This window comes from Lycium barbarum, chromosome 8, assembly GCF_019175385.1.
Source record: "Lycium barbarum isolate Lr01 chromosome 8, ASM1917538v2, whole genome shotgun sequence".
Taxonomy (NCBI): Eukaryota; Viridiplantae; Streptophyta; class Magnoliopsida; order Solanales; family Solanaceae; genus Lycium; species Lycium barbarum.
Window position 1 is genome coordinate 119,640,944 of NC_083344.1, and position 288,358 is coordinate 119,929,301.

Below are 288,358 nucleotides of genomic sequence, written 5' to 3' on the forward strand. Positions count from 1 at the left end.
TTGCAGTGTTACGTCAAATCAAATTAAGTATGAAGTATTGCATAACGCATGAATTAACTGTGTTATGTCAGTGGCTGGCAGAATAGCGCAGTAAAATAATGCGGTATGTCAGAATAATGCAAAAATAATGCGTTATTCTGACATGACGCATTATTTTACTGTGCTATATCACTGCACTATGTTTTCACCTTTAGCTATCATACAGAAAAACGTCATAATTCGAAACAAACTTTGGGTTTCATGCAACAAGTGTTACATAACGTAATTTGACGAATAACTACCAACCGCACAAAATTGAGTTGCTATGTCATTTTTTTTACCAATCTAGAGATATTAGTCATGTTATATCATTCTCTCTAAGAGACATATTCGAAGCAATGGGTAGGATATGGGAATTGGGTGAAGATTTTGAATATTCAAACAACCCGAACGAGAAATACAACCAATGTTACAACAATATGATGACAAAGGAGTGAAATTAGCGTGTTAGGGAGGATGCATCACTGGATCAAAAGTTAGTGTCAGTAGGGCTTAAACGCCCAAAAAACGTGCTATGTCAATGCCTCATGGAACTCCACAAGAGTTTAATTTTGCTCTTAACCGTTTTCTCGAAGAGAATAGTCGGATGCAAATGCGTTACCTTAGGGTAGAATATGGTGTACATGGTAGCACAATATTTAGATCCAAGTGGGATTCAGACTGTGAGATGTCTGATGAAGATTAATATTTTTTTATATAAAGTAAGTAGGTTGGGTCATAAAGAACCCTCCCCCCCCCCCCTCCCAACTAGGGGTACAAGGGGTTTGCAACTATATAAGTAGCATTTTCTTTTGTTATTAGACCACAACGTATTCAATGTCGAGTAGTAGAAACTCAGCTTGGTCCTTACTCCTTCCAAAAGAACCAAATAGCAGTGATGATGAGAGTTCAAGTCATAGCAGTTTTTCGAGTGATAACAGTGATTTCAAACTGGACAAGCTAAATCCCCACCTTCTTATAGAGTGTAATGATGATTTCTGTAATGCGAAATATTCAGATCTGCGAGAATATTATTGCGGTTTACGCCGAGAATGGTCACATCGGCTTGTCGAATCAGAACGTCTTGTTCGTGACATGAAAAATCTCAACGCTCAAATCCCAACAAGGTACTCAATAACCATGCCTCGAGTAGGTCCAGAAACTTGCGAGCTTACCGTACAAAGGATTAGAAAAGAAAACACTAGAATGCTAGCAAGACGATGTAGATTATACATTCTAAAGTTGGCCGAAGAACAAGCATCATCAACCGGCAGAGAACTAACATCTACTGAAAAAAGATGTGTCTTAAGAAACCGCCAATATTTTTCTGAGGACAATATTGAGGACTTCTATTCTGATGATAATTAAGAATATTGTGATTTTAGTTTTAAGTTTAATTTATGATGATGTTGTTATTTTGAACAATATTAGTATGTTTAGGCTTTCATCAACTCAAGGGCATGAATTGAAGAATGTATTTTAAGTTTTTTTTTTTATGATTGTATTTTTACTACTTTCGGTTTATTATTAATGAACAAGTTTAAGTATTTTCATAAAGAACTTAAAGCTAATGACACCAAGTCTTCAAAAAAAAAAAAATGAAGTTCGAGCACTTTTCAACCACTAAAACGGCAATCGAAGTTTTTCTTATCCTTGATGTATTGAGCCTACCTTATTAATCGCACAAAAATAAGTAGGGTTCGATATAAAATATTGAAGTTTCAGGGTCTCGAAGCATGATTAGTCTATTCAAAGTACGTTAAAGAGTGTAAAGAAAGAGAGGTTAACCAAAAGAAGAAGAAAAAATAAAGGTGTTCTTTAGCGCAGTAATTTACTGCGCTAAAAGAGTTAACGTCATCGTTACAGTTAAGTCCTTTAGCGCAGTAAATTACTGCGCTGAAGGTAGTTTTGTCAACTTTTTTTTTGGAGTATTTTGGTTCAAAAGCACTTAATTTTTGGGTCGTTTAGGTTCCGGACTTCTCACCGCGGGTTCAAAAAGTCAATTGATATATTATTATTATGGGGTCAGATTTATTTCCAAAACCTCAATTCATATGTTTAATTATGGGGAAAGATCACGGATTCCCCCTCAAATAAAAAAAATTACACGTTCATACCTCCATTATTTTCATGCCCCCAGAAAACATTAAAAGTATTTACCCGAGATTCCCCAGTTACGATACTAGCATGGTATATAAATATACTGAGATGATATCATGTAAGATGTTTTAGTCCTTATCTTAGTCCTCCATGATACCATCTTAGTATATAAATATATTGAGAAGATATCATGTAAGATGCTTTAGGCCTCCATGATACCATCGTGGCATATAAATATACTAAGATGGTATTTATGAATGATCATGTTCATTTATTAAAAATGACACAATTTTTTCGGAAAAAAAAACCCTCTATGATACCATCGTCTTATATACATATACCGTGATGGTTATTACGAAGGACTGCTTTAGTCCTTCAATTAGACACTTCTCAAGATTATGATATCATCAACAACAACAACAACAACAACAACAACCCAGTGAAATCCCACAACGTGGGGTCTGGGGAGGGTAGAGTGTACGCAGACCTTACTCCTACCAAGGTAGGATGGCTGTTTCCGACAGACCCTCGACTCAATAAAAACATAAAAAGAGGTCAGATACGGCTAAGAGATTCAAAGCGATATGGAAATGAAGTAACGCAAGCGACACAGATAACATAGAATAATCAAAGCACAGGAAATAACAGATAATAGCATAATAGCATAAATTAGAGCACAAGAAATTATACTACGATAATGCGACTATTAATAAGGCAGGGTAATGAGACTATCTACTAGCCTTCTACCCTAATATGGGTCCTCCAAACCCTCCTATCTAAGGTCATGTCCTCGGTAAGCTGTAACTGCGCCATGTCGTGTCTAATTACCTCTCCCCAATACTTCTTTGGCCTACCCCTACCTCGTCTGAAACCATCCATGGCCAACCTCTCATACCTCCGCACTGGGGCATCCGTGTCTCTCCTCTTCACATGCCCAAACCATCTCAATCTCGCTTCTCGCATCTTGTCTTCCACCGAGGCCACTCCCACCTTGTCCCGAATATCCTCATTCCTAATCCTGTCACTCCTGGTGTGGCCACACATCCATCTCAACATTCTCATCTCAGCAACTTTCATCTTTTGAACGTGAGAAACCTTAACTGGCCAACACTCCGCCCCATACAACATAGTCGGTCTAACCACCACTTTGTAGAACTTTCCCTTAAGTTGTGGTGGCACCTTCTTGTCACATAGCACTCCGGAAGCAAGCCTCCATTTCATCCACCCTGCCCCAATACGATGTGTGACATCATCGTCAATCTCCCCGCTGCCTTGCATAATAGACCCAAGATACTTGAAACTACTTTTCTTCTGGATGACTTGGGTACCAAGCCTCACTTCCAAGCCGGCCTCCTGAGGTGCTTCACTAAACTTACACTCTAAAGATTATGATATCATCATAGTATATAAATATACTGAGATTGTATCATAAAGGACTGTTTCAGTCCTTCTTTTAGTCGTCCGTGATACCATCGTGATATGTAAATATACTGCGTGGTATCACGAAGAGGAAGGGGTTTGACCGAGGAGTATTCCGCGTAAATACTTTCAACCTGTGGAGGTAGAAGAGATAACAGTTTGGGAGGGGACATGAACGGGTAAATATTTTGTATTTTGGGGCAATTAATGATGTTTAAGAAAAAATGGGCTAGAACGGATAGATTGGAAAGGTGGGAATTAAATTCAGGCTCATAATTAAAGACTCTATATATGCTCTGCAATGCAGGGGTGGAGGAAACTATGACACATCTATTATTTCAGTGCACATAGTTTAGGTATCGACTGGGTGCTGTGAATTCAATTCTTCCTGGTGTGTCGGACTGTTCATCATGTCTTGTAATAGTTCTAGTTGATATTGAGGATTAGTTCCAACCTGAACCTCATCCTCACTTTCTTCATCTTCACTTTCCTCCGCATTAGGTATTTCCTCACTATCACTCGATGATGTCACTATATAGTTCGGATAATCCAGACCATCCATAGCAGGTCTTTGCCTATAATTTGGTGCAACCACTACATTCTCCCCACATAAGAAAGTAGAGTATTTTAGCTACTACACATCAAGAAATATTTTTGATGTTAAAAAAAATAAACGTACCGATAGTAATTAACACCACCGAAACTTGAGAAAGGATCATCGTTTTGAGTAGTTGGACAAGCTTAGGATGTTCCAACCTGATTAATCCATCCCGATTTAGAGGACTGCCTGATATGATCCATATCAGGTGTATAACCCCTAAAAAATATAATCAACATCATTAGTAGCATTCAAGTGCCACTACTCATAATAATAATAATAATAATAATAATAATAATAATAATAATAATAATAATAATAATAATAATAATAATAATAATAATAATAATAATAATGTAAATAATGAATATTTACCACTGCCTATCAAATTAATGACTTAAACTATCCAGAGGCATTTGGCTTGTCAAAATGCCTTTGTAAGTACTCATATCAGGGTAATTGTATTTATAAGTAGGTTCCGCTTGAGTGACTTCCGCCTGAATTCTAGACGAGGCTTCCAGACGAGGTCTATTTCAGGCTTCCCGAGGAGCCCTAGCCATGAATTCAAGTCGATTAATGGTGACCCTCTCTATGTACATTTCAAGGACATTTAAAGTTATGCATTCCCTATAATCATAAGGCACCTTCAAATAATTTGTCAAAGGACCATCGTCTTGAATCTACCACTGTCCATAACTAGTTGCACCTTTCGGCGTAAATGACATTAGATATCTTTAAATTATATTTAAATCAAAATCACTCCTACTAACTTGTAGTCTATTATACAAGGCTTGGAGTATTTTTGAGAATTTTAAGTCAAGTGAAAAACATAACATGGTATTTTGGGGAGAATCATAGCGCAAATTATTTTCCTCGAATATAATTTCTCTGTCCCAGAATAAAGAAACTCTAATTTTTGGAACATCTTCCATTTTTTGAATAATTTAGGAGGAGTACAAAATGTAAAAGTTGGATGAAACTTAGAATTTGTGTTAAAAATTGGATGAAACTTAGAATTTTTTTCAAAATTTGTATTAATAAGGTTTGAAGTTTAAATATTCAACCAACGTATGCATGCAATTAGTGTACCTTGCAGTGTTACGTCAAATCAAATTAAGTACGAAGTATTGCATAACGCATGAATTAACTGTGTTATGTCAGTGGCTGGCAGAATAGCGCAGTAAAATAATGCGGTATGTCAGAATAATGCAAAAATAATGCGTTATTCTGACATGACGCATTATTTTACTGTGCTATATCACTGCACTATGTTTTCACCTTTAGCTATCATACAAAAAAACGTCATAATTCGAAACAAACTTTGGGTTTCATGCAACAAGTGTTACATAACGTAATTTGACGAATAACTACCAACCGCACAAAATTGAGTTGCTATGTCATTTTTTTTACCAATCTAGAGATATTAGTCATGTTATATCATTCTCTCTAAGAGACATATTCGAAGCAATGGGTAGGATATGGGAATTGGGTGAAGATTTTGAATATTCAAACAACCCGAACGAGAAATACAACCAATGTTACAACAATATGATGACAAAGGAGTGAAATTAGCGTGTTAGGGAGGATGCATCACTGGATCAAAAGTTAGTGTCAGTAGGGCTTAAACGCCCAAAAAACGTGCTATGTCAATGCCTCATGGAACTCCACAAGAGTTTAATTTTGCTCTTAACCGTTTTCTCGAAGAGAATAGTCGGATGCAAATGCGTTACCTTAGGGTAGAATATGGTGTACATGGTAGCACAATATTTAGATCCAAGTGGGATTCAGACTGTGAGATGTCTGATGAAGATTAATATTTTTTTATATAAAGTAAGTAGGTTGGGTCATAAAGAACCCTCCCCCCCCCCCTCCCAACTAGGGGTACAAGGGGTTTGCAACTATATAAGTAGCATTTTCTTTTGTTATTAGACCACAACGTATTCAATGTCGAGTAGTAGAAACTCAGCTTGGTCCTTACTCCTTCCAAAAGAACCAAATAGCAGTGATGATGAGAGTTCAAGTCATAGCAGTTTTTCGAGTGATAACAGTGATTTCAAACTGGACAAGCTGAATCCCCACCTTCTTATAGAGTGTAATGATGATTTCTGTAATGCGAAATATTCAGATCTGCGAGAATATTATTGCGGTTTACGTCGAGAATGGTCACATCGGCTTGCCGAATCAGAACGTCTTGTTCGTGACATGAAAAATCTCAACGCTCAAATCCCAACAAGGTACTCAATAACCATGCCTCGAGTAGGTCCAGAAACTTGCGAGCTTACCGTACAAAGGATTAGAAAAGAAAACACTAGAATGCTAGCAAGACGATGTAGATTATACATTCTAAAGTTGGCCGAAGAACAAGCATCATCAACCGGCAGAGAACTAACATCTACTGAAAAAAGATGTGTCTTAAGAAACCGCCAATATTTTTCTGAGGACGATATTGAGGACTTCTATTCTGATGATAATTAAAAATATTGTGATTTTAGTTTTAAGTTTAATTTATGATGATGTTGTTATTTTGAACAATATTAGTATGTTTAGGCTTTCATCAACTCAAGGGCATGAATTGACGAATGTATTTTAAGTTTTTTTTTTTTTATGATTGTATTTTTACTACTTTCGGTTTATTATTAATGAACAAGTTTAAGTATTTTCATAAAGAACTTAAAGCTAATGACACCAAGTCTTCAAAAAAAAATGAAGTTCGAGCACTTTTCAACCACTAAAATGGCAATCGAAGTTTTTCTTATCCTTGATGTATTGAGCCTACCTTATTAATCGCACAAAAATAAGTAGGGTTCGATATAAAATATTGAAGTTTCAGGGTCTCGAAGCATGATTAGTCTATAGTCAAAGTACATTAAAAAGTGTAAAGAAAGAGAGGTTAACCAAAAGAAGAAGAAAAAATAAAGGTGTTCTTTAGCGCAGTAATTTACTGCGCTAAAGGAGTTAACGTCGTCGTTACAGTTAAGTCCTTTAGCGCAGTAAATTACTGCGCTGAAGGTAGTTTTGTCAACTTTTTTTTTGGAGTATTTTGGTTCAAAAGCACTTAATTTTTGGGTCGTTTAGGTTCCGGACTTCTCACCGCGGGTTCAAAAAGTCAATTGATATATTATTATTATGGGGTCAGATTTATTTCCAAAACCTCAATTCATATGTTTAATTATGGGGAAAGATCACGGATGCCCCCTCAAATAAAAAAAAATTACACGTTCATACCTCCATTATTTTCATGCCCCCAGAAAACATTAAAAGTATTTACTCGAGATTCCCCAGTTACGATACTAGCATGGTATATAAATATACTGAGATGATATCATGTAAGATGCTTTAGTCCTTATCTTAGTCCTCCATGATACCATCTTAGTATATAAATATATTGAGAAGATATCATGTAAGATGCTTTAGGCCTCCATGATACCATCGTGGCATATAAATATACTAAGATGGTATTTATGAATGATCATGTTCATTTATTAAAAATGACACAATTTTTTCGAAAAAAAAAACCCTCTATGATACCATCGTCTTATATACATATACCGTGATGGTATTATGAAGGACTGCTTTAGTCCTTCAATTAGACACTTCTCAAGATTATGATACCATCATAGTATATAAATATACTGAGATTGTATCATGAAGGACTGTTTCAGTCCTTCTTTTAGTTGTCCGTGATACCATCGTGATATGTAAATATACTGCGTGGTATCACGAAGAGGAAGGGTTTGACCGAGGAGTATTCCGCGTAAATACTTTCAACCTGTGGAGGTAGAAGAGATAACAGTTTGGGAGGGGACATGAACGGGTAAATAATTTGTATTTTGGGGCAATTAATGATGTTTAAGAAAAAATGGGCTAGAATGGATAGATTGGAAAGGTGGGAATTAAATTCAGGCTCATAATTAAAGACTCTATATATGCTCTGCAATGCAGGGGTGGAGGAAACTATGACACATCTATTATTTCAGTGCACATAGTTTAGGTATAACACATAGTGATACATAGACACTCGAACTTGACATTAATTGGTAAGTAAACACCCCCAACGTAATTTTTGATAATGTACATCTAGACACCTCAATTTGATTTAAGTTGGCTCCGTAAACAGCTCAATTTCTTTCTTTTTTTCATTAGGGCTTTTAGCTCCGAGTCGATCGAGGGCATTTCACTCCTTTGAAAATGTATATCTAGGCATGGCTAAATTTATGTTGTCTAGATTTGTATTTTCGAAATTGGACGTTTACGGGCAAACTTAAATCAAATTAAAGTATCTAGATGTGCATTCTCAAAATTGAGGTCAAATTAAAGCGTGTATTAAGTCAGTATTTGAAGCATGTATGATTTTCTCTATTAAACTGATGGAAAAATAGACAGGTGAACAACTAGGACAATGAAATAGTAATATGGTTAGCACAGAGAATGAAGAAAACGGGCCCAAAACATAGATTTTGAACTTCTTGCTTCCTTCCTCGTGTATCACATCACATCCTATTTCTCGCATGTTTATAATTTATTTCTCTTACTTTTTATTTTAGTCTGTTTTAAAATAAAATGTCTCTTTTCCTAATTTAAAACTCATTGATTTCGATATTTCCATGACATATTTAAAATTACAAGACTCAAACATTTTTTTTTACTTTCTTAAATTTTATGTCCAATAAAATTAAGACAACCAAATTAAAACCGTGAGAAGAAAAGGTATCACATATAGCACGACAAATGGAAGAAGATGTATTAGATAGATTGAATAGCTACCTGCCTAAGAATATAGTTTAATTGATTCTGATTCCTTGTATTCTTAGAGCAGGCAGATGTTAATTTTTGAGGACTAGCTCTAGAGTTCACAGGGAGTAGCGAGTATAAATTAGTACCATAATATTTGGTTGAATAAACTTTGTTTCTTTCAACCAAAAGAACCAATTGCTTTTAATTTGTGGTTTATAATAATTTATTTTAGGTTTTATGTTAAGTCATTTAATAGATTTTTAGTTTCATAATATCAAATATTGCACATAATATTTTCTATTGGGAAATTTTCTTTTATCAAATTGTAAAAGATTCTGTTGAATTATTTCCTCTAAAAGGTTCTAGGCTAAGCGTTATCATTACAAAATCAAAGATATTTATCTTTTACTACAATTTTCTCATATAAATCAATAATTTAAACTACTAAATATTTTGATTTATAATATTATTTTTTTATATAGTTCTTAACAATGCAAATTTGTCTTTTTTTAAATATCAAGATTCTGTATAGTACTTCAAACTGAAACTGAGTAATTTGACTCTCGTTTTTGTTATGCCACAAAAAATGAAACACAAAAAGCATAAAAGAAGTAAAGCAAATATAATTATCCGCACTCATTTTCACGTTAAACCAAGTAATTTCATTAGTTAAAAGATATAATGAGGAATTCATATCTCTTAATTATGGTTAAATGCTAATCCCCCTACAGTTCCAATTTATGTGGCACATTTTTTCCTTTTATTTTGTCCAAAAAAGAATGTCACATTTATATATTTAGAAATAATTTAACTTTATGAGACCACACAAATACCTAAGGCTTGTTTTGGATACCTACTAAAGACTCTTTATTATAAAATATATAGATAGCTTTCCTTATTTACAAAACATAACGATATTTTACGAAACATGAAAGATTTTCATATATTTTTCAATTGTTTTTTTTAAATATACATTTTAAAAAAATTAAAATTATTTTAAAAAAAAATAAATTATATTTTTTAAGAATTTATTTTAAAAAAAATTGCTCAAAGGCTTAAAAAATTACCTCAAATTTTTGTGTATGAAAAATGTACGAATGTGTATGTGTGAGTGAAATTTTTAATATAACTTTCATACACAAAATTGTGAGCGAAAACTTTAAGCTTTGAATATTGTATGAAAGTTGTTACAATGTTGTCGTAATTATATTAATTTTTCTAGAAACCTAATATGAACTTTATATACAAAAAAATGTGAATGAAATTCTAAGTCTTGAGCGAGATATACACATTTCATACCATTCTCATACATAAAATTTTGAGCTTAATATTTAAGCCTTGATCGAGATATACACATTTCATACAAAAATCTGAGCGACTATTTTACGTCTTAAATGTTGTATCAAAGTTGTATACAATGTCATTATAGTTGTATTAATTTTGCAAAAATGTAACATGAACTTTATACACGAAAATGTGAGCGAAATTTTATGCTTTGAGCGAGATACAAATTTCATACCGTTTTCATACACACAATTTTGAGCAGATTTTTAAGCCTTGAATGAGATATACACATTTCATACATTTTTCATACCGTTTTCACACACCAAATTTTGAGCGAAATTTTTAAGCCTTGAGCGAGATATACACATTTTATACAACTTTCATACATAATTTTTTGAGCGAAAAAAATATTTTCTTAAAAAAAAAACAAAGTTTTTTTTTAAATAAAATAAAAACAAATTTAAAAAAAGTAAAAAAAAACAAAAACAATGTTTTAAAAAATAAAAAAATGATTTTATTTTAAAAAGCATGTTTTGTATAGGGTTTGTAATGTTACGTTTTGTAAATAGAAAATTACCGTCACGTTTCGTAAATATTTCTCCTTAATATGTATATATGCGTACTTCACCCTACAAAAGTCTTCCTTTCTTTTATAAACTTTGTGCCGTCAAATGGTGTAACATAAATTGTGATAGAAAGAGAGTAAATAATATAAAAACATATTTAGCATTCATTGATTATTAATAAATACCGAGTACAAATAAATTTTTATGAATATTTTGAGAATTGACACTAGTCATTAATTCAATACCATATTTTTGAATTCTCATTTTTCCTCATCTATTTAAGTCCTGAAGTGGACAGACATACATCGCTTGCCCATAGTTTAATATGGTAGGTCTTACTACTTTCGTCCCTGCAACTCTAAACTCACTCTTTTCCCGCCCCAATTTCCCGCCAAAAACCACCACCATTACTATTGGCAACCAGGGGCGGAGCCACATTTGCTCCAGAGGATTCATTCTCGGTGAAAAATTACAGTGTATTTTCAAAGTTAAAATCATTTTATTATGTATATGTAGTAGATATTGAACCCCCTGATTTCGTGTATTTACCTTTTAGAATTTTTGAACCCCTTAAATAAAAATCCTGGCTCCGCCACTGCCTGCAACAACACAGTTAAAATCATCAACAACACCAAAACATATTCAACCGTAAATTTATTGCCTTTTCCATCAATCAGTATCGTTGATACACTGAAATTGAAAGTTTCACCGGTGTTACCGGTAGTGTCTCCTAGCTCGTTACAATGCGAAAGCGGATACTTGATACCGAATTATCCGATAGGTGGTAATGGAGGTGAGAGCGGATTTCAGTATTTGATCGATATTTTGAGTACGAGAGTGTATGACATGGCACATGAATCTCCATTACAGCTTGCACCGAAACTTACACAGAAGTTGGGAGTTAACGTTTGGCTTAAACAAGAAGATCTTCAACCTGTACGCTTTCTCATATCTTCATGTTTACATAGTGAGCAACTTGATATGACACGTTAAAATATACTGATAATAAGTAAAGTACATATATTTATGAGTTTAAGTTATATAGTACTGAATATAAGTGTGAGAAATTTTTGTACTATCAGGTCACTTTTATATGTTGTGACACGTGACCTGTCTTATTTTTTATGTTATAAATCGCACATCTTAAGAAAGTTTGCATGTAGATATAATTTGAGTAACCTGTTAGCAGCAACACTGTTAAATTCATCAACATCACAAAAAACATACTCAACCGTAAATTTATTGCCTTTTCCATCAATCACCATTGATACACTGAAACTGTGAGTTTTGCCGGTACTGTCACCTAGCTCGTTACGTTGTGAAAGAGTGTACTTGATACTGAATTATACGGTAGGCGGTAATGGAGGTGAGAGAGGTTTCAGTATCTGATCGATATATTGAGTACGACAGGGGCGGAGCCAGCCCTTCGGGCGTGGTTCAGCCGAACCCAGTAGCTTCTGTTCGAATCATATATTTGTATTAAATCTTTTGTCAAATATATACAAATTATTAATTAAAAATCCAGTAACTTTAAATAATTAGAATCCCGAACCCACAAGCTTTGAATCCTGGCTCCACCTCTGTAACGAGAGTGTATGACGTGGCACGTGAATCGCCATTACAGCTTGCGCCTAAGCTTACATTGAAGTTGGGAATTAACGTTTGGCTTAAACGTGAAGATCTTCAACCTGTACGTTTCTCATCTTCACGTTTACATATTAACTTTGTTGGGAATAAAATAGACCCGCAAAAATAATATTCACGGTATTAGTGATAAACGCGAAACATTGTTATGGTTAAATCAGCAGGAATAAAATGCAACAATAATGACACTAAAATTTTACATGGAAACCCTTCTGAATAAGGGAAAAACCACGGCCAAGAGGAGCAGCTGATATCACTATAGTAAGGCATTTTACACTGTGTAGTAACGAGTACAAATACTCGTAAGACCACTATACCCTCAAAAGAAATAACACTCTTTTGATTTTCCCACCTCGCTACAATATCACTCACACTCTATTTTTCTTCACAGACTATTTTCTTACAGTCTATGGAATACCTCACTTTGCTCTCACTCAGATGTATTGTCTGAGATTTTGGTGTGTTACAAATGAACCATAAGCTGCCTATTTATAAGAATGAATTTCCTATAATGAGGTAAGCGCTTACATCACGACTAAGATGAGGTAAGCGCTTACATCACGACTATGTGAACAAAAGAATTGGCTTGTTGGCCAATTCGACAATTGCTACCAATGTGATTTTGTCAAAGGAAGAAAAATCTTCCTTCCTTAAAATATGGAATAGGGGACCGGACCCCACAAATCTCCCCCTCCAGTCCCATTCACCTGAAGGAGGGTACACTGGCTTCTAATTTGAGTGCATGCCGACAAGTTCTTTGCACGATTCGAACTTGTCTCTCGGTACCGCCTTGGTCAGCATATCTGCAAGATTTTCATTCGTGTGAATCTTCTTGACTTGGAACAATTCGCTTTCCAATTGCTTACGAATCCAATGATATCTGACATCGATGTGTTTTGTTCTCGCATGGTACATGGAGTTCTTGCTCAAGTCTATTGCACTCTGACTGTCACAATAGACAACATACTCCATTTGTTGTAATCCAAGTTCTTGAAGGAATCTCTTGAGCCATATCATCTCTTTTCCAGCTTCAGTAGCTGCAATATACTCTGCTTCCATTGTAGACAGTGCGACACATTTCTGCAACTTCGACTGCCATAATATAGCTCCCCCTGAAAAAGTAAACAAATATCTAGTAATGGATTTTCTGTTATCAAGGTCACCTGTCATACCAGAATCTGTATAGCCCTTCAAAATTGGATTTGATCCTCCAAAACACAAGCATTCATTTGAGCTTCCTTTTAGATACCTGAGTATCCACTTTACAGCTTCCCAATGCTCTTTCCCTGGATTTTCGAGAAATCTGCTAACAACACCGACTGCATGAGCAATATCTGGTCGAGTGCATACCATTGCATACATTAAACTTCTGATGGCAGAGAAATAAGGAATCTTGGCCATTCTCTCTTTTTCCTCTGTTGTTGTAGGACACATCTTTTTGCTCAATTTCAGATGACCAGGAAGAGGTGTGCTAACCCACTTAGCACTCTTCATATTGAAGCGCTCTAGTACACGTTCTATGTAATTTTTCTGCGACAAATAAAGCTTCTTTTCATCTCTCGAACGAGTAATTCTCATGCCCAAAATCTGCTTAGCATGACCCAAGTCTTTCATTGCAAAAGACTTACTCAACTGTTTCTTCAACTCGTCAATCCTGAAAGCATTTTTGCCTACAATCAACATACCATCCACATATAGCAGAAGGATGATAAAGTCATCATTAGAAAATCTTTGTACAAACACATAGTGATCTGAAGAAGTCTTCTTGTAGCCTTGCTCCCCCATAACAGACTCAAACTTCTTGTACCACTGTCTAGGAGATTGCTTCAATCCATATAGACTCTTCTTGAGTTGGCATACAAGATTTTCTTTACCTTTTGCCTTGAATCCCTCAGGTTGTTCCATATAAATTGTAACACCCCGCATCTTGGAACTGAGTTTAAGCTCATATCATTAGAGTCCTAGTGGAAACACTAAAGGTTTGAACGTTTTACGAAAATGGTTGATAGGCCTATTTTGGGCAGCGATAACTCCTTGATCCGTTGGGAATTTGGGAAAACTTCCTTGATGAAAGTTGTAGCCCTTTGAAATATATTTCCAACGGTATATTATGGGGATCAAACGGACATCTGTGCAAAGAGTTATGCCCATTTTACTGAAGCCTGTTCGTTGGAAATTTCGTCTGCGTTACGGTGACGTTACGGGCCGTAACTAGTGTTACGGGCCGTAACAGTGAGCCATAAAATAGAGAAAATTTCCAGAACCTCACTGGAAATTTTCACCAAGTTACGGTCCGTACTTCGTGTTACGGGCCGTAACAGTGAGCTGTAACACAGAGAAAATTTCCAGAACCTCACTGGAAATTTTCACCAAGGTACGGTACCAAGTTACGGTCCGTACTTCGTGTTACGGGACCGTAACATGGGGCGTATCTTGGTCCGTAAGTACATTTTGGGTCACCTGACTTCGAGAGGCCATAACCCTATCATAAATTAGGAATTTGGGAAAACTCAAATAACGAAAGTTGTAGATAATTGAAATACCTTTCCAATCATAGGTCGTGGTTCCACAAGTGAAATCGGGATAGGGAGATATGGATGTTTTAAGACAGAAAGGTCCCAACCCGATTTCAAGTTGGGTCAAACCCATTTCCCCTTGGTATTTAAGGGAAATGTTAACCCTAGCAGCCCCATTTCCTCCATATTTTCATATTTTAGAGAGAGAAAGTGAGAGAGAGGAGAAATAGAGAGAGAGAGAGTAGAGAATTAACCAAGTTGAAGACGCCGAATCCCGAGGCTCGTGAAGGATAAAGTGTAGTACAAGTTGTTGCCGTCATTCTAAGCTAAAAATCGAAATTGGGGATGTTGATTTCGTGGTGACTACTCATAAAAGGTAATGTTTCTACTCCCTAATCATTTATAGTTGTGACTTGATGAATTCTTGGGAGAATAATAATTGGGTTTGATGAAGAGAATTATATGAACTATGCTAGAGTTGTTGGATTGTTGACTTGGGATTGTTGTATTCATATGGGTGATGAAGAATGATGTTAATTACATCTAATTGAGATTGTAGAAGTAGCTAGAAGTAATAGAATGGGGATTGGGTGAAGAAAATACCTTTAATGAAGGTTATAGAGCTTTATGCCCACCAAGTGTTTGATAAAATGCTTAGATGAACAAAGCATGGATATTGTTGCTAATATAGAATCCCTATGACCTGTATTGCTATAGATTGAAGTTGAAGGGATTGAAGGAAATTGTGATATGCTCAAAAGCGGGAAGTTAAGGTATGTAAAACTTCCATCCACATGTGGGAATCTCTACGTTCTTCCCCATGATCCGTTTCGTAAAATCTATGAAAGTCAAATCTTAGGGCATTAAACCCAACATATTGGTAGCTCGTAATTATGTATGTATGTACATGAATTTTGCATCGAAGTTAGTTATTATATTCCTAATCTTCCATTACGGATATTAGGAATCCTAGCTTAATCCATGAATCATGAATTCTTCCTCATGTGTTCTCATTATGTTCATATGAAACTGTATGATTTTATTTTGCAAGTTACAAGCATGTTTTCAAGTCAATTACAAATATATGATTATGAACTATTGTATTACTCATAAATCAAGAACATGTTTACAAGCTATTTCATGAAACCATGTTTACAAGTTATTTCGTGAAAGCATAATTACAAGACAAGTACAAGTTAATTCATGAAAGTCATGGGCTTCTTAGCCAACTATATTATGATCATGTTTTTGGGAGTTACACGAATTACCGAGAAGGCATCGATAGAATGAAACTATGTAGCCACCATAGGACAAGGATCTCTCCGCCCAGTTAGGACGATACCTTAATTTTACACTGAATGGATCCATCAAGTACGTTACCACCTTATACCCTGGAAAGGTATAGGGGCTCTGCTGGTCCGACGAGGTACCAGACTCCACGTACCCACGTGGTGATATCACATGTCGGCTTATGAAATGCTCTCCCTACTTATCATGTTTTTACTTATGTTATATATATATATATATATACATATGTACTCATGCTCATGATCATGTCCAGGTTTTCAGTTTCAATTTTTATCATGTTATTCCATGTCCCATGTTGTTTCTTTCGGTTGCTTTACATACCAGTACATTCAATGTGTTGATGTCCCCTTTTATTGCCCGGGGGCCTGCATTTCACGATGCAGGTACGGATTTACAGGACGACGCTTCTGCTCATTAGGATTTGCACGTACCAGCATATTGGTGAGTCCCATCTCATTCGGGGTTTCGTCAACTTTTGTTTTATGATTAATTATGCATCTAAAGGTATGCTGGGGGTCTTGTCCCAGTAAGTATGTTTTCCAGTCAAACTCATGATAGAGGTTTCATAGACTAGACAAGTCAGTTATGTCATGTCAGACATTTGGAGTCGTATAGCCATTTTGGCTCACTCATGTTTAAACAATTATGTTATTAAGTATTATGACTTACCATGTTTTATAAAGGCTCATCATGCATTCACGTTATATTCCGCTTATGTTATGTATCATGATGATTCAGCAAGCCATGTGGTTCGCTCGGTCACATGCAGTCAGGCACCGAGTGCCGTGTTACGTCCAGGCCATGGTTCGGGGCGTGACATAAATCTCCTCTTCTAAGTCACCGTGAAGAAAAGCAGTCTTCACAACCATCTGCTCAATCTACAAATCAAGACTAGCAGTCAAACCAAGAACTGTCCGAATGGAGGACATTTTCACGACAGGAGAAATATTTCGTCAAAGTCAATACCTTTCCTTTGACAAAATCCCTTAACAACCAATCTAGCTTTGTATCTGGGCTTCAAGATGTGTTCTTCGGCTTTAACTTTGAACACCCACTTGTTCTTCAAAGCTCCCATGCCCTTAGGCAATTTTACCAACTCATAAGTATAGTTCTCACGCAGAGATTTCTTCTCATCTTGCATGGCGTCAATCCATTGATCCTTGTGCTCATCTTCCATGGCCTCCTCATAACATTCAGGTTCTCCCCCATCAGTGAGTAATACATACTCATTCGGTGAATAACGGGAAGAAGGAACATGTTGTCTAATAGACCTTCTAAGTGGAATATCTGACTCATCCACGACTTCATGAGTAGAAGCATCTACTTCATCAATAGCAGCATCGCTATCATCACGAACATGCTGATCTGGAACATGATTCTGGGCATCACCATCATCATCAAGCCCACCAACTTCATCATCATTTGTATGCGGAACTTGATCAAGATTAACTAAACCTTCAGAACTAGAAGATTTTATCTTCTCCGCTTTGTTAATATCTTTAATGGTTTGATCCTCCACGAAGATAACATCACGACTTCTTACGAGCTTCTTCTCAATTGGATCATATAGCCTGTAACCAAACTCATAAAGGCCATAACCAATGAAGATGCACTGCCTTGTCTTGGCAGTTAATTTTGACCTCTCATCTTTAGGCACATGTACAAAAGCTTTGCAACCAAACACTTTCAAGTGGTCATAGGAAACATTCTTGTCATACCAAACTCTGTTTGGAACATCACTTTGCAAAGCAACCGCAGGGGATAGATTAATAACATGTGCGGCAGTTAACAATGCCTCACCCCAAAAGGAATTCGGCAACTTTGCTTTAGAAAGCAAACATCTGACTCTTTCCATCAAATTCCTGTTCATTCTCTCTGCTAAACCATTAAGCTAAGGAGTCTTAGGAGGAGTCTTCTGGTGTCTGATACCCTGTTTGTTGCAGTATTCGTCAAACGGTCCACAATATTCACCACCGTTATCAGTACGAATACACTTCAGCTTCTTTCCGGTTTCTCTTTCAACTGAAATCTGAAACTGCTTAAAGACACCCAACACTTGGTCTTTAGTCTTTAAGACGTAGACTCAAAGTTTTCTTGAGCAATCATCAATAAAGGTAGCGAAGTAAAGTGCACCACCCAAAGTCCTTGTCTTCATTGGACCATATAAATCTGAATGCACCAACTCAAGTAACTCTGTCTTTCTTAAAGAAGGATGAGACTTGTAAGAAACTCTATTTTGTTTTCCAGCCTAGCAGTGCTCACACTTTTCTAATTTAGCACTTTTAAAATTTGACAATAATTTCTTTTTGGCCAGAACATTTAGTCCTTTCTCGCTAATGTGGCTAAGCCTCTTATGCCATAATGTTGAAGAGCTATTGCTCTCAACTGCATTCACCATATCAACACAGGTAGAGGCCGCAGTCCAGTATAGACCACGACGCTTTTCGCCACGAGCCACAATCATGGAGCCTTTAGTAAGATTCCACTTTCCAGCACCATTGGTACTGACATATCCCTCATCATCCAAAACACCAACAACGATCAAGTGCAAATGAAGATCAGGTACATGCTTTACATTGTTTAAGACTAGTTTAGTTCCAATACTAGTTTTCAAACAAATCGTTCCAACACCAGACATCCTAGATACAGTCTCATTACCCATACTCAAAGTTCCAAAGTCACCCGGAGTATAGGATGAGGAAAGTTCCTTCCTTGATGTCACATGAGATGCGGCACCACTGTCCACAACCCAGCTTGACTCATCACAAGCAATATTTATCAGATCCGCATCAAGGACAGTAACAAGATCTTCTGCAGTGATAGTGGCAACACTGTCATACCCCTTTTTAACCGGGTTAAAGTAGAAGTACGACATATTGGAGATTCCTGTTTTTTGTTTATTCGTTTTAAGGAGTCGCCACCTAATTATTTATGGTGAATTAGGACACCTAAAGTTTATTAAAGTTATTTTTTAAAGTTAGCTCTGTTTAAAGTCTGCGAAACTTAAGATTCTAGGTAAGGGTTCAATTAGTCTAAAGGGAAGGTATTAGGCATCCTTTAAGACCCATTAACAATGGTTGACCGACCGGACTTATAATTAGTTAGGCTAAGTGTAAATGTTATAAAAAGAAAACAGCTTTGTAAGTATTGCTAAAGTTATAAATAGAAATAGAATGTTATTCAACATAAAACTTGTAGAAAAGTAATAGTTGCATAAAAGAGTTTAGTTACTAAAAGAAACGAGATGTGTAATGTTTATATATATTTGGAGAAAATGACCAAAAAAGTTATTTAATAAAATTTTAAAGATTTTATAGAATGACTATTAATTCATTGTATATTATGCAAAGACTGTTTTAAACAAAATGTGTTTTTGAAGTGTTGGAAAAGAACTAAAGTGGAACAGTTATCCGTTGAAACTAGTTTGCCTCTTTTTTTAGAATAAGCTAACGTTAATGTAAAATTAGTAACGTTTTAAACTTCTAAAATAGTAAGAATGAATCTTAATTTTCAAAGTATGTAGTCATGCCATTCTACAATAAATTATTCTAATAATAGAAAATGACAGTATAGATATTATAAGTAGTTGAAACTTATGGAATTAATAGTTGATTTTCCTTAAATTAACTACTCATCACTAAAACCCAAACCCCACTAATTTCGCTAAGATTTACTTAATCTAAGCAAATAAACAAGTAAAAGTATCAGTCATACAATTACCAATTAAATGCACAAAATAAAATAAAATAAAATAGGGGAGTAAAATGATTTAAATGGGCTCAGCCCATTTTGGGCTGCTGCTGTTCGCTGCCACTGCTATGGGCCTCGACCCAGAATTTTATTTTTTTCGCTGTGGGTGGGCTGACTCGAGAAGATTTCGTTGGGCTTTGCCCGAAGCCAAATGCGGAGGAGGACGAGTCCTCAGACTTGTATGCAGAGGTTCATGCATAAAATAAAAGAAAAGAAATTAGTATCTAATCAATGGATGAGATCAAGCATGTAAGATATAAGTTCAAAACAAATCAGTAGATTATGTATACACTGTGTATAGTCGAGTATATCTCATGTATACACATTCATGAAGAAAAGATTAAGGAAAGCACATGAATACACATTCAGTCATATGCCCAAACTGCCTTGACCAATTTTAAGGAAAGCACTTAATGTTCAGCGGACATAGTCAACGAACAGCAACATGGATCAAGTAGAGTATTATGAAGCTGATTAAGCATATAGCAAGAAAAAGCAAGCCCTTAGAGAAATCGTAGACATTTGTGGAAGCACTTTCAGGATGCAAGAAAGCAAATACCAATTGTAGAAGGACATAGCAGTTCTATATAACGTTTAAACAGTAAGGCAAACAGATTGAACTACTATGGATGGGTCTTAAGTACAGAATCTAGACAGTCAAACAACCTCTCCAGGTACTAGTTAACACATCAAGCATGCTGCCTAAGTGTTCTCAGCAGCTCTGACTAAACAAGATATCCAACCAGCACAATGTAATCAAACTAATCACTCACACAAGTACACAGATTCCTGCTAGTGCAGGAGTGTAAATAATATACCCTTCTATACTTTACATAAGCTCACACAAATCCAAACAGGCATAATCATGAATTAAACAAATTGATGACCAGCTTACCCCTTTCGAACTCAACAGAAACAGATGTCATATAAAGTAATACCAAATGAAAAGATTTCACATTATCAAAGGACTTGGATACAACACAAAGGGAAAATGACATGTGTTTCAACCATAGGGGACTGACTCATCATACGAATTTAAACACAAAGATCAATTAGAGTGACATATGCAAATGAGCTTACTAGCACATAAGCAGGCCTAAGTATGCAAGAGAGATGCAGGAGGAAATGCATAAGTGCATACATATGAAATTCATATCAAAAGACCTTAATGGCACCAAACAATAATAACCAAATCAAACACATACTCCTTTGAAGGGCAAAGAAGAGTAGTAACAGCAGCTATAGGCAAAGCAAAAGGGATGAGGTACACAATTACTAAGGACAAACAAAGGCAAATCAGTTGGCAACCAATTCAAAACATTAATGCAGAGTCAAGTGGAATATTTCCATACAATAAGGACATAGAGGGAACATTTCAAAATGGGAAGATACAGCAACAGACTAATCAAGAAGTTGGCACCATTAAGGGTATTGCAACAATGGATGTAAGTTCTAGAGGAGCATGGAAGGTAATGAAAGAGTCAACTCCAAGTATAAGATGAATGGTCAAAGGCAGGTAGCAGGCAGGATCTTTAAAAAGATCAAATCCTATCAACCAACTAAGGCATACAAGTCGCAAGGTGAGTTAATTTAAGCATTACTAATGTGTGCCTATGGTCACTGGGCATTTAAACATAAACGGGAAGAGCTGAACTATCATACATTTAAAATGAAACTCAGAACCCACCATGTACTGCACCTAGCCATTTCTACTACTTGAATTCATGTGAAACTAACCAAATCATAAACAGAGCATGCTCTGAACAAATCGACCCAGTTTAATCCATGTAATCGTCAACAACCAACAACTTAACAACAATAACTAAACCTAAAACAGACCCATTAAGACTAATTGTAGACTAATCTGACGACTACCACCAGATATCAAACATGTGAACGTGAAAACACCAAATTACAGGCATTATGCTAAAATACTACTAATTAATCATGAACATATATGGCATGCTTACACAAGAAAATTGATTAAATCAAACCCAAGTTGATCTAAAAAACTAACACTGAATATATATGAACTACTAAATCAAGCATAGACGGGCTAATAAGTAACTAACACATAGCAATATTAAAACTTAAACTAAACAAAACCAATATGAACGCATAACACACAAGCAAAAACTAAACTAAATACACAGAAAATACTAAGAACACTAAAAATAAATTGAAATAAATACAAGGAAAAGCTTTACCTTTTGTGTGTGCAATGAACTGAGGCGTCGATGGCCTCGAATCTACTCTCTCGTTATGAATAGACCCGAACCTTGAGCCAAACGAGTTCAAACGAAAGTATTACGGATTTTGTGAACTAAAGTTTTGTATTCACTCTTGGCGAATTGAATGAAATGCTAGGAAGTAGAAAGTAACGACTGCTATCAATGGTGTTTGTAACAAAATACTCGTGTATCTTTCCCAAAAAAAACTGAAAAATCCCCCCAGATCTCCTCCCAAATTCGGATTATTTATAGTATTGTGATTAGGGTTTTAGAAAGGAAGAGAAAGAGGAGCGTGGGAGAAATAGGCGTGGGGGACAAGATGGACAGACGCATGGGGGACATGGGATGGTGGAGACAGAGAGGATGGCAGAGAAGCGGTAGGGTAGAGAGAGACGAGGAGAGAGGGAAGAGAGGAAAGGGTGAGGGAGGCGGAAGTGTGGAAAAAGGAAAAAAGATTAGGGTTCTGTTTGGGTTTCAACTGAAGTGTATTAGGGGAATGGGCTGGTAGGGAGTTGGGCTGGACGGGTAGAGGAAGTGGGCTGGCAGATGGGTTGTGGGTATTGGGCTGTTAAATTTAATATATAGGCTGGTTATTTGAGATCAAATATTGATCCGAAAATACGGATCCTTCTTCCTTTATTTAAATTATTTTGGGCTTCTAATTTAATAACTAGTACAACATATACTATGTAAAGACAATTAATAATTAATATGTAGAAAAATAAAGATTTTGCAAAGTGTTGTCTTGTAATTAATTTAACGATTCCGCACCCGAAAAATGAAATGATTACGAATCATTTAAAATTTGTGGTAAAGTAATACTCGTAATGTTGAAAATAAAAGTAGCGAAAATAATAGTAGTGAAAATAAAGTATTTAGCTCGTCAATAAATTTAGCAGCCCGGGTAAAATAAATAGGGGAGGGACAAAATTGGGTGTCAACAAACACGATTGCCATCTTCTTTCTTTTCCTCCTTTTCTCTATTCTCTTTTTTCAAAATCCGGCAGAACTTTTTTGTGTGCCCTTTCTTCTCGCAATGATAGCACTCAATATCTTTAATTCTGCTTTTGGATTTGCTTCTATGATGTTCTCTATTTTGAGAACCACGATTCTTGCCTCTCCCCCTAGTGTCAGTCACTAAGACATCTGATGAGGAGGAACCTTGAGATTTTCTTCTCATCTCTTCATTTAAAAGACTACTCTTGGCAAGATCCATAGAGATCACACCATCCGGAGCAGAATTTGACAATGAAGTTCTAATAATGTCCCAAGAATCTAGTAGGGAACCAAGTAGAAACAAGCCTTGAATTTTTTCATCAAAATTAATGCCCATAGCAGATAACTGGTTCATGATCCCCTGAAAAATATTCAGATGATTTGTCACTGCGGAACCATCGTGGTATTTTAAACCCAGCATTTGCGTTATCAAAAACATCTTGTTGTTACCAGTTTTTCGAGCATACAAACTTTCAAGATGCTCCCATAGGGTCCGAGCATGTGTTTCTCCAGAAATATGGTTCAACACATTATCGTCAACCCACTGTCTAATAAAGCCGCAAACCTGCCGATGCAACAAATTCCACTCTTCATCTGATTTATTATCAGGCTTTTTATTTCCAAAGACAGGTTGATAAAAATTCTTGACATAGAGCAAATCTTCCATTTTGCCCTTCCAAATGGCATAATTTACGCCACTCAAAGTAACCATTCTACTAGTGTTGGCTTCCATCGTTTATCACAAATATAAATACTATTTTACTCGAAGACCAAAGTAATTCTTTTCTGATGTGGAAGTTCAGACTGTGCTGCAACCACAGAGCATACTCACACAGAACCTTGGCTCTGATACCACTTGTTGGGAATAAAATAGACCCGCAAAAATAATATTCATGATATTAGTGATAAACGCGGAACACTAAGTTATGGTTAAATCAGCAAGAATAAAATGCAGCAATAATGACACCAAGATTTTACGTGAAAACCCTTCTGAACAAGGGAAAAACCACGGCCAAGAGGAGCAGCTGATATCACTATAGTAAGGAATTTTACACTGTGTAGTAATGAGTACAAATACTCCTAAGACCACTACACCCTCAAAAGAAATAACACTCTTTTGATTTTCCCACCTCACTACAATATCACTCACACTCTATTTTTCTTCACAGACTATTTTCTTACAGTCTATGGAATACCTCACTTTGCTATCACTCAGATGTATTGTCTAAGATTTTGGTGTGTTACAAATGAACCATAAGCTGCCTATTTATAGAAATGAATTTCCTATGATGAGGTAAGCGCTTACATCACGACTAAGATGAGGTAAGCGCTTACATCACGACTATGTGAACAAAAGAATTGGCTTGTTGGCCAATTCCACAATTGCTACCAATGTGATTTTGTCAAAGGAAGAAAAATCTCCCTTCCTTAAAATATGGGATAGGGGACTGGACCCCACAAACTTCTCTAGTAATTTTCATAATAAAAGGAATAAGTATCCTGAAAAAATGAGGCTGATTGTTATATATATTACAAGTGTAAAAAAAATTTGCACTTTTAGGTCACTTTTACTTGTCATAGCGAGTAACTTGTCTTATTTTTGATATCATAAAACTCACACCCAAAGAGAATTTACTCGTAAATATCTTTTGAGTGTGTATGTATATAAATTAAACTTCACAGTTCATACTTATATTGGTTTTAAGTTTTGTAGAGTGACAATGTAATTTCTTTTTAAAACTATCAATGCAATTTAACTTACTATAGCAAGTTACACTTCGTATTACGTATTAAGTTTCCATACCAAATTTGATATGAAGAGCTATGTATAGTTGTAGATCACTTTTACATATGAGATACACATGAAATACATGCAGGATCATCATTAGGACCATCATACTTGCCGATCATCGATGAACTGATCGGATTAACCAATCAAAGTTGGCTTCAGTCATTATGTATTGAACAGAAGCAAAAGCCTAGGAATTAGTTACAAAATTCTTCATTAAATAGAATTAGTGACGAATTATGTATAGTTCAAAGATAAAAAAAAAAAAAAAAAAAACCGTCTCTAATTCCTCTTTTTAATAGTAGTGATTACTGCCGGTCAGGTGGTAGTAATATTTATTTGTTGCCCAAAAGAATATATATGTGCTGAGAGTGGGAAGAAAGTAATAAAGTCAGTACCTTTGTTTAAACCTGAAGTATGGCTATGGTCCCATCTTTCATTGCATCAATGCTTTGCTCTTAATATTCTGGTCTCTCCACATGGCTTTTGTAGTCTATTTACTAACTCTGCTTCTCTCAACGTACTACGCGGTACATGTTTTCTGCTCTAAGGTACAATTGATAAATCTTATTAAAATTGATGAACGTTCACTTAATTTCAAACTGATGTTTTTTAGGAAATAATCGGAGTAAATTAAGAATAACGGACTAGGACATAAGATTTAATATTATGTCTTGGGACTATGTTCGTCAATAAATTATTGTTTCTGCTTGAGAAGGTAAATATTTGATAGAAATTGTCTCAAATATTATCTCTAGAGGGCGTTAGAGGCTAGAGCAAATCTAAGTATATTGAGGTGTACTTTCGTATAAGTTAGCTTTTCCCTGTTACAAAGAATGGAATTTAGGTGTTTTCTAAAAGTTTATTGAATATTAATGAACTTTTATACTCAATATATAGCGTTGAAAAATTATATACTTTGTGATACTCTCTCTTCTTCAATCTATGTCTTAAAAAAGAAAGTTATTTTCTATGTGCATAATTAGTAATTCTTCAAATCCAACATCATATATGACATATTTAAGGCTGTTGTTCAAAAGGCATTTTGGTACATTATATACCCATCTTTAGTTTAGAATAAAGAAATTCAAAATTAACCATACATTAATTTTTTCAATTTCATGCCCAATCATAATACACATAAAACGAAACGGAGGGAGTCTCAAATTATCAAATTTACACCCACATTAGGTATCTGTTTTCTTAGCTATCACTTTTAACTTAGCTTAAGGAGATGGGTTGGAATTTATTAAATTACAAAACCTAATTTTGCTACTCTATTTCTTTTTGTGCGTAGATTTTCTTATTCTGGTTGATGTTATTAGAAATGTAGATGTTGCCTTTTAAAATATTAAGTATGTGTCACTCTTTTAATAATTAAGAAAAGACATGGTAGTTAACGAGGAAATCAAACCTAGGACGCTAGAGACAATTTTGAATGCCTTGGACCACTTAATTAACTTTTTGCATTTGTTCAGGGTATTTAAAAGTCAATATATGTATATAAACACATAATATCTACCTCATATATACTACAATGTAATTTTTTGCCAAGGGTGTTTGGGTGAACACCCTCGCCACCCTCTAAATCCGCCCCTGTTAGAATCAAGCTCTGCAACATGTGTTACTTTGTATGTTTTATAAAATAATGATTGAATACCTAAGCAAAATGTATTCACAACTTGTAATTATGATTTAGCATATTTCAGGTTAAGAGTAAAGGATAAAATAATTTATTTATGTTTGAAACTATTGCCGATAAGATTTTAGGAACATGAAGTATGTTTTAAGTTATGACTAAACGATAACACAATTTATTTTATTTGTTTTGGAAACTATTATGTCCATAAGATTTTAGTAGGAGCATGAACATGTTTTAGGCTATGACTAAAGGATAATACAATTTATTTATGTAGGATGATTTTGCGCATAAAGTATCACCACATAAGTAATAAACTTTCCTCTTCCTCAGCTAACCCTAACGAATTAGGATAACCCTAGCAGTCACATGAACAAAAATACAAGAAAGTACCTTCCTAAACGATTTGGGAATCCAAATTGATAGGTAGGGGAACCCAACATCTTCTATTTTAGTTAATCTAAGCTGAATCAAGTGATAATATGATAAAGGATAAAAAATCTACAAAACTTATAGTAGGATGTTTTTCAGTTGTACAATTTTCCAAATCTTGTAAAGCTACATCAGCTTAGATTCATTGGGGTTAGATGTCATTTAATTTCTAAGGAATTAAAAAATATATATAGTAAAACTATACAGTGATTTCATACTTCAATTATTAGTTGATAGAATATATGAGTCCATCAAACAGTATAGGGAACCAGGTTTTCTATATGTTCCCTTGAGTAAAATAGAAAGTAAATAACACAAGATATTTATGTGAAAAAGTCCTTGCTCAAGAGATCAAAACCACAACCTATCAGAGTAGGATTTCCTCAAACTTCACTATAATCGAGCAACTTCAGATTACAACCTATTGCAACCTAGGATTAAACTCTTAATCCCTCCCCCTTACCATAACTTTATTGCAAGACCTTACAATGACTTTACTGCGAAGAACAAACCTTGACTAAGTATAGCCAAGTGAACACCACAAATAGGATGAAAATCTGTCCTACCAAGAACTTCTCAAAAGCAGTGTAGGAATACAAGTAAGAACAAAAGACAAAGACTCAACAACTTAAAGGACTTAAACCATCAACATTGATTGCAGAACTAGTCCTTTAATTGTTGCAGCTTTGTTCTTGATGAGCACTTTGAGAGCAGCGGCGGCTACTGCTTGTGAGAGAATGACTTTACTAATTTTCAAAGTGTTAGGTTTACACTTGTATAATGTTGTTTATATATGGGGAGCAAGTGTTGAGATGAAGGAAACATTGCATCGTCCACTAGTACACTGCAGCTATGCTACTGCATTGCTGTTAGTCGCTATAGTGTCAGCAGCTTTACAGCTGTAGAGTTGACCGAGCAACGGCTGGAACCTGATCGCATTTGGTTCCTCATCCGGTCCTTATCTGGTTCCTCGACTTGGTTTGTGAAAGTGAATTTCATTGCTTCATCTGTGTTGCTACTGCACTGCTGCCAGTTGGTACAGTGTCAATAGCTTTGCAGCTGTAGAGTTGATTGACTGAAGCAATGGCTAGAACCTGATCGCATTTGATTTCTCATCTGGTCCCTCTATAAACATATTTGGTTCCTCGAATGAGTTTGTTAAGTCATCAACACGTGAAATATCATAAAATTGACCGAGTGAACCTGATCGTATCTGATTCCTCGAATAAGTTTGTCTAATAAATTTCATAACTCATCATTAGTATAATAATTTATTTTCAACCATAATTTTTTCTTTTTGGTTTTGTGAGCTTTACTATTACAGGAGCCTGTGGTACTTCTGCTCTTCTCTACATTACATTTCCACACGATATGTAGCAACTTCTTAAATCTATTGTACATTATGGGATCAATTGGTTTTACAATATACCCGGATATTCCAATACGAAGATTAAATGATGAGATTATTGAGTGAATATATACTTTGATTGATAGAAGTTTCTTCATTCGATAAAATGGGGATACACAGAATATAATGTAAAATCTGGATTTGGTTCAAACTAGATAAATTTGGATAAACTTTTATTTTGAGATTTAACCTTGGCTTTCTTAAAAGATTTAGGAGAAAAGTTCTATAGAAGGGAAAATGTGTCATTTTAATGTTTTATTATGGGATTCTTATTCCACAAGGAGTATGTTATAAAGATAATACCATAATTGTGGTATAAAAAATCCCGGGATTGTTGATTCTCAAATTAAAAAGTCTACTAAATGTGGAATAAAATAATCTCACATTTATCCCGAGACTATAATCCCTTATTCTTTAACCAAACGACCCCTAAAGGTGATTTATCTAATCTTGGATGTTTCTTTTCCCAAATTCACTTGCTATTCTAAGTTTTAACTTAAGACTTGGTTACTTGTTCTTCTTTTTTATTCTGATATATGTTGTTGAAACTCTTTTGACTTAAAAAAAACAAAAAAATAAAAAAAAAACAGATTCTTATAGTTGTAGATATTTCTGCATTCAGTAACATTAATGTTCATATACTATTTGGCAGGTGTTCTCATTCAAGCTTAGAGGAGCTTACAATATGATGGCCAATCTGTCAGAGGAGCAGCTGAAAAGAGGTGTCATTTGCTCATCAGCTGGTAATCATGCTCAAGGTGTTGCATTAGCTTCTCACAACTTGGCTGCAGTGCTGTCATTGTCATGCCTGTCACTACACCAGAGATTAAGGTTAGAATTTTGTTACACTTTTTTTTTCTGCAATGGTAAAGCCAGAATTTTCACTAAGGAGATTCAAAATATATAGAAGTAATTAAACTGACGAGGAAGCCAAAGGCTATGTTGCTCAGACTCTTCAAAATGTTGTTGCACCCGGTTCGCTAAAAATCACTAAATTTGGAGGATCGGACTCGCTCCCCATGGCATGTTTGAAGAGTCAGAACAACATAGGCCAAGGGAATTCAACATTTATCATATATACATAAAAAAAATATGACCTCGTATATACGCTCTGCCCCTGGTTTTATGGCTTCCCATACATAGCTATCCTATTAAGTGTTTCTAAGCTAATTATCTTTCCTAAAACTATGTTTTTTCGTTTTACCAAATGAACAGTGGAAATCAGTTAAGAGATTGGATGCTAATGCTGTTCTCGTGGGGAACACCTACGATGAAGCGCAAGCATGCGCCAAAAAGAGGGCTGTCGAGGAAGGCCAGACGTTCATCCCTCCTTTTGATCATCCGGATGTCATAGCAGGGCAGGGCACTATAGGTATGGAGATTAATCGCCAACTCAAAGATAAAATTCACGCTATCTTTGTGCCTGTTGGTGGAGGGGGGTCTTATAGCTGGTATTGCTGCCTATATGAAAAGGGTTGCCCCTGATATAAAGATTGTTGGAGTTGAGCCATCTGATGCAAATGCAATGGCAATGTCATTACATTATGGTCAGAGAGTCATGCTGGACCAAGTTGGAAGATTTGCAGATGGTGTAGCTGTTAAAGTGGTTGGCGAAGAAACTTTCTGTCGCTGTAAGGAACTAATAGACGGGGTGGTCCTAGTTAATCACGATGCTATATGTGCATCGATAAAGGTTAGTGTCACCAACTTCAACATTACGTGTCGCTTTTATATATGGAGTACAAGAACTCTTATTTTATCTGCTTGCTTTTTGCCACTAGTAGTACTGAAAACAAAATCTTTAAATACCCTTCAGAGTGACCATTGAAATTTTAGTCAATGTCCATCTTAATGTAAAAGTTGGAGTGTATTGTAGGGATGACCATCAAATTCTCTTCCTTTTATTGCATGTCTGTGGTGTTATATATGACGAAACCACAAAAGCTATGCCTTATTTATCTTCTCACATAATAAGACCATTTTCAAGATAATCTAGAAGTGGCTATTTCATGCAATAGGTCAGTATAATTGGTCCAATTGACAACCGTTTTCTGAATTTTAGTTTATTAGACATGATAGTTACTTGTTTTTTTTTTTTTTTAACAGGACATGTTTGAAGAGAAACGGAGCATATTAGAGCCTGCAGGTGCACTTGCTCTAGCTGGAGCTGAAGCATACTGCAAGTACTATGGCCTCAAGGATGAAAACGCAGTCGCGATAAATAGTGGAGCCAATATGAACTTTGACAGACTAAGATTGATAAGCGAACTTGCAGATGTTGGCAGAAAGAAGGAAGCTGTGCTAGCTACTTTTATGCCAGAAGAGCGGGGAAGCTTCAAATGTTTCTGTGAACAGGTCACTTAGAACACTTAAAATATGCAATATTGCTTATTACATCTGTTAGTTTCTCTAACAAACTTGAAACATTGACTTGGATCACAGGTCGGACCAACAATGAAGTTTACTGAATTCAAGTATAGATATAATTCAAGCAAAGAAAAAGCTCTAGTGCTTTACAGGCAAGGTTCTTGATCATTTTAACAGATTTCAGTCTTGTTCACAAGAATTTATTTTTTCATGAGCCTACATCTGTTAATGAATAATTAAACCTTTTATATTCAAAATCTTGTGTTCTATTTTGATCTGCAGTGTTTCTCATGAAACAAAGTTGGAACTTGAAGCTCTGATAGAGAGGATGAGATCAGCACAACTGCATACTGTTAATCTTACAGAAAATGACTTGGCCAAAGATCACTTGAGACATTTGGTAACTTCCTGAATTTCATCAAATCCTTCAAATAGAACCGTGTTTGTTACTTATGTTTTTATTTTATGAATAGTGTGTTGAGTCCCATATTGGTGGGACGAGGAAAAATTGGCTCTCTTTATCACGGCCTTGTGCAATTTCACCTTTTGAACTAGCTTTTAGGGTTGAGTCAGATCCAATGTTCATTTCTTTAAAGTATTTATATCAACGAACTTAAGAATTGGTATTCTCAATCAGTAAAAAGAATATCAATCAATCTCGTTGTTATCTGTTTGAGTACATTAGCAAAGAACCAAGATTTGTATCTCTGTGGTGAAAAGCATGTTGGATATCATTCTACTTGATTTGCTGATATATGGGGTTTTCAGTAGATATTGTGGCTTATATGCTTTAATTTCATCTTTTTTCCACGTGCTATCGATCTTTCCAGATGGGAGGTAGATCAAATCTTCACGATGAGCTTTTTGTCGATTCACTTTCCCCGAGAAGGCTGGCACTTTATGGAAGTTTTTAGATGCTTTCAGCCCGCGTTGGAATGTAACTTTGATCCATTATCGTGCACAGGTAGCTATTTTTAGACTTTCAAGTTCCATTTTTCTCTGTTAGCTAGTCCGTGTGCTATTATTTCGAAGTAATTTGATCTATTTTTTATATTGTTTTGAAAAGGGACAAATTGGTGCAAATGTTTTAGTTGGCATACAAGTTCCACAGGACGAGTTTGATGAATTCCAGGGCCGCGCTGGCAGACTTGGTTACGAGTACGTTATGGAGAGTCTCAATGATGCTTTCAAGCTCATATGAATCTGTTTCCTTTTCTTAACTTAAGTTTCTTACAAGTTTGAGTGCTGAAAAAAGAGAACCGAAAATTGCATGGAAAGCAAGAGTAATCTAATTCAGATACCGCCTACAGGGGTAGTTTTATAGACGTTGACATCATTAAGAGTATCCGACACCTTTCTAAGTTACATATGGCTCATTAGCCTAACTCATGAGTCAGAGATTCAACATGTCTTTGTGCCACCGAGGCACTAAGCCAGGCCCCACACTACACTCCTCCATCTTCATACTCGTCCCGCCACGTTGACTCTCCTCCATCTTGGGGCTAAACAGTCCAAAGATACTTTTAATATAATGTGATATTGTCCGCTTTGGGTCAAGCTCGCACAGTTTTTTTTGAAAGATCTCACATCATTAAGAGTATTTAAAACCTTATAAATAACTCTTTTTTCTTTTAAGCTACCAATGTGATATTTTGTTCGCACACCCAACAATGATAAAATGTTAGGCCCCAAAATTAGGGAAGTACGTGATTGACACCCTACGTAACTAACGGTCAAGCGAACCCTGAACTAACCAACATGAGGAATAAAATTAGTGGTGTTGTCCGATTTAATTGAAAAAGGTTATCGTAACCAATAAAACTGAAATAAATAAGTCTAAACAGAAAGCTGGGAACTGAGATTGTAAAACCCATAATCACCCGTTAAAACAAATCATGAGCCTCTTAAAGTACTAAAATATACTGTTCTAGTGGCGTCCTCCGGAATATTAAAAGTCTAAAGTAACATGATAAAAGACTGGTGATAACAATAATTTTCGTCTTACTTAAATTTTAACTAGGTTTTTCTGATAACCTGAAACAGTATTATAGACTATGTTCCAGAAACTAATAAGTTTGTGTGTGTATATGTATAAAATGCATGTACGTACTATACTTGTGTGGTAATACAATTTTCTAATGTTTTTAAAGAAAAATGCAAGTTGGATTTTGCTGGTTAATTTTTTTTTTTAAATAAAGTTTCTACTCCCTCCGTTTCATGTCCACTTAAGTAATTACCTTTATTTTTCAGATTTGTCCCTTTACTCAAGGCATAAATATGCAAGAGTCTTATTCCCTCCGTCTCAAAATAAGTGTCTCATTAAGAAATTAATAAATACAATGTGAAGTTTACTAAACTACCCTATTTATTAGATTTTGTTTTAGAATTGAGCAATATTAAAGAGGGATACTTTTTAATGCTAAGGGCACAGTTGGAAACACTTGCCAATTTTTCACTTAAATTCTTAAGATGACACTTATTTTAGTACAAATTCTTTTTTGCTAAGATGACACATATTTTGGGGCGGAGTGAGTATTAATTGAGGGTAGTTTAGTCAAAATACATATTTTTTATCTAGAAATTAGTATTTTCTTATAGGAGTTACCGTTTTCTTTAAGGGTGTCAAAAAGACTAAGTGAACACTTATTTTGAACCGTGGGGAATAGAAAGGAACATGATTACGTCAGGCATTTGAAGCTCAACATTATTTTGGTGTAAGTTGGTGATGCATTGGGCGTGAACTAATTATAAAACAATATTCTTTTACAGAAAAATAAATAAATTAAAAACTAGATATGCTACAAACTGTGAAGTGATAAACTGTAACAGTAGCTGAAGGCTGAAGCTTTACAGTAGCAATAAAGAGGGTGCTGATATCTCATTATAATTAGCAGGGCGTTTGGATTCATAAATACTTAGCTTGAAGGTAGTTGTGCGAAGTACTCTCCCCAATTCAATGCATTTCGCCTTTCCTAGGAGTAGTACAAAGATTCTTCTTCTTCACAATTGACTTTATAAATGCCCTACTAATTAAATACTAGTGTGACGAAATAAAGGGTAACTCAGTGCACGAAGCATTTCACGTTCATGTGAAGTTTTGATAAAGAGCTGCATTTTAAGAAAGTTTAATATAGATATAGTATATCCTGATACATACTGATTCCACAACTTTGAACTCGTGATCTATAAATCATGGGTACAATTTTATTGCTACTCAAAGCGTGATCCGATCCCTTTTACTAATTAATATGACAAAATAATTCTCTTAATTAGACGTATATATCCAAATTACTAGTGTTGCTTGGGTCTTTATCGCTCACAATTTGCGATGCTTTAATTTGATGGACTATCATGAGTATGAACAGTGGTCTATGAAGATTTTATCAAGTTATACTAGGAGTCCGGAATCAAAATGCCCCCAAAAAAATCATGTGCAACCAAAATACCCCCAAAAAAAATAACAAAAATATCTTTAGCGCAGTAATTTACTGCGCTAAAACAGTTCACGGAGACGGAGCCGTTAACTGCTTTAGCAGTATTTTACTGCGTTATAGAAGCAGTTAGAAAAAAAAATCTATAATGCAGTAAAATACTGCGTTATAGAAATAGTACCAAAAAAAATTGTCCAACTTTATTTTTTGCAACACTTAGTGCTTTTTTCATACTTTAACCAATGATTAGTCGTGTGTCAAGACTCCGAAACGTCAATATTTTATGTAGAATCTGATATATTTTTTTTGCGTACAATAATGTAGGCACAATACATCAAGGATACGTAAACGTTCGGATCGTCATTTTAGGGGTTGAAAAGGTGCCCGAAGTAAGTTTTGTTTGTAAACTTTAGGTTTAACTGTTCTATATACATACACGTCCATTTTTGCTTGAAGACTTATTCTCATTAGCTTAAAGTTTTTAATTTTTAGGGTTTAGATTTAAGTGTGTTATTTTTTAAAGCGTAACTTTATTTTGAATATACGCGGTTTTTTGCGCTCGGACATCCGATTTACAAATTTTTTTTTTTTGCAACATATTCGAAATAAAGTTACGCATTAAAAAATAACACACTTAAAGAACACTTAGTGTTTTTTTCCATAAAAAGATCGCAACATCTTATTTTAATAAATCTTTTCTTTGCAGCACTTAATGTTTTTTTCATACTTTGCCAACGATTAGTCGTGTGTCAAGACTCCGAAACGTCAATATTTTATATAGAACCTGATATTTTTTTCTGCGTACTATAATGTAGGCTCAATACATCAAGGATACGTAAACGTTCGAATCGTCATTTTAGGGGTTGAAAAGGTACCCGAAGTAAGTTTTGTTTAAGGTTTAAGTGTTTTATTTTTTAAGATTTTGATTTAAGCGTATTATTTTTTAATCAAGACATAACTTTATTTTGAAGGATACATCAAGGATACGTAAACGTTCGGATTGTCGTTTTAGGGGTTGAAAAGGTACCCGAAGTAAGTTTTGTTTAAGATTTAAGTGTTTTATTTTTTAAGGTTTTGATTTAAGCGTGTTATTTTTTAATCAAGACATAACTTTATTTTGAATATAAATATAATTCTAAAAAATATAGGGAGAAAAACTAGTTGTAAAGTGGTCAAACTTTAGATGGTCATAACTTTACGCTCGGGCGTCCATTTTACGCGTTTTTTTTGTTTGTTTTGAACTTGCGTATTTTTTCGAGATCTATGCGGACAAACTGCCGCAAGGTGGTTTGGCCGAACCGATTTTTAAAAAAACACCTTTTATCCCATTCAATTTCAATTTTTCCCCAAATTGGCGTGAAATTTTCAGTTTTATTTACTTATAAGATGTGAATGTCAATTTTACTTCTGCGGTTTCAATTTTTGAAAATAAAGCTGACTAATTTTCTCGACATATAAAGTTGACTAAAATAACCTTATAGTCAAACACTAAGTTTTTTCAAACAAAACTTACTTCGGACACCTTTTCAACCCCTAAAATGACGATCTGAACGTATACATATCCTTGATGTATTGAGCCTACATTATTTTACGCAAAAAAAAAATATCAGGCTCTATATAAAATATTGACGTTTCGGAGTCTTGACACACGACTAATCGTTGATCAAAGTATGAAAAAACACACTAAGTGTTGCAAAAAAAAAAAGTTTGCCAATTTTTTTTTTGTGGTCGCTATTTTACTGCTCTATACAAAAAAGTTAAGCAGTTAACGGCTCCGTCTCCGTGAACTACTTTAGCGTAGTAATTTTTACTACGCTAAAAGTATTTTTATCACTTTTTTTTTATTGAGATATTTTGGTTCCACATAATTTTTTTGGGGGGCATTTTGATTTCGGACTCGTTATACTAGCCTCTTACCATAATTTGACTTATAAGTTTGGATTGGTAATTACTACGGTTTAAGGCTTTACTTCTTGTCCCAAATCAATTTCTATTTTCAAACAGTGACGACCTATTGTGTATATACACATAACGGTTCACAAAAATATTATTCACTTCCTGTCAGTTAACTATATAGTACTCCCTCCATTCCATATATATGACCAAATATCCCATCGGGCGGATGGGGGGGTGTGGTGTTGGGGGGTGGCGGCGAGAATATCTTCAAATATCTATCCTTAACCTCGAGCTTCTCTAGCATTTATGCCACGATATATTATTCATTTGTGTGTGTCAATATTAATTTCCTTCACATAAATTTAATTAATTAAAGTAGGTTCACTATGGACAGATAGAAGTTATAATTCTCAAATTGAGCCGTCAAAAAACATTTCTTTTTCTTCAAAAATAAGTATCCACTTGAAATCACCAGTCGTCAAGCTAAAGCAAATTTTCTGTGTGTCACACAAATTTTGCTTTCAGTTTTCCTGAAAAAGTATCTTAAGCTAAGCCTTTATTAAAAATAAATTCGTCACACTCATACTCCTAAACAAACTCACAGTAAAGGACAAAAAAGAAACAAGCTTTTTAGCAGTTAGCTTTATAAATTCGCCTAATAATGTCAATATTCAAACATTAGCTTTATATTAAGAGGTGCCAAACATGCCCCATACTCACATGGAAACTATCAACTTTCTATCCATCAGTTATTTCACTTTTTGACCTTTACTTATTCCAATTCTTCTTAAATTCTCCTCCACACCCCACCAAAAAAAGAGAAGAAAAAAAAAGTGAGGGAAAAATAGAAAATCACTTGAAAAAAAAAAGAAAAAGATATGAGGTTCTTGAAATGTGTTATTTTTCTTGTTATAGTTTTTTATGTAGTGAATGGGGATCCTCTTGTTCCAGCATTGAACATTTTTGGTGACTCTGTAGTTGATGTTGGAAATAATAACAATTTAACTACTCTCATCAAGGCAAATTTTCTTCCTTATGGAAGAGATTTTGTTACACATAGACCCACCGGAAGGTTCTGCAATGGAAAGCTGGCCACTGACTTCACTGGTAATATACATTCGACGCGGATTCAAAATTTGAAATTTATAAGTTTGGTGTCTTTACCAAATCTATTATTGAGTTTTTTTTTAATACATATACATGGTCTAAGCCAAAGTTACTTATTTGGATGAAACACACAGGTTCTTCACTAGGTTCGCCCCTGCATGCGTACAAAAGCTTCAGTAAATCAATTAAGTTTTTCTATATTATGTAGGGGCGGATTCAAGATAGATTCAAGTTTTAAATATTTACCGCTGAATCCATTGAACATTTGATAGGAGTTTATAATACAGTATGTATCGATAGATTAGTTATTTTTTGCACATATATTTATGTTTTGTATCGAAAGTAATGGATTTAGTTCAACTTATGTTCATTTCTCTCATAGTTGCATGTCTTATTTATGGACAGCTGAATATCTTGGGTTCACTACCTACCCACCAGCTTACCTTAGCCCAGAGGCTAGAGGGAGAAATATACTCACTGGTGTCAACTTTGCCTCTGCTGCTTCCGGTTATTATGAAAGGACTCCTCAGCTTTATGTTAGTTTCTTTAATCTTCTTTTGAAGTTTTTGAGTTAATTTTATGCATGATAATTGAACTTTAGTCACCGTGATAGTGCAATCACAAAATTATATTTTGTCATATTAAAAAAACTTAACTTTGTTCACTATAACAATGACGTGAAAATATTAATTTTTGTCGCATAAAAGTAACTGAACTGTATGTAGAAATGTTTAGCGTATACAAATGACCTAAACATCAGATTTATGACGATGAATAATCTTCTTCTTCTTTTTTTTTTTTTCATTAAATTGTTTTTAGTTCTTTCATTTTAGATAATATGGGAAGTAAAAAAATTTACAAAATAATGTTTTATTTTATTTTCTATCATTCGTATTTCTTTTTGAGCCAAAAAATCTGAACTGCTGTAGTTTTATATTTTTTGAGCAAGTCACACATAGTTCAGCAACTTTTTTAATTGTGATAAACAAATATTCTTGTGACTTTCATACTATAATAGATAAAGTTCAATTACTTTAATTCGACAAAAAATAATTTTGTGACCTTTTTTTTTTTCAAACTTCGCACCGTGCCCGGGTACCACCTTGGTGGACCCAACTAATCCATATTAGTGCCGTGCTAATGAAGGATGGATAGATCATACCCATTCACCACAATTCTTAGTGGTTATTTTATGGTCAAGAGCTTTACAATTTACATTATAAAGTAATAGATAATATCGAGAGACCTTATGTGAATAAGTTAATAACCCGAATGAAATCTTATGGTCTCGTGTATAATTAACTTGAAATATACTGTATGCAGCGTGCACTTACCTTGGCACAGCAGCTAGAATATTACAGGGATTGGCAAGGAAAGGTAGTGAATTTAGTGGGGAGGGCCCAAGCTAATAACATAATCTCAGGAGGAATCCATCTATTAAGTGCAGGGAGCAGTGATTTTATTCAAAACTATTATATTAATCCAATGTTCAACAGGATCGTCTCACCTGATCGGTTTTCGGACATGCTTATGCAGTCTTATACTACATTTGTTCAGGTTCTTTTTTTTCCTCTTCTCCTAATTAAGTAATTTATTTTTAACTCTATACTTGGGCGAAGTTGAGTATTTTTATGTAACAAAAAATAGTTTAGTGACTTTGATGTGATAAAATGCAAGTTGATTGAAGATTCGTGAAATTACCATCACTAGTAAACCGTCATTTTATGCAATGGTGAGCCACGATTTTTGGTAAAGGTGATGTCAGTTGACTCCCCTCGAATAACAGTAGCTTCGCCACTGATTAAATGGATTGATGCATTCGGCATGAAATTTGTAGGCATCATATCTTATCTATTAAGAAATGCAAATAGGGATATAGAAACTTTGCCCGAATACTCCTTTGATTTCATTTTATATGACGCTATTTCTTTTTTAGTCTGTTTAGAAAAAATGACACCTTTTTAAATTTAGGAACTCTTTTCATTTTACCCCTAATTACATGATCTTACAATCTTAAAAATGCCTTGACATGTTAATCTACAAGGACTAAAGCACTTTATGTAACAAAACAAAACAATAGATTTATCTTAGATGGCAAACCATATCGAAATCAAGGAACTTTTTTAGTTCAATACTTGTTCGAGTTGATACTTCAGATCTAGATTGAGTCTTGTTCATTAAAAGATCCTTCTTTTTTACTTTCTTTTGTATTCTTAAATGGTGAGAGCTAGCCATAGCTGAGTCTTACTGAAAGAGGGATCAACCTCGTCATGCTTATCAAATATAAACGGACACCTTTAATCATTCACCTCTAATATTATGACACATTCACCTCTATGAATTCTTTCTTTCTTCCTTAAGCTTCGTACCGAGTCAAACATCATCATATAAAGTAAAACGGATCCGAGAGAGTAGCAACTTACTGAAACCTTGGATTGCAATGGAATGGATGAATTGCTCATAAACAAAATCAGATCACACTGTAGCTAAATATGACAATCTTTATTTTAATTGTTGGTTGAAAATATAATCTGTATTTTAACATCAGCAGCAATGTATGAACAGAACCTCTATAGTATGGGAGTAAGGAAAATCGGAGTCACAACTCTGCCACCAACGGGTTGTTTGCCAGCAGCCATTACTTTGTTTGGTAGAGGAAGCAATCAATGTGTTGCTAGATTGAACCAAGATGCTGTTTTCTTCAACAGCAAGCTCAACAGGACATCAGATAATTTGAGGAGCAGGCTTCCAGGACTCAAACTTGTTGTCTTCGACATCTATCAGCCTCTTTTCGATATGATCACTAAACCAGCAGATAGCGGTAATATGCTGAAACACATTTTCTGTTTCGTCTTGACTATACTGATCATTGAACATCAATCAGGCAATATTATAAAGTAGATTAATTTAACGAAAAAGAAAGGAGAAACCATAAATTTATCCATCATTTACCTAATTAAGGGGTTGATAAATTGACGGACTAGAAGGAACAGGTGCACTTGGTGAAGTAGCTAAACCTATGATTGTTGTAGCGATTTATTCATTTGTTCACTTTTTTTAATAGTGACACCACTTACGAAAAATTCTGCATATGCTACTGATCAGGAGATACTCAAAGTTCCTAAATAAAAAATCCATCCGCATTTAAAGGCTGTTAAATCTTTCTTTCTTTTTTCTTCGGTGTGGAGGGAGGATTTATTGTCGTTCAAATTCAAAGAGGAAAATTAACGTAGGACTTTTTCAATTTTGTCCCATCAGCCAAAATTAATTACTGGCGCAAGTCAAAATGCACAAAACCTATACACTCATTATGTATATAATATGTATACTTAACGTATATTCTTTGTATACAATATGTATATCTCGTGTATCTCAATGTGCCTATGATGTAGCGCCTGGCAGGCTGTTAGCTAGTGTGCATCATCTGTATATTTATACTTAATATACAAAACCTATACATTTGCTGGCTATTATTCTTTTGAGCGGTCCAAAAATGTGATTATTGTATCACATTTTCCTTTGACAATCTACTTTTTTACCCCTATAGGATTCTTTGAATCAAGGAGAGCTTGTTGTGGGACTGGTACGATAGAAACATCATTCCTTTGCAATGTCAGGTCAATAGGGACATGCTCCAATGCCACACAGTACGTCTTTTGGGACGGATTCCATCCCTCTGAAGCAGCTAATGAGAAATTAGCTCAAAGTCTGCTGGAGCAGGGCTTTGATCTCATCTCTTAATGCCTGAAAGCTGCGGATATCGTCTACTTTTCTAGTTCAGTCATTTAGTGATACTGTTCTACAGTTGCTGTTGGAGTTGCATCAAGTTTAAGCTATATATTATGTCTTGTGAAGAAGTAGTTATAAACTATTTAAGGGGCTGCTGATAGCCTTCCTAAGTTCATATATGTTTGCCAAGATTTTACCTACTGTTACATAATAATCAGCAGAAAGGTTATTAATAGTAGTGCTTCCACATCACATTCTGTCTCTCCATATCATTGAAGCAAACTAATCAAAGTAAAGTACATTTATCTATTGGAATTTCTCCCTATCCCTGTGTCTATACAAGGCGGACTCAGAATTTGAAGTTTATGATTTCTGAGTATTATCTTTTTCCTTTCTTTTGTGAGATACTAAGGTTCTTGCTTAAATTTATACATTATGTCGCCTTTGTTAGTCAAGTATTGGGTCTAGTTCCTATTTCAATTGCTTGTTCTTGTTCTTCCAAATTGGAATTGGTGTTAATTGATCCCAATCGATGCGCTATCAAGACATGTGGCTAAGAGCCCGTTGGAGTTAGTTGATAAACATTAAGTGCTGAAAGTAACTTTATAAATAACTAGTTACGCATACTGAATCCGATAACACGGAATAGATGTGTTGAATCTTTCTTTAATAAGTATTTAATGGTGATATAAAAATATTGATGAGTAACCTGCCACAACCAAGGGCAGAGCTGGGGGAGGGCCACAAAGAGATTTGTCAAAAGCTACACTTCATATACAAAGTCAATTTTTTATTTAGTAGATGTTGATTTTTCTTGGCTTCTTTATTTTGTTTTCTTCTTTATATTTTAAATCCCCGAACCTTAGTGAAAATTATGACAATGTAATAACGTAATTATGTCAAGTTGACTTTTAAATGAATAAAATAACAATAAGGTCTTTTTGTCACATTATTTTGGCCACAATGACCCAAATGGATTAAATTCATATGACTATTTAGGTCAAATTTAATACTTTATGCTTACTTAATGTCATTTCTATCTTTTCTTCTCTAAGTTTATCTTAATTTAAAATTGTACAATAAAAGTTATGGTGATTTTTACATAAGTGTGGCCAAATTTGGATCAAATTGGTGTGGCCATTTAGCAACTCTCAATAAAATAATATTGTATAACAATTTTCAACACGTGCAAAGTACATAAATTAAATCCATTAGTTTACAAACCACTAGGTTGTGGCTTTTGGTTTTAACATTGTTGAGAGCTATGGTGGATTGACTAAATTAAATGAAGACGCATCGGATACGGAAATTTACCTTGAGCCAATAAACGAAGCCAGAAAATAATAATGTCAAACTCCACGTTCAGTTGTTGTTAGTTAATGAGTCCCTATTTTCTATTGTTGGCAAACTGATAATTATGTATTGGATAATTTGACCGAAGCTTTTTCCCACACAATTTTAACTTAAAGTGCCCGTTGCGCTCCTTGTTTTATGCTTTGAATTGTGATCCTTGTGCCGTTATTTTTATTGTTGTTAGAAAGAAAGAATAAAATATGAACATTCCAGTATGCAAATTGAACAATCATTAATACACTTTTTCTTGACTTAGTAACGAGGAGATGATCTCGTGTGATTTTTCTCTAACAGGAAGTGAAGAAGTTTGATCCACAATTTTGATAGTTATAATACCTTTTTTTGGGGCTAAAATCACAAATCATATATTGTAAGTGTACTAGACGGCCTATGCCCCGTGCGCATTTTAGATTATAATGCATTTATGTGTATGTAGTTGTTTTTTAATAGTAATATTATATATATATATATATATATATATATATATATATATAGAGAGAGAGAGAGAGAGAGAGAGAGTATATATTATGTTCAAAACACGATTAATATAACATTGTAGTTTGTGTTCCGTATCTAAAATTTTATTATATTAATGTTTGCTACGAATACAAAATCGATAAATTTATTAATATTTTTTAAAAGAGAAGACTTGTTTAAAAGGAAACTATTTTCCTCTCTTTGAGATAAAACAATAGCAATATTTAAGCATCAGTTGATACTTTCAATTTTAATTCGATTAATTTAAAGGTGTAAAATACTTATTATTTTTTATCAAATTTTATTTGGATAATTCTAATTCAAATTATTAAATTAATTTTACATGTTTAAAACGAAACAAAGTAGAAATTGATTTCCTATTTAAACGAAGAAATACTATTTTTTTAATTTTTGGTAAATATTCTCGGTTTAGCTCATTTTACTTGTCATGTTGTCTTTTGCATGATTTTTTAAGAAAACTTCGATTAGAATTATAATTTGACTAATTTACCTTATTCATTATTTGATCTCCATTTGATATTTTTTTTTTACGACATTAATCTATTTTCACATTTATTAGAGTAAGAATAAAAATAAAAAAGTAATTAAATTTTATCTTATTTTAAAATATAAATATTTTAAGTATATTTATTTTAGTAAACATAACAAATAAATGACATGGCGGAATAGCAAATACAACAGTTTAATATCTAGATTAGATCTCAGGCTAATATAAAAAAAAATTGTATGGTTTGACTACTTAACCTTTTGAACAAAAGCAATTTTATTTGCTCCCACTAATGGATTGATACGCACGTGGCAATGAATCCATCATTATTGACTTAATGAGATACTTTGAAAATTACATGAATATTGTTTGATTTTTTTAATATGGAGTGCACTTTTTTTTTGACATTATTAATTTGCACTATTTTTATGCATATATATATATATATATATATATATATATATATATATATATATATATATATATATATATATATATATATATATATATTCAAAACACGATTAATATAACATTGTAGTTTGTATTCCATATCTAAAACTTTATTATATTAGTGTTTACTACGAATACAAAGTCTGCACTTTTTTTTTACATTATTTTTTTTTAATATAGGGTTCACTTTTTTTTTTATATTGCTTGATTTTGTTAATATGGAGTCCAATTTTTTTACCGTGAGTTTGGAGATGGTGGGTTATTTTTTATTTATTTTTTTGTTATATTGCTTAATGTTGTTTAGTATGAGGTCCACCCTTTATGGGATGCACTTTTTTTTTTTGACATTACTAGTTTGTACTATTTTTATGCATATAATATATATACATATACTATGTTCAAAACACGATTAATATAACATTGTAGTTTGTGCTTCGTATCTAAAACTTTATTATATTAGTGTTTGTTATGAATACAAAGTCAGCACTTTTTTTTTAATATGGGGTTCACTTTTTTTTTTTATATTGCTTGATTTTGATAATATGGGGTCCACTTTTTTTTTCTCATGAGTTTGGAGATGGTGAGTTCCACTTTTTTTCTTCCTTTTTTTTTTAATTGCTCGGTGTTATTTAGTATGGGGCCCATCCTTTTTTTAAGGGATAACGGACGATGAATTATGGGTCTAAACCCATGCTTTATATAAGTTTTTTTTTTTTATATTGTGGTCTGGCCTTTCTCCGGACCCCGCGCATAGCGGGAGCTTAGTGCACCGGGCTGCCCTTTTATATTGCTTGGTGTTGTTTAGTATGGGCCCACCCTTTTGGATATTATTAGTTTGCACTATTTTTATGCATAATATATATATATACACACACTATGTTCAAAACACGATTAATATAACATTGTAGTTTGTGCTCCGTATCTAAAATTTTATTATATTAGTGTTTGCTACGAATACAAAGTCTGCACTTTTTTTTTTGACATTGTTTGTTTTTTTTAATATGGGATTCACTTTTTTTTTATTGCTTGCTTTTGTCAATATGGGATACTATATTCAAAACACGTTTAATATAACATGGTAGTTTGTGCTCCGTATTTAAAACTTTATTATATTAGTGTTTGCTACGAATACGCATGTGGCAATGAATCCATCATTATTGACTTAATGAGATACTTTGGAAATTACATGAATATTGTTTGATTTTTTAATATGGGGTGCACTTTTTTTTTTATATTATTAATTTGCACTATATATATATATATATATATATATATATACACTATGTTCAAAACACGATTAATATAACATTGTAGTTTGTACTCCGTATCTAAAACTTTATTATATTAGTGTTTACTATGAATACAAAGTCTGCACTTTTTATTTTTTTGACATTATTTTTTTTAATATGGGGTTCACTTTTTTTTTTATATTGTTTGATTTTGTTAATATGGGGTCCACTTTTTTTTACCGTGAGTTTAGAGATGGTGGGTTCCACTTTTTTTTTTATATTGCTTGATGTTGTTTAGTATGGAGTCCACCCTTTATGGGGTACACTTTTTTTTTTGGACATTATTAGTTTGTACTATTTTTATGTATATAATATATATATACATATACTATGTTCAAAACACGATTAATATAACATTGTAGTTTGTGCTCCGTACCTGAAACTTTATTATATTAGTGTTTGCTACGAATACAAAGTTTGCACTTTTTTTTAACATTATATTTTTTTAATACGGGGTTCACTTTTTTTTTTTTGATATTGCTTGATTTTGATAATATGGTATCCACTTTTTTTTTCCCATGAGTTTGGAGATGGTGAGTTCCAATTTTTATCCTTCCCTTATTTTTTTTTATTGAGCAGTGTTATTTAGTATGCCCCCCCCCCCCCCCCCCCCTTTTTTTTTTTAAGGGACAATGGACGACGAAGCATAGGTCTAAACCCATGTTTTATATAGTTTCTTCCTTTTTTTTTTATATTGCTTGGTGTTGTTTAGTACGGGGTTCACCCTTTTGGACATTATTAGTTAGCACTATTTTTATGCATATAATTTATATATATATATACTATGTTCAAAACACGATTAATATAACATTGTAGTTCGTGCTCCGTATCTAAAACTTTATTATATTAGTGTTTGCTACGAATACAAAATATGCACTTTTTTTTTTACATTGTTTATTTTTTTAATATGGGATTCGCTTTTTTTTTTATATATTATATTGCTTGGTGTTGTTTAGTATGGGGCTCACCCTTTTGGACATTATTAGTTTGCACTATTTTTATGCATATAATATATACACTATGTCCAAAACACGATTAATATAACATTGTAGTTTGTGCTCCGTATCTAAAACTTTATTATATTAATGTTTTCTACGAATACAAAGTCTGCACTTTTTTTTGACATTGTTTGTTTTTTTAATATGGGATTCACTTTTTTTTTATATTGCTTAATTTTGTCAATATGGGATACTATGTTCAAAACAGGATTAATACAACATTGAAGTCTGTGCTCCGTATTTAAAACTTTACTATATTAGTGTTTGCTACGAATACAAAGTCTGCACTTTTTTTTTTACATTGTTTTTTTTTAATATGGGATTCACTTTTTTTTTATATTGCTTGATTTTGTTAATATGAGGTCCACTTTATTTTTTTTCTCCCCATGAGTTTGATATTGTGGGTTCCACTTTTTTTACTTCTTTTTTTTTTTTTTAATATTGGTTGGTGTTTTTTTTTTTAATATTGGTTGGTGTTTAATATGGAGATCACACTTTTTTTTTGTTAATGCTTAACGGACGACGAAGCATGGGTTGAGACCCATGCTTCTATATAGTAGTAAATAAAAAGGAGTGTTGGTACATCAAAGGGATGAAGTTGCATACAGAACTAGAAAATCATCTTCACCTGAATTAAGGTAGTTGCAAATAATGAACTATATATATATGTGTAGCCTAACTTTTCCTACTTCACAGAGATCGTAGAACTCATAACTGCGGAGTTATGCAAAGATTTTCGTTAACCAAATAGTTATGTTGCTCGAATACTTCAAAAATATGCCTCCTCATTTAGAGGATCTGACACTGAGTGTGCCAGCATTTTTGTAGGATCCGAGCATCATAGCCAAATAATACCGTATACTTCCCGTGAAGCAGTCATCCGTCCTTGATGTCATGGACATGAATGTTGAGCCTTCTAAGCCAAATGGAGTGAAGAATCATATGAAAAACATCATATCTCCTAGGAGGAAAATTTACCTCAAAATGCCTCCTAACTTGAAGGCCTCTCTTCTGCATTCTGATGTACTCTTTCTGAGGTATTGACTTCAAGATTTTCTTCAGATTAGGTATATCACTTGAATTCATTTCGACGGCAAAACTTTTCCAGTTCAAAACATCGCTAAACGGAGCCACATAATGATCCTTCAAGAGTACCATAACACACCCCATGTAAAGTGCCTCAACCATTCTCGGGCTAGCCACTTCATAACCACTTGGGCAAATACAGTACTTGCTCTTTCTAATCATGCCATAGTACGACACGTTCTTCGGAAGGTACTCGTGGATTTGCACGTCTGGATCGTCGTTCTTTCCCACTGCTCCATTAGCACTTGCCTTATGTAGCCATGGATTCCTCCCGCGTAGAAAACTAAAACAGAACGATGGGATGGAGACGGCCCTCTAATTAAGCCACTCGTTGTACCATGAGGGAGATAGATTTCTGGCAAGGATACATCCTTGATAGGATGGAATCTTTCAGAGGTATTTGCATTGCATAGAACTCTTATTGAGTTCTTATACAAGTAAGGAACAGCAAAGGAAATTTTAGGAGACTGCAAAATATATGGCAATTACATAAGAAAAACTTGTTTACCCCGAATTTGGATAATCAATTAATTTTGTTGGTGAGGTATAGGATATGTGATTTTATCTTGAGTTCCTGTGATGGAGAAAAGAAATACGTGACTATGCTGCGAGGAGCAATTGATGACCAATGATTTGTTCTACTCGTGTATCAACTAGCAAATAAGTGTGGTTTGATTTAAGAAATGTACGGAATGAACATAACAAATACGGAACGAATCTGATGTATGTGAGAGATTTTGTGTATATTTTGCTTTTACAAGAATGCTTGATAAGAAGGAGCCAACCCTATACAAGGAGGGCAATGCCTCTTATTTATAGTAGCGCCCCATGGGCTTCACACATCATGAATAATAAAATAATAATAATAATAATAAAAAAACTCTGAGTTGGGTTAGATTGGATTAGGTAGACCGTACGGTCTGACGCTCGTACGATTGGCAATTGAGCATAGCAGGACGCCATCGACGCGTGATAACCGTGCAACGGATCTCCCGGACCACCGGCCACGATCAAACAGGCATACGGCCTCAAACAACCGGTCATGAAATAAACGGACCAATTGGCAATGACTGACTCGGTCATGAAGAAAAGCGGACCAAATAACGCCCTTCCCCCGCTTCAGTAAAAGGCGTTTCTCCGGTTCAGGACGGGAGCCTCTATGCACGTTCTTGTTCCTTTCTCCCTTCGATTTTTGTCTCGCCAGTTTAGTGCTTATCCGGTTTTTACCGTATACAGATAGTCCCTACACTTTCCGGACCGAAGTCTAATCAGAGTAACGGGAAGTGGATGAATCAAGAAACCGGTGATTCCATTTGACCGTAGTTATCTCTTCCCTTTGGCGGGAACGGTTGCGTCACGTTCCCCCTTTATCGGCCACGTGTCTCATCCCGGATGGTCCGTTCTGACAACCGGCGCACGCACGTCGTTTCGGGTCATTCCTTATTAATTATGGGGACACGTGGAGTTTCCCGGTTGGCTGGGGAATCGTAACCGTCACAGCCCTTACCTATATAAAGCCTTTTCACCTCTTCATTCTACCATTTTCACGACTCACTCCTTCTTCCTTCTCACTCTTTACTGCATTTCTTCATCTTCATCACTGTTGTTCATCCTCTTAATCCAAGTTCGTTGTTGATTCATTTTCTACTTTACGCGAAAGAAAGCAACTTTGCCCCTCCCTTACATTAGTTTGTCATGGTTTATTGTTGCTTCTCGCCTTCTGATTTTTTCTTCATCGTATGCTCCCTTGTTCCCCTTTTTTAACTTTTTTCTCGAATCCACTCGACTTCTCTTTTTTGCATTTCAAAATGTCTGAAACCATTTCCCATGATATTCCCTCGGTTTCATCTCAAGGAGCCGAGCCTGCATCTCCGGCCAAAGCAAAGAGCACTTTCGAGCCTACAGCCTCGGACATTATACCGGCCAAACCCACTTCAACAAAGATCTTGAGGTCGAAAAGCCTTCTTCGGTATCAGATAGGGGATATGATGTGAGGCAATACCCCTCATCCATTACTGAGGAGAAGCTCGACATAGTCCGGGCCGATTGTGGGTGGGACACCCGTCCAGTTCGGGTTTTTGCACCTGGACCAAATGAATCAGTCACCGACCACCGGGAAGGTTTCCTGTACGTGTACACTTACCCTTTCACTCTCAAGCTCGACCCCCCGGTCGACCCAGTCATCCTGGACATGTGCCGGACCTACGAAGTGACCTTGGCACAGATTGGTCCGATCGTTTGGAGGGTCGTAGAATGCCTCCGTTTGTTGGCCAACAATGTCGGGAAGGAGTTCACGCTGGCCCACCTGATACGTTTATACTCGCCCAGTCTTTTTCGGGGTGGCGTAATAAAACTCACCAAGCGTAGCCGGAATTCATTTTTCTCGAAAATGGACGAAGACAGAGAGAGGGGCTGGTTGGAGCGATATGTCCGGGTGAGGACCAAAGACATCATTTCGGCCGATTACATGCCCTTTCCGGAGAAGTGGAACAACAAGCGTAAGTCTGAACCCTTAAGTAATTGTTTTTGCATGTCTCGTCAGACTTTGATCCTACTTTCTCACCGTTTCTCTTATTTATGTCAGCCCATAGATATATTCCTCCGGTCGTCCGGAACTTGAGTGAATGGGTCACTGCACTCCTCAGTCAACATATCCACGATGACCGGACATAGGGCCACCTGTCACGCGGCCGATGGGTCGCCCAGAACCACTGTAATACTTTGCTTTTACTCGTGCTTATTGCATCCTCTATTACCAGTATTTACTGTGTCTTTGACTTTCAGGTTTGCCTAAGGGCTCGGTGGAACCCAGGCCGGAGTTGACAGCCGAACCCACAATGTCAGCACCCGAGTTTGATACAGCGGGTACATCTCGTGCCCTTGCTGCCAAAATAAAGAGGCCCTCGGACAAAGGGCAACAGTCGAAGAAGAGGGCGAGAAGCGTTACTCGGACCTTACGGGACGAAACAGAGCCCGATATTATTATTCGGAGAGTTGATGCCGAGCCTTTCGTGGCTCCGATCTCGGAGGAGTCTGTTGCCGTTCCACCCCTTCCTTCTGCTGGTGAAGGACTTCTGGTTTCGGTTTCTCACACAGGTGCAGAAGAAATTCTTTCCCCTACTCCTTTAAGGTCGATTGATTTCGTTGACATTTCAGGTGAAACCTCTTCCGAAGAAATCCCCCTACAACGGGTACGTAGATCTGGGGGGTGGCTGCTGCCGAAGCTGCTCAAAGAACCAAGCCAGCCCCCGAGAGCGAAGCTCCGCCGGTGGTTGGCCCGTTGCCTGATTATGAGACCGCTGCCACTACGGAGCCCCCGACCTTTGCTGAAGATCCTGAGGCTACTCCAAGTTCTTCAACCCCGGCTCCGAGGCCTGACGAATTTGAGAATATGTTCTCGGGCACTCCACCCGCTACCAGCGAAGCCGCAGGATTCGGGCATCTTACGATCCCTCGGGCCACGAGGTCGGCCAGCCGGACCTCCGAATCTGGGGCCAGGGACAGCTTGGTGCGTATCTTTCCGGCCCCAAGCGTGGAGCCGATGATGAGTCGTGAAATTACGCGATATTCGACGCTAATTCCTTAAGCTTTTGTGACTCCTTAAGCACGTTTGTTGTTACTTTTTGTGTTTTTATGTTGTTTTGTAGGAAAAGATGCCCGGAGAGCATAAAAGAGCAAAATGGATCAAAATGGAACAAAATAGAGCAAAACAAGCCAAGTAGCTGAAATGAGTGATCGGAAGAAACCAAGTGAAAAGAAAGTCAAAAAGAGACCAAACTGGACCATTTTGCAAAACTGTCAAAACTGGACAGTTTTGCAAAAACGGGACAGATTTGCAAAACTGTCAAAAGTGGACAGTTTTGCAAAAACGAGCAGAATTGCAAAAACAGAAATATGGGGGCAGATTTTGACATTTTTTGGACTTGGAAAAATAGAGGGCAGCTACAAAAGAGAGATTTGGGGCATATCATTTTCATCTTTGGTCATTTTGCAAGTTTTGGAGGCTAGGGTTTTCACCTACACCATTGGAGGAGAAGATTGGAGCACTTTTATGAGATAATTCTTAAACCTTTCTTCAACTCCTTGTTTTGTATTGAATATTTTAGTGTGTAGTATTTCATTTCTAGACTTGAATCTCGTTTATGAAAGTATTCTTGATTAAAGTTTGGTTTGAAACTCTTGTTATGCTTATGTATTGAATGATTCTTATTGCTATAGAAGTGGGTCTTTGTTGATTTAATTAATCTCGTTCTTGAATGTTTCCAAAGGGATTAGCTAACCCTAGGACTCACCCATTTACTTAGATTGAGCTTGGAAAAGGAAATCTAGGTTGGGAAAGATTAATTAACAAGAATTTGGGTCATTAAACTCATCTAATAACTTGAGCTCGGAAGAGGATAGTTACTTGAGGTTAAATTGATTGTGCCTAATATCACACTCTAAGGCTTGGAAAAGCTTAGAGTGAAATTCATTGATTTGGTTGGAAGACTTTCAATGAGATTTTAGAAATCATTATCTATTGACATAAACCCGTTCTTAGTTGTAAAATCGTGAAATACATTGGATCGTTACTTGAGTGTAATATCCTATTATCCATGCTTGTGGCCATTGATCATTTTACTCGCTTTCTAGGTAATTTTACATTTCCGCATTAGTTATAATTTTCTCAAAAACCCAAAATATTATTTATCGTTTGGCTTTAGCGTAGTTGGTGAAAGTTCCTTACTTTCTTAATCGCCTAGCATATTGTTCCCTGTGGGATCGACCCCGACTCATAGTTGGGTAAATATATTGCATACGACCGTGTACACTTTCTCTTTGAGGAGTGTATTTGGACGTTATCAAAAATGGCGCCGTTGCCGGGGAACAATTTGGCGTATTTAGGTTAGTTTGGGATTTAAGCTTGCTTGCTTTGGTCAAAATTCGTAAATATTAGTGTAGTTGTTTTCTTTGCTTGATTTTATTTTTATATAAAAAAAAAAAAAAAAAAAAAACTGACCAGTTTTGCAGAATTGCAAAACTGTCCAGTTCTGAAAAACTGTCCAGTTTTTGCTTCTGCAGAAACTGTGCAGTTCTGAAAAACTGACCAGTTTCGCAGAATTGCAAAACTGTCCAGTTCTAAAAAACTGTCCAGTTTTTTATTTTTGCAGAAACTGTCCAGTTCTAAAAAAAAAAAAAAAAAAAAAAAAAACATGGCATCTTGGAATGAAAACGAAAATGGGTTTGATGGTTGCAATCCATATTTTGATGACCCATGTCCATATTGTGAAGGACCCCACTTTTGGCAAGATTGTGAATATGCTCCCGGGAGAGAGATGTGTGCACCGTCTCAATCCTATGATGAGAGTATTTGTAATGTATGTGGTGGCCAAGGTGGACATTGGGGTGATTGTCCCAATTATTTTACTTCCCCTCCCCCAAGTTGTTCTAACGAAAATGCGAGCTGTGCTTTTGAGTTTGACAGGGCCAACAACATGACAAGTGAAGGACAAAGTGCCGGATATGAAGGCATCATGGCAATGCTCCAAACATACTTAGATCGAGAAGCTAAAATGGAGGAAGAGCGAAAGCTCCTCCAACAATCCGTTTTAGAAAATGGAGAAGCCATGAAAAGAATGAATGATTCATTGGAGGATGCCAATTCCTCAATTGTCATGGAAGTGTCAACTCCTCAAAATGAAATGGTTGAAGAAGAGATTTCAAGTTTACAAGATGAGCCCGAAAATTCGTGTGACCACAACGAAAGTTGTGAAATTGAAGAAGTGGTTCAACTTGAAGAAGAAGAGCAAAATCTTGAAGAAGAAATCTCCAATTCTCAAAAAGAAGAAGTTGAGGAAATTTTGAAAAGCATAATGGGGAGGAACAAAAACTATGGGCAAGTCTTGACCAGATTGTGGGAAGAAGTTCAACATGGAGATGATGAAACTATCCAAAAGGTATATCTCACCATGGATGGATTTTTACAAGAGTTGGACGACTCTCACAATGAAGAAAATCTTGACAAAATGGAAATTTTGAGCCAAGATTGGCTAATGAATCAAGCTCAACAACTTGAAGCCTATGGAAATCACCGTGAAGGCATTTCACGGATGATGGAAGAATTTCTGAAAATGCATGTTGAGCAAAGTCAAGAAGTGGAGCTACTTGAAATTACTATCCAAAAATTGGAGGCCGAATTGAATGCAAAGATTGAGGCATGTGATGCTCAATATCAAAGGGCCATGGATTGTAGTTTTGAGTTGGTTTCCAATGAAGAAGAGGTCAAGATTGATTTTGATGAGCTAATGGCGAATTGCCAACCTACCAACCCAAAATTAGTGAATGATGCCGAAGTTAAAGAAATGATACTAGAGTTGCATAAAAGAGTTCATAATATAATTTTTGAAGACTCTAGTTCATTTTTTGGTGAGGATGTCAAAACTCATGCAAATTTGGAATTTGAGCGCGCTGGACCACATTCTAACCATTTTTCAACATTGTGCTTGGTTGATGATATGGAAGTTGAACTAACCAAGCCAATGGAGAATTTTGGAGATGAAGAAGAAAGCGTTTTCATATTGAAGTTTGCTATGCCAAGAAGACAAAATGGCATGCCTCACTTACGGGCCAAGAAGTGCAAAATGCGACACTCGAGAGTTGGCCTCCTCGTTTTTCTGCCACCGCCCCATGAGCGTCATCATGATCTTGATTCAAAGTTGGGGCGCAAATTCATATCTTCCAAATGGAAGGAAAAGTGGTAAAGGTAACCGTCGTGCCGCGACGTTAAATCAAGCGCTTGGTGGGAGGTAACCCATCGTTTTAAAAGTTTTTAATCGTTTTTGAAATTTTATTTTTTAGAATAGTTTAGTTTATGGTTTTTGACTAATCTGCAAAGTTTCAGAACTTTTGGAGTTATTTTGAGCATATCGGATACCCGGACAGCCCCCAAAACCAGTAAAAGCTGCAAAAAAATATTTTCTGGTGTCACAACATGCGATTCGCATGTCATACATGCGAATCGCATGTTGCGTCGCATGTGGTGACAGACACTAAAAAAAAAAAAAAAAAAAAAAAAAAAAAAACTTTTTTTTTCTGGTGACATCACATGCGACTCGCATGTCATACATGCGAATCGCATGTGGGGTCGCATGTCATGCCAGTAAAAAAAAAAAAAAAAAAAAAAAAAATTTTTTTTTTTTTCTTCCTTTTCTATTTTTATGTTTTGTTTCGATTATGTGCAGCGAGGACACTGCAATGTTTATAGTTGGGGGTGGCACGTGGTAGCGCATTATATTTTGAAATTTGTTCAAAATTTCTGAAAATTTTGTTCTTTTGACATGTTGTGGATTAGTCACTCTTATTATTTTATTTTCTTTCTTAACTTCTTTCATTAGTCATGTAAGTTTAGGTGTAGGTTCTCGTTTGAGGAAAAATGTGAAAACTCTTGGCTTGTTTGGTACTAATAGAGTTAGTCTCTTGCATGTGAAATTGAAATGTGAATACCTCTCCAAATTGTTGTGAAAGTTAAAAAGCAAGGTGCATAGGAAAGAATGATCTTTGTGACAACTTTTTGGCTCATTTTGTGACTCTTTACCTACTAGTGTGTTGACTTTGGATTATGAGATATTGCACTGGTTGTTCTTGCTTGGAAAGTGAAATTGATCCATCTTGACTAGTTCATATGCCATGTGTGTGAGTGTTTGTTGAATAAATCTTGTGTTTACTTTTATCATCTAGAACTTGCCCGGTTAGTCGTTCAATGCTAATTTTGATTATGTTGGTTGGAGAGATGACCTTGGGCTATCTTTGTGAAAAAGCCTCTTTAGCCTTTCTAGCCTACCATTGCATAAATAATATCACTAGTAACCCCATTTGAGCTTATGACCTTTTCTTTGATTGCCACATTACAAGCCTTTACCATGTTTGATGAAAAGTCTCTCTTTTGAACCTTTCCCTCCTTGAACATGAAATTGTGAATTTGAGGCCAAAAGCCTAAGTTGGGGGTGTTAGTGTTGCTTGAGAGCGGTGAAGGTTGGTGTTGTGAAAAAGTCAAAAGAAAGGAAGAAAATTTGAAAAATACAAAAAGGTTGCAAACTTTTTGTGCAAAAAAAAAAAAAAAATACAGGTGACACCACCTGCGACTCGCAGGTCAGACCTGCGATTCGCATGTGTCGTCGCAGGTGGTGCCAGCAAAAAAAAAAAAAAAAAAAAAAAATCTTCCTTTTCTATTTTTATGTTTTGTTTTGATTATGTGCAGCGAGGACACTGCAACATTTATAGTTGGGGGTGGCATGTGCTAGCACATTATATTTTGGAACTTTATAAAGAAAGTTGGAATAATTGGGGAAACTAGTATGCAAAGGAAGGAGTGTTGTTTTGAAATGAAGAGGAAAGTGGACGAAAGGTTTTGTGTAGTGTTCAAGGAGGGCGTAGTCACTTGTATCCCAAATACTTATCCTACCCTTCCCTAAGCCTACATTACAAGCTTAAAAAGTCCCTATGTGATCTCCAACTAAATGTTCTTGAGTTAGTGATGATTGAAAATAAGGGCAAGCTTATGGTGTGATATTTGTTAGCACTAGAATTTCTTTGTGAGTGTGAGTGACTTTGTGTATTTGTCCCTTGTGTTGTTGTTGTGAATACAGTGATTTTGGGACTTTCTTTCTTGTGAGGGCATATGGATTACGATAGATTGGTGATGTTGAAAAATCCAAAGTTGAGTCAACTGAGCATATCTAGTAAGCTAGTAGTTTTGAGTCACTTATTGAGACTTGAGTGTTGTTGCTTGATTATTTTAAATCTCTATTGCATTCTTGAAATTGTATTTTGAATGAGGGAGTTATTTGGTTGAAGCTTCACATGCTTGTAGCCTAATTGTTGGTACCAACCAAAGTCATGCTTTTGTGCTTAAAATAGATCCTCATTGGGATTTTTTGTTTTAGTTTGCTTGAGGACAAGCAAAGACTTTAAGTTGGGGGTGTTGATGAGTCGTGAAATTACGCGATATTCGACGCTAATTCCTTAAGCTTTTGTGACTCCTTAAGCACGTTTGTTGTTACTTTTTGTGTTTTTATGTTGTTTTGTAGGAAAAGATGCCCGGAGAGCATAAAAGAGCAAAATGGATCAAAATGGAACAAAATAGAGCAAAACAAGCCAAGTAGCTGAAATGAGTGATCGGAAGAAACCAAGTGAAAAGAAAGTCAAAAAGAGACCAAACTGGACCATTTTGCAAAACTGTCAAAACTGGACAGTTTTGCAAAAACGGGACAGATTTGCAAAACTGTCAAAAGTGGACAGTTTTGCAAAAACGAGCAGAATTGCAAAAACAGAAATATGGGGGCAGATTTTGACATTTTTTGGACTTGGAAAAATAGAGGGCAGCTACAAAAGAGAGATTTGGGGCATATCATTTTCATCTTTGGTCATTTTGCAAGTTTTGGAGGCTAGGGTTTTCACCTACACCATTGGAGGAGAAGATTGGAGCACTTTTATGAGATAATTCTTAAACCTTTCTTCAACTCCTTGTTTTGTATTGAATATTTTAGTGTGTAGTATTTCATTTCTAGACTTGAATCTCGTTTATGAAAGTATTCTTGATTAAAGTTTGGTTTGAAACTCTTGTTATGCTTATGTATTGAATGATTCTTATTGCTATAGAAGTGGGTCTTTGTTGATTTAATTAATCTCGTTCTTGAATGTTTCCAAAGGGATTAGCTAACCCTAGGACTCACCCATTTACTTAGATTGAGCTTGGAAAAGGAAATCTAGGTTGGGAAAGATTAATTAACAAGAATTTGGGTCATTAAACTCATCTAATAACTTGAGCTCGGAAGAGGATAGTTACTTGAGGTTAAATTGATTGTGCCTAATATCACACTCTAAGGCTTGGAAAAGCTTAGAGTGAAATTCATTGATTTGGTTGGAAGACTTTCAATGAGATTTTAGAAATCATTATCTATTGACATAAACCCGTTCTTAGTTGTAAAATCGTGAAATACATTGGATCGTTACTTGAGTGTAATATCCTATTATCCATGCTTGTGGCCATTGATCATTTTACTCGCTTTCTAGGTAATTTTACATTTCCGCATTAGTTATAATTTTCTCAAAAACCCAAAATATTATTTATCGTTTGGCTTTAGCGTAGTTGGTGAAAGTTCCTTACTTTCTTAATCGCCTAGCATATTGTTCCCTGTGGGATCGACCCCGACTCATAGTTGGGTAAATATATTGCATACGACCGTGTACACTTTCTCTTTGAGGAGTGTATTTGGACGTTATCAGCCGAGGAGAACAAAATCGGTTATGGTTACTTTCCCCGAGGACTGCAGCTTTCTTTCCCGCCCGGTGGGTGTGACGAGCTATCTGAGGCCTCTTGTCTCGGATTCGGACAAGCGAAAGATGACCGGGGTCTCTTGGTAGTACCTCATTAATGAGGGTATGCACGCGGGCAACCGGGTAAGATTCTTAACCGTCCTTGAATAACTTTTCTGAGAATTTTAGCCTTGTTTTGTTCAAGTTTTTGAATTGTTTCATTTGCAGAGTGTGGTGCTTGTCAACGAAGCCTTCATCCGTGCTCAACAAGAGATGGATGATCTTAAGGGCCAATTGGATGCCCAGGGCCGGGAAACGGAGAAATATCTGCACCTTCTTCAAGAGAAGGAGGAAGAGTTGAACCGAGCAGTCGCTCTTTCCAATCTCCGACCCGAGCTTGATGTAGCGAAGATCGAAAATCGCGAGTTAAGGAGTGAGCTGCCCGCGATGGCCGAATACAATCGGAGTCACGAAGCTGACAAGATCGGTCTTAGCCGAGACAATGCTCAAATTTCCTCGAGGCTTGGTGATCTCGAAACCACCTTCTCCCAACTCCGAGAGGAGCTGGATTTGGTGAACTCGGATGCCGCGAGCTTGGCCGAGAGGAGTCGGTTACTCGAATCAGAGAGTGCCCGATATCAAGAGCGTGCAAGGGTGTTTGAGGAGAAAGCGGATATTAGGGCCCAGACGTGTGATGATCTGAAAAACGAGCTTAAGGAGACGGCTGATGCAAATGACCCTCTCCAGACCGAGCTTCAATCGGCCATCCAAACGCAAAATGTTCTTGGAGAGGCTCGGGATGCTCTAGCGGCGAAGTTAGCCCAGGCTGAGGCCGATATGTATGAAGCTCTGAGAAGCGTGGAGGTCGCCGAGGCTCAAATTACTATTGTTGCTGAGTACGAGAAGTGGAAATCTCGGAGGATCACCCTTGAGCAAGCCGAGCACGGCTTTACAGATCTTCTGGCCCTTATTCTCGAGGCTAAAAGGATCTAGGGAGAGGCTAAGGGTTCCCTCGGTTCTGACTCCGACGACTCTGAGCGGACAGTGTCTGAACATTCCGGGTCCAGCCATTCCGGATAGATTAGGGCCTGTACTTGGCTTTTATCTTTTTATTTTTTGCCTTTGTAGGATTTTGGTTTTTGATGTAAAAACATCTCTTGTATAAATGAAAAATGTATATTTCTTGTTTCTTCGTTTGAATGTTTGTTTTGGTTTCGTTTTTAAGGAGTCATTACTTCTGACTGTGCCTGTATATCGGCATTTTGCCTCATCCGGTACATTTTGTCCGAGAATTTTATCTACTTTTTGCCCGTAGGACTTATCTTTTATTTTGTGAATAAGGACGCCTCCGAATTACAAGAGGCACTTTTAGGGCCGGAATTTTTCGGCTATTTTTACATTTTAGGGCCGGTATGTTTCGGACACCTGAATCTCAGCCTTAGCTGGATTTTGACGTAGAAATCCCCGTCTGTGGGGCTACTAATTTCGGCTTGGTTCGCTATGACCTTGTTGCTATTGTCGAATTTCGACCGTAGTTCCCGGTATAGGGTGTGTGAATGAACTGGTGCCGAAATACGGCGGTTATCACCGCGGTAAAGCCTTTTAACAGAAAGACACCCGAGGTATAGCTATCCAAACTTTCGATAATTCTGCATTGTAAAGTTTTTGTATACATGAGAATTTTGTTTCTTTCTGCTTTTGTCGTAGCTAGTACTAAATGGACACGATTCATTTTGATCATTTGGTCCTTACACCAAAACCTATAGTAGAAGGTCCGGCCTTATTTGTGCCGTAGCAAGTACTAAATGGACACGATTCATTTTGATCGTTTGGTCCTTACACCGAAACCTATAGTAGAAGGTCCGGCCTTATTTTTGCCGTAGCAAGTATTGAGCTTCTCCGTCTTCTTTGACCGGGGTAAACTTCGATGTGGAGGATGGTATTCCCCTAGCACTCCTCCGAGCTGCAGGGTCGGGTGAATGCTATTAAGTCCCCACTCGGAGGATGTGACCTCGAGTTTCCGGGCGCTGGTCCCTTATCTTTGTCGAGTAACACGTTGTACTTGTTGCCTCATTAAAAACCTTGTCGGAAAACCCATTTTGGGACAAAACCGTACTAAGGAAAAGAGTGCAACACGTGTTTTCAGGCCTAAATTCTAACTTTATCCAGTTCTCGATTCCCTACAAAAGAGAAAGGTTAATAGGAGAATATGAGGATTCCACACCTTAGCAGTAGTATCTTTTCAGATGAGCCACATTCCAGTTATTGCGCAACCGTTGCTCGTCCATGGATTCCAACTGGTATGATCCTTTTCCCGTTATCCCGATTATCTTGTACGGTCCTTCCCAATTCGGACCCAGTTTTCCTTCGTTGGGATTTTTGGTGTGCAAGGTAACTTTTCGAAGCACCAAGTCCCCGACTTGGAAATGTCGAAAATTGGCTCTTTGATTGTAGTACCTTTCCATTCTCTGTTTCTGGGCATCAATACCGACCAACGCGTTTTCGCGAAGTTCATCCGTGAGGTCGAGTTTTACGGCCATAGCCACCTCGTTTGATTCCTCGATTCTGAATCGAAAAGTCGGTTCGCCGACTTCCACGGGAATAAGGGCTTCGGCCCCGTAGACCAACGAAAAAGGGGTTCCCCCGTGCTCGATTTTGATATGGTTCTGTAAGCCCACAGCACCTTCGGTAATATTTCTCTCCAATGATACTTTGACGCTTCAAGTCTTTTCCTCAGATTTTGGATTATTGTCTTGTTCGTGTGGACTCCGCCTGTTCGTTTGCACACGGGTGATACGGGGTTGATACAATCTTCTTGATTTTCAATCCCTCAAGAAAATAGTTGACTTTGCCACCCACGAACTGAGGGCCATTATCACAAGTTATCTCGGCGGGGATGCCGAAACGACAGATCATGTGATCCCATATGAAGTCAATGACTTCCTTTTCTCTGATTTTTTCAAAGGCCTGCGCTTCCACCCACTTAAAGAAATAATCAGTCATAAATAAAATGAAACGGGCCTTACCTGGTGCCCAGGGTAATGGACCCACAATGTCCATTCCCCACTGTTGACACCTAATTTTGGCTCGACGTGCTTAAAATTAACGTTTTGGGGGGCCCTGATTCGTTAAAGAGCACGAAATACATTTTTTACACATTTTTACATTTTTTATATATTTTATTGATGATTGTCCTTATTTTGGAAATTTTATCAATTTATTGTCATTTTTTAAGAATTATTATTTTTCACATGTATAGCGCAATACTACCATTTTCGTGCAATTAATAATTGTTTCTTAATTTTATAGCAATACATTTTTATATCTTGCATATTAATATTTATATTTTATACTTACGCTATTATTTATACATGTATTAATTAATTATATTTTTTAGTGCAGCCCGACAGTTCAGAGAAAATCGGAGCAATCAATTTTTAAACGCAGAGTAAAATTCGATCAAGTCAAGGTCTCGTCACCTTTATTAAAAAAAAAAAAAAGTTGATTGAGGTGATGGATTGGGGACAAAGGGGTATGGCTTCAATTTGTTTTTAACAATACATCACACCACTTTGTTTTATAAAGAAAGAGAAGGGGATTTTTTTTTTCTATATGAACAGATACATACATACACGCACAGGAGATTTACCTTCCCTTTTCTAAACCTAATTATTTCTCTTCCCTTCTCCATTTTCAGCCGCCACCACGCCTATCTCATCTCCGCCGTCTGCTCCGACAAAACCACAAAAACGAAAAACTCTCAAGTCTTTCTTCCAAGTTCCCGATTTTGTCTTAAGGGGTGTCCTTTCTTGCTCCTTCTTTCTCTCGAGTGAATCTCAAACATTTTCCAGTTGACTCACTTATTCATATTGCTGATATTGATGGTGTCCATCAAGATTGCTTTTTTTAACTCCTTTTTGGCTTGCACACAATTGGTCAGTGATTTGTTTTTTTGAAACCATATACATCTTTTGTTGCTTCTTGATTTTACAACTAGTGTTTAGTTCAGATTTGTGTATTTTCTGTAGAGTAGTATTTTGGTTTTGGTTTGTTGAAAGTTTGCTGAAGCAAACAATGGAAGTTCACTTCTTCAAGAATCCAGATTGATTTTTGTTCTTTGAGTTTCTTGTGTACATTGCATAATATTGCTGAAATTAACGTATACTACAATAGGTTTGAGATTTGAAATTTAGTAGTGGGGTCTATGTTAAAGTACTAATTTTTCAATTAGTCTTGGCAAATTTTGAGTAATTTCATGATGACCATGATGGAAAAAGGTGTTGAACACTTATATCTGCTAGGAAGTCTTTGAGGGTTAATTTGGAGAAATCAAAAGCCTTAGGTTTATCTCTTGAAAAAGATGGCCCTAGATTAGTTGAGATGGCCGATGAAGAAATTTCCGTCGATTTCCAAGGCCTTCCATGTACAAAGACGGGTTTTTATTTTAAGTTTATTCATTATTTCTTTAATTCATCCGATAGTTATTTATTTTCTTACTAACATTTTTATTAAGTCTCACGCAGGTATCCGGAGTTACTTTTTGAAGATGGCACTCAAAAGAAGTTCAAATAGCTTCTTAAATTCTTTGTTTATATTTTCTTTTACATTCTTAAATTATGCAAGCATAAAATATAGTGAAACTTTACTTTTTAGGGTGTAGGTTGGTTGTATTTGTTTATGATCTGCTTAGGTGATTTAAATTTTATGTGTTTTAGACAAATTAATTTTAGGCAGTTATTATTTTTGTAGCTAATATTCTTATAGTTATCATGTTTCGCTAGAGTTTTAATTCAATAGCTTAGCATACTTAAGTGAATAAATAGGGTGATTTGCCTCAATATTTAGGCTTTAGAATGTACTCTCATAATTAATTGATTAGGCGTATATACTTAACTAGTTAAATTAGTTAGCTCACTTCGAGTGCAAAATAATTTCATGTCCATTTTCTTTTTATACCTTTGTCACATACCCAAGTTTCTAAGTTGCACATAACCTTTTTTTTTAAAAATAATTATTATATCACATATGTAAAAAATACATATTGCACGATTATTTATGTGAATAGTCATATTAGTTATTCTTTAGTCTAAATTCTACTAATTTTTGTAAGTAATAATCAAGCCTTTTTACACATCCCTCGAATAGTTAAATTGGTCCAGCCGGGAACCACATTTGTGGATTCTGAAGGATGCCTAACATCTTACCTTCGGAATAATTTGAACCCTTACCTAGAATCTCACTTATTTTCGTAGACCATGTTAAGCTGCATATATTAATAATTTATAGGTACCCTAGTATACCTTAAATGCTAGGTGGCGACTCTGTACATAATTAATCGTTTCAGAGCTCCATAAGTTGTGCTTTGTTTAGCCTTTGGTAAAAATGGGGTGCAACACCCACTTCATGAAAGGCCAAGGTGAGACCACCGAATGCAGCAACTCTCCGGGCTGGTGAATTATCGAAGCATGTTTCTGACACCCGTCACATTTTTGGACAAAATTTTTCGAGTCTTCGTCCATCCGGTTCCAGTAATAACCGGCCCTGATGATCTTTCGGACCAGAGCCTCAGCACCGGAGTCCTTGCCACAAGTTCCTTCATGCACCTCTCTCATCACATACTCCGTTTCACCGGAGCCTAAACACTTAGCCAGGGGGCTGAGGAAAGATCGTCGATACAATTGGCCGTCTACCAAGCAGAAGCGCAACTTTGGTCCTTAATAACCGTGATTCTTTCGGGTCATTCAGTAGCTTTCCATCACGCAAGTAGTCGACGTACTTGTTGCGCCAATCCCAAGTTAAACCCATCGTGTTTATTTCGGCATGTCCGTTTTCTATCGCCGAGTTCAACAAGTGCACCGTGGTCCCGGGGTTGATTTCTTCCCCCTCGACCGAGGACCCCAAGTTTGCCAATGCATCGGCATCGTTGTTCTGCTCCCTCGGTATATGCTGCATGGTCCATTCTTTAAATCGGTGTAATATCACTTGGATTTTTTTAAGATACCTCTGCATCCGTTCGTCCTTCACCTCGAAGACGCCGTTCACCTGGTTTACGACCAAGAGCGAATCGCACTTTGCCTCGATTACTTCGGCCCCCATACTTCGGGCCAACTCCAAACCTGCAATCATAGCCTCATACTCGGCTTCATTGTTAGTCAATTTAACGGTTCTAATAGACTGTCGAACGGCATCCCCGGTTGGGGTTCGGAGGACGATTCCCAGCCCGGAACCTTTGAGGTTCGAGGCTCCGTCGATATGTAACAACCAAATACCCAAGTCTTTCCCCGAGGTCAGCAGAAGCTCTTTCTCAACATCGGGGACCATAGCCGGGGCAAAATTTGTCACAAAATCGACCAGGATCTGGGACTTGATGGCCGTTCGAGGTTTGTACTCGATATCATACCTGCTAATTTCGACTGCCCATTTGGTTAATCTACCCGATAATTTCGGTTCATGCATGATATTTTTTAGGGGGTAAGTAGTTACTACACATATCGGATGGCACTGAAAGTAGGGCTTGAGCTTTCTAGAAGCACTCACTAGTGCCAATGCTAACTTTTCCAAATGGGGATACCGGGTCTCCGCATCCCTCAAAGTTCTACTTACATAATAGATAGGGAATTGTGTACCTGATTCTTCTCGGACCAAAACGCCACTTACCGCTACCTCGGAAATAGCAATATAAATAAAAAGTGGCTCGTCCGCTTTCGGTGTGTGCAGCAGCGGGGGGCTAGACAAGTACTTCTTCAATTCTTGCAAAGCTTTTTGACACTCCGGTGTCCAAACAAAGTCGTTCTTCTTCCTTAGCAAGAAGAAGAAACGGTGACTCTTGTCCGAGGACCTTGATATGAAGCGACCCAGCGCCGCTATCCTTCCGGTGAGCCTCTGTACTCCTTTATGTTATTCACCACCTCGATATCCTCGATGGCCTTAATTTTGTCCGGGTTGATTTCAATCCCCCGATTTGACACCATGAAACCCAAAAATTTACCGGACCTTACACCGAAGGCACATTTTTTCGGGTTGAGCTTCATGTTATACTTGCGGAGCACATCGAAGGTTTCCTGCAAATGCTTTAAATGGTCCTCTGTTTCCAGGGACTTAACAACCATGTCGTCAAAATAGACTTCTATTGTTTTCCCTATTTGTTCTTCGAACATCCCATTAACTAGGCGTTGATAAGTTGCACCGGTATTTTTTAGTCCGAAAGGCATGACATTATAACAGTAAGTCCCAAATCGGGTAATGAAGGATGTTTTCTCTTGATCCTCCGGGTGCATCCGAATTTGGTTGTACCCGGAGTAGGCATCGAGGAAACTTAACATTTCATGCCTGGCCGTTGCATCGATCATTCTATCGATGTGAGACAACAGAAATGAATCCTTCGGGCATGCCTTATTTAAATCTTTGTAATCAACACACATTCAAAATTTATTACCTTTTTGGGCACCACTACAACGTTAGCTAGCCAATCCGGATACTTTACTTCCCGGATAGAACCTATTTTTAAAAGCTTTGTTACCTCGTGTTTACGAAAACGTGTTTTGTTTCCGCCATGGGCCTTCTTTTCTGCTTCACCGGGGAAAACCTCCCGTCCAAGCTGAGCTTGTGAGTGGCTACTTCCGGTGATATACCTGTCATATCTATATGGGACCACACGAAGCAATCTGCGTTAACTCAAAGATATTCAATTAGCTTGTTCCTGAGCTCCGGGGTAAGCCCCGTGCCCAGGTATACCTTTTTGTCCGGTAGGTACTCGAACAGGATGATCTGCTCCAGCTCCTCTACAGTTGACTTGGTTGCATCCGAGTCATCCGGCATGACGAACGATCTGGGTACCTCGAAATCATCCTCTTCATGCCCCGGATCCAACCCGGTGTGCTTTGATTGCTATTTGGTTCCCTCTCCTCCGGTCAGGTCTTCTCCCTTCTGAACCGATTCTTTGGGCCGAAGCGCCATTTTCTCGACTGCGAACATCTCCCTTGCAGCGGGTTGTTCACCTCGAATGGTTTTTATCCCTTCCGGGGTGGGGAATTTCAGCAGCTGATGCAGAGTTGAGGGCATGACCCTCATGCTATGTATCCAGGGTCTGCCCAGTAATGCGTTATATTTCATGTCCCCTTCGATCACATAGAACACCGTTTGCTGAATGGTGTCATCGACGTTCACAGGCAATGAGATCTCCCCCTTTGTGGTTCGCTCGCCATGTTGAACCCGCTGAGTACCCGGGTGACCGGTACGATCTGGTCGAGCAGCCCTAGCTGTTCGACAACTCTCCATCGGATGATGTTGGCTGAGCAACCTAAGTCAATCAAAATACATTTAATCTGAGTTTTAAAGATAAGAATAGAGATTACCAATGCATCATTGTGCGGCTGAATGACGCCTTCTGCGTCCTTGTTGCTAAAAGAGATGGAACCCTCGGGTATATAGTCCCGGCTGCGCTTTTCACGCACAGCGGAGACCTTGGCCCGTTTCATCACCGGCCCTCAAGGGGCATCCATACCCCCAACTATCATGTTGATTATGTGCTGGGGTTCTACCGGCTCAGCCTTTTTATGAGTCTCCCTCTCCTTGTAGTGACATTTGGCTCGTTCACTGAGCAATTCTCGGAGATGACCATTCTTCAGTAACCGGGATACCTCTTCTCTTAGCTGGCGACAGTCCTCGGTCCTATGACCATGGGTTCCGTGGTATTCACACATCATGCTCGGGTCCCGCTAGCCCGGATCCGACCTCAGGGGTCTTGGCCATCTCACATCCGGGACACGACCAATAGCCGAGACGAGGCCTGAGGTACTGACGTTGAAGTTGTACTCCGATATTTTTGGTAAGTCCTTGTTGCCGGCAGAGCTTCCGGCATCGCTCCTGAATAAGAGACCCCGACTGTTCGACGAGCGTTCGGCCCGTTTATTACCCCGACCGGAGAAATGGCTTGGGCTATCCCTTGATTTCTCCGGCCTAAAGCTTGGCTTCTCCAAATAGGAGTATGGCCGATACCTTTCCCTCGACGATTCAGCCTTCGTTTCGTAACCTTTCCTTGGTCTCTCAAAATTCTTGTTCATATTAACTGGCCCTGGGGGAAGTTCGAGTTGATCATCCTCCACCCGAATCTTTGACTCGTATTTGTTATGGATATCAGCTCATGTCACAGCCTCGTACTCCAGCAGGCTTTCCTTCAACTTGAATGAAGCCGTCGAGTTCCGACATTGAGCCCCTTCGTGAAAGCTTGTGCGGCCCACTCTTCGGGAATCGAAGGGAGCTCCATTCGGTCCCTTTGGAACCGGTTGACAAACTCACGCAACAACTCGTCATCTCTCTGGGCTATACGAAAAATATCCGCCTTGCGGGCCTGCACCTTTTTGGCTCCGGCGTGAGCCTTTATGAAGGCGTCTGCGAGTATTTCAAAAGAAGTGATTGAATGCTCGGGCAGATGATCGGACCACGTCAATGCTCCTTTTGACAAATTTTCTCTAAATTTTTTCAACAATGCTGACTCAATTTCATCTTCCTCCATATCATTTCCTTTTATAGCACAGGTGTACGAGGTCACGTGTTCATGTGGGTCCAATGTGCCGTCATATTTCTAGACGTCCGGCATTTTGAACCTCTTCGGGATTAACTTCGGAGCTGCACTTGGAGGAAAAGGCCTTTGGACGTACCTCTTCGAATCTGGTCCTTTCAGTAAAAGCGGAGCCCCCGGGATTTGATCCACCCGAGAGTTGTACGTTTCAACCCTCTTCTCGGTTGAGTCTACCCGTTTTGCCAAAGTTTCGAGCATCTTCAAAACCTCGGTGGAGGAACCGGCTCCGGAACCATTGCTCTCGACCATTCGTGCCTCATCCCTTCTGGTTTCGGCAACACCCTTTGTGTTCTCCGGTTCTGTTTTATCTTTTCCGCTTTGCAATTGGGCAATTGCAAATCCTTGTTCGGCAATTGTCGTTCTCTGTTCCTACAACATTTCAAAGATTAAACGTAAGTCAATATTGTCATTAGGCGTATCCGGTTCTTTCCGGCCCTGTGTCCGGGACAAAGTAACAAAATTGTGAGTATTTAGAGGATCAGTGGTCGGTAGGTCGGCATTCTCCTGGTCCACGGTGTTTTTCCGGTTGAGGCCCTCCCTCGAATCAACGGGGTTCGGGTCAGCGGGATTTGGCAATCCTCGTGGCCCCCTGCCATCATTTTTCGCCACAATCTCGGTTTTGTTGACGTGACCAGATTGTTCGATGCCAGCCATTTGGTCTGCTCTAGTAGAGACGAACATGAGATGTTTTTGATTTTGATGAATATGAATATGATAGAAATCAATATCAAAGACCACTATTATCCTATCCCCACGGTGGGCGCCAAACTGTTTACCTCGAATTTCGATAATCAATTAATTTTGTTGGTGAGGTATAGGATATGTGATTTTATCTTGAGTTCATGTGATGGAGAAAAGAAATATGTGACTATGCTGCGAGGAGCAATTGATGACCAATGATTTGTTCTAGACTCGTGTATCAACTAGCAAATAAGTGTGGTTTGATTTAAGAAATGTACGGAATGAACATAACAAATATGGAACGAATCTGATGTATGTGAGAGATTTTGTATATATTTTGCTTTTACAAGAATGCTTGATAAGAAGGAGTCAACCCTCTACAAGGAGGACAATGCCTCTTATTTATAGTAGCGCCCCATGGGCTTCACACATCATGAATAATAAAATAATAATAATAAAAAAGCTCTGAGTTGGATTAGGTAGACCGTACGGTGTGACGCCCGTACGATTAGCAGTTGAACATAGCAGGACGCCATCGACGCGTGGCAGCCGTGTAACGGATCTCCCGGACCACCGGCCACGATCAAACGGGCATACGGCCTCAAACAACCGGTCATGAAAGAAACGGACCAATCGGCAACGACTGACTCGGTCATGAAGAAAACCGAACCAAATAACGCCCTTCCTCCGCTTCGGTAAAAGGCGTTTCTCCGATTCAGGACGGGAGCCTCTATGCACGTTCTTATTCCTTTCTCCCTTCGGTTTTTGTCTCACCGGTTTAGTGCTTATCCGATTTTTACTGTATACAAAACTCTCCCATAAACATCAATGAAAACAGCCTAAAATCATGAAATTCTGCATAATGAGTCATCATGAGTCATGATTGTTTGGCCATTGCTCGATTATCAAGCTCCGCGAATGGGGAACCGCTCTTTTTTTGCTTTTATGCTATTCATTACCTATCCTTTTAGTTTCTTTTTAACAGACGCAAATATATGTATGTGAAACAATTACGAATATTTCCACAAACATATAAATTTTGAACAGATTTCAAAAATGCAATGTGCAATGTATTCAATGGTAAGAACTTAAAGACTAAACACATCAAGTTTAAATTCTGACTTTGCCTCTAGTCAGATAAAAATAGTTAATGGAAAAATCTGTGTTTCTTACCCAGTCATGGCAAGCAAGCATGAAGTGATCAGATCCAAGGCTTCTATTCCAATAAGGATATTTTCTTGAGATACCATCAATGTAATCTGCTGCTGTATTCCGCATAGGACCCTATTCCCAAGAATCGATAACATAAACGTAGTTCACTATCGATAAGACACCGAACGGAAGGAAGTAAACATGGGCTTTTTCAGGATCATTAGTCCGGAGCTTGCTAATCTCAATCTGATGAATCAGAATTCCTTCAATTCCCAGGATTCCTTGACTAGCACTATAGTGAAATACAGGGGGGTCACCTTCCTCGTATACGTATATCTTGAAATGTTTTTCCATTTCCAAGTAGCTCCTGCAGTTCCCAAATAAAGAATCTTAAATTCCATAGTAAAAAGCTGTGAAAATGACAAAATGGTCCGTCATGTTCGGGGTTATGTTTAAAGTAGTCCCTTTGATGTATTTTTGCATAGTTTTGGTTCTTTAAGTTGCTAAAAGTGAGCATTTTTAGTCCATGTCAAATATTTAACAAACTCTGGCGATTAGTTTTAACAGGAACAATGATTTTTTTAAGGGAATTTCACGTTCGGAGATGTACTTTTAGTTTTCTGTTATTTTCTATCTATTTCTGATGTTTGGTGCATATTTCTGAGGTGTAACGTTCGATATCTTTTGTCTATTTCTAGTGTTTGGTGCAATTTTGTCGTGCAGTTTTAGAGATTATACGGGATAGCCTTTATGTCTTGTTAAATCTTTTTCTTTGCCAGTTCCTCTAAATCTAAGAGCCAAGATTGTTAAATATATGATTTGGTAAGGACCAAACTATTCAGGATTATATTTAAAGGACTACTTTGAACCCATCCTAAAGATAAGGGACTATTTTTTATCCAGTTCAATTCCATAATCAAAGGTTCAAGAATCTTTATTCGATTGTCAGAAGTTCGAGAACCTTCATACCAATTAAATTCTATAGGCAAAAGTTCAAGAATCTTTTCTGAAGTTCAATTCTATAGGCAAAAGTTCAAATCTCCAAAAGTTGAAGCTGCTAAATAATAAGGAATATATTTTAGGAAAATACTTTAAAAGCTAGTAGTACTACTAATTATACCTGTGAAAGGCAGTGGGGTTCCTGTAAATTTGACCAGTAGGGACATACTCAGGATCATCAAATGTTTGATTTTTTCTCTGTGCTTCTTTTATATCAGCTCTCACTCTACAAGACCAGCTTCAACTCTCTCTAAACTGCTCATCAACTTCTTTTCTAATTCACCAATTGGTGGATTAATATTCTGTTGGCTCTCATTCTTGGAAGAATCATAATTTGTTGCTGAAGAAAATTTTCCAGAAGAAAGGACCAAAGTAGAGCTTGTTGAACTTTGTAGACCAAAATACAGAGACACTAAAATCAAGGGAACTGCAATTAACCACACAACTCTACTACTACTAGAAGAAGAAGAATCAGAAGTATAATCCATTTTCTTTTTTGAGTCTCAATTGTTAGTGTCACTAATTGCACTTACTTATCCCTTTTGCAGAAATGACGCAGCATTTGTGTGTGTCTTTTGTGAAGAGATCACCGTATTACTCCCTCCATCCTTATTAGTTTGTTCCAAAAAATTTAATATATTTTTATATTTACAAGCAATTTATTTATAGACATGCAAATATGTATTCCTTCTGTCCCAAAAAAATTGTCCTCTTTTGACTTGACACAAAGTTTAAGAAATAAAAGAAAACTTTTAAAATGTGTGGTCCAAAACAAATTTTAGATATTTGTGTGGCTGTAAATCATCTCATAAAGTTAAATTGTTTCTAAATATAAAAAAGAGATAATCTTTTTGGGACAAACTAAAAAAAAAAAACAATCATTTTGGGATAGAGGGAGTAAGACTTATTTTAGACCATATATTTTAAAATATTTATCTATTTTTTAAACTCCGTACCAACTCAAAGTAAGAAAATTTTGAATCGGGAAGATTTTGACTTTTATGAGTGAAGTGAAAGCCAAGAAAGCGGCCATGTTATGGGGGACTCAAACGAATCATGACGTGCGTCTCCTGCCATGCGTCTTTGTTTCCATGTTATTCGTAATAAAATATGTCACCGCATTGCAAATTTTTTATGCAAATATAACTATTCTTTATAACTTAGTTGGGTAAACAGTAGAGTGTTCATCAGTTTAAAATTAGCCAAAAGTAAAAAATTGGTCATACCCAACTTGTAGGGGTTCAGCTTAGGAGCATTTTTTATTTGATCAGGTTTTTTAAAACTCTTTTATCTTAATTTATTTGACATTAATTATTTTTTTTTAGTCAGTTTAAAAAATAACGATGCCTTTTCACATTTAGTAACCATTTAACTCTTAACTTAATTTGTTTTACTTCACTGAAAAGATTTATAACTATCCAAATAGCTTGTTTTAGGCTTTGAATTTGAAAAATCTTTCTTTCATACTTAACTTTCGTGCTCAATCAAACACTTTCATATAAATTGAGACGAAGAGAGTTTTTGTCTCGATATACTTTCCAAAAATAAAATGTCTAGCTTCGTCATCACTTTGTATCAAGTATTCCTCCTTTTCTTTGTAAGTATATTTTTAAAATTATGTTTGTTTTGTAAAACACTAAAGAGTATATTAGTCATTTTAACAAAAGAAAGATTTATCGATTTTTTTCACTACACAAACCAAGTGCTTATTAACAATTTCAATATTTTTATCCAAACATGTAATTATTATTTTTTTAGCACTTAAAGCTTATTAGCGCATTGAGTTTTTCCTTTCTAAAATTATTTACTAGAAGAAATGAGATTTCTTGTCCTGTTACAATTTTGAAAAAAATGACATTTTCAGATCTCTTATTTGTTCTTTTCAGATCTCTTATGTGTCAAAATGAAGATTTCTTATAAAAATATTATAAAACTAAAAACTATTTGTAGAGGGCTAAAAGGGAAACAAGTCAAGGTTATAATCAAAAAGAGGAATTGACTACGGCAAAACCTTTGCATCAATTTACCAAATGGAAGAAATCCGCATGCTCATTGCTCTGACTATTTTCCATTCATTTTTTTTTTTAAATAAACTTATTTCTCAATGTAAGACCCGCTCATATCTAAAAAAACCCATACAACAGACAGGATTAGGCTCCCCTCCAGTGCCTAATCCCTCCAGTTTGTCCAGTGGACTGTTCAATTTACTGCACGTGTCCTCTTAAAAAACTAATGGTCCAGATTTATTTGGTTAACTCATCCAATTTGACCCAGATAAAATTTTCTCTCTCCTCTATTCTCTGCTCTCAAACAACAATGCATTAAGGATGATGAACGAAATCATTCGGATTCCACTGATGTTTATGCGTGATTACTCAAAAAAGAAAAGAAAAAAAATACATTCCCCTTCCTCCCAAATCTGTGAAGAATAGCAGCTAATCTACTTAATGGTTGCAGAAGTTCAAGCTTATTTCGAAACAGTATATCCATATGTTTCAACGGGGTTTGATTTATTTTATTAAGGTTTTCAATTCAGAAAATAAAATTGAAAAAATGTTAGCCCTTCGATTGAGATTTAACTATGGAGCACTATTGGTGCAAATCGCATTAATCTACAATTTTTGAGCAACCAGCCATGATACATTTTTCCGTGTATAGTCTGAAACGGAGAGAAGCAACATTAGTTTTTAATTTCAAGGGAGAAGTAGAATCATTTTTTCCTACGGGAGAAGCAAAGCTATGATGACAACACCACCATGTGAAGTTCCAAAGCACAATTATTTGTGAAAAGAGGTAGTGCCATTTTTTTCCTCTTCTCTTTTTTGCTTCAATCGGCAACATTTCATTACTGCACGTGCTTCCTTTTCTCTTGCTTGAGAGGAAAGCGAAGGGGTGAAAAGGAGAGACGGAACTTATAACCATGGTTAAGTTTAGTTGAGTTAACCAAATAAATCTGTATCATTAATTATTTAAGAGAACACGTGAATTAAATTGAATAGCCCACTGGACAAACTGGAGAGATTAACTACTGGATGGGAGCCGAATCCCAACAGTAGTGGGTCAAACAACATTTTACCCATATTAAAAGTGCTTATTGGAAGTAGAGTTGTACATGAATCGGATTGATTTGAATTTTTTAAACATTAAATTAAATCATTTGCGTCTGGTTTTTAAATTTATACACCAAACCAAATCAATAAGATTTGGGTTTTTTAACCTCGAATTGTCTCGGGTTATTCAGGTTTTTTTTTCCGGAATATTGTTGATACAAAACATAAAACTTTTACTTCAAATATTTCTTTAGTCCTAGTAAGATACAACTATGTAATTAAGGTGTTTCATAAGAAAATAACACAAAATGTGAGAAGAGTGATGACGATGTATTAAAATATTCAATAAAAGATAATAAAATCGGTTAAAATAAATATTGCTAATTAATAAAGCATAAAGAAAATGACCATAATCTAAAAATATTAAGTCATACTAAAATAAGTACGGCTAATAAGTATTATTTACATGACAAGAAAAAAAAAACTTAAGTTATGTATTTTCAATCTCTAAACCAATTATGCAAAACTAAAGAATAGATATCCAACATTATTGTCATTCCTAGTGGTAAATTGAATTTCTTTTATTAGTATTAGTGTTGATTTGATTTTGGTTTAGACTTTAAATGAGTTACTAACATCCATGGGATATAAAACTTATTCACATTCAAAATTCTAAGTTTAAGCTTTAATAATATGATAATAGATTAAAAACTACGAAAACATTTAAGAAATATTTATAAATTACATTACAAATAAATATTTTAAAAATTGAATAAATGTAATGTAGGATTGGTTTGGTTCGGTATGACTTTTTTTAGCTAAAACCAAACCAAACCAATTATGGTCGGGTTTACCACTAGTCGAATTTTTTTCTCGGTTTATCGGTTTGGTGCGGTTTGTCGGTTTACTTTGTACACCCCTAATTGGAAGCAAGTAAAGGCAACTGAAGTGGACTGAAATTTAAAAAGCACAATCATATATATATATATATAAAAGGAGAGTAGTCTAGCTTAATAGTAAGCCAAGTGGCGTAATATGAATAAGTCACTTGGCAACAAATTCTATTTGCATTAATTATTAAAGACGTTATTAATTGTAGTTCAAAATATTACCTAATTTAATAATCTACTACTACTACTACTAATAATAATAATAATAATAATTTATATCTATATATATATATATATATATATATATATATATATATATATATATATATATATATATATATATATAGCTTAATATTAAGCAAAGTGGCGTAATATGAACAAGCCACTTGGTAACAAATTCTATTTGCATTAATTATTTAAGAAGTTATTAATTGTAGTTCAAAATATTACCTAATTTAATAATCTACTACTACTACTAATAATAATAATCCATATTCTATATATATATATATATATATATATATAAAGGAGAGTAGTCTAGCTTAATATTAAGCCAAATGGCGTAATATGAACAAGCCACTTGGCAACAAACTCTATTTGCATTAATTATAAAAGAAGTTATTAATTATAGTTCAAAATATTACCTAATTTAATAATCTACTACTACTACTACTACTAATAATAATAATAATATCTATCTATATCTATATATATGTAAAAGAAGAGTAGACTAGCTTAATATTAAGTCAAATGGCGTACTATGAACAAGCCACTTGGCAACAAATTCTATTTGCATTAATTATTTAAGAAGTTATTAATTGTAATTCAAAATATTACCTAATTTAATAATCTACTACTAATAATAATAATAATAATAATTAAAAAAAATGATCTATATATATGTAAAAGGAGAGTAGTCTAGCTTAATATTAAGCCAAGTGGTGTAATATGAACAAGCCACTTGGCAACAAATTCTATTTGCATTAATTATTAAAGAAGTTATTAATTGTAGTTCAAAATATTACCTAATTTAATAATCTACTAATCTATATATATATATATATATATATATATATATATATATATATATATATAAGGAGAGTAGTCTAGCTTAATATTAAGCCAAGTGGCGTAATATAAACAAGCCACTTGGCAACAATTCTATTTGCATTAATTATTAAAGAAGTTATTAATTGTAGTTCAAACTATTACCTAATTTAATAATCTACTATTACTAATATATATATATATATATATATATATAAAGAGAGTAGTCTAGCTTAATATTAAGCCAAGTGGCGTAATATGAACAAGCCACTTGGCAACAAATTCTATTTGCATTAATTATAAAAGAATTTATTAATTGTAGTTAAAAATATTACTTAATTTAATAATTTACTACTAATAATAATAATAACAATAATAATTAATCTATATATATATATATATATATATATATATATATATATAAAAAGAGTAGTCTAGCTTAATATTAAGCCAAATGGCGTAATATAAACAAGTCACTTGGCAACAAATTCTATTTGCATTAATTATAAAAGAAGTTATTAATTGTAGTTCAAAATATTACCTAATTTAATAATTTACTACTACTACTAATAATAACAATAATAATTAATATTAATAATAATAATAATCTCTCTCTCTCTCTCTCTCTCTCTCTCTCTCTCTCTATATATATATATATATATATATATATATATATATATATATATAAGAAGAGTAGTCTACCTTAATATTAAGCCAAGTGGCGTAATATGAACAAGACACTTGGCAACAAATTCTATTTGCATTATAAAAGAAGTTATTAATTGTAGTTCAAAATAGTACCTAATTTAATAATTTACTACTAATATCTATCTATATATATCTATATATATATATATATATATATACAAGGAGTGTAGTCTAGCTTAATATTAAGCTAAGTGCCGTAATATAAACAAGCTACTTGGCAACAAATTCTATTTGCATTAATTATAAAAGAAGTATTAATTGTAGTTCAAAATATTACCTAATTTAATAAATTACTACTACTAATAATAATAACAATAATAATTAATAATAATAATAATAATAATAATCTCTCTCTCTCTCTCTCTCTCTCTCTCTCTCTCTCTCTATATATATATATATATATATATATATATATATATATATATATATATTGATGTGCCGTAAAATTACGGGATATTCGATGCTAATTTCTTAAGCTTTTGTAACTCTTCAAGCACTGTTGGTGTTACTTTTCGTGTATTTATGTCGTTTTATAGGATAAGATGTCCGGAGAGCATAATAGAGCAAAATGAACCAAAATAGAAGAAACGTGACCTGCGAGTCGCAGGTCACACATGTGAGCCGCATGTTCTGCAGCAAGTTTGTACAGAGATTTTGGAAATTTGAAGAAACTGGATGCTGCACCTGCGAGCAGCACCTGCGAGACGCAGGTACCACCTGCGAGACGCATCTATGACTGCATGTGCTGCAAGTCATCGCTGTACATTGCAAGACCTGTGAGAGTTTTGTACAACCTGCAAACCGCAGGTTGAACATGCGATACAACCTGTGAGACGCACGTTGCGCACGCAGGTGTATTTTTGTATAATATTGGTGCTCTATTCAGTTTTATGTGATTTAGAAGTGTTCGGAAGAAACCAAATGAAAACAAAGTCAAAAAGAGGCCAAACTGGACAGTTTTGCAAAATTGTCAAAACTGGACAGTTTTGCAAAAAGGGGACAGATTTGCAAAACTGAAACTTTGGGGTTTATTTTGTCATATTTTGACTTGGGAAATTTGAGGAGCTACAAAAGAGAGACTTGGGGCATATCATTATTATCTTTGGCCATTCAACACAAGTTAGAGACTAGGGTTCCTACACTACACTTGGGGATTGAAGATTTGAAGTTTTGATAAGAAATTTCTTAACCCTTTACTCATTTCTTCAATTCCTTGCTTTGCATTGTATATCCAAGTGTGTAGAATTTTATTCCATAACTTTAATCTTGTTTATGAAAATATTCATTTGCAAAGTTGGATGAAACATCTTGTTATGCTTATGTATTGAATGATCTTTATTGCCATTGAAGTGAGCCTTTGTTGTTTTAATTAATCTTGTTCTTTAATGTTTCTTAAGGGATTAGCTAACCCTAAGACTCGCCCATTTACTTTGATTGAGCTCGGAAGATGAAATCTACGTTGGGAAAGATTAATTAACAAAAATTTGGGTCATTAAACCCATCTAATAACCTGAGGATAGTTACTTGATGTTAAATTGAGTGTGCCTAATATCACACTCTAAGGCTTGGAAAAACTTAGAGTGAAATTCATTGATTTGGTTGGAAGACTTTTAATGAGATTTTAGAAATCATTATCTATCAACACAAACCGGCTCTTAGTTGTAAAATCACAAAATACATTGGATCGTTACTTGAGAGTTTCTTGTACCCATGCTTGTGGCAATTGATCATTTTACTTGTTTTCTAAGTTAGTTTACATTTCCGCATTAGTTATAATTTTCTCAAAAAACCAACATATTATCTATCGTTTGGCTTAACTTGGTAAGTGAAAGTTCCTTACTTTCTTAATCGCCTAGTATATTGTTCCCTGTGAGATCGACCCCGACTCATAGTTGGGTAATTATATTGCATACGACCGTGCACACTCTCTTTGAGGAGTGAATTTGAACGTTATTGAGGGAGACTTACTATGAATTAGGACAAATTTTTTAATAATTGTTATAAAATTCACAACTTGATAAAATAATTTAAACCTTATATGAAAAACGAAGTCTTAACTTTTGAATATGTCGAAAGGGCTGTATTTAGGGAATATTTAAACTTTATTCTTTTCACTATTGTAATTATAGGACTTTAAAAGCTCAACGATCTTCTAAAAAAGAGGCATTAATTAACCAAGTGCCACATTTTAATTGAAATATAGAAAATAGTTTAAATTTGATTTGAAAGATAATTAGTTTTCAAAAAATCGTGGTTAAAAGTCAATTTGAATCAACTTTGAATGGAAAGATAAAAGTACTATATTTGAAAAGAATTTAATTTTTTGGTAACAAAATAAAGCAAAAAAAAAAATTATATCTACCAAATCGATCCCTTCCTAATTTTTAGCTAAAAATATTCTACTGCCTCGACCTAAATAATTTATTCCTAATTTGTCGCTCAGGAGTACATAAATTGCTAGCAAATTTTAATCCGTGTTGATTCCTTTCCATACGTGGACTCATTTGATATCAATGAAGTTTTGAATCTATATATATATATATATATATATATATATATATATATATAAAGGAGAGTAGTCTAGCTTAATTTTAAGCCAAGTGGCATAATATAAACAAGCTACTTGGCAACAATTCTATTTGCATTAATTAGTAAAGAAGTTATTAATTGTAGTTCAAACTATTGCCTAATTTAATAATCTACTACTACTACTAATCTATATATATATATATATATATATATATATATATATATATATATATATATATATATATATAAAGAGAGTAGTCTAGCTTAATATTAAGCCAAGTGGCGTAATATGAACAAGCCACTTGACAACAATTCTATTTGCATTAATTATTAAAGAAGTTATTAATTGTAGTTCAAACTATTATCTAATTTAATAATCTACTACTACCATTACTAATCTCTCTCTCTCTCTCTCTCTATATATATATATATATAAAGAGAGTAGTCTAGCTTAATATTAAGCCAAGTGGCGTAATATGAACAACCTACTTGGTAACAATTCTATTTGTATTAATTATTAAACAAGTTATTAATTGTAGTTCAAACTATTACCTAGTCTAGCTTAATATTAAGCCAAGTGGTGTAATATGAACAAGCCACTTGGCAACAATTCTATTTGCATTAATTATTAAAGAAGTTATTAATTGTAGTTCAAACTACTGCCTAATTTAATAATCTATATATATAATAGTATTATTATTATTAGTAGTAGTAGTAGTAGATTATTAAATTAGGCAGTAGTTTGAACTACAATTAATAACTTCTTTAATAATTAATGCAAATAGAATTGTTGCCAAGTGGCTTGTTCATATTACACCACTTGGCTTAATATTAAGCTAGACTACTCTCTTTATATATATATATATATATATATATATATATATAATAATAATAATAATAATGAACTCATACTAATAATAATAATAATAATAATGAACTCATGTAATATACTCATACGATATTATCAACACACAGTAGTTGTTGTTGTTAATAATAATAATGAAAATAATAATGAACTCACCTAATATACTCATACGATATTATCAACACATAGTAGTAGAGTTATTAATATTATTATTATAATAATAATAATAATAATAATAATAATATCTATATCTATATCTATATCTATATTATAATAAAAGGAGGGCAGTCTAACTTAATATTAAGCTAAGTGGCATAATATGAACAAGCCACTTGGCAACAAATTCTATTTGCATCAATTGTAAAAATAAATTAATTGACATTATTAAATGAACTCACCCAATTTGGTGTATTGATTGGAGAAAATTATTAATTGATATTCTTGGATTCTAATTTATAGTCAACAATGCTCCTTTAAATGGTAAGATATAATATTGTCCTTTATTACTTTATGAAATTAAGATAAATTCAAGCCCATATGAAGAGCACCCGTACGATTAAATTGAATGCAATATCAAAATTAAAATGTATCAAAAAATCATGATTGAAATTCATTTGTTTAATTTTCACTTTAAAATGTTACTGTGTAAGTAATCTATTAGGAATATAGAAAATGATAAGTCTAAACGAAATTGAGATATCAACAATTAGATTTTATCACCTTTCTTATTAATAAGAGAACGAATCAATATTAGCATAATTAGCAGGAAAAAAAACTATAATGCTACTTTGAATTTTAAACCAAGTTCATACTTACTATATATAGATGTAAAACAATTTAAACTTAAAATAAATAAATAGCAAATAGGATTTGAATTAAATTGAAAGACAACTACCTTTTTTAAACTAATCAAATGAATATCCTTCCTAAAATAAAAAAAAAAAATGGAACACATCAAAGTTTATTTGGTACTTCCTTTTAAGAAGAAGATTTTTTTTCAAGCAAGGGTAGTAACAAAATCAAATCGACAAGTTTTATGGCTCTGATGAACTAAATTTTATAAATAAATATCGATTTCCTTTTCTATATTTCTCTTTCTATGTAGAGAAAATATTCTAATACAAATATTTGAACTGAAATAAAAAATTTGAATTTGAATTAAAAGTTAAAACATGTGCAATTCAAATATCATCATATAAGGAATATTAGAATTTTTTCCCCCGTAGATTGGGTTATCTTTGTAATGAATTCATAATGTAATAAAAATTTAAAATTGATTATACCCCCTAAAATTTAGGTAACTGATTATAAGTTCTAAATGTTTAATTTAAATTCTGAATTTGAAGTAGTTAGCCATATATTTATGTGAAAAAATGGTTAAAAAATTATCTCCTTTTTCGGCTTTTCTCTATTTATATATTTTTTTAATTTTGCATTCTCTCTTACTAATCTGCTATATCTTATTTAAATAAATAATTAAAAAACAATCACTATTAGAAAAAACAACTGATGCCTTATATGAGTCCAGAAAATCTTTCCGAAATTGTGGAGATAATTAAGTAATTAGTTACATAAAATTAAGAGAGATTTAAGGAGAACTTCATTAAGAAGGATTTGAGTGGAAGTTACAAAAATGATGAAGCAGGCACATAAATAAGGTATGAAATAATAGGATATCAATCAATAATGATACATAATTATGGTATATTTATTTTTGTGCAAATTATTAAGCAAAAAAAGGGTGAAAAGTTTCTGGAGTTGTTCTATTTATGCCATCAACCAACTCTCCAAACATCCTTCTTGCTTTTGCTTTTCATTGCTTAAAATTTTCAGTGTTTATAATCTGTATTACATGTGTAGTTTCTTGATTTTACGTTGTTTTGCATAATTATGATATAAAGGTGATTGACTTTCTTGATCTTTTTCTTTTTTATCCTTTCAACACCAAGTTTTGGTTGAGTAGGAGATCAAGAATGTTGATGAGAAGTTTTCTCAAGGACATCACTAATTCAAAATAAGAATTAATGGAGGTTGAACACTGAATTCACAACGTATGTTGGAAGAAAAATTATTTGTCGCGAATGATTTGAATTATTCATAGTGTTGATAGTGTGTAAGTTTGGTGAATGCTTGATTTGGATGCAAAAGTTTATACTTCCTCTATCCTAATTTATGTATATTTTTCGTTTCCTAACGTTCAAACTGCATGAATTTTGATCATCATCTTGAGATATTTTTTTTTTACCAAATTGATATGGTAAAAGTTATAACTTATTTTTCATGTAGTTTTCAAATAAAATATTAATTTTCAAATATTGAGTTAATCTATTTCAATTTAGCTTCGAAGTTTAATCAAATTGACTCTCGAAAAGTGAAAAGTATCTCATAAATCACATTTTAATATGATTAATATTCTTTAATTTTGTCGGCACATAGCGCGGGTACGAATAGTAGTATATATATAAGCGTCTCTTCGGCTACGGCGAGATAAAAACAAGGCAAACTTTAACTGCTGCTTTCTCTCCAAAAAACCTACCAGCGACGTCATTTAAACCCAAAAACTCAAAAGAACAGAAAATTAAAAGAGGAGAAAATAAAAGCTTACCTCCTCTGAATATCCAAAGGTATAAAACTTCATGTTCTCTTGGTGTTTGTTTTCCTCTTTCATGTGTAGCTGTATTCAATAATGTTTAATTTGGTATTGTCAATGTGTGGAATTCACCTTATATGTAATATTTTCCTCCTTAAAATCGACATCAGTTTATCTAATCTCCCTCTTCTGTTTTCCCCTTCATTACTAACCACAGTCACAATTATCTGCAAAATTCACAAAAGTTTGTTGTTTGCTATTTCATCATTCCATCACTCATAGTACAAATTCTACAAAAAAAGAAAAGAAGAAATAACTCTTCAAAACACACACACAAATCAGGAGAGTATCAAACTATCAATGAAGAGCGATTGTTGAAATCTCATTTTTTAAAAAGGCAAAAAATGACACAAATATAAAATGGTAATGCTTATCATATACATCACCGGGTTTATGTCCTGGCTTTACATTAATATAATGTCTCAAAAAAGCCATAATCACCATATAAAGGTTTAAGATTTTTTTGCCTATATTTTTCCTCTTTGGTTTATTATTATCATTCTTATTACTATTATTTTATATTTTTAAATATTTCCGGCCATGTACTGCAGTTTCATTGCTGCAACTCTGCCCTTAGGTGAATCGTTCTTCTTTTACAGTATTCTCATTTGTAAAGGTATGTATATTCATATCATCTGCCTTCCTGGTTTTCAATTGTTTATGTGCATGCTTCATTTGAACTTTTTGCTTATTTCTTGCAAATTGAAAAAAGGGAAAAGGGTCAAATATAACCCCTCTACTTTAGTTTGATGGTTAAATATACCCTTCGTTAGTCAAAGTAGATAAATATACCCCTTCCATTAGTCAAAGTAGATAAATATACCCCTTCCGTTAAGAAAGTAAACAAATATACCCCTCAGTTGATAAAATTCCCAATTCCACCATTAAGTACCCGATTTAACTTAAAAAGCTCATGCCCGACCGGCCCCGACCCGCAAATTAAATTTTTTCCACCCAAATATACCCACCACCGCTATAACCGACCCAACACAACCACCACCACTGTTTAGCACTCCCCCTTCCCCGTTACCCCTTAAACAGTTCCGGCAACAATCCATGAAATGTAAACTAGAGTTGTACCTAACCTTTTTCCTTTTGTTTGAGAGTTGAATTAAAATACATTCAAAATAGACTTATTCTTCTTTAAAATCTAAAAAGAATGTATAGAAAACTAGTCATAGTAAAGAAGAATGAATCTATCAACCCCAAATTGACGAAATCGAATTGCATGAAATTCTTCAGTAATACTCTCCTTTCTCTTTCTTTTACCTTTTTCTATTTTTTCTTTAATCTTTTTATTTCTTTTTTTTATTTTATACTCTGTTTCCAGGAAAAACGTCAGGACTTCTTTTCAGTTTTTCTTTAACTTTTCAATAACTAAGGTCTAAGGTGGATAAAAAAAGAGAATGAAGGAAAAATAGTGGTAGAGAAGCTTACCATTCTTGCCGGAACTGTTTAGGGGGTATGGGGGAAGTGGTGGTGGTTGTTGTGTTGGGTCGGTTGTAGTGGTGGTGGGTATATTTAGGTGGAAATAATTTAATTTGTGGGTCGGGACGGGTCGGGCATGGGGTTTTTTAAGTTAAATCGGGTAATTAATGGCGGAATTGGGGATTTTGTCAACTGAGGGGTATATTTGTTTGCTTTCTTAACGGAAGGGGTATATTATCTACTTTGACTAACGGAAGGGGTATATTTATCTACTTTGACTAACGGATGGTATATTTAACCATTAAACTAAAGTAGAGGGGTATATTTGACCCTTTTCCCTTGAAAAAATGTTAATCTTCTTGATTTTTGTATTCTTTAACATTTTAACGTTATGTATTACTGTGCACAAACGAATAGTACATAAGTAATGTACAATTATAGCACGAAAACGAAAACTCCAATAGTTTTTCCTGTTCTCTTACGAGATTTAACACATTGAGGTTCGACAAGGACCACAAGGTCGATAGCTTACTTTTTTTTTTGGACTACTTCGTGAGAATTATGTCTGATTTTAATATTGGCTTTTTAAACGAGTTTGGAGTAAAGCTAGCGAAATCTTGATCCTTCCTTGGTGTTCTTTAGGTTTCTCTTTCACTTTTTACCCTTTTGCTTCTTGCTTCTCGCTTAAGGTATGAATCACAGCGAGAAAAAACGCTGCAAGTTTTTTGCTTCAATTAATCCTCAGACATAACTGGCTAGGAGTATGTTTCAAGCCAAGAGAGAGGACTTTGGTTCTGAAAATTTTGCTATGTCTATCTGGCTGGAATCCGTTATATTGTAGTTCTTCCGCCTTTAGACTATTTCCCAAGGTAGAGAAGTTGCAGATGTGTGGTATCGAAGAAGATTACAGAAGTTGTAACATGAATAATTACAGAAGTTCTTCGCGGCGGAAGGATTTGAGCATTATCGGTAAGTGTCCAAACTCGAGGCTCTTAAATTAGTATGTGTTTAAAGGCAAGGAGTGGGACGTATTTGAGGGAAGATTTCCTATGAAATTCTTGCTACTGAAACGATTGGCTATTCAGTACCGGAGAGCCAATGGGGATCACTTTCTATGCGTGAACGATTATTCGTCAAACCTTGCTGGTACTTGGATTCCATCCCTCAAGATTTCTTATAAATAACCACATTTGAGCTAATAGATATAAGCGGTTGACAATCTGTTGGGACTCCGCCAAGCAGATTCAACAGGATATTGAAGACAATTACACAAGTTTTTTAGAGGTCCGTATCAGTTAGGCCTGTTAGGGAGTTGTTGTTGTTGTGCTTTTTTTTATTTTTTTGACTTGATTTACTTTTAGCGTTGTTACTATGTATTCGTTTGTTCAATTTATGAGCTAAGTAACTATTTATGATTATCACTGTAAGGCATGAATTTCGCTCCTCAATGTACTTGCATATATTTTTGTAATGTGTGTTTCCTTAATTGAGTGTCTTCAATCCACCTTGCCAAGGAAGATCAGGAAAAACTAAATCCTGTGGCCCTTAGTTGCACCAACTTACCAAAAGCTTTACAGAGGAACTGATAGAATAATTAGGCTCCATTAGGACATGCAACGATGAAATAGACTTTCTTAGAGCATCTCGACAGTTTCCTGCCTTCTCATGTAGCATTAATACAATGCAAAATCGCACAAACGCCATAAAAAAGTCCACTTTAAGGTTCTTACTAAAAAAAATGTTCAATTTGAGGACAAATGGAATTGTTTATATGAAAGCAGAGATGGGGCGTTACAAATGAACGTGTTGTTTCCTTCATTCCATCCTCTTCCAAGTCATTTCCCAAATAAGATTATTAAGAAGCCGTCTGAATCACGTTACAAGTGACAAGAGATTGTCACCTAAATACTCGAAAACCATACACACATGTTGACCGTTTGGACCTGAGTGCTTAAAATGACCCAGTAACTTCACTACACTTTTTTCTCCGTCTGGGTCACCTTTCGCAATCTGCTTTAAAATTGTAATTTCGTCCAATGCTGCCTCTGTGTAGTGCTGAGCGCTCTTTTGTACTTTTAATGCTACAAATTGCTGCATTATTGCAAAGATGCATACACAAAAATGTTAGTACTTGCTGCGATAGAAATAAATATTGAGCATCAAAGTTGAAAACCTTAGTCCTTTTAATGAGAACTTTGCAGAGGTCTAAGCAAGTATTCATGCTTATGCATAATTTAGTGAGGTAGGCCAATTCAAACATAACAAACCATTTGATAGACAACTATACTCCCTTTGTTTCTATTTGTTTGCCTTAAATTACTTTTGTCACGACCCAACCCCGTGGGCCGTGACAAGTGCCCGAATTGGGCACCCGAACACAATCACAAATCCGGGCGGCAAACAGATGACTTATACTGACACAAATATCAAACGCTGCCTTAGATTATATCAAACACATCCAGGTATATAACAGAAGCCGACAAGGCGGTGTTTCAAATTTATAAGATTTTCAAAGAAAATTTCGGCAGAGTTTCCTTTGTTTTTCGGACTTATCCAAAATAACCCTGTACACAGCAAATTCCAACAAAGGCCACACAGGGCCAACAGAACAACATATACATGTGCGAGCCGACAAGGCTGCCATTACGAATGGGTACGCCCCAAACATAAGTCATAGACATAAAACGCATCAACAACTACAAACAGACCCACACCGATGTCCACAGACCTCTAAGAGTAATGACCGTATTATGTGGCGGGACAGGGCCCCGCCATACCCAAATAAACACCTACGAATACAACATAAGGGAGTTATACCACAAGCTAGCTCCGGAACAAAGGAGCAGTCCAAAATAGCTGAAATAGTGTCCTAAGCTGGCGGATCTCCGAAACGAGCGTCTGTACCTGCGGGCATGAACGCAGCCCCCCGAAGAAAGGGGGTCAGTACGGAATATGTACTGAGCATGTAAAGCATGAAATGTAGTAATAGACTCATAAGGAGACAAAGTATGTAGGACCCAATGCAGCAATCAGAGATTCATAAAACTTGCCTTTGGACATATTTTATCTGTATCATTCTCATATCAATATCGTTATAGAGTTTTGTAATCAAAGTTGCAAAATCATTCTGTATATAACATATATAACGTGTCCCGGCCCTTTAATGAGGGACTCGGTAATTAAAATCATAGCATCATAAACATAAACATAGACGTGTCCCGGCCCTTTAATAAGGGACTCGGTAATAGGGAATATGCCCTCCTGGCCACCATCTCCATATCATCATGTCATCATATCATCATATACATAGATATATAACGTGTCCCGGCCCTCTAGTGAGGGACTCGGTGATTAATATAGTAAATATGCGCACGAGAACGTGTCCTGGCCCGGGACTCAGTGAAGGATATAGCGGTAAGCACGAGCAGAATAAATAGCAACCACATATATGCAATTCATCTTTTTGAGACTCAGTGGATAAGCAACTAACCAGCTCTAAAGTGTAAAAATAATATTCATATTCAGTTCATCTTAAGTCTCATACAAACTATTACAAGAAACGTTTCAGATTTCATGTACGTATATCGCTTCAACATGGTATAGCTTTTGAAAGTCAAGTATGTCTCTAGTTGTGTAATTCTTTAAGTATAGGAACTTTCATGCATTATTCATTAGTCAATCATATTGTAGGCACATGACAATAACCTTAATGAAATATAGAATCATAAGTCATACATGAAACTAGAGAATAGAATCTACCCCAAGGTTCATATCGTTTCACACTTACGTCTAGGACATGCCAAAAGAAGAAGGAATAGGCTTTACATACCTTTTGCGTTTAGTTGTATTCTAACTTGTACTTGCTGCCCAAAAACACTTATCCTATATCAAGATGTGAAGAACTACAATTAGTCTACAAGGGCATTCAATACGTATTGTGACACTCACAATTCCTTTCTAACAATTAAACGACGTTTCGTTCGCATTCAAACCAACTAGCGTTACAAGCTAACATTGCTAATCGTTCTTTCATATATTAATCAAGACTTGTTTAAACATGACTTAGGGAACTTGGGCAGTCCATACACCATTCAAAACTGTTTCATACACATGGCTAAACAACACACATAGCATTTCCATTCTCACTTAGCAATTTTCCAGTTTTAACTTGCAACAACAACAACACGTTTAATGACATTACTTTCATGATTTTTGGAACTGTTTTAGCATCATTTCCATTCTTATAACAGCCCACCATCATTTCAGTTTCAGCTTGAATCAATGCACTTTACTTTCACTAAACGTTTGCAACAAGAATCAACATTCAACACACACAAATTCACTTCTAACATCAAAACTGTCCACAGTTTTGGACTGCCTATACACTTCATCATAATTCATTTCTTTAACACCTCAATTCACATATTCAACATGCATACAATGCACCACAATGTCCATAACAACAACAATCCAAATGTGACACAAAACAGTCCCTAAATCTCCCCTAAAACAGTCCCTTTTTACACGGCTACAACACCCTTCCCACAATTTCGTGATTTTCATCCGTTTATCCAACTACAATACATTCAATCCATTAACCAATACATGTTCAAGAAGATAAAGCATGACTTCATTAGAACCTTCAACTCACGGCTCATTTTCATTTCAAGAAAAAAAAACAGTCCCATATCCAACATACAACATCACAACCAAACTTCTACAAATCTTTGTTCATTTGCCTATGTTGATACATATTCAATTCATCAACAATACATGCAAAATGAAATCAATCATGACTTCACCTCACTCACGGCTAACTCTTTACTTCAACTACAACAACAATCCAACAACAACATGCATGAACTATACATTCAAATCGTCATACAACACATGAAAAAAATTATCAACTCTTACCTTGTAACTACACTTCAATCGGCTAGCCTTCACTTTCACTTCTTGGATTTTTTTTTTTAACACTTGTTCTTGCTATATCAATGGATGATACACGTTAATATACCTTCAATGGAGTTAAATTGCTTGAGAAACTGAAATTTTTGGATCAATTTTTCTTCACCATTTTCGGCTAGCTCTAGCCGTGAGTCTCTCTTTCTCTCTCTAAGTGTTCTACACTTTGGAATGTTGTAATGAGTTGTGAAAGTGTGGAGTGGACAGATTTTTTTTGTCTCTTTGTCCCCTCCATGCCTTGGACATGTGGATCACACTAATTTTGGGTCAAGATTCCTTGACCAAGGCATTGAAATGCACGGCCAAGCATGGCCTAAAAGTGGGCTGTTTTTTTTTGTTTTGTCTTCCCAATCCCACTTATTAATCCAAGTGTGATTAGTTTAATCCCAATTTTCCATTAACACTTCCATGCCAAACGAAAATTGTAGACAAATTGTGATTCGAAACGAAACCGGAAGTTAAAATTTCTACTTCGTATCTTAAGATAGTCTTGTCTTTAACTTGTCACTTTTAGTTTAAAACGTCCCAATGTATGAAAATATAGGATGTAACATTCTTCCCCCCTTTAGAACATTCGTCCTCGAATGTTACATTAGTGTTGCCTAAGCATACTTAACCTTTCACCCTTCCTAGTCAATCTTATCCTTCACAACCTCACAGCCTGTCTTACCAATACATTTGCATCCGTCACAATTCATTTTCCTCTGTATTCTCATCTTAATCATACTACTACTCCTTTTTACTATAAACTCGACATAATTTATCCCTATTTTTTTTTTTTAACAACAAAGGGAAAAATATATGACAGTGTGGAGCTTGGATCTATCAATGCATATACATCTTGGGAGGAAATCGATAATATACCTGTAACAACATTCGGCGACGCTTCCTGATCCTGTCTGCTAGCTAAAGCATATAAGCGGTTTGAAGGACCGCCAGAACTAGAAGCCCCTCCACGGCCTCTGCCACGGCCTGCTGGTGTCGGAATACCTTGTCCCATAGGACGCATGGCAACTGAAGAAGAAGAACCAGCAACTGACCCCGTAGGCTGAGCTGCACCATCTGCACCACCCCCAAATCGACACTCCCTCATGGTATGGCCTTGACGGCCGCAAGAGAAACAAGCACCAGTAATGCGGCGGCATTCCCCCAGATGGCGCCTGCCACATTGAGGGCACTGTGGTATAGATGGCCTCGTCTGGCCTGAATCCTTGTGCATCTGGAAACCTGAAGTCATGGAGCTTTGACCAGCTTCTGAATACCCTGTGCTATCAAACCTCCTACCAGTGAATCGTGGAGGTTCACTCCGTGCCGGCTGAGAAGGGTAGCTATTATGCTGCTGTTGGGGCTGCCCGCCCCGAAACTCACCAGAATACCCAGCTGACCTGGCCCGCTTGGGCGGTCTCCTATCACGATCTCTGCCCGATTGATCTCTACCAGCATAATCGGCCCTGTATCGGTCCTCCATACCCTGGGCATGGGCCTGTAACCGGGCGATATCCATATCTGTCTGTGACGCCATCGCCATGCAACCGTCAATCAAGTAGCGGTCCAATCCTATCACATACCGGTGCATACGGTCAGCCATATCCGCTACTATAGCAGGGGCATATCGAGCCAAAGAATCAAACTCCAGGTTATACTCGCGAACACTCCGGCCGTTCTGCCGCAACTGTAAAAATTTATCAACCCGTGCCCGCCGTAACTCCGGGGGCAGAAAGTGGCGGAGAAAAGCAGTCACAAACTCATCCCAAGTAGCTGGGGAAGCCCCCTCACCTCTGGACAGCTCCCAAGACTCATACCAATTGGCAGCAACATCTCGTAATCTGTGTGAGGCTAACTCAACGGACTCGGTCTCTGAAGCCCTGACCAAATCCAATGAGCGCCGCACTCCCCGAATGAAGTCGTGGGGGTCCTCCTCGGGCTTAGATCCGTAAAACTCTGGGGGACGGCATGTCAAAAAGTCACGAACCCTCAGGCTATCACGCCTGTCATCATCATCATCATCTCTCTGCCCGCGTCTGCGAACCTGTCCCGCTACCAAAGTAGTCAACAACTGTACGGCCTCCCTCAATGTCCTATCCTCCGCCCCTGGCTGAGGAGCTGGAGGCGCGGGAGCTGGAGCCTCTGGAGCTAATGGTGATGCTGCTCCAGACTCCTCTGATGATGAAGACATAGCAGAGTCTGCTGGCCGGGACGCAATATCACGCATCATCTGAGCAAGGGTCCGAGTACCCTTCTGAGCCCGACTGGTCTCTCCTACCACGCCCTTTTTCTTCTGGGCAGCCGTTGCCTTTTTCGGAGGCATCACTGAAAGAAAAACATAACAACTGATCAGAACAGAGTCATCCTAATAGCACAGCTCTATCGCACGATCTAAGATTTCAAGAAAGGAAACGCCCTAAATGTCCTGTAGCTTCCTGTTTATAGATGTGGTGCACAACACACCGATAAACAAGACTCTACTAGACACAGTCTGTAGACACTCCGAGGAAGGACCGCTCTGATACCACTTCTGTCACGACCCAACCCCGTGGGCCGTGACAAGTGCCCGAATTGGGCACCCGAACACAATCACAAATCCGGGCGGCAAACAGATGACTTATACTGACACAAATATCAAACGCTGCCTTAGATTATATCAAACACATCCAGGTATATAACAGAAGCCGACAAGGCGGTGTTTCAAATTTATAAGATTTTCAAAGAAAATTTCGGCAGAGTTTCCTTTGTTTTTCGGACTTATCCAAAATAACCCTGTACACAGCAAATTCCAACAAAGGCCACACAGGGCCAACAGAACAACATATACATGTGCGAGCCGACAAGGCTGCCATTACGAATGGGTACGCCCCAAACATAAGTCATAGACATAAAACGCATCAACAACTACAAACAGACCCACACCGATGTCCACAGACCTCTAAGAGTAATGACCGTATTATGTGGCGGGACAGGGCCCCGCCATACCCAAATAAACACCTACGAATACAACATAAGGGAGTTATACCACAAGCTAGCTCCGGAACAAAGGAGCAGTCCAAAATAGCTGAAATAGTGTCCTAAGCTGGCGGATCTCCGAAACGAGCGTCTGTACCTGCGGGCATGAACGCAGCCCCCCGAAGAAAGGGGGTCAGTACGGAATATGTACTGAGCATGTAAAGCATGAAATGTAGTAATAGACTCATAAGGAGACAAAGTATGTAGGACCCAATGCAGCAATCAGAGATTCATAAAACTTGCCTTTGGACATATTTTATCTGTATCATTCTCATATCAATATCGTTATAGAGTTTTGTAATCAAAGTTGCAAAATCATTCTGTATATAACATATATAACGTGTCCCGGCCCTTTAATGAGGGACTCGGTAATTAAAATCATAGCATCATAAACATAAACATAGACGTGTCCCGGCCCTTTAATAAGGGACTCGGTAATAGGGAATATGCCCTCCTGGCCACCATCTCCATATCATCATGTCATCATATCATCATATACATAGATATATAACGTGTCCCGGCCCTCTAGTGAGGGACTCGGTGATTAATATAGTAAATATGCGCACGAGAACGTGTCCTGGCCCGGGACTCAGTGAAGGATATAGCGGTAAGCACGAGCAGAATAAATAGCAACCACATATATGCAATTCATCTTTTTGAGACTCAGTGGATAAGCAACTAACCAGCTCTAAAGTGTAAAAATAATATTCATATTCAGTTCATCTTAAGTCTCATACAAACTATTACAAGAAACGTTTCAGATTTCATGTACGTATATCGCTTCAACATGGTATAGCTTTTGAAAGTCAAGTATGTCTCTAGTTGTGTAATTCTTTAAGTATAGGAACTTTCATGCATTATTCATTAGTCAATCATATTGTAGGCACATGACAATAACCTTAATGAAATATAGAATCATAAGTCATACATGAAACTAGAGAATAGAATCTACCCCAAGGTTCATATCGTTTCACACTTACGTCTAGGACATGCCAAAAGAAGAAGGAATAGGCTTTACATACCTTTTGCGTTTAGTTGTATTCTAACTTGTACTTGCTGCCCAAAAACACTTATCCTATATCAAGATGTGAAGAACTACAATTAGTCTACAAGGGCATTCAATACGTATTGTGACACTCACAATTCCTTTCTAACAATTAAACGACGTTTCGTTCGCATTCAAACCAACTAGCGTTACAAGCTAACATTGCTAATCGTTCTTTCATATATTAATCAAGACTTGTTTAAACATGACTTAGGGAACTTGGGCAGTCCATACACCATTCAAAACTGTTTCATACACATGGCTAAACAACACACATAGCATTTCCATTCTCACTTAGCAATTTTCCAGTTTTAACTTGCAACAACAACAACACGTTTAATGACATTACTTTCATGATTTTTGGAACTGTTTTAGCATCATTTCCATTCTTATAACAGCCCACCATCATTTCAGTTTCAGCTTGAATCAATGCACTTTACTTTCACTAAACGTTTGCAACAAGAATCAACATTCAACACACACAAATTCACTTCTAACATCAAAACTGTCCACAGTTTTGGACTGCCTATACACTTCATCATAATTCATTTCTTTAACACCTCAATTCACATATTCAACATGCATACAATGCACCACAATGTCCATAACAACAACAATCCAAATGTGACACAAAACAGTCCCTAAATCTCCCCTAAAACAGTCCCTTTTTACACGGCTACAACACCCTTCCCACAATTTCGTGATTTTCATCCGTTTATCCAACTACAATACATTCAATCCATTAACCAATACATGTTCAAGAAGATAAAGCATGACTTCATTAGAACCTTCAACTCACGGCTCATTTTCATTTCAAGAAAAAAAAACAGTCCCATATCCAACATACAACATCACAACCAAACTTCTACAAATCTTTGTTCATTTGCCTATGTTGATACATATTCAATTCATCAACAATACATGCAAAATGAAATCAATCATGACTTCACCTCACTCACGGCTAACTCTTTACTTCAACTACAACAACAATCCAACAACAACATGCATGAACTATACATTCAAATCGTCATACAACACATGAAAAAAATTATCAACTCTTACCTTGTAACTACACTTCAATCGGCTAGCCTTCACTTTCACTTCTTGGATTTTTTTTTTTTAACACTTGTTCTTGCTATATCAATGGATGATACACGTTAATATACCTTCAATGGAGTTAAATTGCTTGAGAAACTGAAATTTTTGGATCAATTTTTCTTCACCATTTTCGGCTAGCTCTAGCCGTGAGTCTCTCTTTCTCTCTCTAAGTGTTCTACACTTTGGAATGTTGTAATGAGTTGTGAAAGTGTGGAGTGGACAGATTTTTTTTGTCTCTTTGTCCCCTCCATGCCTTGGACATGTGGATCACACTAATTTTGGGTCAAGATTCCTTGACCAAGGCATTGAAATGCACGGCCAAGCATGGCCTAAAAGTGGGCTGTTTTTTTTTGTTTTGTCTTCCCAATCCCACTTATTAATCCAAGTGTGATTAGTTTAATCCCAATTTTCCATTAACACTTCCATGCCAAACGAAAATTGTAGACAAATTGTGATTCGAAACGAAACCGGAAGTTAAAATTTCTACTTCGTATCTTAAGATAGTCTTGTCTTTAACTTGTCACTTTTAGTTTAAAACGTCCCAATGTATGAAAATATAGGATGTAACAACTTTTTAGTCTTAAATTCCTTTTTAGTCTTTTTCAAAAAGAATGTCTCTTACCTAATTCAACGACTCTTTTATTTCAATATTCCACATGGTATGTTCAAGGCCACAAGATTAAAGGACATTTTGGTACATTATACCTATCTTTAGTTTAAGACCACAAGATTAAAAAATATTTCTTTATTTTCTTAAACTCCGTGCCCAGGGAGTAATAGATTGAAGAGCTAGAAGTAGAAGCTCAATTGAAATTAATACCCACTAGGAAATCAAAAGTAATCAAAGATTCACGGATTTATTCATCTCGTACACACTAACACTAAATCTCACAATCCTCCAGAAAAGGAATCAGAATCTTCCATCTAAACTATGTATATCAACTACTACTGCTACTATGCCTCGGTTCCAAAAATGTAGCAAAAAATATAATCAAAATTCTCATTTATACTATGCCCACATGGATGTAGTGATACTCCACACTCACTGACTTAAAATCCCAATTGAGCCTTCATATCATTGATCACCCACAAACCCACAAACCCTAAAAGACGAAACCACGATGGTAGTTACAGGTTCGAGAAAACCCAGTAATTTTATCTTAAACCCTATATTTACATTAAAAAAAATCATTTAATTCGTAGAAATAATATATCCAAAACCCGTAAACCAAAAATTCTAACATTTCAGCAGTACCTAAACAACAACAACATACTCAGTATAATTCCATCAGGTGGAGTCTGGGGAGGGTAACAGACCTTACCAGGTAGAGAGGCTATTTTCGATAAACTCGTAGCTCATAATAAAGCAATAACACATATATGGAAAAAAAAAAGGTGTGGGAAATAACATATGGACATGAAAGTATCCCAAGCAAGCCAAACAGTTGAAAAATGACCCCAACCCAAATTTGCTCTGTACAATATATCTTCCACCTTCGAAAAGTAAAATCAACGAAATTGTTCTTAGCATACTACATACTTCCACACAATTTTAAGTATTGGCTGGCATGAAAGCAAGATGAAGGTAGCAGTGGACAACATTTGTCTTTGTATCACAACAACCTCCTAGCTTTATCTCATGAATAGGAGCCTGTTTGGATTGGCTTATTAGTTGCTTATAAGCTGTTTTCAGCTTTTTTGAGTGTTTGGCTGGCCAGCTTAAAGTCATTTTGTGCTTAAAATAAGCTCAAAAAAATAATTGGGCCCATTTGACTTAGCTTATTTAAAGCAGCTTATAAGCTGAAAACAGCTTATAAGCCAAAAAAAAAAAGTTAGACTACCCCAACTTATTTTTTTTAGCTTATAAGCTGTTTGCAGCTTATAGGCATAAGCCATCCAAACAGGCTCTAGCTCACGAACAGAATTCAATGGCACCGTCCGTGGATACCCTTTATTATCTTCACCAGAGTACCTGAGTAGATATGATATATTCTGAGTTTATTCTTCTTTTGTACAGGCCAGGAGAGAGGAGGCGCCAGATGTTAATAAAACCAAAGAAATGGGTAAACTAGGTGGAGCTTAAATGGAATCATGAGAATGCAATAAAACTCCTATCATCAATGTAAAACAGTAAATTATATGGACTGCAGCTCTGGAGAAAACAAAGAATTTATATGGAGTGAAGCACAAATGACAGGAACCGATCTTGCTAACAGCGTACATTCTAAATCTCCTTGCAATTAATTAAACTGGTTACCTTTCAAAACTGAAATTTTAACAACAATAGTTGAGTGACATAATAAGAGGATCAGAATAGGGGAACCTAGAAAACTCATAGGAAACAGGGATGACCATATCATAAGAAATCACTACCATGATAAACTTAAAAAAACAAATAGTTTCTCAGGTTCAAATGCCGAAACTCAATTATAACTTTTAAAATGCAACTAAAGTTTATCTGAGCATTAAAATAAGTAAAATACCCTATATGCTTTTAGTATTTTGATGTTTCTTGTATGTAGAACTTGCTATTGTTTCCAAGAAAGTTTGTTCAGTACCCAATGGCCGAGGCTTGAATGCGGATAGTTATTTTTTGCAGTTCCAGTAAAATTTGATCTGCAATAGAAAAAGCCAAACTTTAGAGCAACCTTTGACAATGCATTCAAGTCATTGTGGTGAGCCACTTGAAGAGAGGGGAGACCTTAGAGCTGACTTTGAACAAATCAATTCTCATAGATCTTAGTTCCTATATGGTCACAGATTGTGCATGAAATAGCTTTAAGGACAAGCTATTTCCAATTAAGAGGACAATGCAAACTAAGTTACCTAAACGGAAAGAAGAAAAGCAAGAAGAAGAAATAGGTTTCAAGTGGAAAATCCAAATAGAAAGTCTAGAACACTACATAAATTTGCAACAAGCAGTTGAAGTATCATAAGAGAAGGACATGGCACTTGTTCGTTGAGCTATTCATGATTCATTATTTATTTAGAAAAAATACTTAAATATGACGTAGTTGTTTTTCTATTTTCATTAAATCATATATTTTATCAAAAGAGTGTATATAGAAAAATAGTTTCACTTGGGCAAGCGAGCAAAATCTTGGGAGATTTTGTAGTCTTTACCAAATAATCATGAAAGAGTCCAGTAATGAGTGTATAGCCGAAGATTTTGTCCTTCAACAAAATTCAGAGCACAGTGCACTTCAAATTAGTCAACCTGCCAAAGATTCCAAGTTTTCTCAGGAGAGACTGCCAAAGTAATGCTTGTATATTAAACAAACATGGCGGTTCCTCCACGGAACATAACCAACCCTGCTAAACAGTGAAATAGTGCCATGAGAAAAGGAGTCTTGTTGTAGCAGTCCTCTACCAAGTATAAATGAAAATTTTCCCAAGGTGATTACTGCCCATATGCTTTGACTTGATATGTCACAGCAACAAAAGTTTTGAGTCATTGGGTCGTTTAGGGACTAACTTAGCAGAGGTAATGTAAGCAATAAAAACAAAGCAAACCATGGGATTTAGGATACTAACAATGTGGAAGAAGCTTACACGGAAATCCTGGTCCAATTAGCAGAATAGAAAATCCTTCAACCAAATGGATGAGTGCCCCCTCAAACTGGTCAACAATTCCATTCAAGTCCCAGGTCTTCCCCAAGGGAGACTGCTAAATAGCTTTCCTGTTAAAGGAGCTGAAAAGTTTAAATCGACGAAATTGTTTTTAGGCATACTTCCACGCGAGTTTAAGACTAAGCTGGAAAGATAGCAAGCTGCAGCTGATACTGCACATACATGTTGTCTTTGTGCCACAGTTACCACATAGCTGCATCTCAATTTTAGTTTACCACCATCATTGAGAATATCTGAGCTTCATCCCATGAACATAATTCAACGGCACAGCACATGCATATCCTTGAGTATCTTCACCAAAGTACCTGAATAGATAAAAGTTAAACTCATCAAATCTAAATCTTGAATCTACCTCGGGAGGTCTCAGACATTAATACAACAAAAGAAATGGGGAAAGGAGGTGGAGTTTAAATGTAATAGTGAGACTGCAGCAAACACTCGTATCATCAATGTTAAACAGTGAATTATATGGAGTGATGCTCTGGCAAAAGTAAAAAAAAAAAAAAGAAAAAAAAAAGTGCATGTCAGAAACTAATGTAGGCTCTTCCTAACAGCTTACAATCTAAATCACCTTGCAATTAATTAAACTGGTTCCCTCTCAAAACTGAAATTTCAACAGCACAATAGTTGAGTGATGTAATAAGAAGATCCGAATAAGGGAAACCATAAGATCCTTAAGACAGGGATGATCATATTATAGGAAATCACTGACATGATAACTTGAAAAAACAAAACAATCCTTATGTCCATATGCCGAAACTCAATTATAAGTTATATACTTTTGAGTATTTTGATGTTTCTTGTATGCAGACTTTGCTATTGTGTTCAACGAAAGATTGTTCAGTACCCAATGGAAGATAATAATAATAATAATAATAATAATAATAATAATAATTATTATTATTATTATTATTATTATTATTATTATTATTATTATTATTATTATTATTATTATTATTATTTTGCAGTTCCAGTAAAACTTGACCTGCAAAAGAAAATGCGAAACTTTAGAGCAATGCATTCAAGTCATTGTAGTGCACTAGTTGAAGAGAATGGGACCTAACAAATCAATTCTCATAGATCTTAGGTGTCCAATTACTTAGTTCCTATATGGTCACAGCTTGTGCATAAAATGGTTTTACAAACATAGCTATTTCCCATTAAAAGGACTATCAAATAAGTTACTCAAAAGGAAAGAAGAAAACCAAGAAGAAAAAATAGGTTTCAAGTGAAATATCCAAATGAAAAGTCTAGCAGACTACATAAATTTACATATGCAGTTGAAGTATCATAAGGACAAGGTACATGTTGGTTGAATTACACATTCATTATTTAACAAAAATACTTTAAAATGAGTCAATTGATTTTTGTTTACATTAAATTGTAGAAAAAGGTATATTTTATCAAAAGAAACCACATAAAAGAATATAGAAAAATAGTTTCACTTGGGCAGATGAGCAACTTTGTGTACTCAGTAATTGTTATTACTTAATAGTTGTTGGTATCCGCGTCATGAAGAGTAAAATGTTGAGAGATTATGTAGTCTTTACCAAATTCTCATGAAAGAGTCTACTCTTCAACAAAATAAACGTGGTGGTTCTCTGTGGAGCACAACCAATCCTGTCAAAGAGTAAAATTGTGTCATGAGAAAAAGGGTGCAAAAAAGAGGAAATGAGATATCTTGCCTGCAAACAATTTGAATAGAAGAAAATGACATTTTTAGATTCTCTTATGTGTTTTTTCCAGACCTCTTATGTGTAAAAAAGAAGACCTCTCGTAAAAAGGTCATAAAATTTAAAAAAAAATTAAAATGGGCTAAAAAACCATTTCTCCCTAAAAAAGAACTTACAAACTTTTTATAGCATTCCTCTAACAAGTCTAAATGAAAAGTTACCTGACGTAATTGCCGCCAACAGATTTTGACTTGATATACCGCAGCAACGTTCTAGCGTGGCCTTCGATCTAGTAACCCATGAGAAAAAAAAATGAGGAAATTAGTTAAAAAGGGTCATTACAAAAAGAGCATATGACCCTCTATATCAATGGAGAAAATAAGATTTTTTGGCCTCTTACAATTTGAATAGAATAAAATGTCTTTTTCAGATCACTTATGTATTTTTTTTCAAATCTCTTATGTATAAAAAATGAAAACTTCTTGCAAAAAAATCATAAAACTAAAAAAAAGTTTGTAAAGTGTCAAATACCCAATTCTCTCATATACATGGGCATTTCTGAAATAATATATAGGTGATCTGTTATATTTTGCAAGGGATCATTTAATCAATTCACCCAAAAAAAACCATAAATCTCGTGGTTAAACCAATCTTAAAAGGAATATAGATATCACTTGCTTGATGAAGAATTAGAAGAATAACAAATCGTTTCAAGTGGGACAGCAAAATGCTGAAAGCATAGATGCAATTCACTGATAATTTTGCATTTTTATGTCAAAATAATCGCATGAAAAAGGATTAAATTAATATAAAACTTCTTTTGAAACTCGTGAAAAATCATATAATTAAAAAATAGGCTCAAAAATTGAAAGAGAAACAGAGCCTTACTTAAGTTCTGAATTCTCCTCCCACCGACGTCAATATATGGAATATGGGAAATCTTTGACCACTGGGAGTTTGGGCCACTCCGATTGCTGCAACTTTCTTCTAACTCTGGGCAGGATCTAATATTCAGCTCCCGTAATTTGGTGAGGCGTCGCATGGCATCTCTGGATGGCAGATGCTGTAGTCTTCGGCAGTGCCATAAGTTTAATTCTTCCAAAGAAACAAGGTTGCCGAGCCCATCCGACAGAGCTTCTAACAACGGACAATCAATGATCCGGAGATACCGTAATTTGGGCATAGCATCTATGAAGTCCACATGTTGTAGCCGTTTGCAACTCCATAGCCCTAAATATTCAAGAGAAGTAAGATTGCCAAGACCATGAGGAAGAGCCTCGATTCCGAAATCATATATTCTAATATCTTTTAGGGAAGAGAGTTGCATAAGCTGATGGGGCAGAGAAAAATCCAAGTTCACACGTCCGAACACCCACAATGTACGAAGGAACGATAGCTGCTGAATGCCATTAAATATCAATTGGAATGCCTCAAAATGCACCATCTCTGAGAAAGGACCAATACACAATACGTGTAACCCAGTGAGACGGTGAAAGCCCCCTGTTGGTACACTATTCAGTTTGGGGCATTCTGATATATTCATATATGAAAGTGAAGGCATTTCCCCAAAATGTAAAGGGAAGGAAACTAAGTTGTTACAGCTGTAGACACCCAAAGATTCAAGAGACCGACAATGCTCTAGTATTCCACTTGGTAAACTGGTCAATCCATCACAATTGGACAACACAAAACTTTGAAGGGAAGTCAAATGATTCTCTCCACTGGGAACAGGAATGCAACTGAAATTGGTGCAGCTGTCAATCTTTAATCTCTTAAGAGAACGGAGATTGTACAAGCTTTGTGGCAATTCACGAAAGTCTCCGCAATCTGAGAACGAAAGATGTTCGAGAGAAAAGTTGTTGCGTAGCATCTCGTCTGGAATACAAGTGAGCTCTTTCACATCCTCGACAATAAGCTTTACGAGAGATGTCAAGTTGCTGCACAAGTTCAACAATGGAATTTCACTGTCAACTGCATTAATGCTTAATTCACGTAGGACTTCAAATTGATTCGGAGTACTTTTTAACAGTGGACAGCGACTAATGCCCAACTTCTCAAGCACAGGAAACATTCTCACTCCAAGTCCGTCTCTACCACCAGTTCTTGTTGGTAACAATTCCACTCCCTTCCACTCAGTGAGACTAGGCATATCCTTCAATACTAGTTCTTTGAGTAACGGGAAAACTTGGACGTCGGCGTTATTGCTGCCGGATCCATTATTGTTAACCTCAACACCATAAAATTTAGGTCCAACACATTCCAGCTCATGGAATCCTATCAGCTCAAGATGCTGTAGCAATTTCAGTTGACCAAGTGAAGGAATTTCCTTGCACTTATTGCAACCACTTAATCTTAATTTGACCAACTTTGCTGGCATTTCTTGACTGAACCATGAAGGAAATCTAGTTCCCAAATAGTCCTTCACCGCTAAGGTTTTCAAGTTAGGATGCGGTTGAAGACCATCCAAAACATACTCATCATTGATCTCACAGTCTTCTGATTCATCACGGGACCATAAGTACGCCAGCTTGAAGATATTTGGTTTATCCTGTAGACATGCTCTTACAGCTTCTTCTCTACTATGGACCAATTGCAGACTATTGATCGTTAATTCACCTCTAAGGTTCATCAAAGGACCTAATTCTTTTATTTGACGACCTTCCTCCAAACCGGCCTTGAAAAATTGTAGGGTTTGAAGACAAGTCAATTGTCCCATCTTAAGTGGCATCTGAAAGTGCTCATTACTAATAAACCATTTTCCCCAACTCGGACAATACGTAGAGTTGTAATATAGGTGTCTCAAACTTATCATATTTGCCATCTCTTCTGGAAGCTCCTCGAGTGAAAAGCAGTTACTCACTCTAAACGTTTGCAAATTGTAGAGCTTGCAAATGGAGTTGGGCAAGGTTTTGATCGTAGTGTTGGAGAGATCGATATATCTCAAGTATATTAGCTTGCCGACTGCGGCGGACAACTCCTCGATGCCGGACTTGGACAAATTTAAAACTCTCAAGAACTTAAAGCTCAATAGCATATCTTTAGATATATCTCTTCTCCAGAACAATGTGCACAAATGCCTTGGCTCCTTTACCTTATCTATTTGATCACTTGGTGAGTCCCATCCAAAATATCGAACTTGAGAAAGATTTTCTCCTCCGACGCTCTTCGGATCAAATAGTTTAAATTTTAAGATATCTCCAGCCAAATCATGCACAAGATCATGCATCTTACATTGTGTCATGTTGTTGTGCTCATCTAGCTCAACATCTTGCAACAAGGAGTTTTGCAACAACAGTTGAAAAAACTTGTTCCCGACGTCTTCCATCGCAGTGGTCTCTTGACATGGATGGAGAAAGCCTTGTGCCATCCAGAGCTGGATTAGTTGGTCCTTTTCAAACTTGAAATCTTTTGGAAACATTGCAAAGTAAGCAAAACACTTTTTCAGATGTGGAGATGGCAGATAATCATAGCTGAGTTTTAGGATTTTCTCTATGCTATTTTCCCTATTATCATCTTCACCTGCAACAAGGTGGTTGCCATCAAGAATTGCCTGCCATTCATGTTTATCCTTACTGCGTAAGAGGCCTCCCAACACACTTGCAGCCAGCGGTAGACCTTGACACATCTTAACAATCCTTTTTTCGATGCTCACCATTTCTTCTGGAACCTTCCCATCGGGAAATGTTCTTTGTTTGAAAATGGACCAACAATGATCTGCTGCTAAGTTTTCCAACATATGAAGATCTACTGGTACTGCTACTGTGGATGCCACCAGCTTCCTACGAGTCGTCACGAGAATGCAGTTTCCTCTGGAGGCATTTATTCCTCTCAAGGTGTCCACAAATTCATGCCACAGTGTCGAGTCAACCCGCCACAAATCATCCAGGACAAGCAAATACTTGCTCCCTCCGAGTTCTTCTCGGAGCTTCTTGACTATTATATTCTTGTTCTGGACCTCAAGTTTCTTCTCTGTCAATGATATAAGGATCTGTTCTAGAAAGCTCTTCGTTGTTTCTGACATTTCAGGTAGACACAACCAAACTCTCTTATCAAAATGTTTCCCGATCTCCTCATCATTGAAAATTATCTTAGCCACAGTTGTTTTCCCTGAACCCCCCATACCCACTATGGGAATGGTGCGGAAAACATCTTCCTCTCTGATGTTCAACATCTTCCTCTTTATTTCAGTAACATCGTTGTCTCTACCAACAACATCCGAAGCAACTACCATGGAATCTGTTTCTCGAAATGGTAGTATTTGTCGAGAAGGAACTATCAGTGATTGGAGACCGAGGCCTTTGGCCAACTGATTGATAGCCCTCAACTCTTCAGTGATTTTGTTGATTTTTCGAGACATTTTGCACTTAAAAGCCGTATCAGGAAAGAAGTTACGGACCTTTTTCATCGGTTTGTTTCGCTTCACTTGTGCTTTGAGAGATTCATATCTGATTTCATCAAACACATTTTCAGCATCTTCAGCAACTCTCTCAAGCCTCTTAAGCCATTTTTCCACAGCCTGTTTCTGAATTTCTGGTCTTTCAACATCATGAATGAAATCTTGGATCATGGATACATTTTGTGTAAGCATTTCCAGATCTTTGTTGAAGTCCCTTGAGCTACTGAATTCCTTGATAGTGAGAGAAAGCAGCTTCTCAAGGAAAACTTGAACAGTAGCACCAATTACAGGGTCGGCCATTGTTGCAGTTTGCTTTCCTTCACACAATTTTCTTCCTCTACACTAAAGTTTTCTCAAAGTTTTTGCAGAAGTATTCTTGCTGTGCTAGTTGTTTGTAGACCAATAAAAGGAAGACAATAATTCAAACAATAAACGGAAAATGAATGGTCGTCATGACTCCAAAGAAACAAATACCTCTGATACAATTTACTCCGTAACAATGGAGTCAACACTTCTTATTTTTGTTTGGTATTCCTAGAAAATATTGTTTCTTTAAGTTTTCTAAGAAACAATGTTGTAACTTTTTCTTTTACCAAATAAATTTATAGAACTTTCTTTCAAACTAAGAGTACCTTTGGTTTAGTTGATTGTCAATAATTGATAAGTTTTAAGTATTGAAAAAAAAATTAAGTGTTAAAATTGATTTTTATAGATAAATAGCAGCATGTGTGGACAAAGTGCTGAAATGATAATACGCAATTGACTGTAAAAAAGTGATAATAACCTACTCTGTTTTAATTTATTTAAACTTATTTTTTTATAGTTCTTGTCAAAATAAATGATTTTTTTTCTAATTTGGAAACAAATTCACTTTATGAATGATTTATACTCACATAAATTTTTAAAGCTTATTTTGAATCACAAGTTTAAAAAAAATTCCCTCTTTTTTAAATATCGTGTCTAATGAAATGAATTGATATAAATTGAAACGGAAAGAGTAATATTTTGTTAAATGATTAAAATACGTTTAACGGTAATAGTTGTTTGCGGACCACCGAAAGAAAAGCCAATCATTCAAACAGTAAAAGAATAAAGACAATAATTCAAACATTTTCTTTTTTGGATTTGAAAGCTCGAATAGTATTACTCCTTTCCATAGAGAAAAGTCACGTGTGCAGAAAGTTACAAACAATGACGATGATTCATCCACTAATCAGAAAAGGAAGAAAATATAATAGAAATTAAACTTAAACTCCATTAATTTAAAAGTGAAAAAACCCATAGGAACATCTTGCAGAGATATACGGTATGGTACTGAAATTTCTTTGAATACTCTATAAATCTTTTAATAAGCAAAGAGCAAAGTGATTAATCATATTTAGAAGAGATTTCTCGTAGAAATAGATTTACGGTTGATCAGAACTTTCAACTAATAAATCTCTTGACTGTGCCCAAATTTCTAGGAGTAGGGTTAAATTGGAGAATCGCAGTGTAAATTCTGTATATTTGTTGAATATTAATATTCTGGTGATTTCTCTCAATATTAGTACTTTAGCTGAGGGTTTCTCCTCCTTTCAGTTGTTTGTTGTGTTAGGTATGAAGCTCTTCTCTGGTGTCTGTTCATAACCAAGTAATCAACTAAAGATTTAATCCTAAATTTCGCTTGACGAAAAGTATAGATTATTAAAACGAAACTCTGTGCAGATATTTTGTTCACAATATACCATCGATCATAGTTTCTCTGTTACCTTGATATTTTGTTGTATGAAGTTTAGTACCTTTTTGTTATAGAATCGGTTCCCATTTTTCCCCTTCTTTTTTTGGGTATGGTATATTGAGAACTTTCTCTGCCAAATAATTTGTTGTAACAACTTTTCTTCGTTAATCAGATGTCAATTGGTGGTTAACTTTTTAATTTGTTGCGGTCCTAGAAGGTTTCTCCATAGTACGAAGCATGAAGATGAAAACGTTACATACTGATTTTGATGAGATTATAAAACCCTGCCGTGTACAATGAGAACAAAGACTTCAAAATTCCTCTACAAGCCTTGACATTGACCACCAACGACCGATTTTCGAATAACGACCTCGAACAGAACCTCAATCGCAAGACCTTTATGATTGGTGATAGGGTGAGAATAGGTTGCAAAAATGGTGTTTTTTGGTGGCTGCTAATGGTGTTCATGGGTATGGAGATTTAATGCAGAAAGAAAAAAGAATGATATCACCTAAGGAAGAAAGCAGCAGTGAGCCTCCATGTTTGTGGTTCATTATCTCTTTTTTTTTTCTTTTTCTTTTTAAGGTTTGGATCGTCTTCTTAGCTGCTCATTTTTTGTGTGTTCCGGCTGATGATTCTAATGATTACTCTCTCCGTCCCATATTATTTGATCACATTATTAAAAACATATGTCCCAACTTACTTGTTCATTTACAAAATCAAAATAAATTAATTAAATCTTTCCTATCTTACCCAAATGTTCTTGAAAATAGTCAATATTGATTAGAATGTTGGAGCTCAAATTCGACGGAGGGGATTGAGTTGCAGCATCCAATGTAACTGATGCTATTAGGTCGCTAATTACCTAAAAGTTTTATATTGAGATTTATTTTTGCCTTCTAACATCTTTGTTTCTTCTAATCTAACCGGTACTACACGGGTCAGGTACATACTATACATGACTGCAAAATATTTTGTTTGTGATTGAACATACTTATGGTATTAATGTCAAACACACACTGATTCCTATTTTTGAAGTAGCTAAGTCACATGTATATATTGTTGATATTTCATATTTCGGAAAATAATTATTCTACTCTAGTAATTAACCATCTCTACATCAGGACTCACTGTAAAGATAATTGACCTCTCTCACATGTATGCAAAACTTTAGAGTTACATGAAAAGTTTTGTATGCTAATTGCAATCGTTTTCACGTTAGGTTCAATGTTGGGTGCAGTTGACAAACATAATTCAGAATCTAACATCGACACAAAAAGGTTCTTCTCGCTAATTTACACAGGTAATAGAACGACGAGTATAAGTTGTTGGAATATTAAACATCTACCCAGTAATGCAAGCACTTCATTTGGACTGTGTTTCTTGAGAAGGCATAATTTTGTACAAATTGTAACCTATCACCATTTGATTCACAAAGAATTAGTTTAGTTTTCATGTACACAAATCACTTTTGGTTCTCTTTGTTCATAATACTAGGCAAGGTTGGCCCGTGGGGGCATATTTGTTACCTTATTGGTAGATATACTATTTACACACATCTGGGATAAAAAGTACCATTCTTGGATATTGTATGGTTGGCAAATGTTAAATTGTATTACATCCATAGCTGCATTATTTACATCACATATGAGAAAACTATTTACAGACTATGTTGTTGTTGATACTATTTGCATATTTGATTGAAATGGTGGTGCATTTTTTGTCCCGCAGTTTGCCTTCTTTGTAGCCTTCTTAGCAGCATTTGGCAAAAAGTAACTGCACGGCTGTGAAGCAGCGAGCAATTGTTATTGCTGAGACAAACTTCACTCCAGTGGTTGTCAGCATGATTACATCAGTCATCTTGCCCAATGGTGTATCTTTAATCAATTGTTCCACAGCCCGCACTAAGAACTCAAAGTCTGTTCAATCACAAATGCTCAATTAATGTGAGAGGATCATTCAGACCCTAAGATAGCGATGGCGGAAGCTATTCAGATCAGCTTAAAATGGGAGCGCTGAGGAAAGAACGATATCTAGTGGAGATTGGCACCTAGCAAGCTACAACAGGCAAACCTCGTAAACGGATTGAACCCTCACAGAATACCTTTTGTTCTCCACATGAAGAATGTTCTTTGAACCGTAAACTGGAAAGCTTTTTATCAGGATGAAATAAATTGCACAATTTCATTATAGTTGCTAGATTTTCCCGTTTCTTTTTCTTCAGGCAGAAATCATGACTCATCTTAGACTTGTGAATTCTTTTTGCAATAATTTGTATACTTGGACTTTACCCCCCAAGAAACCACCAAAAATCCACGAAATATAAGATGTGACTGAGATGCAGACATCTTCACCATCATTTTGTATTTTGTGGTGCTTCAGTAGAAAACTTTAAGATCTAATTTTTGAATGTCATGAAATTTGCTTTATGCAAATCAAACTAAATGCAGGATAAGAATTAATTTTCCTTCTCCTGACATTATGAGCTATGGAGGGAATACGAAAACTACACCAACATACCAAAGTGTAATCCCACAAAGTGGGTTCTAGGGAGGGTAGAGTGTACGCAGACCTTACCGCTGCCATGTGAGGTAGAGAGACTTTCCGGTATGGAAGGGTAGAGTGTACGCAGACCTTACCGCTGCCATGGGAGGTAGAGAGACTTTCCAGTATGCCCTCAGCTGAAAGAAAGCAAACCAAAGCAGTCCAGGAAAAGAAATAAAGAAGCCACGGCAAAATACTAAATAAAGCATGACAAATCAGTCTTAAAAAAAAAAAAAAGGAATAATAATGTAACTACCACAAAATCATAAAAAAATCGAAGGACAAGGCACAATGCATACCATATAGAAAAACTATAAATAAACTGAAGGTAGCAAGCCATATCTATAAAAGAATCAGAATAGCGAAACCGGTAAACTGATAAATAGGAGGGGAAAAAAAAAAAGGAACGAAAACAATTACCTTGTAAAAGTTGCGGAAAATCCAAGAAATTGAGCACGATGTCAAAATATTAGATCTAAAAGGAGAGAGAGAGAGAGAGAGAAACAAAATCCTGCTAGAAAAAGTTGGACGAAAAGAAAAATAGCAAAGTGGTGGACTATGTGGCGTTTCAAGTGCAGGATGAAAGACACGCACTTAAGTACTGTGACACAGGCATGTCAATTTCCAGGATGCAGTTAGAAGAAGCAAGTGTAAGAAAGTAATTTAGGAGTAAATTGAGCTTTCAGAAGGTCAATAAAGAGTACTCCACCAACATGAGGCAACTATGATATAGTGAAACAGAGATATTGGGCACCTCGATTATGCAGTGATGCTATAAACCGCAAGAGCACCAAAATGTTTAGATTGACAGGAATATTTCAGATTCGTTTCACTTGCCAAAGAGGTTGGCAAGAAATTGCCTCGTCTTTCCTACACAGAAGTTGTAAAAATAAAATGTGATCACATGACATGGTCGGACTGAAAACTTTCCAAAGTGAATGGTCTCGCTGCTACACAAACAAGAGAACTTGAACACTTTATAAAAGGTACAGTAGGCGGTATAGCAGAAGCTTACCTCATATTGGTTGCCATATTAGGTAAAATCCAGAGGCATCTAGCAAAATAACTGTTATAATAACAACGGAGGGTTGGGTGGTTATCATTTATCAGTACTGCATTTTCAATCAAGTTGACCAACATACCAACAAATCCTGTAATGAAAATTTGCAACTGCTTCATCAATGATTGTTAGAATGCCATGTAACAGTAAAGGAAAGAACCAAGTGATAAAAAGCCCGTGTTAAACTAAGTTAACAACTGAGTGGTTCTTTAAAACCAAAGAACGTTATAGCAAAAAAATTACAAAGATACAATTTCGACATCAGTCGTTACGGTAGAGATGCCACAAGCAATTGGTTAAAAGAGAAGATAATAACTTCACTTCTTAAATTCGAGGCACTTTTGAGTTATTGTAATTGTATACATCATGCCTCCTGCGATTATAGTCAATGCCAAAATACCAAAGAAAAATGAGAAATTCTAATCTTGCCATTAGATAATGAGAAAAAGCAAGGGAAATCATCCTTCATAGTATTAACTACTAACATTGCACCATACACTCACGCAAAATCATATTTTACTTCCATTTCTAACAGTGCACTTTAATATGAATACAGATTTAAGTATCACACTATCCCCCCCAAGGTCTCAAGAAAATGACTGACCTTCGAGCCTTAAAAATTGCATTGACCGCCTTTGATTCAATATTAGAGAACAAAACTCTTTGGACATACCAGCTTTCCACATGAAGAGGAGCCTTTCCAGGTCATTTACTCTTTGGTATTGAATTCTTAAGATTTTACTAGCTGTGTCACTTTAGAATTAGAGTTATTGAACATCTCAGGGAATAGTTATAGTTATAGTCTCTAGTTCTCACACTTCAGTGTACCAAACAATTAACTTCCCTTTTTTTCTCCTCTTAAGCAAATAAATTTAAGCACCACAACCCGTTAGCAAAAAATTAATGGAAACTATCAGTAATATACTACAAAATAGGAGTCTACAGTATCAGTTTTTACCCTTTTTTTTTCCCTTCCAGGTGCTACTTGTCTTTTATTTTCTTCTTCTTTTTAAGAGTTCTCTTTCACCAAAGGACTAACCAACCAAATAGCAACATATGAATTCGCTATACTTTTACCGGAAGAGCAACATATGAATTCGCTATACTTTTACCAGAAGAGCAACTTATGAATTCACTATACTTTTACCGAGTATACTTTTATGCAAGAGGGATGGAGAGCGTCCTGCCAACTCGACTTTGCCGGTGCTTGCCGGAAAAACGATGGAGCCAATGAAGATCCTTGGCAGATCATTAAAACTGCGGCCAACATTAATATGTTCAGAATTGGAATTTACGATTTATGAAGTTTCTACGCCTACTCTAAAGGATAGAGATTAATAAAAAATTGCTCAAACATAGGGAAAATGACGAAGCTACGCTGGGAATGAGTCAGACCCTCCGATTTAGCACCAACAGCGAGATGAATTACAAAATTACTACAATTGATGCCGCTAATCTGAAATGTTTTGACTTTATTGGAACACCAAAGTCCATTTGCTTCAAGAATGCAGCTATGCTTACGCAAGTTACAGTGTTGCTCGATTTATTGCGAGTTTTAACACCTGTTTGTTCTAATTTTACAAAGTTTCTCCATTACATGAAGAAAACCCTGAAAGAAAAAAGGGACGTAGAAAGAAAGTAGGAACAGAACCCAAAAGAACACGAATAGGAAAAACTGAAGAGAAAATCTTGGGAAAATCAGAAAAGGCGCAGGGAAGAGAACTGACGAAGACAAAGCGAACAACTCCAATCTGACCTGATTTGAAGAAAATACTCTCCAAAAAGATGTCTAAAGAAAATGAAATTACATCATCTGTTTCTTTGCTACTATCTGCTTAACAGCAATTAAATTGCAAAATTCTGTACGTAAAGAAAACCCAAAAGAAGCCCAGAAAGGGAAAAAGATGAGACAAAAAGAGAAAATATATGGGCAAAATGAACTGAAAGAGGAAAGTACCTGCACCTGCAGCAAGAACATAAACACATTTGAGAACAAGCTCATAAAGAGAGACAGAGAGCCTGTAAAAATCCAAGAAACATTCTTTGAAAGAACAAAAGAGAGAAGGGGAAAGTGTGATATCCAATTTACACGTAATGGTATGGGTAAAGAATTGGAAGACACGTCTAAGAAAACTCGAAAAGTCCATTATGCCCATAGATATAATTTATTAACAGGGAAGCACGTATGTCGAAACTGCATTTCCTTAAAGCTTTTCTATAATATAGTAATTAAATTATGTCATCATGTATACAAATCCTTTTGTTTACTGTACTACATTGTTATTTTGGTTTTGCTGGACACGAGTTATGAAGTCCAAGCAAGCCTTTCTCCTCTTCTATCATCTTGTAAAGATGAAGCAGTAGGTAGCTATCGGTATACTATATTAGTGGATTACCTGATCAACAATGAGCATGTTGACATGGCTGCATCACAGTAGAAATCTCTTTCGTTCTTGCCTCAGCTTTCATTAGAGAACATCTTATAGATGTTCACATACTTAACAAGAAGATCCTTTCATTTCGCTTGACTTTTGCACTGCTATTTTAGAAGAAAAAAGTTCATTTATGTGTTGGGCCCGTGCTTGCACGGGCTACACCCATCCAGTGGACTTAAATAATGCAAATGGAAGGCTTGATTACATTTTGTTTATAACTAGAGTTTGTCTCCAGCAAACATTTTAAACTCACACTTATCAGTTGAATCATTGCACAGTTGATAGCTTCTTTAAGAAAGGCCTCTGCTGTCAAATATAGGCACCTTTGCACCACAGAAATGTTCCATTCACATGCCAAAGGGTCAGTTTTCCCCTCTCTACATTTTTCCAATCACGACCAGCCAATGTCATGCCAATCAAATACTTCACATTCCTATCCCAAGGAAGACTGCCAGAGACGCCTCCCTGTTAAACAGTACAGCATTCTCCTAAGAAAAAGGAGCTGAAAAGTAAAACTGACGAAATTGTTCTTGGGCATACCACATACTTCCGCACAAATTTAAGTATTGGCTGGCATGAAAGCAAGGTGAAACTAGTAGTGGACATACTTTTTCTCTTTGAATCACAGCACTCCTAGCTTTATATCATGAATAGCTCATCAACAAAATTCAATGGCACCGTCCGTGGATACCCTTTATTATCTTCACCAAAGTACCTGAGCAGATATTTTAGATGCTGAGTTTATTCTTCTTTTGTACAGGTAGGGAGAGGGGAGGAGTCAGATGCCATACAACAAAGGAAATGGGGAAACTAGGTGGAATTTAAACAGAATCTTGAGGATGCAATAAACACTGCTGTCATCAAGATAAAACAGCAAATTATATGGACTGAAGCTCTGGAGAAAAGAAAAGGAATTATATGGAGTGAAGCACAACTAACAGAAACCGACAAAGGCTCTTCCTACCAGCTTACCACATTCTAAATCTCCTTGCAATTAATTTAAACTGGTTACTTTCAAAACTGAAATTTTAACAGCAATAGTTGAGTGATGTAATAAGAAGAGCAGAATAGGGGAAACTCAAACATTCTAAGAAAACATGGATGATCATATTATAGGAAGTCCCACACGTGGTAACTTGAATAGACAAATAATTTCTTTGGTCCAAGCGCCGAAACTCAATTATAACTTATACAGTGCTACCAGTCTAGAATCATCTTAACATTAAAATAAGTTAAATACCCTATATGCTTTTATTTTTTTATGTTTCTTGTATGTAGAGTTTGCTATTTGTTTCAACAAAAGGTTGTTCAGTACCCAAACTTTAAAGCGACCTTCAGCAATGCATTCAAGTCATTGTAGTCACCAGTCGAAGAGAATGAGATCAAAAAGGAAGGAAGAAAACCAAGAAGAAAAATACGTTTCAAGTGAAAAATCCAAAAGGAAATTCTAGAACAGTACATAAATTTGCAACAAGCAGTTGAAGTATCATAAGAGAAGGAGATGGTACTTGTTGGTTGAACTACTCATTTATTATTCAGCAAAAATACTTAAAATGAGTTAATTGTTTTTTATTTTCATTAAATCTGGAAAAAGTTAATATTTTATCAAAAAAGACAACGGAAAAGAATATAGAAAAATAGTTTCACTTTGGGCAAATGAGCAACTTTGTATACTCGATAATCATTACTTAGTTATTTGTTGGTATACAACCATTATGAAAAGTAAAATGTCGAGAGATTATGTAGTCTTTACCAAATGCTCATGAAAGAGTCTGTTCTTCAACAAAACAAATGTGGTGGTTCTTTCTGTGGAACATAACCAACCAACCCTGTTAAACAGTAAAATTGTGTCGTGAGAAAAAAGGAGCGCCAAAAAAACTTGACAAACTTGTTATAGCATTACTCTACCAAGTCTTAATGAAAATTTACCTAAAGTGCAGCCCGTGGATTTTGACTTGATATACCACAGCAATGTTCTATCATGAAAAAGACATAAATCTCACGATTAAACCATATCTTGCAAGGAATATAGAAATTTTTTATTTGATGAAGAATTAGGAAAACAACAATTCGTTTCAAGTGGACAAGCAAAATGCTGAAAGCATAGCACAGATGCAATTAACTGATAATTTTGCATTTTCATATGTCAAAATATTTGCAAGAAAAAGGATTAAATTAATATAAAGCCTCCTTTCTGGATCTCCTAAAACTATACTCCCTCCGGTCCAAAATAATTGAGAATTTAGCCTCTAAAAGTTGGTCCAAAATAATTGAGGTTTTAGTCTATTTTGCATTTTCATATGTCAAAATATTTGCAAGAAAAAGGATTAAATTAATATAAAGCCTCCTTTCTGGATCTCCTAAAACTATACTCCCTCCGGTCCAAAATAATTGAGAATTTAGCCTCTAAAAGTTGGTCCAAAATAATTGAGGTTTTAGTCTATCAAGAAGGTATTTTATTCTTCTTCCAAATTTACCCTTGACAAATTCTTAATTAAATGAGCAAATTCAGTGCTTGTTATATTTTCAAAGCTCCTACAATTAAATAAGGGTATTTTAGTCAATACATCTCTTACTTTTTAGGAGTAAGTGAATTACTTAATCCATGTGACCAAGTCTAAAACCTCAATTATTTTGGACCGGAGGGAGTAGTAATATGTACTTGTATGGGAAATGAAAAGTTTAGAAAACAACAAACCGGAGATGGAGAATGGAAAAGAGTAACCCGTGGAAAATAACGATTACAACATCAGACTCACAAAGTGAAAGGGAAACAGAGACTTAAGTACCTAAGTTCTGAATTCTCCTCCCACCTACTTCAATTTTTGGAATATGGGAAATGTTGGACCACTGGGAGTTTGGGCCACTCCGATTGCTGCAACTTTCTAACTCTGGGCAGCCCACAATTACCAGGCGCTTTAATTTGGTGAGGCATCGCATGGCATCACTGGATGGTTGATGCATACAAGTGTAAGAAGTTTGAAGTGGTTAAAGGTACTACCTCGTACTTTCCGGGGCATTGTCCCTAGAAGCTGCATCATTAGTGCTAAGTGATGCTGCCAACCCAAGAAAGTTTTCAGTAAGTATATGTTAATTTAAGTAGTAAACCACAATAACAATTCTTGGCAAACGACAGCAACTGAAAAGAACCATAGCGAGCTTATATCCAGGATTAAGAAAATAGAAATTCATCATAAAAAGGAAATAAGTTATGAGTTGGACCAAATAAAGATCATCTCAGCAGCTGGTCAAGTTCTTGTTCTGATCCCAAGTATTGCAATTTGAAGAAACAGTCTATTAAGAGATAACATGCTCTTTTTTTTTTTCTTTTTTTTTTCTTTTTTTTTCTTTTTTTTTTTTTTTTTTTGGAGATAACATACTCTATTTATTGAGCGAGTTAAGAGATAACACGGTTACCCCTTTAAAATGATAAATTCAGGCAGCAAGTTAAGAGATAACACAGTCTATTTGTTGAACTCGTGTTTCCTCTTTGACAACTTTAAGTATTTTTTAATATCACCAATTATGAAAAACAAAACACGTGCACTTAACTTCTCTCTTCTATCCCTTTTCCCATATGAGTGAAGAAGACACCTATAGCCCTCAATATATATTGAATTTTCTAAACATTGACAAAAATATGAATCCAATATTATCAAGCTTCTCTGTATTCATTTGCTACATTTCAAATAAACATCCACTTAAAGACAATGAAAGAGAGACGGAACAAAAGTGATGATTATCCACATTTTAAATAAAAATAGATAAGACAAGTCAAAAGAGAAGAGCTACTCAAAGCAGTGCAGAAAAAAGTAAAAGCAGAACTTTGACATATTGCTCATGATAGTACGTACCTTTACGTAAATGAGATATTATATGTAATCATTCAAACGAATAGCAAAGACATAATTTCTCTATATTTTGCTCTTATTTTATCAATTTGTTACCCAAAAATTGAATATCCAAAAGATTAAATTGTCTAAGTAATTTGAGCTTGATGTGGATTTGTGAAGAGAAAAAGGAACGGGTTGTTCTATATACTGAATTCCAGAAAGACGATAAGGGATGCAATAAGATCACCAGATGATCGCTAGAACTCTAGATATTTAAATCACTTTTGACAAGGCTCCAAGAAGTATTATAAAGCACAGACAAACAGAAGACTCTAAGCTAACTGTTGAACCCAACATATCTTCCCTCACCCTTACCTCCACAAATGCAGCTATCAGAACAAAGATTTATCTTGTTCCAATAATAATAGAACCACCATCAGATTTTCTTAAAGCATATTAATTTTTTCAAATCATCTTTTATTACTTGAACTGCTGAGTTGACCAGACTAGATGCATAAAAGTGATCATATGTTTGGTAATAGAAGAGCAAAAGTCAACAGGACATCACAAACATAACAAAAACTAGATGAGGCATCAAGTGCATATTAGACCACCTTGTTCATACAAATAATTACTGGCTTGTGCAAACACCTAATGCAATGTTAGTCAAATGCGTAAAGCTCAAACTGCCATAGATCATATTGAGTTATGCTGCATTTGTGAAAGAATCACGTGAAAAAATTAATATAAGTGAGAAACTCAGTAAAGCTCACAGAACTGCTATATACCTTACCCAACTCAAAAGGACACATAAAAGTGAATATGTAAGTCCATAGCAAATTATCTTCCACAAGGATTAAGCAAATCTGTATGGGCAGTGCCTGTAAGCTAAAGTAGCTGGACAGCTTTTAACCCATTTTTAGCCATAAGATAGTTAATCTGCCATATCTTTTAAAATAATCAGATGAACTACATGCAAACAAGTATCTCTAGACTAGACTGCTAGTACATCCTTCCTTATCAAAAAAAGTTTTTTTCTCCATAAGAAACTTCAAAAAGGGTTAAACGAAATTGAGCTCCAGCCCTCCCATGCAATTTAACTCCATATCAATGTGCTTGCTGTAATTTAAACATAAAATGACCAAGTATCAGGACAATACATAGTCCTTTTGAAACATATAAACAGGCATAAAAAGGAAAAACACATAATATAACTGTGGAGGAGTTGCATTTACAATATCATACCTCATCTCTGTCAAAGTTGCCACCACTGTGAGGATCGAACAACACATCACCAGTCGCAAGCTCAAAGCAAATACAAGCAAAGGACCAAAGATCTAATGAGGTTGAATATTCAGACCCAACGATGACTTTAAGGCACCGATACTGCTTCATCTGAATATTATCCGTGAACTGTTTGTATGTCCAACATGCATTCCCAAAATCAACCAATTTGCACTTTAGGTCAACAGACTCCAACACCTTCCTCCTTCTAGAACCGCTCCCTCTCGTAGGAGCCACGTGTTCTTTCCCACTGGCTGTTGCAGTATCAGTGCTAGACAAACTATTAACATTCGCAAAAACCTGAGCTTCTTCTTTGGGATTTTTTCTGATCTTCTTCTTTTGGTTATTAGTTAAATTCCCGTAGAACTTTACACGGCTCTTCACAGTCCCGAACTCGAGTGAAGCCATGTCTGTATCACTAGGAAGAATAAGAGGTGCTCCTGATTTTCTGGGATCTTTAGACGGATCGATCGTGGAACAGAGTAGCATGTTTTCAGGTTTCACATCAGTGTATATGATGGAAAGCTGTCTATGCAAATAATCCAAACCCACTAGAACATGGAAACAAAGTTCTTTAACCATGTGAATAGGCAGCCCTCGATAATCAGTATACTTAATAAGTGACAAGAGATTGTCACCTAAATACTCGAAAACCATACACACATGTTGACCGTTTGGACCTGAGTGCTTAAAATGATCCAGTAACGTCACTACACTTTTTTCTCTGTCCGGGTCACCTTCCGCAATCTGCTTTAAAATTGTAATTTCGTCCAATGCTGCCTAGTGCTGAGCGCTCTTTTGTACTTTTAATGCTACAAACTGCTGCATTATTGCAAAGACGTATACACAAAAATGTTAGTACTTGCCACAACAGAAATAAAATATTGAACATCAAAGTTGAAAACCTTAGTCCTTTTAATGAGAACTTTGCAGAGGTATAAGCAAGTATTCATGCTTATGCATAATTAAGTGAGCTAGGCCAATTCAAACATAACAAACCATTTGATTCCCTTTGTTTCAATTTGTATGTCTTAAATTCCTTTTTAGTCTTTTTCAAAAAGAATTGTCTCTTACCTAATTCGACAACTCTTTTATTTCAATATTCCACGTGATATGTTCAAGGCCACAAGATTAAAGGGCATTTTGGTACATTATACATATCTTTAGTTTAAGACCACAAGATTCAAAAATATTTCTTTATTTTCTTAAACTCCGTGCTCAGTTTAGGGGACAATAGATTGAAGAGCCAGAAGTAGAAGCTCAATTGATATTAATACCTGCTAGGAAATCACAAGTAATCAAAGATTCAAGGGTTTATTCTTCCTCTGGTACCCATTAACACTAAATCTCATAATCCTCCAGAAAATGAATCAGAATCTTCGATCTAAACTATGTATAACAACAACTACTACTACTACAGTTCCAAAAATGTAGCTAAAAATATTATCAAAATTCTCATTTATACTATGCCCACGTGGATGTAGTGGTACTCCACACTCACTGACTTAAAATCCCAATTGGGCCTTCATATCATTGATCACCCACAAATCCACAATCCCTAAAAGACAAAACTGCAATGGTAGTTACAGGTTCGACAAAACCCAATAATTCTATATTAAACCCTATATTTATATTAAAAAAATCATTTAATACGTACAAATAATCATCCATAACCCAATAAACAAAGAGAATTACACTCCAGCACCCATAAACCAAAAATTCTAACATTTCAGCAGCACCTAAACAACAACAACATACTCAGTATTATCCCACCAGATGAGGTCTGGGGAGGGTAACAGACTTTCCCCAGGTAGAGAGACTATTTTCGATAAACTATCAGCTCAGAATAAAGGGGCCAGTCAAGAATATGAAGATTAAAGCTGTTAGGATTTGAATCCCAAATCCGACCTTTGTAAGCAGGTTCCCAGGAAAGATTGGAGGGTCACAGCTGGACCGCTTAAATACCAACCTCCTTAGACAGAACCTACTTACGCCGTGATGTAAGCGAAGAATAAATAGCACACACAGATTTATAGTGGTTCACCCTCAATGTGAGAGCTACGTCCACGTTGCTGCTGCAGATCTTATTAAAGAAGAAATATTACAAGTGTTTACAACACTCAACCTCACAACCCCAATCCCAATTACACTCAAGAATTTTTACTAAAAAATTCTCTCAAAGACCTTTTCTTACTTAGGCCTTTCACTAAGAGTATTTCTCTTAGATTTTTCTCTCTTTGGGATGTGTTGTCTTCTTCAATTTTTGGTGTATCTAGCAAATAAGAAAGCTTCCCTATTTATAGGTATGAGATGAACCTATTAATGTCATTAGTGACTCAAGCAAGCACTTGACAATTTGCCAAAGACAAGGAAGATGTTTTCTTCCTCAAAACAAGGGAAGTGTTTTCTTCCTCAAAACAAGGGGATGGACCCAACAAATCTCCCACTTGAAGGCTAATTTTAATTTGTCTTCACACTTTGATCGATGCAGCAGCTCTTTCCTAGTTTCATACTTCGTGCAGACCAACTGAAGCTGAACATAGCTTCAGTTTGTCTATCGTCACTGCCTTTGTCAGCATGTCTGTTGGATTCTGACTCCCTGCGATCTTCTCAAGCACTAACGCTCCATCTTCCAAAGCTGATCTAATGAAATGGTACCGGAGTTGTATGTGCTTCGTTCGAGCATGGTAGACCGGGTTCTTTGCCAAATGAATGGCACTTTGGCTATCACAATATAACACACTTCCCTCGTGGTCCTGATCCAATTCCCGCAGAAAAGATTGTAGCCACATCATTTCCTTTGTGGCCTCCGTCACAGCAACGTACTCAGCCTCACAACTAGAGAGAGCTACTATCTTTTGCAACTTGGAAACCCAAGAGATTGCAGTACCTCCAAAGGTGTAAACATACCCGGATGTGCTCTTTCTGCTATCAACATCGCCACCGTTGTCAGCATCAACATACCCTTGCAATCCTATTTCTGATTTTCGGAAATACAGAGCTGAACTCGAGCTGCCTTTCAGATATCTGAATATCCACTTCACAGCCTCCCAGTGTTGCTTTCCCGGATTGCTCATAAATCGGCTGACAACTCCCACTACATGTGCAATGTCTGGCCTTGTACATATCATTGCATACATAAGACTACCGATTGCAGATGCATAAGGTATCCTGTCCATCTGCTTCTTCTCATCCTCGGTTGTCGGCGACTGATCCTTTGACAACCGAAAGTGTCCAGCCAAGGGAGTGCTGACTGGCTTGGCATCATGCATGTTGAACCTTTTGATAACTTTCCTCACATATTCTTCTTGTGAGAGTCTGATGCCTTCTTTCTGTTGAAATCCCTTTGCAACCAGCCTTGCTTTATAACGCTTGCTTCCATTGGGTTCTTCCTTTATCCGATAAACCCATTTGTTTTGCAATGCCTTCTTATCCTTTGGCAACTCGGCTAACTCCCATGTATGATTTGCCGATAGTGAATCCATCTCATCTTTCATTGCCTGCTCCCACTTGGTCGATTCATCGACTTGCATTGCTTCTTCATAACATTCCGGCTCCCTTCTATCAGTGAGTAGAATGTAGTTGAGGGATGGAGAGTATCTGTGAAGCGGCTTCCTGATCCTAGATGATCTACGCAACTCTGTGATTGGCGTCTGTTCATTTGTTTCAGAATCAGCACTTTCATCAACACCTTCTCGGATTGTTTGTTCCTCTGCCTCGGCTGTACCTGGCTGCGGCTCAGGTGTCGGGAAGTCCCTCAAATCGACTATTTCCGATTCCTTGTCCTGACATTCTGAATTCTTTTGCAGCTTGTCTTTGTATAGTACCTCTTCGTTGAAGACAACATTCCTGCTTCGGATGATCTTCCTATTTTGTTCATCCCAAAATCGGTACCCAAGCTCGGTGTCACCATAGCCAATAAAGTAACACTTCTTTGATTTTGGATCAAGCTTGCTTCTAGCCGTATCATCATTATGAACATATGATAAGCAGCCGAACACTTTCAGAAATGAAAGATTTACTTTCTTACCACTCCAGACTTCTTCTGGAATTCTGAAATCCAAGGGAACTGACGGTCCTCGGTTAATTAAGAAGGCCGCGGTATTGACTGCATCTGCCCAGAATGTCTTGGGCAGTCCAGAGTGTATTCTCATACTCCGAGCACGCTCGTTCAACGTTCGGTTCATTCTTTCAGCTATTCCATTTTGTTGCGGCGTTCCAGGAATAGTCTTCATCATCTTGATCCCATTATCGGCACAATATCGTTTGAAATCACCATCGGTGTATTCTCCGCCGTTGTCGGACCTCAAACACTTCAACTTGAGGTTTGTTTCATTCTCGACCATGGCTTTCCATCTTTTGAATACACTGAACACATCGGATTTATTTTTCATAAAATAAACCCATACCTTCCTGGTTGAATCATCAATGAAGGTCACGTAGTAGTGTGATCCTCCAAGAGAGGGGACAGTGGTAGGTCCCCACACGTCTGTGTGCACCAATTCCAGCTTCTCAACCTTCAACTTCCTGCCTGCATTTGAGAAGCTTACTCTCTTTTGTTTTCCGAGAATGCAGCTCTCACACGTATGAAGGTCCACCGTCTTCAGCTCCGGAATTAAGCCATTTGTCACCAGCAACTTCATTCCCTTCTGGCTGATATGCCCCAGCCGACAATGCCACAAATCTGTCTTCTTTGTGTTGTCAACCACAGCAACAGTATCACGACAGCTAGTCGTCATGTAGAGAGTGTCAATCTTCTTTCCTCGGCCAACTACCATAGCACCTTTCGCCACCTTCCAAGACCCATTACCAAAGTTGAGATCATATCCTTCATCATCAAGCTGACCTACTGAGATCAGGTTTCGCATCAGCTTTGGAACATGTCTAACTTTTGTAATCTTCCACGAGGATCCATTTGACATCTTCAAATTAATGTCTCCCGTGCCAACAACGTCTAGCGGCTCTCCATCGGCTAAATAAACTTTGCCGAGATTCCCAGCCACGTAGTTTGTCATTATATCATGATGTGGGGTGGTATGAAAGGACGCTCCTGAGTCAAGCACCCAAGAGTCTATCGGGCTGTCAAGCGATAGCAACAACGCATCGCCAATGTCTTCCGTAGCGGCGTTGATTCCAGCCCTCTTGTTGTCCTCCTTCTTTGGCGCCCTGCAGTTCTTCTTGAGGTGGCCTGGTTTTCCACAGTTCCAACACTCAAGTGTTCGTCCTGGTCTGGATTGACCCCTGCCATTCCTTGACTTCGATCTGCCCCTATTTCGGTTGTAGTTTCTGTCATAATTTCTGCTTCTGTTTTCAACATTAAAAGCAGAACTCGTCGATGCCTCTCCAGAATCTGTCCTGCGCACCTCCTCAGCAAGGATACGATCCCTAACATCGTTGAACTTTAGTTTGCCACTGCCGACAGAATTACTAACCGCTGCTCTCATTGGCTCCCAGCTATTTGGTAGGGATGCCAACAAAATTAGAGCTTGCACTTCATCATCGAAATTAATTTTTACCGATGACAATTGATTTACAATGGTATTGAATTCATTTACGTGTGCAGCAACATGAGCATTTTCCATCATCTTTAGATGAAATAGTTTCTTCATGAGAAATACCTTATTATTTGCCGAAGGTTTCTCATACATGTCAGACAATACACCTTCATCATATCTGCGGTGGTCTTCTCTTTTGCCACGTTGTGAGCAACGTTCTTTGACAGCGTCAGCCGAATGACTCCTAGAACTTGTCTGTCGAGGAGATTCCAATCTGCTTGCTTCATCTCCTCTGGTTTCAGACTCAGAGGTTCATGAAGCTTTCTGCCATATAAATAATCTTCAATTTGCATTCTCCAGAACGCAAAATCTGTACCATCGAATTTACCGATGCCGTGTGTCGTACCATCTTCGCCTCCCATCGTTTCTAAATCACAACACAACCTGTTGCTCTGATACCAGTTGTTAGGATTTGAATCCCAAATCCGACCTTTGTAAGCAGGTTCCCAGGAAAGATTGGAGGGTCACAGCTGGACCGCTTAAATACCAACCTCCTTAGACAGAACCTACTTACGCCGTGATGTAAGCGAAGAATAAATAGCACACACAGATTTATAGTGGTTCACCCTCAATGTGAGAGCTACGTCCACGTTGCTGCTGCAGATCTTATTAAAGAAGAAATATTACAAGTGTTTACAACACTCAACCTCACAACCCCAATCCCAATTACACTCAAGAATTTTTACTAAAAATTCTCTCAAAGACCTTTTCTTACTTAGGCCTTTCACTAAGAGTATTTCTCTTAGATTTCTCTCTTTGGGATGTGTTGTCTTCTTCAATTTTTGGTGTATCTAGCAAATGAGAAAGCTTCCCTATTTATAGGTATGAGATGAACCTATTGATGTCATTAGTGACTCAAGCAAGCACTTGACAATTTGCCAAAGACAGGGAAGATGTTTTCTTCCTCAAAACAAGGGAAGTGTTTTCTTCCTCAAAACAAGGGGATGGACCCAACAAAAGCCCCCCACCCCCAGGTCATCCGGATATATGGGTGACTTAAATGGTCAATGCACCTCATCATCAAAGAGACGCATCGCCAGTTTCACCCGGCACAAATATGTTGCAGGAATAGATATATCAAAGTAGGAAAACAATAAGATGATAATAGAACAACGTGGCATTCCAAATCATTTCGCCTAATAGAGATGTTACTTCAGGTAAAGTATTCTAGTCTACGTACTAACCAGCGTAGCCCCATATGGGAATATATTTATCAGTAATAATTTATTCTAAACTTGCCTAAGTAGCCAGGAAGGCGAGACCCTGCATCGGGATGGAAACCAATTTCAGCCTCGGGATTGGAATAAACCTGCAATGGTTTTGCCATTTCCATTTGTAAGTTTAGGGATCAATTTTAAGGGAAAGAACATCACATCAAAAAAGTAAAAGCCAACATATCATACAACATGCTTTCCTTGAGGTAGAAATCATGTCATGGTTCAAAGTTTTGGACAATGTCCTAAGGTGAGTATTGCAATTTGTCACATGTAACATAATATCATGTCTGCTAAATTTAATTGAGAATTGCATGACTAGCACAACAAAAAGGTGCAGCCATCCATTAAAGAGGATAGAAGTTGCGCATAGGAAATATGAACCTCGTAAATCAAAAGGATACAGAAGTGAACAAATGAATAAAGAAGTCTATAAAGATGAGGTCATAAGAATACCACCACTCAGAGTATACTTTTCACCCATCATTTCCATGTCTAGTCGCAAAGAGTTTATTTGAAGCTCAGTGTAGACACCTAATTTTTTACCCTTCCCTTCCTTGCTCCATCATTTTTTAAATATTACCTAGGACAAGTTTTTCAAATTTAAATAGGTCAATTTTTAATTTCCGTATAAGATATTACTTTGTTTTGGAAAAAGAATATGTTTTCTACTTTTAGAAAATTTACAGTAGTTATTTTTTTCGTTGTCCAAGTTTTAGGAATATTTGATTTTAGTCTAATATATAGGTGAAGTTATATTAAGAAAGTTGCTTTCTTTATCTTTTAGATATGTATATAGATGTAAATATATTTTAGTACATGATTTCCTAGATTGATATGCATACAATAAATAGATGTACTCCTGATACAATCCGAGTTGCCTCAAGGGCATTTCGAGAACCTTCCAGAGGATTCCAAGTGTGGATGATTGCATGGAAGGATGAAGTGGAGAAAAGGGAGCATCAAAATGACCAAATGAGTGAAGGGGATGGCTATGCGTGCAAAAGGGACTACTACTTAAATGCAAGCCATCATTTCATCTTTTCATCTCAATGGAAGACCAACCAAATAAGGACCTTACTTCAGTAAGGGTAAAATTGTAATAGCATAGCTTGTCTTCCTTCTATCCTTAGTATAACTTGTAGATTAAACATTTCATTAGACTTAAGACTATTTTGATGAATGATATTTTGATACTCTTTTGAGAGTTCGAGTGTTTGAGGGCTTGTTGAAGCCATTGATTGTGCTTGTCACATTGTTGAGAGGATTGGTTGCTTGGGACATTAGTTACCTTGAGGTCATCTTAAGAGATTAGGTACTTAATAGTGTGTAATTAGGAGGTCTTAGTTAATTAAGAACTTTGGTTGCCTAATTGTGCCTATTTTTGTGTCAATCTATCTATCTTTTACTTTTCTTCTTAATTTTTTTTGTTTCCACATATCCGTTATTGTATCAACTCCCTCCATCCCAATTTATGTGAAGGTGTTTGACTGGCATAGAGATTAAGAGAAAAAGGGGAACTTTCGAAACTTGTGGTCTAAAATAAGCCATAGAAATTTATGTGGCTATCAATCATTTCAATAAGGGTAAAAATTGGAAATATAAAGTTAAATTGTTACTAAATATGGAAAGATGTCATTTTCTTTGCGGACAGACTAAAAAGAAAAGCGTGTCACATAAGTTGGGACAAAGGGAGTAGTTAGTTTGCATCTTTTTTACATAAGTATTTATTTCATTCTATTTAGAATAAAGAAATGTGAAATGAAAAATAACACCCTCAAAAAAGATGAATACACAAAGGTGAGTTTAGGCACACCGTTAGCATGGGTTTGAATTACAATTTTTGATACATTCTTCTTCCTTCTTTTCTTTTCAATTTCCTATTTCCCTATTCATTTTGTTCCCTGATTTTTTCTTTCTTTACCCATTACTTTATCCTCGAAACTAGGGATTCTTATCTTCTTCCAAACATCAATGTCAACCACCTTCAGCAAAAATACAGAAACATCACTCCCTTAAAAAGACCAGACAAGTCCTCCTTCATCCTCTCCTAATTTTCTACAATCTCCCAAAAATCTATTTATTTCGCAAATTCCTCTACAAAACTCCAACAAATCTGCTTTCTGTGAAAGCGTCTCACCATTTTAACAGCCCGTCAACCCCTCCTATAAAAACACAAGCAAAGACCACCAAAAATCAAGACTCAATAATCTTGCACATACACACACAACCACAAAAGGAAGCACCGTAAAAGCATTTGTGGTCTAAGCGCTCACAACTCAAGCAAAGGATACAAGTACAAAAAGAAGGCATAGAAAAGCTTTCTTGGCCAACAGAAATGCTGACATCTTACAGAATTCAAATATTAATGGAGTAAAATCCTTAGTTAAAAAATAGTGCATTTGACCTTAAATTATTGCTGGAGCATTGTAACAAAATTAAAGAGTTGGGTATCACCACCCACGCATCAAACATAACTTATTCAGTGCACGGTTACAATTTTCCTCATATGTGATAGTTTATGGGGCCTATTCAACTGCACTTCTCCCAGTGTAATAGTTAATAGTTGATGGTCTGTCCATTAAGGCACTCTATATCTAAAACAATACAACTCTGAAAAGAATAATCATGCAAAAGAACTTTCTTTCGTTGTGCCTCCAAAAATATTGACATTTATAAGGTGTCTTTCAAATTAATCAGATAAGGAAATCTGGTGCTATAGTCGGCAGCATGGAAGCAGGAACGTACAGTTCTATCAGTTACAATGCGAAACATTCCTGGAAGTGAAATACCTGCCCCACTTCCCATTGTGACACCATCCAAAATAGCCACCTGCACATAAAGATCGATAACGCTTGTTGATTTAAACATGTCTGCTAAAGTTTGTAGAAAGTTAATTCAGTAAGTCAAATTTTAAGATGATACAATGGCCTACTATGTCACTCTGAAGTCTCACATGTCAGCGCTATTACTCAAAGCATCTTATAAGCATTTAATGGTCATGTGGTAGTGTTATAATGTTGCTTTAAGGAGAGGATAGTTGGAGAAGTGCACTGGAAACAAGAAGCTAAGAGAAAATCAAAAGATTTTAAAGGATGCACGACTTGACTACTTCTCAGCTGCACAAGTTTTAATGTAGAAGGACCTTCGTCATCGTTTCTGAAGCAATTCTAGTCCAGCAAGTCTAGTTACCTTCTGAATGTTTCAAACATTTAGTCACTTAGACTTTACTAGAAAAAGTTATGACCATTTTACTCAAGGTAGCAGAGCTGAGAAAACAGGTCAGCAGCATGACGTAGAAATTAAGTTATTGAGTGCACTGGTAGTGGAAAATGAATTCACCGCGATGGGGTAGCTTTTCAGTATGCAGTAGCAAGTTTGTATATGGATTTTTAGTATGTTTTAACCTATGACAATATAAGCATCAACATTAGGTGGGCTTTTTGAAGTGAAACCTCCCTTACAGTTTTGATGTCTTCCGAGTACTTTTGGTAACAATGTGTATAAGTTTCACTTAGTAGATTTTTAACATATTTCTACCTGCTAAATATATGCTGAGTTTCAATTTATCGATTATATGTCGAGTTAGACTATTAAATTGTGCAGATAAATATTCATGAACTGACAGTTAAAACAGAAACTTAAATCCAAAGAATTGATACAAGCGGTGACGCAAAGGAACATCTGTCGAGATCTCCTAATAAGAGAAGGGACATACAACATTTTGATGAGAAATCTCAATATCCAACCTCAACGACAATGCAATATGCAGAAAAAGAAAAAGAAAGAATGATATTCACATTTGGCTTGAGATATGTTCCTAAGAGGTAAACAAATTTAGACAATGTTTTTGGAAGAACTTCTTGCATTCCTCAACCTTCCCTGCAGATAAGTGCATCTATGAAAATGTTTGCCAACAGTTCCGTAGGCAATAAATTTAACAAATACTAACTATTATCCTTAAAAACAACGAATTCTCTGAGCAATTGTAGAAAATGATCTGATATTCTCCTTTACCTATAGGAATTTACAAGGTCCATCTAGGCCTTCAGTTGCAATATAAAGTAAACTACTAGCAATAAGAAGAAGATAAGTCAATAAAATAAGTTGATTATATTTCTGAGTTAGACTCATTTGATGTAGACAGGGAGAGCTCCAAAAACATGGCAGCTTCTCATGATCATTCTGCTACCTAATTCTGACAACTCTTTTGTTCTCAATATTCCACATGGTATGTTCAAGGCCACAAGATTAAAGGGCATTTTGGTACAGTATACATATATTTAATTTAAGAACATAAGATTCAAAAGTCTTTCTTTATTTTCTTGAACTCCGTGTCCAATTGAAATTGAGGGAGTAATAGATTGAACAGCTAGAAGTAGAAGCTCAATTGATATTAATACCTGCTAGGAAATCACAAGTAATCAAAGATTCAAGGGTTTATTCTTCCTTTTTTTTTTTTTTTTGATTGAGCACCGGGTGTCCGGGTCTCTTTGAGCCCCGACTAATCCCGGGGTTGCACAGGCCCTCAGAAATTGTTTGCACCTAGTGGGTTTCGAACTTGAGACCTTGCACCCCAAGGCTCAAGCCAATTACCACCAGGCCAACCCCTGAGGGTTTCAAGGGTTTATTCTTCCTCTAGTACCAATTAACTCTAAATCTTATAATCCTCCAGAAAATGAATCAGAATCTTCCATCTAAACTATGTATAACAACAACAACTACTACTACTATGCCTCAGTTCCAAAAATGTAGCTAAAAATATTTTCAAAATTCTCATTTATACTATGCCCACATGGATGTAGTGATACTCCACAGTCACTGACTTAAAATCCCAATTGGGCCTTCATATCATTGATCACCCACAAATCCACAATCCCTAAAAGACGAAACCACAATGGTAGTTACAGGTTCGACAAAACCCAGCAATTTTATCTTAAACCCTATATTTATATTAAAAAAATCATTTAATACATACAAATAATCTATCTAAAACCCAGTAAACAAAAAGAGAATAACAGTCCAAAACCCGCAAAACCAAAAGTCCTGACACATCAGCAGCACCTACACAACAACAACAACAACGTCCCCAGTGTAATCCCATCAGATGGGATCTGGGGAGGGGAGGGTAGAGTATACACACGCCTTACCCCAGGTATGACACTGCTACCGATAAACCCTCAGCTCAGAATAAAGCACTAACACATGGGTTAAAAAGACATAAAAAAAAGTGTGGGAAATAACATACGGGCATGAGAGTATCCCAAGCAAGCCAATTTGTACCTTCATCTTTTGAAGTACAATCATCAGTGCTCTCTTCAATCATCTCTTCCTTTTTCAACATTTGATTCTCCATTTATTTTTAAACAACCACTCAATTGATTGTCTTGGTTAATAAATAAAGTGGATTGTGAAGTTACTGTGAATAACATCTTCTTTTTTTCTCTATGTTTGTTTATCTTCCCAACTAATTGTCTGTTTGTGTGCTAGCACTTTGAGCCCGATTGGATTGGCTTATAAGTAGTCAAGTTTTTTGTTTTTTTTTTTTTTTTTTTTTTTTTAGGTGTTTGACAAAGTGGCTTATAAATTTAAAAAGTAATTAGAATAAATTAAAAAAAAAAAAGAGTTAATTGACCCAACTTATTTTTATTTTTTTTACTTATAAGTTCTATTTAGTCAAATCAGTTTGTAAGCTATTTTTTAAGCTAAGTCAAACGGGCTTTTTGTTTTGAAGAGTTCTTGAAATTGCTTAACAATCTTCACTGCTCACTTCAATCTTTGATCCTCCATTTATTTCTAGTCAACTACTAAATTGATTATGTGGGCTAATGTATAAAGTGGATTTGATACTCCCTCGTCTCAAATCATTTGTCTTTTTTTTTTCCTACATGCCCACATAAGAAATACTTCTTGTTTAAGTGATTTTTTAAGTTTTTCAATATTTTTCAAAATAAGTGAAGCTTGAGGATTTGAAAAAAACTTTGGGAGATTCTTTCAAGATTATTTTATTTAAATAATCAAAATTCATTAAATATCTTTTACTTTAGAAAGCAGTAAAATTTGATTAAGGGTAAATTAGTAAAACCACTCCTAAGCATGAGCCTAAAAAACCACCTTATTATGAAACGGAGGGAGTATAAATTAGGAGTAAGTTTAGACTAATTTACTCTTATTTGTGTCTAAATTTATAATTTCTCTCTATTAAATGTTTACTTTATTTATGTGTGTCATTTTTATTAATAACAAAAATCTACTAAGAATAAAATATGAAATATTAATTAACTTTGCCTTGAAGTTCTAAAAACGATAAATAATATGAAATAATTATTTTTAGTAACCACAATAAATGATTTGAGACTGAGGGATTAAGTGGGCTCTTGTAATCTGTGAAGTTGGTGAAGAAAAAAAAAAAGTTCCTCTGTTTCTGTGCTAGTACTTTGTTTGGAAATGGTCTTGAAATTGCATAATTTATTAACCCATCTGTCTCAATTTATGTGATATAATTTCATTTTTAGCACGCTTCAAACGAGAGATAAGCTAACATGAAACTTCCTCTTTACCTTTAAAGAAATATTTACGGTTACAATAAATATGTATAACTTGATTTATAAAATGGAGGGGCATTCTACTGTAGGGTCATTGGAACTTTCGAAGTAAAGGGGGAAGAGGTGCATTCACATATACAAAACGTGTGTTGTATTATTAGCGTGTGAAGCTCTGAAACAATAGGGTTGAAATGAAGCAAAAGTAGCTAAGGTAATTCTTGTTTCTCAAAACTCTTCTCTCAAATCATTTGCCTGTAGAGTAATGGACTTCCTCCACATATATATCACTAAATAATTTATTTAGCGATTGGTTTTTTAACAGGCTAACTAATTTATTTCCAAATAATAGTAAGGGGTCGTTTGGTTTGAGATATAAGCTAAGTTCATTTTGATATTAAATTGGTATTGGTTAATACTCCATCCGGCCTAATTTATGTGGTACTTTTCAGATTCTGAGATTCAAACAGGTACCTTTTACAAAGTTTCCATATATAAATTTTATTTAAAAAAACTTGAAGATTTTATGCACGAATTCACAGTCAAAATTAAATTGTTTAACTCTCGAAATTCGAATTGTGCTACATAAATTGGGCAGGAAGTATTATATATATTTGATTTTTAATATTAAAGTTTGAATACGTTATGGTAGTTTTAATATCATAAATTAAATATTATATAACTAATATGATTATAAATTATATAAAAAAAATTATAGTATATCATTTTATGTGAAATAAAAGGTGGATTAAGTAATACATATACTAACAATATGTGAATAAGAATATTTAAAGACAAAAATGCTCTTATAATAGGTAATTCCTAAAAAAAGAATCTCGTATTGTTTATCCATGGTACAACAATTCTTGTATTCGATCCCTGTATAACTAAAACATCAAATCAAACGACCCCTAAATGAGTAAAAGATAAACATTTTTTTTTGGGTGCAAAAACAAAAGATAAACTTGAAAGTGTCATCAATTGTATCACCACTAATTACTCATGGTTATGTTAGCCTTGTATTATTACTCTATATTCAACGGTAATATAATTTTATAAACAAAAATAAAAATATTCATTTTAGTTAACTAATAATTAAATATCATAGAATCTGATTTGAGGTATCGCATTTTTTTTAATTTATGAGCATTTACAACTTGTAAGAGATATTGATTTGGCAACTGAATGATCTGTCTGTTCCAAATTGAATGACGGGATTTCCACGATCTGACCTTTTTTGTATGTTCTTATCTAAATGAACATCGACCGCCTCTATCTTTGAAAAAATAAATAAATATTTATATCTTTAAGTTACATAAATTAAATATAAGTCATTAATTTTTCAACATGAAAATATTTGAGAAAGCTAATATTGTTTGACTCTTAAATTAATACTAATAAGATATATAATTAGTCAAAACGAATACAATCTTAGCAATATTATTTTTTAGAGGTCACTAAGTTTGTTACCATTAATACTCCTTTCGTCTTCACTTATGTTTTTTTTGGCAATTAACAAAGTTTTTATTAATCACCTGTGATCTCCACTTATGTTATTTACTTAATTGTGGAAGAACAAAATTTAAATTTATGCTTTAAGTCATAAATATTTATAAAATTATAAATCTTATGTCCTATATATATATATACATACATATATATATATATATATATATATACACACTAGTTGTAGCAGGTCCGTGCTAAGCCCGGGCCTAAACTCAAAATGTAAAACTAATTTTCATTAAATAAAAAAGTATAATATGTTATATTTTTTTTTATTGTAGTTGCACATTAATCGTGTTTTTTTGCTTAGAATTTTTCATAATTAGAAAGTCTCTTAGTCAAATAATTAGATAAGTTTTAAAGAAACGATATTTATGAGGAAGCAATTTTAGCAGGAAAATTAACAAATACCAGAGAGACACAAGTGATTCGATATTATATAAACTAACACGATAAAGTATGATAATTGCAACTCAACATTTTTATAAATTTGTGAGCATGTCAGTTTTAGATATCTATTAATTTTTCACCCATTATTTTATTGTGTCAAGGTTTTAGGCTAGATTTGGTGATTTATGGCGTAGTTTTAAACGAAGTGCAAGAAAAATCCTAAACTCAGTAAAACGAACCTTAAGAATCAATTTAATTAGTTCTTTATATATATTTTATTCTTAAGAAAATTAATTCTTAATGAACCAAACAAGAAATTCTAAGGACAATTCGATCTTGACTGATGATGGCAAATTTATTTTCAGCACTATATTAACATCATTCAATAATTTCTATCATTTTATTTGTAATGCACCATAAATATTTTAAAGGCAATAGATAAATTGTCCATAAAATATTCTATTCAGTTCATAGAAATAAAATAAAAAAGAACTAATTACACGAGGATTATACTTGATTCAAAACAGAAAATATATAAGCTCATAAAAACATACAATTACCAACATTTATTTATAGTATAACCTCTCCTCCTAATTCCGTCTTCTTCATCCCCCAATGTAATTGCACAAAACAAACTTTAAAGTAAAATTAAAGGTTCTAGTCCTCTTTTTTCTTTAAAAGATGCTAATTTATCAATTCTTAAAAGTATTTTATATACTAATCTACTGTGTCATTGCACTAACCTCTTTCGTAAAAAAAAAAATTAATACAAATTCTACGAAAAGAGAAAAAGCTATAAGATAATGGCTTGTGCATGCAAAGAAATTAAAGTTTAAACCAAAGTTAGAATTAAAATAAATGTTCTTTTGAAGAAAAATTGTATCCATAAAAATATCTTAATTAAGTGATTTTAAATATTTTGTATCATTTTCCTAATTAAACCCATAGAAGAGTAGATTTTGATTTTCTTTAAAGAAAAACATGACGTAAGGTGCATCAACAAATTAACGGTGCATGAGATAAATACTTTAAAAATATGTAAAGTAACAATCACACACAATAATTACAAAGTAGCGGTGGAAGATAAGTGATTTTTTATTTATTTTATTATTGATAAGTAAGCAAAAAGAATCCCAAAAATATTTAAATATAATACAGGAAAACATTATACAGATAGGTGGGGTGGAGAGCTGGGTTAGGGACATTGGAAGGTGAGAAGGAGAGAACAAACTTAAAATGTCACTTATAAAACTTGTTTTTCTACTCGCATTAGGCAAGTCGTCTCCTTATTTTTAAGAAACTTATTTTCAAGAGAAAAAATTTTCCAAAAAAAAAATGAGAAAATTAAAAAATATTTTTCTTCATACCAAACACACTCTTCAGCTAGAAAAGAAAATAATTTGGCTCCAAAATTTAAATTTTAACAAAAGAACCAACAATATAAAATATAATCAAATAAGGGGTAAGAAAATATCCTTAAATAAGTACACGGCAGTTCAATAGTAAAGGGTTAGTGCTTTAAAGAAATTGAGCAAATTATAAAACTGAGAGTAGGTGAAAAGCCGATTGGAGCATGCGCTAGGTGTAAGCACAAATGTTGAAATTTTTATGGTGCCCATTGTGATGTGTAGTAATTTCATTGGTCAAAAAATAATGTGAGGACTACAAAAGCCTCGTATTGACACTTATATATATAGTAAAAAAAAAAAATTATATATATATAGGACATAGGCCCACCACGTGGCCCGCTCTATGACCAGAAATAGCTTTTTATCTTTTTTCTCTAATTTTTGAGATTTTCCCTATTTTTCCCATTTGACCCAAAGCGCCAATAGGTTTTTTCGAAAGTGCCAATATTTTAGGTGGAACTTTCCCTCTTTTCTAGCACACTTTACTACTCCATCATTAAGGAAATTAATTATGTGTATGTTAATATCTTAAATTAAGAACATGAGTCCCGGTTCGTTGCAGGAGTTATATTGGGATTATGCAGTTTGTCATCTTAACTCCATTTAACTAGGCTTTTAGTTATATCTTCAGTTTTGTGGTGCTTCCTTGATGGATTATAATTTTCACGATTACTTATTTATTAGTATTGTAACTCCTTATTTGAAGAAACATATGTTTTCTCACTGGGAGATTCCAAAGTTATTATTTATGTCGTGGCATTTGATTTTGGTTATCGTATTGGATGTTTGATTAGGAACATGAAAGGACGATGGAGAGAATTGGCTACGTCAAGTATAAAGGCACCAAAGAAAAGGACTGCACGTTTCTCCTTTGGCTTTCCCAACTCTAGCCAAAACACAGTGCACATCTAGATGCAACATCCATCAACAGGTTGGGACTATGGTTTCTTGTGGTATAATCATCTCTATTCGATAGGTTCTTTAAAATGGTGATATGATAATACATAGTCAACTTCTGTGCATAATCAATTTATTCACTAGAGATAAAAGTCTATTATTGTTAACATTCAAATTACTGCGTATTATTTGTTTTATACCTTGATATTTTGCTGTCTTATTTTTCCTGCAAGCTTGCATTGACTTCGTTTTTTCTGAGCCGAGGGTATATCGGAAACAGCCTCTCTGCCCCACAAAGGTGGAGGTAAGGTCTGCGTACATCCTACATCCTCTGAAAAAACCTATTGGCACTTCGTTCCGTAAATAAACGGCGACCGAAGATGCCTTGACCCTTTGCCTTTATTTTTCTGGCAACCTTCGATGCCTCCGCTGAGTCTTTTGCTTTGTAAGTTTCGTTTTTAATTCTTTTTTTCGGAGTCAGAAATACAATACAGAGTAAAAGTACAGAGCAAAAGAATTCCAGAAAACCCATAAACAATACATACATTTCAAGACTCCACTTTAAAATTTTGTTTTCAAATGGTATACTTTAAAACTTGGATTTAATGATCCACTGTCTGTTGATTTATGAAAGGTACTCAAGAGAACTAAGGACAATAGACCCTTGTGGTCCGGCCCTTCCCCGGACCCCGTGCATAGCGGGAGCTTAGTGCACCGGGCTGCCCTTTTCCCTCAAGAGAACTAAGGAGGAAGAAGAGTGGGAGGCTAATTAAGAAATAAGAAAAGTAAAGAAGTAATTAAAGAAGAAGAATAGTGGAACTGTATAAATTGAAATAACAGTTGTAAATCTTTGCAATGTATCTAAAGTTAAAAGTGCATCACAGTGGGTATGACAAATATGAATACAATCATAGTTTTATAGGCAAGAGATAAAAGAACCTCTTTTCCACCCTTACTCCTAAATGCTCTGAATTCGATTTCTTAAAGAGAATCGGTGGATGGAGAAATCGATTGCCGTGTAAGTTAAAAAGTACACAGAAGTGGTAAATAGTGGTTGAGAATGGAGGAGAAGCATACCTGGGACGGAGTTGGTTTTCTTCGGGCAGCGTGAGGAATGAGATGTTGAAGGGTTTTTATTCCTGGCCGCAGTTGGTGGGGTGCAAAGAGCGAAGCAGTGTGTGTTTGCGTTGTTTAGTTTTTAAGCGTGTTTAATTGGGTTATTTCCTCAAAAATATGTAAAAAAAGATAAATAAAACCCTGCATTTCTGTGATGCCACATCAGCAGTCCTTTTTCTTGCTTTTATAGATATATAGATTGGGAGATCTCCATAGGACAAGTGTTTTATGGAGCCATTAACGAAGGTGCATTGGGCTTTGCAAACTTTAATTTATTTCTCTGATGACACTTCAACTCTTAAAGGGCATGTGTTAGCATTGTTATTTGTGGATCATTCTACTATTCAATTCATTAGGTTTCCTTTTTTTTTTTTGGTTAATTAATTTGGTAACCGCTACAATGTATTTTGCTCTTTAGGTAAGTAATTTGTTAATCATCACAATATTTGCTCTGTCAATCGTACTATTATGTCGAATTTCTCATTTTACTCTGTTTTGTAGAATTTCCTTCAACTTTCCTTCAAAGAAGTACTTGAGGAGTTTGCTCTTTTATGTACAGGTACCATCACCCCCGTTTCATTCATATGTTAGCGGTACTGATGCTCCTTTATTGGTTTAGTTGCGGCAGTATTATTCTACTTAATATGAAAATTAAATTAGCATATATATAATCATTTTTTTTTTTGTGATCCAATGATAATACAATATACTCTACCTTCTTTTCTATTTGAGGTAGTTCTCTTTGCTAGCTCTTCTTTCCTATCGTTTCTTCCATGAAGGCTTCATCCCTGTCCTCTGACTCGGCGCTATATGCTCTCATTCAATTGCCTTTTTTTATTTTTTAAATCTTAATTAGGAGAGCCTAATTAGGTATAAAGTAGTCAAAAGTAGTGAATTGATGGATAAACATGTGCTCTTATAAATGCAGGGGCTGTGAATCACACTTTTTGGGATGCCCTGCATGTTTGTTCACGATGGACTGGCTCACAAGAGATTTCCCGTGGAGCCTATTGCCAATGCACCTTAGTTGTGAAAGGTAGCTGCAGCTCATCAAGCAACACAAGTTCTTCGGACTGTAGTTCAACACAAGTTCTTTGGACTGTGGTTTACGTACTATTTAAACTTAATTCAAGTACACTTAGCACCATAGCTGCCTATATTACTCAGCCGGAAGAGGTTATGACAAATATTGCAGCAATGTCAAACTTTAACAAGATTTTAATTGACCTTATTCAATTGAGATTAGTCCTGAAGTTTGATGGAATTAGGCCGGGAAATGGAGAAGATTATCAAACCAACGACTCTGACAAGTAAGCATCCTTTTATGGTTGGCGAACTCTTTTTTTAAAATAAGGTGATGTCCACCTCGCTAATAAAATATACGTGAAGGAGATGCTTCAGATCTGATTTTTGTTTTAACTCTTTTTTATGCAAGTCCATTCACATATTGAAGACCGTCTATTTTTGAGGTAAACATCTATACTGTCACTTTTTTGGTGGATTATTTCAACTCCCCCTCTCATATTGGTTGTTGTGGTAGGCAGAACCTTATTGGCATAGATGATATCTATGTGGTTGGCTCTTTAAACCTTCAAGACTCCTTGTATTTTCAAAATTGTGTATGTTAATTATTTCTTAAATTTATTCACTGATTATAGGCATGTCAACTTGGTTTGAATCTGTTGTATTTCTGTACCATTTGGTGTCGTATGAAGTGTCAAACTCGTGGTATGCAAGTGATGGACTGATTCTTGCAACGACCGTCCAAAAGGAACGAACTCTTTTAGATAGATGAAAAGTCATCCCACCTTTTTCTACTTTTAAGTTTTGTGGAACTAGCTTCTGATAGAGCATACTGTCTGTTTGCATGATTGTTTTTACTTATAGGCTCTTAGACTTGCAAGTGTCCGGTGCTTCAAAAAAGAATGTACAAAATAGGTTGGTTTATGATTGAGTAAAGTAAATTTTGGACTGTGGGAAAGGCCACCACAGAGACATTGGAAATTATCGCTGAGGGGAAGCTTTCCTGCATCATATCATTGTATAACAAAATATTTGACAAGATACCAAGTACTCTATGCTACAATTCTACAAGTTATCTTTAGTTTCCGCAAAAACATACTACTCCCTCCATCCCAGTTTATATGATGGTTGACATATTTGGGGAGTCAAACAGTTATCTCTTTGACTCAATTTCAAAGATAGATTCTTCGAGTATTCTTTATCATAAAATATACATATTTAAAAACTACATAAAACGTACTATGTGTCTGCATAATTAATGATTTACAATATATGAAAATAGTTGGAGAAAATCATAGTCAAGAAAGAGTTGTTTGACTCCCCAAATAGGTCAACCCTCATATAAATTGGAATGGAGTGAGTACTATTTTTAATATTTAGGTGTTAGAAAGAGATTACATCATAAGTTTGACGAGTTCTTTCACAACCGCGCGAAGCGCTGGTAAATTTACTAGTGTGTATATATATATATATATATATATATATATAATCGCAGGACATAGGTCCGCTGATGTGGCGCATCTAAAAAGCCAGCATTAGTATTTATCTATTTTCTCCGAATTTTGGCAATATATATATATAATCGCAGGACATAGGTCCGCTGATGTGGCGCATCTAAAAAGCCAGCATTAGTATTTATCTATTTTCTCAGAATTTTGGCTTTTTCCTCTTTTTAAGTGCTCTAAAAATAAAATAAAAAATCCAAAAGACATATCTCTCTTTCAGTTTGTTTTAACAAATTTCAGTTACACTTCCCTTACCCCGTTAAACCTATATCATCACATATTCCGCCTCTTTGTTGGAGGTAAAAAAACCAGTGGCCTGGTTTCTCCCTAAAAAGCAAATCTTTTCCTTGCCCTCCTTAGCATCTTGCCCCCACCACTTTTTTTTGTTTTTTTAAAAGGTAACAGTTAGTCTATATATCCACAGGTATACTACATCAAAATATGTAGTCCCCCTTCAAAAGTATTACATCTTACATATTGTCGTCCTATATTCCACTAGATTACAACCAACCTAAAGCTGTAAAACTATCTTCTATTTGACTTAACACCTCCTGTTTACACCAAAAGTAATAAAGAGCTATACAATTCATCTTAAGTTTCTGAATGCTGCTCTGCTTGTCTTCAAAACATCTCTGATTTCTCTCCTTCCACACTGTCCACCGGATACTTGCAGGGACAATCTTCCATCTCTCTTCTTTCTTTGCTGCATTGCCATCCTTGTTCCAGCTCCTCATCATTTCTTTTATGCTTCCTGGTTTCACCCATTTGATCTTGCTCATACTGATAAAAATTTACCAGAGCTGGTCTGTCCACTTGCAGTGCAAAAAGAGATGGTTTACTGTCTCTGCTTGCTCTCCACATAAGTAACATCTTGAACAAAGTTGAAATCTTCTTTTCTTCAAGTTTTCATGTATCAACACTGCCTCCTTAGCCAATAGCCAAGAAAAACAGTTCACCTTGTAAGGAATTCCTGTTGAGTTCATCCTCATGTATTCCTGTTGAGTTCCTCATGTATTCCTGTTGAGTTCAGATTCCTGTATGCAGAATTAACAGTGAAGCTTCCTGTACTCTCAAATTTTCATTCCAAAGTGTCACTTTCCCCTGATAGATTGTTGAACTGTGCAACTGTGTCATAAAATTCTGCAATTCCTGTCATTTCCCGATCATTTAGATTTCTTCTAAGATTTAGATTCCAACCTTGCCCTGTCCACATGTCAGCCACCGTGGCTTGTTGGGTTTGACACAAAGTGTATATATCTGGATACATTTGCCTCAAAGATGCCTGGCCACAACATCTTTCATTCCAAAAAGATACCTTCAGACCATTACCCCCTTTGAAATTTGACCTAGCTAAAATCGGTGGCCATAAGTTTCTAATGGATCTCCACACACTACAACCATAAGGAGTAGTAACCACTTCTGTCATCCATTTATCCTCCAGCCCATATTTTGCAATGATAACCTCCTTCCAGAGTAAGTTATCAGTTGTTGCAAACTTCCACAACTATTTCATCAACAAGTTTTTGTTCTGCCTGATCATATCTCTTATGCCTACTCCCCCTTCTTTTTTGTCGATGGTCATCTCTTCCCACTTGACTAGGTGAAACTTCTTCTTCTCCTCATTTCCTTGCCAGAAGAAATCCCTTCTCAGTGCATCAATCCTTTTTATCACTGTTACAGGTGTGGGGAACACTGACATCATATATGATGGAAGCGCATCTAGAACACTGTTCACCAACGTTAATCTTCCCCCCAAAGAGAGATACTGACTCTTCCAGTTTGTCAACTTCTTCTCACACTTCTCTATCACTCCATTCCAGATCCCCTTGGACTTTGTTTTTGCAGCCAGAGGCATTCCCAGATATGTTGTTGGTAATTCCCCCACTTTGCCACCTAATTTTCGAGCCAAATCCTCTACATTTGTGACTTCATTAATTGGGTATACAAAGCTTTTTCCCCAGTTGATATGCAAACCTGACACTGCTTCAAAGATGATGAAAATGACCCGTAGTATTAGGATGTGCTCTTCCACTGCTTCACAAAAAACTAAAGTGTCATCTGCATACTGTAGATGAGTAATCTCCATGTGGTTTTCTGCCCTCTTTCCCATTTGGAATCACCTGACCCAACTCCTTTCCTTAGCTGTGTGAATCAAGTTGCTCATCCCTTCCATTGCCAAAATAAAGAGAAAAGGGGAAAGTGGATCCCCCTGCCTCAAACCCCTCTGGGAAGAGAAGAACCCATTAGGACATCTGTTTATCAAAACAGTAAATTTAACTGTACTGATGCACTGCTTGATCCATCTGATCCATCTAGTTCCAAAGCCCATCTTCTGAAGCATATGCACTAAGAAGCTCCAGTTTAAATGGTCATATGCTTTCTGTATATCTAACTTACAAAAAATGCCTGGTTTTTACTTCTCTGCCTGGAATCTACACATTCATTTGCTATCAAAACCATAATTTGCCTTCCTTTGATAAAAGCTATTTGTTGTCTATCCACTAGCATGTGCATGAATTTCTTCAATCTTTCTGCTAACATCTTTGCAATGATCATGTAAACCCCCCCTAATCATACTGATGGGTCTAAAATCATTCAGCTCCACGACTCCCACTTTCTTAGGAATCAAAGCCACAAAAATAGCATTTATGCTCCTTTCAAAGACACCTTCCTCATAAAAATTCTGAACTGCTGCAATCAGATCTGCACTGATGATTCTCCAACATTGGCTAAAAAAAGCCATAGAAAAACCATATGGTCCTGGTGCTTTGTCACCTGCACATGCTTTAATGCTTTCCAGGATCTCCTGTTCCTCAAATGGGGCCATCGTGAGTGTATTATCATTTTCCCCAATTCTTGGACAATTCCTCATCTCCAGTTGTGGTCTCCAATATTCTGTCTCTGTGTATAGCTTTTCATAGTAGTCTAAAATTTCCTTCTTCACCTCTACTGGATCAGTGAGAACCTCACCCCTAACTTTCAGTTTATCAATTGCATTGTATCTTCTACGAGCATTTGCTGTTCTGTGGAAGAAACTTGTGTTCCTATCCCCTTGTTTGAGCCATAATGTTCTGGACCTCTGTCTCCATGTTGTTTCTTCATGATTTGCTATTTCTTCAAATTCCAGAGTGAGAGCTAGCCTGGAAGCTATCTCACCTTCCTCCAAAGCCCTCTGTTCTTGTATCTCCTCTAACTCAGCTAATTGACTTAACACATTTTGTTTTTGTAAACCCAAGTTTCCTTGAGCAGTCTTACTCCATGTCTTTAGCTTCCCTTTCAATGCTTTCAACTTGGCCACCATTATAAAGTCAGGTTTCCCACTGAATTTGAAAGAATCCCACCAGCTTTTAGCTCTTTCATTGAAACCTTCTGTATTCAACCACCAGTTCTCAAACTTGAAGTATGAGTTTGAAGCTTCCCAGTATCCACATTGAAGGATCAAAGGTGAGTGATCAGATGTCACTCTATGCAGAATAGACTGTTTAATATTCCTGAAGTTGGTGTCCCATTCTTCAGAGAATAGAAACATGTCAAGTCTTGCAGCGATTGTGTGTCTATCTCCTTTTTTCCAAGTGAAATTGCCCCCCGATAGATCCAGGTCCACCAGCTCCATATCCTCAATAAACGTAGAGAAATCTGTCATTGCCTTACTGATTCTGTTGCAGTTATTCTTTTCTGAAGGATGTCTAACAGTGTCGAAATCCCACAAAGAACCCAAGGTCCTTTAACAAGCCCTCTTGCCGCACCAATTTCCCACCAAGTCTCTTCCCTCTCCACTCTGTCATTTGGGGCATACACCCCTGTGATGTGCCATTTAAAGCCTTGATCTCTTCCTGCTAAGCTACATGAAACTGAATAGGCTCCTACACTGCTCAGCTCCCCTGCCCACAGCCTTTTGTCCCACACTATAACTATGCCTCTCCTAGTCCCACTTGCTTCTAGTTGCACAGGATCCACCCATCTATTCCCCCAGACTTCTTTAACTATGTTTGCAATATCCCCCTCCACCTTTGTCTCGTGAAAACACACCACGTCAGCTTTCCCAGTGTGCAATATATGCCTAATCATACTCCTTTTACTGGCATCATTCAGCCCCCTAACATTCCAAGCAACTATGTGTACTTTCATTGATCTTTTATAGCCAAAAATCCCCCCCCCCCCCCCTGCTTCTTGTGCCATTGCTCATAAATTTGGTACCCAGCTCTAAACTTTTCAACTCATTCATCCCCTTCTTCTTTACAATTGTCTGTTCCCCCTGGTCCCCCTTATTCTCCTGTTTGTTGTTGTCTATTTTCATGAACAGTTCTTTTGCCTTTTCTTCACACCCTTTGAAATTGACACCAAATTCTGTGCTTAATCTCATGATATGTTGTTGAACAAAGTCCGGAGTGCTTAAACTTTGGATGCTAAATTCTGCCGGAAATTGAATACCCAAAGGAACTACATCTTCTGCAATTAAACTTGAGTTTTCTTCTTCTTGCTTTGATTGTGTTAGTTCAGAATTTCCTGCTACTTCATAAGAAATTATTTCCTTTGTTGTTGAAGACCCAGTCCTCTGTTCTCCTTGTGTGCTCCTGTTCTGCTTTTCCCCTTCTATATTTCTCAATGGTGCGATTCTATTCTTAGGACTGGAGTGGGCTTTGTTAACTTGAATCTCGATATTAACCATGTCATCCACTTGGGCTTCGAAATTTAAAGAATAAGTCTGTTCTGTTGCTATTGGGCCTGAAGATCTACGGCCCATTTGCCCCTCCCTTCTGATTTGGCCCACTGTAGCTTCAAGTGGAACCTTCCCCTTTAAACCCTGGTCATGTGACCCAAAATTTGAATTTTCCTTATCTTTCGAGGTACTCACTTGCCCACCCTTACTATACGCTAGTTCTTTCACTAAAAAGGACTCTGTTACTCTATTGTCCACTGGGTCGAGACTTTGCTTCTCTTACCTCCCTTCTTCAGCTCTGACGGTGACCGGAATCTCGCACCACACCGGAATATTGTACACGAAACCATCACTGTTCACCTCAATCTCTCTTGGCACCTTTTTCCCATCCCCCTTCACCTTGATCCGAGCCCAGTGAAGATGATTCTTGAGAGAGGTCTCCTCTTCCGTCTCAATATAATTCCCACACTGGTTTCCAATTCGCTTGAACATCTCCTGCGACCACATGCTCATTGGTAACCCTAAAATTCTGACCCATACCCAATCTCACCTTATTTCTGCTGGCCAGCAGCCCGTAGTTGGTTTCCACCATTCGAGGATTAGTTTCATCTTCTTCCAGATCCATTGTCCTGTCAGAACGTGTTCAGCGACTCTCCTTGAGGGCAGTTCGAACAGAAGTGACCGTCATTCATGGCATATACATTAACGCCGATGGCTGATTTCCAAGTATTGTATGCCCATCTTCTCACATCATTCAAAGTTGGGATCTCCTTGGAGGTGTTTTGGAAGTTTCCAACGATGCACCTGCTCAACAGATCTTTGTCAGTAGTCGAATGTCCTCCTGAGATGTTGATGCAGTTCACTGTGGTCTGTATTTGTGCCTTCTTCGTTGCCTCCGTCATCCATCTGCTACTATGGACAGCCTCTTTGTATGAAGACCGGGGTTGTTTTGTGATGATTTGCTGTGGCTCCTGCTCCTTCTCCTTTTCTGGTTCATATGTGAATCTTGCAATTTTGTGTGCAATGTTCCCACAGCCTCCATTGAAAGTAGATTCTGGTGTAATAATGACTGATTTGCTTTGACCTTGTATAGCAATAAAACTGATGTATCTACCACTTTCATTGTATTTAAGTGTACAATAAAATTCTGAGAAGTGGTCCTTCATGTTCCATCTCTTTCCTGCTTTCCCCTGCACTTTTGAAGCTTCAATAAATACTGATATTAACCACTTTAAAACTTTAATGCTAACCTTAACTCTCCTCATTAAATTCCGACTGCGTTCATGTCACGTCCCAAAATACCCGCTAGACGTGATTGGCACCCAGCAAACACCACCCGCCAGGCGAACCGTATATCATACTCTTAATCATTTATAAAAGCACTAAAAGAAAATAAGTGCAGGTCCAACAACGTTATTAATGATAAAAATGCGAAATAGTCACCAACCAAATCCATAATCGATTTATGAAAACCAACCAACGCTAAGATAAAAGAATCTCTAGCCCATATCCCACGCTAAGACCATGGAGCATCTAACAGAGTTACATGAGTTTGATTGTCGGGCATGTAAACCCAAAATAAAAGAAATAAACTAGATAAGCTAAAATGGCTGCCTCCACGAACAATGCGGTGGCTCACCTCAGCAACAGAATCCACTCACGAAGTCTTCAATTACCAGCCTCGTTCTCAACGACAGTATCTGCATGGACATGCAGGTAAGGAGTGAGTTATACATAAATATAACCCAGTAAGATCCTCGACCCGCCACTTTAAATACCCCTGGAACAAGTGTTAGAAAATACAAACACACAACAAGCACAAAAGTATTATGCACATGAATATGTCATTATATAATAGCAACCAAGGTCCAAACCACTGTTTATCAAATATATTATATATCTCAACACAATTTACACTACGAACCGTCATAAGTGGCAGTTAAAGAATTAGTCAACACTATGAATCCACGGCAACATACACAATGTGCCAAATATGTCAGGAAGCATACACAATGCTAAGGGAAGCATACACAATGCCCCAATATCATCAAGAAGCATACACAATGCTAAGGGAAGCATACACAATGCCCCAATATAATCAAGAAGCATACACAATGCTAAGGGAAGCATACACAATGCCCCAATATAATCAAGAAGCATACACAATGCTAAGGGAAGCATACACAATGCCCCAATATCATGGCTCACAGTTATATCACATCACAAAATAATTTACAAGGAGAGTATTGGATTATTTGAAAATAAAGTATATGCGGTTGGCCTTAAGGACCACCGATTCTGCCAAGCACACGCTCGCCCCAACACATGGACCAGGCAGACAAAACATATTTTTAAAACGGGTTTTGAAAAGCAAGTACCCAAAACTTAAAGTCTCACTTACCTCAAATTCACAATTCAAGCACACTTCCCAAAAAAAATCAAAATTGCGTTCTCGGGTCTCCGGACTGCCTCAAACTACACAAAAACAGATTTAGAATGGTCAACACCCTTAGGGTAAGCCACTTCTATATTCTTAGAGGCTTAAACGGTTAACGTCAAATTTTAAAGGACGAAAACGCCCTCTGGTCAATGTGTTCAAAACCCGACAAGACTTATGTTTTCGGAAAGGCCTTAACGAGAGGATTCCAACGATATATAGAAGTCTAAAATCCGACGCTATTTGCCCTTTCAAATCAATGATTTTAGTTGAAGAACCCTAGAACTAAACTTTCTCAATTCCTCAAAATATCCCCATGTTTTCACTATAAAAATTCACCCATAATTATGTAATAAACTTAAATAAAAGATTAGAGTCATTACCTTGATGATTTGGGATGAAAGATCTTATTTTTATTCCCTTCTTTTTCTCCCTTTCTTTTCTTTTCTTCTACTGTTTTTCCGTTCTCTACTGCTCGTCCCTTTTTTTTTGTTTCTTTCAGTTAGTAGTCACGTCTGATGGCTTAGACCATCAGACTTTTAAAGCCCCTCTTTTTTTTTCCTTTTCCCTTTTGGGCTTGGCCCACTAAATTTCCTCTTTTCATTTTTTTTTTAATTTCGATTTTTTTTCTTTTTAATTCCTTTTAGCTAAATACCAAATAAACCCTTATTTAAAAAAAATTGGGTTATTACATTCTCCACCACTTAAAATAACGTTCGTCCTCGAACGGATCTAGATCATACCTGTCGCGTCAAATAAATGAGGATATTTATCTCGTATATCCGTCTCAGACTCCCAAGTAGCCTCCTCGGTTGGATGATTACGCCACAACACTTTGACTGAAGCTACCTTCTTCGACCTCAATTGTCGCACTTGCCTATCAAGAATAGATATTGGACCCTCCTCATAAGTCAAATATTCATCGAGCTCCACATCCTCTGATTGAATCTTATGGCTATCATCACCGACATATCGTCTTAGCATAGACACGTGAAATACAGGATGAACAACAGACAATCTCGGAGGTAAAGCAAGTCTATAGGCCACCAACCCAATTCGATTCAAAATCTCAGAAGGACCAATGTACCTAGGACTTAACTTACCTTTCCGACTGAATCTCATAACTCCTTTCATAGGGGATACTTTTAGAAAGACTTTTTCCCCCTTCATGAACTCTATATCACGTACTTTCTTATCTGTATAGGACTTTTGTCTGCTTTGTGCTGTCCGAAGCCATTCTCGTATCAATGCAACTTTTTCCAAGGCTTGTTGAACCAGATCTGGACCTAATAGTTGTGCTTCGCCCGGTTCGAACCATCCAACTGGTGAACGACACTTGCGACCATATAAAACCTCAAACGGTGCCATCTGTATACTTGATTGGTAGCTGTTATTATAAGCAAACTCTGCCAAAGGCAACTGATCGTCCCACTGACCACCAAAATCAATCGCGCAAGCTCTAAGCATGTCCTCTAAAATCTGAATAACTCGCTCAGACTGTCCATCAGTTTGTGGATGAAAAGCTATACTCAACTCGACCTGTGAACCCAACGACTTCTGAAAAGACTTCCAAAACTCAGCAGTAAATTGTGCACCTCGATCAGATATTATAGAAATAGCCACACCATGAAGTCGTACTATCTCACGGAGGTAAATATTTGCTAACTGCTCTGCGGTATGAGTAACCCGAACTGGTATAAAATGAGCGGATTTGGTGAGTCTATCCACAATCACCCAGACTGAGTCATGTTTCTTGAAAGTGTTCGGCAAACCAACTACGAAATCCATCGTTATCCTTTCCCACTTCCACTATGGGATAATCAAGTTTTGCATTACTCCGCCGGGTTTTTGATGTTCATATTTGACCTGCTGACAATTTAAGCAACTTGTCACATGTTTCAAAATATCAGCCTTCATACCTTTCCACCAATATAATCCACGCAAGTCTTGGTACATCTTCGTAGCACCTGGGTGGATGGAGTACCGCGAGCTATGAGCCTCTTCAAGAATTAGTTGCTTCACATTACCCACCATAGGAATACACAGTCTACCATGACAACGTAACACGCCTTCGTCATCAATAGAGAATGACTTAACGCCCCCATTTTGCACTCGATCTCGCAATCTAGCAAGACGGGGATCTTTATATTGGCAAGCTTTGACCTGCCCCACTAAGGACGATTGTGCCACCATAACTGCAAGTAACCTGCCTTGTACTGTATGATCAATCCGAACCCCGCAGTTGGCTAATGCCTGAATATCCTTAGCCATAGGTCGTTCTTCAGCAGTAAATCGGGCCAAGCTGCCCATAGACTTTCTACTCAAGGCGTCTGCCACCACATTCGCCTTACCAGGATGATACAAAATAGTAAGATCATAATCTTTAAGTAACTCTAACCACCGTCGCTGTCTCAAATTCAGATCTTTTTGCTTGAATATGTATTGCAAACTCTTGTGATCAGTATAGATTTCACACGGCTCACCATAAAGATAGTGACGCCAGATCTTGAGTGCAAATACAACTGCGGCCAATTCTAAGTCATGAGTTGGATAATTCTTCTCATGTTTCTTTAGCTGTCGAGACGCATAAGCTACCACTTTACCATTCTGCATCAAGACACAACTCAACCCGACTCGAGATGCATCACAATAAATGGTGAAACCACCCTCATCAGTAGGTAAGGTCAAAATCGGAGCCGTAGTCAATGCAGTCTTTAATTTCTTAAAGCTTTCTGAACATTCATCTGACCACTGGAATACCACACCTTTCTGAGTTAAACGTGTCAATGGAGCAGCTATCTTCGAGAAACCCTCTACAAACCTTCTGTAATATCCAGCTAGTCCCATGAAGCTGCGTATCTCTATGGGAGTAGTGGGTTGAGGCCAATCTCGAACTGCTTCAATTTTCTTTGGATCAACTTGAATCCCATCTCGGGACACCACGTGTCCTAAAAAGAAAACTGTGCTCAACCAGAACTCACATTTTGAGAACTTGGCATAAAGTTTTCGTTCCTTAAGTGTCTGTAGCACAATTCTCAAGTGTTGTCCATGCTCAGCCTCACTCCGAGAGTAGACCAAAATATCATCAATGAACACAATCACAAAATGGTCTAAGTATGGCTTGAATACCCTGTTCATGAGGTTCATAAATGCTGCGGGGGCATTAGTCAGCCCGAATGACATCACCAAAAATTCGAAGTGCCCATATCTTGTCCGAAAAGCTGTCTTAGAGATGTCCTCAGTCTTGATTCTCAGCTGATGATAACCTGATCTCAAGTCGATTTTGGAAAAATGAGTAGCACCCTGCAGTTGATCAAACAAATCATCAATACGAGGCAATGGATACTTATTCTTGATAGTCGCCTTGTTCAGTTGCCTGTAGTCAATGCACATTCTCATCGTGCCACCCTTCTTCTTCACAAATAACACAGGTGCACCCCAAGGAGATACACTAGGCCTAATGAACCCCTTATCAAGTAGCTCTTGGAGTTGAACCTTCAGTTCTCTCAACTCGGCGGGAGCCATACGATATGGAGGAATAGAGATAGGTTGAGTCCCTGGAACTAAATCAATGTTGAACTCGATTTCTCTCATCGGGGGTAGGCCGGGTAAATTTTCAGGAAAAACATCCGCAAATTCGCAAACAACAGGAACACTATCAATAGTAACATTCTTCGCTCGAGTATCATGAACGGTGGCAATAAAACCCAAACACCCATGATTAATCATTCGGTGTGCCTTTACATAAGATATTATTTTTCCTTGAGTCACAGGAGTTATGCCTTTCCACACTAAAGTTTCTCCCGGAAAATTAAAACGTATAAGCTTAGCATAGCAATCAACCGATGCATAACATGATGCCAACCAATCCATGCCCATAATCACATTGAAAGCGGACATCGGTAACACACATAGATCAACTACGGTGTCCCTGCCTTGAACATATATTACACAATCTCTATAAACTCTATCCACTAATATACTCCCCCCCACTGGGGTTTCTACCACATACGACACATTAATAGACTCAACTCCCCGCTCTAAGAATATAGCAAAAGAAGGAGATACATACGAATACGTAGAACCAGGATCATTAAGAGCATATGCACCATGAGACCCAATAGTAATAATACCTGTGACTACTGCATTAGATGCCTCGACATCTTGTCTGGTCATAGCAAAGAATCTCGGCGGTCCACCCCCTCCCTGAGCAACCTGTGCACCCTGTCGACCCTGTCCACGAGCACCCTGTGGAGCGGTCCTAGCTGGCTGAATCTGACCCTGTGTAGCTGTAGTAGTTCCCTGCGGCTGTTTAGTAGCTCGACTAGCACCAGAATTTCCTTTAGGACAGTATTTAGCAATATGCCCCTTTTCACCACAAGTAAAACAAGCCCCATCTGCCCCAAAGCAACGACCACTGTGATTTCTACCACAGTTAGAACACCTCGGATGATAACCTGACTGATATGAGCTATTACCCTTCCGCTGCATCTGCTGCTGGCCCTGTCTAGCGGAATAACCACCAGAAGACTGCACCACTGATTCTGACTGAGTAGATCTGGACTGCCCACGATAAAAACCACTCTTGCCCCCAGATGGAGCACCACTAAACCCACCTGTGTTACGTGGCTTTTTGCTTTCACGCTCAACTTTGTCCATCTCTAGATAAGACTCATAACGGAGAGCAGTGTCAACTACATCTGAATAGGTACCATATCGCACATCTCGTACCACAGGACCACGATAGCGATGCTCAAGTCCATCCACAAATCGTCTCACCTTCTCTCTCGGATCCTCTACCAAATAAGGTACATACCTGGATAAATCTGTAAACTTGGCCTCATATTCTGTAACGGTCATAGTTCCCTGCCGCAGATTATTGAACTGACGTCTCATGTCATCTTGCTTGCTTAATGGAATAAACCTGTCCTTAAACAGTGCTAAAAATTCTGACCACGTAATAGGTGGTAACCAGTGTTTTAAAAGGCGGGGGCGTAAGGCGGGGCGTTTTACATACGCCTCGACGAGGCGTAAGCCTCGAGGCACGGGGCGTAAGCCCCATGGGTATTTAATTTTTAGTATTTCTTAAAATAATATAATTACAATAAATATTTTTAAATAGGTCAAATTACATAAAAAAAATAAAAGAAAAATGTAAATAAATGAAATATATATATATATATATATATATATATATATATATATATATATATATATATATATATATATATATATATATATATGTGTGTGTGTGTGTGTGTGTGTGAGAGAGAGAGAGAGAGAGAGAGAGAGAGAGAGAGAGCGCGCACGCGCGCGCTTGAGCCTCACAAAAAAATGATCAAAGCAATCCATTATACACCGCTTATAACTTGTAATTATATATAACATAATTTTACAAGTATAAACAATACAATGAAATAAAAGCTATTATGAAATGCAAAACAATTCTAACATTTTAACTTTCAAACACGAAAAAAAACACAGTTTCTTAAAACACCATTACTATCATACTATTCATTTTATCTCCCTATAAGCAAATAATCAATAAAATTTATCAATATTACAATTAAAAAACATAACTTCTTCATGAACAAAAAATAAAATTATATGATAATTCTGATACATAGGACTTATGACCAATGACAAGTGAAAATGTACAATTCCGCTATGTGTTTTTTTTTTAAAAAAAATTAAGTGATATTCATCCTCACGACGTTCTCAAATAGTAAATATCCAATACTATGACTTGTTATATGAGTTACGCCTAATCTTCTATTTTTATAGATGAAAAATTATTAAGTATCATTATTTTGTTAAACAATTATGAGGGTGAATGATTTTAATTAAGGAATTTAAAATATAATTTGTGTAAGAACTGTTAGGCGAGCCCTGGGCGTTGGGCGTTAGGCGTGTTTAGGGCGTACGGTTAGGCGCTTAGGGCGTAAGCCTCATAGGAACTAAGCCCCGCACGTTAGCCCCAAGGCGTTTTGCCACTGCCCTGCCCCGAGGCGAGCCCCGGGGCGAGTCCTGACACTGCCTTTTAAAACAATGGTGGTAACCCTGCTTGTCTACCTCTCTGAATCGAAATCCACCAAGACTCTGCAGACCCTGAGAATAAGAAAGTGGCAAATTCCACACCACGAGTCTCCTTCTGCCCCAACGTAGTCAATATATTTTCACAACGATCAATGAACTTCTGAGGTTCAATAGAAGTAGGTGAAGCATCAAACTCTGGTGGCTTAAGATCCATGAAATTCTTAAACTCCTTAGATTGCCCTGCAGATTGGACAACCTGTTGAAGGGCCAACTGAGGTGTCTGATTAGCTGCAACATTCAACTGAACTTGAGCTTGTGCTTGTGAAGTGTCCTGAGGACCTGGAATTCCACCATGATTAGGCGCCAATGCCTCCAACACATTCAATAATCTGGTCACCACCTCTGCGGGCATAGCAATAGTAGGGGCGGCAGCTGGTGCCGGTGGATTGTTCTGAACCACTTGTTCCTGCACTTGCTCTGACGCAACTTGAGGCTGACCCCCATTCACAACTTCAGGCTGAGGAGTGGCCTGAGTCCTAGTCTGAGCTCTAGTCTGATGAGCACTAGCTTGGCTACCACCGCGGGTAGCACTCTGTCCAGCACCACGTTTTGCAGATGAAGATGTGCGTTTCTTAGCCATCTGCGAAATAAATATTATAAGGTTAAACTTGATTCAACTCACGCACGAACAAGGAATGAAAGAAGAGAAAACTTCCTAGATGTCCAGTAGCCTCAAGGTCATAAGTATGGGCGCCTACATACCCATGAACAAGACTCTACTAAACACTGCTCCATGGACCCGAGACTTAAAGCCTAAGCTCTGATACCAACTTTGTCACGTCCCAAAATACCCGCTAGACGTGATTGGCACCCAGCAAACACCACCCGCCAGGCGAACCGTATATCATACTCTTAATCATTTATAAAAGCACTAAAAGAAAATAAGTGCAGGTCCAACAACGTTATTAATGATAAAAATGCGAAATAGTCGCCAACCAAATCCATAATCGATTTATGAAAACCAACCAACGCTAAGATAAAAGAATATCTAGCCCATATCCCACGCTAAGACCATGGAGCATCTAACAGAGTTACATGAGTTTGATTGTCGGGCATGTAAACCCAAAATAAAAGAAATAAACTAGATAAGCTAAAATGGCTGCCTCCACGAACAATGCGGTGGCTCACCTCAGCAACAGAATCCACTCATGAAGTCTTCAATTACCAGCCTCGTTCTCAACGACAGTATCTGCATGGACATGCAGGTAAGGAGTGAGTTATACATAAATATAACCCAGTAAGATCCTCGACCCGCCACTTTAAATACCCCTGGAATAAGTGTTAGAAAATACAAACACACAACAAGCACAAAAGTATTATGCACATGAATATGTCATTATATAATAGCAACTAAGGTCCAAACCACTGTTTATCAAATATATTATATATCTCAACACAATTTACACTACGAACCGTCATAAGTGGCAATTAAAGAATTAGTCAACATTATGAATCCACGGCAACATACACAATGTGCCAAATATGTCAGGAAGCATACACAATGCTAAGGGAAGCATACACAATGCCCCAATATCATCAAGAAGCATACACAATGCTAAGGGAAGCATACACAATGCCCCAATATAATCAAGAAGCATACACAATGCTAAGGGAAGCATACACAATGCCCCAATATCATGGCTCACAGTTATATCACATCACAAAATAATTTACAAGGAGAGTATTGGATTATTTGAAAATAAAGTATATGCGATTGGCCTTAAGGACCACCGATTCTGCCAAGCACACGCTCGCCCCAACACATGGACCAGACAGACAAAACATATTTTTAAAACGGGTTTTGAAAAGCAAGTACCCAAAGCTTAAAGTCTCACTTACCTCAAATTCACAATTCAAGCACACTTCCCAAAAAAAATCAAAACTGCGTTCTCGAGTCTCCGGATTGCCTCAAACTACACAAAAACAGATTTAGAATGGTCAAAACCCTTAGGGTAAGCCACTTCTATATTTTTAGAGGCTTAAACGGTTAAAGTCAAATTTTAAAGGACGAAACGCCCTCTGGTCAATGTGTTCAAAACCCGACAAGACTTATGTTTTCGGAAAGACCTTAACGAGAGGATTCCAACGATATATAGAAGTCTAAAATTCAACGCTATTTGCCCTTTCAAATCAATGATTTTAGTTGAAATACCCTAGAACTAAACTTTTTCAATTCCTCAAAATATCCCCATGTTTTCACTATAAAAATTCACCCATAATTATGTAATAAATTTAAATAAAAGATTAGAGTCATTACCTTGATGATTTGAAATGAAAGATCTTATTTTTATTCCCTCTTTTCCCTTCTTTTTCTCCCTTTCTTTTCTTTTGTTCTACTGTTTTTCCTGCTCGTCCCTTTTTTTTTTGTTTCTTTCAGTTAGTAGTCACGTCTGATGGCTTAGACCATCAGACTTTTAAAGCCCCTCTTTTTTTTTTACTTTTTTCTTTTGGGCTTGGCCCACTAAATTTCCTCTTTTCAATTTTTTTTTTTTAATTTCGTTTTTTTTTTTTTTAATTCCTTTTAGCTAAATACCAAATAAACCCTTATTTTAAAAAAAATTGGGTTATTACAGTTCAACCCACTCAAACCAGCTTTCGACCCCCTTTTTACATCTAGTGATGTCGTAAGATTTAAATCCAGCGTTATAAAATATACAATCCTCCCCCATTGAATGTATTCCGGCCATATTTGCCGGATAATACCCCCAGATAAGACAGAAAACTAAAGCTAAACTAAGAGTTGACTAGCCTCGGGAGATGTGCCTGGGAGCATTTGGTTTTTTGCCCCTACCACTTTCAGTGCAAATGTAGTGTCTTTTTCTTTTGTTCTCAATCTGCAAGTTTGCTTTCATTGCCCCGCAACTCAACTGTTCATGCTTGGCCTGTACACTTTCTTTGGCATAGCGGATGACATGTATTAGTATGTACATATATTTGTCAATTTGCTTTTGATATTACAACTGCTGACCGAGATCGTTAGATTTAGGCCATTCTTCTTGAAGCTTTGGAAAAACAGATTCTTTTCGCGTTAGGGTTTAATATTTAGTACTACTTATTATTCTTCTTTGACTTCTAAATCTTTGTTGTGCGAGTTTGCTCTGCATTCACGAACTATGAGGAAAATGTTACAGTTTCTAACTTTACTCTAACACTTATGATGCTTTTAGATAATCTAATTGGTGGTATACAGATAGCTTTTTAAGTTCTACTGAGGGGAATCCTTGACCTTCAACATTATTATAGCGAAAATCAACACCAGTTTGATAAAATACCGTATATTAAACATGTTAGATGGGAATTTTGGACGTTTCTTGAAGCCTCTCTAATGTGATACCTGAGATGACTGGGTTGTCTGTAAAAGGAGCAAAAGAAAGGGCAAAACTAATAGTAGTACTCTGTAGCACTAGAATTGGCTTGGAAACTACTTAATGGGAATGTCATATTTTTACAATATTGTAAACATTCTGGGAAAATGGTAGGAGAATTTCATCTTTTATTGTTGTTGTGAACTATCATCATTAGAGGCAGATCTAATTTTATTTTATTTTTTCTAAAAAAAAGAGGCGGATCTAGAATTTATATTTAATGGGTTCAATTTTTTAAATTTTCAGTATTCTACTCATTCTACTATTAAAAGTATGGGTTTAAATTCAATATTTATTTATATTTTAGTAGTTCTTTTCATATGTTTATACCCTGTATCACAAGTTATGTATTGAACCCGTAGCTGAAAGGTTACATCCGCCATTGATTATCATCATGGTTTTGTAGAAAATTATCTCCATTGTTATACATTTAATATTTATTGATTCAGCACGTATAAGATTATATATAAAGTATTGAACCGAAGGCTACATCCGCCACTGATGATAATCATGATTTTGTAGAAAATTATCTCCATTGTTGTACAGTACTTATTTATTGATTCAGCATGTATAAGATTATATATATATATAAAGTAGGGAATATAGGAGATGAGTTGGCCTCTATTTGGCCAAGGATCCCTTTATTCCGATTTATGCTACATTATTTTAGAAAAAACCTCAAACAGCTACCTCTGTAAACTTTTGGTACAGACTACAAAAAACCGAAAGGACATGGCTATTTACACATTTCAGTTACAATTAGTAACGTTACAATATTATAAATGAAGCATTAATTGAGTCACTCAAGAGGATCACAAACAACCACATGATTCATTTCCCTTATACCATGTGTCCTTTCGCCGAAGGAAATTCGATTGCCAAGGAAATTCGATTGCTAAGGAAATGATCATATGGTCGCCCATATAAATGGAAGTCCACTGCATGTTAATTGCCAAAAGAACCTAATTGCCAAAAGAACCTAACATCAATATTTATGTATATCTCGTGGTATTTGGTTTAAACTACCATCTTAGCAGTGAATTTATTTTTTCTTTGGACTTTTTCTTCGACAAATTTGAAGGGTTGCATTTTCTGAAGAGGATGAAGGGCAAGAATTGGATGGCTAGGCTTCTGCAGTTAATTCCCACGGGGTACGGGCCTCGCTTTCTGTCTATTCTGAATTATTTCATTACTGCTCCTAAAGACGTCATGATGTTTCAATATTTTCTTTAATAGAAGAATCTATGCTTATTCACGTAATTAGATTTCCAGATTCTTGCTTTGTTGTTTCTCTATATAATTGAAGGCAATAGAGAAATGAGGTGGAACATCTATTAGGCTAGAATGTATTTATGCTTTGTTGTCAATTTTTCTTTTTTGGCTTCACATCTGATTTTACTGATAAAATATTCGCACATTAATTAATGAAAGGAATAGTGCCATTAACGGGTTAAGTTCCAGCCGTTATTAATCTTTTGGAACATCAAAGGCTCATCCAACCTTTTGTAACGTTATTCAAAATAACTGAAGCAGCCATTATATGTTCATTTCCTTCTGTATTCATTCGTTTTAATTGTCCATTGTTTCTATTACATTATTAATGTTTTCCTTTGTTATCTAATCTAAGTCTACTTGCTTTACTTTTGACGCTTTCATTATCATTCCCATGTTTCACAATTTTGCTTTTTCGGGTTACTACTATTTTGTTGATGGGGATTTTAAAGGTAATAATTTTTCCTCAATTTCAACTTTTGATAGAAGGGCAAGAGAGTCTGGTAAGTTTTAAGGGATAACAAGTATTTATAACTGCATGTATTCTTTGTTTGTATTAAAATACTTACACTTGCTAATTGATTTCATATTTGTAAATAGATCTTTACGAAATCTGTATACATAGTTTCTTGCTCATCCTAACTATAAATTTATTTTTGATTTCATAAATATTTGCGGAGACCTGATTTTGAAACATGATAACATTCTGCAATTTGTTTCATAAAATCACTTTAATTATCAAAAGTTCCTTGATTGTTTTATGTTTTTAAGAATAATTTACATTTCAAATGTTGTCAGGGCAGCTTAGTTGTAAAGAAGGTTTCTTCCTTCTCAGAAAACTTTGAAGTTTACATCTCAGAGATTAAGCTAAAATATTTATTTCTTCCTTTCTAAAAATATTTTCCTAAAACTATCATGTTGTAAATTCAATGAATTTTATGTCTGCGCGAAGCACGGGCCACTTTACTAGTAATCTATATAAATATATAAAGCAGGGGAACAAAAGGCTGACGTGGCACCTCTCAAATTGCAGGACGTGGCATTTCAGTTTCTTTTTTTTCCTCTTCTCCTAATTGAGTAATTTATTTTTAACTCTATACTTGGGCGAAGTTGAGTATTTTTATGTTAACAAAAAATATTTTAGTAAATTTGATGTGATAAAATGCAAGTTGAGTGAAGATTCGTGAAATTACCATCACTAGTAAACCGTCATTTTATGCAATGGTGGAGCCACGATTTTTGGTAAAGGTGATGTCAGTTGACTCCCCTCGAATAACAGTAGCTTCGCCACTGATTAAACGGATTGATGCATTCGGCATGAAATTTGTAGGCATCATATCTTATCTATTAAGAAATGCGAATAGGGATATAGAAACTTTGCCCGAATACTCCTTTCATTTCATTTTACATGACACTATTTATTTTTTAGTCTGTTTAGAAAAAATGACACCTTTTTTAATTTAGGAACCCTTTTCATTTTACCCCTAATTACATGATATTACAATCTTAAAATGCCTTGACATGTTAATCTACAAGGACTAAAGCACTTTATGTTACAAAACAAAATAATAGATTTATCTCAGATGGCAAACCATATCGAAATCAAGGAACTTTTTTTAGTTCAATACTTGTTCGAGTTGATACTTCAGATCTAGATTGATTCTTGTGCATTAAAAGATCCTTCTTTTTTACTTTGTTTTGTATTCTTAAATGGTGAGAGCTAGCCATAGCTGAGTCTACTAAACGAGGGATCAACCTCGTCATGCTTATCAAATATAAACGGACACCTTTAATCATTCACCTCTAATATTATGACACATTCACCTCTATGAATTCTTTCTTTCTTCCTTAAGCTTCGTACCGAGTCAAACATCATCATATAAAGTAAAATGGATCCGAGAGAGTAGCAACTTACTGAAACCTTGGATTGCAATGGAATGGATGAATTGCTCATAAACAAAATCAGATCACACTGTAGCTAAATATGACAATCTTTATTTTAGTTGCTGGTTGAAAATATAATCTGTATTTTAACATCAGCAGCAATGTATGAACAGAACCTCCATAGTATGGGAGTAAGGAAAATCGGAGTCACAACTCTGCCACCAACGGGTTGTTTGCCAGCAGCCATTACTTTGTTTGGTAGAGGAAGCAATCAATGTGTTGCTAGATTGAACCAAGATGCTGTTTTCTTCAACAGCAAGCTCAACAGGACATCGGGTAATTTGAGGAGCAGGCTTCCAGGCCTCAAACTTGTTGTCTTCGACACCTATCAGCCTCTTTTCGATATGATCACTAAACCTGCAGATAGCGGTAATATGCTGAAACACATTTTTAGTTTCATCTTGACTATACTGATCATTGAATATCAATCAGGCAATATTATAAAGTAGATTAATTTAACCATCAATCAGGCAATAGTATAAAGTAGATTAATTTAACGAAAAATAAAGGAGAAACCACAAATTTATCCATCATTTACATAATTAAGGGGTTGATAAATTGACGGACTAGCAGGAACAGGTGCACTTGGTGAAGTAGCTAAACCTATGATTATTGTAGCGATTTATTCATTTGTTCACTTTTTTTAATATTGACACCGTTTACGAAAAATTCTGCATATGCTACTGATCAGGAGATACTCAAAGTTCCTAAATAAAAAATCCATCCGCATTTAAAGGCTGTTAAATCTTTCTTTCTTTCCTTCGGTGTGGAGGGAGGATTTATTGTCGTTCAAATTCAAAGAGGAAAATTAATGTAGGACTTTTTCAATTTTGTCCCATCGGCCAAAATTAAAGCCAAAATATACAAAACCTATACACTCATTATGTATATCATATGTATACTTTACGTATATTCTTTGTATACAATACATATATTTCGTGTATCTCAATGTGCCTATGATGTAGCGCCTGGCAGGCTGTTAGCTAGTCTGTATCATTCTGTATATTTATACTTAATATACAAAACCTATACATGTGTTGGCTATTATTCTTTTGAGCGGTCCAAAAATGTGATTAATCCTTGTGTTGTATCACATTTTCCTTTGACAATCTACTCTTTTACCCCTATAGGATTCTTTGAATCAAGGAGAGCTTGTTGTGGGACTGGTACGATAGAAACATCATTCCTTTGCAATGCCAGGTCAATAGGGACATGCTCCAATGCCACAGAGTACGTCTTTTGGGACGGATTCCATCTCTAATGAGAAATTAGCTCAAAGTCTGCTGCAGCAGGGCTTTGATCTCATCTCTTAATGCCTGAAAGCTGCGGAAATCGTCTACTTTTCTAGTTCAGTCATTTAGTGATACTGCTCTATAGTTGCTGTTGGAGTTGCATCAAGTTTAAGCTATATATTATGTCTTGTGAAGTAGTAGTTATAAACTATTTAAGGGGCTGCTGATAGCCTTCCTAAGTTCATATATGTTTGCCAAGATTTTACCTACTGTTACATAATAATCAGCAAAAAGACTATTAATAGTAGTGTTTCCACATTACATTCTGTCTCTCCATATCATTGAAGCAAACTAATCAAAGAAAAGTACATTCATCTATTGGAATTTCTCCCTATCCCTGTGTCTATACAAGGTGGATCCAAAATTTGAAGTTTATGATTTCTGAGTATTATCTTTTTCTTTTCTTTTGTGAGCTACTAAGGTTCTTGCTTAAATTTATACATTATGTCGCCTTTGTTAGTCAAGTATTGGGTCTAGTTCCTATGTCAATTGCTTGTTCTTGTTCTTCCAAAGTAGAATTGGTGTTAATTGATCCCAATCGATGGGCTATCAAGACATGTGGGTAAGAGCCTGTTGGAGTTAAGGGATAAACATTAAGTGCTGAAAGTAACTTTATAAATAACTAATTACGCGTACTGAAGCCGATAATACGCGGTTGATGTGTTTAATCTTACTTTAATAAGTATTTAATGGTGATATGAAAATATTGATGAGTAACCTGCCACAATCGGGGGCTGAGCTAGGGGATGGCCGCAAGGGGATTTGTCAAAAGCTACACTTCATATACAAAGTTAACTTTTTATTTATTAGATGTTGGTTTTCTTTGTTTTCTTTATTTGTTTTCTTCTTTATATTTTGAATCACCGGACCTTAGTGAAAATTCTAACAATGTAATAACTTAAATATATCTAGTTGACTTTTAAATGAATAAAATAGTATGGTATAACCATTTTTAACGCGTGAAAAGGTACATAAATTAAATCCATTAGTTTACAAACCACTAGGTTGTGTCCTTTGGTTTTAACATTATTGTGAGCTATGGTGGATTGACTAAATTAAATCAAGGCGCATCGGCTACGGAAATTTACCTTGAGCCAATAAGCGTAGCCAGAAAATTATAATTTCAAACTCAATGTTCAGTTGTTGTTGTTGTAAACTCAACGTTCAAAAGTTAATGAGTCCCTATTTTCTATTGTTGACAAACTGATAATTATGGAATGGATAATTATCAGTACTTGCCACTTCATAGCCACTCGGGCAAATACAGTACTTGATCTTTCTAATCATGCCATAGTACGACACGTTCTTTGGAAGGCACTCGTGGATTTGCACGTCCGGATCGTTGTTCTTTCCCCATTGCTCCATTAGCACTTGCCTTATGTAGCCGTGGGTTCCTCCCACGTGGAAAACTAAAACAGAACCATTCGTTGTACCATGAGGGAGATAGATTTCTGGCAAGGATTCGTCCTTGATAGGATCGAATCTTTCAGAGGCATTTGCATTGCATAGAACTCGTATCGAGTTTTTATACAAGGAACAACAAAGGAAATTTTAGGAGCCTGCAAAATATATGGCAATTACACAAGAAGAACTCTCCCATAAACATCAATGAAAACAACCTAAAATCATGAAATTCTGCATAACGAGTCATCATAAGTCATGATTGTGAGGCCATTGCTTGATTATCAAGCTCCGCGAATGGGGAACCGCTCTCTTTTTTGCTTTTATGCTATTCATTCACTATCCTTGTAGTTTCTTTTGATAGACGCAAATATATATATATATGTGTGTGTGTGTGTGTGTGTGTGTGAAACAATTACGAATATTTCAACTAGCATATAAATTTTGAATAGATTTCAAAAATGCAAATGTGAAACGTATTCAATGGTAAGAACTTAAAGACTGAACGCATCAAGTTTAAATTCTGACTTGGCCTCTAGTCAGATAAAAATAGTTAATGGAAAAATATGTGTTTCTTACCCAATCATGGCAAGCAAGCATGAAGTGATCAGATCCAAGGCTTCTATTCTAATAAGGATATTTTCTTGAGATACCATCAATGTAATCTGCTGCTGTATTCCGCATAGGACCCCATTCCCGAGAATCGACAACATAAACATAGCTCACTATCGATAAGACACTGAACGGGAGGAAGTAAACATGGGCTTTTTCAGGATCATTAGTACGGAACTTGCTAATCTCAATCTGATGAATCAGAATTCCTTCAATTCCCAGGATTCCTTGACTAGCACTATAGTGAAATACAGGAGGATCACCTTCCTCGTATATGTATATCTTAAAATGTTTTTCCATTTCCAAGTAGCTCCTGCAGTTCCCAAATAAAGAATCCTTAAACTCCATAGTAAAAAGTTGTTTAAAGTAGTCCCTTTGATATATTTTTGCACAGTCTTGGTTCTTTAAGTTGCTAAAAGTGAGCATTTTTAGTCCAGGTCAAATATTTAACGAACTCTGGCGGTTAGTTTAACAGGAGCAATGATTTTTTTTAAAGGAACTTCACATTCAGAGATGTAGTTTTGTAGTTTATATTATTTTTTATCTATTTCTGATGTTTGGTGCATATTTCTGAGGTGTAACGTCTGATATCTTTTATCTATTTCTAGTGTTTGGTGCAATTTTGTCGTGCAGTTTTAGAGTTTACATGGGATATCCTTTATGTCTCGTTAAATCTTTTTCTTTCCCAGTTCCTCTAAATCTAATGGCCAAGATTGTTAAATATATGATTTGGTAAACTTAAAGGACCAAACTATTCAGGATTATATTTAAAGGACTACTTTGAACCTATCCTAAAGATAAGGGACTATTTTTGCTCCAGTTCAATTCCATAATCAAAAGTTCAAGAATCTTTATTCCATTGTCAAAAGTCCAAGAACCTTTGCACCAATTCAATTCTATAGGCAAAAGTTCAAGAATCTTTTCTCAAGTTCAATTCTATAGGGAAAAGTTCAAATCTCCAAAAGTTGAAGCTGCTAAATAATAAGGAATATATTTTAGGAAAATACTTTAAAAGCTAGTAGTACTACTAATTACACCTGTGAAAGGCAGTGGGGTTCCGTAAATTTGACCAGTAGGGACATACTCAGGATCATCAAATGTTTGACTTTTTACTCTGTGCTTCTTTTATATCAGCTCTCACTCTTACAAGACCAGCTTCAACTCTCTCTAAACTGCTCATCAACTTCTTTTCTAATTCACCAATTGGTGGATTAATATTCTTGGAAGAATCATAATTTGTTGCCGAAGAAAATTTTCCAAAAGAAAGGACCAAAGTAGAGCTTGTTGAACTTTGTAGACCAAAATACAGAGACACTAAAATCAAGGGAACTGCAATTAACCACACAACTCTACTACTACTAGAAGAAGACGAATCTGAAGTATTGTCCATTTTCTTTTCTGAGTCTCATTTGTTAATTGGACTCATAACTTATCCCTTTTGCAGAAATGACGCGGCATTTGTGTGTGTCGTTTGTGAAGAGATCACTGTATTACTCACTCCCTCGCTTCCTAATTTGTTTCAAAAAATTTGACACATTTTTATATTTACAAACAATTTATTTATAGTCATGCAAATATATAAGACTTATTTTAAACCACATAATTTCATTTATTTCTTAAACTTCATGTCAAACTCAAATTAAAACAATCATTTTGAAACGGTGGGATTTTGACTTTTGTGGGTAAAGTGAAAGCCAAGAAAACGGCCATGTTATGGGGGACTCAAACAAACCATGACGTACGTCTCCTGCCATGCGTCTTTGTTTCATGTTATTCCTAATATGTCACCTCATTGCAAATTTTTTATGCAAATGTAACTATTCTTTATAACTTAGTTTGGTAAACACCAGAGTGTTCATCTGTTTAAAATTACCCAAAAGTAAAAAATTGGTCATCCCTAACTTATAGGCGTTCAGCTTCGGAGCATTTTTTATTTGATCAAGTTTTTTAAAACTTTTTTTTTGTCTTAATTTATGTGACATTAATCTTTTCTTTTTAGTCAGTTTAAAAAATAACGATTCCTTTCCACATTTAGTAACCATTAACTCTTAAGTTCTTTATTTTACTTCACTGAAAAGATTTATAACTACACAAATAGCTTGTTTTAGGCCTCGAATTTGAAAAATCTTTCTTTCATACTCAACTTTCGTGCTCAGTCAAACAATTTCATATAAATTGGGACGAAGGGAGTTTTTGTCTCGATATACCTTTCCAAAAATAAAATTTCTAGCTTCGTCATCACTTTGTATCAATTATTCCTCCTTTTCTTTATAAGTATATTTTTAAAATTATGTTTGTTTTGTAAAACACAAAAGGGTATATTAGTCATTTTAACAAAAGAAAATTTATCGATTTTTTTCACCACACAAACCAAGTGCTTGTTAACAATTTCAATATTTTTATTCAAACATGTAACTGCTTGTTTTTTAGCGCATAAAGCTTATTAGCGCATTAGGTTTTTCCTTTCTAAAATTATTTACTAGAAGAAATGAGATTTCTTGCCCTCTTACAATTTTTAAAAAAAAAATGACATTTTCAGATCTCTTATTTATTTTTTTCAGATCTCTTATGTGTCAAAATGAAAATCTCTTATAAAAATGTCATAAAACTAAAAACGCCTTGTAAAGGGCTAAAAAGGAAACAAGGCAAGGTTATAATTAAGAAGAAGGAATTGATATGACAAAACCTTTGCACCAATTTACCAAATGGAAGAAATTCGCAAGCTCATTGCTCTGACTATTATCCATTCAATTTTATTTTTTTTAAATGAACTTATTTCTCAATTTAAGTCCCGCTCATATTTAAAAAACCCATACAACAGTAGTGGGTCAAACAACATTTTACCCGTATTAAAAGTGCTTATTGGAAGCAAGTAAATGCAACTGAAGTGGACTGAAATTTTAAAAGCACAATAATCATATATTAAAGAAATAATGGGATTTACACGAACTTGCCAAGAGTTTCAGGTAATATATGGTGCCATAATGCCTCAACTGTACATGGCTTAATGACTTATGACACCACATAAGAGTATACCAGTGCTATACTACTATATAGACAGAGTTCTTAGTGAGATGAATTGGTTAAAGCTCCTTTGGAAATATCACAATTTGACTAAGTACTTTGACAATTTTATAGTCCTAGGTTAATAGCCATATTCCCCATTCCAACCTCCGTAGCCTCTTTCTTTACCTTGTCTCTCTTCATTTGCTCAGAGTTTACAGTGTCAGCGGCTTTAGACTGTGCATGAGGCACGCGAGGTTCCAAACTGTTAGGACCTGCATTGATCCACGGATGAAGAAGGCATTGAGCTGCATTTGGCCGTTTCTCCGGGTCAAAATCAAGCATTGGGATGAGGAAATCAGCCATGTCCTTTGCATCTTGCTCGCTGAATTCGTATTACTCTACTAGGACCTTATCTAAGGGCCAAAAGCGTAAACTTTTGATGTGCCTCAAGTCACCGTGTCTATTGAAGAACTCACGTGAATAACGGCCACCTAAGGAGATCTGGAAAGGACAGAACATGTTCATAAAATGGCTGACGCATACAAGTATAAGAAGTTTGAAGTGGTTAAAGGTACTTTCTCTTACTTTCCGGGGAATTGTTCCTAGAAGCTCCATCATTAGTGCTAGGTGATCCTGCCAACCCAAGAAAGCTTTCAGTAAGTATATGTTAATTTAAGTAGTAAATCACAATAACAATTCTTGGCAAACGACAGCAACCGAAAAGAACCGTACAGAGCATATATCCTGGATTAAGAAACTAGAAATTCATCATAAAAAGGAGATGAGTTATGAGTCGGACCAAATAAAGGTCATCTCAGAAGCCAGTCAAGTTCTTATTTTGATCCCAAGTATTGCAATTTGAAGAAACAGTCCATTAAGAGATAACATACTCTATTTGTTGAGCAAGTTACTATTTGTTGAGCGAATTTAGAGATAACTTGGTTACCCCTTTAAAACAATAAATTCAGGCAGAATTAAGAGATAACAGAGTCTGTTTGTTGAACTCGTGTTTCCTCTTTGACAACTTTAAGCATTTTTTAATATCACAAAATATGAAAACCACAACATGTGCATTAACTTCTCCCTAGTCTCTTCTATCCCTTTTCTCATATGAGTGAAGAAGACACCTATAGCCCTCAATATTTATTGAATTTTCTAAACATTGATGAAAATATGAATCCAATATTATCAAGCTTCTCTGTATTCATTTGCTACATTTCAAATAAACGTCCACTTAAAGACAATGAAAGAGAGAGATGGAACAAAAATGATGATTATCCACATTTTTAATAAAAATAGATAAGACAAGTCAATAGACAAGAGCAACTCAAAGCAGTGCAGAAAAAAAGTAAAAGCTGAACTTTGACATATTGCTCATGATAGTACGTACCTTTACATAAATGAGATATTATATGTAATCATTCAAACAAATAGCAAAGACAAAATTTCTCTATATTTTGCTCTTATTTTATCAATTTGTTACCCAAAAATTGAATATCCAAAAGATTAAATGGTCAAAGTATTTTGAGCTTGATGTGGATTTGTGCAGAGAAAAAGAAACTGGTTGTTCTATATACTGAATTCCAGAAAAACGACAAGGGATGCAATAAGATCACCAGATGATCGCTAGAACCAAGGGCGGATCCACCCTATAGGTTGGAGGTGGCATGGCACCCCCTCGATAAATAAATTTTTTATATACTTATGTTGTAATCTGCTTAAATTAGGTTAAAGTCTTGATTCTGCCACCCCCAGTCGTAAATTAGACAAAGGTGTCACGGCTGGTAAACAAGTTTGAATCTATCTTGAACATTTTCCGACTCCCGTTTTTCTTTGCGCTTTTTACTTCCTTTGTACCATTTTCGGCCCTCCCAATTTTCTAGTTATCTTTTTATTATTTATATTGCCTTTCCTCTTTTCTATTATTTTATATGTGATCTCTAGAGGGAACACACAAATAGAAACTTCAAAATCCCTTAAATTACGCATTTCTCTTAATCTCAAATCTGTGAGTATTTAAATCGAAAAACTTGGGTCTCAATGGAAATTTTGGATTGAGATCAAAATTCAATTGTTTATTTATTTATAATTTCTTTTGTTTATTACTCTCTCCGTCCATGTTTACTAGTCTATATTTGACTTGGGACACTCTTAATAAGCAATAAATAAAATGAGAAATGAATTGTTTAAAATAGGTATAAAATGATAAATTATGTCTTGTTTTTTCAAACTATATAACTTACAAGTAAAAGTGGACATATATTTTTAGTATAATGGACAAATAAAAATGGACAGAGAAAGTGTATTATAAAAATTTATGCTATTCTATAATTGTTAAATTCAATCTAAACCACTTTACTACTTAAATTGTGATGGAAATTTCGTAAGTACTGCTTAGAAAAAATATGAAATTTATGATTTATTTTGAGAACTTGTAGTTTATCTAATTCTACATTTACTTATGGGGAGTATTTACCTATTGAAGAGTTTTTCTATTATTTTTCTTATTTTTGATTGATGTAATTCCCTTATTGAAGATTTTGTTTTACTTGTGCAAATTCATTTCTTAATATACATAAGAGATGCAAGTCCCTTGGTGAAAATGTTGATTTTAATTCTGTTGTTAATGGGTGTTAATGAGTGTGATTCCTTGTTTAAGATGCTAAATATGTTCGTTTTTTAATTTTTGAAGTGCAATTTTCATATTTATAAATAAATAAAAAGCCTATTAAGTTGACCCAAATAAACTAAAAAGAGATGGACCCGACCTAGATACACGTTCCTAACAAGATGTATGTTGAAGAAAATTGTGACACCCGCTACTTTCAAATCCTAGATCCGCCTCTGGCTAGAACTCTAGATATTTAAATCACTTTTGACAAGGCTCCAAGAAGTATTGTAAAGCACAGACAAACAGAAGACTCTATGCTAAACTGTTGATCCCAACATATCTTCCCTCACCCTTACCTCCACTAATGCAGCTATCAGAACAAAGATTTATCTTGTTCCAATAATAATAGAACCACCATCAGATTTTCTTAAAGCATATTAATTTTCACATCAGCTTTTATTACTTGAACTGCTGAGTTGACCTGACTAGATGCATAAAAGTGATCATATATTTGGTAATAGAAGAGCAAAAGTCAACAGGACATCACAAAAAAAAAAAAAAAAAAAAAACCTAGCTGACGCATCAAATGCATATTGGACCACCTTGTTCATACAAATAATTACTGGCTTGTGCAAACACGTAATGCAATGTTAGTCAAACACGTAAAGCCCAAACTGCCATAGATAATATTGAGTTACGCACTTACGCTGCTTTTGTGATAGAATCATGTGAAAAAATTAATATAAGTGAGTAGCTCAGTAAAGCTCACAGAACTGCTATATAGCTTATCCAACTCAAAAAGACACATAAAAGTGAATATGTAAGTCCATAGTAAATTATCTTCAACAAGAAGGATTAAGCAAATCTGTATGGGCAGTGCCTGTAAGCTAGAGTAGCTGAACAGTTTTTAACCCATTTTTAGCCATAAGATAGTTAATCTGCCATATCTTTTAAAAATAATCAGATGAAGTACATGCAAAGAAGTATGTCTAGACTAGACTGCTAGTACATCCTTCCTTATCAAAAAAAGTTTTTTTTTTTTTTTCACAAGTAACTTCAAAAAGGGTTAAATGAAATTTAGCTGCAGCCATCCTATGCAAATTTAAGTTCATATCAATGCGCTTACTGTAATTTAAATATAAAATGACCAAGTATCAGGACAAAACAGTCCTTTTGAAACATACCAACAGGCATAAAAATGAAAACACATAGTATAACTGTGGAGGAGTAGTGCAGTTAAAATACCAGACCTCATCTGTCGAAGTTGTCACCACTGTGAGGATCAAACAACGCATCACCAGTCGCAAGCTCAAAGCAAATGCAAGCAAAGGACCAAAGATCTGCTGAGGTTGAATATTTAGACCCAACGATAACTTCAGGGCACCTATACTGCCTCGTCTGAATATTATCCGTGAACTGTTTGTATGTCCAACACGCATTCCCAAAATCAACCAATTTGCACTTTAGGTCAACAGACTCCAATGTCTTCCTCCTTCTAGAACCGCTTCCTCTCGTAGGAGCCACGTGTTCTTTCCCACTGGCTGTTGCAGCACCAGCGCTAGACAATCTATTAACATTGGCAAAAACTTGAGCATCTTCTTTGGGCTTTTTTCTGATCTTCTTCTTTTGGTTATTAGTTAAATTCCCGTAGAACTTTACACGGTTCTTCACAGTCCCGAACTCAAGTGAAGCCATGTCCATATCACTAGGAAGAATAAGAGGTGCTCCTGATTTTCTGGGATCTTTAGACGGCTCGATTGTGGAACAGAGTAGCATGTTTTCAGGTTTCAGATCAGTGTGTATGATGGAAAGCTGTCTATGCAAATAATCCAAACCCACTAGAACATGGAAACAAAGTTCTTTAACCATGTGAATAGGCAGTCCTCGATAATCAGTATACTTAATAAGTGACGAGATTGTCACCTAAATACTCAAAAACCATACACACATGTTGACCGTTTGGACCTGAGTGCTTAAAATGATCCAGTAACTTCACTACACTTTTTTCTCCGTCTGGGTCACCTTCCGCAATCTGCATTAAAATTGTAATTTCGTCCAATGCTGCCTCTGTGTAGTGCTGAGCGAGCGCTATTTTGTACTTTTAATGCTACAAATTGCTGCATTATTGCAAAGACGTATACACAAAAATGTTAGTACTTGCCACGACAGAAATAAATATTGAACATCAAAGTTGAAAACCTTAGTCCTTTTAATGAGAACTTTGCAGAGGTATAAGCAAGTATTCATGCTTATGCTTAATTTAGTAAGGTAGGCCAATTCAAACATAACAAACCATTTGATAGACCCTTTGTTTCTATTTGTTTGCCTTAAATTCCTTTTTAGTCTTTTTCAAAAAGAATGTCTCTTACCTAATTCAACAACTCTTTTATTTCAATATTCCACATGGTATGTTCAAGGCCACAAGATTAAAGGGCATTTTGGTACATTATACCTATCTTTAGTTTAAGACCACAAGATTCAAATATCTTTCTTTATTTTCTTAAACTTCGTGCCCAGTTTAGGGAGTAATAGATTGAAGAGCTAGAAGTAGAAGCTCAATTGAAATTAATACCTGCTAGGAAATCAAAAGTAATCAAAGATTCACGGATTTATTCATCTAGTACACACTAACACTAAATCTCACAATCCTCCAGAAAATGAATCAGAATCTTCCATCTAAACTATGTATAGCAACTACTACTACTACTATGCCTCAGTTCCAAAAATGTAGCAAAAAATATTATCAAAATTCTCATTCATACTATGCCCACATGGATGTAGTGATACTCCACACTTACTGACTTAAAATCCCAATTGAGCCTTCATATCATTGATCACCCACAAATCCACAATCCCTAAAAGACGAAACCACAATGGTAGCTACAGGTTTTACAAAACCCAGTAATTTTATATTAAACCCTATATTTATATTTAAAAAAATCATTTAATACGTACAAATAATCTATCCAGAACCCATTAAACAAAAAGAGAATTACAGTCCAGAACCCGTAAACCAAAAATTCTAACATTTCGGCAGCACTTAAACAACAACAACAACAACAACATACTCAGTATAATACCACCAGATGGGGTCTGGGAAGGGTAACACACCTTACCCCAGTTAGAGAGACTATTTCCGATAAACTCTTAGCTCAGAATAAAGCAATAACATATATATGAAAAAAAAAAAAAAAAAGGGTGTGGGGAATAACATACGGACATGAGAGCATCCCAACCAAGCCAAACAGTTGATAATCATCAGATTTCAAGTGGAAAATCCAAATAGAAGAAGAAATAGGTTTCAAGTGGAAAATAAGAAATAGGTTTCAAGTGGAAAATCCAAATAGAAAGTCCAGAACACTACATAAATTTGCAACAAGCAGTTGAAGTATCATAAGAGAAGGACATGGCACTCGTTCGTTGAGCTATTCATGATTCATTATTTATTTAGAAAAAATACTTAAATATGACGTAGCTGTTTTTCTATTTTCATTAAATCATATATTTTATCAAAAGAGTGTATATAGAAAAATAGTTTCACTTGGGCAAGTGAGCAAAATCTTGGGAGACTCTGTAGTCTTTACCAAATAATCATGAAAGAGTCCAGTAATGAGTCTATAGCCGAAGATGTTGTCCTTCAACAAAATTCAGAGAACAGTGCACTTCAAATTAGTCAACCTGCCAAAGATTCCAAGTTTTCTCAGGAGAGGCTGCCAAAGTAATGCTTGTGTATAAAACAAACATGGCGGTTCCTCCATGGAACATAACCAACCTTGCTAAACAGTGAAATAGTGCCATGAGAAAAGGAGTCTTGTTGTAGCATTCCTCTACCAAGTATAAATGAAAATTTTCTCAACGTGATTACTGCCCATATGCTTTGACTTGATATGTCACAGCAACACAAAAGTTTTGAATCATTGGGTCGTTTAGGGACTAACTTAGCAGAGGTAATGTAAGCAATAAAAACAAAGCAAACCATGGGATTTAAGATACTAACAATGTGGAAGAAGCTTACACGGAAATCTTGGTCCAATTAGCAGAATAGAAATCCTTCAACCAAATGGATGAGTGCCCCCTCAAACTGGTCAAAAATTCCATTCAAGTCCCAGGTCTTCCCCAAGGGAGACCGCTAAATAGCTTTCCTGTTAAAGGAGCTGAAAAGTTTAAATCGACGAAATTGTTTTTAGGCATACTTTAAGACTAAGCTGGCAAGATAGCAAGTTGCAGCTGATACTGCACATACATGTTGTCTTTGTGCCACAGTTACCGCATAGCTGCATCTCAATTTTAGTTTACCACCATCATTGAGAATATCTGAGCTTCATCCCATGAACAGAATTCAACGGCACAGCACATGCATATTCTTTAGTATCTTCACCAAAGTACCTGAATAGATAAAAGTTGAATCTCATCAAATCTAAATCTTGAATCTGCCTCAGGAGGTCTCAGAGTATACAACAAAATAAATGGGGAAAGTAGGTGGAGTTTAAATGTAATTGTGAGACTGCAGCAAACACTCGTATCATCAATGTTAAACAGTGAATTATATGGAGTGATGCTCTGGCAAAAGAAAAAAAGGAAGAAGTGCATGTCAGAAACTAATGTAGGCTCTTCCTAACAGCTCACACTCTAAATCACCTTGCAATTAATTAAACTGGTTCCCTCTCAAAACTGAAATTTCAACAGCGCAATAGTTGAGTGATGTAATAAGAAGATCCGAATAAGGGAAACCATAAGATCCTTAGGAAACAGGGATGATCATATTATAGGAAATCACTGACATGATAACTGAAAAAGCAAAACAATCCTTGTGTCCATATGCCGAAACTCAATTATAAGTTATATACTTTGAGTATTTTGATGTTTCTTGTATGCATACTTTGCTACTGTGTTCAACGAAAGGTTGTTCAGTACCCAATGGACAAGGCCTAAATGCGGACAATTATTATTATTATTATTATTATTATTATTATTATTATTATTATTTTGCAGTTCCAGTAGAACCTGATCTGCAAAAGAAAATGCGAAACTTTAGAGCAATGCATTCAAGTCATTGTAGTGCACCAGTTGAAGAGAATGAGACCTAACAAATCAATTCTCATAGATCTTACGTGTCCAATTACTTAGTTCCTATATGGTCACAGCTTGTGCATAAAATGGCTTTACAAACAAAGCTATTTCCCATTAAAAGGATTATCAAATAAGTTACTCCAAAGGAAAGAAGAAAACCAAGAAGAAAAAATAGGTTTCAAGTGAAATATCCAAATGAAAGTCTAGCACACTACATAAATTTACATATGCAGTTGAAGTATCATAAAAGAAGGACAAGGTACATGTTGGTTGAATTACACATTCATTATTTAACAAAAATACTTTAAAATGAGTTAACTGATTTTTGTTTACATTAAATCGTAGAAAAAGGTATATTGTCAAAAGAAACCACATAAAGGAATATAGAAAAATAGTTTCACTTGGGCAAATGAGCAACTTTGTGTATTCAGTCATTGTTATTACTTAATAGTTGTTGGTATCCCCGTTATGAAGAGTAAAATGTTGAGAGATTATGTAGTCTTTACCAAATGCACATGAAAGAGTCTGTTCATCAACAAAATAAACGTGGTGGTTCTTCTGTGAAACATAAGCAACCCTGTTAAAGAGTAAAATTGTGTCATGAGAAAAAGGGTGCAAAAAAGAGGAAATGAGATCTCTTGCCTTCAAACAATTTGAATAGAAGAAAATGACCTTTTTAGATTCTCTTATGTATTTTTTACAGATCTCTTATGTATAAAAAAAAAAAAAGATCTCTCGTAAAAAGGTCATAAAAATTTAAAATGGGCTAAAAAAACCATTTCTCCCTAAAAAAGAACTTGACAAACTTGTTATAGCATTCCTCTAACAAGTCTAAATGAAAATTTACCTGACGTAATTGCCGCCAACGAATTTTGACTTGATATACCGCAGCAACGTTCTAGCGTGGCCATCGATCTAGTAACCCATGAGAAAAAAATGACGAAATTAGTTAAAAAGAGTCATTACAAAATGAATATAGGTATATGACCCTCTATATCAATGGAGAAAATAAGATCTCTTGACCTCTTACAATTTGAATAGAATAAAATGTCTTTTTCAGATCTCTTATGTTTTTTTTTTCAGATCTTATGTGTAAAAAATAAAAATTTCTTGCAAAAATGTTATAAAACTAAAAAAAAAAAATTGTAAAGTGTCAAATACCCAATTCTCTCAATATACATGAGTGATTCTGAAATAACAAATAGGCGATCTATTATACTTAGCAGGGGCCATTTAATCAATTCACCCGAGAAAAAACATAAATCTCATGATTAACCAATATCTTAAAAATATAGATATTGCTTACTTGCTGAAGAATTAGAAGAATAACAAATCGTTTCAAGTGGGACAGCAAAATGCTGAAAGCATAGATGCAATTCACTGATAATTTTGCATTTTTTTTATGTCAAAATAATGGCAAGAAAAAGGATTAAATTAATATAAAACTTCTTTTCTGGAACTCGTGGAAAATAATAATTAAAAAATAAACTCAAAAACTGAAAGAGAACGAGAGCCTTACTTAAGTCCTGAATTGTCCTATAATTGACTCCAATATATGGAATATGGGAAATCTTTGACCACTGGGAGTTTGGGCCCAAACTCCGATTGCTGCAACTTTCTTCTAACTCTGGGCAGCCAAAAATTTCCAGACTCCTTAGTTTGGGCCACTCCGATGGCAGATGCTGTAATTTGTCACAGTTCGATAAAATTAACTGTTCCAAAGAAACAAGCCCATCCGACAGAGCTTCTAACAATGGACAATCTTCGATCGCCAGCTCCCGTAATTTGGGCATAGCATCTAAGAAGTCCACATGTTGTAGCCGTTTGCACCTCCGTAGGGTTAATCTTTCAAGAGAAGTAAGATTGCCAAGACCATGAGGAAGAGCCTCGATTCCGAAATCAATTATTCTAATATCTTTTAGGGAAGAGAGTTGTATAAGCTGATGGGGCAGAGAAGAATCCAAGTTCGCACGTCCGTAAAATGTTGAGAGATTATGTAGTCTTTACCAAATTCTCATGAAAGAGTCTGCTCTTCAACAAAATAAACGTGGTGGTTCTCTGTGGAACATAACCAAAAAGAGTAAAATTGTGTCATGAGAAAAAGGGTGCAAAAAAGAGAAAATGAGATATCTTGCCCGCAAACAATTTGAATAGAAGAAAATGGCATTTTTAGATTCTCTTACGTGTTTTTTCCAGATCTCTTATGTGTAAAAAAAAAAAGACCTCTCGTAAAAAGGTCATAAAAAATTAAAAAAAATTAAAATGGGCTAAAAAACCATTTCTCCCTAAAAAAAGAACTTGACAAACTTTTTATAGCATTCCTCTAAAAAGTCTAAATGAAAAGTTACCTGACGTCATTGCCGCCAACAGATTTTGACTTGATATACCGCAGCAACGTTCTAGCGTGGCCTTCGATCTAGTAACCCATGAGAAAAAAAATGAGGAAATTAGTTAAAAAGGGTCATTACAAAAAGAGTATATGACCCTCTATATCAATGGAGAAAATAAGATTTCTTGGCTTCTTACAATTTGAATAGAATAAAATGTCTTTTTCAGATCACTTATGTATTTTTTTCAAATCTCTTATGTATAAAAAATGAAAACTTCTCGCAAAAAGATCATAAAACTAGAAAAAAGTTTGTAAAGTGTCAAATACCCAATTCTCTCATATACATGGACATTTCTGAAATAATATATAGGTGATCTGTTATATTTTGCAAGGGATCATTTAATCAATTCACCCGAAAAAAAACATAAATCTCATGGTTAAACCAATCTTAAAAGGAATATAGATATCACTTACTTGATGAAGAATTAAAAGAATAACAAATCGTTTCAAGTGGGACAGCAAAATGCTGAAAGCATAGATGCAATTCACTGATAATTTTGCTTTTTTATGTCAAAATAATCGCATGAAAAAGGATTAAATTAATATAAAACTTCTTTTGAAACTCGTGGAAAATCATATAATTAAAAAATAGACTCAAAAATTGAAAGAGAAACAGAGACTTACTTAAGAGCTGAATTATCCTCCCACCGGCCCAAATTTCTGGAATATGGGAAATCTTTGACCACTGGGAGTTTGGGCCACTCCGATTGCTGCAACTTTCTTCTAACTCTGGGCAGCCATCAATTACCAGCTCCCTTAATTTGGTGAGGCGTCGCATGGCATCTCTGGATGGCAGATACTTTAGTTTGTCGCAGGAAAGTAAACGTAACTCTTCCAAAGAAACAAGGTTGCCGAGCCCATCCGACAGAGCTTCTAACAATGGACAATTAAGGATCCACAGACTCCGTAATTTGGGCATAGCATTTATGATGAAGTCCACATGTTGTAGCCGTTTGCACCTCCGTAGGGTTAATCTTTCAAGAGAAGTAAGATTGCCAAGACCATGAGGAAGAGCCTCGATTCCGAAATCAATTATATTGATCCATGTTAGGGAAGAGAGTTGCATAAGCTGATGGGGCAGAGAAGAATCCAAGTTCGCACGTCCGTAAACCCACAATGTACGAAGGGACGATAGCTGCTGAATGCCATTAAATATCAATTGGAATGCCTCAAAATCCACCATCTCTGAGAAAGGACCAATATGCAAAGACCTTAACCCAGTGAGACGGTGAATCCCCCCTGTGGGTACACTATTCAGTTTGGGGCATTCTGATATATCTATAGATGAAAGTGAAGGCATTTCCCCAAAATGTAAAGGGAAGGAAACTAGGTTGTTACAGCTCTTGACCCACAAAGATTCCAGAGACCGACAATGCTCTAGCATTCCACTTGGTAAACTGGTCAATCCATCACAATAGCACAAAAGAAGCTGTTGAAGGGAAGTCAAATGATTCTCTCCACTGGGAACAGGAATGGAACCGAAATTGGGGCACCGGTCAATCACTAAGCTCTTAAGAGAACGGAGATTGTACAAGCTTTGTGGCAATTCACGAAACTCTCCGCATTTATAGACCATTAGATATTCAAGAGAAAAGTTGTTGCGTAGCATCTTATCTGGAAGATAAGTGAGCTCTTTCACATCCCAGACACTAAGCTTTACGAGAGATGTCAAGTTGCTGCACAAGTTCAACAATGGCTTTTCACTGTCAACTGCTTCAATATGTAATTTACGTAGGACTTCAAATTGATTCGGAGTGCTTTTTAACAGTGGACACTTACCAATGATCAACTTCTCAAGCACAGGAAATATTCTCACTCCAAGTCCGTCTCTACCGCCAGTTCCTGTTGGTAACAATTCCACTCCCTTCCACTCAGTAAGCCTAGGCATATCCTGCAATACTAGTTCTTTGAGTAATGGGAACACTTGGACGTTGGCGTTATTGCTGCTTGATCCAATATTGCTAACCTCAACACCATAAAATTCAGGTCCAACACATTCCAGCTCATGGAATCCTATTAGCTCAAGATGCCGTAGGAATTTCAGTTGACCAAGTGAAGGAATTTCCTTGCACTTTTTGCAACCACTTAATCTTAATTTGACCAAATTTGGTAGCAATTCTTCAGTGAACCACGAAGGAAATCTAGTTCCCAAATAGCCCCCCACCGCTAAGTTTTCCAAGTTAGGATGCGGTTGAAGACCATCCAAAATATACTCATCATTGATCTCACAGCCTTGTGATTCAACACGGTACCATAAATATGCCAGCTTGTAAATATTTGGTTTCTCCTGTAGGTATGCTCTTCCAGCTTCTTCTTTATTATGGACCAATTGCAAACTGTTGATCGACAATTCACCTCTAAGGTTCGTCAAACGACCTAATTCTTCTATTCGACGACCTTTCTCTGAACCCACATTGAAAAACCGTAGGGTTTGAAGACAAGTCAATTGTCCCATCTTATGTGGCATCTGAAAGTGCTCATAACTTGGAGTATCTCTATAAGATTTGTAATATATGTGTCTCAAACTTATCATATTTCCCATCTCATCAGGAAGCTCCTTGAGAGATTGACAGTAATTGACTCTAAATGTTTGCAAATTGTAGAGCTTGCAAATGGAGTTGGGCAAGGTTTTGATCTTAGTGTTGGAGAGATCGATATATCTCAAGTATATTAGCTTGTCAACTGAGGCGGGCAACTCCTCGATGTTGGACTTGGACAAATTTAAAACTCTCAAGAACTGAAAGCTCAATAGCATATCTTTAGATATATCGCCTCTCCAGAACAATGTGCACAAACGCCTTGGCTCATTTACCTTACCTATTTTATCACTTGGTGAGTTCCATCCAAAGTATTGAACTTGAGAAAGATTTTCTCCTCCGACGGTCTTCGGATCAAATAGTTTAGATTTTAAGATATCTCCAGCCAAATCATGCACAAGATCATGCATCTTACAGTGTGTTATATTATTGTGTTCGTCTAGCTTAACATCTTGCAACAAGGAATATTGCAACAAAAGTTGAAAAAACTTGTTCCCAACGTCTTCCATCACTGTGGTGTCTTTACATGGACAAAGATATCCTTCTGCCATCCAAAGTTGGATTAGCTGGTCCTTCTCAAACTCAAAATCTTTTGGGAACATTGCAAAGTAGGCAAAACATTTTTTCAAATGTGGATATGGTAGATAATCATAGCTGAGTCTTAGGATTTTCTTTAATCTATTCTCCCCATTATCATTTTCACCTGCAACAAGGGGGTTGCCGTCAAGAATTGCCTGCCATTCATGTTTTTTCTTGTTGCATAAGAGGGCTCCCAATACACTTGCAGCCAACGGTAGACCTTGACACATTTCAGCAATCCTCTTTTGAGTCTTTTCCATGCTCACCATTTCTTCTGGAAACTCCCCATCAGCAAATGCTCTTTGTTTGAAAATGGACCAACAATGATCATCTGCTAATTTTTCCAACATATGAAGATCTCCTGCTACTGTGGATGCCACCGGTATAAAACGAGTAGTCACGAGAATGCAGTTTCCTCTGGAGGTATTTATTCCTCTCAAGGTTTCCACAAACCCAACCCAGAGTGTCTCGTCAACGTGCCACAAATCATCCAGGACAAGCAAATACTTGTTCCCTCCGAGTTCTTTTTGGAGCTCCTTGACAATTGTATCCCTGTTTTGGACCTTAAGATTCCCCCGTGTCAATGATTCGAAGATCTGTTCGAGAAAGCTCTTGTTTGTTTCTGACATTTCAGGTAGACACAACCAAACTCTCTTATCAAAATGTTTCTCGATCTCCTCATCATTGAAAATTATCTTAGCCATTGTAGTTTTCCCTAAGCCCCCCATACCCACTATGGGAATGGTGCACAGAGCAACGCCCTCTCTGATGTTCAACATCTTCCTCTTTATTTCAGTAACATCGTGGTCTCTACCAACAACATCCGAAGCAACAACTACGGAATCTGTTTCTCGAATTGGTAGTATTTGTCGAGAAGGAACTGGCAGTGACTGGAGACGAAGGTCTCCGGCCAACTGATTGATATCCCTCAACTTGTCAGTGATGTTGTTGATTTTTTGAGACATTTTGTACTTAAAAGCAGTATGAGAAAAGAAGTTACGGACCTTTTCCATTAGCTTGTTTCGGATCTTCATAACTTCTGCTTTGAGAGATTCATATCTGAATTTGTCAAACACGTATTCAGCATCTTCAGCAACTCTCTCAAGCATCTTGAGCCATTCTTGCACCGCCTGATCCTCAACTTGTCTTTCAGCATCATGAATCAAAGCTTGGATCAAGGATACATATTCTGTCAGCTTTCTGAGATTTTTCTTGCAGTTCCTTAAACTTTTGGCGTCCTCAATAGTGAGAGAAAGCAGCTTCTCAAGCACAACTTGAACAGTAGCACCAATTACAGGATCAGCCATTGTTGGTTAGCAGTTTGCTCCTTCACAAAGTCTTCTCAAAGTTCTTGCAGAAGTCTTCTTGAGAAAAGGACAAAAATGGTCTCTTAACTATGATAGTAGGTTCAAAATAGTCCCTTAACTATGCACTTAACGGTTTGTCCTTTAAGTTTGTTACAAGTTAACAAAAATGGTCCCTTAACTATGAGAGTAGATTCAAAATAATCCCTTAATTATGCAATTAACGGTTTTGGTCCTTTAAGTTTGCCAAAAGTTGACAAAATGGTCCCTTAACTATGAGGGTTGGTTAAAAATAGTCCCTTAAGTATGCACTTGTTCCTTAAGTTCACCAAAAGTTAACAGTTTTAGTCTCCGACAAACTATTTATCGAACTCTGTTTGTTAGATTTGACTAGAACTGTAAAAAAAAAAAGGAAAAAATTAGCGAGAACTCACATTTAGAGGTACACATTATTAAAGAAATGATCAAATACCTCGGGACAAAATTGACGGACGTCAATCGGTTATAGGAAAAAACTTACAGACTTGATAATGTCAGAAAATGGTGTCTCGAAACACAAAGACCGACGGACTCTATCGATTAAAACTGAGGGAATCCATCGACTAAATAAAATACACTAGACTTTAGAAATAAATTAGAAATAGCAGAAACTAAAAAAGTTGTCACTACCAAAAACAAGCGAAAAAAACGATGGACGGAAACCGATGGATAAAATCGAGGGACACTATTTTTTTTTTTAATTTTTATTGTTTTTTACGAAAACCAACGGAAGTCCATCGGTTATTTTTGAGGAAAAATGCGCGGAAACTATTTAAAAAAAAGAATCACTACACTGGACGTATTTAGTTTTCTCTAGTTTTCGGTAAAAACGAATCTAGTGTATTTTACCTAGCGAATGGACTCCCTCAATTTTAATCGACAGAATCCGTCGGTCTTTGTGCTCCGAGACACTATTTTTTGACATTATCAAGTCTGTAGGTTTTTCGTCAGTTTTTTCCTATAACCGACTAACGTCCATCGGTTTTGTCCCGAGTTATTTGACCGATCTAGAGTTCTCACTAATTTTTCCCTTTTTTTCATAGTTCTCGTCAAATCTAACAAATAGAGTTCGATAAATATTTTGTCGAGACTAAAACTGTCAACTTATGGCAAACTTAAAGGACCAAAACCGTTAAGTGCATAATTAAGGGACTATTTTGAACCTACTCTCATAGCTTGGCTAAACACCTCACTCATTTTTTTAAATAAGCACTTATTAAAAAAAAACTTTTGAGGAAAAATAAACTTGGTTAAACATGCTATAAGTTACTATTTTTTTCTGATATTTGCTTATAAACCAATTTATTAACCAGTTTATAAGCTTATAGTTTGCTTAATCAAGCTTTTGGGAGACAAAAGTGCTTATTTCTTTTTATAAAAAAAATGAAGTGTTTGGTCAAATTTTTAGGAGAAAATAAGTGATTTTTGAAAGTAGCGAAAACTATTTTTCAGAAGCTAGAAAAAATTATGTTTTCTCCAAAAATATTTTTTGAAAAACACTTTTGGAAAAATAGCTAGTCTGTTTGGCCAAGCTTTTAAAATCAACATATTATGAAAAAAAAAATTCTCAATAGTGATTTTCAAAAAAGTATTTTTGGCAAAAAACAGTTTGTGTTTGCCTAATTAATTTAAAAAACACTTTTGAACAACAATTAGTGTTTGGCCAAACTTTTAAAAAGTGCTTCTAAATGTATTTTTTCAAAAATGCTTTTCAAAAAAGTGTTTTTGGAGAAAAATTATTTTTTTAGCTTCTGAAAAACTATTTTTGCTACTCGTCAGAAGCACTCATTCTTTCAAAAACTTAGCCAAACACGTCACTTTTCAAAAATAAGCTTGGCCAAATAAAAGCACTCCTTAAAAGCTTAACTAAACACTAATTATTGCTTTAAAATATTTTCTAAATTAATTCGCCAAACACAAATTACTTCATACTAACTTAGTTTAAAATATTTTTTCAAAATAAGCTGATTTTAGAAGCTCCAAACAAGATATTAGTCAAATGCTCTAAGGAAAATCTCCAAGTTGCAATGCTTCATTTTTTAAACTCTATAAGCAGTATTAAATGGTTGAATTTCAAATTAAAAAAAAAAAAAGGAAGGGGTAGAACCCGTGTGTATTTTATCCCAATAATAACCAAACAGAAATACACTAATAAAAATACGGAAAAGGGCCAAAATTATCCGAAAAATAATTCATTCATACCCTTCGTTATACTTTAGGGTCAATTATACCCTTACCGTTATACTATGAGATCAATTATACCTTATGTCTAACAACTGCCATGTGGCATTATCCTAACCCTTCAAAATTATTTTCCCTTCAAATAATTTTTTACCCACTAGAATAATCCAATCCGATCCGAATTTTTTTTCCAGCCAAGGGGTAATGGGTTGGGTCCGTATCAGTTTGGCTTAAAAAAATCGGGTCGGATTGGATTATTTTAGTGAGTAAAAAATTATTTGAGGAAAAAATAATTTTGAAAGGCTGAGATGATGTCACGTGACAGCTATTAGACATAAGAGTATAATTGACCCATAGTATAATTATAAGGGTATAATTGACCTAAAATATAACAAAGGGTATGAATTAAAGTTCAGGGGTAATTTTGGCCTCCGTAAAAAATATGAAGAGTCAAAGCAATGGTTAGATACAAAATGAAACATACAATGTATCACTGTAAATAAAGTGAAAAAAGTTTACCTAGAGTCGTTACGCATGTTTAGGTACAGAGGAAAAAAAGAGAGGCATTAGACTGAGCAAATCTGAAAATTCTCTTTTGGTAGATTCAAGATCTAAGAGTACATACACTCAAACTGCACTTTTTTCACCATTTTTGGGTAAATCTTTCTTCATACTTTCTCTCAGTCAAACCTCCAGGAATCTCATATACTTGTATTGACTCATAACCCCAAGAGATTTTTCTTATATAATATTTCATAAAAAGCAGCTTGGGGTTTGGTATTTTAGCTATCTGATCTGAAAAAATTGAATCTTGGCAACTTTTGGACCTTTTTGAAGTACCCTTTTTGATTTAAATTGAATTTGAGCTTAGATTATGTAATGGAAGAAAGGGTAGCAGCTTTGCATACAGCTATAAATGCAGTGCAGGCATTAGGAAAGGGTTTTGATGTGAATTATGATACAAGATTGTTGTACTGCAAGGGGGTGGGTGGGTTGTAGAGATTGATGAAGTCAATCGCGGATGCAGGATTTTATTCAAGCGGATTCAAGTTACAATGAACCACGATAGTCGTCGATAATAATAATTATCATATTTTTTTTATTCCCATAATACCCCTGAAAAAGTTGTTTTGAGCTGGTATTTTATAATTCTAAAATAAATGAAGAAGTAATTTAAAAAGGAATATCATTTTGAGGTGTTCAATTTAAAAAGGAATAAATAATTAGACAAAACATATATCAAGTTTTTATAAGATTGAGATTTTCCACATATCTTCAATTAAATTGTTAAGTATTACTCCTATAAATAACAATAAAAATGTAGCAATTTTGGAAAACAATAAAAAAAATAAAAATATATAGTAAAATAATAAATAAAAACACACTAACCTGTACAACAAGGAAGAAGAAAAAAATACACACCTTTGTAGATTACAAAAGAATTTAAACCAAGTACAATAACAAGTAGTACTATTTTAGAGCTATAAATATATAATCTCAATTATTATCAACAATTTCAATATAATTCTCAAATAATAAACCTGAAAGGAAAATTGAACTAAAATTATTTACTCCTGCTACTCCCTCGGACTAGGTGTCCAGGACTATAATGGTGTACATGTATAAATGAATCCGCTAGCCAACTCGTGACTTTTTAAACTAAAAAGTACAGAGATTTCGACTATACAGAGGCTCGATCTCAGATCTATTCGTTATAAATGATCCCGCTAACTAACTTAGCTACGCTTTCACGGTTGCAAGAGGGTTCATTTCATTTATATATACGTTTTTCAATGAATTAATACATCTAAAAAGTCAAAACATTGAGTGAAGTGGGTTCAGTTGAATCCCCTTGACCCAATGTAAGTCCGCCCCTGGATGAAGAGCATACAAGGGATGTTTGTTTATATGATGATGTTGTCTTGCCTAATGTTTCGAGGGATATTAAGAATTTTCAGGAGTCCGGTGGTCGTGATGGCTCTAGTGTTTGCAATTATAATGAGGTATGTGTTGCTCTGTGTTTGATTCATTAAATTAAAGAATTGTTTGGTTATACTGTTTTGTGTCAATTTAGTGATATTTTCTGCAAGTACCTGGATGTTATTTATAATCTTGAAATTTCCGAGAACCAGTTGGTGTGCGGTTTGAAAACTCGATGGATAATAGGCCCGCCTCTCTATACTTCTCCACTTAAATACCAGGTTGTCCTCATTTCTAACTTTGTGACGTAGGTTTAACTCACACATCGTGCGCTGCTGGCTCTTACCATTGAGAAAAAGCCCTACAAGTATCCGGATGTTGGCTCAAGTTTTTGACATTCGTAGTAATTAACTAGGTATATATAAGCGCTCAGGAAATTAAAAGACTGGAAGAAAAGAAGGTTCAAGATGGTAGAGTTACAACGACTCTTGCTTCAAAACAAAAACCCTTCTGTTTTGAATCAATCGTCCTAGATACTTTGGGCTAAGTTCATTTGTGCTTGTTGCTGCATAGGATGAGCTTTTAGTGAAAGTTGATCTCTATTTGCATCTAGGAGAAAATACCAAATAAAGATTCAGATGGTGATACAATTGCAGAAAAATGTTGAATTGTGTGGAGTGCGTGAAGCAATCCTCAATGTATTGTTAGTACACTAGTGCTGGGATTTGGGAGGACCGGGTATCAAAGCAGAATTATCAAACGAATGGAATATCTACAACATGTTATTTGAGCAAAGGAAGGGGCTCTGGCTGTGAGACAGCTGGGGCATTTGACGAACGACGTGCCAATTGTGGCTGTTTCTTCAGTTTCTTTTTTGGGTTTGATAGCCTCTGAGATATGTCAGACTTAGGCTAGACCAGACCGTTCCCTCTTAAAGTCTAAACTCTTGTAGTATGAACAAAGGATGTGGTTGGTAGCAAGAGGGGACACCTTAAAAGCTGAATTCTAAGAAAAAGAACGCATAGCTCTTGCTTCATGTACAAACATGGATCATTAGTTAGTGCATTGCCGTTACAAGCTAGTTGTGGTGGGCGGTACTGGATCTGTTGTAACAGGCAATATTGACAACAGATAAAGATGTGATGTTTAGCAGGAATTCAATAGAGAGAGAAGGAGCCAATTGTAAGATGTAGCTCCTTTGGCTCTTTTGTGGGAACTTTCAAGGGAGAGGATTAGGAGTCTTTGAAAGGGCGGGGGGGGGGGGGGGGGGGGGGGAGACCAAATTTTTATAGTTAAGTCATGTTTTTCTTTCTGTTATGTTTTTCGTGCAAAAGAGAAGAAAAGAAACTCAAGTAGTATGCTTGGTTCACAAGGTTCTACCATTGCGGGGCGCATTTGCCGTTCTCCCATTATGCAGGTCCTCTTTTCAGGTTTTGTAATGGGAGGAAATGGGGTGTGTGCGTTTTTTTATTTTTTTTTTATTTTTGGAGGGGGGGGGGGGGTCGGTTTCAATCGAAATAAAGGATGTACTGTTGGCCTTCCTTTCTCTTGTCGGCAGGATCAGCCAATGTCCTCGTGTGTAAGGTCCTTCTTGTTAGTATAGATGATTGGATGTTGTTCGTAGAGAAACATATTTTTGTGTAGGTTTTCAACTTTACAGGTTTACTAGGTTTTTTGTTGGAATACAGAACCCCATGAACAACAATGAACAACACAAAGGAAAAGAGAAAGAGCAATGAAGAAGACGGGTGGAAAACAGAAAGGAAAAGAAAGAGAAAAGTAAAGGAAACAAATAAGTATGTTGGTGTTGCTTTTAAGAATTGAAGACACGGGTGGAAAACACAAAGGAAAAGAGAGAGAAAAGTAGGAGACAAATGAGTGTGTGGTGTTGCTTTTAAGAGAATAAAAATGTGACCATCACGTGAAAAAGAATCAAACATTGTATATAAATAGATGTAGAGACTGATGAATAAAAACACACAGTAAAAATTTCTAATACAGTGTCTTCATCTTCAATTTTTTACATAGTATGTTGGTGTTGCTTTTAAGAATTGAAGAAACGGGTGGAAAACACAAAGGAAAAGAGAGAGAAAAGTAGGAGACAAATGAGTGTGTGGTGTTGCTTTTAAGAGAATAAAAATGTGACCATCACGTGAAAAAGAATCAAACATTGTATATAAATAGATGTAGAGACTGATGAATAAAAACACACAGTAAAAATTTCTAATACAGTGTCTTCATCTTCAATTTTTTACATGGTATCAGAGCAATTCTAAGCTCGATCCAGATCTGTGTCAAAATCTCAAAATCATCTTCAAATTTTAGTAAGCCAAAATGCCTGAAACAAATGTAACAGAATCAGGCAGTGGTGAGAAAGGAATCACATATGACAATGGACATCCTTATCACCTAAACAATTCAGATTCACCTGGTATGACTCTAGTCAATACTGTTTTTGATGGAAGAGGATACCCAGGTTAGAGGAGATCCATCCTCCTATCTCTATCAGCCAAGAGGAAACTTGGTTTTATCAATTGAGCTTGTAAAGCCCCAGATCTGAAGTCTGCAGATTTTGAACAATGGAGTTGTGTCAATGATATGATTATATGCTGGATATCAAATGCATTATCTAAGGATATTGCAGACAGTGTGATGAACTCCAAGACTGCAAAAGAACTTTGGGACAGTCTAGAACAGAGATTTGACAAGTCAAATGGTGCCAAACTCTACCATCTGCAAAAGGAGTTGACAGGACTAGTACAAGGTAATAGTGACATTGCTGGGTACTTCACCAAACTTAAGAGGTTATGGGATGAATTAGATGGGATAAATGTGATTGTTTGCTGTTCATGTGAATGCACTTGTGATGGGAAAGCAAAATTAACAAAATCCCTGGAAGATCAGAGGTTGATTCAATTTCTAATGGGATTAAATGATGCATATGCTCAGGCAAGGGGTAACATACTTATGATGAATCCCTTACCTGGAATAGATGTTGCATATTCCTTGCTTTTGCAGGATGAGAACCAGAGGGAAGTATATGCAAATGCACACTTCCCCTCTGATTCTGGATCATTTATGGCAATTGGTCAGGCAAAACAACCAAACAGCTCTTTATTTGCTGAGTTTGCAGCATTCATGGCTAATGGACAGGGAAGAAATGCACAGAAATTTAAAAACCAAGCAATGAGAGGACCAAGCACATATCAGAAATATAATAATTCAAACCAGAGGACTGCCAAGCCACAGAACAAATTTAGGGGTAAGAAGAAATATGACCCAAATGTATCTTGCACCTATTGTGGAAAAACGGGACATGTGCAAGATGATTGCTACAGACTGCATGGATTCCCTACAGATTTTGAGTTCACTAATTCCAGAAACTATCAGCCCCAGATTAAAGCAAATGCAAGTTTAACTCATGAGGCAGAGGAAAGCATGGGAGGACAAGATTTTGGAGTCAATAATGGGAATTTTGAGGAGCAGTTTAGCAAGGAACAGATTGCAAAAATGATGCAAATGTACAAGCAAAGTAAATTGACACAAGCAGGAAAAACAGGAATCAATGCAAATGTAGTGGCTGGTACCATTCTTAAATACTCAAGTTCTGTGTTTACTAGTCTTAAACAAAATACTTGGATCATTGATTCAGGAGCTTCAGAACACATGTGTTTTGATCCCAATTCTTTTCTATTTCTAATTCCTCTCCCTGTGCCTTTGAATATCAATTTACCTAATTCTTTCAAGGTAAGTGTAACTCATATAGGCAGTATTTCTATTTTACCAGGTCATGTCATAACTGATGTGCTTCTTGTGCCAGATTTTAAGTATAATCTGTTGTCAGTCCACAAATTCTGTGTCCAGTTTCAATATGATGTCCTATTCACAACCACTGGATGTTTGTTGCAGGACCTTTCAATGAAGAGTCCTCAAGCTTTTGGTGAAGTTAGAGAGGGACTCTATCTATTGGAGCCTAATAGTGTCAAGTCTAGAAGTAATTTCAATTCCAATGATGTATTTTCAATTCCAAAAGGAAGAAATTCCATTTCACAATCAGTTTCAGCTTCTAATCCAGTGCATGTTAATGTTGTTCCTAATGTAAAGCTTTGCCATGTAAGGTTGGGACATCTCCCATTTTCAGCAATGAAACATTTAAGTTTTCTTCCTTGTGATTTCAATTCTGATTTTATTTGTGATGTCTGTCCTAGAGCTAAACAAACTAGACAACCTTTTCCTACTAGTAGCATAAAGTCCAGACACATTTTTGATCTCATTCATATAGACACTTGGGGACCCTACAAGTGTAATACTTACAATGGATTCAGGTTCTTTCTCACCATAGTAGATGATTTCAGTAGAGGAACATGGACATTCTTGCTAAGCACTAAGAGTAATGCTTTCCCTGTATTAAAGAGCTTTCTATCTATGGTAGAGAGACAGTTCAATGTGAGAGTTAAAATGATCAGGTCTGATAATGCTTTGGAGTTGGGGAAAGGCACACAAGAATCAACATTTCTAGCCTCACAGGGAATTCTGCATCAGCTGTCTTGTGTAGCTACCCCTCAACAAAATGGAATTGTTGAGAGGAAGCATAGACACCTCTTAGAGATTGCTAGAGGATTGATGCTCCAATCCAAATTGCCTATGTCCTACTGGGGAGAGTCTATTCTAACTGCTACACACATCATTAATCGATTGCCATCTAGTGTGCTCAAGGGACAGACACCTTATGACATATTGTTTAGACAAAAGCCTACTTATGATCATTTAAGGAATTTTGGGTTTTTGTGTTATGCTTCCACCCTGGGACAGGGAAGGACCAAGTTTGATGAAAGAGCTACTGCTTGTGTTTTACTAGGATATCCTTTACAACAGAAAGGATATAAGCTGATGTCTCTTGATACAAAGAAAGTATTTGTATCCAGAGATGTGAGATTTCATGAATCACATTTTCCTTTCAACTCATCTGATAACTCACACACACCTATTTTCCTCAATTCCCCTTCTTCCTTAGATCATCATTCTGATTTTCCATTTCAAACTCAATCAGCTCCACCTGTAAATGATCTTTTTCACCTAGTTACACCCTCAGAACCTCCACATACTACTTCTAATCATCTGCCACTAAGTTCTCCTCACCAAATGAATTCTACAGATCAGCCTCTATCACCACAACTTGAGCCTACCTACTCAGGTTCTCCTACCCCACCAATTTCTCCTTCTACCTCTGTCCCTATCACAAATCCACCAAGAAGGTCTAGCAGGATCTCTCATGAACCTGTTTATCTAAAAGATTACATTTGCAATAGTGTGATCTTCACTGATCTAGGGAAAACTTGCTTTGATCACTCTCATAAGCCTAGGAGTTATGCTTTCTCTTCCTTATCTATCAACAATCAGCAACTACTCCATTCTATTTCTAACATTACTGAACCTAGTTGCTACAGCCAGGCTTCTCAACATCCAGGATGGAGAGAGGCCATGAACTCAGAAATTAAGGCCTTGGAAAACAATCAAACCTGGGAAGTTGTGCTGCTACCTAAGGGAAAGAGAGCTTTACCTTGCAAATGGGTTTACAAGGTAAAACACCTCTCAGATGGCAGTATTGAAAGACTTAAGGCAAGGCTTGTGGTGAGGGGGGATGTCCAAAGAGAGGGTATAGACTATGGAGAAACATTTTCACCTGTTGTGAAAATGACTACTATCCGGTGCTTACTTACCATTGCAGCTAAGAAAAAGTGGTTTGTTTCACAACTAGATGTCAACAATGCGTTTTTGCATGGTGACCTCCAAGAAGAGGTTTTTATGAAATTTCCAGCAGGAATGATACCTCCTAGTCCTAATCATGTTTGTCTTCTGAAAAAATCTCTATACGGTTTAAAGCAAGCTTCACGGCAGTGGTATGCTCGACTTGCAGGAGCATTAAGTTTCAAAGGTTATTCCTCTTCCTTAAACGACTATTCTCTGTTTTTTAAGCAAAATGGACCACTAATTTCCATCCTAGCAGTCTATGTCGACGATATTCTCCTAACAGGGGATGATTTGAGTGAACTCGAGAATATCAAATGTTTTCTCAATACACAATTCAAAGTTAAAAACTTGGGAGAAATTCACTACTTTCTTGGCATGGAAATCTTACGAGAAGAGCATGGTTTTATTGTGAATCAAAGAAAGTTTACCTCAGATCTACTTCTCGAATTTGATGTCTCTCATTTGCCTAAGGTTGGCTCTCCTTTGGATCCTTCTTCCAAGCTTCGAGCAGATGACAATCCTCGCATGGATAACCCCACGCTTTATCGTCACTTGGTCGGAAAGTTGAATTATTTGACCAATACTCGCCCAGATCTGTCCTTTGCCGTTCTTGCTCTAAGCCAATACATGCAGCGACCCTGTTTGTCACATTTCTCCGCTGCTTTACGAGTTTTACAGTACCTGAGTTCAGATCCGGGTCAAGGAATTTTACTATCTTCCAATCCATCCTTTTCTTTACTGGCTTTTTGCGATGCGGACTGGGCATCGTGTAAAGATTCTCGCAAATCAGTTAGTGGGTTTTTCATTACCCTTGGAGGTGCTCCGATCTCGTGGAAATCAAAGAAACAAATCTCGATTTCTTTGTCTTCCGCAGAGGCAGAATATCGGTCCATGCGTCGTGTTACTGCTGAGCTTACATGGTTAATCCGTCTTCTTGAAGATCTTTCTGCTCCGATCTCACTCCCAATTCCGCTCCACTCTCATAGCCAAGATGCCATCCATATAGCCCGAAATCCGGTCTTTCACGAACGCACCAAACATGTCGAATTAGACTGTCATTTTGTGCGCCAACAGTTCCAATCCGGTCTGATTACACTTTCCTTTGTTCCCTCTAAAGATCAACTTGCAGATCTATTTACTAAGGCTCTTTCTGGGGTTTCTCACAGAGCGATTTTGGACAAGTTGGGGGTCATGACTATCCCCTCCAACTTGAGGGGGGATGTTGGAATACAGAACCCCATGAACAACAATGAACAACACAAAGGAAAAGAGAAAGAGCAATGAAGAAGACGGGTGGAAAACAGAAAGGAAAAGAAAGAGAAAAGTAAAGATGCTTTGAGAAAAGTAAAGGAAACAAATAAGTATGTTGGTGTTGCTTTTAAGAATTGAAGAAACGGGTGGAAAACACAAAGGAAAAGAGAGAGAAAAGTAGGAGACAAATGAGTGTGTGGTGTTGCTTTTAAGAGAATAAAAATGTGACCATCACGTGAAAAAGAATCAAACATTGTATATAAATAGATGTAGAGACTGATGAATAAAAACACACAGTAAAAATTTCTAATACAGTGTCTTCATCTTCAATTTTTTACATTTTTTGCACAACAAAATAAAGTATTAGTTTATTAAATTCCCATCTTGTATGTTGTTGACAAGAACAATAAGTTTTCTTTTTCTTCTATTTTCAACATATGCATGTACTTGCCAAGTCTTCTTTCATCTCCAGGTTTTCAAATGTAGCTCCTAGAAATGGTTCACCCATCTTTATTCTGCTCCTCTACATCACCATCTGTTCTTTTTTCTTTTGAGACAACTATTGAATTTTTATGCAGCAAATGTTACTTTTGGATGAAAAATGTAGTGTTGAGATGCCTTTTTGTACATTTGCGTTGTAGTTAAGTTTTCAATTATGTTATTAGTATTCAATTCCTAGTGATATCTTCCATGTCTGTTCATCTGTGTTTTGAAAAGGTTCTTCGTTAATCTGTGTTTTCTAATGCTTGTGCAAGTCTCCCTACTTTTGCTTTTCTAATTTAATTTAATAAATAATTTGCTCTTTTTACTTATTCTAGTGCTGCTTTTGACTGCAGATGGTGGAATATTTTAACAGAAAGGCTAATATTTCAGGCCAAGCTCCTCTTGGTAGCTTTAATGTAGCATTCAGTTTCACTGGTGCAAAGCATTTAGATGCTACTACTACAAAGACACTTTGTATGGATGGATATTTCATACCACTTTGTATGGATTGGAGACCGAGGTCATTGTCTAACTGATTGATAGCCCTCAACTCTTCAGTGATGTTGTTGATTTTTCGAGACATTTTGTACCTAAAAGCAGCATGATAAAAGTAGTTACGGACCTTTTCCATTAGCTATGTTTCGGATCTTCATAACTTCTACTTTGAGAGATTCATATCTGAATTTGTCAAACACGCATTCCGCATCTTCAGCAACTCTCTCAGGCATCTTGAGCCATTCTTGCACCGCCTGATCCTCAGCTTGTCGTCTGTCAGCATCATGAATGAAAGCTTGGATTATGGTTACATTCTTTGTCAGCTTTCTGAGATTTTTCTTGCAGTTCCTTAAACTTGAACAGTAGCACCAATTACAGTATTAGCCAGTGTTGCTTTGCAGTTTGCTCTCCTTCACTATAGTCTTCTCAAAGTTCTTGCAGAAGTCTTCTTTAGCTGACCACTCAAAGGAAGACGATAAAGAAAAATGAATGGTAAACTCCAATGAAACAAATATCTCTGAAACAATTTTTACTCCGTTTAACCAATGGAGTCAACACTTACTATTTTTGTTGAGTATCCCTAGAAAATATTGTTTCGTAATTTTTCTAAGAAACAGTATTGTAACCTTTTTTTTTTTTTAACCAAATAACTTATAGAACTTTCTTTTAAACTAAGAGTACTATTGGATTAGTTGTTTGTCAATAACTGATAAGTTTTAAGTATTGAAAAAAAAATTAAGTGTTAAAATTGATTCTTATAGATGTAACATGTTTGGACAAGAGTGCTTAATGATAATGCGCGATCGATTGTAAAATATTGATAATAAGCTAATATTTTGTTAAATGATTAAAATACCTTTAACAGTAATAGTTGTTTGCGGACCGCCAAAAGAAAAGTCAACAATTCAAATAGTAATATAAGAGATCGTTTGGTTTAAGGTATAAGCTGGGTTATCTCAGCACTAATTTTTATACCATGTTTGGTATAAGGTATAAATTAGTGCTGGGATAAATTTATACCTTGTACCAAACATTGTATAAAAATTAGTGCTGAGATAACCCAGCTTATACCTTCTTAACCCACTTATACTGGGATTATTTTATATCATCTTTTAGATGGTATAAAATAATCTCAATAGATGGGATAAATTAGTTCCGAGATTATAATCCCGGGACTAATGAGTCCTTAAACCAAACGACCCTTAAAAGAATAAAGCCAATAATTCAAACAATAAAAGAGTAAAGGCAATAATTCAAACAGCAAAAGAATAAAGCCAATAATTTAAATAGTAAAGCCAAAGAATAAAGGCAATAATTGAAACAGTAACAGTAGTGCTTTAGTGCGTTACAGCTAATCTTGTTTAATAAACTTTTTCTTTTTTAGATGTGAAAGCTCAAATTGTATTATTCCTTTCCATGGAGAAAAGTCACGTGTGCAGAAAGTTACAAACAATGACGATGATTCATCCACTAATTAGAAAGGGAAGCAAATACTATAGAAATTAAACTTAAACTCCATTAATAGGAACATCTTGCAGAGATATACGATATGATACTGAAATTTCTTTGAATACTCTACAGATTATTTAATAAGCAAAGAGCAAGGTAATTCATCATAATTAGATGAGATTCCTCTTAGAAAGAGATTTATGTTGGATCAGAACTTTCAATTAATAAATCTCTTGACCGTGCCCAAATTTCTAGGAGCAGGGTTAAGTTGGAGAATCGGAGTGTATATTCCTGTGATTTCTCTGAATATCAATACTTCAGCTAAGGGTTTCTTCTCCTTTCGATTGTTTGCTGTATTACGTATGAAACTCTTCTCATGTGTTTGTTCATAACCAAGTAATCAGTTAAAGATTTAATCCCAAATTTCGCTTGACAAAGAGTATAGATTATTAAAAGGAAATTACGTGCAGATATTTTGTTCACAATATACCATCGACCATAGTTCCTTTGTTACCTTGATATTTTGTTGCATGAAGTTTAGTACCTTTTTGTTATAGAATTTGTTCCCCATTTTTTCGCTTCTTTTTTTGGGTATGGTATTTTAACAACTTTCTCTGGCAAATAATTTGTTTTAACAACTTTTCTTCGTTAATCAAATGCTAATTGGTGATTAACTTTTTAATTTGTTGCAGTCCTAGAAGGTTTCTCCATGGTATAAAGCATGAAGATGAAAACGTTACATACTTATTTTGTGTTTTTCTTCTGTTTATAAGCATATACCATGGGTTTATTGGTTCGACATGTAATTGTCACACCCTTTTTTCCGCCCCGTGTGAGAAACACGTAACAATTTTTATTATTAAAAAGGTTTTTCCTATTGGATTGACATTTTAAAAAGAGATTATTTATTTATTCAGAGTTACCACTTGAAATTGCGTTTTGGCGTTCCAAGTCACTTTATTGAATCCATAATCAAAATGAAGTGACTCTTTATTATAAGTCCATGAAAATAAAAGTCCTGATAAGGAATTCTGTTGATCAGAGAGAAGGTATTATGCATTCCTAGTAAGGAATTTTATTGATCAGGGAGAAGGTGTTAGGCATTCTCCTAATCCTGTGGTTTTAGCACAGTCACTTTTATTGACTAAAATTCGGCTTACCTAATTTTTGTATAAGCCCTTGAAATGATTATACTCGCCTTTTGTTCGCTTTAATACTTGTTGTGTTTTATTAACATACGGTGTGCTGGTAGCATTGCATTCTAGCCTTACCACGAATTTTGATTTGTTTCTCGTGCCTTTTGAGGCATTTATGCATCGTTCTCACCTTCCATGCCTAAATAAACATCTAACATATTTAAAGTCCATCCACTCCAATTACCGTCTTTGAATATGGTAAGTAAGTTTTATAGAAACGATTTATGGGTAGCAGCGCTTTCCGACTTCATCATTAATTATAACTTAAATTAATTAATTAACTTCTAAATGCTTTTGACTTGGGTCATAACCCGATAAACTCTCTGTCGAACATTTCTTTTGACAATGAGTCTTGGAGTCATTAGCAAACCATCTCGCTCCCAAATGTTTTTACCACTCCTTTCTTTTAATTATAAAATGGGGTTTGAAATAAATCCGCATCCCATCTCGCTTAAGCTCACAATTAAATTAACCCGGACCTTAAATTCAATTTTTTGCGCGGATTGTCCTTCTTTTGGGGTGGTCTTTAATTTTTGCCCCTCAAATTTTTGGTCTTTAATTTTTTCCATTTGCTTAAAAAGGTGGTCGGAAATACTCCAAGGTTCTAGGTTCGAACTCCTGCTCAGTAAAAAAAAATCGCAAGGCAAGGCTTTGCAATAGTCTGCCTTTTGCGGTAGACTTTGCCTTAAGCATAATTAAAAGTCTGTCTCATAAGGCAACCCATAAGATAGACTTTTTGCAAAGTCTTACCTTGTGATTTTTCTACACGGGCTAATCATTATGGAATAATGAAATATTAAAAGAATACACTCAAACCCGTGAAAACAATGGAGCAAAACTAACTATAATCATACTAATTAACACTTTATATGAAACAATCTATCTATAAACCTCTCTATTATTGCCATTCGTTATAATAATATTTCATTATAACAGCCTAATTTTCTTCGGAATCGATTTTTCATGTTATTTTTTACTTCTCTATGACAGCATTCTGCTTATAACAGCAATAACATCCATTATAGCGGTACACTCTTTGTAAAATTACTTCTATAACAGCAATACTCAAATAACGTGTAATAATGTTTTGTAAAAAATATATTATGTGACAATAAAAGTGTCGATGAAGAGCACCAACCTACTGCTACTTGAAGACAGAAGAGTCAAATGTTAAACACTTAGATAACTTTCAAGAGAAAGCTGTTGAACTTCCTTTTATTGAAAGTTTGGGCAAAAATTTTCGTCAGTTCAAGCTTATATTATCACTAAGAGACTAGAATTTACGAAACAACCTACAATTGTAGAGTTCTTACGTCAAACTTGAAATATTTAAATTTTCAATTAATTTAAAATGCATATGTTCCATATATTTTAATTTTTTATCTATGTGGTATAACTAGTTATGAATTTAGTAGTAATTTATTAGTCTTTTCATTTTTCAATTTATGAGATATGAAAATCAATTGAGATTTTAAAATTTACAAGTATATTGTTTTCGTTTATAACATAAAAAGTACAAAAAAGTTAATTGTTTGCGTATTTTTATTTATAACAGCTAAATGAGATCTAATAATCGAATGCCAGTATACATGCATAACAGCACCTCACTATAGTAGCCATGAAATTTCCGGACAAACGCTGCCACTATAGAGAAATTTGACTGTATATAATATAAAATCATGCATAGATAAGGTGATGTGACACCTTTCTATGGCCTATAATGCTATTTATCCTTTTTCTCATTTTTTTGAATTTTTTCTCATTTTAAAATAGCGTGTTATATATTAAAAAGCCACTATGTCACTCTCTTAATTTTATTAATTATACCTCTTAAACATAATTATGATAATGTTGGACGGCTTGAAAGAAATAATTGTGTTTATAACTCTTTTCCTTCCCTATAGTTAATAATAATTAATAATCCACTATGTATTAATACTAGAACTTTAATACTATGCACTAGTGAATAGATCCGCCCGAAAAATTAATGAATTTATAAAATAAGTTCTTATAACTATGGAATATTACAATTATTTGTACTTTACATATTTAAAAGACCTTATTCGTTATGGAATATTTTAGAATTAAGAAGAAGAAATAGACTAGTAATAAAGAAAAGCATTTAGGGCCTGTTTGGAAAGCCACCCAGGTAATTGGAATTTGATGTAATTGGGTGTAATTACACAGTTTGGCCTGTTTGTTTGACCAGGTAATTACACAGTTAGGTGGAAATTGAGTGTAATTGACAGGGTGTAATTACACTCTCCAATTCTCAAGGGGGGCTGAGAATTGAGTGTAATTACACCCTGTAATTACAGAGTTACTTTTTAGTTTATTTCTTTTTTATTTTATTTTATTTTATTTCTTTTCTTTTTTATTTTATTTTAATTTATTTTCTTTTCTAATTTATTTTTTTATTTCTATTAATTAATTTGTTTTTTATTTTACTTTTTAATTATTTTTATTTTTTAAAATATATTTTTCTTTTTATATTATTTATATTTCATTTCCTTTCTTCTCATTTCCAACCTTTACTTCTTGTGGTTCCATGTAATTGCTCGTATTTTTTATTTTTTTTATTTTATTCATTTAGCATAACGGTATTATTATTCTAATTTTTGAAACTATATCTCTTAATATTAGAAAGAATGAGTCATTAACAAACTTGGCATATAATGAGTGACGTTATTAAAGTATAATTTCGTTGTGAATGTGGTTATAAACTTATATTTTCCCTTTCTTTTGAATTATAAGAGTATTTACTTATGTTACGTCGAAACTTACTTATGTAATGTTGAAATTTGATATAAGAGTATTATGTTAAAAAAAATGGATTTTGAATTTAGATTATATTTTTTACTTTAATTTATTTGTTTTAATACTATTGACTTGTTATTTATTTTTCACTTATAATTGATAGAATTTTTGTTAAACATTTGAATAATATTGTGGCATTATATTTATAAATATTTTTTTTCTCAAACATCAAATCCCATGATGTTCTCACAAAAAAAGTATTTATAATCAATTAAAATAAAAATATTATTAATTTGAAATTATATATCAACTATTTTTTACAATATTAGTTACAAATATATGATTATTAATTAACATATTTTCAAGAAATAATGTGTTATTAAATAGTTAATTTAATATCATGTATAAAGGCACATATTTTTTAAATATTAATTTTAAATTTTTTATAGTGAAGTTTTATTTTAAAATTAAACTAACTGTGTAATTACACTTGTGCAACTAAACAGCACGCTTGTAATTACACTGTAATTACATTATGACAAACAAACAGGTCATTGTAATTACAATATTGTGTAATTACTAGGCTGTGTAATTACTAAGGTAGTAATTACACTAATTCCAATTACCAGGTGGCTTTCCAAACAGACCCTTAATCTCTCTCTCTCTCTCTCTCTCTCTCTCTCTCTCTCTCTCTATATATATATATATATATATATATATATATATATATATATATATATATATATATGCCACAAAAACACAAGGATTGTATTTATCTTTTTTTTTTTTTAGAATTTTTTGACATTTTCCAATTAAAAAAATAATAATAATAAACCAACGCACACAGAAGTGCCTTTTTGGGAACTCAAACCTTTTCAGTAAGGGTGTCAAATGGGCGGGTTGGGCTGAAATCAGCCCAATAAAAATGAGCTAAGGTAATAAATGGGTTGAGCTAACATTGGCCCAAAAGTTATTTGGACTGAATTAGGTTGGGCTGAAATGGATTAAAAATGGGCTGGGTCATGACCCGCTCAACTTGACCTAGTTTTTTTGAAGGGTCTATTTTCTAGAAAAATATTTTCTAGAAATATATTTTTAGAGGAAAAAAATTTCCTAATTTTTTTTTTACGAATTTTTTGTGAAAAATATTTTTCGAGAAAAACATATTTCGTGAAAAATATTTCCCTTCATATTGAACACACCACAATCTTATAAGATGCATCATACAAGAAAAGTGTATATATTAAACAAATAAACTAAATCTCAAGCAATAAACCCAAATTTAAGTAAATCTTAAAAATGAGCTAGAATTGAGCTAGTATTTGATTAAGTTGGAGATCACTTTAAAATGAGTTATGTTGGGTTAGGCTGAAATCAGCTAAATATAAAATTATCTTGAACCATTTGAACGAGTTGGGCGAGTATTCACCTTTTAGCCAAATTTTACACCCCTACTTTTCACACTCTTTATAATCCAATACATTCCTCTCTCCCGTATTCTTCCATTTATTTTCAGTTTCCCTGCTCAAATAACTCTTCTCTCAGTATTCTTCCTCCACTTCACTAAACTAGAATTGGAATAACCGATTTAAAGCGCCTTGATCCTGACCCAAATGGCTGAGGCTTTAGTGAAATTAGGAATATAAATGATTAGCCCCTCCACTGAATCTAATAAATAATGCTTCCATTCCAATGCGTCTTCCTCAATCTGCCTTTAACTGTGTCACCATTAAATTCCGACGGTATCATATTTTTGTACTCTACTAAAATCAAGGTATAAACTATATTATACTTCTTTTTCTTCTATTTTATCTTGTTAAAACGCCAATCCTTTATTCATCCTTGACTATACCTTTCTTTTAAATGGAAAAGGATTACAATAAACACGTAAGGAGTCCACCTCTTAAGTAAGTTCGTTGTCGACAACGAGCCATATCTTGAATATAGCGTTAAATTTTGAGACCTTTCATTGTTGGAAAATCCGTTTATGAAATTATCTTAATTTTGCAGTATAGGATTTTTAAACCTTCCATTGCTGGAACATGAATTTGTGAAGATTTAAGGGATAATTGCAGGTATTATTAGCATCTTAGGGATTTCGTTGCAAGTTTTCGCTATGAAGGTCAGGCCTTATCTTCTATGGTCCAATTGTTATATTAGTCGCTCTAGTTAATTTACGCGCATATGATGCAATGCTCTGCAAATATTTTTGGTCTTTTACGTCATTTATCCTCCTTCTGCCTTTTCCACTTTACCTCTTCCCTGTTTATATGATGATATTGTTCGAAAATTTCTATTTCTCTCTCTGCCAAAAGGTTGAAATAAAACTGTATATCTACTGTGATGAATGGGAAAGAAGAGTCAACAATGTCGTTAAGAATGTGAAAGGTTCGTGCAATGTTTATCAGAAAAATTAGTATAAGAGGCCATGGATAACTTCTTGACAATGGAATCTGGGGACAACCAATTAGGGACGATTATAATAAAGTTTACAAGCCATAACCACAACAAGAGGAGAATGGAATCTGACACATAAATCAATTAGTTTGCTAACTTTTTTGGTGTCTTTTCGTTGTTGTCATTTCACGGCAATGTGACAACTGCTACAAGTGCACTTGTGTCAGCAAAATATATGGACCATATGATGCTAAGCAGATTAACGTAGAGTCAGCTCTTTCTGGTATGTATAAAGAGATAAATTACTTACTATTTTATACTGCAAGCAATATTTTGTATCTTATTGTGCTCTTAAGGAGCTACTCTCCTCGGCTATATTCTCCATTGGATCTTTTTACCCTCCTCTGTTTGGTGACTTAGCAAGTCAATTATTTCTTTTGATACTAGATCATAGCTTAGAATTACTTTTTTCCACCATAATTTATTCTCATGAATGCATATGTTTTTAATGTGATACTGTTTTAGCTATGTTCGTGAAGTCATACGTTTGATAGTGTATTATAGCAAGGTCCAAATAAAGAAGACTTTTGAACAATGACGCAACCCACTCTTGCACGAAAATACTAGATGCAAAGGAAAAGGGAAGTTGCAATATTAAAGGTGAGTGGAATCTCTTTGGTTTATCAGATCATCTGTCGAGTGGATACAAAATAATGTGAAGAACTTTTGTACATCAAGTCTCTTGAGTCTTATCATTTTGAAAGATGACAGTAAATTGAAATTTTGCGGAATCTTATGTCCTTTTAATTAAAAATATTATTCTTTTGTTTTCTGTTTTCATTATGTATTTAACCTGTTTGAAGTACTTCACATGTTCAACTGTATTTTTCTTTGTTGAATATATTGATGAGATTTAAAAATAAATTGAACGAATACAACACCGTTGTTCAGTGAATTATTCGTTAGCTAGAGAACTAATACTAAGATTCCAAAGATGAAGTGAAGGGTCAACTCTATTGGAAGAACATAGTGCTCGGCAATTTCCAAGTAAGATTATTGTTGACTTAATTTTAGTTCATAAATTTTTTGTGCTGCTTATGAACAAGTCCAACTTATTTAAACTATAATCCCTGATCTTTATGTTGATGATTTTTGGAAACCTTACAACATGAAGATCTTGAGAAAGAGAGTACAAAGGTGAGTCATCGAATTGAATATTTTATACTTTTCACGTTAATTAATGTTCGATTTTAAGATCACTCAAAATTGAGAAGCAATATATCAAGGAACAAAGGTTACAACGGGAAAAAAATGTAGTATACAAAATTGATCCAAAGTGGAAAGACTTTTGCTATCAAGAGGTTCTTGAGATACAGATAGTGTCTCATCTTCTAAGTTTTGTTGTAATGTCCTCAATGTTTCTAATTTCTACAAAATAAATTATCTTTTTGTTAGTTTTAATATTCGGATATTAGGATAGAATTATTTCTAATAATGTCCGTGCAAAGCGCGGGTAAATTACCTAGTAATATATCATATATCATATATATATAAAGCAGGGCAAAGGCCCGCTGACGTGAAATGCCTCAATGATCAGAAAACTTATTTATCTATTTTCTGAAACTATTATTCATACCCGCGCGATGCGCGACGCGTATCAAAAAGAAATAAGTAAAAAATTATTACATTATTTGTTTGATATAATAAGAAAAATCAATAAATTTGTGAAATATTAAAAATAACTATTCATAATGTACTAAATTTAACGTCATAAATTACGTAAAATATAGATTAAAAAATATATCTTGAAAATCTAAATTTACACTTAATATCCTATCACGATTCAATTACTTTATACGTTCTGATGTGAACACAAAATAATTTTTTTTATTATATTCGATTGAGATGTTTTAAGAAAATAAAATTTTGATACTAAAAAATAATTATCTATATTGTAGCTGACTTATAAATTTATTTGTTTAATTTGTTGACATGGGAAAATAGTTTTTTTATCTTTCAATTCTAAGTTCAAAATAAATTTTCAATTCAAATTCCCAAATATAAAATATATTTTAAAAACTTAATCTTTCATCTACATTTCAAAAACTAACCACACTCAATCTTATTATATTGCCTATTAAGATTTTCAAAAAAATTGTCAGATGCATTTTCTCATTAGCACGTAACTTGGCTAATAAAATACATTTACCCCCCCCCCCCAACCAACGTATAGTCGGATTAATTATGATGCACCCAACCTTTGCGGGTGACCTATTACCCCCCCCCCCCCCCCAGTCTTAATTTTTCAGTATTTTAGTAGCATTTTCGGCTGACGTGGCAAAAAAAAAACTGGCGAGTGAAAATGAACCAAATGTGATATTTTAATAAAAATTAATCTTTAAAAATTTATTTATATTAAAATATCTCACCCACCCCCACCCTCCCTCTCTTTCTTCTTTTTTCTCCTTTTTCTCTTTCTTCTTCTTTCTCCTCAACCACCGCCGCCACCGCCACACCGCCGCCAGCAGCAGCAGCAGCAACGGGCGGAGACATGGCGGTGATGTGGGGGCGGGGGTGGGCGACATATTATTAATGTGTTAATTTAATTATTAATGTGTTAATTTAATTATTAATGTGCTATTTTAATTATTAATGTGTTAATTTAATTATTAATGTGTTATTTTAATTATTAATGTGTTATTTTAATTACTAATGTGTTATTTAATTAGTAATGTGTTAATTTAATTATTAATGTGTTATTTAAATTTGAATTATTAAATGAAAAAAATGTGGCGGTGACGTGGCAGTGACGTGGCGGAGAGTGTTGTCATGTGCAACACTCTCCACTGTGCAACTGGGATTCAATTTTTTTTTGCCACGTCAGCCAAAAAATGCTACTAAAATACTGAAAAATTAAGACTGGGGGGGGGGGGGGGGGTAATAGGTCACCCGCAAAGGTTGGGTGCGTCATAATTAATCCGGCTATACGTTGGGGGGGTTTTAATGTATTTTCCCTATTCTTATTATACTTCACTTTTGATATTGGGAATGAGTCGTACTCTCCAATTTTACCTTTTTAATACTAACCTCCTTTGTAGTTTGCGATATATTTATCTACCTTATTTTAATTTTTTTCATGACACTAGCTTTCTTGTTAGTATTTAAAGTTTTATATTAATTATTTGAATAATTTTAAATTTGTTTAGATAATAAGATAATATATTTGATTGAAACCTGGATTTATCTAATGAATGTATCTACATAGAGATTTAATATTTGAATATTATATGTCATCCAATAGACAAACAAGCATAACTAAATTTGATAGGATTTAGGCTTTACCTATATTTCTATGGTAATATTTTGAACCTGATTTTGTATGATATTTTTAATTTTAAAACTTAATGGGAAAATACATCAAAACCCCTCCAATGTATAGCCGGATTAATTATGAAGCACCCAATCTTTGCGGGCGACCTATTACCCCCCCCCCCCCCCCAGTCTTAATTTTTCAGTATTTTAGTAGCATTTTTTGGCTGACGTGGCAAAAAAAAATTGAATCCCAGTTGCACAGTGGAGAGTGTTGCACACACTCCGCCACGTCACTGTCACTTTTTTTTTTCATTTAATAATTCAAATTAAAATAACACATTAATAATATGTCACCCACCCCCACCCCCACGTCACCGCCATGTCTCCTCCCGTTGCTGCTGGAGGCGGCAGCGCGACGGTGTGGCGCCGGCGGAGGTGTGGAGGCGGCGGCAGCGTGGCGGCGGCGGCGGCGGTGGCGGTGGTTGAGGAGAAAGAAGAAGAAAGAGAAAAAGGAGAAAAAAGAAGAAAGAGAGGGAGGGTGGGGGTGGGTGAGATATTTTAATATAAATAAATTTTTAAAGATTAATTTTTATTAAAATATCACATTTGGTTCATTTTCACTCGCCAGTTTTTTTTTTTTTTGCCACGTCAGTCGAAAATGCTACTAAAATACTGAAAAATTAAGACTGGGAGGTAATAGGTCGCTCGCAAAGGTTGGGTGCGTCATAATTAATCCGGCTATATGTTTGGGGGGGGGGGGGGGTTTAATGTATTTTCCCAAACTTAATCTTTCATCTACAATTCAAAATTACCATACTCAATCTTATTATATTGCCTATTAAGATTGTCAAAGAAATCATCATATCGCATTTTATCATTAGCTCGTAACTTGGCTAATATCCTTATAATACTCCACTTTTGATATTGCGAATGAGTCGTACTCTCCAATTTCACCTTCATAGTACTAACCCCATTTGTAGTTTGCGATATGTTTATCTACCTTATTCTAATTGTTTTTATTACACTGATCTCCTTTTTAGTATTCAAAGTTTTATATTAATTTTTGAATAATTTTAAAGTGGTTTAGATAATAAGATAATAAATTTGGTTGAAACATGGATATATCTAATGAATGTATCTACATTGAGATTTAAAATTTGAATATTATATGTGATCCAGTAGACAAACAAACATAACAAAATTTGATAGAATTTAGGCTTTACCCATATTTCTATGTAATATTTTGAACCTGATTTTGTATGATATTTTTAATTTTAAAACTTAATCATTCATCTGCAATTCAAAATTACCATACTCAATCTTATTATATTGCCTATTAAGATTGCCATAACTTGATCATATCGCATTTTATCATTAGCTCATAACTTGACATAATATCCTCATTATACCCCCCCCCCCCTCCCCTTCCGATATTAGGAATAAGTCGGACTCTCTAATTTTACCTTTTCAATATGAACCTCCTTTGTCATTTGAGTTATATTTATCTCACTTTTTTTTATGACACTGACCTCCTTTTTTAGTATTGAAAATTTTAAATAATTATTTGAATAATTTAAAATAGTTTAGATGACAAGATAATAAATTTGGTTGAAACCTGGATTTTTCTAATGCATTTATCTATATTGAGATTTAATAGTTGAATATTATATGTCATCCAATAGATAAACAAACATAGCTAAATTTGATAGAATTTAGGCTTTATGTATATTTCTATGGTAATTTTTTGAACCTGATTTGTATGATATCTTTCCTTTCATGTTCTCAAAATTAAAAAACTTTATTTTTTAAAAACAAAATATATATTTCTAATATCATAAAAATTATCTTTCAGTTCAAATTAAATATTGGTACATAACCATAAAGTGCCACGTAAGAATTGCCATTCTAATATTATATGCGATAGACGATAAGCAATTAAATTTTTCTTCTGTCTTATTTTCAATTGAATCTGATTTTACTTTTATTATTTTTCTTGGTAATTCGAAAATTTCCACATCCCTTCACACAATATACATGTTGGATTGACTTCTACACCCCACTTTATTAGTCCATTCTGTGTGTATAATCTGCATTGTGTCAAGTAAAGGACGTACGAAGATCCACATGAGATACCTTTATGAGAATTTTAATGTTATATTTTAAATACGTTTCTTAAACGCTTTCGTTGTTTAATCTTTTTTTCTTTTTGGATTATATATATATATATATATATATATAAAGACTGTTTTAATATTTGATATTTATCAATATGTGAATAAATCTCTCTTGTTTTAATTTAAAATATAAGATAAAAATGCTTTAGGTGATAGGAATCATCTATGATTTAAAATCTATGGGTTCAACTTTAAAATTATTAGCATTGAACCCATTATAGTTTCTAAGTTATGGATTTATATCTACTATTTATTGCAATATTAGTAATTTCTTACAAATTAATTTTTGTTTAGCGTCGAAAGTTTGGGGTTCAATTGAGTCCATAATTAATATGCTACATACGCCTTGAAAAAATAACTTGATAATCACTTAAGAAATTATTATGGAATGTGTTATGTTGTTCAAAAGATAGAATCTTACATATTTTGCGCTTCATCATTGAAAATAGCTAGCAATGTCAACTTGCTGCACTTGGATCAAGATTTATCTAGCATCTCCTACCACAAAGGTGAAACTTGTAACTAATTACGCAAATAGCAGTTGTAGTTTTTTTTTTTTTTTTAAATCATTATCATGAACGTGACTTACTTTTGTTTGTACCAAAAGATTGGCCGAGCTAGTTTGAGCTTTATAGCTTTGCATCAAGCAGTACTTTCAGTTACACGAAATATTGGTTCCGCACAATTGCTACTCATTCTGATGAAGATATCTTCCGTTGACATTCTGCAACTTACGAAAATAAAAATTAACATAGACATTATGACTCTAGAACAGTGGCGGAGCCAGGATTTATATTAAGGGGTGTCAAAAAATATAGATATGTCACGACCCAGGTTCGAACACAGGACCTTAGGAAATTTTTGCAACCCCTTAACCACTGAACTAAACCTTCAACTTGTGTCAAGGGGTGTCAACACTGGTATGCTTGATAATGAGACCAGTCATGAGAAGAGGTTTCATCATTTTATAGAAGGGAGTCCGGAGCCTAAAGGATATAAAAATACACGGTATAAACCAAAATGGGATATCCAAAAATTTACATACCAAAACGGGTATAACGTGGACTGATCCACGTTATACCCCAATTTTTTTTTTCAACTGTCAGAGCCGATCACCGAATTTTTTTTTTTTTAAAAATGAAACGTATAACGTGGATCAGTCCATGTTTTACAAATATATATTGTAAAACGTGGACTGATCCACGTTATACAAAATTATTTGTATAACGTGGATCAATCCACGTTATACAATATATATATATATATATCCCTCAGCTCAGCGTAAACAGTTGAGAAATGCCTTCATTCTGGTGAAGCAATGGTTTAAAGTTGAGTGACATATATAAATTTAAGTCACCTGCCTCCGTTTAAATTTAGTAGTGGTTGACCAACTATTCAGTAGTTGAGACAAGACATATCACCAGCCGGTTCTCAGTGTGTAACATGCAAATTTGCACAAAATTGGCTGCATAACAATCCCAGACTTTAGTTCTTTCCTGCTATTGATCAAATTTCTCTTAAAACAAATTGTTCAAATTTCTCTTAAAACAAATTGTTCTTTTGAGTAAAAATCATTTTCTAAAAGTTGGGAAAAGGAGAGATCTATGAAAGAACGTAATGTGCTAATGACTACTCAGAGAATGGTATCTGGTGCCTCTCCTTCCTCTCCATCAACTCCAAACTCTCAAGCTACACAACCACCTTTGCCAACACCATCACCATATTCGTTCTCAGTGGCATCGACAAGGTTGAGATCAAGGCCTTCTATCTATGCATACGATCTTACCCTAAGGTCACTAGCACTCTTGTTCTCCTTGATCTCTGCTCTTTTGCTAGCTGTACCAACCCCAACAAGGACCAAACGAGAAGCGATTTCCAGATTCTATGATAACCCACAATTAACGTAAGAATCAATACTAAGCTAGTTGAACCCTTATCCCCAGAATTCCAGATTCTACGATAACCCCAGAATGAAGGCATTTCTCTCAATTGTTTAAACGTATAACGTGGACTGATCCACGTTATACGTTTCAATTTTTTTTAAAAAAAATTTCGGTGATCGGCTCTGACAGTTGAAAAAAAAATTTGGGGTCCATTTTGGTATGTAAATTTTTGGATATCTTTTTGGTTTATACCGTGTATTTTTAAACCCTTTAGGCTCCGGACTCTTATAGAAGGTATTGGTAGAGCCGTATAGCAAGCTTAATAAACATGAGAAAGCTAACGTCCTTTGTGTCGTAATTTTAGGAGATTTGTAACTAACTTATTATAGGTTATAGATATACAATCAAATATAAGTTGAATGTGGTGTTAGATTTCAAAATGGTCTATATCTGATATGATTTTTTAGGAATTCAAATCCAAATACAAATTTACCAGATATCTCAAAACAGTTTACTCAATGTTATCCTCATCATCACTTATTTGGTTGTTATCTTACGGGAGATTCAAATATAAATTCAGATATTTATCTTAATAGTTTAATGCAAATCCAAAAGACGTCATCTCTGTATTCATTATTCGTGTAATGTTTAGATTATTAATTTATTATTTTCAAATAAAATTGCATATTTAAAAAAAAAAAAAAGTTTGTATATTTGTTGTTATACATTCATATTTCTATTTTATTTTTTGTCTTTTCACAGGTTGATTATTGTCATAATATCTCAAAAGTTATTAGTTTGTGCTTTTACTGTAAGTGAATATTAGGTGATAACGTCCAAATTCACTCCTCAAAGAAAAAGTACACACGGTCGTCGCAATATAATTTACCCAACTATAAGTTGGGGTCGATCCCACAGGGAACAATATACTAGGCGATTTAAACAAGTAAGAAATTATCACCAACTAAGCTAAGCCAAACACTTTTTCAATGTTTGGTTTTTGATTTAAAAAACTGACAAAAATATAAACTAATCTAGAAAGCGAATAAAATGATCAATGGCCACAGGCTTGGATATAAGGAACTCTCAAATAACGATCCAATATATTTTATGATTTTATAACTAAGAGCGGGTTTATGTTAATAGATAATGGTTTCTAAAATCCCATTGAAAGTCTTCCAACCAAATCAATGAATTTCACTCTAAGCTTTTCCAAGCCTTAGAGTGTGATATCAAGCACAACCAATTGAATCTCAAGTAACTTTCCTATTCCTAGCTCAAGTTATTAGATGGGTTTAATGACCCAAATTCTTGTTAATTAATCTTTCCCAATCTAGATTTCCTCTTCCGATCTCAATCAAAGTAAATAGACGAGTCTTAGGGTTAGCTAATCCCTTAAGAAACATTAAAGAACAAGATTAATTAAATCAACAAAGATCCACTTCAATAGCAATAAAAATCATTCAATACATAAGCAAACAAGAGTTTCATCCAGCACTTTAATCATAGAATATTTCCATAAACAAGATTCAAGTGAAAAAAAATAAATACTACACACTTAGATATACAATACAAAGTAAGGAATTGAAGAAATAAATTAAAGAAATGAATTAAAGATTTAAGAAATGATCAACCAAATCTTCAAATCTTCAACCCCAAAGTGTGGTGTAAGAACCTAGTCTCCAAAACTTGAATGAAATGGCTAAAGATATGTTTTACAAATCCTAAAAGAGTATTTATAACATTCAAAAAATGGGAACAAATTGTGGACAAAAATGCCCTGCGTGCAGCACATGCTGCAGTAAGTGCTACTCGCAGGCACAACATGCTGCAGCAAGTGCTACTCGCAAGTGCTGCATGCACAACATGCTGCAGCAAGTGCTGCTCGCATGCACAACATACTAGCATGTGCCGCCAGAAAGTGCTGCTTGTTCTATTTTTGCTCTATTTTGCTCCGTTTTGCTCTGTTATGCTCTCCGGGCATCTTATCCTACAAAACAACATAAATACACAAAAAGTAACAACAAAAGTGCTTGAAGAGTCACAAAAGCTTAAGGAAATTAGCATCGAATATCTCGTAATTTCGCGGCACATTATTAGCCAAGTTCATATTTTCCTCATTATTTAATATTCATTAGTTAATATTTATTTTGAAATTCAATATCTAATGGGATAGGTTAGACAACAATAACAGTTCAACTGGGACTCTTTATCCGTGGACCATGGTAAATATTTTCCTAATTTAGCCTAATCATATCATTTCAAAACTTTTAAATACCTTTATATCTTCCAATTCAAATTTAAGAATTCAAAAAGTTTATTACAAAACATATTTAACATTGTCTGAAAATTACCAGTGGCTTGTTATTAGCTTGCCACTTGACTTATAGCCTGTTTGGCCAAGCTTATTTTTCCCCCAAAAGTACTTATTTTTTCAATAAGTGCTTATTTTAAAAAAAAAGCGAGGTGTTTGGCTGTTATATCCCGTATTTTTTTAACGTCAGATTAATTTGCTAAGGTGGGGCCCACACATCGAGATTTTTTTTGGAACATCTGAAAAGTCATATGAATCACATATGTGGAGTTAAACACAACTCAAGAAGGACCCTTGGGCCAAATCAAAGTGGAAGCCCTCCAAACGAATATTTTTAAGAAAACGTTTTCGGGTGACCTGACTTTGAGGGGAAAAAACGGTATTATAAGTTTGGAATTTGGGAAAATACCAAGAAATAGAAGTTGTAGATAATTGAATGAGCTTTCCAACCATAGGTTGTGGGTTCCAAGGTGACATCGGAATAAGGAGATATGGACATTTTAAGGCAAAAAGGTCGAGATGAACAGTGAATTCGGCCCAACCCGACTTCAAATCGGGTCAGGCCCATTTCTATTGTCATTTAATGAAAAGTTTCGGTCTTCTCTCCACATTTCAGACCAAAACACACCCATAAACATTTAGAACATTCTAGAGAGAGAAAGGGAGGAGAAATTTAGAGAGAAATCAATTTTGACCAAAATCTAAGCCCCGAATCGCGAAGCTCATGAAGAGAAAAGTGTTGTACGTCGCGTTGCCTTCAATTTGAGCTAAAAATCAGCCAAGAAGAAGATTGTTGAAGTGGTTGCTGCATACTTAAGGTAAGAATAAGGTCCCTTTTTCATTGTTAACAAGTTTATTTAGAGTTTTAACGGAATAGAACGGAGAAAATAGCGTTATAAACTTGTTATTGTTTTGTTGGGATTTATGGATTAAGGGGCTATTTTAGGTGGATTAAATGGATGAAATTAGTTGAGTTATGATGTATAATAATTATTGATATTGTTGTTGATGTTTTTGATAAGTTGTGGTTCTTGAATTTGGGAGAATAAAGTGTATAAAGATATTGTATACAAAGCTTATATTGGGGCTGTTTTATGTAATTTTCGTGGCTGTTTTGTAACCATATTTTGGGGTTGTTTTACGGTCGTTATGGGCTGTTTTGTGGGCTGGAATATCGGAGGATTGGCTGTAGTTATTGTTGTCATATTATGGATATACGAAAATAGAGAAGTGTATACAAGCGTTGGCATCCGAATGTATATTGGGCTATTTTGGGAGTAATTTAAGAATGGATTTAATCCTAGTTTGATATGAAATTGTTAGTATTGTTGTTGTTGGTATTTTTAATGATGTGTGGCTAAGTTGGAATTTCGAGGATTGTTAAGTTTATAGGGGAAATGCTGCCCAAATTTTTGTAGACAAGTAATGAATTAAAGATTTGAATGCTAAAAGTCATACTATTGACAATTGGTAAATATGACCATTTGTAGATTTTGGGCGAAACGGGAATTGAATCTGGACGAGCGTAATGCGCAACTAAGGTATGTAAAGTCTTGCCCTTCATTCTTTGGCATGTTCTAAACCTAATAGGATCGGCCGCAAGCCTTAGATACGACCCTGTTCCTAGAAATCCGAGATTGAAATTGGCTCCATTTCATTCAATGAAATTGAATTGGTTTCTTAACATTTCGTCGGCAAAATGCCCTATATGTATGCAACTTTCACAAATGAAGTTGGAACGCCCTAAAACTCTCACGGATGACTCCATAAGACCTATGATCCATAGATTTACATACGCCACCTCGGTTCGGCCCAAGGTGGGCCCACAAATCCTGATACTTTCTGTATGGCTTTAGCCAACTCATTTCTGTCCGGAATTCACGGGTAGCTTTTGGTCATTATTCTGTTTACTATGCGATAAGTGTTATGACCACCTCTATGAGTCTTATAAAATATTTTTGACATCTGGAACGTTTTTAGAACTCTTATTCTGATATTCTGGATAAGCTACTAATCTTCGGTATTTTTCTCATATACGATTTTGGCATACATGAATCTTGTGTGATGCATGATCCTGACATGTGTGATTTATGTTTGGAAAGTAATAAATTTGGCATTCTGTTATTACCTCTTTTGCCAAGTCCCGAGTCGGTTATATTATTGTGCGCACTATGTGATATTGACCGCTGGACCCCTGACCGCGGTATGCCGGATTTGTGATATTGACCGCTGGACTCCTGACCGCGGTATCTGCGACATTGACCGCTAGACTTCTGACCGCGGTATATCGGGTTTGGGATGTTAACTGCTGGGTACTTGGCCGCGGTATGTGTGATAGTGACCGCTGGACTTTTGGCAACGGCATTTGTGTGTTTGATTTTCTATGTGTATGAGACGGAAATGTTTTTTTTTAAAAGAAAGCAAAGCAGTTTGGCATTCTGATTGTCGTATTTGTCTTTCGGGATCTGATATATATGCTACATGTATCTGTATATGCTTATGACTCTACATGCATGATTCTGTCTGTTACGCTTCTGTATGCCTGATCTGGATTATGACTCCGTCTGTTACACTTCCGAAAATCTGATTCAGACCGTGATTCAGTCTGTTACACTTCTGTACCTCTGACTCTGATTACGATTATGTGAGCCATATTCTGTGCCCCGATCCGTATGGTGATTCTGTCCGTTATATCTCTGCACTTCTGGTTCGGACTATGATTATATTTGTTATATTTCCGCTTTACATACTCAGTACATTTTCCGTACTGACCCCCTCTTCTTCGGGGGCTGCGTTTCATGCCGCGCAGGTACTCCCAGGTGAGTTGAAGACAGTATAGAAGATGTTCCAGTGCAGACGGCAAACTCTATTTGTTCCCGGAGTGCTGCCGAGTCAGGGTTTGTATGTTATGCTTTCTGGATTACGTTAGAGACTTTGCAGACAACGTCGTGGGTATTGGTTATCAGTCTGTAAGCGGCTCCGTCAGCCGATATGTCGGTCTGTGTTATGTACCGAATCTTTTATGATCACAGATTTGTTCGGCTTGGAAGCTACGAGAAAGAATATTTCTGGAAAAAAAAAATTACGGTGTATTTTATCTTATTTGATTTAAAAAGTTTGACGTGATTTTATTTGCAGCAAAAGTCTGAGGGTTCGGCCCTAAGTAAGGGTCGGGTGCCCATCACACCCTAGGGATATTGGGGTGTGACATTGACCAAGCTTTTAGGAGAAAATAAGTGCTTTTGGAGAGTAGCAGAAGCAGTTTTTCAGAAGCTAAAAAAATAGCTTTTGCCCAAAAACACTTTTTTGAAAAGTACTTTTGAGAAAAATACACATAGAAGCACTTTTTAAAAGCTTGGCCAAACACTAATTACTGCTCAAAAGTACTTTTTAAATTAATTGGCCAAACACAAACTGCTTTTAGCCAAAAATACTTTTTTGAAAAGTACTTTTGAAAAAAAAATACTTTTAAAAATAAGCTGTTTTTAGAAGCTTGGCCAAACAAGCTATTAACCACATTGTTTGTACCTCTCCTATTATATACTATTATATATATAGATATAGATTTCCACCCAATAAACTCAATTATTAATTAAATAAAAAAAATATGTTCAGTTATAACTTTGCAACAAGGAATCCCAAAAGCCGCGTCTTTCAATATTCTTTAGAACCCTTTCGGGCCAAAATTTCCACGGCTTCAGTTACAGAGAACAAATCGCCACTCTACAATCAACCACCAAAGTAGAAGAATCGACCCACCGCTACCGCCGTGATGAATACCGAGAACCTTCATATTTTTTTGATTCAGGTTCAGAAGGAGGAAAACGTGGGTAAGATACTGACCTTAAGATCTTCAATAATTTCCATCCGAGAGGTCTTCATGTTTATGCATCTCTCAAGTATTTTTTTGCTGATATCAATCCTCTTCTTACTTCTAAACGTGGCGTTAGATACTGCTGCTGATTTTTTCCTTCAATTTTTTGTTACAATTGGGTGGTTTCACTCTGTATTTTGAATTTACAATCGTATGTGATTGAGATTTTGTCCGTCATGATTTGTTTGATAGGGTAGGGCAGACAATTTTCGACATTCTCCGGTGATTAATTTTGATGAAGCTGTCGACATTCAATATTCAAAAATCCTAACGCAATTTTATTCTTATAAATTATCCTCCCATTAATATTAATTTATATGACCAACCAGTGGAAATTGATTTAAAACTAAGTTTCTATGTACAAATATTATTCACAGTACACATTATCAACATGACCTGTTTACAAGATGCAAGTTATAAGGTTCTAAAGAGGATTCTTGTATACAAATTAGTGCGCGTGGACTCAGAATTTGTAGTTTAAGAGTTGGATCACAATTCTTTTTATTTACTTGGTTCTTAATAGATTATCTGTACATATTAAAAAACATCTAACAGAAATACAACGTTTGAATGGCATTGTAATTCTGAGTGAAAAGTATTTAATTAAGCTTTTAGATTTGATTATCAGGTGCTTCTCTATTGTTTTCACCTATATGGAATGCTTCTTAATTTACCCGTGGAGGTTGTTAGTAAGTGAGTCTCCCTTGTATCATTCTTAGGTTGCTGGGGAAAGAAATCCATATGTGTGAACATGTTCTCAGTTAACAAAAAGTAAAAGAAAGCTAATCCAATTGGAGTATCTTTTTTATTGCATTTCATAGATTAGCATATCTGATGTATTCTTTTTTGTAATAAATTCTTCTTTCTTTTTTTTAGGTTCACCATGATATGAATGCGCCTTTGTCTCATTACTTCACATATACAGGCGATAATCTTATTTAACCGGGAGTCAATTGAGTAATAATTGTAGTGATATCCCCATAATACATGCCTGTGTAAGAGTAATTGAATTGGATATGTTGTCGAATCCAGCCAAAGATGATGTGGAAGTACTGCATGGAAGGTGTGTCATATAAGCTTTACATTCTTCGCAAATTTCCCATAAAGAGGTTGTGATTGATAGCACCTCAGTGGATGCTGCTAATCTATAGAGCAATATTTTTTTTTTTTTTGGGTTATTTGTTCTTCTGGTCATGAAGAAAAGTTTGCTTCATCGCTTTTGAGATGTCCAATATTTATTTAGTTCCCTGCTTTTTGAACTGAACTGTTAGTTAACTATAAACTAATTGAACTTCTCTTCTTTGGTGAATTTACTTGCCAGAATGCAGTAATGGCAAAGCTCATAGGTATCCCAAAGGCATCTTTAAATTTGAGATTTTTTTTATTAGAATTATATATATATTACTTTGATTGATTGTAAATTAGTTGCTATATTTGCCTTTATTTTGAATTTTTCCACTGCCAAAGCATGAATCAATATGGTTATGTTTTTGTTCTCTGTCGCGGACAATGGTGGAATGCAGATGAGAAGTTTAATCCCCTCCTACCCAGGCAATTCTCAAGGTGCAACTATCTATATATTTTCTTTTCTTTGTAATTATTATTTTTCCTCATAGAACCTTGAATATGTATTTTATATTTATTGATTAGAAGGTTTGGAGATGGGGCTTTGAACAAGTGATTTATCATTTTGATGATACTTTTTTTTTAAACAATATATAGAGTATTAATAGGGTGAATATCAAGAAATTGACTAAAGTGATTAATTGATGTGGGTCTATTCAACTGATAAAAATTGTAAACCTATCCACCCTAATCCCATCATACTATCACTGATATACTAATTGACAAGTAGCAACAGACAAAGGCAAATTGGAGCTACCACAGTTACTTGACAACTCCAAGGATGATCATTTGATTGTTGCACAACTATTCGGTTTTGGCACTCTGATTTTCATGAGGTAATACTCTACCAATATAACCTGTATCATGAATTTATTAATCACATGTCATTTGTAAGTCCATTATCAAACTTATTTTGACACTGACATAGGTTTGTGAACTAATTACAACCATTCCTTGTAATAATATTTTCCCGAAATGGAGGCTTTGCTTGATTTTTGATTGGCAGAACACTTACACCTTTTATCTTTGTTATTTTGACACTGACATAGGTTTGTGAACTAATTACAACCATTCCTTGTAATAATATTTTCCCGAAATGGAGGCTTTACTTGATTTTTGATTGGCAGAACACTTGCACCTTTTATCTTTGTTAATTTTTATATTAAATTGGCGTCGAATCACGGAAGAAGGATAGAGAATATATTGAACTTACACTTCTGTGTTAAGACTTTTCCACTTGAAGTGATGTGGCTCCTCTCATACAGTAGGAAACCTATTTATCTCTTCTTCTTTTTTGGCTTTTTATCTTCATTTTTATCATTTGGTGCTCTTTTACGATTCTATTGCGTAACTTAGAAAATCCGTGGTGTGATGATTAGTCTCGAGATGTTGCTTAGGCTGAAAACAAGAAATTATTTGTGACCAACATATTTCAATGGTACAAGATGGTCAACAAATTATATAAAGGAAAAACGTGAGTTTCTCCTCAATATTTTTTCTTTTTTGGTTGCTAAATCTATTAATATCTATACTAGCGAAATATTGTTATTTGCTGTGAAATACTCAATTGTTTCATCTTTTTAATGGACTGATACTTATTCAATAATTTGGCATCTGTCTATCTTATATTCACGATCTATTGTATGAATATGATGCCAATTAAATTTACAAGCAGCATAGGTAATCACCAATGTTCACGATCATTGTATATGGTGCTTAATAAGTTTATAACTTCACATTTGTTTGAATTTTAATGTTTAGTTATTTTACCAAAATATTAGCAAATTTTAAGAACATTGTGATGATAGCTACAAAATATTTATACTAATATGTTCTATAGGTTGTCGGAATGACTCTCATGTACCTAAATCTAATAAAGATATGCTCTCATTCTATATATATTTTGCAGAATCTTCTAGTTTGTGGAAAGTGATGGCTATGCTGATGATTATTTGGTGGATTTTCTATTCACAATGAAATGATTTGCGTCCAAATTTCACCTTAAGGACCGATGAAATGGTTATTTGCGTCCCCTAAGATAGCCCACGTAACAGTACTTTTAGCAGTAACATTAATTTAGTTTAGTGTATAATCTCTAACTCTGCTGCCTGCAGTCACTAACTCTCCTTCTTGCCTCTTTGCTTTCCCTGTTATTAATTTTTCTTTTGATGCCTTTTAATATTCCATGCGTGAGGGGTTTGTATCACCGTGTCATTTGAAAGAGCGTATGCATCATTAAGGAATTGTTCTGAGCACACTGCCCATATTTGATTTGTTTCTGATGCAGGAGGCTTATTATCACAAATCCATACAGTAGAAAAGGATTACTTAAGTCTTTTACAAGAAATAAACTACATATAAAGCTGGTCTGTGGAGGAGTAATATGACACTTCTTATAGACTAGGAAATGTGTTTTTCATTTATCTCCTTTTTCCCTTTCGTCTTTATTTTCTTTTGTATTTTTCCTCTGCTCTTCTCTTTTTGCTCTTTTCTTATTTTATTATCACGTATGTGCTATTGTGCTTTGATAAAATAGGTAGTCAAGGGTCACTTTATAGTTCTCTTAATTACACCTGTTCGTATTTTTTAAAAGTCTCTAAGAGAAGTGTTTACCCACATTGCTTTTCTCTTCATTCTTCATATTTTAGCCTCTCTTTGTTTTTTTTTTTGGTGCTATGTTAAAATAAATCACTTTTCTAATTATCAAAAATCACTTTTCTAATTATCTTAATTACACCCTTTTGGTCTTCCTTTAACATTTTAAAGAAAAATGCTTATACAAATTTGAAGATATACGACCCTCCACATTTTCTTGCTCACCCTTATTTTTACACCACAATTGATAAGGGAACCAGAGGTAAAGTTTACTGTCTACTCCCGTAATAGAAGTGCTGATACATTATGCATATTGTAGTATGTGCTCTAAATAATTCCTATTTAACTGAACTCAAATATATATTGTTTATAAGCATTTTCTTTTTCATGAAAAAAGGGTATAATAAATTTAAACAAATTTTTCCAACCGCGTGAAATGCGGGCTCATTGACTAGTATATATATAAAGCAGGGCCCTCAGCTAGTGACGTAGCATCTCTCGCTGATCAGAAAACGTATTTATCTCTTCTCTCAGATTTGAGGACTTTTCTTACCGATTTCACAGAAAAAAAAAAAGGAACAATTATTAAAATCTAAAAATTAAGGTTCAGTCGCAACGTCTAAATAATAAGGAAGCAGAAAAGGCACTCCCTTTCTCCATTCTTTGTAACCTGTTCGCTACCAAATTCTTCTTCGTTTCCAACTTCTTCTTCGTTTCAACACCAACCACACCAGCAATATAGTTAATCAATTTAAACAATCAATCAGCCATTTCAGTTTCAATCGCGAAGAAATCAACAGTACTAAAAAAAAAAAAAAACACTGACCCCAACAATCGTTTCAAACCAAAGCCTAAAAATCTGTTGCATCTAAGGGCGAGAAAAAGTCAACAAGGAAGAGTGTTTTACCATCTGTGAGAAATATTGAAGGTACAAAGTTTCATGTTCCGTTGGTTCTTGACTTCATGTTTCTCTGTATTAAATCCCTTTGTTTAATTTTTCCATAGCAGCCCTTATATTGGGTTTCACCATTTTTTCGCCTCATTCGTCGGAGCCGGAGCAACAATCCACCGGGTCACGGAGATTCTGGTGAAACTCTTTTCCTCTTCTTCTTTTTCTCCCTGAGAATGGGTTTGATGCTTAGAAAAAAAGAGTGAAAAGAAAACATAGAATAGCAACTGTGATAGGTCTTTGCAGCATTTACAAGTTATATTATTATATTGAAGTGCGCTCAGTAATATTCAAAATGACATATTTTTTCAGTTTCCATTGCATTTACTTGCTCAAACTCTAAGTTGGAATTTTATTTATATGATCGTTCCACAAAGGAAGCAAATTAAAGTAGTATACCACCAGTCATGAACTATGATATTTTTTTGGTATCGTTCAATATTTGTGAAACATATATAATTATCTGGATTTAACTACTTGTCTATTTGTATCAAATATTTTTGATTTTCGCTTCATTTTAGGTTTTTTTTTGTAGCAGTCATGCTTGTATATTTGGTTATTTTGTCATCGATTTTGTGAGATTTGATTATTCTTGAATTTGTTCACTTAATGAGTTTTTCATTAACTTTTTATGCATTGATAATGACATAAGATGTTTGTTTGCTATTTGTTGTATCTGTTTGTGCATCAACTTCATGATTTTTGCTTAATGTTCCATTTAAATTCTTTTCGGAGACATAATAAGATCCAGACTTTGTCTTTCTTAGTTCAGATTGAGATAAACAAGACTTAACTTTCAACCAAAATTCATGTTTTCTTTTGTTCATTCCAAAGATGTGTAAAGGAGGCTAATGATATAGCAAGAAAGATTAAAAAATAAGTGTGTCTGATTTTATTTTGGTTTAGCATCCTTAAGTAAAGGGTTCATCAACAGAACAATCTGCATTACTTTTGTGAACAACAAATTTTAGTTAGGAAAGGTAACAGAACAATTAACCATTTTAAAGTAAGAATGGAAAAACAGATGTGTGTGTGTATGTGTGTGTATATATATATATATATATAGAGAGAGAGAGAGAGAGAAAGAGAGAGAGAGAGAGAGAGATGGGAAAAAGGGTCCTATTCGGATTTATATGGGCTTGAATTTTTAGGAGTACCCACAAAAATGAAGTCATAATTTACTCACGTAAGAGCTGTGTCTTGCATGCCTGAAGTAACATTAGTTGTTACATTATTAGTTTAGTATCTGATTATGTTATGACTATATTAAGCAGATATCAAACTCCCAAAAATTTGGTGGAAGTTGAAGTCAATATGGTTGTAACGTATATGTGTAAATAGAACGGTTTTTAAATTTTTCTATGATTAATAATTGTGTTGCCCACTCATAAGTTTTCGCAAAATAATCATTTTCGGTTGTGTAAAAATTAGGATAAAAATTAGTTTACCTTCTTTTTTATTAGTATTTGTTGTTCTTTTTTTCACCTTTTCATGTACATAGAAAGGGAAGTTAATGATAGTTATTGTGGCCCCCATCTTAAGTTGCATCCAAAAGATTGGATTTGCAAGATGGTTATTATATCTGCTTCTTCCTATACAGTAACTACAATATTTTCGCATTCAAGTAGTTTTAGCCTTTTCGCTAATCGTGCTTTAATAGAAGAGGTGTTAAGAAGTTGTAGTGATGGTTATCCACCTAATGTGGTATTCGCTAATCGTGCTTTAATAGAAGAGGTGTTAAGAAGTTGTAGTGATGGTTATCCATCTAATGTGGTATTCAATGATGAGTTCAACACATGCATCCTAAAAGTGATCTTTAATGCAGCAATGATGCAGCCAATGATTGTTTTCAAAAATTTATGATTGACCAGTGATACGTATAAACAAGTTCAACATATTTCTGCTGAAATTGCATCTCGACTAATTTATTGCAGTACTTTCTTTTTCTTCTCATTTTCATCAAACTATCTGTTGCTTGTGGTATCTAATTTCTAGACTATTCACCGTTACTAGGTTGAGGTAGAAGTAAGTAACCTGAGTCAGATTTTGGACTCATGTTCATTGATCCAAGGCTGAAGTACCCAATAATTTTTGCTCATACCCTGTATATGCATTAAAAGATTTATTCTATTTATAAATATATGATTGTGAATTCAGTTTTTGTTGTACATTAGTTTGATGTTATTGTAGGAACCCATAAACTACAAATTCTGGATTCACTAATTGACTCTTCATTCTAATGAATTTATGGTCTTCTCTTTTTCGCCTTTTTGTTTGTTACAGTGTGGGCTATAAGATATGCTATGCATGGAAATCCTCCATTCTTTTATGAGAAATTTGAGGAAGAAGTTGAAGATATTGCTTGTGTATTGAAGAGGCAGATCAGAAAGATTTACAGGCAACTTAATGCAAATTTCCATAGGGGAACTGTGTGAGAGAAAACAGAGGCATAGGGTGCAAGCATAATGTAAAAAAAGGTACTCAGTTCTTAGGGTAATTCAGAAAGTAGTCTTCCGTTTAATTCCTTCTCAGGTCAAGAATTAGCATATACATCAATTAGTAAGTTAAACTAAGCTTAACTCAGGCTACAAATTCCCTTCCCCTCATTTCTGTCCTGCCAAAGTTAAAATATTCCTTACTATTTAAGTCAAGAATCAACTTATTAATTTGATCTAGCCTTAACTTTCATTAATTTGCATTTTCTTGCTGTTATTTCATACATTGATTTTGAAAACATGGTGTAATTGTGTAACTACTAAATCCACACTCAGAGAATTGGTCAACTTGATCTGCTGGGTTCTGAAAGACCACAAACATCCTCCTCTTTTCATTTCTCCATGCATTTATAATGTATTGTCGAGTTTCAGAGGCGAAGATACCCACAAGACTCTTCACTGACAGTCTTTATGCAGCTTTTGTAGGGGCACGTTCAAGGGTGACAATGAGATTGAGAGAGGAGAAAATATTAAGACAGAATTAGAGAACGCCATCATACATTTGAGGAGTTCAATAAGTATTATCTGGAAGAACGTCTATCCTACTTCAACATGGTGCGTTGATGAACTTGTGAAAATCCTTAATTAAGAGGACAAAAGGGCATGCAATTCTTCTTGTGTTTTATCATGTGGATCCTTCTGAAGTTAAACATCAGAAAAAGAGTTTTGCAGAAGCATTTACGAGATATGCGAGGCAAATTGAAGAAGAGAACTAGGAGAAGGGATCATCTAACTTTCAAATTATATACCATATGGAGCAAAAAATCAATAAATTTCTTGGTTCTTTTCCCTTTCTTCTATTTAATGTTCCTACATAAATTCTGTAATTAGTGATGAATCTATGAAAGAACAAATGTCATCAAAATAATGATTAAATTGAGGAGCATACTAGCATTCATCATCATCACCATTGTATGTCAATGCAATAACAAGAAGAAGATAGCACACATCGGTTTCACCATGGCTATACTTTAATAGATTTGGAAAAGGTAAACTATTATCTATTTTTATGTTAATGAGGGCCAAGTAGTAGTTCGAACTGTGAAGCGGAATAAGCATTTGATAACATGCCAAATCAAGTACTTGGAAACGTTTCTTACGAGTTTGTTTCTCAGTCTTTTTTTAATATATAAAATGTTAAAAGTACCATAAAAGGCGGTAGAATTATGAATTTTTGTAAAGAACAATTTTGTTGTATAAAATTGTGATAGTAAATGCAGCATATTTTAATTCCTTTAATGACCGCGCGAAGGTGGGCAACTATACTAGTATATATATAACGGAAAAGGGCCAAATATAGCCCTGTACTATTGGAAAGGAGTTAAATATACCCCTAGTTATATTTTCGGATCAAATATACCCCTACCGTTATACTTTAGGCACAAATATACCCCTCCGCAGTTAAAGTTGACCAAGGTAAAATCCAATCATACGTGGCATTAATATTTTAGTGAATTAAAAATCATGTGGCATGCCACCTCACTAAAGAAACCCATTTTACCCCTCATGCTCTCCCAATTTCATCCACCACTCTCTCCTCTCTCCCAGATCAGAAGTTTAGAACCCCTCCTACCAATGGTTTTGTTATTGCTGAAAGAATTGTGGCACATAAACCAATTTTGAAAACCCGACCAGACCCATGAGGAAAATCGGGATCGTTTGTGACGACACGGAAGCTACTAATTCCTCTGATGATGGAGTTGATATAACGAAACCCGATACTCTTAGTCCAGAAAAAGTTGTTCTTGAAATTGAAAGTTCTTGCCAAGATAGCAGCAATGGTGATAAAAACCCTAAAAAGAAAAGTAGATTTTTAGTTAAAACCCCAATAAGTCAACAACAAAAACCATTGCTAAAAGAACTGCGGTCACTTCTAATGCATTTCAATTAACTTCAATTGACGTTTAGATTTAATGCATTTGGTTCTTTTATTCAGTTTAAGCTGCGTTTGAAATAATCTCTGTGTAGATAAGTTACCAGTTTAAAAAAATAAAAATAAAGGCCAGAATACAATTTTCTCATTTAAGAATGGATGGAGTCAGGGAAGTGAGAGTTTGCAGGCTTAAGAAATCATCCAGCGATGAAGGTAAACTTTTTAATATGCCTTCTGGGAGTTTTTTATTCCATGTGGCATGCCCAATCCTACGTGGTGCTGAATTGAAACCGGAGAAGGCACAAATGACGATATTACATGGAGGTCAAGATGATATGGAAGGAGGAGGTGTAAAATTGGGTTTGATTAGTGAGGTGGCATGTCACATAATTTTTAATTTACTAAAATATTAATGCCATGTGGGATTGGACTTCACATTAGTCAACTTTAGTGACAGAGGGGTATATTTGTGCCCAAAGTATAACGGTAGGGGTATATTTGACCCCTTTCCGTATATATAAAGCTGGGATAAAGCTCAGCTGATGTGGCATGCCTCTAAAACCGGTATTATGATTTATCTTTTTCCTGGATTTTTTGAGCTTTTCCCCATTTTAATTAATTCTTTTCTTTCAATTATACTCGTTTGTTTTCCTTAATAGTGTAACACCCCCGCATCTTGGAACCGAGTTTAAGCTCATATCATTTGAGTTCTACTGGAAACACTGAAGGTTTGAACGTTTTGCCAAAATGGTTGATAGGCCTACTTCGGGCAGCGATATCTCCTTGATCGGTTTGGAATTTGGGAAAGCACCCTCAATGAAGTTGTAGTATGTAGAAATACCTTTCTAAAGATATAAGGACCAAGCCAATCAGATATCGGAGCAAGGAGATATGATCGTCTCAATATGGCTAATAGTAAGGCACTTGAAATCCTATAGAATCGGCTAAGTTTTCGATACGTCTGCCTTCCAGTCAAATTTCGTGAAAATCCGTTGGGAATTTGAGAAAACTTCCTTGATTAAAGTTGTGCCCTTTGAAATATGTTTCCAACGGTATATTATAGGGGTCAAACGGACATCTGTACAAAGAGTTATGCCCATTTTACTAAAGCCTATTCGCTGGAAATTTCGCCTGCGTTACGGTGACGTTATGGGCCGTAACACGTGTTACGGGCCGTAACAGTGAGCCGTAACACACCAAAAATTTCCATAACCTCACTGAAAATTTTCACTAAGGTACGGTACCAAGTTACGGTCCGTCCTTCGTGTTACGGGACCGTAACATGGGGCGTATCTTGGTCCGTAAGTACGTTTCGGGTCACCTGACTTCGAGAGGCCATAACCCTGTCATAAATTGGGAATTTGGGAAAACCCAAAGAATGAAAGTTGTAGATAATTGAAATACCTTTCCAACCATAGGTCTTGGGCCCACAGGTGACATCAGGATAGGGAGATATGGACGTTTTAAGACAGAAAGGTCCCAACCCGATTTCAAGTTGGGTCAAACCCAGTTCCCCTTGGTATTTAAGGGAAATGTTAACCCTACCAGCCACATTTCATCACATTTTCAGATTTTAGAGAGAGATAGAGAGGGGAGAGTTAGAGAGAGAAGTAGAGAATCAACCAAGTTGAAGGCCCCGAATCCCGAGGCTCGTGAAGGATAAAGTGTAGTACAAGTTATTGCTGTCATTCTAAGATAAAAATCGAACTTAGGGATGTTGATTTCGTGGTGACTACTCATAAAAGGTAATGTTTCTACTCCCTAATCATTTATAGTTGTGAATTAATGAATTCTTGGGAAAATAATAATTGGGTTTGATAAAGAGAATTATATGAACTATGCTAGAGTTGTTGGATTGTTGACTTGGGATGGTTGTATTCATATGGGTGAGTAAGCTACATGGGAAGCCGAGGAGGATATGAAATCTATGTACCCACACTTGTTTCGGCCCGCAGAAGAGATTTATGATGAAACACCAATGTTTTGAGGTATATAAGCTTTCTTTTCATGCTTTTGGTCGTGTGTGGCCAATTTATAGTGCTATTGTGATGTATCCCTGTGAGGCAATGATATTATGGGCTGTTGTGACAGGTTGGTAGTGCCATATTACAGGGGAAACTCTGGCGAAATTTTTGTAGAATCCCGAATGTTAACATTTGAGGACGAATGTTCCAACAGAGGAGGAAAATGTTACACCTTGGAAATTTCCCCGTTAGCGTTCCGCGAATAGACCCACGAAGGGTATGACGTATACGACATGTTGACGAGTAAGAAGAAATATTTAATGATTCCAAATGAGATTTCAAAGACATTTGAGGTAGGAGACGAAAGTTGTTAAGAAAAGCAAGGTATATGTTGTGTGTCGGGCAAGAATTACGAGTATCGACATAATGATGGCTTAATGACATTTTGGAGAAGAGTTATAATGTCCCTTATGTATTCATGCCTCACGTTTCACGTTCGAGTTCATGTATTCGCTATTCATGTCTCATGTTTGGGCACTGATATTTTCATGAAACTATGTCATGTTAGTTTCCATGCCCCATGTCATGTTATGTCTCATATTCCACGCTCATGTCATCTATCCAGTGCCCATGTTCATGTCTCAGTATTCACGTTTCCATGTAACCATGTCATGTTAGTTCAGTCTCCATGTTTCATGTCATGTTTCCTTCACGTTCAGGTAGTCAAGCCATGTCCAGCCATATTCTTAACCATGACCCATCATTCGAGGACGAATGATCCTAAGGGGGAGATATTGTAACACCCCGCATCTTGGAACTGAGTTTAAGCTCATATCATTTGAGTTCTAGTGGAAACACTGAAGGTTTGAACGTTCTGCGAAAATGGTTGATAGGCCTACTTCGGGCAGCGATAACTCCTTGATCGGTTTGGAATTTGGGAAAGCACCCTTAATGAAGTTGTAGTATGTAGAAATACCTTTCTAACGATATAAGGATCAAGCCAATCAGAGATCGGAGCAAGGAGATATGATCGTCTCAATATGGTTAATAGTAAGGCACTTGAAATCCTATAGAACCGGCTAAGTTTTCGATACGTCTGCCTTCCAGTCAAATTTCGTGAAAATCCGTTGGGAATTTGAGAAAACTTCCTTGATAAAAGTTGTATCCCTTTGAAATGGATTTCCAACGGTATATTATGGGGGTCAAACGGACATCTGTACAAAGAGTTATGCCCATTTTACTGAAGCCTGTTCGCTGAAAATTTCGCCTGCGTTACGGTGACGTTACGGGCCGTAACAGTGAGCCGTAACACACCAAAAATTTCCAGAACCTCACTGAAAAGTTTCACTAAGGTACGGTACCAAGTTACGGTCCGTCCTTCGTGTTACGGGACCGTAACATGGGGCGTATCTTGGTCTGTAAGTACGTTTCGGGTCACCTGACTTCGAGAGGCCATAACCCTATCATAAATTGGGATGTTGGGAAAACCCAAAGAATGAAAGTTGTAGATAATTGAAATACCTTTCCAACCATACAGGTGACATCGTTATAGGGAGATATGGACGTTTTAAGACAGAAAGGTCCCAACCCAATTTCAAGTTGGGTCAAACCCATTTCCCCTTGGTATTTAAGGGAAATGTTAACCCTAGCAGCCACATTTCATCACATTTTTAGATTTGAGAGAGAGAGAGAGAGAGAGAGAGAGGAGAGTTATAGAGAGAAAGTAGAGAATCAACCAAGTTGAAGGCCCCGAATTCCGAGGCTCGTGAAGTTTAAAGTGTAGTACAAGTTGTTGTCGTCATTCTAAGCTAAAAATCGAACTTGGGGATGTTGATTTCGTGGTGACTACTCATAAAAGGTAATGTTTCTACTCCCTAATCATTTATAGTTGTGAATTAATGAATTCTTGGGAGAATAATAATTGGGTTTGATGAAGAGAATTATATGAACTATGCTAGAGTTGTTGGATTGTTGACTTAGGATGGTTGTATTCATATGGGCGATGAAGAATGATGTTAATTACATCTAATTGAGATTGTAGAATTAGCTAGAAGTAATACAATGGGGATTTGGTGAAGAAAACACCATTAATGAGGGTTGTGGAGCTTCATGCCCACCAAGTGTTTGATAAAATGCTTAGATGAACAAAGCATGGATATTGTTGCTAATATAGAGTTCCTATGACCTGTATTTCTATAAATCAAAGTTGAAGGAATTGAAGGACATTGTGATACGCTCAAAAGCAGGAAGTTAAGGTATGTAGAGTTATTATCTACGTGTGGGAACATCATTGTTCTTCCCCACGCCTCATAATCCATAAAATTATGATTCTCTACTAAAACTAGGGTTTCAATACCATGCTCATGATAACCCTAGGTCCATGTCCATGATTCTATTATGTATGAATTATTATAATTCCATCATTGAGTTCTTAATATTTCTTTATGATTATTGAGAATCCGTCCGTAATCTATGAAAACCCGTATCTTGTATTCCATGGGTTCTTGCATGCAGGTTTTTGACTAAGGATGATTGTTTCATGAATATCCTACATGTCTACAAGTTTTGATGCAACTGTATTATATAATTACTTTCATGCTATGATACAAGATACATACATACTAAATACAAGTTATTTCATGAAACCATATTTACAAGTTATTTCATGAAACCATGCTTACACGTTATTTCATGAAACCATGTTTACAAGTTATTTCGTGAAATCATTATTACAAGACAAGTACAAGTTAATTCACGAAAATCATGGGCTTCTTAGCCCACTATATTATGTTAATGTTTTTGGGAGCTGCACAAATTACCGAGAAGGCTCAGATAGCCTGAAACTACGTAGTCACCGTAAGACAAGGATCGCTCCGCCCAGATAAGACGATACCTTAATTTTACACTGAATGGATCCATCAGGCACGTTACCACCTTATACCCTGGCAAGGTATAGGGGCTCTGCTGGTCCGGCGAGGTACCAGACTCCACGTACCCACGTGGTGATTTACCACCTTATACCCTGGCAAGGTATAGGGGCTCTGCTGGTCCGGCGAGGTACCAGACTCCACGTACCCACGTGGTGATATCACATGTCGGTTTATGAAATGCTCTCCCTAATTATCATGTTTTACTTATGTTATATATATACATATGTACTCATGCTCATGTTCATGTCCAGGTTTTCGGTTTCAGTTCTTATCATGTTATTCCATGTCCCATGTTGTTTTTTTCGGTTGCTTTACATACCAATACATTCAATGTGCTGACGTCCCCTTTTATTGCCCGGGGGCCTGCATTTCACGATGCAGGTACTGATATACAGGACGACACATCCGCTCAGTAGGACAGCATTCGTATCAGCTTATTGGTGAGCCCCATCTCATTCGGGGTTTAGTCAACTTTTGTTTTATAATTAGCTATGCATCTAAGGTATGCTGGGGGCCTTGTTCCAGTAAGTATGCTTTCCAGTCAGACTCATGATAGAGGTTTCATAGACTAGACAAGTCAGTTTTGTCATGTCAGACATTTGGAGTCGTATAGCCATTTTGGCTCACTCATGTTTAAACAAGTATTTTATTAAGTATTATGACTTACTACATTTTATAAAGGCTCATCATGTATTCACGTTATATTCCGCTTATGTTATGTATCATGATGATTCAGCAAGCCATGTGGTTCGCTCGGTTACATGCAGTCAGGCACCGAGTACCGTGTTACGTCCAGGCCATGGTTCGAGGCGTGACAAAGCTTGGTATCAGAGCCTAGGTTCAAGAGTCTTTAGGGAGTCTATGAAACCGTGTCCAGTGGGGTCACTTTTATATATGTGAGGGCCCCATACATATAAACAGTTCACCACCAAGACATTCAGGATTTGTCTCATTTCTTTCTACTCTAGATCGTGCCTTGAAGCTTAGAGCAATAAGTAACTTCTCTTCATCTTGAATTACGTACGTTTCGAATGCGCAGGAGGTGAGCAGGTAATTCAAGGTCCAAGTAAGGATGTTTACCCATAGAGGGGGGGGGGGGGGGTACAATTGTGCAGTACTTACTGGTAACGAATGAGACTTCAAGTGCTATTGAAAGTGGAATACAATGTAAGTTGCCCGAGAAGGGGTGTAATGGAATGAATGGTATGTTGAATGATAATGATGTTCTTGAGAAAGGCGAATGGAATACAACAGGGAGAGGATATCAGAGAAATTAGAAAAGGAGCTAAGTCAACAGAAAAAAGGTAAATCATGGAGGATCTCAAGGAAGTGGTGGTAGACAGTTTTCTACCGGAGGTCATCCGGACCCACTCCATCTGCAGTTAAAGATTGAAAGGGAAAATAAACAGGAAAGTGTAACAGGTACAGTTTGATTTGGACATATGAGGTAAGTTCATCATTTTTATACTGTTGTTGAAATTGGGAGCCCTGCGTGGCTATGATATGATATGATATATATGTATATATGCTGGCCTTGTGAGGCATTATTGGTATTTCCTGCGTGCAGGTTTTTGGGATAGTAAGAAATACAGAGGAAACTCTGCCAAAATTTTCCTAGAAATAGAAGGAGAATAAGATATAAGTTCGTAATATGTCTGGAAAAGCCATGTCAACAGTAATGATAAGATTTGATTAAGTTACGAGTACTGCTGACTTTGAGAAATATGATATGATTTCCCATTCAGATGAACACCTTAAGTGGGTGACAGTTCGGATACATTCGAATGTGTGTTAGAAACCAAAGGCTTAAGTTAAGTTCAGAGTAGAGTGATTGGTGGAAGAATAAATCAACTAAGCCGTAAGAGTTGTCAAAAGGGGTTGACCTAAGATTTACAATGTGAGCAGAGTAAAGTCATTAAGATGGAGTATGCCATTTATGAATACAGTAGTAACCGTTCATGTAAGTAAATTTAGTTTTCCCCCATGAGAAATTACTCAGATGAGAGTCGAAAGATTCATCAATGTTGTAGAGTACAAAGGAATTACAGAAGATAAGGAACGTTAATTAGATCCCATCAAAAGAGAAGAAATTGTAATTATAAGATGCTAGCCTTGGTCTAAGGGGGAGATTCATAAACCGCCAGTAAGTCCAGTGAGATAATTGAAGACCCGAAGGGTTAGTATGATATATGAAGAGCCTCAGTTCAGTTAGGTGGGCATAATGAGTGTCACGACCCAGCCCCGTAGGCCGTGACTGGCGCCCTAGTTGGGCACCCAAACGTACCTATTCATATCGCAATCACATACAAATAGCTTATATGACTATAACTACTATATGCCGTCTCAAACTACATCAAATTGCTTCAAACACATTTCCACGCAACTGTGTGCGGACATATATATACATATAACAAAAAGCCGGCAAGGCTGTCAAATACGTCAAAAGCCGTCAAGGCTATCAAATGGCACAACGGCCCAAAACATATACAAGGTGCACGCCGACAAGGCTGCCATAACGAAAGAGATCATACAAACACATCCGTACAAAAGTAGGCACACACACCCACAATTAGGTCTATAGACCTCTAAACAGACCAACGAGTCATATGGCGGCACAGGGACCCGCCCTACCCATGAACGAATATATAGAAACACAGCGAACAAAAGTGTATACCAAGAGATGTGCTCGGAAAGAAGAAGAGCACTCCAACAGCAAAAGAGGTGTCCTAAAGCGGTGGATCACCAAACTGTGCGTCTGTACCTGCGGGCATGAAAACGCAGCCCCCCGAAGAAAGGGGGGTCAGTACGAAATATGTACTGAGTATGCAAAACAGAATGTACAGGAAGTAAATCTGAAACATAAACGAAACAGAGGTATCATACATAAGTGCAAATCCAACATATCAAAATTTATATCAAAATTTGTTTACTTTCAAAACATGCAAGTCATGCATCGGTACAGAAGAATATGGTCGCCCACCCGTCATTGGCGCCATAACACAGCATAACACCAGAAAGTCTCGTATCTCCGTATCCCCATCACATACCACACCACAACATAACACCATACACAGCATAACACCAAATATATGTGGAACCCGACCCTCTTTTGCGAGTAGCTCGGTGAACCATAACACAACATGACTCCGGAGTGTAACAAAAATGTGCACAATAACAGAACCGGCCCGGGACTCTGCGAAAGGAATAACATAATGCACGAATAGAGTCGTGAGTAGTCACATGCATAAAATCATTGTCATAAATTCGAACATAAGTAAAATGATCATATTTGAAAATCGAAATAATAATCTTAACAAATTCTTTCAAAAGTTTCCAAATTTCATAAAGGAAGGTCGCGGGACCCACGGGTGGGTATTCACCCGAGTCGGGCCCGCCTATGGAAAATATACCCATCATATCATACATAGGAATGTCAAAGAACATATGTACAAATCATAGCAAACTCGGGTTTCGAACTTAGGATTTCCTTAAGGCTAGTAGTCTAGCCTATTTATAACTAATCATGCAAAACGAAAGAAGGGTGCTTTACATAACTCGCACGCACTCCAAGGTAGCCAATCTAAGGTAGATCCCAATCTACGCCTCGGGCTCCCCAAGGTCTACAAATAAGCCAATGAATATGCAACATTAACCGTAGGCACTTTAGCACTTCATTTCAAACTAACACGGAAACAATTTCCAGACAAAGATGTCTCTGTGCCTCATGTGCGTCTCGCACTTTGTGTCGCGGGTGCAACGTGCGAGTCGCATGTTGCACCAAATCATCGCATGTGTGACAACTTTTAGTTACCTGACGAGCAGCACATGCGACACCATATGCGACTCGCATGTTCAACATGCGACTCGCAGGTGATGTCGCAGGTGGCGTCACACATGGTTTCTTGTTCAGCCGCTTTCTGTCAGCAGATGCGGCATCACATGCGATTCGCATGTAGCACCTACGACTCGCAGGTGATGCCCTCGCTCAGCTCAGCTGGCTTTTTGCTTCATTCAACAACACTTTGTGCAATTTGCATAATATATCAACAATCTAACAATTTATCGATGTCATTTTCACAAATACACGACTTACTTCAAACGCATTATAAGACTCAAAACAGCCCACAAATTCTCAACACCGATCATTACGACACTAAACGACATTAATTCATCCTTCGTCATACATTAAAAGCTATGCACACGGCTACACTACCCATACATATATACATATGTTGACGATCGTATTCCCTTCTCCACTCTACAACAACTTAACATGATTCAAGAATAATTTCATCAATCTAATACCACACAATACACCCATATACACGGCCAACATACCAAATACACAACCCCACTTCAACACTCCATATTTCATGATTTCTATCCATTTTAGCATACTAAAATATGTATACAACATTCACAATACATAAACAAGACCAAATCTTACCTTTGTTCTTCACAACCACAATGGCTAGGGTTTTGCAAATAGGCACCACCAAGGTTTGGGTGACCCAAACAATACTTCCACACCACTTAGGGTCTTCAATATAGTGGGTTTGAACCAAAGAATTATTTTTGGGAAGGCAACAAAAATAGGGTTGGGTTTCTTGGTCTTCAGCCGTGAGGGATAGAGAGAGGGGAGTTGTTCTTCAACTCCTCTTGATATTTCCTAAGTGTTGAGAAATAATAAGGAGATGAATACATGGTCATCTTTTAAGTGGCTACAAATGTCTCTATTAACTTTGGCCCACACAATGTGTGGGACCAATTCCCATTTGCACAATATTTTAAATTCCCATTTTGTGAATTGTGGTCCCAATTTTTCTCTAAGTGTTCAATGCCATCAGTTTCATATTTAACTTATATCTCAAAATAAAGTCAAATGGTCAAAAGTCCCGACTTCAAATCCCGGAATAACCTTGGCCTTTAATTATCGTAGTTCATCCAGGTTGCTCCAACGTATAAAAATACGGGACGTAACATCCTCCCCCCTTAAGAACATTCGTCCTCGAATGTTGGATTAATGCTACGGATCTTACTACAAATTCGGGGGAAGATTCTTTTATAGCCACCACATACAAATCATTCATAATTCGACATAGTCAAACATAGAAATTGGATTACCTGAAGGTACTGGAAATAGGTGAGGATACTTTTCCTTCATCTGCTCCTCAGCCTCCCAGGTCATTTCCTCGCGGTTATTATTCCGCCACAGCACTTTAACCGAAGCCACATCTTTATTTCGCAACTTTCTTACCTGACGATCCAATATGGCTATAGGCTGCTCTTCATAAGATAATTCCTCTGTGACCTGTATATCATCTGAAGGAAAAATTCTGGAAGGGTCACCAATACACTTACGAAGCATAGAGACATGAAATACCGGGTGAACCGCTCCCACGTCAGCTGGCAAATCCAATTCGTAGGCCACCTTGCCTATTTTGCGAATAATCAGATAAGGCCCAATATATCTCGGACTGAGCTTTCCTTTCTTGCCGAATCTCATAACACCTTTCATAGGTGACACTTTCAGGAAAACCCAATTGCCAACCTGAAACTCTAACGGTCGACGTCGTCTGTCAGCATAAGATTTCTGTCGACTCTGGGCCGCTAATAATCGCTCTCGAATCAATTTGACTTTATCGACTGCCTGCTGGACCACATCCGAACCAATTAACTGAATCTCACCCACATCAAACCAACCGATCGGAGATCTGCATTTCCTGCCATACAAAGTCTCATATGGGGCCATCTGAATACTGGAGTGGTAACTGTTATTATAAGAAAACTCAACAAGCGGCAAATGGTCATCCCAGCTACCTCTAAAATCAATAACGCAGGCACGCAACATATCTTCCAATGTCTGAATAGTGCGCTCGGCCTGTCCATCAGACTGGGGATGAAATGCTGTACTCAGACTCACCTGGGTCCCCAATCCCTCCTGAAATGATCTCCAGAAATTTGCTGTAAACTGAGCACCTCTGTCGGAAATAACGGACACAGGAACTCCGTGCAGTCTCACAATCTCCTTAATATATAACCTGGCATAATCTTCAGCTGAGTACGTAGTCCGAACTGGCAGAAAATGGGCTGATTTCGTCAGCCGATCAACGATAACCCAAATGGAGTCATACCCTCGTGGAGTGCGGGGCAAACCTACAATAAAATCCATATTAATTATCTCCCACTTCCACGCTGGTATCTCCATTTCCTGCAATAACCCACCGGGTTTCTGATGTTCAATCTTCACCTGCTGACAATTAGGGCATTGGGCAACGAACTCTGCTATATCCTTTTTCATACCGTCCCACCAATACAGACATCGAAGATCATGATACATTTTCGTCGACCCTGGGTGAACAGAATACCTGGCATGATGTGCCTCACCCATAACCTGTCGTCGCAGCCCCGCAACGTCGGGTACACATAATCTGCCCCTGAATAATAATACTCCATCGGACGAAATCTCAAACGGGGTCTCCTCTTTGTCACGGACCGTGTCTCTGTACTGAATCAGAACAGGATCCTCATACTGACGCCGCTTTATCTCACCCAGAATAGAGGAGTCGGCCACTCCTTGAACAGAAATCCCAGTATCTCCAGAATCGGCTAAGCGGACTCCCAAACTGGCTAGCTGATGAATATCACGAACTATTTCTTTCTTATCAGACTGCACAACGATCAGACTTCCCATGGATTTACGGCTAAGCGCATCTGCCACGACATTAGCTTTCCCTGGATGGTATAAAATATCAACATCATAATCTTTCAGCAACTCCAACCACCGCCTCTGTCGCAAATTCAATTCTTTCTGTCTGAAAATATACTGGAGGCTCTTATGGTCCGTATAAATATCTACGTGGACCCCATATAAGTAATGCCGCCAAATCTTCAAAGCATGAATAACCGCGGCTAACTCCAGATCGTGGGTGGGATAATTCTTCTCGTGCGGTCTGAGCTGCCGGGAGGCATAGGCTATGACTCGACCGTGCTGCATCAGCACACAACCCAAACCCGTACCAGAGGCATCGCAATAAACCACATACCCGTCTGGCCCTTCAGGAAGCGTCAAAACTGGAGCTGTAATTAATCTTTGTTTCAACATCTGAAAGCCGCGTTCACAGGCATCAGTCCACTGAAATTTCGCTGCCTTCTGAGTCAACTTTGTCAAAGGTGCCGCAATAGAAGAAAAATTCTCTACGAATCTTCTGTAATAACCGGTTAACCCCAGAAAACTGCGCACCTCTGTAGGTGTAGTAGGCCTGGGCTAATTTTGTACAACTTCAATTTTCTGCGTATCAACCTGAATACCATCTGCTCCGACTATATGCCCCAAGAATGCCACAGAAGTTAACCAGAATTCACATTTCGAAAATTTGGCATATAATTGCTGCTGCCGAAGAGTGCCAAGCACTGTCCTCAGATGATCAGAATGCTCCTCTGCTGATCGTGAGTAAACCAATATATCATCGATAAACACAATCACGAACATATCAAGGAAAGGCCGAAATACCCGATTCATCAAATCTATGAATACCGCTGGAGCATTAGTCAGCACAAAAGACATAACTCTGAATTCATAATGTCCATACCGGGTCCTGAAAGCAGTCTTCGGAATATCAGACTCGCGTACCCGTACCTGGTGATAACCCGAACGCAGATATATTTTCGAGAAGTATCTGGCACCCTGCAACTGATCGAACAAATCATCAATCCGGGGGAGGGGATATTTATTCTTGATAGTCACCTTATTTAATTGCCTGTAGTCAATACACATCCGCAGTGACCCATCTTTCTTTCTCACAAATAATACTGGCGCTCCCCATGGCGATGTACTAGGTCTGATGAAGCCTTTTTCTAATAAATCTTTCAACTGTTCATTCAATTCTTTTAATTCTGCCGGTGTCATCCTGTACGGAGGAATAGATATGGGTTGCGTATCTGGAAACAAATCAATAGCAAAGTCTATCTCTCGCTCAGGTGGAAGACCCGGAAGCTCCTCTGGGAATACATCTACAAATTCATTGACAATCGGAACTGACTGCAGAGTAGGGGTCTCGGCTGTAGTGTCGTGTACCCGGACCAAATGATAGATATAACCCTTCTGAATCATCTTCTTAGCCTTGAGGTAAGAAATAAACCTACCCCTCGGCGACGCTGTACTCCCGGACCACTCTATAACTGGTTCCCCTGGAAACTAGAAACGAACTACCTTCTGCTGGCAGTCAACATTAGCATAACAGGACGCTAACCAGTCCATGCCCATAATAACATCAAATTCAAGCATATCTAACTCTATCAAATCAGCTTTAGTACAACGATCAGATATAATAACAGAACAATCCCGATAAATCTGCCTGGCTATAACAGAATCCCCTACAAGTGTGGCTACCTCAAAAGGCTCTATTGGCTCAGATTCTATCCCAATATCACTAGCAACAAGTGGGGCAATATATGATAAAGTCGAACCAGGATCAATCAATGCATACACAGATCGAGAGAAAACCAGTAAAGTACCTGTAACAACGTTTGGCGAAGCCTCCTGATCCTGGCGGCTAGCCAATGCATATATGCGGTTCGAAAGACCGCTGGAACCTGAAGCACCGCCACGGCCTCGACCGCGACCCGTCTCTGTCGGAATACTTCGCCCCGCCGGGCGCACAGCTGAGGGAGTAGAAGATGACCCTGCGACTGATCCCGTCGGCGGAACTGTACCGCCAGAACCACTCGACATCGGACAGTCACGCATAATATGGCCCTGACGGCCGCACGAAAAACAGGCGCCTGTGGCTCGGTAGCACTCCCCTGGGTGCGATTTACCGCAATAAGAACAACGGGGCCTGGGTGGTCCGGACTGGCTGGTACCTCTGACTGTCTGGGAACCCGATGCTCTAGAACTCTGTCCGGCCCCGGATGGTCCTGCACTGTCCAATCGTCTGCCGGATGACTGTGTACCCCGGCCAGGCGGAGGAAAATACCTGTCCGACGACTGCTGCTGAGGCTGTCCGCCTCGAGAACCTCCCGAATACCCCGAGGACCTGGCCCTCTTGGGCGCCTCCTGTCTCGACCCTACCAGAATAATCGGCCCTGTGTCGATCTTCCATACCCTGAGCGTGGGCCTGTAATCAGACGATATCCATATTTGTCTGTGAGGCCATCGCCATGCAACTGTCAACCAAGTAGCGGTCCAATCCTATCACATACCGGTGCATACGGTCAGCCATATCCGCTACTATGGCAGGGGCATATCGAGCCAAGGAATCAAACTCCAAATTGTACTCGCGAACACTACGACCCCTCTGCTGCAACTGTAGGAATCTGTCAACCTGTGCCCGCCGTAACTCCGGGGGCAAAAAGTGACGGGTAAAAGCAGCCACGAACTCATCCCAAGTAGCTGGGGGAGCACTCTCACCCCTGGATAGCTCCCAAGACTCATACCAATTGGCAGCAACATCTCTTAATCTATGCGAAGCTAACTTAACAGACTTGGTCTCTGAAGCCCTGACCAAATCTAATGAACGCCGAATCCCCCGAATGAAGTCGTGGGGGTCCTCCTCGGGCCTAGATCCGTAAAACTCTGGGGGACGGCATGTCAGAAAGTCTCGAACCCTCAGGCTATCACGCCTGTCATCATCATCATAATCCCTCTGCCCGCGTCTGCGAACCTGTCCCGCTACCAGAGTAGTCAATAACTGTACTGCCTCCCTCAACGTCCTATCCTCTGCTCTTGGCTGAGAAGCTAGAGGCGCGGGAGCTGGAGCCTCTGGAGCTAATGGTGAAGCTGCTCCAGACTCCTCTGATGATAGCAGAGTCTGTTGGCCGGGGTGCGATATCACGCATCATCTGAGCAAGGGTCCGAGCACCCTTCCGAGCACCCTTCCGAGCCCGGCTAGTCTCTCCAGCCGCTAATGACTTGCCCTTCTGGGCAGCTGCCGCCTTTTTCGGAGGCATCACTGAAAAACATAACAACGAATCAGAACAGAATCATCCTAATAGCACAGCTCTATCGTACGATCTAAGATTCAAAGAAAGGAAACACCCTAAATGTCCTGTAGCCTCCTGTTTATCGATGTGGTGCACAACACATCGATAAACAAGACTCTACTAGACACGGTCTGTAGACATCCCAAAGACAAACTGCTCTGATACCATTTCTGTCACGACACAGCCCCGTAGGCCGTGACTGGCGCCCTAGTTGGGCACCCAAATGTACCTATTCATATCGCAATCACATACAAATAGCTTATATGGCTATAACTGCTATATGCCGTCTCAAACTACATCAAATTGCTTCAAACACATTTTCACGCAACCGTGTGCGGACATATATATACATATAACAAAAAGCCGGCAAGGCTGTCAAATACGTCAAAAGTCGTCAAGGCTATCAAATGGCACAACAGCCCAAAACATATACAAGGTGCACGCCGACAAGGCTGCCATAACGAAAGAGATCACACAAACACATCCGTACAAAAGTAGGCACACACACCCACAATTACGTCTACAGACCTCTAAATAGACCAACGAGTCATATGGCGGGACAGGGCCCCGCCGTACCCATGAACGAATATATAGAAACACAGCGAACAAAAGTGTATACCAAGAGATGTGCTCGGAAAGAAGAAGAGCACTCCAACAGCAAAAGAGGTGTCCTAAAGCGGTGGATCACCAAACTGTGCGTCTGTACCTGCGGGCATGAAAACGCAGCCCCCCGAAGAAAGGAGGGTCAGTACGAAATATGTACTGAGTATGCAAAACAGAATGTACAGGAAGTAAATTTGAAACATAAACGAAACGGAGGTATCATACATAAGTGCAAATCCAACATATCAAAATTTATATCAAAATTTGTTTACTTTCAAAACATGCAAGTCATGCATCGGTACAGAAGAATATGGTCGCCCACCCGTCGTTGGCGCCATAACACAACATAACACCAGAAAGTCTCGTATCTCCGTATCCCCATCACATACCACACCACAACATAACACCATACACAACATAACACCAAATATATGTGGAACCCGACCCTCTTTTGCGAGTAGCTCGGTGAACCATAACACAACATGACTCCGGAGTGTAACAAAAATGTGCACGATAACAGAACCGGCCCGGGACTCGGCGAAAGGAATAACATAATGCACGAATAGAGTCGTGAGTAGTCACATGCATAAAATCATTGTCATAAATTCGAACATAAGTAAAATGATCATATTTGAAAATCGAAATAATAATCTTAACAAATTCTTTCAAAAGTTTCCAAATTTCATAAAGGAAGGTCGCGGGACCCACGAGTGGGTATTCACCCGAGTTGGGCCCGCCTATGAAAAATATACCCATCATATCATACATAGGAATGTCAAAGAACATATGTACAAATCATAGCAAACTCGGGTTTCGAACTTAGGATTTCCTTAAGGCTAGTAGTCTAGTCTATTTATAACTAATCATGCAAAACGAAAGAAGGGTGCTTTACATATCTCGCACGCACTCCAAGGTAGCCAATCTAAGGTAGATACCAATCTACGCCTCGGGCTCCCCAAGGTCTACAAATAAGCCAATGAATATCCAACATTAACCATAGGCACTTTAGCACTTCATTTCAAACTAACACGGAAACAATTTTCAGACAAAGATGTCCCTGTGCCTCATGTGCGTCTCGCACTTTGTGTCGCGGGTGCAACGTGCGAGTCGCATGTTGCACCAAATCATCGCATGTGTGACAACTTTCAGTTACCTGACGAGCAGCACATGCGACACCATATGCGACTCGCATGTTCAACATGCGACTCGCAGGTGATGTCGCAGGTGGCGTCACATATGGTTTCTTGTTCAGCCACTTTCTGTCAGTAGATGCGGCATCACATGCGATTCGCATGTAGCACCTGCGACTCGCAGGTGATGCCCTCGCTCAGCTCAGCTGGCTTTTTGCTTCATTCAACAACACTTTGTGCAATTTGCATAATATATCAACAATCTAACAATTTATCGATGTCATTTTCACAAATACACGACTTACTTCAAACGCATTATAAGACTCAAAACAGCCAACAAATTCTCAACACCGATCATTACGTCACTAAACGACATTAATTCATCCTTCGTCATACATTAAAAGCTATGCACACGGCTACACTACCCATACATATATACATATGTTGACGATCGTATTCCCTTCTCCACTCTACAACAACTTAACATGATTCAAGAATAATTTCATCAATCTAATACCATACAATACACCCATATACACGGCTAACATACCAAATACACAACCCCACTTCAACACTCCATATTTCATGATTTCTATCCATTTTAGCATACTAAAATATGTATACAACATTCACAATACATAAACAAGACCAAATCTTACCTTTGTTCTTCACAACCACAATGGCTAGGCTTTTACAAATAGGCACCACCAAGGTTTGGGTGACCTAAACAATACTTCCACACCACTTAGGGTCTTCAATATAGTGGGTTTGAACCAAAGAATTATTTTTGGGAAGGCAACAAAAATAGGGTTGGGTTTCTTGGTCTTCAGCCGTGAGGGAGAGAGAGAGGGGAGTTGTTCTTCAACTCCTCTTGATATTTCCTAAGTGTTGAGAAATAATAAGGAGATAAATACATGGTCATATTTTAAGTGGCTACAAATGTCTCTATTAACTTTGGCCCACACAATGTGTGGGACCAATTCCCATTTGCACAACATTTTAAATTCCCATTTTGTGAATTGTGGTCCCAATTTTTCTCTAAGTGTTCAATGCCATCAGTTTCATATTTAACTTATATCTCAAAATAAAGTCAAATGGTCAAAAGTCCCGACTTCAAATCCCGGAATAACCTTGGCCTTAAATTATCGTAGTTCATCCGGGTTGCTCCAACGTATAAAAATACGGGACGTAACAATGAGATAGTCTCCATAGGGAATATGCCTAACCCAAAATGAGTAGAATGATCGTCGAACGAATCGTGTCAAGTTCAATTACTATCGATTAGGAGATCACAGAAAAGTTATAAGATTATGCCTAGTTATGTGTCACAAGGATAGTGCCATTGCACGAGACTCTAATATATAAGGTGCTAGTGAAAGACTTAGCACACAACAGTACTATGAGTATTTTAGGAAATATCTCAAAAAAAAAATCAAGTATGGGAAGTATGGCTCATGATTTAGACAGACAAGATAAATATGGTGAAAGAAGTTCACCACTTATCCAAGCTAGGAATTCGACTTTCAGACACCGAATTGGGTGGAGTTATTGCCCAGAACATGGCATTCCTGCTTAGTCATTTAAGTTAGAGAGAAGCAGTTTGGTGATTCCTACTTGCTGCAGATGAAAGAGTGGATTCACGAATAGAAAGCCTTAACTTTTGAGCAGGAGGGAGATAATGGTACCTTGAGATATCGAGGCGGATTATGCGTTCCAGATGTTGATGGGCTCAGAGAGCGAATCATGTTAGAAGCTCACAACTCTAGGTATTCCATTCACCCAGGTTCCACTAAGATGTATCATGATCTCAAGGAGATTTACTGGTGGAACGATATGAAGAAGAATGTGGCAGATTTTGTAGCTAAGTGCCCGAATTGTCAGCAGGTGAAAGCCGAACACCAGAGGCCTGGTGGCTTGGCTCAGAATGTTGATATTCCTGTCTGTAAATGGGAAATGATCAATATAAGCTTTGTATCAGGTCTACCTCGTTCAGCTAGGAGGCATGATTTAATTTGGGTGATTGTGGACAGACTTACGAAATCAGCGCACTTCTTGCCAGTTAAGACCACAGATTGAACAGAAGATCATGCCTAGTCATATGTTAATGAAATTTCCATATTGTATGGGACCCTAGCGTCCATTATTTCAGATTATGGTGCTCAGTTCACAGCGAACTTTTGAAAATCCTTTCAGAAAGGTTGGGTAGCAAGGTGAACCTTAGCACAGCTTTTTATCGTTAGACAAATGGTCAGACAGATACGCTAATTAGATCTCATGTTATAATATTCATGTTAGTTCAATACTCAGATATTTATGTCAGCTTAGTATTCAGTTAATCTAGTATTCAGCTGATCCAGTATTCAGTCAGCTCAGTATTCAGTCAGCCCAGTCTTCAGTCAGTTCAATAGACATTCAATTTAGTATCTCAGCAGTTTAGTAGTCATGTGTTCATTCAGTTCAGTAACCATGTGTCCTTGATTTCAATGGTAATTGGGATGACCACCTGTCTCTTATTGAGTTTACTTACAAAAAAAAAATTACCATGCTAGTATTGGTATGGCACTGTTTGAAACCTTTTTTGAGCGAAGGTGTAGATTACCAATTGGTTGGTTCGAAGTTGGTGAAGCAGAATTGTTAGGACCAGATTTGGTTTATCAGGATATGGAGAAAGTCAAGTTAATACAGGAGCGTTTGAAAATGGCTCAGAGTCGCCAGAAGTCTTATACAGATGTGAGGCGAAGGGACTTAGAATTTTCAGTTGATAATTGGGTGTTCCTTAAAGTCTCACCCATGAAAGGTGTTATGAGATTTGGCAAGAAAAGGAATTTATGTCCTAGATATATTAGACCTTACAGAATTCTACAAAAGGTCGGTCTAGTGGCTTATGAACTTGAGTTGCCACAAGAGTTGGCTGCTGTTCACCCAGTGTTTCATGTATCTATGTTGAGAAAGTGTGTAGGGGACCCATCGTTGGTTGTTCCTGCCGATACTATAACAGTTACGGATGGGTTGACTTATGAGGAGATCCCCGTAACTATTCTTGACCGTCAAGTTCGCAAGTTGAGAACTAAGGAAGTAGCCTCAGTGAAAGTCCTGTGGAGGAGTCAGAAAGTTGAGGAAGCTACATGGGAAGCCGAGGAGGATATGAAATCCATGTACCCGCACTTGTTTCGGCCCGCAGAAGAGATTTATGATGAAACACCAAGATTTTGAGGTATGTAAGCTTTCTTTTCATGCTTTTGGTCGTGTGTGGCCAATTTATAGTGCTATTGTGATGTAGCCCTGTGAGGCAATGATATTATGGGCTGTTGTGACAGGTTGGTAGTGCCATATTACAGGGGAAACTCTAGCGAAATTTTTGTAGAATCCCGAATGTTAACATTTGAGGACGAATGTTCCAACAGAGGGGGAAAATGTTACACCTTGGAAATTTCCCCGTTAGCGTACCGCGAATAGACCCACGAAGGGTATGACGTATACGACATGTTGACGAGTAAGAAGTAATATTTAATGATTCCAAATGAGATTTCAAAGACATTTGAGGTAGGAGACAAAAGTTGTTAAGGAAAGCAAGGTATATGTTGTGTGTCGGGCAAGAATTACGAGTATCGACATAATGATGGCTTAATGACATTTTGGAGAAGAGTTATAATGTCCCTTATGTATTCATGCCTCACGTTTCACGTTCGAGTTCATGTATTCGATATTCATGTCTCATGTTTGGGCACTGATATTTTCATGAAACTATGTTATGTTAGTTTCCATGCCTCATGTCATGTTATGTCTCATGTTCCACGCTCATGTCATCTATCCAGTGCCTATGTTCATGTCTCAGTATTCACGTTTCCATGTAACCATGTCATGTTAGTTCAGTCTCCATGTTTCATGTCATGTTTCCTTCACGTTCAGATAGTCAAGCCATGTCCACTCATATTCTTAACCATGACCCATCATTCGAGGAAGAATTATCCCAAGGGGGAGATATTGTAACACCCCGCATCTTGGAACTGAGTTTAAGCTCATATCATTTGAATTCTAGTGGAAACACTGAAGGTTTGAACGTTCTGCGAAAATGGTTGATAGGCCTACTTCGGGCAGCGATAACTCCTTGATCGGTTTGGAATTTGGGAAAGCACCCTCAATGAAGTTGTAGTATGTAGAAATACCTTTCTAACGATATAAGGACCAAGCCAATCAGAGATCGGAGCAAGGAGATATGATCGTCTCAATATGGCTAATAGTAAGGCACTTGAAATCCTATAGAATCGGCTAAGTTTTCGATACGTTTGCCTTCCAGTCAAATTTCGTGAAAATCCGTTGGGAATTTGAGAAAACTTCCTTGATGAAAATTGTATCCCTTTGAAATGGATTTCCAACAGTATATTATGGGGGTCAAACGGACATCTATACAAAGAGTTATGCCCATTTTACTGAAGCCTGTTCGCTGGAAATTTCGCCTGCGTTACGGTGACGTTACGGGCCGTAACAGTGAGCCGTAACACACCAAAAATTTCCAGAACCTCTCTGGAAATTTTCACTAAGGTACAGTACCAAGTTACGGTCCGTCCTTCGTGTTACGGGACCGTAACATGGGGCGTATCTTGGTCCGTAAGTACGTTTCGGGTCACCTGACTTCAAGAGGCCATAACCCTATCCTAAATTGGGAATTTGGGAAAAACCAAAGAATGGAAGTTGTAGATAATTGAAATACATTTCCAACCATAGGTCGTGGACCCACAGATGACATCGGTATAGGGAGATATGGACGTTTTAAGACAGAAAGGTCCTAACCCGATTTCAAATTGGGTCAAACCCATTTCCCCTTGGTATTTAAGGGAAATATTAACCCTAGCAGCCACATTTCATCACATTTTCAGATTTTAGAGAGAGAGAGAGAGGAGAGTTAGAGAGAGAAAGTAGAGAATCAACCAAGTTGAAGGCCCCGAATCCCGAGGCTCGTGAAGGATAAAGTGTAGTACAAGTTGTTGCCGTCATTCTAAGCTAAAAATCAAACTTGGGGATGTTGATTTCGTGGTGACTGCTCATAAAAGGTAATGTTTCTACTCCCTAATCATTTATAGTTGTGAATTAATGAATTCTTCGGAGAATAATAATTGGGTTTGATGAAAAGAATTATATGAACTATGCTAGAGTTGTTGGATTGTTGACTTAGGATGGTTGTATTCATATGGGTGATGAAGAATGATGTTAATTACATCTAATTGAGATTGTAGAATTAGCTAGAAGTAATAGAATGGGGATTTGGTGAAGAAAATACCATTAATGAGGGTTGTGGAGCTTCATGCCCACCAAGTGTTTGATAAAATTCTTAGATGAACAAAGCATGGATATTGTTGCTAATATAGAGTTCCTATGACCTGTATTTCTATAGATCAAAGTTGAAGGGATTGAAGGACATTGTGATACGCTCAAAAGCAGGAAGTTAAGGTATGTAGAGTTACTATCTACGTGTGGGAACATCATTGTTCTTCCCCACGCCTCATAATCCATAAAATTATGATTCTCTACTAAAACTAGGGTTTCAATACCATGCTCATGATAACCCTAGGTCCATGTCCATGATTCTATTATATATGAATTGTTATAATTCCATCATTGAGTTCTTAATATTTCTTTATGATTATTGAGAATCCATCCGTAATCTATGAAAACCCATATCTTGTATTCCATGGGTTCTTGCATGCAGGTTTTTGACTAAGGATGATTGTTTCATGAATATCCTACATGTCTACAAGTTTTCATGCAACTGTATTATATAATTACTTTCATGCTATGATACAAGATACATACATACTAAATACAAGTTATTTCATGAAATCATATTTACAAGTTATTTCATGAAACCATGCTTACACGTTATTTCATGAAACCATGTTTACAAGTTATTTCGTGAAATCATTATTACGAGACAAGTACAAGTTAATTCACGAAAATCATGGGCTTCTTAGCCCACTATATTATGTTAATGTTTTTGGGAGCTGCACAAATTACCGAGAAGGCTCAGATAGCCTGAAACTACGTAGCCACCGTAGGACAAGGATCGCTCCGCCCAGATAAGACGATACCTTAATTTTACACTGAATGGATCCATCAGGCACGTTACCACCTTATACCCTGGCAAGGTATAGGGGCTCTGCTGGTCCGGCGAGGTACCAGACTCCACGTACCCACGTGGTGATTTACCACCTTATACCCTGGCAAGGTATAGGGGCTCTGCTGGTCTGGCGAGGTACCAGACTCCACGTACCCACGTGGTGATATCACATGTTGGTTTATGAAATGCTCTCCCTACTTATCATGTTTTACTTATGTTATATATATATACATATGTACTCATGCTCATGTTCATGTCCAGGTTTTCAGTTTCAGTTTTTATCATGTTATTCCATGTCCCATGTTGTTTCTTTCGGTTGCTTTACATACCAGTACATTCAATGTGCTGACGTCCCCTTTTATTGCCCGGGGGCCTGCATTTCACGATGCAGGTACTGATATACAGGACGACACATCCGCTCAGTAGGACAGCATTCGTATCAGCTTATTGGTGAGCCCCATCTCATTCGGGGTTTAGTCAACTTTTGTTTTATGATTAGCTATGCATCTAAGGTATGCTGGGGGCCTTGTCCCAATAAGTATGCTTTCCAGTCAGACTCATGATAGAGGTTTCATAGACTAGACAAGTCAGTTATGTCATGTCAGACATTTGGAGTCGTATAGCCATTTTGGCTCACTCATGTTTAAACAAGTATTTTATTAAGTATTATGACTTACTACATTTTATAAAGGCTCATCATGCATTCACGTTATATTCCGCTTATGTTATGTATCATGATGATTCAGCAAGCCATGTGGTTCGCTCGGTTACATGCAGTCAGGCACCGAGTGTCGTGTTACGTCCAGACTATGGTTCGGGGCGTGACAAATAGATCCATTAATAACCGTTTATTTTTACCGAACATGTACCTGCAAATAATTCACGCCATTTCGAAACAACCCTACGGTCTGCCCCTTTTCCTTCACCAATTACCACTAATCCTTCTTCTCACAATATCTACATTCAATCCATACCTCCACAATCACAAAATTTATTTTTAATTTGGTATTATTAATGTTCTGAATTCTCTCTTATATCTAATATTTTGCGCCTCAATATTTAAGGCAGTTTCACAATCTCCGTATTCTATTTTCCCTTCATCACTGACCACTCTCATAGAAAGGCATGACATTATTTTTTCTCTTTTGTTTATTATTGTTATTATTTAATATTTTTTAATGTTTCAGGTCCTATGTACTGCAATTTCATCGCTTGCAACTGTGCCTTTAAGTGAATCGTACTATTTTAATTTAACATTATTCTCATTTGTAAGATATGTATACTCATATCCTTATGCCTTCCTGGTTTTCAGTAGCTTACGTCCATACTTTATTTGAATTTTTTGCTATTTTCTATCAATCATGTAAATTGAATATTTGTTAATCTTCTTCATTTTCGTATTCTTTAACAGTTCAACGTTGTGTTATTGTGCATTTTGATTTTAGTATTTGCATTTTGAAGAGTTTTGATTAAAGCAAGAGAAACCTTGATCCTTCCTTGGGTGTTCCTTAAGTTTTTCTTTCACTTCCTCCACCACCCCCCTCCCCCGGGGGGTCGCTTCGCGCTTAAGATATGAATCATGACGAGGAAAAAAAGTTGCACGATTTTGCTTCAAGAAATCCTCAGGGACAACTAGCTAGGAGTAATGTTTCAAGCCAAGTGAGACGACTTTGATTCTGAAAATTCTGCAATATCTGTCTGGGTGGACTCCTGTATATTGTACTTCTTCAGCCTTTAGACTATTTCCCAAGGTAGAGAAGTTGCAGATATGTAGTATGGAGAACTTCAAAAGTAGTAACAAGAACAACCTCTTCCATGATCTATCATCTGGATTCTACCTTGATCCACTACATTTGTTCCTTCCTCGTGCTGGTGCTTTTCAACAAAACCTTAAGAGTTTAGCTTTTAGCAACCAAAAAAAAATTCGGTGGAAGGCTTTTAGCATTATCGGAGGCTCTTAAATTAGCCTATGTTTCCAGCGAAGGCAATGACTGAAAGTATTTGAGAAGGATTCCCTTGCTTGAAGTTTTGCTACTGAAAGGCTTGGCCTTTCTTACTGGAGAGCCTATGGTGATCACTATCCATTGGGAACTCCGCCAAGCGGATTCAATAGGACATTGAAGATAATCATGCAAGTTCTTTGGAGGTCCGTAACAGTTAGGCCTGTTAGGTGTTTTTTCTTTTACTTGATATACATTTTAGAATTGTTACTGTGTATTCGTGTCCAATTTATGAGCTTAATAACTATTTGTGTCTCCCGTAAGGCATGAATTTTGCTCCTCAATTTACCTGCATATATTTTTGTAATGTGTGTTTGCTTAATTGAGAGTGTTCAATCTACCTTGCCAAGGAAGAGGAAAAAGTATATCCCATGGTTCTACAGATGTTTCACAAACTTCTTAAAAGGTTCACAAAAACTGATGGAAAAATTATGCTCTAATAGAAAGATATCATATCTACTGGGTTTAGGACATGCAAGAATGACAAACTAGCATAGATATTCAACAATTTATTTTCTAGAATATATTTAAAACATCAAGAAATAGATATTTGTCAGTGTTGTACTACAGTAGATGTACTCTTTTTATTTTAATATCATGAATTGTTTTATTAGTAGTTTTGGTTAGTGGGCACTTTCCGGATCTGATAATGATAAAACTCTCTCCTTCTTCCTGTTAGCAGATCATCCTTTCGACAAATTCAAGAGAGAAAAGAGACTTGGTCTTGTCTTTGTCTTTGTTTATTTGAGAAAATAGTGCTTTTCCTATTTTTTATTTGAGAAATTGTTCAACTATCAAATTTGAGAGCTCTGGCATTTTATGAATTGGCCTTTGGGTACAGATCTTGCAGAAAGAAGTTATTGCATAAAACACATGCGAGAGCACTATACAACAATCAATGCAAATTACTGATGTATTTTGTTGTAGTTCTATTAAAAAGGTTGATTCCTCGAGAGCTATTATGGAGAAACCTTGCAATATAACAAGCGAAGGCGATCTTGGGGCATTGGAAATACTGGAAGCTGACTCCTAGAGCTAGCATGCACTATTGAAGATACAGTTAACTCGAGATCAAATCAAGTTCTCCTGGCAGAAACTGCAGAGGAACGAATCATTGCTTTGTGACTAAATCTCCTCTTGGAACAAGTTGTAGAATGCATTGATTCCACCATGAAGCATTGGATGGCAATAGGGGTGTAAGATGTGGCCTTATTTGGCATTGTGCCAATTTAGTTGGTTACAAATATTTCTTGGAGCCAAAGCATGGTTATGTAGTAGAGAAAATTTGACCATTTATTATTTTCTTTATTATAGAACTTGGGCTCCAAGTTTTGCTCCTATAAAAGGAGTGTTATTTCTTCATTCCAAGAACACACCAATTTGAAAAGAACTTTGTTGAGTTTGTGTTCTTCTATAGAGAGTATTTTGTAAGAGAGTTGTGTTGGGAAACACTTGTATGAACTCTTCTTTGGAGTGATCTTGTGAGGTTATTCTTTTGGGGGTTTTGGGATATTAGAGTATTTAATTACTCTAATTTTGTACTCTCTTTTGTGGTGTGTACTCTCTTTTGTATCCATTGGTGTTAGTAAATTTGCTCCTCTTTTGGTTGTGGATGTAGGTCAAGTTGACCGAACCACGTTAAATATTTGTCTCCTATTATCTTCGTTATTGTCTTTATATTGACTACTTTGTCTATTTTCACACTATCTTGGACTCCTGATCCTAACAAGAGGGCAGGTACAACAACATCCAAAATCTGAAAGCACAAAATTTGTCTCCTGCGTATGCACCCCTATATGCAATAGAGCCCGAGAATATGATGATTGGCCATGAAAATGAATTTGAGATGATGCAGGATCAACTTGGTTGAGGAGAAAGGGAACGGGAGGCGTCAGCAAGACAACTTTGGCTAACAAAACCTACAACGATCCATTAATTCAGCTTCACTTTGACATTCATGCAAAAGCTATTGTTTCACAAGAGTATTGTGTGAGAAATGTACTCTTAGGCCTTTTCTTCTATTAGTGATGAACCTTATGATAAGCTAGATGATGGCAACTAGTAGATCGACTGCAAAAGCTTCCAAAAGGCAATAGATACTTGGTAGTCATAGTGACATATGGACTAAGGAGCTTGTGATATAAAACCATGTTTCCCGGTCTGTAATAATGGAAGCCAAATACCCTTGACTACTCGGAATATAGAAATGGTTTAATATGCTTGAGAAATAAATTGCATTAAAGTGCAGCGGATTGCCGCAAGCAATTGTTGTGATCATGGTTATCAAAATTTTGTTGTGATCACCTATGAGTTTCTTCTGTTACCTAATTTTATTACTTACAGAGAAAGAAAAGAAAAGGGAGATCGACTTTTTAAAATATAAAGAGAGTATGAAAGAAAAAACATTTTAAAAAGGAAGAAAAAGAGGAAAGGTATTATTTCTAATATTTGTATATTAAAGGATGATTTGTAACATAATGAGGTGAATGGCAAGTTACCTAGTATAAAATAAAATAAAAGTAGCTAGGCAAGAAAGAAGAGGAAGGGAGTGAGGGCAACCAAAAGTGCAATAGAATAACTGCAGAAATGATACAAATGCCGAGGGAATGAGGGTATAACCAAAGGTGATGAAGAATTGGAAAAATTATACCAATGCGCAATTCCTCTTATTTTGTCTTGACTTATATATACAAGGATTAAAGAATACATTTCATATTCCAAATGAATACAATATTCATTATACATTAAATTTATAAGATACGGAGTGAGAAATGAGAGGAAGAGTATTAAGAGAATTAAGAAAATAACTTCTGGAATTGTTTGCTGCATCTTTATTCCTTTCAAGTACACCTAAACTACTCGCCGATGTCCTTGTTGTGCAGTAGCAGTGGATATTTATTGTACAGAAAGGAGAGAGTGTGTATATAAATTTTTATGGAATTCTCCTTAATCATTATGAATGAGAACGGTCTCTAAAACTCTTAAAGTGAATAGATTGTTACCCTTGACCATTGGAAAACCAGTAGCTGGTAGCTAGCTCAATTGCTACCTTGAAAATATTGCAATGGTGAAATTTCTACGATAAAGACCTTATAATCATGAGGAATAAAAGATAAAACTACTTTTCTGTAAATCTTTTACATAGAGAAATAAGTGAAAAAAGCCAAAAAAAAGTGAGAGATAAATACATTTTATGCCCGAAGAGAGGTGCCACGGTTTATATATAAACTAGATAGAATTGGCCCGTGCTGGTTGGGGTTTTTTGTAGAGCTGTTGTAATTGTAATGATTTAGATTATAACAATAGAACATTCTATAAATAAAAGGTTTTCCTCATATACTGTTGATTAACATAAAGGACCACAAATAATAGTGGCGGGTTGAATTGATTAGGAAATGCTTTCCTCTTGATTAACATAAAAGATCACAGAAACTTGACAAATAACACTACGCTGATGAATAAAAGCTGAAATAGCGTGATTTATAGATATTATGGTTGGCAAGTGTTATGCTGTTTACATACACCGATCGCTGCATTATTTACTTGGAAACTATTTACATGCTATAGTATCTATATCATGGGTATGACATTGCGTTCTGTGTGATGCTTTCTTTGTAGGCTGATTTTGAGTAGTGTTTGGCAAAAAGTACCTGTGGAGTTATTAATAGACAATTGTTAGTGATCGTGCGTCTAGTAAAAAGAAATTACTGAGATTAAAGTGTATAACGCTGAGTGCATAGAGCAGAAGTTTTCCAAAACGAAAAAACACTATAAAGGCAAAAATATTGATGTCACAGTAATTGCATCTTGATGATACTCAATCATAGCATTGGCAATGTTGCTGCAAAAGTTTTGACGTGGAACTGAACTTTTAAGTTGAACAGAATTCTATAAAATTCTAAACTCATTAAAGAGCACTTATAACTTTTAAGAGGCAACTATTCAAACACATAAGCTTAGTCTGGTTCAACAGTATCTAAAAAGAGAGAGAGGAAGGGAGGGAGGGAAGGGGGGATTATGTTACATCCCGCGTTTTCACAAGTTGGAAAGCGTACGAGTTCAATGACATTAGTAACGGAATAAGTTTGATGAATTTTGAAACTGTTATATGTGGTCTTGATATGGTATTTTCTTTTAAGTAAACCCCTTTTAGTAAATATTTGATAAGTATGATTTTGTATAGTTATTACTGTTACTACTTCTCGGATACATTTTAAATTATATGTGCGGTATGAGGACATTTAGAAATGAGATTTTATTTGTTATGGGTATATAAATTATTTTCTCTTATGAAAAGAAAGTTACTTTTTACCATTTTGAGAATTAATAGTACAAAATTTGTACTCTTGATATGAGGTTGGGAACAAATTAGAAATTGATATGATATAATTTTATCGGTGTCTTAATCTTTATGAAATATTATATGTCCTAATCTTATAAAGTACCCATGATTTATTAATATTAGTGGATAAAAGACCAATTGTTTAGTGCCATTCCTAGACAAAAGGGAAACTTTAGTATAATAGTTAGTTTAATAATTAAGAGGTGGGGCTACGTGTCTTATGTTGAGAAACTAGGCATAAAAATCTGGATAGCAACGTTTTTCCTTTGGGGGTAAGTCAAAACATTCCAAGTCTTTTTTTTCATTTTGAGAGATAGATATGAACATTCCAGCAACTTGTTTTCATTGTGTGGGGAAGGAGAAAAACTTTTTTTTTTTCTTGAGAAGTAAAGGTGGCCAGCAACTTTTGTTATCGCTGGATCATTATTTTTGAAGAATTTGCTCTCGGTTTGTAGCTCCTTTTGGATACTCTCAGCAAGTGAAGGGTTTTCTCCACTTATTGATGTAAGTATTTTGTTTAAAACTCACGGGATGATGTTCGGAAGCTGTGAGTTCAAGTCATAGTAATTGTATAAATAGGTTATGAGTTGTTTATGGGCTAGATTGTAAGAATTTAATATGAATATTTCTATTACTGTCGTTGTTGGTATTGCTGTGATAACAGAAGGTTAATTGGAAATTTTGGATAGGTGAAAATATAGGGGAAGTGCTGCCGGATTTTCGCTAAATTTTAGATAATAGAAAATCTTAAACGAGAATATGTATAAGCTGGAATATAGGTTCGATAAGAAATAGGCTATGGATTTGTAAACTAGATAATATAGTTACTAACAATAACGTTACTCTTATATAAATAGGCTAAAACAGTGACGAGACGAACGGGTTACGAATAGCCGCTAACAGGTATGTAGAGCTTACCTTCCCTTCTTTTGGCATGACCTTTATGGAATGAACAAATAATGTATACGTATGCTTCTAAAGAAAATTCTATTCTTAGCGCCACTAGGATGGCCGATGTCTTTGATTTCCATAAGTATTCCATGCGGTTTGATATGTATATATGATGTTCGAAAGTCCTCGTTGGTATATTTCCGAATGCGTTCGAAAGAAAATTGATATGACGTAAGTCTTTGATAAATATTTTGGTACGTATATATGGTTCCAAAGTCTCAATTTGGTTTGATCCATAATGATATTTGAAAGCTACCTAATATGTTTGTTACTTGAATTTCTAAATATGGCTTGTGGAATATTTTTAGAAGGTTCCGAACTTCAAAAGCTCGTAATTTTTGTATACTAATTCCGATTGACCCGATACCTGTTTCTGAGCTTCCTGATATCAGTATATACATATTTATTTATCGAGTCTCGGAATTTATTTACTTATATGCATATGATTTCCGCACTACTCCGCTCGTGCATATTACTATTACATCGTTCGCCGGATCCCGGGCCGGTTTTGTAATCGTGCGTACTATGATATATTCGGCAGTATGCTGTGTTACGGTTCCCGAGACCTCGCCATAGGGCCGGGTTCCGTTTATGGAGTTATGCTGTGATATGGCCTATGATATGTTGTGATGATGTGTTATGTTCGGGGTTGTACGGAGATTTGAAACCTTCTGGAGTTATGCTGTGTTGTGGCACCGGCATCGGAGTGGTGACCACGTTCCTGAGCCTTATGCATGATTTCTGTTTGCATTATGTACTGTGTCTTCAGTACAGGTTTTGATATGTTGATCTGGTATTCTCTCTCTGTACCTTTCACTTCAGTTATGATTTGGATTTCTGCACTTTATGCTTTATGTTACACCTCGTAGTCGCGTACGTGGAATCTATTGGGAGTTAGTTGGTTAAGTCTAGACGTGGCACATTCATCTCATGGTTACGAGGGTTTGAGTTCATATAATAATCTATGGAAGACTCGGGGACCAAGCAAATTAAGAAAAATTAAATGTGTCGAAAAAATTGAAACAGGATTTTTAGTCAACTTTGGAGGGGTATATCTCTGTAAATATTAGGAGTTTTAAGGTGTTTCAAAATTCTAAGATGAAGTACGTCGAGTCTAGTTTATAATGCAACAAACCGCTCGTCGATTGGGTATCGGAGTAGAGAATTATAGACGTTACAAACTGAGCCGACAAGCAGACACAGCACTGCTACAGTACCGCTACAGTATTGTAGCTACAGTGCTGCGGCCAGCCCATATAAAAAGGGGCAAACCCTCATTTTTCTCATCCAAAAACCTCCAAAACCTTCCAGAAAATTCAGCCCCAAAAAGGGACTTCTATGTCACATAGAAGTGAAGATTTGAGCAAAATTCTAAGCTCTAGAGTGCTAATCGAAGTCCGGACAACAGATAGTCGCGAGTATCATATCGTTTTGTGTTGAAGCTAGATTGGAAACAAGTGGGTATTGAAGATCTTTCCACTTTAGTGAATATAAGGTATGAATCCTTGAATCATTTTCCTTATTAACGTTGATTAAGGAGTAGTTTAAGAATAAAAGTGGTAATTTATTGTATTGATGTTGTTGGGTTATGGATTGAGGTTGGTAGAGGATTTTGGATGAAAATATATATAATTGTCTTGTAGATTGTTAAGGATGTTGTTGGTGATGTTGTTGGTGTTGTTTGAGAGTTGTTTTGATATTTGGAGGAAGCCGATGATATAGGGGAAATGCTGCCCAAATTTTTGTAAACCCGAATTGGACTTCCATAAATGGGTGCTCATGAAATAGGCAAATTAGTCTTCCAAAAATTAATACTTATAAGTTGATGGATTTATGATGAACGTGTGATTAATGATATCGTTCTCGATTTATAGGCTCGGGTGAAGGGCAAGCGTCGATATAACGAATTCTTAAGTGGAGGCTCGACGGATAAGGTATGTAAGGTGTTCGTTCCCTCTTTATTTGGCACGAATCCAATTAGTACATAAACACGAGCGTTCCATAACAAATGCCACTTCATGCCTATGCTTGTATTTCCAATCTTAAGGTCTTGTGGTTTGATTGGTTTTAAGACGTTATTTCACTCGTCGTCATCGATTATTCCTTTGGACTCAAGATGAATTCCATAAATTATTCGGGGGTTAACGACCTTATGTCACCCCGAAAGGCCAAGAATTAGATCCTTGATTTTCTCATGCAAAACCAGCCTCAAAACAGTGCTACGGAAGGAAAAAGAGGTCTGCGCAAAAAGCTTCAGGCATTTGCGCTTTTCTTCCGCATCGCGGAAGAAAAGCGGAAGGCCTCAGAACCTTGCGCTTTCCTTCCGCTATGCGGAAGGAAAGCGGAACTCTGCACAGTTCTTTTTTTTCAATCCAATCCAATAACGGTATATACATATATATACATGTATTGCACTACTTTACTACACCGTGCCGCGCTATAGTCGGCCGGGCATGGCGCGTAGATGCGCACACCACTGCAGTGGGCATGTTATGATATTGCCCCGGACGCGGGAGGCCTGGACGCGGGCTAATGATGATAACACCGAGCCTTAATGGCCGGGCATGATTTTACATATATGACACCGAGCCTTACGGACGGGCATGGATACTGTTTATTATATACAGATATATATACATATGAGCATACAAATGATTTTATCATGCATTGCATATTTGTGCTACTTCCAAATGTTCGATGTTTCTTTTGCCTATACTAATGTTCCATCTTATCTTAATTATTGTTGTTTCCCTCCTGCCTTACATGCTCAGTACTTTATCCGTACTGACGTCCCTTTGTACGGGACGCTGCATTTCGTGCTGCAGGTCCTGACAGATTTGTTGAAGAGCAACCGCAGTAGGACCTCCCAGCTTCAGCGGTGCTAGCAAGTACCTCTACTCCGGGCTTGCTATCTTTTGGTATTTTCTTTTGGTGTAACATATGTTCATATATATACTCTTAGAGGCTCCTGGACATTGTGGGATATGTAAATATTATGTATGGCCTTGTCGGCCTTGGTTTGGTCTCGATATGTTTTGATTGCCGTGTCGGCTTTGACATATACTTGATGTTGTAGCGACCTTGTCGGTTCGCATGTGTATATATGTGTTGATTTATCGAATTCCTCCATGTTAGCTCTTTTCCCACGAGCATACGTTCTTAAATGTTAGTGTGTGACGTCCAAGTAACAGATAAGCCATGTGACTTCGGCTTACGGGTCGGAGCCTGTCATACTCCTCGTCGGGGTGTGACAAATTGGTATCAGAGCGAGGTTCAGTCCTAGGGATGTCCATGAGCCGTGTCCAGTAGAATCCTGGTTATCGATATGTCATGCACCATATCTATAGCTAGGAGGCTACAAGACATTTAGGAAGATCCTTTTCTTCATTGTTCTAGATCGTGCGATAGAGCCAACTTAAGAATGCAACTATCTAATCTTTCTGTGTTTAATTTTCAGCGATGCCTCCGAGGAAGAAGAAAGTTAGTAAAATACTGGGCGCTGCCGGGGAAGGTCCGAGCCGAGCACCGCCACCTGAGTTAGAGCATGGTGAGGCTCAGAGTGCTACCCCCTCGCATCCTACTCCTACTTCATCAGGTGTCGGAGAGCAAGATAGGGCTCCAGACCTTCCGGCTCCTCAACCTCTAGCTCCTCACCCCGCTGCTACAGAACAGGACTTGCGAGACGCAGTCCAGTTATTGACTAGATTGGTGGCTGCTCAAACTCAGCGGCAGGCTGGCCTTCCAGAAAGGGCAGTTAGTTCCCGTGTACGTGATTTTTATACCTTGGACCCTCCGGTGTTCACGGGGACAAACCCGAAGGATGATCCGCAGAATTTTATAGATCGAATGGGTCGCGCTTTGAGGGTAATGCATGCTTCTGACAAATAATCGGTGGAGCTAGCTTCTCATAGACTGTGGGATGTGGCCGCGGTATGGTATGAGACTTGGCAGCAATCAAGAGGGCCGAACGCACCTCCAGCAGTATGGTCAGAATTTACCAGAGCTTTTCTGGATCATTATTTGCCAGCTGAAGTTCGTAGAGCTTGAGCTGATGAATTTCTATTGCTTCGCCAAAATAATATGAGCGTTCGGGAATATAGTTTGAAGTTTAATTCCTTGGCCAGATACGCCCCGACGATGGTAGCTGAGATGGAAGACAGGGTACATCGTTTTGTGACGGGACTTGGGCCTCACTTGATTAAGGATTGTATGACGGCTTCATTACAGAGTGGTATGGATATTGCTCGTATTCAGGCGTATGCCCAAAATTTGAAGGACCTTGAACGCCGACAGCGGACAGAGCAAGAATCGAGAAGGGGCAGTAATAAGCGGGCCAGATCCGCAGGTTATTCAGGTGCTTATCAGGAAGATTATAGGCCCCATTCTTATAGAAGATCCGATCCTTCAGCAACTAGTGCACCTTCCAGATTCCAGAGGCAGAGTAATGATAGACCCACTTATTCTGGGACGAGTCGAGGCTCGAGAGCGTCAGTTCCTTCCTACAGAGGAGAATCTAGCCAGGCAAGGCCTCCATTGCCCCGTTGTGACCGATGCGGTAAAGGCCACTCTGGCCAGTGCCGCCAAGGCATGGGGGTGTGTTACTCTTGTGGGCAGCCTGGTCATGTTATGGAAAACTGTCCATCTCGTGGTAGAGGAGGCCCGGCTCAGCCAACAGGTTCAATCGCAGGTTCTTCATCTTTTGTTCGCCCTCCTGGATAAGGTTCTTCTTCAGCCCCTGCAGGTAGAGGTAGGGGAAGAGGCCAGGTGTCTGCTTCCGGCGGCAACCAGAATCGTATTTATGCACTGACAGGACGGCAAGATCTTGAGTCGTCTCCAGATGTTGTGACAGGTATTCTATCAATTTGTTCCTATGATGTCTATGCATTGATCGATCCGGGTTCCACACTATCTTATATCACACCTTTTATTGCTGATAAGTTCGGTATAAAGCCCAAATCCTTGTCCAAGCCTTTCTTAGTTTCTACTCCGGTCGGGGAACCTGTTATTGCGAGACGAATCTATCGTAAATGTGTGGTTACGGTATGTGGTCGTGAAACAGTTGCTGATCTAGTGGAGTTAGAAATGGTGGACTTTGACGCTATTATGGGAATGGATAGGCTAGCCTCTTGCTATGCCAATGTGGAATGTTGGTCCAAAACTGTGAAATTTCAGTTTCCGGGTGAACCAATTCTCGAATGGATGGGCAATACCCCAGCACCAAAGGGTAGGTTTATTTCCTACCTCAAGGCGCGAAAAATGATTTCTAAAGGGTATATTTATCATTTGGTTCGAGTCAGGAGTACTGAAGCTGAACCGCCAACTTTGCAGTCCGTTACTGTAGTCAATGAATTTCAGGACGTATTCCCCGATGAATTACCAGGTCTCCCTCCCGAAAGGGAAATTGAATTTGCAATTGATGTGTATCCGGACACTCAACCCATCTCTATTCCCCCATATCGTATGTCCCCCGCCGAGTTGCGCGAATTGAAGGTGCAATTGCAGGATTTATTAGACAAGGGCTTCATTAGGCCCAGTACTTCTCCATGGGGAGCACCGGTATTATTCGTGCGCAGGAAGGATGGCTCACTAAGGATGTGTATCGACTATCGGCAGTTGAATAAGGTGACTATCAAGAACAAATATCCATTGCCCAGAATTGATGATTTGTTTGACTAGCTACAGGGTGCTAAATGCTTCTTGAAGATTGACTTAAGGTCAGGGTATCATCAGTTACGAGTAAAAGGGGAAGATATTCCGAAGACAGCTTTTCGAACGAGATATGGGCATTATGAATTCTTAGTTATGTCTTTCGGATTGACAAATGCTCCTGCGGCGTTTATGGCACTAATGAATACCATATTTCGACCCTTCTTGGATATTTTTGTTACCGTATTCATTGACGATATCTTGATATATTCTCGTTCGGAGAGGGAACATGCTGATCACCTCCGAAAGGTGTTGCAGACATTGCGAGATCAAAAGTTGTATGCGAAATTTTCCAAATGTGAATTTTGGCTAACTTCAGTGGCTTTTCTTGGCCATATTGTATCCGACGAAGGTATTAAAGTTGATGATCGGAAGATTGAAGCCGTTAAGAACTGGCCTCGACCAACGACTGCTTCGGAAGTCCGAAGTTTCTTAGGTCTTGCTGGGTATTATCGAAGATTTGTAGAGGGATTTTCTTCTATAGCAGCTCCCCTTACAAAATTAACTCAGAAAGGGGCCAAGTTTCAATGGCCGGACGCGTGCGAACGGATTTTCCAGAAATTGAAAGATAAGTTGATATCTACTCCTGTCCTCACCCTTCCAGAAGGCACCGAGGGTTACACTGTATACTGTGATGCGTCACGCACTGGTCTGGGATGTGTGTTGATGCAAAATGGTAAGGTGATTGCTTATGCCTCCCGACAACTGCGGAAACATGAGCTAAATTATCCAACCCATGATCTAGAGCTGGCGGCAGTAATTCACGCTCTAAAGATATGGCGGCATTACTTATATGGAGTTCATGTCGATATCTATACAGACCATAAAAGTCTTCAATATATATTTAAGCAAAAGGAATTGAATTTGAGGCAACAAAGATGGCTCGAATTGCTAAAGGATTACGATGTTGAGATTTTATATCATCCCGGCAAAGCTAATGTTGTAGCTGATGCCCTAAGTCGTAAATCAATGGGAAGTCTATTGCACGTGCCAGCAGAAAAATTTGAAATGACTAGAGAACTTCATCGCTTGGCAAATTTGGGAGTTCGCTTACTCGATTCGGAAGACACTGGAATTGCTCTACAAAATATATCCCAATCGACTCTTGTCTCAGATGTAAAGACTCAACAGTATGAAGATCCAGTTTTTATTAACATTAAGGAAGAAGTGCAACAGAATAGAATCTCGGCCTTCGAACTGGATTCGAATGGGTTTCTCAAATATCGAGGTCGGTTGTGCGTTCCAAATGTAACTGGGCTTCGGGACAGGATCATGTCAGAATTTCATCACTCCCGGTATTCAATTCATCCCGGGTCCACCAAGATGTATCACGACCTCAAGGGCTTTTACTGGTGGAATGACATGAAGAAAGATATTGCTAACTTTGTAGCTCAATGCCTCACTTGCCAACAGGTGAAGATCGAACATCAGAAACCCAGTGGGTTATTACAAGAAATGGAGATCCCAACATGGAAGTGGGAAGTGATTAATATGGATTTTGTCGCGGGATTGCCCCGTTCTCGTCGCAAATTTGATTATATTTGGGTGATTGTCGACAGGTTAACTAAATCAGCTCATTTCTTGCCAGTAAAACCTACCTACACTGCTGAAGACTATGCTAAGCTATATCTTAAGGAGATTGTGCGCCTTCATGGCATTCCGCTGTCAATTATTTCAGACAGGGGCGCACAGTTTACAGCAAAGTTCTGGAAATCTTTTCAGGAAAGTCTTGGTACTCGAGTAAATCTTAGTACGGCTTTCCATCCGCAGTCAGACGGGCAAGCTGAGAGAACTATTCAGACCTTAGAAGATATGTTACGAGCTTGTGTACTGGATTTCCAAGGAAGTTGGGATGATCATTTGCCTTTGATAGAGTTTGCTTACAACAATAGTTATCATGCCAGTTTCAAAATGGCCCCATATGAAGCTCTTTATGGTAGAAAGTGTAGGTCTCCTGCTGGTTGGTTCGAAGTTGGAGAAGCGAATTTATTTGGGCCAGACCTTGTTCATCAGGCTATTGAAAAGGTATAGCTGATTCAGGAACGATTGCGCACAGCTCAGAGCCGTCAGAAATCTTATGCAGATGTACGACGACGAGAATTAGAGTTCCAGGTAGGTGATTGGGTGTTTTTAAAGATATCACCTATGAAAGGCGTGATGCGGTTTGGTAAGAAAGGGAAACTCAGTCCCCGATATATCAGACCTTATAAGATCATCCGAAAGGTAGGCCGGGTGGCTTATGAATTGGAGCTACCATCAGAACTGCAAGCGGTTCATCCAGTTTTCCATGTGTCCATGCTTAGGAAGTGTATGGGAGATCCATCCAGAATCGTACCTGTGGAGGACATACAAGTTACAGAAAATTTGACATATGAGGAAGAACCAATTGCTATTCTTGATAGACAAGTTCGCAGACTCCGAAACAAGGACGTGGCTTCAGTGAAGGTTCTGTGGAGGAGTAAAGATAGGGAAGAGATGACATGGGAAGCCGAAGCAGAAATGAAGTCCAAGTATCCCCATTTATTCCCCGTCACAGATGATACTACTCCGAAAGAATTCTTGCAAGATTCGGCTAAATCCGCAAATTACTTACAAGGTAAGAGCTATATGTAAACCCCCTTGAAGCTTAATAGGATGAGAAATATTATTCTAATCATTGTATGATCGCACGTCATTAATTACCGTATCAGATAAGATTGATGGTTAGGACTCGTGACTTGTAGGAGAGATACCTTACTAACATTCCATACAAATTATTAACCCTCGGGTACTCCAACATTCGAGGACGAATGTTTTAAAAGGGGGGGGGGGGGGGGGGGGGGGAGAATGTTACACCTCGTAGTCGCGTACGTGGAATCTATTGGGAGTTAGTTGGTTAAGTCTAAACGTGTCACATTCATCTCATGGTTACGAGGGTTTGAGTTCATATAATAATCTATGGAAGACTCGGGGACCAAGCAAATTAAGAAAAATTAAATGTGTCGAAAAAATTGAAACAGGATTTTTAGTCAACTTTGGAGGGGTATATCTCTGTAAATATTAGGAGTTTTAAGGTGTTTCAAAATTCTAAGATGAAGTACGTCGAGTCTAGTTTATAATGCAACAAACCGCTCGTCGATTGGGTATCGGAGTAGAGAATTATAGACGTTACAAACTGAGCCGACAAGCAGACACAGCACTGCTACAGTACCGCTACAGTATTGTAGCTACAGTGCTGCGGCCAGCCCATATAAAAAGGGGCAAACCCTCATTTTTCTCATCCAAAAACCTCCAAAACCTTCCAGAAAATTCAGCCCCAAAAAGGGACTTCTATGTCACATAGAAGTGAAGATTTGAGCAAAATTCTAAGCTCTAGAGTGCTAATCGAAGTCCGGACAACAGATAGTCGCGAGTATCATATCGTTTTGTGTTGAAGCTAGATTGGAAACAAGTGGGTATTGAAGATCTTTCCACTTTAGTGAATATAAGGTATGAATCCTTGAATCCTTTTCCTTATTAATGTTGATTAAGGAGTAGTTTAAGAATAAAAGTGGTAATTTATTGTATTGATGTTGTTGGGTTATGGATTGAGGTTGGTAGAGGATTTTGGATGAAAATATATATAATTGTCTTGTAGATTGTTAAGGATGTTGTTGTTGATGTTGTTGGTGTTGTTTGAGAGTTGTTTTGATATTTGGAGGAAGCCGATGATATAGGGGAAATGCTGCCCAAATTTTTGTAAACCCGAATTGGACTTCCATAAATGGGTGCTCATGAAATAGGCAAATTAGTCTTCCAAAAATTAATACTTATAAGTTGATGGATTTATGATGAACGTGTGATTAATGATATCGTTCTCGATTTATAGGCTCGGGTGAAGGGCAAGCGTCGATATAAGGAATTCTTAAGTGGAGGCTCGACGGATAAGGTATATAAGGTGTTTGTTCCCTCTTTATTTGGCACGAATCCAATTAGTACATAAACACGAGCGTTCCATAACAAATTCCACTTCATGCCTATGCTTGTATTTCCAATCTTAAGGTCTTGTGGTTTGATTGGTTTTAAGACGTTATTTCACTCGTCGTCATCGATTATTCCTTTGGACTCAAGATGAATTCCATAAATTATTCGGGGGTTAACGACCTTATGTCACCCCGAAAGGCCAAGAATTAGATCCTTGATTTTCTCATGCAAAACCAGCCTCAAAACAGTGCTACGGAAGGAAAACAGAGGTCTGCGCAAAAAGCTTCAGGCATTTGCGCTTTTCTTCCGCATCGCGGAAGAAAAGCGGAAGGCCTCAGAACCTTGCGCTTTCCTTCCGCTATGCGGAAGGAAAGCGGAACTCTGCACAGTTCTTTTTTTTCAATCCAATCCAATAACGGTATATACATATATATACATGTATTGCACTACTTTACTACACCGTGCCGCGCTATAGTCGGCCGGGCATGGCGCGTAGATGCGTACACCACTGCAGTGGGCATGTTATGATATTGCCCCGGACGCGGGAGGCCTGGACGCGGGCTAATGATGATAACACCGAGCCTTAATGGCCGGGCATGATTTTACATATATGACACCGAGCCTTACGGACGGGCATGGATACTGTTTATTATATACAGATATATATACATATGAGCATACAAATGATTTTATCATGCATTGCATATTTGTGCTACTTCCAAATGTTCGATGTTTCTTTTGCCTATACTAATGTTCCATCTTATCTTAATTATTGTTGTTTCCCTCCTGCCTTACATGCTCAGTACTTTATCCGTACTGACGTCCCTTTGTACGGGACGCTGCATTTCGTGCTGCAGGTCCTGACAGATTTGTTGAAGAGCAACCGCAGTAGGACCTCCCAGCTTCAGCGGTGCTAGCAAGTACCTCTACTCCGGGCTTGCTATCTTTTGGTATTTTCTTTTGGTGTAACATATGTTCATATATATACTCTTAGAGGCTCCTGGACATTGTGGGATATGTAAATATTATGTATGGCCTTGTCGGCCTTGGTTTGGTCTCGATATGTTTTGATTGCCGTGTCGGCTTTGACATATACTTGATGTTGTAGCGACCTTGTCGGTTCGCATGTGTATATATGTGTTGATTTATCGAATTCCTCCATGTTAGCTCTTTTCCCACGAGCATACGTTCTTAAATGTTAGTGTGTGACGTCCAAGTAACAGATAAGCCATGTGACTTCGGCTTACGGGTCGGAGCCTGTCATACTCCTCGTCGGGGTGTGACACTTTACATACTCAGTACATCTTTCGTACTGACCCCCTTTCTTCGGGGGCTGCGTTTCATGCCCGCAGGTACAGAGGTTCGTGATCTGCCAGTGTAGGCCACACATTCTGCTATTACAGAGTCCTCCTTTTGATCCGGAGCCCATATGTTGGTACACATCTTTTGTGATATATATATGCTTCTGTATATTTGATCATTTGGGGTACGGCGGGGCCCTGTCCCGTCATATGTTCTGTTATGGTTTGTAGAGGCCTGTAGTCATATATGTGGGTCATGGGTCACGTTTGTTCGATTATGTTTGTGATTTGTGCCTTAAGCGGCCCCGTTTGTTATTATGGCCAAAACGGCCCTTATGTTTGTAAATGTATGTGTATTCGGGCGATGTATATTCCGCCAGCCTACCGATTTTTGATATGATATTTCGGTACGGGTGACTGCTTAAGATGACATTTGTTTTCAGTATTTGTGCAAAATAACGTATGTTAAGTTTGAATAAATCTTTGATATGACGATTTGGTTCATAAGTCTGTTTGGGTGTCCAAATAGGGCACCAGTCGCGGCTCACGGGGCTAGGTCGTGACAAAAGTGGTATCAGAGCGGTTTGTTCTCGGAATGTCTACAGGCCGTGTCTAGTAGAGTCTTGTTTATCGGTGTGTTATGCACCACATCTATAAACAGGAAGTTACTGGACATTTAGGATGTTACCTTTCTTTCATATCTCAGATCGTGCGATAGAGCCCAGCCATAGGAAATGAAATTCCTTTTACTAACCCTTGATTTCAGCTGAAGAACGGTATCGACAGAAGAAAGTGGCTAATGATATTGGAAGCTACATTGTACACAAGTAAGCAATGGTGCGAAAGGGGCATGTTGGATAAGGTAAGAATATTGAGATATGATTGAAATATAAGGTTGAAGAATGAAAGATAAGGTAGGTAGGAAGGTATAACAGGACGGATCGTTAAAGGATCAGGTACGTCTCGAGGTACGATATATGAGGTAAGTTCTGACACATTTATACTTTTTACTTGAAATTGGGAGCCATGTGTGGCTATGATATGATACGATATATGCGTATATATGTTGGCCCTGTGAGGCATTGTTGGTATTTCCTGCGTGCAGGTTTTGAGATAGTAAGAAATACAGAGGAAATTCTGCCAAAATTTTTCTAGAAATTAATTAAAACTGTGAGATAAATATTATTTGGATAAATGCCCCGTAAGTTATCGACATGTGACAGCCAATATACATATACACGCGCATAAGTTTTTTTTTTTTAAAAAAAAAAGGGATACAAGAGCATTTGTTCCTTAGCAATGTCACGTGAAGAAGTAAAACATGGGTAGTTTTTATTTATTACAAATTGTGGGCCATACCACATGGTCTTCATTGACCATTTCCGTACTTTAAATATTTAAAGGAATTTTTTTTTTTTTGCCTTGGAAAGTTGAGAATGCTGCTGGGGACAACAAGTTTGGAAATTGATTACTAAAGCATGCCATGTTTCCACGTTTTGGTCTTATCACTGTGGAATATTTATATTTTAAGTGGGTCCAAGATGAATAAGTCATTATTGGTGATTATATAAACCTTTTTCTTATCCTTTACATGGAAAATCTGCAAAAATAATCTGTGGCTTCTCACATTTTTTCCGTTAAGAGCTCCAGGAACAAATTCTAATGCTATCAAAGAATACAAACCAAAATCTTCAAGCAAACCAGAGATCTGTTGGAAATGAATTAAGATTGAAGCAGAATAATTCTTGGTATATGAGGTAAGAATTCTCCTTTACTAGATATATTTAAATTCATCCAGGTCATAGTTAAATTGTGAGACGGGAACTACGAAATTAATTTCGGGGGTGAATGATTATGATTGGATTATTATGGAAGAAAGGAAGTGGGAAAACGTTGAAAACCATGTCAAAATTAATACCATTATGGAGCAAGAAAAAGGATAGACGAGTCCGAGTTTCAAGAAGGATCATATCAAGAAAGTGATTCACTTATATCTTTTGAAAGGATATTCCTGAGAAATCAAGGGAGTATTGCGACCAAAAGTCATTACTAAGAAGGAAACTCGTTTTCAACTATTCAAAAGAAATGTTATTAATTGATGTCAAGTGGAGAATGACATTAGGCTAAGTAAAGAGAGGCACATCATGATAGATAACAGTGGCGGAACCAGGATTTTCGTCAAGGGTGTTCATACTTTTAGAACAGGGTGGGTGAGAATTCATCGTCCATTCGATTCCGCAAGTCATTCTTGATAAACTTCATTGCTGAGAAAGCTCTTTCAACTGTCGCAGTGGCAACTAGTAGAAGCAAAGGCAAACAATAAGCTGCATTTGCACTTGTACTATACTCCAACCAATCAGGATAATCATCAAACCATCCAGAAACAAAACGACGTGGTATTCCAAAAAAGTCAGTTTGAGGGAACACATGACCCCGAGATTGGCAAGGACGTTTTTGAATGTATGCCCTCCTTATCTCATCACGAATGTTTGGATGATAATCCAAAATTGGAGTTCTTTCAGCCGGGTCAACCTTTAGATTATTTACATCAAATTTTTGTCTCAGAGAAGAGTGAGATGGTATTTCTATTTGGTCCGCATTTTCATCTCGATGTAGTTGATTTTGATTTTGAGACACCGAACTTGTTTTTGATACTTTACGGAAACATTTCTCAAGCTCATTGAAACTTCAAACTGAAATAACAGTTAAATGCATCACACTTGTTAAAAATTAGTCATACAAATTACTCCCTGGATATATAAATCTACTCTAACATATTGATAGTTTTTAACAGAATCCAATCCATACAAAATAAGTTTTTACTAGCACAACATAAAGACAATACTACTGTGGTAGAATTCAAGAATTCTTGAAACTTTGTTCAATTCCCCCAAATAGTACTAACTACTAAGTTATTAATTATATGGCCATTAGTTATCTACTAAGAGAAACTAAAATGTGAAACTACTCTGTTCAAAGAAGAAAAAATGCACAACAGCAATTTCAAGAAATACACATCAATTTCAGAGAGAAAAAGAATTAATGCTATAAAAAAAATCTGGTTAAATAACTAAGGGATAAGAAGAACTAAAGAATACCTTTTCACTGCAATGTCTTTAAGGAAAAAATATAATAATGGTTGTGGAGGTGAAAAGGGTTGAAACTTGAAAGAGAAGGGGAGAAGGGTTTTTTGATTCTTTCAATGCAGCAATGGCAAGTTATGTTTCTTTCTCCAAAGTGTGTAGGAGAAGACAAATATTGACTAGCTTTTATTTAATGAGTAACTATTTTTTTAATTAAAGAAAAACAAAGTCAAACATTAGAGTCTAATGACGTCATCTTGGCTGATTTTTAATTACTGAAAGGGAGTTTTCGTCACTTGTAAGAAAAGGAAAAAAAGGCGCCCTAGCGGAGGCTCGAACCCGCGCGCAGAAGGAGAATCTGCACACCCTTAGCCGCTGGACCATCATCCTTTTCATTGTCAAAGTTGTTCAACAACTAATATATATCCAAAAAAACAAAATTAACCTATATACCCGGAAACTTTTTCCGACGAAGGGTGTTCATCTGAACACCCTTGGTTGGGCGTGGCTCCGCCCGTGATAGATAAGTTCGAGTTACAATTGATTTGTTATGAGATCACCATAACCAGTATGCTTATATGCGACTAGTTTAACATTCGAGGACGAATGTTCTAAAGGGGGGAGGATGTTACATCTCGCGTTTTCACAAGTTGGAAAGCGTACGAGTTCAATGACATTAGTAACGGAATAAGTTTGATGAATTTTGAAACTGTTATATGTGGTCTTGATATGGTATTTTCTTTTAAGTAAACCCCTTTTAGTAAATATTTGATAAGTATGATTTTGTATAGTTATTACTGTTACTACTTCTCGGATACATTTTAAATTATATGTGCGGTATGAGGACATTTAGAAATGAGATTTTATTTGTTATAGGTATATAAATTATTTTCTCTTATGAAAAGAAAGTTACTTTTTACCATTTTGAGAATTAATAGTACAAAATTTGTACTCTTGATATGAGGTTGGGAACAAATTAGAAATTGATATGATATAATTGTATCGGTGTCTTAATCTTTATGAAATATTATATGTCCTAATCTTATAAAGTACCCATGATTTATTAATATTAGTGGATAAAAGACCAATTGTTTGGTCCCAGTGCTCGGTACGTGTGTCATTCCTAGACAAAAGGGAAACTTTAGTATAATAGTTAGTTTAGTAATTAAGAGGTGGGGCTACGTGTCTTATGTTGAGAAACTAGGCATAAAAATCTGGATAGCAACGTTTTTCCTTTGGGGGTAAGTCAAAACATTCCAAGTCTTTTTTTTCATTTTGAGAGATAGATATGAACATTCCAGCAACTTGTTTTCATTGTGTGGGGAAGGAGAAAAACGTTTTTTTTTTTCTTGAGAAGTAAAGGTGGCCAGCAACTTTTGTTATCGCTGGATCATTATTTTTGAAGAATTTGCTCTCGGTTTGTAGCTCCTTTTGGATACTCTCAGCAAGTGAAGGGTTTTCTCGACTTATTGATGTAAGTATTTTGTTTAAAACTCACGGGATGATGTTCGGAAGCTGTGAGTTCAAGTCATAGTAATTGTATAAATAGGTTATGAGTTGTTTATGGGCTAGATTGTAAGAATTTAATATGAATATTTCTATTACTGTCGTTGTTGGTATTGCTGTGATAACAGAAGGTTAATTGGAAATTTTGGATAGGTGAAAATATAGGGGAAGTGCTACCGGATTTTCGCTAAATTTTAGATAATAGAAAATCTTAAACGAGAATATGTATAAGCTGGAATATAGGTTCGATAAGAAATAGGCTATAGATTTGTAAACTAGATAATATAGTTACTAACAATAACGTTACTCTTATATAAATAGGCTAAAACAGTGACGAGACGAACGGGTTACGAATAGCCGCTAACAGGTATGTAGAGCTTACCTTCCCTTCTTTTGGCATGACCTTTATGGAATGAACAAATAATGTATACGTATGCTTCTAAAGAAAATTCTATTCTTAGCGCCACTAGGATGGCCGATGTCTTTGATTTCCGTAAGTATTCCATGCGGTTTGATATGTATATATGATGTTCGAAAGTCCTCGTTGGTATATTTCCGAATGCGTTCGAAAGAAAATTGATATGTCGTAAGTCTTTGATAAATATTTTGGTACGTATATATGGTTCCAAAGTCTCCATTTGGTTTGATCCATAATGATATTTGAAAGCTACCTAATATGTTTGTTACTTGAATTTCTAAATATGGCTTGTGGAATATTTTTAGAAGGTTCCGAACTTCAAAAGCTCGTAATTTTTGTATACTAATTCCGATTGACCCGATACCTGTTTCTGAGCTTCCTGATATCAGTATATACATATTTATTTATCGAGTCTCGGAATTTATTTACTTATATGCATATAATTTCCGCACTACTCCGCTCGTGCATATTACTATTACATCGTTCGCCGGATCCTGGGCCGGTTTTGTAATCGTGCGTACTATGATATATTCGGCAGTATGCTGTGTTACGGTTCCCGAGACCTCGCCATAGGGCCGGGTTCCGTTTATGGAGTTATGCTGTGATATGGCCTATGAGATGTTGTGATGATGTGTTATGTTCGGGGTTGTATGGAGATTTGAAACCTTCTGGAGTTATGCTGTGTTGTGGCACCGGCATCGGAGTGGTGACCACGTTCCTGAGCCTTATGCATGATTTCTGTTTGCATTATGTACATGTGTCTTCAGTACAGGTTTTGATATGTTGATCCGGTATTCTCTCTATGTACCTTTCACTTCAGTTATGATTTGGATTTCTGCACTTTATGCTTTACATACTCAGTACATCTTTCGTACTGATCCTCTTTCTTCGGGGGCTGCGTTTCATGCCCGCAGGTACAGAGGTTCGTGATCTGCCAGTGTAGGCCACACATTCTGCTATTACAGAGTCCTCCTTTTGATCCGGAGCCCATATGTTGGTACACATCTTTTGTGATATATATGCTTCTGTATATTTGATCATTTGGGGTACGGCGGGGCCCTGTCCCGTCATATGTTCTGTTATGGTTTGTAGAGGCCTGTAGTCATATATGTGGGTCATGGGTCACGTTTGTTCGATTATGTTTGTGATTTGTGCCTTAAGCGGCCCCGTTTATTATTATGGCCAAAACGGCCCTTATGTTTGTAAATGTATGTGTATTCGGGCGATGTATATTCCGCCAGCCTACCGATTTTTGATATGATATTTCGGTACGGGTGACCGCTTAATATGACATGTGTTTTCAGTATTTGTGCAAAATAACGTATGTTAAGTTTGAATAAATCTTTGATATGACGATTTGGTTCATAAGTCTGTTTGGGTGTCCAAATAGGGCACCAGTCGCGGCTCACGGGGCTGGGTCGTGACAGATTAAGTCTGAATCTCGAGCAGCGTTATTGAGTTTAAAAAGAAAAAAGAGAGCTGAATAGATGAGCTAACCTGGTAGCGCACTAATAGTGTTTTTGACTATTTTGAAAAGGGATAGAGCAAAAGTCGAGAAGCAGTGAAGATGCGCGGAAGCAGTACCAAAAGTAGCGTCTAGTGCATTTAAAAAAGCCAACCATATTGCAAAACAGTAGTATTTACACTGCAAAACCCCACTCCTGCAAAAAGATAAAAGAAGAAAAAAAATTTATAAGACTTCTTCAATTCACCTTCTCAAAAAAGACTTATTCAATTCAACCGACATTTCTTTCTTTCATTTCATTTCATTGATATTTAGGTACCTGTCTATCAGAAAAGAGTATCTCGTGAGCTTACATTTCGTCTTTGCAAATCCAGCATAACAAGCCCTTCCTCTTATAGTGTTAATCTTCAAACTTAGAAGTTTTAGAAATGGAAAAGCGATTATATTCATACAGACCCTTTTTTTAATAATTCAGAAATACCACGGGGAATATTTAATCGATCTTAAATTGATATAAGAAAAAGAAAAAATAAGAGCTCTTGATCTTATGAATAAGATTTGCTCAGCTTCTTCAAGTAATGTAAAGGATCTGAACTATATGTAATTTTTGGCACAAACTAAATTTACCATCCTCAGGATATTATAAGCATTTGTACTTCACCCAAGAAGCAGAAAACAAGATACAAAAATGCTGCAAGTTTATTAAATTCACAAACAAGCCAAGGTAGAATATAAGGGCTATAATGTAACACCCACTAACACACACCAATAGCAAATATATTACAACATAAGTAGAACAAAAATTGGCATCAATAGGCCATTCATTCTCCACCTAAATTGATTTTCATATACAATTTCTCAATCACTCTTGTTTTGCTTCATAGAATTCAACACAGGCATAATAAATCAATATCCAAATACAAAAAGGTCGTAACTTTCCTAAATTAACACAACACCAGATGCAAATGACACTGAACACCACTTGAAGGCCTGGAACTTGTGGATAAATTTATGAGAAATTATGAATAGCAAAACAATCAAGAATAAGTAAAATGGATGCTAAGTTCCTCAATTGCACCTATTGTAATGTATCGCTAGGACAACTCAATCAAAATTGCTCGTATATTACCTTACTTTTACTCATTAAGATGGTCAGTTTTTTTTAGATTAGTTTCATTAATTCAAGTCTGTTGCTAAAGATGAAGACTATTTCAACTTTTGTGGAAAATTAAAGAGAAGTCAATCAATTGGTCAGTAGGACAACAACATTTTGGCAGAGAAGAGAAAGAGACGACGCTGTCTGGACCTGCAGAGTAATAATTCTATTCAACTGGTGAAACTGCAGAGTAATATGATTTCTTGTCAGTAAGATGTATAAGAAACCTGCAGCTTATATAAGTAAAGATAAACAACAACCGGATTAATGGATAGATTGCCTTAGCGAGTTCCTGAAGTACTAAAGATAATAAAGAGCTACATGATCATCTGTAAATGTACCGCCAGTATATGTAACAGCAGTATAATACGGTGAAAGTCTCTCTATAATTGACACTCCCTTAAGTTAACTTCTCCTTTCTCAACTATATGAAGTACTAATTAGTGCACAAATGAACCAATTTTTAGTCGTTTTTTTATTGCCATTGCCCTTGATCCTTCTATTAAGTTGCAGCGAAAACTTCAAGCCAGTTGATTCTTGCATTTACATTTATATTCATAAGTCTTTGTGGATGCTTCTCTGCTAGGTCGAACCATTACAACTATTTCTTTTTAGTGTTTCGTTCCTATTTTGCGTCATCTTTCTTTACGTTTTCTCCGTTTCTCTATGCATCCGCCCTCTCTCACAAAAGGTTAGATATTTCTTCTGTTATCTCCATTTGGGTCTCTCTGACTTTATTTGTTTCCTTTGTTTTATGTGTTAATGCTTGATTTATAAGTGGTTTATATTTATAAAGAGGTCTTAATTAGCCACAATTCGGAAGAGACCCGTACCTGTCCAACCTGAACAGAGCTATTTTAAGGTTTAGAAGCTCCAAGCTTTGTTGTTCGCCTCTCTCCAAAAAGGTGAAATTTCTCTTCTTCTCCATCTAGGTCTCTTTATATTATTATATGTTTTTCTTTAATTTTCTTCCCTGGTATTACCATTACTAGGCTAATGAAGTTTAGTTATGGGTTTCTTTTTGTTTCCTGTGATCTTGTTCTTGTGTCTCAATAGTTTATGGTGGTTGCTCATAGGGGTTCCCAAATGTCTCTAACAACAAATGTTAAATAGATTTAAAGTTACTACCTTATATTTCTTCTGAATTGAGTCATTTTTTGGTGCAATGAATTTTCGTAGTTATTTTAAATAACGTCCTTTGTAAAATTCTATGTATGTTAGCCTTTTGTCAACTAATTTCAGAGACCTCTGATGTCATTCAAGCAACTTTTTTTTCCACCTTCAGTTGATCATTTTTATAAGTTCAGAGATTCATAACAGTTGTCCCTATTATAGATCTTGAATGGTAAATCCTGACATTCTGCACTGTTAAACTAATATTGTCAGCTTCATTCAGTAGGAGGAAGTTATCACCTGTTCATTACATGGGAAACAAAAAACTAGAAATTCTCAAGAATGAACTAGAGCAGTCTGTGGCCCATGCCGCCTGCTGCTATGGAAATGAGATTACCACGTTAAAACAGACAAAGAAAAGTTTATTTGTTGGTTGCAATTTCATTCTGTGTTTCTTAAGAAAAATTAGCTCCAACATTACCACGTCGCATCTTACTTTATTGTAATGTTGTGCACTTGCCTATGTTGCTCGGACTCTTAAAAAATATCGACAGGTACGTGTCGGATCCTCCAAAAATACATGGGTGCGGCAGCATTTTTGGAGTAGTGCCAATATGTGTTTCGATACTTAATATTGTCGGGCATTCTATATATGTTTGATTAGTGCTAATTGTCTGCCTGGAGATGAAGGCAAGTTAATACATGAAAATTGAAAGACACTTATAGGCAGGTAGAATTTTATCTAACTAATTTCCTATTTTTTTTTTATTTGTTTTTTGGATTTTTGTATGCAAGGGAACCCGTAACCGCTACCCTTCGGGTGCACCCACAGTAAACCCTGCTATATTTATCATAGACAAGTTAATATGTGTAGCAGAGATGGAAATATAGAAGTGCAAAAACATTGACTTGTAAAAGAAGAGAGTCAAACATTTGGATTTATAGTACAATCACTTGTAATATGCCTATACGGGGTATCATAATTGAGATGATACATAGTTATGTGATATCATATTCTGTTTCAATATGTATACATATACTTCTGTATGTGAGATATGTACTGGCATAAATAAAAGCTATTTAATTTTGTGAAGCTTATAATAGGTAATATAAGTCTTATGTTATTTATAGAAAACCTGCATTACGTAGACCTGTCCGATCCCGAAATAAAATTTCGTAGGTTTCCACATTTTCCCCCTTTTCTCTATTATTATTCTTGCAATATCCTTATTCTAAGATTAAAAGTCTTAAATTACATCCAAAAGATTAATTTGCAAGGTGGTGATTGACACATTATATCTGATTCTTTTTAAACGCTAATTCAAAATTTTGTATTTACTTGGTTTTAGCCCCTTGGATGCTAATCATGTGTGGACGATATCTAAATAAGCTACTTGATGCTTATCTACCAAATCTGTAGAGTACAATGATGAATTCAAAAACATGTAGCTCGACTGATCTTAAAGCATATCACGTTCCTTTTTTAAAGATTTTTGGGCTTCTGATTTTCCTGTTTGTGGTGTTTTAGGATTTGATTATAATCGCAGGGCATAGCCCGGTGACCTGGCTTTCTCTAGGATCAGAATGGCTATTTATCTTTTTCCTCTGTTTTTTGCCATTTAAAATATTATCAAAAACAATTGTTTAATTAAATAAAACTCAGGAAACCCTTTGGCCTTCGGTTAAAGCAATCCCAAAAGACACTAATGTTTCCGGTTAATCAGAACTCTAACAGGCGCTTCTTTGTCCACAAGCCTCCTGTTCTTTCTTCCCAATCCCTTACAGCAAGTCTCCGATTTTTCAGATGATGTATATGTAAAAAGTAATCTGCATGCGTCCTTTATTTTCTTCGTTGCCAGGTGAGTACACTGTCTCTTACTTATGTTGAAAAGTTGGAATTTATTCCCAACCCATGAACGATTTCTTTTGTTTAATTATACTTTTTTTGAGTTAATCAAAATGTATAAGTTTTCTCAATATATTTTGGACCTGACTTGCGGCTGTAAAATACTTGAAAGCCATTTATGAATGAACAACTCGGACACTATGTATTACATGCAACACATTTATAATAAAGCAGTTAACGCCCGTAGACAATTCAATTTGATTAGGCTTAATCGACTAGATATTTATTATAATACGGGATGGAGGAGAGTCATCTAATATCCTTAAACCTTTGCGTGTTCAGTTTCAATACATGGAGTTTTCAGTTCTGCAACGGAGAAGAAGCACACAACTGGTATATATCTCAATATTTTACTGATGTTTACTTACAATTTGTTTCTGCATTAGTTGTGTTTGCCTCCATATATATCAAACACCAATCAACTTGAAATTTATTTGACAGTTCATCGTATTTGGTGTTGCCAAAAACTGCGATTATAAGGATAAGAATCACTCCAAGTCAATTATTATTTCATCACTTGCCTTCAGCGTGCTTCTTTGCTTATATGCTTTACTCTTGTGACATAAATAATTTGGATTGGACTTTATCCATTATCTCAATTTATTATGAATGCTAGCCTTGCAGGAATAAAGTTCACCTATAGGAGATGACCATCAAGCTAATCAGTGCAAGGTTAGTTCATTGTCAGTTCTATGTACGAATACAAATCTCAGCAATTGGTTCAATTTTCTCAAGGTGTCTCCTTATTAAATACTCTTTTGCTTTTCTTTTCTCTCCATTTCATAATACACAATATAAAATTTTCAATTGGTATGTTGTACACATAGCTATTGTTTAGCAGGGAAATGTTTATTTGCCAAATTCTAAATTCATGATACTTCATAGAGTTGAAATGTCAGTTTTTAGAACTGTTTACATATCTGGTTATAAAACTGGTGAATAGAGTTCAAAATGATATTTGACTCATTTAACGAAATATGATTGGAGCAAGAAATACGATATAAGAGAAATAGATCATGTTAGTCTTAGCACTTCAAATATGTTAAAACTTAGTTATATAGGTGAATAGTGCCTATCATCTCCTGCGTTAGAAGTTGTGGGCTTTAGATCTTTTTACCAGTTTGAAGGTACAATCAAGATTGAGGAAAACTTTAACCGCTGTTTAAGAAAAAGATGGGTGCAATGTGTAATTGTTGATCGTGATGAAGAGGAACATGAGTTCCGCAATGTAATTCTGCAGTTTTTTAAGGCTGATTTGTTGAAACTTTACGTGATTACTGGACGAATGGTTAAATTATGACAGCTATAGATTTGCACTTTTGAACTAAGACGTGCATTCTTTGGCATGATTCTAAAAATTTGAATGTAAGAAGGATATCAATATGCTCTAAGTTGAACTAATTCCTTTACAATAGCAAAACCAGTTTAAAGAAATTTGAGATGATTCATCATAAAGATTATATTCTCTAAGTTTCAAATGATATTGAATCAATTATAGAGTTTCTAATGTTATTCAAATGAATAATGTGATGGTATCTGGCTCTACCATCACAATTTTCTATCAGCTTCTTACACACACATTAACATCATTTGTCAACATTCTACTTTTATTAAGAGGGTGTTTGGATTGTCTTTTTAAAAGTAGCTTATAAGTTAAAAGCTAAAAGTCATAAGTCGGGAATACCCAACTTTTAGCTTTTGACTTATTGTTCTACTTTTTTTGGCCTAAAAGTAAGTGCTTAAGCATTTTTTATATTTCCCAGACACAAAAAAATTGAAAAAACTTAAAAGCCAATAAGCAGTTAAATAAGCCAATCCAAACACCGGCTAACTACTGAAAATATATTCAGTTTGTTTTCCTTTCTGTTCCACATAAGCAAACAGCTGCAAGGTATTGGTAATTCCCTTTTTGGAGAGTATAGACGGGTTAGTCTTGTGTTGATGAGAGAATTTAGTAAGGTTGGAGAGTTAGGACATGTCACCTTTCACAATATACACGACAAGGTAGTATTTGAGTACTTCTTGATAGAGTTGGAGGTGACATTTTGAGGTGTAGTTCATGCATCTGATTCCTTTGTTTGATTTAAGATGTCTATGGCACCAAGAGGAAAGAAAATTGCTACTACAAATGGTTATCACCAAGTATGGAGATATTTATAAATCTTTGTACATTGGTTCCAAGAAGAAATTAAGGTACATATAACAATGTCATAATTTAAATATTCTCTTGAGTGAACAACATAGTATGAGGAAAAGAAAAGAAGAAATGTTAAAAAATCATCTATCGCAGTGCAAAGCAGATCGTTGATAATTGAACTTATTCCTTTATGTGGAGTGACTACTAAACCAAATTCCATTAGCTCTGAATGTTGAAAGGCGTGTGTGTCATAATATATGCTTGTGAACTCTTAATTTTCCTTTTCCTTGTAGGAGCAGGATGAGCTAATTGCTGCGGAACAATGACCACGTTATGCAAGGGTAGAGATTAACCAGGCTGTATCAGGTGAGAGAAGTCGCCAACATACATTCAAGTATGTAGCACTCTCTATTCTGGACATTCTTAGCCTTGAGGTAATCTTTCACAACATAAACTCTGCAACTTGAAAGGTCTTACCTAGGCAATAAGGACATTAAAACAGTCACCAAGATACTGCTCTTAAAAGGGTGCAAAGGATGTTCCAACTGGAAATTTTGAGAACAAGGAGTTGAAAAGAAAAATAATATTAGAAATTACGTGTGTAGAAAGCAGTTAACTCTTTAAGTTAGGACATTGTCTTGAAGTTGTGGTTGGGTATGAAAGACGCGCTCAGTTCTTCTCTAATTTTTTTTCCTGAGTCGCCGAGTGCTTGAACATATAGTATCATTTTCCCATTGGTTTTGTTTAAAGGGTTTGAGATTCTTTTCTTGCAGGATAAATGGTTAGATTTGCTTGCAGGTACGTGAATTTTCGCTGTTGTAAGTGGAATAACGAAACTGAAATAGCGTCAAATAAGCTCTAAAGTAGGTGCTATAACATATTGATATTTGGTTTGTAGGGCAGATGGTAATTGCTTGGGCCAGTAGGTGGTCTTGGTATGAGGAAGCAGTTGATATGATCTGTGAATTTGTAGTTTGTGAATTATGTCAGATATTACGACCAGGGGCGTATGTAGCATTCGAGGTGGGGGTTCAATTGAACCCCTAACTTTCAACGGGGAGCGTAGATTTGTGTGTAAAAATTTATTAAAGTTACAATAAATAGTAGACATAAACCCATAACTTTTAAAATACCAACTAAGAATACTGAAAGACTGAACCCATAAAGTTTAAATCTTTAATCCGCCTCTAATTACGACCTATTATCAATTACACATACAGCTGCCCTCGACAAAATAGTTCAACTATATGTGATATATAAGAAGCTACATAAAAGACCATCAATTCTTGGCAACTTCCTGACAACTGGTTCTAGAACATTGTTACTGCTTTGTTTTGCAGTAACCAATAAACATGTGGTAGGATTTGAACTTTGGAGTTGACCTTTTTGTTAGGATTTAAATCCCAAATCCGACCTTTGTAAGCAGGTTCCTAGGAAAGATTGGAGGGTCACAGCTGGACCACTTAAATACCAACCTCCTTAGACAGAACCTACTTACGCCGTGATGTAAGCGAAGAATAAATAGCACACACACAGATTTATAGTGGTTCACCCTCAATGTGAGAGCTACGTCCACGTTGCTGCTGCAGATCTTATTAAAGAAGAAATATTACAAGTGTTTACAACACTCAACCTCACAACCCCAATCCCAATTACACTCAAGAATTTTACCACAGAAAATTCTCTCAAAGACCTTCTCTTACTTAGGCCTTTCACTAAGAGTATTTCTCTTAGATTTTTCTCTCTCTTTGGGATGTGTTGTCTTCTTCAATTTGGTGTGTTTTACAAATGAACCATAAGCTACCTATTTATAGGAATGAATTTCCTATGATGAGGTAAGCGCTTACATCACGACTATCATGAGGTAAGCGCTTACATCACGACTATGTGAACAAAAGAATTGACTTGTTTGGCCAATTTCACACCCAACAAATCTCCCACTTGAAGACTAATTTTAATTTGTCTTCACACTTTGATCGATGCAGCAGCTCTTTCCTAGTTTCATACTTCGTGCAGGCCAACTGAAGTTGAGCATAGCTTCAGTTTGTCTATCATCACTGCCTTTGTCAGCATGTCTGCTGGATTCTGACTCCCTGCGATCTTCTCAAGCACTAGCGCTCCATCTTCCAAAGTTGATCTAATGAAATGGTACCGGAGTTGTATGTGCTTCGTTCGAGCATGGTAAACCGGGTTCTTTGCCAAATGAATGGCGCTTTGGCTATCACAATATAGCACACTTCCCTCGTGGTCCTGATCCAATTCCCGCAGAAAAGATTGTAGCCACATCATTTCCTTTGTGGCCTCCGTCACAGCAACGTACTCAGCCTCACAACTAGAGAGAGCTACTATCTTTTGCAACTTGGAAACCCAAGAGATTGCAGTACCTCCGAAGGTGTAAACATACCCGGATGTGCTCTTTCTGCTATCAATATCACCACCGTTGTCAGCATCAACATACCCTTGCAATCCTGTTTTTGATTTTCGGAAATACAGAGCTGAACTCGAGCTGCCTTTCAGATATCTGAATATCCACTTCACAGCCTCCCAGTGTTGCTTTCCCGGATTGCTCATAAATCGGCTGACAACTCCCACTGCATGTGCAATGTCTGGCCTTGTACATATCATTGCATACATAAGACTACCGATTGCAGATGCATAAGGTATCTTGTCCATCTGCTTCTTCTCATCCTCAGTTGTCGGCGACTGATCCTTTGACAACCGAAAGTGTCCAGCCAAGGGAGTGCTGACTGGTTTGGCATCATGCATGTTAAACCTTTTGATAACTTTCCTCACATATTATTCTTGTGAGAGTTTGATGCCCTCCTTGCTTCGGTCGATTCTCATCCCAAGGATTTGCTTTGCAGCTCCCAAATCCTTCATTGCAAACTCTTCCGATAATCCCTTTTTCAACCGATCAATCTCCTGTAGGTTTGCTCCTACGATTAGCATGTCGTCGACATAGAGTAGCAGTATCATGTACGAGTCTTCAAATTTTTTGAAGTAACAGCAGTGATCTACCTCGCACCTTGAAAAATCAGCTTTCTTCATAAAGCTGTCAAACTTTAAATACCACTGTCTTGGAGCCTGTTTTAGTCCGTATCTTTTGAAGTTTACACACCAGATTCTCCTTTCCTTTGATTTTGAATCCCTCCGGCTGTCGCATGTAGATTTCCTCGTCTAGATCACCGTGAAGAAATGCAGTTTTCACGTCCATCTGTTGCAGATGTAGATTTTCCTTTGCTACCAGCCCAAGAACAGTTCTGATAGTCACCATCTTGACTACGGGAGAGAAGATCTCCGTATAGTCAATGCCTTCTTTCTGTTGAAATCCCTTTGCAACCAGCCTTGCTTTATAACGCTTGCTTCCATTGGGTTCTTCCTTTATCCGATAAACCCATTTGTTTTGCAATGCCTTTTTATCCTTTGGCAACTCGGATAATTCCCATGTATGATTTGTCGATAGTGAATCCATTTCATCCTTCATTGCCAGCTCCCACTTAGTCGATTCATCGACTTGCATTGCTTCTTCATAACATTCCGGCTCCCCTCTATCAGTGAGTAGAATGTAGTTGAGGGATGGAGAGCCTGTGAAGCGGCTTCCTGATCCTGGATGATCTACGCAGCTCTATGATTGGCGTCTGTTCATTTGTTTCAGAATCAGCACTTTCATCAGCACCTTCTCGGATTGTTTGTTCCTCTGCCTCGGTTGTACCTGGCTGCGGCTCAGGTGCCGAAAAGTCTCTCAAATCGACTATTTCCGATTCCTTGTCCTGACATTCTGAATTCTTTTGCAGCTTGTCTTTGTACAGTACCTCTTCGTTAAAGACAACATTCCTGCTTCGGATGATATTCCGATTTTGTTCATCCCAAAATCGGTACCCAAGCTCGGTGTCACCATAGCCAATGAAGTAACACTTCTTTGATTTTGGATCAAGCTTGCTTCTAGCCGTATCATCATTATGAACATATGATAAGCAACCGAACACTTTCAGAAATGAAAGATTTACCTTCTTGCCACTCCAAACTTCTTCTGGAATTCTGAAATCCAAGGGAACTGACGGTCCTCGGTTAATTAAGAAGGCCGCGGTATTGACTGCATCTGCCCAGAATGTCTTGGGCAGTCCAGAGTGTATTCTCATACTCCGAGCACGCTCGTTCAACGTTCGGTTCATTCTTTCGGCTACTCCATTCTGTTGCGGCGTTCCAGGAATAGTCTTCATCATCTTGATCCCATTATCGGCACAGTACCGTTTGAAATCACCATCAGTGTATTCTTCGCCGTTGTCGAACCTCAAGCACTTCAACTTGAGGTTTGTTTCATTCTCGACCATGGCTTTCCATCTTTTGAATACACTAAACACATCGGATTTATTTTTCATAAAATAAACCCATACCTTCCTGGTTGAATCATCAATGAAGGTCACGTAGTAGTGTGATCCTCCAAGGGAGGGGACAATGGTAGGTCCCCACACATCTGTGTGCACCAATTCCAGCTTCTCGACCTTCAACTCCCTGCTTGCATTTGAGAAGCTTACTTGCTTTTGTTTTTCGAGAATGCAGCTCTCACACGTATGAAGGTCCACCGTCTTCAGCTCCGGAATTAAGCCATTTGTCACCAACAGCTTCATCCCCTTCTGGCTGATATGTCCCAGCCGACAATGCCACAAATCTGTCTTCTTTGTGTTGTCAACCACAACAACAGTATCACGACAGATAGTCGTCATGTAGAGAGTGCCAATCTTCTTTCCTCGGCCAACTACCATAGCACCTTTCGCCACCTTCCAAGACCCATTACCAAAGTTGAGATCATATCCCTCATCATCAAGCTGACCTACTGAAATCAGGTTTCGCATCAGCTTTGGAACATGTCTAACTTTTGTAATCTTCCACGAGGATCCATTTGACATCTTCAAATTAATGTCTCCCGTGCCAACAACGTCTAGCGGCTCTCCATCGGCTAAATAAACTTTGCCGAGATTCCCAGCCACGTAGTTTGTCATTATATCATGATGTGGGGTGGTATGAAAGGACGCTCCTGAGTCAAGCACCCAAGAGTCTATCGGGCTGTCAACCGATAGCAACAACGCATCGCCAATGTCTTCCGTAGCAGCGTTGATTCCAGCCCCCTTGTTGTCCTCCTTCTTTGGCGCCCTGCAGTTCTTCTTGAAGTGACCTGGTTTTCCACAGTTCCAACACTCATGTGTTCGTCCTGGTCTGGATTGACCCCTGCCATTCCTTGACTTCGATCTGCCCCTATTTCGGTTGTAGTTTCTGTCATAATTTCTGCTTCTGTTTTCAACATTAAAAGCAGAACTCGTCGATGCCTCTCCAGAATCTGTCCTGCGCACTTCCTCAGCAAGGATACGATCCCTAACATCGTTGAACTTTAGTTTGTCACTGCCGACAGAATTACTAACCGCTGCTCTCATTGGCTCCCAGCTATTTGGTAGGGATGCCAACAAAATTAGAGCTTGCACTTCATCATCGAAATCAATTTTTACCGATGACAATTGATTTACAATGGTATTGAATTCATTTACGTGTGCAGCAACATGAGCATTTTCCATCATCGTTAGATGAAATAGTTTCTTCATGAGAAATACCTTATTATTTGCCGAAGGTTTCTCATACATGTCAGACAATACCTTCATCATATCTGCGGTGGTCTTCTCTTTTGCCACGTTGTGAGCAACGTTCTTCGACAGCGTCAGCCGAATGACTCCCAGAACTTGTCTGTCGAGGAGATTCCAATCTGCTTGCTTCATCTCCTCTGGTTTCGGACTCAGAGGTTCATGAAGCTTTCTGCCATATAAATAATCTTCAATTTGCATTCTCCAGAACGCAAAGTCTGTACCATCGAATTTACCGATGCCGTGCGTCGTACAATCTTCGCCTCCCATCGTTTCTAAATCACAACACAACCTGTTGCTCTGATACCAGTTGTTAGGATTTAAATCCCAAATCCGACCTTTGTAAGCAGGTTCCTAGGAAATATTGGAGGGTCACAGCTGGACCACTTAAATACCAACCTCCTTAGACAGAACCTACTTACGTCGTGATGTAAGCGAAGAATAAATAGCACACACAGAGATTTATAGTGGTTCACCCTCAATGTGAGAGCTACGTCCACGTTGCTGCTGCAGATCTTATTAAAGAAGAAATATTACAAGTGTTTACAACACTCAACCTCACAACCCCAATCCCAATTACACTCAAGAATTTTTACCACAGAAAATTCTCTCAAAGACCTTCTCTTACTTAGGCCTTTCACTAAGAGTATTTCTCTTAGATTTTTCTCTCTCTTTGGGATGTGTTGTCTTCTTCAATTTGGTGTGTTTTACAAATGAACCATAAGCTACCTATTTATAGGAATGAATTTCCTATGATGAGGTAAGCGCTTACATCACGACTATCATGAGGTAAGCGCTTACATCACGACTATGTGAACAAAAGAATTGACTTGTTTGGCCAATTCCACACCCAACACTTTTGGCCAGTTGTGGTGTTGTATGGTAAATTTGTGAAAACTAGAGTAGTACTAACTGTACTGTAGATGAAACAAGGAGGTAAGATCATCTTCAAAGTCAATGTTAGCTTTAGTGGTCATGAGTTCTTGACTGAACTAATCAAACAATGTACACTTTTCTATTGTTTTTATCCTTGAATATTTTATTTGCTTTTATATTTATGCAGCTTTGACAGTAAAGTTTCATTTTAATTTTTCAACGGTTAAATTTATATCCTATTTATGAATATTAGAATTCTTTATGAATATTAGAATTCTTTCCCCTCTGCGAAGAGCATTATTTCATTTCTATGTTTTTCTTCATCCTCCTCCCGGGTTATTATGCAGAATCTCTATAGATTATAGCACTCGAAACTTAAAATATGAGTTATTGTTGTTTATTTATATAATATGACATCTGTTTGTGTCATTTCGTTGAAGTATATTTTTATCATTACCTATTGGGGGATAAGAATTTTGGATGTTTAAAATACAGGAATAACCACTGTCTAATCCCTTACATGATTTGGGACACCTACTGTATATTTTTATGTTAATTCGAAAACATCAAAGTAAATCCAAAATGAACTTACCATATGATATCTTTTGCGGCAACGCTACATTTGCTAAAATAAATCAAAAAGAGACTTGCTTGTGATAAGAGTTTGGTATAAACATTTGCACTCACCTCCATTGAAGATGATTTAAGGTGTAGTTCGGTTCATCTAAGTATATTTTTATCATTACCTACTGGGGGATAAGAATTTTGGATGTTTAAAATACAGGAATAACCATTGTCTAATCCCTTACATGATTTGGGACACCCACTGTATATTTTTATGTTAATTCGAAAACATCAAAGTAAATCTAAAATGAACTTACCCGGTATTGGATATGATATCTTTTTCGGCAACGCTACATTTGCTAAAATAAATCAAGAAGAGACATGCTTGTGATAATAGTTACTTATGGCGGTCGAAATATCAAAATAGCAAGAAGCAAACTTTTCGGGGGATATGACATAAATTAAAAAAATATACTAACAGTTGTGACCTAAAAATTGGCTAAGCACCGCGCTTACTAGTTACTAAATAAATACAGGAGGCCTTTTGAGTGATTATTTTCTTCTATACAAACTGGGTTAGTCATAGCAGATTGTTTCCTCCTCATGGTTACACTATCTCTCTTTATATCCCTAACACTATTTCACTCTAAAACAGTTAGAAACTTAAACTATTAGGGCTTCAGAAATTCTTGCTTTTCAGTGTATGAATGTCAATGAGGTTTTGGGTACAACAGCTTGGGGAGAGAGGGGGGGGGGGGGGGGGGGGGGAGGGGGCGCGCTTATATTTAGGGTATGCTTTTTGACAATCAATTGCGTACTGCATTGGCCGATATAGTTAGGTGTATGTCAGTCTGGAATATGAATCTTGCGGAATATATTTTAAAAAAATGGAGATCTTCAGAGTGTGTATGCTTCATCTTGATTAGGTACAAAGCTTTTAAGTTCGTTTAATAATATCTTTATAATTGTTTTGGTGATAATTCTCAGCTCCTATGTATCCTGACTCTAAAATTCATCTTTTGGTTTCCTTATTATGAACATCTTTTCTGAAAGTGTCATCGGGTGAAAACAGAAGTATATGAATGAAAATGGCAAAGGAACAGTAGTAGGAAGAAAATTAGATTAGGCGAAACAAATTAAATTTGTTTGGTTATATAGGGGAACCATTGAATATTGTGCTATGAAGAGAATCAACAAATTTAATTGCAAAGCTGTAGTTCTAACAATTTGTCTTTGCAAATCAAGGTCTTCATCCTGAATAATGAAAATGCATGAATTAGTAGCATCTCATTAAGATATGTGCTTCCACAGTTACTCTTCCATTCCAAATAATCTATACTTTCCATGGAAACTAATTAGTTTTTTTTTTTTTTTTTTTTTTGGGAGTGTTGGTGCCAATGGACAGAATAAAGGGATGGCGTGAAAGAAGAGTGAGGTAAAAGAAGTTATATAGTGAGGAAAGGTGACATATAAATTGTGTACAAAGATATACGACAGATGCATGACAGAGCTGAATTATTTTTACTTGCTTGAGCTTATCCATGGTGAGTCTCCTGTCACTTTTTTGTTTAACACATCTATCGAATGCTAATTAGGTTATAATACAATTTTTGCAGCGCAAGATCTTGCAGAACTTATCTTTGTTGCTAAGTTTCTTCAAGTTTCCTCCTTTGGCCTAACATATCTCTTCCTTAAATTATTAGATCATTTGAAGATGCAACTCCTCCACAAATAGCGTCCACAGCTTAAGTGTGCTCATGAATTCATGTTGTATAGATATAGTTGGAGTATGAGCAGAGTTGTAACATGTTAAGTGCATAGAGTGGATTTTTTTTTTTTTTTTGGATCTGTATAATAATTTGAAATTATTTTTTGGGTCTGTATATCAACAAATTTGAATTATATATCATTTATGTGCTCATGAAATCGTAACAAAAAACTATAAAAATCAAAGTATTACTTCTGTTCAAATTGTTGGCCCGTGCACAGCACGGGCATCGCACATCTAGTACTATATATAAGCATGAGTTTGGAGGTGGTTTAGTCATCCACCTACAACTCATGTAAAAAAAAAAAAAAGTGGACCCCATATTAAAAATTAAGCAATATAAAAAACAATTCAAGCAATATCCATGTAATTCTCAAAGTATCCCCCATTAACTCAATAATAGTGGATTCATTCAGTTGAATTTCTATATCACGCGCTACATCTGCAGCATTTTTGAATGACTGTCCGAAAAAGTAGCCCCCATTAAACTTTAATGTGGCAGTCTCTTACTTATCTCTCCCTCCTATCTCCATAGCTTTTTTGGTACTCCTGTAGTACTAATATTCAATAGACAGAGAAAATACAGGTAAGGATTAATTTTTTAAAAGTAGTTCTGAATATTGTCACACCCCATTTTAACCGGAGTCAATTTAGGGATACGACGTATTGGTGATTCCTATTTTTTTGTTTTAAGGAGTCGCCACCTAATTAATTTAACGGTGAATTAGGACACCTGGAGTTTAACTAAGGCAAAGTTAAAAACTAAACCTCAATTAATAGTCTGCTCAACCAGTATGATTCTAGGTAAGGGCTCTATGTTATCCTAAAGGGAAGGGGTTAGGCATCCTTTAGAATCCGTTAACTTACGGTTATCCGACCAAACTTAGGTTAATTAATTAGGGCTAAAGATGCAAATATAATATTTAAAATTAAAGAAAATAGCTTATAATACTGCTAAAATTTTAAAGAAAAATATAAATTGTTGCTTAAGATAAGATTTAGAGAAAAATATGATAATTTACATAAAAGAAGATTTTAAATGTCATTTCGAATAAAACTTATAAAATTGCTAAAAAGACTTTAAATAATAATGCTTCTTAAAATAATATTTGTATAGAATATATAAATAGAAAAAGACGCGGATTTGTGCAGTATTTTAATAGACATTTGAAACAAACCAAATAGTGAGATATTAATGATTCTTTTCTGCGATTTTAAAAGCAATATCAATGTGGTAATGTAGAGATGCTTAGACTCGTTCTTTTGCTTAGAAGGCGATTATGACGAAAAAGGACATAAGTTTTCCTCCTTTCCTTAATTTTATTAATTACCTTTAGCTAAAATGATATATGATTGATTTCAAATTTGAAGGGTTATTTGCGAGAATATGCTTGAGTTTACACTTATGTAATAGTGGTATTTTGGAAATCAAAATATTAATTTATGCCATCAATTATTCTAGAAGCAAATATTATAGATTCTATAGATAATTTAATGTGGAGAGAAGAAAATGAAACTTAGGGGATTGATTATTGGTTTTGTTTAAACTAACTACCCATTACTAAAACTAAGCCTACTAATTATTTAAGATTTATCTAAACTAGAAAAAAACAAAACAAACAAAGAGTTAGTTTGCATAGTACAAATTTATATGCACAAAAATAAAATAAAAGAGTAATAAGTATCAAATGGGCCAGCCCGTTTGGGACTGCTGGACCCATTTTTCTGTTGGGCTTCGGCCCAGCAGTTTTCATATTATTGGGCTGCTGCTGATGTTCCTGTGTATTGGGCTTTAGCCCAGAAACTTCATTTTTATTCTCTTGGCTGCGGACAGGGACTAAAGAAGATCTCGTTGGGCTTTTAGCCCAACATCAAACACGGAAGAAGGCTGAGTCCTTCGGACTCGTATGCGGTGTTCATGCATAAGATAAAAAAAAAGAAAGGAAAAGGATTAGCATATAATCAACGAATAAGACTAAACATACAAAATGAAACTCAAAGTAGATCAGCAGGTGTGTATATGCTACGTATATCTAAACGTGAAATGGAGATAGAGAGGAAAGAAAAGGGTTTAACAACTAGATGAATAAGCATACTATAAAGAAAAGAAAAAAAAGAAACTCAAAACATGTTTCAAATGTATTTCTATACTTGGTGGACTGATCAGTTAAGAAATAAAATGAACAAACCCAAAACACAACAGCAACAGCAAGCAAACAATATAGCCTGCTCAAGCGAACACCTATGTAAACCAAACAGCTATCCAATACTAATGTACTACAGGCCAGCACATATTTCAAACAAGTTCACTAGCACATTCTTGGCAAGTTAGGATCATTTAAGATTAAGCTTTCATCTAGACATATCTTCAAATTAGCATAAGAAAACAAATAAGGAATGTCTATTGAGGGATCAAGATTTATTATTCAGTCCAAACAAACTCAGAACAGTTTCTATGTCAAACTAAATGACTTGATAGGTATAACCTGGATAAGATTAAATAAACATTCTCAACATGCAACTAATATTCCAACAGCATAACAGCAAATCCTTGGATTCATATTCAATATCGCAGGTAAAGTTAACATGGTTTTAGCATAGACATCTATAACTCCGACTCCTACGTTCATTGATCGAATAGATAAGATAATACTTCTTACAATCTTAGGTTAACTCTGTCAAACTACATTTTCAATGACAGATTGGAAAAAGAAATCTCTCAGTGCAACTACTCTTTAGTCAACATATAAAGGAGGAAAGAAGAGGTATTGAATTGAACCTCAAAACAGAAAACAAAGCAAAAGGGAGATATACCAACTTCCTGATATCCCAAGGTGAGCATTACTTTCAAGCTTACGACTCAATAATTCAAACTAATTTCGAATATTAAGACAGGGAAAGGGCACGAATTATGACTTCAAAGGAAAGAGAAGGGTACAACAGCAGAATCAGAACTATAATACATGATCATGGATCCTAAGGTCCAAACTAAGGGCTGATCTGGAGATTAACAACAGCAATGTAGATTCTTGCCAGGAAACAGTTACAAACTAGAAATTTAGACAAACTATATTGAAAACAAAGTTAACTTTTGAAACTGTCATCAGTTTGAAGTCTCAGCAGTGGCTTCAAAAATATTTAAAAAGTTGCACCATATGCTAATATCTGGACAAGGTACACATCACAACAACAACCAAACTAAGAATGGCAATAGAAGAAACAGACTAATGTTTAACTTGGGCTAATATACACTCCACGAAGCAGACTCAAATGAACTTATGCTAAGGCCAAATGTTTATCCAAACTCTTATAGAACAAGCAGAGACCTTAGTAAATGAACTCATACCCAGGGTATTCAAACAATACCAAACCCAAACTGGCATTCCTAGTGTAGACAGATGAGATTCAGAACATAGATTTTTAATAACTTAGTCTAACATGTTGAAACTCATTCATTTTTTATTACAACACATTCTAGTCAAAGAAGGAAGACCATTGTTATTCTGAGTGAGATTACCATGACAACTGCCAGACAAAGTTCAAATCAAACAAACAACTACAGAGGCATAAAAGATCAATATGGTTATGCCAAACTGATATGAAAGGGACACTAAACTGAACAACATTCACATTTCTTTATTGAACTACTAAAACATCTGAGTGAACATATGCAATTGTGCCGATAGGGCTTCTGCTAAACTAATATGGGGGATAATAATAAACGTAAACTAAATGTTATTACCATAGCCAGGTAAACCACGGGTTTATCTGATGCATGACTAGGCATGGCTGGACATGTATGGCATAACTAAGTAATTACAGATCTAGACTCACCTGTGAACCATCATTATTGAGCATTCAAATTACACTTAACTGTTACGAATTGGATGCATATGGTTGATCAAAACAAAAAGCATAAAATGAACCTTACGGGGCAAACTGAAGGTAAACACATCCACATCATTAGCAAACCACAAACTAATATTCCGAACTAATCGAATGACAAACAAATAAGTAATATGAACCTAACAAATACATGACTAACCCAAATTGATAACTAATATAGGACTAAATAACCACAGAACTAGACACAGGATTAGACTAAGCTCAAACACGCGTAATACAACTAAAAACGAACACAAACAGGAACTAAATCGTCAACGATCAAACGAATCAAGTAAGCAGTTTAAGCACTCAAGCATTCGCTAAAAATAACTAATGGAAGGGGTATTACCTTCTTCGGGTGCAGCGAAGTGGGTGCGAACCTTCGATCTACACTCGAACACTTCAAATTCGAGGCTGCGAAACTCAGATTCGCAACAAACACAGAACAGACGAAAAAAATCGTTTGAGTATTTCTGATTCGATATTTCTTGTGATATTGTGACAACTAAACAAAATATTTCGCAGGGATTTCTTGAACCCGAAAAAAGTTATTGAGGAACTTTCTGAATCAAAGATTTCGCTCTTTTGGGGGTTTCCGATCAAGCTCCCAAAAAAATCCCCCCCTTTACTTAACTTGGACAACGATTATATATAGGGCGAATTGGGGTTTTCTTCGACGAAGAGAGAGAGAGGAGCGGGGGGGACAAGACGAGTGTGGAGGGAACAGAGGGAAGGAAACAAGGAGAAGTGGGGGGGAGCGGAGAAGAAGGGAACGACGTGGTGGCGGGGAACAGGAAATAGTGGGTGACAGCGCAGGCGGCGGTGGTGGGGTTGGGAGAGGCGAAGAAGGAGAAGGGAAAGGGGAAGGGGGTTTGAGCGGCGGAAGGAGTAAAAGAATAAAGGGAAACCCTAGGGGTTTCCCTTATGTTGGAGCTGATGCGGGTCGGACCCGGTATTTTTTGGACTGGGTCCATTTTTGGACTGAGTATTGAGAATGGGCTAAAATTAAAAACATAGACTGGGTTTAAAAATTGAGATAAAAGATATGGGCTAGTCCAAAAGATATTAGGAGTTAATCGGACTTTAATTTGGGATTCGGTAAGTCGAAATACGGACTGCGTGTAAGGAACAGTTTGTCTTCCAATATTTAAATAAGAGACTCATTTTGATTAACGATGTACTGAGAATGACATAATATCACATAATACCAAAATGTGTAATTATTAGAACTCGGGTAATAAAATTATATGATGTTATAATAGTCGTGCAATAATATTTTTTAAAAATTCACAGTAAAATAAAATACTATTATTTAATTATGCAAAGATAAATGCGATGCGTGTGCGTAAGCTGGTAAAATACTGAAATGATAAAAATTGTGAATAATAATAATAATAATAATAATAATAATAAGTAACTGAAATATAATAATGAAGCCCCGATTTTGATAAAAGGCTAATAATCATAGTAAATACAATATACATATTTTTTAATTTTCCACAAAATGTTAGGAGCATAAATAGGTATTTTGGAAGAGAGGCGGGACAAAATTGGGTGTCAACAACTTGTCCCTCTTTGCCCGGTAATGATGAAAAAAGTTGTCGGGCAAAGACGTTGACTCAATAGCCTATTTTGTCCCGGCTAAAGGAAACTTGAGAAGTATATGACCGAACTCCGGTCTCTGAGTTGCCTACATATCTCGGGCTGCACGAGAATCAGGTCGAGTGTAGTTCTGGAACAATTACGACACCTGAACCCGATTAGCGCGAATCTTGCAAAATATTGTCCCAGTGTTGAATTATGATAACACTGGGTATTATGATAGAGACTTGAGAATTCAATTGCTGGAATGCAAAAGAATACTTGTGATTAGAGACGAGTGTTCGAGGTAGATCCTTGACCCGTGTCGGAAAGTCTTATTATCCTTCCCGACAAATTGCCCCAGTTCGCTGCCGAAGAAATA

At 36.4% G+C, this 288,358-nt stretch overlaps 4 protein-coding genes, 5 long non-coding RNA genes and 4 pseudogenes across 47 annotated transcripts; 6 read left to right on the forward strand and 7 right to left on the reverse strand.

Annotated features, from left to right (window-relative positions):
* The first annotated feature begins 11,044 nt into the window (after positions 1 to 11,044).
* On the forward strand, positions 11,045 to 32,000 carry LOC132608227 (threonine dehydratase 1 biosynthetic, chloroplastic-like; annotated as a pseudogene).
* Positions 32,001 to 36,905: 4,905 nt separating this feature from the next.
* On the forward strand, positions 36,906 to 41,200 carry LOC132606931 (GDSL esterase/lipase At5g03820-like). The gene is made up of 5 exons (XM_060320613.1): positions 36,906 to 37,233; positions 37,639 to 37,769; positions 38,557 to 38,790; positions 39,799 to 40,054; positions 40,781 to 41,200. Exons 1-5 carry the CDS (start codon positions 37,005 to 37,007, stop codon positions 40,972 to 40,974), a joined length of 1,044 nt encoding a protein of 347 aa, XP_060176596.1. The 5' UTR covers positions 36,906 to 37,004; the 3' UTR covers positions 40,975 to 41,200.
* Positions 41,201 to 45,679: 4,479 nt separating this feature from the next.
* Positions 45,680 to 70,445, reverse strand: LOC132606934 (probable glycosyltransferase At5g03795; annotated as a pseudogene).
* Positions 60,521 to 62,205, forward strand: LOC132606933 (uncharacterized). Its single transcript, XR_009570104.1, has 2 exons — positions 60,521 to 61,351; positions 61,940 to 62,205. It is a non-coding gene; the product is annotated as an uncharacterized LOC132606933 (long non-coding RNA).
* A 14,255-nt stretch (positions 70,446 to 84,700) lies between the features above and the next one.
* Positions 84,701 to 103,461, reverse strand: LOC132606935 (putative disease resistance protein RGA4). Of its 21 annotated transcripts, none has more exons than XM_060320619.1 (9): positions 99,295 to 103,461; positions 98,628 to 98,695; positions 98,284 to 98,353; positions 96,896 to 97,038; positions 96,656 to 96,795; positions 96,227 to 96,320; positions 95,587 to 95,719; positions 94,644 to 95,075; positions 84,701 to 85,086 (listed from the first exon to the last, which is right to left on the reverse strand). In XM_060320619.1, the coding sequence occupies exons 1-2, from the start codon at positions 103,100 to 103,102 to the stop codon at positions 98,679 to 98,681; spliced, it is 3,825 nt and encodes a 1,274-aa protein (XP_060176602.1). In that variant the 5' UTR covers positions 103,103 to 103,461; the 3' UTR covers positions 84,701 to 85,086; positions 94,644 to 95,075; positions 95,587 to 95,719; positions 96,227 to 96,320; positions 96,656 to 96,795; positions 96,896 to 97,038; positions 98,284 to 98,353; positions 98,628 to 98,678. The 21 variants fall into 21 exon arrangements, with proteins under 21 accessions (XP_060176602.1, XP_060176610.1, XP_060176598.1 ...); XM_060320627.1 differs by having other exon boundaries at positions 95,662 to 95,719; positions 96,227 to 96,415; XM_060320615.1 differs by having other exon boundaries at positions 96,227 to 96,415.
* Positions 103,462 to 106,106: 2,645 nt separating this feature from the next.
* Positions 106,107 to 116,503, reverse strand: LOC132608229 (uncharacterized; annotated as a pseudogene).
* A 5,966-nt stretch (positions 116,504 to 122,469) lies between these two features.
* LOC132606937 (uncharacterized) lies at positions 122,470 to 127,951 on the reverse strand. The gene is made up of 4 exons (XR_009570105.1): positions 127,693 to 127,951; positions 126,245 to 126,326; positions 125,237 to 125,276; positions 122,470 to 122,539 (listed from the first exon to the last, which is right to left on the reverse strand). It is a non-coding gene; the product is annotated as an uncharacterized LOC132606937 (long non-coding RNA).
* A 4,777-nt stretch (positions 127,952 to 132,728) lies between these two features.
* On the forward strand, positions 132,729 to 158,142 carry LOC132606940 (uncharacterized). 3 transcript variants are annotated; one of them, XR_009570108.1, is made up of 8 exons: positions 132,729 to 132,806; positions 133,086 to 133,222; positions 134,806 to 134,863; positions 135,233 to 135,614; positions 135,740 to 135,773; positions 154,472 to 154,541; positions 156,720 to 156,882; positions 157,737 to 158,142. It is a non-coding gene; the product is annotated as an uncharacterized LOC132606940 (long non-coding RNA). The 3 variants fall into 3 exon arrangements; XR_009570107.1 differs by having other exon boundaries at positions 132,792 to 132,874; XR_009570106.1 differs by lacking the exon at positions 132,729 to 132,806 and having other exon boundaries at positions 132,898 to 133,222.
* Positions 158,143 to 159,054: 912 nt separating this feature from the next.
* Positions 159,055 to 161,404, reverse strand: LOC132606939 (probable glycosyltransferase At5g03795; annotated as a pseudogene).
* Positions 161,405 to 166,779: 5,375 nt separating this feature from the next.
* Positions 166,780 to 167,397, reverse strand: LOC132608230 (uncharacterized). The gene has a single exon (XM_060322288.1). The coding sequence runs from the start codon at positions 167,395 to 167,397 to the stop codon at positions 166,780 to 166,782; it is 618 nt and encodes a 205-aa protein (XP_060178271.1).
* Positions 167,398 to 167,504: 107 nt separating this feature from the next.
* On the reverse strand, positions 167,505 to 190,188 carry LOC132606938 (putative disease resistance protein RGA4). Of its 8 annotated transcripts, XM_060320643.1 has the most exons (10): positions 173,612 to 182,794; positions 172,947 to 173,014; positions 172,118 to 172,656; positions 171,446 to 171,513; positions 171,105 to 171,175; positions 169,772 to 169,914; positions 169,544 to 169,670; positions 169,301 to 169,409; positions 169,113 to 169,206; positions 167,512 to 167,645 (listed from the first exon to the last, which is right to left on the reverse strand). In XM_060320643.1, exons 1-2 carry the CDS (start codon positions 177,408 to 177,410, stop codon positions 172,998 to 173,000), a joined length of 3,816 nt encoding a protein of 1,271 aa, XP_060176626.1. In that variant the 5' UTR covers positions 177,411 to 182,794; the 3' UTR covers positions 167,512 to 167,645; positions 169,113 to 169,206; positions 169,301 to 169,409; positions 169,544 to 169,670; positions 169,772 to 169,914; positions 171,105 to 171,175; positions 171,446 to 171,513; positions 172,118 to 172,656; positions 172,947 to 172,997. The 8 variants fall into 8 exon arrangements, with proteins under 8 accessions (XP_060176624.1, XP_060176623.1, XP_060176628.1 ...); XM_060320641.1 differs by lacking the exons at positions 169,113 to 169,206; positions 169,301 to 169,409 and adding an exon at positions 189,528 to 190,188 and having other exon boundaries at positions 167,505 to 167,645; positions 173,612 to 177,464; XM_060320640.1 differs by lacking the exons at positions 169,113 to 169,206; positions 169,301 to 169,409 and having other exon boundaries at positions 167,505 to 167,645; positions 173,612 to 177,464; positions 180,147 to 182,795.
* A 6,212-nt stretch (positions 190,189 to 196,400) lies between these two features.
* On the forward strand, positions 196,401 to 198,155 carry LOC132606941 (uncharacterized). The gene is made up of 2 exons (XR_009570109.1): positions 196,401 to 196,703; positions 196,940 to 198,155. It is a non-coding gene; the product is annotated as an uncharacterized LOC132606941 (long non-coding RNA).
* Positions 198,156 to 207,628: 9,473 nt separating this feature from the next.
* On the forward strand, positions 207,629 to 218,951 carry LOC132606942 (uncharacterized). Of its 10 annotated transcripts, XR_009570118.1 has the most exons (9): positions 207,630 to 207,827; positions 208,500 to 208,550; positions 209,819 to 210,839; positions 211,760 to 212,446; positions 212,745 to 212,844; positions 213,918 to 215,531; positions 215,612 to 215,690; positions 217,836 to 218,029; positions 218,465 to 218,951. It is a non-coding gene; the product is annotated as an uncharacterized LOC132606942 (long non-coding RNA). The 10 variants fall into 10 exon arrangements; XR_009570114.1 differs by having other exon boundaries at positions 207,629 to 207,827; positions 212,745 to 215,531; XR_009570115.1 differs by having other exon boundaries at positions 207,629 to 207,827; positions 211,760 to 212,229; positions 212,407 to 215,531.
* Positions 218,952 to 288,358: the final 69,407 nt, after the last annotated feature.

What these genes read in the sequence shown, in the direction of transcription:
- LOC132606931 (XM_060320613.1), top strand. Translation starts at nt 37,005, where the DNA reads ATGAGGTTCTTGAAATGTGTTATTTTTCTTGTTATAGTTTTTTATGTA. An exon ending in CTTATACTACATTTGTTCAG is followed by an intron (nt 38,791 to 39,798) that starts GTTCTTTTTTTT and finishes ATGTATGAACAG; the next exon opens with AACCTCTATAGTATGGGAGT. An exon ending in CACTAAACCAGCAGATAGCG is followed by an intron (nt 40,055 to 40,780) that starts GTAATATGCTGA and finishes TTACCCCTATAG; the next exon opens with GATTCTTTGAATCAAGGAGA.
- LOC132606935 (XM_060320633.1), bottom strand. Translation starts at nt 103,102, where the DNA reads ATGGCCGACCCTGTAATTGGTGCTACTGTTCAAGTTTTCCTTGAGAAG.
- LOC132608230 (XM_060322288.1), bottom strand. Translation starts at nt 167,397, where the DNA reads ATGGTTAAAGAACTTTGTTTCCATGTTCTAGTGGGTTTGGATTATTTG.
- LOC132606938 (XM_060320641.1), bottom strand. Translation starts at nt 177,410, where the DNA reads ATGGCTGATCCTGTAATTGGTGCTACTGTTCAAGTTGTGCTTGAGAAG.